The following is a 209,756-nucleotide window of genomic DNA, read 5'->3' on the forward strand; positions in this document are numbered from 1 at the left end:
TACTTTTTACCAACTGAGCATTGTACCGTGGAGTGTATGACGCTGACCAATCAGTGACCAATCAGCGTCATACACTTCTCATTGTTCCAGCCCATAGTTACAGTGTGATTGTGCAGTGAAAGAAGCTGGGCTGGAACAATGAAGTGTATGACGCTGATTGGTCACTGATTGGTCAGTGTCATACACTCCTCTTTACAACGCCCAGTTGGTAAAAAGTAAAAACACGCCCAGTTGTCTATTAAAGGGAATGTGTTGCCAGAAAAACATGTTTGTTTTTTTTTAATTAAACATTTAGTGTGTAGGTGATTAAACATTGTTCAAATTTTTTTTATTTTTTTCACGAGTCAGGAAATATTATAAATTAGATTCTAATTTATAATATTTCCCATTGCTGGTCACTAGATGGAGCTATTCCCAAAATTGCAGCATTGCAAAATTGGGTAAAAAGCCCTCGCTCTAGTGAGCTCTCAGCATCCCCCCCTCCTTTATCCTGGCTAGTGCCGGGATAAATGAGGGGTTTGAACGGTCTATCCTCCTACACTGTGTGTCGCCATTTTTTGCGCTAACACACAGTGTAGTAGGTTTACATACAGTAGTAAACGTACACAAACACGAACATACATTGAAATCTCTTACCTGCTCATGCCGCCGCGGCTCCCTCCGGCCCGTCCGCTCCGTCTGCTGCCGCTGGTCCAAGTGCACAAGTCCGGAAGCCGCGACCGGAAGTAGTAATCTTACTGTCCGGCCGCGACTTCCGGTCCACAGGAAAATGGCGCCGGACGGCGCCAATTTCAAATTGGACTGTGTGGGAGCGGCGAATGCGCAGTTCCCACACAGACGGCGTACACAGAAGTGGATGGGACGGGAGCCGTTCGCAGTCCCTATGGGACTGTGGCTGCCGTATTCCATGTCTGTATGTGTCGTTAATCGACACATACAGAAATGGAACAAAAAATGGCAGCCCCCATAGGGAAGAAAAAGTGTAAAAATAAGAAAAAGTAAAACACAAACACACAAATAAATATAAACGTTTTTAATAAAGCACTAACACCTTTAACATATGAAAAAAAAAATTGTGATGACACTGTTCCTTTAAGAAAGTCATAACCTTTTAATAAAGGTTTGCTCTGATTGATAGTATAGGCCATCAGTGTTTTAGTCCTAGAAAATCTCTTAAATCATTGTATAAGGAAAAACTTTTCATTATAAAATGATTAACATGTATTAACATAAAATTTGCAGCACGTGTGCAGAAGTAGATAAAGGACTATCCGGGCAGTGGCATCTCTAGAAAGTCCCTATCATACCCTCATCCTAAGTGAACAATCAGAGATTAGGCAGCTTCTTCTTCATCACAGATTCTTGTTGAGGGTCACATTCCAACTCTGGTTGTCCTCTTCAGGGCGGTTCTCCGATTGCTCACTTAGGTTAAGAGAATGATAGGTCTCCCTTAGAAAAGCAAAAGCCTCCTTGCAACATTTTCAATTAATTGACACATGGCGCTTGCTCCATCCCTTCGACCGCGATTACTCCCATTTTTCTCACATACATGACTCCTACTCACGCATTCATTACTTGTTCCTATCTCATACTCACCTTTCCTTGCTGCAGTCGGCGCATATTGATTCGATCTCTTTTTCGGATCACGCTCTCATATCCATGTCTCTTTCCCTCCCGTCCTCTCAACCACGTACTTGGAGATGGCGTCTGAATAACAGCCTTCTACAAGATCAAACCGTGGTCGAAGGTATTCGTACAGATCTTCAGGAGTTCTTCACTAATAACGCAACGGGAGTGGTATCGTCTCCTGTGCTATGGGAAACTCATAAATGCTTTATCCGAGGCACTTTGATTAAACATGGTGCCCGGCTCAAGCGCTCGAGGAATGCTCATTTCACAGACCTTCTATCCAAGATCGGCGCTCTAGAGAAAGCTCATAAACTATCCCTTGCGCTTCAAACTAAAGTTGAACTTTGCACACTACGGGAACAACTTTAAAGCTTATCTCTTTCTCAAGTGAAGGCTTCCCTGGCCAGATGTTGCCGCCATTTCTTCGAGTTTGGAAATAAACCAGGGAAGACTTTGGCGTGGGCTCTGCGCGAACAGAGAGCTTGCTTGTTTATTCCTCTCATCTCGGATAAACGGGGTCACAAACATGCCCTTTCCTCATGTATTGCAGAAACATTCCAGGCTTATTATACTAAGCTTTATAAGATTACTCAGCCCCTTCAATCACAGGCTCTTGAAGAGCGCAAACTCTCCATAGATAATTATCTGCAACGGGCCGGCCTTCCCACCCTTCCCCAGGACGCTGTTTCAATTTTGGAAGAACCTATCACACTTCCCGTACTCGAACTCGCCGTTAAAGATTCTCGAACGGGTAGAGCCCCAGGCCCAGACGGACTCACATTAGCCTACTACAAAACATTTATGCCAGACCTTCAGACTCACTTTCTCTCTGCTTATAATTTGCTTGCCGCACATGGCCCACTTTTCGGTTATCCCAAAAGAGGGTAAGGATCTCTCCCAATGTTCGAATTATAGACCCATTTCTCTGTTGAACGTCGACCTTAAATTGTTTGCAAAAATCCTGTCAACCCGTCTTACTCCCCTATTGCACCATATCATCCATCGTGACCAGGTTGGATTCATGCCCACCAGAGAAGCTAGAGATAACACCACCAGGACTATTAGTATCCGACATTATCTCTCCTCCTCCTCTATCCCAGCTGTTCTTCTCTCCACTGATGCCGAGAAGGCCTTCGACCGAGTGGATTGGGGGTTCCTTACCCAGACCTTAAAACATATAGGACTTAGATCCAACATGCTCCGATGGATTGGTAGTTTGTACTCAAGGCCCTCTGCGGCTGTCAATATTAACGGAGTCCTCTCGGACTATTTCCCTATTCTGAATGGTACCCGTCAGGGCTGCCCCCTCTCCCTTCTTATTTTCATTCTCACACTGGAACCTCTCCTTCGATGCATTCGTCAGAATGTGGATATTACAGGAGTTCAGGTCGGGGACAATACCCATAAAATTGCCGCCTATGCCGATGACCTCTTATTTTTTCTTTCACAACCGTTAATCTCACTTCCCAATCTTCTCGCTGAACTCTCCCGATACGTGACCCTATCAAATTACAAGATCAATTTGCAGAAATCGGATGCCCTCAATATTTCTTTGCCACAGACAGCTCTTGCTTCAATAGCAGCTTCCTTCCCGTTCAAGTGGTCCACGTCTACCTTACAATATCTGGGAGTTCACCTCACCCCGCGTAGGTCGGGACTCTACCAGGCCAACTTCCCTCGCCTACTGTCCTCTGTTAAAAAAAAGGCCTGGATAGATAGTCTATGGGTACCTTTACGTGGTTTGGTCACTGCTCAATACTAAAGATTAAACAAGAGTCTCACAGGACAAGTGCATATAGAGGTGGGAAAACACTCAACCACCCATATGAAAAATTAGAGATAAGGACTCTAACAATATATGATAAACCGGAGAGACAGAGTCCATATATATCAATGTATGAAACAACTAAATATCTTTATTAAGAAACAAGAATAAAATACATAAAATAACATAGACAGAGAATCCAAAAATAGTCCTTAAATGGATCACAAAAATGTACATTGAGTCACTGTATATATTAGAAAACACAGATAGCTACGGGCGAAACGCGCGTCGGGGCGCTATCCTATACCGCTGGGTCACACTCCACCTCCCATACATGGGTAAGTGCACACTCTAGATTTACTTACCTTTTTTGTCATTTTTTAGGCAATAAGTACCTACTTTTTCAGTCACTATAGACCATTTCAGAGTTAGGCACTTTGCCTGTTTTTCATATAAATCATACTATGTCAATGCACCCCATGTTGGAGTTACATTGAGTCATAGTAACTATGCATACTATCTGTGTTTTCTAATATATACAGTGACTCAATGTACATTTTTGTGATCCATTTAAGGACTATTTTTGGATTCTCTGTCTATGTTATTTTATGTATTTTATTCTTGTTTCTTAATAAAGATATTTAGTTGTTTCATACATTGATATATATGGACTCTGTCTCTCCGGTTTATCAATACTAAAGATGAACGTTCTCCCTAGGATTCTTTACCTACTACAAGCCCTGCCCTGCCCATTTATATCCCTCGGTCCTTCTTCAGGGCTTTGCCTCCCTCTTCTCCAAATTTGTGTGGAATAATAAAACAGCCAGAATCTTAAAGTCATTGCTCTATAGACCCAAACGACAGGGGGAATTGGATTACCTGATATCTATGCATACTATAGGGCTACCCACCTCACTAGGCTAGTGGATTGGCATCGTAATGCTGATACCAAACTTTGGATTATATTGGAATCACACTTCTGCTCCTCGCCTCTCCACATATTTCCCTGGTTTCCCAATTCCTCTTTGCCCTCTCCATCTCACCCTACCGTTTCCACTACCTTGACAATAATCAGAAACTCTACTGGGTCCCAACTTCTACCCAGTCCTTCCCCGTTACTCCCGATATTGGGCCATCCTTCCTTCACACCGAGCCTGTCGGACCCTGTTTTTCAGAGATGGGCGACTTTTGGACGATATCGGGCCATCCATTTTTTGACAGGGGAATCTTGGCCGACCTTGGAAGCTCTCGCTTCCACTCTGGACCCTTGTCCTTTGGGATTTTGGAAGGCAAACCAACTCCATCATTTCCTTGTCTCCCTTCCACCCCCCACCACCCTGTCCCGTTCCGTCACCCCATTGGAAACCCTTTGCTCGGGAACGGGCCCGGTGCGACATGCCCTTTCCGCTATCTATGCCATGTTGGGCTCCTCTTCGACGCAGCCGCCGCCTCCTTTTGTGGACAAGTGGGAGCGGGATTTGAATTTATCTCTTTCTGACTCCCAATTGACCAGGATTTATGATTTAACTCATGGATCGTCAATTTCTAGCTGTATCCAAGAGGCAGGATATAAACTTTTATCTCTATGGTACTATCTTCCGTCTAGACTCCATGTTATGTTCCCCAATGTCTCTTCTCTTTGCTGGCGCTGCGGGTCTTCTGAAAGGACCCTTCTCCATACCTTCTGGGATTGTTCAGTGTTGTCTCATTTCTGGCAGGAAGTCTGGAGAACAACCTCCTCTTTCTCTGACCACACCATACCCTTTACTCCGGCCTTTTTTCTGCTTCATCTCAGCGACATTCCTTTTCCAATATACAAAAAGTCTATTCTTCGCTCTTAGCTAAAGAGGCTCTGTCACCACATTAAAAGTGCCTTATCTCCTACATAAGGAGATGGGCGCTATAATGTAGGTGACAGCAGTGCTTTTTATTTAGAAAAACTATCTATTTTTACCACTTTATGAGCGATTTTTAGCTTTATGCTAATGAGTTTCTTAATGCCCAAGTGGGCGTGTTTTTACTTTAGACCAAGTGGGCGTTGTACAGAGGAGTGTATGACACTGACCAATCAGCGTCATGCACTTCTCTCCATTCATTTACACTGCACTAGCGATTTACTTATATCGCTATGTGCAGCCACATACACAAACACTAACATTACTGCAGTGTCCTGATAATGAATACACATTACCTCCAGCCAGGACGTCATGTATATTCAGAATCCTGACACTTCTGAATCTTTTCTGTGAGATTACAGCAAGGCAAACGTAATCTCGTTTGAAATTACAGGTTACATCGTAATCTCGCGAGATTACGCTTGTCTTGCTGTAAATCACAGAGACACTACAGACGGGTCAGGATTCTGAATACACATCCCGTCCTGTATTCATTATCAGGACACTGCAGTAATGTTAGTGTTTGTGTATGTGGCTGCACATAGCGATATAACTATATCGCTAGTGCAGTGTAAATGAATGGAGAGAAGTGTATGACGCTGATTGGTCAGCGTCATACACTCCTCTGTACAACGCCCACTTGGTCTAAAGTAAAAACAAGCCCACTTGGGCATTAAGAAACTCATTAGCATAAAGCTAAAAATCGCTCCTAACGTGGTAAAAATAGATCATTTTTCTAAATAAAAAGCACTGCTGTCATCTACATTATAGCGCCGATCTCCTTATGTAGGAGATAGGGCACTTATAATGTGGTGACAGAGCCTCTTTAACAGTGCTCGAGCTTGTATACCTGATCTGTGGAAAAGTACGGAACCTCCCTCTCTCAGACTCTGGTTTCATAAAATAGAGGAAATTAAGCGCATGGAAGACCTTACATATCAGTTGACTGACAGACCTGGCAGCTTCTCCAAGACTTGGTCCCATTGGATTGTCTATCAGGACTCTCCAGAATATCGGACCATCATGGCCAGCTGACATTTCAGACGTTTTTTAATTGTATTCTGGATCATGTACCTATGTGTTCCCCCCTCCTCCCTCCCCCCTTTTCTTTTATCTTTCTCTCCCCTGTCCTTACCCTCTGGTTTATGTGTGTTCTTCATCTTTCATTCTTTTTGGTTTGTGTGATTTTAACTATAAGGGTGCAGTAGCACAACCATTGCAGGGGTCAGAGGAGTCATTTTACCATAGACCTATCCCACTCAGTGTGGTCTTTAGTATGGATTGTCCTGATTTAAAGAGTAAGGCCCCATGCACACGACCGTATTTTTCATCCGCAATTACAGACCCATTAATTTCTACGGGCTACAGACACCTTTCTGTATTTTTACGGATGGGTGTCTGTGCCATAGAAATGATAGAACATATCCTTTTTTTGTCCGTAATTACTGCACGGACCCCGCATAGAAGTCTAAGGTCGCTTCCGTAATTACAGACGGCTATGGATGTACATCTCTAGCTGTCCGTAATTACGGAAGCGTTGCTATGCGATGCCAGGAGATTAGCCAAGATTCCTCCCTGTTTTTTTGTGACATGTCAGAAGTTTTCATCGGTGGGTATTCGGGTGCCTAGACCCGCACCAATCGATGAAACGATTGGGCAGAAGCGCTCACCCGAGCGCTTCGCCTCTTTAAGTGCGATAGGCAATGCTAGTATGCCTTAAGATAGGCTCACATAGAAAGTCTATGAGCGCGTCATTAGGCTGAAGATGCGCTCATAGTCTTTCTATGTGAGCCCGTCATCAGGCATACTAGCATTGCCGATTGCAGAGCAAGAGGCAATAAGCTTTGGTGAGCAATTCCACCTGTTTATTTCAGCGATAGATGGGGGTCTCCGCACCCGGACTTCCATCAATCAAAACTTCTGACATGTCAGTATCCCCAGAAGTGGATGCAGTTTTCAGGGGTTCCCAAATGATAATAAGGTGGGGTATCACTGCCTTAGATATAAGGCATGTCACTGGTATACATGTTTGAGATAAATACACTATTTATTGTTAACATTGTGCCATTCCCTTGTATATATTACTATATAAAGATCAAAATGAATGATGATTAAATGTATTATCTATACACTATAAGATATTGAGTGTTAACAGCCGATCGGCAACTAGTGCCATTTGATGCACAAGGTGAGAGAGACTGCAACTTTGCCATTATTTGGGCTAAACAACTTTCTTCTTCAGCGCCATTCCAATAGAATTTACATAGAATTTGAGTATTAAGTAATCTTTATTTTATATAGAACCAACATATTCTGCAGCACTTTACAATTGGTAAAGTAACACACAAGTAAAATGACAAGCGATCAAAACAAACAATGAGATAAAAGGAGAGAGATCCCTGAGAGCTTACAATCTAAATGTACAACTCTGTTCAACAGTATCGTGCTGCACAAAAGTTGGGTTCCAAATTTTGCAACTAAGAGCCTGTTCACATCACCGTTCTCTTTCCGTTCCGGGGTTCCGTCTGAGGTTTCCATCGGGTGAACCCCGCAACGGAAAGTGAAACCACATCCTCCGTTTCAGTCACCATTGATCTCAATGGTGACGGAAACATCGTTAATGGTTTCAATTCGTCACCATTCCGGCAGGTTTCCGGTTTTCCGACGGAATCAATAGCGTAGTCGACTCCGCTATTGATTCATTGGTCACTTTCACTTTCCGTTGCGGGGTTCACCCGATGGAAACTTCCAACGGAACCCCGGAACGGAAAGCGAACGGTGATGTGAACAGGCCCTAAGGCTATAATCACATCTGCGTTGGAGGCTTCATGCAGTGCTATTTTGCCTGTCAAAACGACGGACACCATGATGGAACCTGACAGACCCTATTAGAGGTCAATGGTTTTGTCGGGCGCTGTTGGTATCCGTCGTACGACGAATCTGGTACTGCTTTCTCGTTTCCTTTATACAAAGAAACCACAAAGCAGATGTGAACCTATGCAGTACAATGTCACTCAAGTTAAGCTGCCAAGAAGAATTGCATGGCTGTATGTCCTGTGTGCCGGACTAACATTTTTGTTTGTGCTGTGTTCTTTTCGTCTCTTTGAAATAAAGTTGATTCAAAAAGGGCTATAAAAAAAGCATTGAAGGCCTGGGACTGTTCCCTCCCCTCCCTCCCTTGCTCCTTCCTCCACCCTTTCCCTCAGTCTGGGCGGTGTGAGAGGCCTCTTTGTGTCTGGCTGTGACACAGGAGCAGCAGCAGGAGGAGGAGGTCTGTGTATGTGTGAGAGAGAAAGAGAGGGGAGGCCAGTCGGTGCCTTCCTCATCAACACTTCAGTCTCCAGCCACCCCTCCTCCTCCCACTTCTCCTCCCCAAGCCTCTCACATTAGCAGAACACCCCTTTAGGTGGCTTCCCCAAGGGAAGAGTGGGGAGCTGCGGCCACCTTGTCTGAGGGTCCTGAGATGTCTTATCCCTTGTAGGATCCTGCTATGTGACACTCACGTACAGCTGGAAAACTGCACTACACATCATTCTGCAACCTGAGCAGGGCCTCATCTTGGGAGGATAACTCCAAGCAAGCTGGGAATATCTTGGATTTGGGACACGCAGCTGCCTACTCCGATGATCTCTATTTTTATGCTGGACAATGAAATTTGGCATCTGATTGCTACGACACCCTCACGGAAGAAGATCTGCGTATCACACAAATGGAATTTATGGGTAATGAAGACAATCTTTTTACAGGCAGAAAGAAAAACAATTGAGTAACGTGGAAAAGAGGAAAGATCTTATATAAAAGGGCTGACATTTTTTGGGGAAGGAATATTATAAAAACCAAAAAAATCCATAAAAGAAATGACCTGCTTGAGGATTCCGAAATATTGAAAGAAGAATATATATATATATTTCCAGATCATAGGTGCGTTCAGATTTTATCCAAGAGAGGACAGATCATATAAAGTATCACGATTACGGTAGAATGGTATTTATTTTGACCCCTACAATGGGGGAGACTTGGATGTAGACCCCCAGTCATTCTTTTTTTTTTCTCCAGGATGTCATTTTTAGGACCTTGCTTTAAGTCCGTAAGGATGTTGTAAAAGAGTGGGAATATTATTGGCTTTCTCAGGGATATCAGCCTCCACTAGGTAGAACATCTTCCCAGGAATGAGCATTCTCCAGTGGGAGAAGGAGAACTAGTCTACTGAGGATCCTGCATTTCCAGGCCCTCCGCTCCTCATGGATTAGCACTTAACAATCACGTTTATTGTAAAATCGGATTACACCCAGAAGACTCGGATACCCTCTTATTTTTTCCTGTATCTACATACAATCTCCCAAATCTGTGGGATCACCCAGGTTATGGCTCCACATCAGGGTTTGGTCCTTCTCCTCCTTGGCTTACACTCAACTCTACTACTGGCCACAGCTGCCGGTAAGTGTACATCTGATATATTCCTCGGCACAGATGTAGAACTCCATGTTCATATTCAGTGGTGGATATATTGACCTGAAGACCAACCAAAAAATAGAGCGTGTCTGGGTATTGCTCATGTCTGGCTTGAGTCATACCGGAACATTTATTACATTGTCAAATGAATGTACGAATGATACATCATCATAATGGAAAACAAAATATTTTATATTAACTGGGATACTTCTAAAATTAGGATGATGATTCAGAAAGGGACTGGAGAGCTTGTTGTAGGATGTGTCAGACCATGGTATGGTATATACGGTTGGTCGCATGCTGCAAGAGGTTGGGTGGGAGTGGCAGGCAGTGGGCACCTCCATCGCCGCACAGTGTAGCAGTCAATGCAGTAATGTCAGATTAAAAAAAACAGTCTGTGTGTCATGATTGCTGCAATCTGGGTTTTGGATCATTCTTTTTTTTTTCTTGTGGGAAATATTCCTTAACACCTCTATTATGAGGCTGCTGTCTACAGTACGGCCTTCTTTGCAGCATGAGGTGAAGCTGTGTGCTGCTCTGCAGTTCTAGGCCCCTCACATGTTTTATTGTGTTTGGTCATCTTTAACCAATTGAGTAACTATGGACAGAGCTAAGCTTAGGATGAATTGTGTCGATTTGGTGAAACCTTCCATATTGCATATACTATCTTATATACTGTTTTGTTTTTTTTAAATTGATTTTGTTATTTACTTATTTTATTTTTTAGACTTTTATATATACTATTTTTGTTTTATTTCCGATTTTTTGTTTTGTTTTACTCCCCTCCTGTCATGTCATAATGTATCAGAGATGTACAATTTATTGCTGCATCCTGTAGTAAAGCACATTATATGATCTGAGACAAGAAGGGTTGAAAAAAAAGGACAACTGCTGTTGAGTGTATTTCTAGAATAGTAATTTCTAAAGCTTGGGCAACTTGTCTTTTGTTATTTTCACTAGTACCCCAGCATTAATTATAATAACCCGATAGAGAAGATTGTGGCCCTGAACTGAATGTGCACAAAATAGCTCAAATGTGAATCTTTACTTTTTATGAATATATTATGGGATTGCATACATTGTTATTGGAAGTACTCACTTTAGGCCTTATTCACACAAATGTTTTTCTCGTCAGTGTGCTGTTCATTTTAACAATAGACAGCACACTGACATGCAATTCAATGGGGCTATTCACTCGTCCATTTTTATCACAGAGCGTGTGTCCGTTGCGATAAAACTCACATGTCCTATTCTGGTCTGTTTTTGCGGACCAGACTCGCCCATTAAAGTCTATGGGTGCGTGAACAAAACGGACATCACACAGACGACATCCGTCTGCTATCCATTTTTCCCGAATCAGTTGCTAAAGAAATGCAGAAAATAAAAATAAAAGTAAACCCAGGAAAGCAGAGGAGAAAAACAGAGGAGAAAAATGGATGACACACGGAAACCACACTGATGCAACACGGACAGTCAACAGGCATGAAAAACGGTGCTCATTCCCAATCATTGCCATGTGTAAACTGGGCAACGATCAGCTGATGAACGAGCAAACACTTAATTCATCGGCTGATCTGCTTGTTTATGCAGCCAATAAAATGGTCGCTAGTCGACAGCACATATCCCTGTGTAAACAGGGAGATATTCTGCCGACATGATGGAAATGTATTGGCACAAACAATCGTAGTACAATTGCTCGTCCCCATACATGACCAATCATCGGGCCGTGTACAAGGACCTTTAGTCTATGGAGCATTCTGTTAAAGAGGCTCTGTCACCACAATATAAGTGCCCTATCTCCTACATAACGAGATGGGCGCTATAATGTAGGTGACAGCAGTACTTTTTATTTAAAAAAACAATCTATTTTCACCATGTTATTAGCGATTTTAGCTTTATGCTAATTAGTTTCATGGACAACTGGGCGTGTTTTACTATTGACCAAGTGGGCTTTGTACAGAGGAGTGTATGACAGTGACCAATCAGCGTCATACACTTCTCTCCATTCATTTAGTCAGCGCATAGGGATCCTGCTAGATCAGTATGTACTGTCTTATACTGACACATTAACGTTACTGTAGTGTTTAGACAGTGAATAGACATTCCTTCCAGCCAGGACGGGATGTCTATTCACAATACCGACACTTTGTTAACGTTTCTGTGGTACTTACAGCAGAGCAAGCGTAATCTCGCGAGATTACGCTTGCTCTGCTGTAAGTACCACAGAAACGTTCCCATAGTGTTGGGATTGTGAATAGACATCCCGTCCTGGCTGGAAGGAATGTCTATTCACTGTCTAAACACTACAGTAACGTTAATGTGTCAGTATAAGACAGCACATACTGATCTAGCAGGATCCCTATGCGCTGACTAAATGAATGGAGAGAAGTGTATGACGCTGATTGGTCAGCGTCATACACTCCTCTGTACAACGCCCACTTGGTCAATAGTAAAACACGCCCAGTTGTCCATTAAGAAACTAATTAGCATAAAGCTAAAATCGCTAATAACATGGTGAAAATAGATCGTTTTTTAAATAAAAAGCACTGCTGTTGTAATGACAGGGATAGGGAAACAGACAAGTGAGCCCTAATCTACCCGCCACTCAGTCCCTGCCTACTTGCAACGACCCGCCCTAGGCGACGGGGTACAACTGGGCGACGGTCCCTACACTCAATAAGTGCACAACAGACAACAGACAAGGAAACACAGAACAAAGGGAAACGGGGCAGTTGCCCACGGCAACACCGTGAGCAACAAGAGTGGTAAACGAGCCGAGTCAAACCAGGAGAGTACGAGGTGCCAAACGTAGAGCAGGAGAGTAGTGAACAAGCCGAGTCAAACCAGGAGTGTACGAGGTACCAAACGCAGAGCAGAAGAGTAGTCAGTAAGCCAGGGTCAATACGAAGCAGGGACAAGTAGTTCAAGAAGCTGCAGCAGGGCCAGGAAACCAACAGAGAAGAATCACAAGCAAGGAGGAACAGGAAAGGCAGGTATAAATAGACAGAGGGCGGGAGCTAGCTCCGTCTGGCCAGGCTGTGATAGGCTCTCCCACTCCTAAGCCTGCCATCCTGAGTGGTGGAAGATGGAGTCAGTCTCACAGACATAGAAGCAGGTGCAGACTGATTACCTATGGGCGTGGATACAGAAGCTGTGCCTGGCAGATCCTTAACAGCTGTCACCTACATTATAGCGCCCATCTCCTTATGTAGGAGATAGGGCACTTATATTGTGGTGACAGAGCCTCTTTAATAACATGCAGAACGATCTGTTCAAAATGATCTGTTATTACCCAAATGACCCTTCAGCAGATATAGCTGTTTTACACAGCCTGTAGTATGGAGCCCACTGTATACAGAAGCCTGCAGTCTGCACACAGGTCTGCTCCATTACCTGCTTGATATTATTATTGAAAATACTTCCATAAGTAAAGAGAGTGTTTCTTATAATAACATTATATTAAGGAATCACTACGTATTCAGTTCCCTAATTCTTTAAAGTAGCTCTGGGACATTGTATAACGTCCCATGACTGTTTATGAAACTTTTGCTTATTTTGTTTTTGCGTTTTTGTTGGGCATTTTGCTTGTTAGAAGAACACTATCGTCTGTCTATCTATCTATCTATCTATCTATCTATCTATCTATCTATCTATCTATCTATCTATCTATCTATCTATCTATCTATCTATCTATCTATCTATCTATCATTACAATAAGCTTTCACACATATTGCTTACAGTTGATAGGGCCCAAGTAGAATTTGCATGGATCAATCTTGAAATGGGTTAATTATAACATCTCCGCCGCAAGATCGCAACTAGGAAAAAAAATAAAAATCGTATAATTACCCAGATCTCCCTGTTCCTGTGTGCAGCCCAGCTTCCAGGGAAAACATTTTATCCCATGTGACTGCTGCAGCCAATCAACTGCCATTCACTACTATGGGAGTTACGGAAACCGTGTAGCTCAGTTATGCTGTTTCCGTAACTTCCGACCATGTCCCGACCATGTGATCCGGAAGTGGCCGGGGGTCAGCGTAAGCACAAAAAGTTAGAACGTGGTTTAGGGGGCCCTGTTCTGGAGATAGGTGCAGGTCCCAGAGGTGGGACCCGCATCTATCTGACATTTATGACCTATAATGTGGATAGGTCATAAATGTCTTTCATGGGAAAACCCCTTTAAAATAGGGCTATAGAAAACACAAAAAGTTTAAAAAAAATAGGAACCAGGAGTCTAGATAGATCAAAAACACAAGAAGCGTAGATTAAAGCAGAATTCCTCTATAAACAATCTTCTTACAAATTACGAAAGACATTTCTGAAGATGATAACGTTGGGTGCTGTGAAAACATTCCAAGTGAAATCTCTGAAGTCGAATATGTCATTGAGACATTGAATCATTGTTTAAAGTGGAAAACCAATTTAAGGGCTGAATTTCTTCAACCAATTCAAGTCTTGCTCCTCGTACCTCATGTGGTATCTATCTTAGTGTCTACTGTTGTTGCTGGAACTTGTAGATTGCTAGTGCCGGCTTGTTTTTGAGTAATAGGACTGTTGACATCTATCGAGGATTTACATTATGTTCTTTCTGCAACAGTAAAAATTGTTCCGTGCCCTGAACATTTACATTCCCACACTGTAAATCATGGATTGGGTTTGGATATGTGGAGAAAACATCTCAAATATATATATGTATTTACCTTGTTTGTGTTAGCAGCATTAGGCGGCAAACCGGAAATAAAACACAGATCACTCTGGCGACGTTGATTGATTTTGCGTTTGACATTGGAACTCCCAGTCTTGCACATCAAAGGGATGTCTTTTACCACCTCTAATAACTGCATGGTCCTAATCTGTTAGGGCAAGCTCTGACTTTTAAAAATGAGGGCAGGGATGTCTTCCTGTTTGATAACATGCTAGTAATACTACTGCTGGTGTGCTAGTAAACGTTCTCACCCGGCTACAAACCATGGCTTGGCTTATGAGCATGACAGACCATATCTAGTGTGGTCCTTGTAAAAATTCAATCAAAATATCCCAAAGAGCATCGTGATAACGATTGTTTTAATAGTTGATTATTTGTAAAAAGAAGCAGAAAGGATGGTGGATTAGTATCTTGTACGAGCGCTGCTTTTCCTTCATTCCTATCACTGCTCGTACTGTGACACACTTGTAGCGGCGGTACACAGGATTACAGCCTCCTCCCATTGAAGTGAATGGGAGTAGGCTGTAATCCTGTGAATAGCCGCTACAAGTGTGTGTCGCAGTACGAGCAGATAAGGAATGAAAGGGAAGCAGCGCTAGTACGAGTGATGCGGCCCCTTCAAAACAGCTGATCGGCAATGGTGACGGTAGTTGGACCCCCACTTATCAGGTATTGATGGCCTAACCTAAGGATAGGCCATCAATTTTTTAGGACTGGAAAACCCCTATAAATTATTTAAAAATAAGCCCTCACACGGCTAAATCGAGAGAAAAATAAAAACGTTATGGCTCTCAGAATGTGGCCACAAAACTCAAATTTTATTTTTAACAATCAGTTTTTTCCTTGTAAAAGTAGTAAAACATAAAGAAAACGATATAAATTTAGTAACACTGTAATCGTATTGACCCGCAGAATAATGTTAACATGTCGTTTTTACCGTACGGTAAACGCCGTAAAAACAAAACCACCCAAAAGTTTGAGGAATCGCTGTTTTTTTCCTATTCCGCCCCACATATATATTTTTTCTCGTTTCCCACTGTATTATATGGTATAAAAAATGGTGCTGTGAAAATCTACAACTCGTCCCGCAAAAAAACAAAGCCCTCATACGGCAATATTGATGAAAAAATAAAAGAGTTATGGCTTTTGGAAGGTGGGGAGGAAAAAACAAAAGTGAAAATCCGAAAAATGGCTGCGGCGGGAAAGGGTTAAAACTGACTACAGCTGTAAAGACTTCAGACACAATAAATACGCTACATTCCTATTTTTATTATTTTTATGGGGGGAAAAAACCAGCAATGCCTGTTTGCCAGTGAAAGATATTTACCAGGGAATGTCTATACTAAAAGAAGCCGAAAAAGTCCCTTTATTATGGACAGGACTGCATTAGCTCTGCCACCTGCAATGTTTCTGGGTGATTTCTGTATTCTGGATTGTGTAATTGCTTCCTAAGCCTATCATGTACCTTGCCTTGATAAGTAGAGCTGTAAATCTCCATGAGAACAAACTGTGTTGTATTGAAGGACATTCACCTTCAGCGAGCGCATTTCAAATGTAGATGTTTTTACAAGTGTGAAACACAAAACCATGCTGAATGGTGGACTCCTTACATCTGGATTAAGAATTTTTCATATCAAGAGCGCTCGTAGCGCTTCAGGATTTTAGTATTAACACCCACTTGTAAACTACTGGTGGAATTAAAGTGAATCCTTTATGGGCTTGTCCACACGTAACGGAATTGCGGACGGAAAATACGCAGAATACCGTAGCAGCAAAGTGGGTGAGACCTAACAAATCTCATCTACACGCTGCGGAAAATTTCCGACCAGAAATTCACCTGCAGTGCGTATTTTTCGTACTGCAGCATGTCAATGTGGAAACTGAATTGGACCGAAAAACGCTGCAAAATCCGCACCATTTTCTGCAATAAAAAACAATTTTTTCATATTTCCCTCTCTGCATCCCGGCGCTCATAACTTTTTTATTTTTTGTTTGACGTAGCTGTATGAGACTTTGTTTTTTGCGGGATCAGTTATAGTTTATGTAGGTGCCATTTTTTGATACATTTACATTATCGTTTAATTTATATACATTTTTATTTTCGCTGCAGTTTTCATTTTTTTATATTACACCATACACCGATCATAAATAATGTTATACATTTGTTGTAAATTTTTTTTTTTTTTTAAACTTTTTTTATTAAATTTTCCATATTTTAACATACATATATAATGTCACAACAGAATAAAAGAAAAAAGAAAAACAATTAACAGTAGACAATGCATTGCAATGTTAATACCCTGAAACTAGTATATCTATGATACATATTCTTTCTTTCATTGATAAGTCCAAACTTTTTTTAGATTGTAGATCTATTGCAACTTTGATGACAGGTTATACTGGAAAACCTAGCAACATTTAACACAGTAACTATGGTAGCCTACTTAATATTTTCTTAATTGTCTCCTCCCCTGTTTCCCTTGATGTCTTGTGTTCAATGTGTTCTTCATTGATCGTTTGATTTTGTAGTTTTTAATTTCCCTAATGTCCCTTTGATATCCTCGATGAGATACCATTTAGTTTGCCTGAAGCCCTCCATCGTTTTTGCTATATCCGAGTCTTGCATTTGTACTAAGAATGGCTTCCATTTTTTGAAAAATTTCTCCGTCCCCCGTTCCTTGTGCCTCAATGCCTCAATTCTATCTGAATGTAGATACTTATGTAGTTGCTGGACTAAATGTTCCAAATTCGGGGTGTTAGTTTCCAGCCAATTTTTCAGAATGCACCTGTTGTACATTTTAAAGAGCATTTTCTCCTTTAAAAAAAAAAAAAATCCTGAAAATCAACATTTTTTCATTTCTTTTAGATTTTTTCCAGCCATTTATCTATTTTTCTACACCAAGAACCGTTGCTGGGTGACAAACACTTATCGTTTCCAATATAGTCCCAATAGGGGTTGTCACCAAGCTTTTTGTAGATAAATCTACATTATTATGCTGCGTTTCACCCTCCATACCGCCCCTGCCTGTGTATCAGTCTAAATAACAGTGACATTCTATTCTAATATTTCATTGTGTTTTGTATTAACGCGTCTGTACATTTCACGTTTTTTCCTGAATATAGCTGCTTTAAAACAAGAACTCAAGCGTTCATAAAGTTTGTTTTTATATTTTGCTCTACCTGAACTAGTTCTTACATAGTTTGTACGGTTGAAAAAAGACACATGTCCATCAAGTTCAACCTTGTAGATGTTCTGCAAGCACATTTCTAGTAAAATAATATTGTATTTATAGAACATTGTTCATTCTAATAATCATAATCCCATTTTAAGATAATTTTAAAGCATCTGACATAGTATCAGATTTGCAGATAGTGGCCATTTTATTTGAATTGATGGTGGAGGTTTTAAAAAGGCTCTGTCACCACATTATAAGTGCCCTATCTCCTACATTATTAGATGGGCGCTATAATGTAGGTGACAGCAGTGTTTTTTATTTAAAAAAAACGATCTATTTTCAGCACGTTATTAGCGATTTTAGCTTTACGCAAATTAGTTTCTTAATGGACAACTGGGCGTGTTTTACTATTGACCAAGTGGGCGTTGTACAGAGGAGTGTATGACAGTGACCAATCAGCGTCATACACTTCTCTCCATTCATTTAGTCAGCGCATAGGGATCCTGCTAGATCAGTATGTGCTGTCTTATACTGTCATTTACAGCAAGATCTCGCGAGATTACGCTTGCTCTGCTGTAAGTACCACAGAAACGTTAACGAAGTGTCGGTATTGTGAATAGACATCCCGTCCTGGCTGGAAGGAATGTCTATTCACTGTCTAAACACTTCAGTAACGTTAATGTGTCAGTATAAGACAGCACATAGTGATCTAGCAGGATCCCTATGCGCTGACTAAATGAATGGAGAGAAGTGTATGACGCTGATTGGTCTCCTTATGTAGGAGCTAGGGCACTTATAATGTGGAGACAGAGCCTCTTTAAAGTTAAACTCCAGTCCTCTAAAACAGAGTTCCATATCATGCTGCGTGTAGCATGTAGAACATAGTACTACATCCAAAAAAAAAGGCTACGCATACCTAGCAAAGTATCAGCGCTTCTCTTCTCCGTCGCTGTTCTGCTATGTGGGCCCCTGCAGCCCCTAATGAATGACATCACCAGCTTATGTTTGTCACTCCAGAGAGGAGACTGTGGTGATGTCTAATATTAAGCACAGACACAGTCTCTGGAGGCGGTTTCAAACTAGTGCTTCCCCCCATGTCCATTGAAAGGAAATAGTAGTCTGAAGTTATGGAGACATATAATTGGAATTTCACCAGTTTTGTCATTTATTTGCCTATTTTAATCTCCCATTATGCTGTTGGTTCGACATGTCTCATTTCATCTGGTGTTTATATCTTGAAACGCGTTATGAATTTGAAACCATGACATTTTTTTTTGCCCATGATACACAAGAGCTTTGTGCTTTTTCTCTATCATTTGGGTCTGCGCTAGTTCTTAATTTTCTGTAGAAACCATTATAGTTGGAATAGGGGCATTCTGTAGATGAGCAAGTAGAAGGGTACAGATGGAAGGAAGTGTGACTGCAAGATTAGACTACACAGGGTTTGTTTGTAGTCTGCAACTGTGGAAACACATAGGTCTGCACAGGAGCTGTAGAAACAAAATGGTTCACGTTGCTTCATTCATTATTTTGAATACATTGCTAGATATATACTTTAAAGGTTTTTTTTAGTCCCTAAAAATTGATGGATAGGCCTTCAATAGCTGATCGCTCGTGTCCGACTTCCATGACACACGCCGATCAGCTATTTTGAAGGGGCCACAGTGCTCGTACGAGTGCTGCTTCCCCTTAATTCCGGTCACTGCTCGTATTGTCAATCACCGACACAGCAGTAGCGGCGATTCACAGTATTACCTTTTCCCATTGAAGTGAATGCGAGAAGGCTGTAATACTGTGAACCTCCACTACTGCTGTGTCGGCGATTCACAGTACGAGCAGTGACCGGAATGAAGGGGAAGCAGCGCTCGTACAAAACGCCTATTCAAAACAGCTGATCGGTAGGGGTCGGACTCCGAGCGATCAACCTATTGATGGCCTATGCTGAGGATAGGCCACTAATTTTTAGGGACTGCAAAACCCTTTTAAGCTACTAGAAAATCCTACTACACGCATATTACTCTTTACAAGCTACCTTAATAATCATTATGTGCACATAAGAATACATGCATTTATGATTGCACATATCGCACTGGAGAAACAATGTAACAATACAACAGATGGCAATTCTCACAAGGCAATATTTAGAAGAAAAATATCTGCTTTCTCTGCAAGAATACAGAACACATTCTTCGGTATTGTTCACATTAGCATTAGTTGCTCATACTTGTGAATATTAATTCAAAATATTACTCAAAATTCAAACATTGATCCTTTATTATGCCATAAGTATCTGGCAGCAGCTTGTCCCCCTCTCCTCATTGAAATAAACAGGTAAGGGCCTCTTGGGATAGCTGTCAGCTGAACAAGTGTTCAGGCTCTGTTCACATCTGTGTCAGGGCTTTCTGTTGTGCTGCTCCGTCATAGGAGCAGAACAAGGAAAAACCTGAACTGCCGGATCCGTCACATGACAGAAGCCAACAGCGCCCGAAGGAACCCATTTACCGTAATGGGTTCCATTGGGTTTCTATCACAGTGTTTGTTGTTTTAAAGGAAACAATAGCACAGATGTGAACAGAGCCTTATGTGTAAGGCTAACTTAAAAACAGCAGTGATATACAGGCCTCTCCCCTTAAAGGGGTTATCCAGCCCCAGAAAATTGTATTTCAGTGCTATAAGTGCATAAAATAAGGACACCTACTAATATACATTTAGTTCCAATATTGTACCAATGCTCCGTTTGGGAATGCAGTCACGTGTCCGGAAGTCCTGTAGTTATTTCTGCTTTGATGACGCGCCAGCACATACCCACGTGACATATAACGGTATCCCTCTTCCATGGCGTTGGCGCGTCTTCAAAGCCTGTGACCGCTAGGTGGCTGGCACTGTGACGACGCAAAGGAAGTAATCCAGCCCCCTTCTTCCTCAGATTTATCTCCGCCTGGCATATCCAGCGCATGCGCACATCAGCTAGCGGGATGGGGATACAGGCGCAAAAGGAAGAGAAAGGCATGACGGGAACAGTAGTTTCAGAGAACGCTGAAACTGCTTTTCGCGCCAACCTGAAAGTTTTGTAAGCAGCTACATCAGCTACATGACGTATCCTAAGGATAGGTCATCAATATAAAAGTACCGGAAAAACCCTTTAATTTCCAATTAAGATTCAGAACATTCCAAACACTTTTGCTTACATTGAGCTGATTTATAAAAATATATAGCCTATACATTGGCCTACGTCTGCCCTACAGTGACGTAGTTATGGACGTTTCAGAGTTATCACCCATAACTGTCTCAGCGCTATGGCAGATCATAATTCACCCCGCGGAACGTAATGGTGTAATGACGTATAATGCACTATTATGTAATAACGCCAGGCAGAGTTATCTCAAAATACAAATGAATACATTTTACAATGTAGATAGATTCTATACAGCATGCAGTTAGTGGCAGTGGCAATTGAAGCAATTGCAAGTTAGGTGATGGGCCCAGGTAGGACTGATGGGAGTGTGTGAGAAATTTCTGCAAAAATATAAATCATTTTCATACTGCCAGATGGTGTCAAGTTCTTATGTTAGGCCCCATGCACACAAAACAAAAATCCACAGGTGAATTGAGGTCCCATTACTTTCTTTGGGCCCATGCACACAACTGTGGTTTCCACGGTCTGTGCATTGCCGCAGACCCTGGACCGCAAAAAGAACGGACATGTCTTATTACGGCCGTGTTTTGCGGTCCAGGCTCATAGAAAATAATGCATATGGCCATGTGCACGGCCCGTGATTTGTGGGAGGCTCGCGGGTGACACTCCGCTGCAGGCCAACCCGAAAATCATGGCCGTGCACATGGCCACGGTCGTATGCATGAGGCCTTAGACCTCTGATAAGCTATTTTAGTGCACTATAAAATCTCAGAGAAAAGTTGCAATGTAGTTTATAGCCTTTGATACCCTACCCAGACTGGTAAAAGTAGCTGTCACAGTAAGGGTATGTGCACACAACCTCTTTTCAGACGTAATAGAGGTGTTTTATGTTCGTAAAAGAGTACTTGCAAAAATGTCTGAAATTCAGGAGCTGTTTTCCCCTGAAAACAGCTCCGTAATTTCAGACGTATTTTGTGCTGTCGTGTGAACTACCCTAAAATGACAGAAACATGTTGGCAACTATGCTCGGTGTGTGTGTATAGCTGGCCATACGTGAAGGAATGGGATAGAGATGTAGTCTATGTTTGGGCAGGGTAGATGGATCTTTGACAGTAGAGGGTGTTCGAATACACAGCCAGGTGTGGCCAAATGCATCATTTAAACTAGGTTCAGGTTTTTTCATCCTGTTGAGAGATACTGTTTTTTTTCCACGATTAGAAAAAAAGGTTCCTTTAAAACAAGACGCAAATAAATTAGGATCTGTCAGGATCAGGACACAAGAAGCCTGCCTAATTTTTGTGTACTGTTGCATCCAGTTCTAAGATCAAGTTTGCTTTAAAAAAAAAAAAAAAAAAAGTACCATTTAACAGGATGCAAGAATGTGATGTGAACAGAGCCTTACTGAAGTTAACATTTATGACGTCACATCTTCATTTTTTGGTATTGCCCGCATTTATTTTCTTTTAGTGCTTATATGCTATGATTTTTACTGAACTTGACTATTTCAAATGAAAAAACTAATTTATTTTATAAAATATAATTGTTCTCCTATGCAATATTTTACATGAACTTATAATATTTTACACTGTATTAACACAAGCTACCTCCATTGCTCCAAAATGGCACCTAACTACACACAAAGTCTATCCAGTCAAGTATTTTTTTTTTAATTATTTGTTTTTGAGAGAATGTAACAACATGCCAAAAGAAGGAATATATAAACAATACAGTAACAATCTTCATAGCATACCGTATATAGTGAATATTGAATGGCTTTAGAAGAAGAGTCCCTTGGATCGTCCACGTCAGAAAATTAGAGAGAATTAGATGTAGTAGAATTTTGAAAAGGACACCTTGAGGCCCATTTACCCATTTTTAGGGCCAATGACCTGTTTGCGTCCTGGTGGGAACGGGTGTATACCTTCGACTCAGTCTGGCCTTTTCTGTGTTTTTCGAGGTTTACCTGTCCCTTTTTTCTGATAATGATCTGGCAAATGCTCGCCTGTAAAAACAGGGCAACGATTAGCCATGCATCGGCTGATTGGCTCATTTATACAAGCAATAAATGTTTGCTAGTAGGTAGCACATCTGTGTAAACAGGGAGAGGTGCTGCCGACATGATGGAAATGTATGGGGACGAACGATCGGAGATGTAGGAAACATTTCTAACTACTGCTATGTAAGGTTTTATGAATGGATAAGCAGTGGTAACCTGCCAAACTAAGAAAGTCGTAGATTGGTATACGTTTGGGCAAGGCAGCCCCATAGGTTTGTTTTGTTATTGCTTAGTTGTTGTTGTTGTTTTATTCTGGAATTGCCCTTTCAAGTTCAACAGACCAAATTAATATAGTGATCAATAGAACTGCAAGCAGAGAAAATGAATCAATCTGCTCTGAACTATGAGAGGCTGCAGCCACAGTGATTCATAGCGTCATGGTAAAAAATCTCATATCGGCATTTTACTTTCCAATGCATTACAATTCGTTTTGTCACTATCAATGCCATTCATGACAATCTCTCCAGCATGTTGCAAATGTATTTTTATCTCATTAATTGGGTTCAGTTCATGTTCACAAAAAAGAAAGAAAATATTGTTAATAACATGAAAATAATATAGAAAATGGAACTATAGGTCAGAAACTGCTTATAAAACACTGCCCTAATGTATGTATATCTTTTGCCAACTGCAGATTGTATAAAGTGATTTACAGCAGCCTGTAGTCATTTATTGTTGTTCTGACTGCAAGCTGCTGCAAAATCAGCTTTGTTTAAAGAGAATGTGTTATCAGAAAATGACATATTGTTTGAAGTTTTTATGTTAAAAATATTTTTTCATCATTTTTGTTGCTTTTTTAATTAGATTTTCTATGTCACTATTTATATAACAAAATTAATCCAACAATTTTGCAGTTTTCACTCTGACCACTGAGCCTCCCAATATGCTGACACATCCTGTTCTGTAGAGATCGCTTCTCAACAGTCATCTCATTATCATGACAGGCAGGAGTACAATGAAAGGTAACACCTATAGATAGATAGCACAGGATCCACCACTGCCAATAGATGATGGACGCAGCTCCCCTCCTATTACTTTCTGAGCATGCTTAGAAAACTCTCCCATATAATCCAATGGGTCCCCTCCCGTTCCAACAAGATTGAGGTCAGAGGATTCTTCTTCTGTTTTGTGGTGTGCCCCCCCTTTTCTTTCATTTGATAGAAACAGAATTGCAATGATGTGCCCAAATACTACCATCATGTAGTGCCCAAAGCAAATTTACATCCCTGAATCTGGAAGACCATTTTAAGGGAAGGTGATGTGCTAGAAGCCTCTACATTGTGTCATTCCCAGGGCAGGTATCCCATTTGCCCCTCCTTGGGACCTAGGAGTCATTATACTGACAAAATATTTGATGGATCATGAATAGAAACTAGTGAAAGGAACAGTTTAAATGACCAAAATGACAGCTCTTGTTTTAGAAAGATAAGTACAACATCTGATTGGTTGCCATTGACAGCAGTACTGTTGCCTACTCAGCATTGCTTTTCTATATGACCCTCTGTATGATGTTTTTCTCTTTCACTAAATCATGTTAGTTTCATTGCTGTGTACGGTATAATTATTCTCCGCCAGAGTACAATATGCGTGATCTGCTCTTGTACTTGGTGCAATTAAGCGAATTAAAACCCAGAAAAAATAAACCGTTTCCATCTGACTTTCCAGTTTTGCCTTTTTAATGAAGTGCACCATGTGTAGAATGACATGATAAAATGTCATCGGAGAGAAGAGCCGGTTACCATGACAACGCCAAACGCCTTTTCTGCAGATTCACAGGAGTCTTTGTGCAGTGAAGACTGCAATGCTGATCAGTCCTGTCATGCTGGAAAAGACGGGATAGTGATGGATGCTTTATATCTGGAGGGTTATATTTAGATGCACATATATAACATAAAGGAATCAATTTCAGATTTTGCTCTTTTTGTTAGCTGGCGCCATTTATAAACAATGTGCTAAGGATCATTTATAAAAATGTCTTCACTATAGTGCAAAGGAAGATTGGAAAAAATTGTCATGCTGGGTGACTATCATTAATGGCAGCCATTGCAGTGCTCAGCGTCACCCAGACTTCCGCACACCCTGACTGGCACACAGATCTGATCTATTAAGAAGAATTAAATTCTATTAGAATTGAGATTTTCATGGCATTAAAGGCCAGTGTAAAGCAGGATAAGGCTGGGTTCACACGTGGCGGAATTTCACTTAAATTCCGCTGCGGACACTCCGCAGCGTTAATCCGCAGCGGAGCCGTTTGTCCATTGACTTACACTTTAATTTAGCAGTGTTCGTTTAGACGAGGCGTAAAATTCCGCTGCGGAGCATAGGCTGCGGAGCGGAATTTGGTGTCCGCAGCATGCTCTGTCTGTTGCGGAGCAGTGGCAGACTCATGGCGGAATTTCTCCATTGACTTCAATGGAGATTCTAATTTCCGCAATGAAGTCCGCAGCTGTCATGCACATGTTATGTGTGCTGCGGATCCGTCTTGCTTTTTTAACTTGACATTTCTTCATTCTGGCTGGACCTATGTATTTCTAGGTCTACAGCCAGACTGAGGAAGTCAATGGGGCTCCCGTAATGACGGGAGCGTTGCTAGGAGACGTCAGTAAATAGTCACTGTCCAGGGTGCTGAAAGAGTTAAGCGATCGGCAGTAACTGTTTCTGCACCCGGGACAGTGACTACCGATCCCAATATACATGTATCTGTAAAAAAAAATGAAGTTCATACTTACCGAGAACTCCCTGCTTCTGTCTCCAGTCCGGCCTCCCAGGATGACGTTTCAGTCTAAGTGACGGCTGCAGCCAATCACAGGCTAATAACAGGCTGCAGCGGTCACATGGACTGCCGCGTCATCCAGGGAGATCGGGCTGGATGCCGAAGGAGGGACGCGTCACCAAGACAACGGGCGGTAAGTATGAATTTCTTTGACTTTCACAAGGGAAAGTGCTGTCCCTTCTCTCTATCCTGCACTGATAGGGAGAAGGGAAGTACTTTTACCGCAGTCCGCAGCAGCTAGTCCGCATCAATTTACTGCACATTTTGTGCAGATCCGCAGCAGAATCTGCAACGCAGATTCTGTGCGGCATTGATGCGGACAGTTGCGGAGGAAATCCACCATGTGTGGTCATGCCCTAACAAGGCCTATGGGCGCTGTAATTGCCACCCTAAATGGTTGGTTGTCTCGCCGCTTACACCACAATAATGCAGAAACGGCTGGATAAAAATGATGACATCACGATTTACTTTTTGAGGAGATAACATTTTTTTTAATGTGTATGTGATGTGACTCAAATATTTACAATACCTTGTAATCCGACATCCTATCAATAATTTGCATTCAGGATGGTGTATAGAAGGTCAGATGGAAGCCACAGTGCCACAATTAGAAATGATGACGCAATAGGTAATCAATACATTTGTTCCAGACTACAGGCAATCATATACGTCATTCCCGGGATTAACATTACAGCATTTTTTCAGCATCTGCGGTGTCGAACGCTTATAAATATCGAATATTGCTTCATAAGGGAGAGCTATTAATAAATATATATTTCTTCAATGACTTTTCATATTGCTGGCCAAGATAATAAATTGCTGATAATCCACAAATCACAGCTGTGTCTCCGTCACCAGTTTCCCCATTCTGGCAGTCAGGAGCAGTGTTGGCATGTTTACCAACCACCATCCCTGCTCTTCAATGTGAGTGATTGATGATCACAGCACCAACTACCCATCTGGGCACTGGTCAATGTGCCTTGTAATTTACTCGATCACTGTTTAAATTGTTGTTTGAATCTGTCCTTAAAAAAAAAAGGTTTATTTATACATGGGGCATTTTTTCTGCTTCCTTTTTAACTACAGCAGCCAGATGCCATTGTTCACACTAGCATAATGGCTTCTGTTTATAATGGATCCATACCAGCTATGCCGGATCCCATTGACTTATTATAGGGCATGTGGGGGTTCCGTCAAGTGGCAGTAATTTTGATGACAAGAATAGCACAGCCTACAGTACTATTCTCGCCATCAAAAATACTGGAAAGCTCAACTGGATCCCCGACAAACTCTCTTAGAGGCTCACCACTTTGGACGATCCCTTTTTATTAAAAGGGTCCCCTGGCGATTATCTGATCAACTGGTACCCCACTGCTGGTAGAACCTGGCAACAAGTGTTCAATTCCCCTGCAGCGCCACCACAGAGGAAATAAAGCAGTGCACAGCTACAATTGAAATGAATGGGCTGTTCATGTAATCTACGGATGTGTTGGGTCCTCCAGTGCGAGGGACGTTTTTTGCAGCGGCTTTTCAGTCTCACTGATATATGAGTGTCCTGAATAGAAAACCACCCACTATCAACTCAGAATCTACTAATGGGGTTTTAAACTAGACAACCTTTTCAACACAAATGTGAATACAGTGAGTGTGAATGTACATTTTTTTTTTCTTCAATTGATTTTTTAAGTCAGCAGGTAATTCTTCTCCAACAAAAAAAAACAATGTAAAGACCCCCATGTAAGACCATTTTAGTTGTTATACCACAGATACAGTTTTCTATAGGAACAATTCTAGGGACAGTCCTATCAGAACTGATATTTTAACATGTCTAAATAGGCTTTTAGACCAGGATCACACACAGTTTTGACGCCGTATTTGTGGCGGTTTTTAGCTCAGTATTTTTAACAAAAGCGAGAAGTGGATCCGAATGGAAGGAAGGGTTTAAGGAAAGTACCGATAAATCTCCTTTCTTTTGTATCCACTTCTGTGTTTGGCTCAAAAAACTGAGACAAAAACTGCATCAAAACTGTGTGTGTGATCTTGGCCTCACTGCAGTTTTTTGTTAGTGCAATAGTGTTACCCCAACAACTCTGTGTATGAGCCAGGCACCAGCAGCAATTGCCACTGCTATGATTGTGAGTAATACAGTAGGGGCACTTTTTCCTGGCCTGCGGGCATCGGTTGTTGTGGCACATAATGCTATGGACGGAGCCCGGAATCAGTTGGCTCCGTACATAGCATAGCGGCCGTGCTGCAGCTCGGCCGCTATTCCGTGGCCGGAGATAACTGCTTCCGGCTTGTACGTCCGTTCACGGAGGCACCGGACCAGCTGATCTGTGCGGGGTCCAGGTGTCGGACCCCCACAGATCATGTACTGATGACCTCTCCGGTGGAGAGGTCATCAGTTGTCAGAAGATGGAAAACCCCTTTAACATTCCACTGTAAACAGGGAATAGGACCCCCATTCCCCAGTACAATGCAATTTTATATATATATATATATATATGTGTGTGTGTATGTATATATATATATATATATATATATATATATATTGCTATTCATATATGCCACAGCAAATAAAAACTTAAAGGGGTTTTCCCATGAGGAACATTTATGACATATCCACAGGATATGTCATAAATGTCAGATGATGCGGCTCCCACCTCTGGGACCCGCAACTATCTCTAGAACGGGGCCCCCTAAACCCCATTCTACTTCTCTATGTTGTGGCTGAATCGTGGCATTTCTGACCATGAATTACGGAACCAGCCTATCTCGTAGCAGTTTTTCTCAATCCAGTTTGTAGCATAACAAGCTGAAATGTTGACTGTTTTTGTGAAAAATAAGTGTCCCTGCGTTGTGTTGATGATAGGCTGTACCAATAGAGATGTATAGAGTAGACAGCAACTGCGCTGGCTGGCAATTAGACTTACAAGAGAAATGGTGAGAAGCCTGGTGGGTGTAGAGGACTATTTGTTCTGTTTTTCAAGACAGCTGAATAATGCCAGGCTAAATGCCATTTGGTACACAGCAGCGAGCTTCAGGTGGACAGCTTGGCAGCTTGGGTTGCTTAGGCAACATTATAATGTGATCTAATCCCTTTACTTCGAGAGTGTTATAAAGCAGTGTGATGTAGTATTTTTACAGAAAAAAAAAATAGCAGGTTCATTAAAGAGGTTGTTCACATTGGACTACCCCACTTTAATTGCAGTCCCTCTCTTAGAAGCTGATTTTGGGGACTGAAAGCAAATAATTACTTTTTAAAGCATATCTCCATCTGTAAAATATACTTATTTATGCCGACATTCACAGTATGTCCAGGAGAGCAAAAATAAGGGGAGACCTCATGGACTCCCAGCAGAGAAGACAATTCTCCTGCATGGCTGGCAGTGTGACCAGTAAGTGTTCACACGGAGCAAAACGTCCCGAAAAACGGCTGAAAAATCGGAAGGAGAACGCCTCCAAACATCTGCAGATTGATTTCAATGGGAAAAACAGCGTTCTGTTCCGAAGGGGCATTTTTTACGTGGCCGTTTTGAAAAACGGCTGCGTAAAAAAAAAAAACAGCGAAAAAGAAGTGAATGTCACTTCTTCAGCCGTTTTTCATAGACTCTATAGAAAAACAGCTCCAAAAACGGCAGATAAAAACGCGGGGACCGCAAATCCCGGACCGAATACACTGCAGGGAGCCGGGCTCCTAGCATCATAGTTATGTACGATGCTAGGAGTCCCTGCCTCTCCGTGGAACTACTGTCCCGTACTGAAAACATGATTACAGTACGGGACAGTTGTCCGGCAGCGAGGCAGGGACTCCTAGCGTCGTACATAACTATGATGCTAGGAGCCCGACTCCCTGCAGTGTGTTCGGTCCGGGACTTGCGGCCGAAATACGTTCCGTCCTTTACGGACCGAACATGCTCGTATGAATCCAGCCTTAAAGAGGCTCTGTCACCAGATTAAAAATGCCCTATCTCCTACATCATTTTATCGGTGCTGGAATGTAGTTAACAGCAGTGTTTTTAATTTTGAGAAACGATCTTTTTTCAGCAAGTTAGGACCTTTATTACATTTATGCAAATTCGTTTCTTAATGCCCAAGTGGGCGTTTTTTAACTTTTAACCAAGTGGGCGTATTACAAAGAGGTGTATGACGCTGACCAATCAGCATCATACACTTCTCTCCATTACACCCAAGCTTGTTTCACTGAACAGCGTGATCTCGCGAGACCACACTGTGATGTCACTTCCGCCCACAGGTCCTTCATCCCTGCGTCTGAAGACTGAACATAGATCGTCTCCAGGCGTGTGAGAAGTTACAGTTGTTGTATCTGCAGCAGCAGCAGCGGAGGAGGCAGCATCACACAATGCAGGTAAGCATATAGAACTCCCTAGAGACGAAGGACCTGTGGGCGGAAGTGACGTCACACGAGATTTTTGCGATTCCGCCACATATCTCGCAACACGGGCTTTCTGTTGCGGATTTTGCATCCCCATTGAATTCAATGGGGAAAACCCACAACAGAAAAGCGCCGAAAACGCCAAATAAATTGACGTGCTGCAAATTTTAATTCCACACTGCAGGTCAATTAACGTTTACGCTGCAGGTTTTTTCCCGCAGCGTGGGCATGAGATTTTTAAAATCTCATTCACTTTCCATTGCAGAAATTCCTCAGTGTTTGCGCTACGTGGGAACCCAGCCTAACATCTGCTGTAAATTGTCATAAAATGTGCTGTGTAGCCTAGGACGTAATATAGACCGAATAAAACATACAGAAGGATCACAGACAGAGAGCAATCTGATTGTGCATGCAGTTAGGATATAGTCACACGTGGCAGATTTGTTACAGAAATTTTTGCGACTGACCCATTTTCCTTTAAAGGGGTTTTCCCATCTTGGACATTTGTGGCATATCCACAGGATATGCCATAAAAGTCCGATAGATGTGGGTGCCACCTTTGGGACCTGCACCTATCTCCCTAAACCCTGTTCTAGCTTACTCGGCTCCCGCTGCCTCCTGGCCACATCCTGGTTAGGTGGTCGGGAGTTGCGGAAGCAGCCAAGCTCCCTGAGCTAAGCTGTTTCCATAACTCCCATAGAAATTAATGGGAGTTACACGGCGAGCTACACTGTTTCCGTAGCTACCGAGTTCCTCGAATAAGCTAGAATAGGGTTTAGGGGCCCCGTTCTATAGGTGGTAGGTGCGGGTCCCAGAGATGGCACTCGCATCTATCTGACATTTATGACATATCCAATGGATATGCCATAAATGTCCAAAATGGGGAAAATCCCTTTAAGTCGCAAAGATTTCTGCCGCGTATGAATATACCCTTATCCACCAACCACACTATCATGCTGCCATAAGGCCTGCAGTGCAGTGGGTCCGAATCTTTCCCTATCTGTCATCAAAGTGTAGTGTTTCATCAGTCATTTGACCTTTGAGTTGACCTTCCCCTATTTGGCTTGATTGTAAAATGCTTCATGACTTGACCTTCACAATTGTTAATAAGTTTATTATTCCATACAGTCAGATTCCTGCAGGAGGGTTGCGGTTGCTGACTATTTGAGTATTTAATGTGCTCCTTGCTTTATGCGCACACATTCTGGCATAGTCGGAAAGTCTTAGGGCTTGTCCACAAAGAAAATTTCTGCTGCATTTCCCTTAAAACTAGTAGACATTCCACTGCAGAAAATGGTGCGGAATTGGCTGATTTTTTCTCAATGCCGGGAGATTGTGACATCTCCAATGAAAAACGCAGCAATTCAGTCCACTTTCCACAGCAGGAATTGCTTCGGTATGAAAAATACGCGCCGCAGGTGAATTTCTGCTCGGAAGTTTTACGCAGCGTGTGGATGAGATTTGTTAAATCTCACCCACTTTGCCGCTACTGTATTCAACTGCGTATTTTCCGTCCTCAATTCCGGACGGAAAATACGCAGCAATTCCGTTACGTGTGGACAAGCCCTTAGTTTTCAATAAGCCTTTTGGGGGTCCAATGTGGTACAGCTCCCCTTCTGTGCTCTGTGAAGAAGTTTGATACATAATTTAAAAGCAGAGCTAGTCTGGCAAGGGCTTCCCCTGTCATGTCAGCCTGAGGCTGGGGAACAATGGAAGGTGGTTTTGGAAGGTATTGTAAAGGAGAGAGATTGTTGGCTGATTTCCAGCAGACAGACTGGGCTCTGTCTACTCAACCTGAGGCAAATCCACTACAGCTCCTTAACCCTTTCAGAGGCACGGTTTTGTGCTTTGTTCTCTGCATATTACTGTATACATTGTTTTCTGATTGTGGTGATGGTCTGTAGAATTTTTGAGAAAACACAGCACGCCATGTGTTCACGTAAAGTTTCTCTTATGCCAGGATCATGCAGATAGGTGTATTGACTTCCTGTGAAACTGGACTTAAAAAAGTTCTTCCAGCTGTGATCCTATAGTAAAAGATCAGGTCTCCATGTGAAGCATCAAATATAGGTGTATATGTACCTGCATAGGAAATGAGGCTGCTTTTCCACATCACAGTTAGGGTATGTGCACACACACTAATTACGTCCGTAATTGACGGACGTATTTCGGCCGCAAGTCCCGGACCGAACACAGTGCAGGGAGCCGGGCTCCTAGCATCATACTTATGTACGATGCTAGGAGTCCCTGCCTCGCTGCAGGACAACTGTCCCGTACTGTAATCATGTTTTCAGTACGGGACAGTAGTTCCACGGAGAGGCAGGGACTCCTAGCGTCGTACATAAGTATGATGCTAGGAGCCCGGCTCCCTGCACTGTGTTCGGTCCGGGACTTGCGGCCGAAATACGTCCGTCAATTACGGACGTAATTAGTGTGTGTGCACATACCCTTAGGCTGGGTTCACACGACCTATTTTCAGGCGTAAACGAGGCGTATTATGCCTCGTTTTACGTCTGAAAATAGGGCTACAATACGTCAGCAAACATCTGCCCATTCATTTGAATGGGTTTGCCGACGTACTGTGCAGACGACCTGTAATTTACACGTCGTCGTTTGACAGCTGTCAAACGACGACGCGTAAATTGACTGCCTCGGCAAATAAGTGCAGGGCAACGTAATTTGAGCCATTCTTCATTGAAGTCAATGAAGAGCAGCTCAAAATTTACGAGCGTCAAAGACGCCTCGCATATTGCGAGGTGGAGCTTTTACGTCTGAAACGACGCAGCTGTTTTCTCCTGAAAACAGTCTGTCTTTTCAGACGTAAAAGACAGTTCACGTGTGCACATACCCTCAGGGTATGTTCACACGGCAGCGTCCGTAACGGCCGAAATTACGGGGCTGTTTCCAGGAGAAAACAGCCCCGTCATTTCAGCCGTAACGGCATGTGCAGGCGCTTGAACACCGCGTCCCTTACGGACGTAACTGGAGCTGGTTTTCCATGGAGTCCATGGAAAACGGCTCCATTTACGTCTGAAGAAATGACATGACACTTCTTTGGCGCGGGCGTCTATTTACGTGCCGTCTTTTGACAGCGACGCATAAATATACGCCTCGTGTGAACAGACATACGTCAGCCCATTGCTTTCAATGGGCAGATGTTTGCCAACGCTGTCGAGGCGCATTTTCGGACGTAATTCGAGGCGTAAAACGCCCGAATTACGTCCATAAATAGGCCGTGTGAGAATACCCTTAGGGTATGTTCACACGGCTTATTTACGGACGTAATTCGGGTGTTTTCCGCCTCGATTTACGTCCGAAAATGCGGCTCGATAGCGTCGGCAAACATTTGCCCATTAATTTTAATAGGTCTTACGATGTTCTGTTCCGACGGTCATTTTTTTACGCCCGCGTCAAAGAAGTGCCTGTCACTTCTTCAGACGATAAATGGAGCCGTTTTCCATTGACTCCATGGAAAAACAGCTCCATTTATGTCCGTAATTGACGCAGCGAAAAAGCACCTCAACATGCCATTACGCCTGAAATTACGAAGCTGTTTTCTCCTGAAAACAGCCCCGTAATTTCAGCCATAACGGACGCTGCCGTGTGAACATACCCTAAGGGTATGTTCACACGTTTTACGCCTCGAATTATGCCTGAAAAATCGCCCCTAATATGCCTACAAACATCTTCCCATTGCTTTCAATGGGAATTACGATATTCTGTTCCCACGAGCCTTTATTTTACGTGTCGCTGTCAAAATACGGCGCGTAAAATGACGGCTCGTCAAAAGAAGTGCAGGACACTTCTTGGGACGTTTTTGGAGGCGTTTTTCATTGACTCCTTTGAAAAACAGCTCCAAAAACGGCCGTAAAAAACGCAGCGAAAAACGCGAGTTGCTACAAAAACGTCTGAAAATCAGGAGCTGTTTTCGCCTGAAAACAGCTCCGTATTTTCAGACGTTTTTGGTTACTACGTGTGAACATACCCTTGGAGACGTGATTCTAAAGGACCCCACAAAAATCAGTGATCATCTGAAGGGTGGGGACACACACGGGTGTTCTGAGCGGATACGCTGCTGCATCAAGCTTCGTAGCATATCCGCCCTGAACACCGAAGGGAATGCCGTATGAAAAACCGCACCACATTTTGGTGCGCTTTCCCAGTGGAATTTTCGCTGCGTAAAGCAGCACTGGAAAATTTTTAAAAAACGTTCATACTTCGGGTATGTGCACACGATAACTGCAATTACGTCTGAAATTACGGAGCTGTTTTGAGCTCCTGAATTTCAGACGTAATTGCATGTACTCGCGTTTTGCGGGGCGTCTTTTACAGACGTAATTTGGAGCTGTTCTTCATTGGAGTCAATGAAAACTGGCTCCAATTACGTCCCAAGAAGTGTCCTGCACTTCTTCTGACGAGGCTGTTATTTTACGTGCCGTCTTTTGACAGCGACGCGTAAAATGACAGGTCGCCAGCACAGTACACCGTAAGACCCATTGAAAGTAATGGGCAGATGTTTGCCGACGTATTGGAGTCGTTTTTTCAGACGTAATTCGAGGCGTAAAACGCCTCCATTATGTCTAACAATAGGTCGTGTGAACCCAGCCTTACCCTCTCCCTCTTCTCTGTGTTAGCAGTCCGGCATCCTGGAATGACGTTGGAGGAAATGTGACCGCTGCAGCCTGTGATTGGCTGCAGCGGTCACATGTGATGAAACGTCATCCCATGAGGCCGGACTGGAGAAAAAGCAGGGAACTCTGGGTAAGTATAACTTTATTTATTTTTTCTTACTTGCGATTTTTGCGGCGGTTTTGCTATGATTCCGCTGCAAATGTTGCAACACACACCACTTTCTTGCGGGTTTAAGCACACCATTGAAGTCAATGGGGAAAACCTGCAACAGAAGAGCTGTGATTCTGCAGCATTTAAAGAGAACCTTCCGCCTGCCCATACATGTGCAGCTGACTGTACTTTGTAATAGGCAGGGTTGCACAAACCTTTGGGCACGTTAAACATTTTTCCTATCCTCCGTTATTTAGATATCGGTGCCGTTATATTTGTCTCCCGATATTTAAATAACCCCCTGAACTGTCAATGGGGCGTGTAATTGGTAAGGGTGTGTGTAACATTGCTGTGACACTGTCCAATCAGCTACGGACAGTGTCACAGCAAGAGCTATAGAGAGGAGAGCGTATGCGCACGCAGCTCAGAGCTGTGCGGGCATGTGTGCGCACGCTCTTACTCTTCAGCTCTCGGCAGACAAGGATGGTAAGACTGTGTGATCTCTCGCGAGAGATCACACAGTCTTGTATGCCGAGAGCTGAAGAGTGAGTGAGAGCGCGCACCCCCAACCACATGCATGCGCGCACCGCTCTGATGCCACTCCCGAAGATACCCCCACCACCATGGAACAGAAAAAGAAGAATTCACATTCTTCTTCTCCTCTTCTGTTCCGTAGTGGCGTCGGAGCACACGCTCTTGTTCTTCCCTCTCCAGCATTGTGAAAAATGCAGCAAAATACGCACCATTTTCTGCAGTCAAAACCACAGGAAATGGTGCGTTTTTGCCTCAGCGGAAAGTCTGCTACTTTCAACGGAATTGCTGCAGAAATTTTCTGCAGCAATTCCGTTACATGTGGACAAACCCTTAGGCACAATTCACACAAACGTTGGGTTGCAGTTCCGTGTGTCATAAGTGTGTCAAACGCCACCAAAAATAACAGAAAAATCGAATGTTACATTTTAATAAAGCCAGCATATTTAGGAGCATATTGTGATGCAGTTTACATTGTCAGAATAATTCTGGGTGTGAAGGAGACCTAAGGCCAGGATTTGATACAGTTTTAAGTGCGGTTTTTGGCTCAGATTGTTTTAGCCAAAGGAGTGGACACAGAAGAAAGGAGATGCACCAGTCTTTTCTTTATACATTTCCTGCCTTTTGAATCCACTCCTGGCTTTGGCTCAAAAAACACTGTCTTATTCACACAAACATATTTTACCTCCGTGATACGCCCGTGAACATCACGCGCGTCGCACGGACCTATGTAAGGCAATTGGGTCGTTCAGACTGTCCGTGATTTTCATGCAGCGTGTGTCCGCTGCGTAAAACTCACGACATGTCCTATACATGGCCGTTTTTCGCGCATCACACACCCATTGAAGTCAATGGGTGGGTGAAAATCGTGCACGGCACACGAAAGCACTTCCGTGTGTCGCGAATCATGAATGAAAACATAACAGCACCTCCTGCTTTTATATTTCTAAACATACAGAGTGTCATAATGATGCCATATGCGTGAAAATCACGCAGGCACGCACCAAATACTGATGACACACGGAACTGCTACACAAGCAAAACAGCGTTTTTTGCGTGCGCAAGATGCACACGCTCGTGTGAATAAGGCATGTGCGTTTTGCGCGTGCAAAAAAAGCTGAGTTTTTTTTGCGCGTTGCAGTTGCGCGGATCCTCAGTATGTGCTGCGTGGCTGCGTGATTTTCACGCCTATGCCATGCTTATGACACGCAGTTTTGAAGTTTATAAAAAGAAATTAAGGAAGTGGTATTATTTTTTCCTTCATTTCTTTATCTACTGTTGCGCGAATCACGCGCGTCATACGGAAGTGCTTCCGTGTGCCGTGCACAATCTTCACGCACCCATTGACTTCAATGGGTGCATGATGCCCGAAAAACGGCCAAGTATAGGAAATGTCGTGAGTTTTACGCAGTGGACGCACGCTGCGTGAAAATCACGTACTGTCTGAACGGCCCCATTCACTAACATAGGACGTAATACACGTTCGTGTGAATAAGGCCTAAGGCCTTAAAAACTGCACCAAAAATGGATGAAAGCTGCGTGTATGATCCTGGCCTTAAGCAGTGTTCACACAGTGCACTTTTTGCATACTTATTTTTTTTAAAACCAGAACTGCGATTGGGACTAGTATGATTATATTAATGACTTTGATCATTAGCAGGTCAAATACATTGCCCTTCAGCATTTATCTCTAATATAGCTTATTTTTTTTCTCACAGTATAGGAAAAATGCTGTGTGTAAATATGCCTTTATCTGGGATTTTCTGTGTTTTTTACATTAGGAGAATCCAGCTGTCTAAGGCTATGTTCACACGGAGTATTTTGGGGGAGGAATATCTGCCTCAAAATTCCGTTTGGAACTTTAAGGCAGATTTTCCTCTCCCTGCACGCCGATTTTCGCGCCGTTTTTCGCCCGCGGCCATTGAGCGCCGCGGACATAAAACAGCGCGAAATACGCTTTCTCTGCCTCCCATTGAAGTCAATGGGAGGTCAGAGGCGGAAGCGCCCGAAGATAGGGCATGTCGCTTCTTTTTCCCGCGAGGCAGTTTTACTGCTCGCGGGAAAAAGACGCCGACGCCTCCCATTGAAATCAATGGGAGACGTTCTCGGGCCGTTTTTGCCGAGTTTTGCGACGCGGTTTCCGCGTCAAAAAACTCAGCAAAATACTCCATGTGAACATAGCCTTACAGATATCCACTACTGTAACTCTATCATGAGAAAACATATATTATGTCACCGTCTGTGTGGCCATAAGGATAGTCACGTACTGTGCATGACGATCTATCTATCTATCTATCTATCTATCTATCTATCTATCTATCTATCTATCTATCTATCTATCTATCTATCTCTCTCTCACCTACTTGTCTACTTGCATAAGACAAGACTTGTCGGACACATTGCTTACGTCTATGGGTATGTTCAGACAGGGTGGATACGCTGCTTAAAATCACACAGCAACTTATTTTTAAAATCTCATGGATAATGGTCAATGATCACCTTTCTCATATATTGTCTGACACTTTAGATAAATTTGATCAAATCTGGAATTTGTGGAAGAACCGCACGCTTCTTTGAATGCATAGAGATGGAAACGACCGCATGCGGTTTTCAAACGCAACAAAGCCGCGTCAACGACGCACCGTGTGGCCTTACCTTTATTGTACCACTTTAGAGATTGTGAGGTCTCCAGAAGTTACTTATACATGATACTATTGAATGTTCTATATTTTGCATGATCTTTGACATCATAGATTCTCCTGATATGTTGTTTGGGTACAAGGCCACGTTGGCCTTCCTTACCTTGTATTGTTGTATTTATATATGTGCGACTTTACGAGTCTGTTTCTTGTTACATTTTAAAAAAAATTGTTCAATAAAAATCTATTGAAACATAAAATCACACAGCATATCCGCCCTGGTCGCCGCAGGGAATTCCGTCCGAAAAACTGCAACAAATTGTGGAGCAGTTTTTAAGCTGAAATCTCCGCTGCGGAAATCCTGCAATGAAAAAAAATGGATACACTTACCATGGCAATGCATCCCTCTGACGTCATGATGACCTGCAGCCCTAGGATGACGTTTCATCCCATGTGCGCTGCAGCCTGTGATTGGCTACAGCGGTCACATGGGATAAAACATCATCCCAGGAGGCCAGCCTGGATGAAGAAGCATAGAATTCTGGTTAAGTTGCAATTTTTTTTGCGGCAGAATCGCAGCTTTTCCGCCGCAAACCTCGCAACATCTACTATTTGTTGCAGGTTTTACTTCCCCATTGATACAAATGAGAAAAACCCGCAACAAAAAAAGCAGCGATCAGAGAAATAGAATTGACATGCTGCGGATTAAAAAAAACGCACCGCCGGTAAATGTTTGAGCGTTTTTTTCCGCTTATCATTTACACAGCGTTCGGATGAAATTTGTTCAAATCTCACCCACTCTGCTACTACTATATTATGCTGCAGATTTTCCGCAATAAAATGCTTTGCGGAAAATCTGCAGTATTTACGCTACATGTGAATTTACCCTGATAGTGCACAGGAACAGTTGGGCCCCCTCAGGCATTGGGGGTCTAGGATCGACTGCAACCTTTTCCCCCCTATAGCTAAACCACTGCTATAAACAATGTAATTAATGGAGCTGCATGAAAGCACAGCACTATCCCATCCCATCAATTGGATTATCGAGATGTGAGATTATGAAACGCTTAGCTGCTATAAAGTCTGATGACCTAATTATGTCTGAATCTTCGTTTGTGACAGTACCAACAGTGACATCGTTTTCATCTTTTACATTATTTCTAATAGGAGTCTTCGTAAGACTTGGTGCAGGGTACTTTTTACTATAGAAATACTTTACATCCACCATATTTATTCATTTATTTCAATAGCGCCGACATATTCTGTAAACAGATTGTTCCAAGAGATGCCCATTTAAATGTGTTAACAAATTTTCTATAGAAACATTTCCCTAGGATTGTAGTGTGGCATTCTGCCGCACAACTACATGTGAACGTTTTTTGAAAATATTTATTTAGGTGGAGAATCTCATCAGGTCAAATTGATCTACCCAAAATCTCAATTTCTGTTTTGATAATCCAATACAATTTTCGATGCAAATTTGAAGTAATTTTTAGTATTCAGAATATTGACATTTTAAAGCATCCAGTTTTGACAACATTTATCTATTTAATATTACAATGTGTTTTTCTCTCGGCCATCTCATGAATAATTTCCATGGCTCTCAGTGCAGATCTTTTAACAGAAGTATGATTAAATAATACATATGAAAAAGACAATGATTCTCTCTGCATTAAGACCACAGTTGAGCGTTGACCGACTCTTTTAAATATGCATTAGCTGAATGGGTAATAATAACCAGAGTGCAGGAAATAAATGCAAATGACAAATGTAAGGAATCCATTATCTTCAGAACATCTCTCAAAGCAGATTTTATAGCTTAAGACCAAAAAAGCCTTTTTAGACATAAGTACAATCATTCATCTGCTGACAATAACCTAGCAGTCATGGTAAAGCTAGGACTACATGGTAAAGCTAGGACTACATGGTAAAGCTAGAACTACATTGTAAAGCTAGAACTACATGGTAAAGCTAGGACTACATGGTAAAGCTAGGACTACATGGTAAAGCTAGGACTACATGGTAAAGCTAGAACTACATGGTAAAGCTAGGACTACATGGTAAAGCTAGGACTACATGGTAAAGCTAGAACTACATGGTAAAGCTAGGACTACATGGTAAAGCTAGGACTACATGGTAAAGCTAGAACTACATGGTAAAGCTAGGACTACATGGTAAAGCTAGGACTACATGGTAAAGCTAGAACTACATGGTAAAGCTAGGACTACATGGTAAAGCTAGGACTACATGGTAAAGCTAGAACTACATGGTAAAGCTAGGACTACATGGTAAAGCTAGGACTACATGGTAAAGCTAGGACTACATGGTAAAGCTAGAACTACATGGTAAAGCTAGGACTACATGGTAAAGCTAGGACTACATGGTAAAGCTAGGACTATATGGTAAACGTAGGACTACATGGTAAAGCTAGGACTACATGGTAAAGCTAGGACTACTTTAGCAACACTCGCAGTCCTTCGCAACCGGAACCCAAGGCTACATGGCAGGCTATGGCATGATACAAGCCCAGTTGTTGGAAAGATGCATCACACAGGATTTTCATTGGATAGTTGTATTCAGGGTAGTTCAAAACAATGGTAGGTTGTTTCAACTCTCTGGCTACATCTCAAGCCTTTCGATGGTGCTGGAGCTCAGCCTTAGCTAGAAGCATTTCTATTGCTGGCACACGCTTGATCCTGCAGTCATCTGCATCACCGATTGATTTCAGACAGAAGAGGTATGGGCTAAGTATTATCTAGAACATCTTGATTTAAAAAGAATCTACCTCTGATACAGATTTATTTAAAGGGATTGTACAAGCTTCAGCTTATAGCAAAGTAACGACAGGAACCTGTGGGACATAAACACATGGGATAGAAATTCTGATGTCTAATGGCAAATGTAACCAAAATTTGTATGTAAACAGTATTGTCACGGTGACATATCATCCATAATTAGAGGAACACCACCAGTGTAGAAAATTAACAAAACATCTTCTTTATTTTATTTCCTTAAAATAATAACGTTATCACTTTCAAACTAATCAGTACTTAAAGGGACACTCCGGCCAAAACTAAACGTTCCCATGTGCTCCATTATGGTATTCCATGTGTCAGTCTCCCACCTGTACTTTTTCTTGCTGCTTCTATCTCTATATATCAGACTGGGATGGTTGCTTAGCAGCAGTGTGAATCAGGCTCGGTGACACGCTTTCTCTACTTGAGTCTATGGGGATCTATGTGTCACCCACCCGAATCCACCATAAACATGCACGTTCCGCTCAGCTGAGCATGCATGTTTATTTCACTGAGGGGAATAGGAACTACCAGACCCTTCTAGCAACAGCTTATCTCCTGTGGGAACAAAGGAATGGGCATGTTGGCATCCAACAGGCTGATACTTCTCCCCCTCCCCATGCACATTAGACTCTCCTGCCAAGATTAGCAGATTCGGACAAGTTTTTGTCTAAGTTGTATAGGCACCTTTACTAATAACTTGCCATAAGTAGTCAAGTGTGACATAATATCCATTGGTCACTTGACATTGCATCAGGGCTACTGGACAGTGTGATCATGTGTCTATGACATGTGACCATTGAACATGGCAAAACTGGGGACAACATTTCTTTGTGGCCGGATAGTTGAGCACATATATTTTTATATATATATATATATATATATATATATATATATATATATATATATATATAACCATATATATTGTCTGTATATATGACCGCAAGTTACCAACAGCATGGAGCTTTTGTGGAGTTCTTTGGAGTCTTTTGTATTGATAAAGATCTCCTGCAGGTTCCCGTATTAAAAATGCACAAACAACAACGCCATGAAAACTGCTCATACAGGCAGTTGCAGTTTTTTTAGACTGAATTCACTCACAATGGCCTTAGGCCAGGATCACGCATACAGTTTGGGTGCAGTTTTTGCTACAGTTTTTTACTCACTTTTTTGATCCAAGGCCAGAAGTCGATCCAAAAGGAAGGAAAGGTATTAAGAAAGGACTGATGCATCTCCTTTCTTGCGTGTCCACTTCCGTGTTTGGCTCAAAAACTGAGCCGAAAACTGCATCAAAATTGTGTGTCTGATCCTGGCTTTACAGATGAGGTCTACAGAAGTAAAGCACCTTGAGGGTAGGAAAACACACGGCGTATTCAGGGCGGATACACTGCATCAAGCTGCGCAGCGTATCCGCCTTGAACACTGCAGGGAATGCCGTCCGAAATCATGCACCACACCGTGGTGCGTTTTTTCAGGCATAAATTCCGCTGTGTAAATAATTGCACATACTTACCCCCTCCCTCCTCTGATGTCCGCTCCAGCCTCCCTGGATGATGTTGCAGGCCATGTGACCGGTGCGGCCTGTGATTGGCTGCATCGGTCACATGGCCTGCTACGTTACCCAGAGAGGCCGGACTGGAGAAGGAGCAGGGAACTATGGGTAAGTATAACTTATAACATATAACATTTAATTCAATGGGAAAACCCGCAACAGAAGAGCATTAATTGACATGCTGCGGTTGAAGAAACCGCACCGGAGGTCGATTTATGTGCGTTTTTTTCGGCTGCATTTTTCCGCAGCGTGGGGACGAGATTTGTTGAGATTTTCTGCAATTAATCTGTTGTGTAAAATCCGCAGTGTTTACGCCGTGTGTGTTCCTACCCTCAAAATGTCACACCTAGAGCAAGCTGCATTTTGGAAGAAATGGGACTTCACTATAAACGCCAGGAAAACCTGACCTAAAAGCTGTGTGTGAATGTGTGAATCCACCCTAAAAGGAAAGGCTATAGTTATTGAGTTGTATTATGTGCTAATATGTAATCAGTAAGTAAATAAGCAAATAAAACGCAGTTGCTATAAAGTATACATCAGTCAAAACCTTACACCCCCATGTCTGTTGAAAGCAGCCACTATGTAGGCATGTAATCATTTCATTCATCAGGCAAGTCTCTCACACTAAAATCTTTCTGGCTCCTTCCCACATGGTAAGATTAAGCTGAGCTGTGCTGGGGCACGTCCAGGAGAGTAGTCAACGCCACATAACCTCTATTTAGAGAACAGAGTCACAACAATAATTCTTCAGGATTCCTGAATCATTTACCCCTGTACGCTGAGCACAGAAGTTTTGCTTTATTTGGCCTGCCAAATACAGCTAGCCAAAAACTGGAGTTATCTAACAATGTTCATTTGTATTTTAATAAATACATTTATATAAAAAAAAAACACAAAAAGATATACAAGAATTAAACAAATCTCTAGTAAATGCAAGTCGTAAAATTCTATTTTGTCGTTTCTTAGTTACAACTATTTGTTCTCTAATTTTTTCCTAGACGGCAGAGCTGTGTGCATGTAGACTGTACGCTTTTGTTCTACGAAGCCAGAAGTGGATCCAAAAGGAAGGAAAGATATAAAGAAAAGACTTTCTTTTGTGTCCACTCCTGGGTTTGGCTCAAAAAACGGAGCCAGAAATTGCTCCAAAAACGGCATCAAAACTGTGTGTGTGATCCTGGCCTAAATCTCTTTGGTTATGCATTGATACTTTGGTTTCTCCTACATTGCTGCATGTGCCATTCAGGAGTCTAAAAAAAAGGAGCTGTAATGGTCGCCGTTTCCCGTTCTTACCGTTTGTTCCTGCAGTAGATAAGCCTCTGCCAGAGGTGTCTGACAGCGGCTTATTCCCCGCTCCCCATTGAATACACATGCACGCTCAGCCAGGCAAAGTGTGTATGCGGGAGTCGGGAGGAACGAGCGCTCGTCTGACAGCTATCTTAAATATATGGGCAGCTTCGGTAAATCACAGAATCACATACAGATATTGCTCAATAATAGTCTCTAGAGAGTTCTGTTCCGATAAATCCATTGAATTAGATTGATGCAGATGAAGATTTTCTTTCTGCTTTTAATGTCTGCAAGAGCAATAGAACAGCACTGGGAATTAGAGGTAGACCGTAAATACTCTGCCCCTCTTCTATAGCACGCCATGTACATCCAACCCCCTGCCAGTGGCTTCTATTTGACTGTTGAATACATCAAGTCGAATTTGTCATGGCACATTGCTTTGTCGTTGGCTAAACAAAGACTTGGTTTTGAAAAAACTAAAGCATGAGAGACATGGAACCTCAATATTTGTCATTTGCATTCAGCATGAAGACACATCCAACTCTTCGGGGCACTGAATTACCTTTTGCTGTTATGTACTTTTTCTTGAACATAGAAACTATACACTACTTGAAGCTACAAGGATGTGTGTACTAAATAAGAACCTCTTCTACTGCATAGAGAAATTGACTTTCTGACCATCCATTCCTGTATCGTGCAGAAGTAATATAAGATGAATGGGTATTTTGATAAAAGCAGTGTTTAGCATTCATATGTATCAGTTGGTAGTATGTTATGTGAGGATAAGGCACCATTTTTGGTGCGGCTTTTAAATAGCCTGTTAATGGCCACGTTATTTTTGGAAAAACGATCCTTTACCTGCAAAAACGTGCGGTCATAAAAGGTGTATTAATTAATGGCCACATGATTTTGCAATTTTACCCACAATAATGTGTGGCGATTAACAGGCTATTTGACAGCCACGCCGAACATGGTCCCGGTCGTTGGCTGTGCCGCAGCCGGGTCAGGCCGCTCCATGTGGCCTTACCCTAAGGCCTCGTTTACACGAGCGCGATATACATCCGTGCGACGCGCGTGCCTTTCACGCGTGTTGTACGGACCTATGTAAGTCTATGGGGCCGTGCAGACAGTCCGTGAGTTTTGCTCAGGGTGAGTCCGCTGAAAAAAACTCACGACATGTCCTATATTCGTGCGCTGTTCGCGCATCACGCACCCATTGAAGTCAATGGGTGCGTGAAAATCACGCAGGTCACACGGAAGCACTTCCGTGCGAACAGCGTGATTCGCGCAACAGTTGTCAAACTCTGAATGTAAACAGAAAAGCAGCACGTGCTTTTCTGTTAAGGCTGGGTTCACACGACCTATTTTCAGACGTAAACGAGGCGTATTATGCCTCGTTTTACGTCTGAAAATAGGGCTACAATACGTCGGCAAACATCTGCCCATTCATTTGAATGGGTTTGCCGACGTACTGTGCAGACGACCTGTAATTTACAGCTGTAATTTACAGCTGACAGCTGTCAAACGACGACGCGTAAAATGACTGCCTCGGCAAAGAAGTGCAGGACAATTCTTTGCAACGTAATTTGAGCCGTTCTTCATTGAACTCAATGAAGAGCAGCTCAAGATTTACGAGCGTCTCAGACGCCTCGCATAATGCGAGGAGGAGCTTTTACGGCTGAAACGAGGCAGCTGTTTTCTCCTGAAAACAGTCTGTTATTTCAGCCGTAAAAGCCAGCTACCGTGTGCACATACCCTTACAAACATCCAAACGGAGTGTCATAATGATGGCGGCTGCGCGAAAATCTCGCAGCCGCGCATCATACGCTGATGACACACGGAGCTGTTAAGTGCCTTTTGCGCACGCAAAACGCCGCGTTTTTTGCGTGCGCAAAACGCGCACTCTCGTGTAAACCAGGCCTAAGAGTAAGTGGAAAATGTGGGAAAAAAGAAAATATTTTTAGGGTATACACACACACACACACACACACACACACATTTAGTGTGCAATAAGGGTTGTCTCTACTTCCACAAAAAGGGACAAGCATTGGGCAATAAACTTCTGATACGGAGATAATTGACCTCTATAGGGAGCAGATAGCCTTAAGATGGACTCAGAACAACTATGAGCTGCCCCCAGGCCAGCGGGGCGCGACAATCATAGCCGAAGGTGAAGGTCGCTCATCTCAGCACGTCTGCCCCTTCGTTTCAGTGACGGTGAGGGTCTCAGCACCCGGACCCCAACCGATCAAAACTTCTGATATTTCTCTATGACATCTCAACAGTTTTCGGAAAGTACAGATACTCTTTAAAACCTTGTGCATCGTGTAGAGTAGAAGTATGTCATTAAGCATAACATTGGGCTTGGCAATAGGTTTGGTACACTTCTTTTTTCACAATTACATTTTCTAGGCTAGAGATGAGACATTTTTTGTCACTCAATTTAAGTTTTGGATTTGGAAAATAATCGTCAAATCGATTCTCGTAGTGTATCCTATAGATCAGAGCGAATAGCTGTTGTTCTTTGTACACACTGGTAGACTTCAAGGTTGTGTATAGGCAAACAGGTCTCTGAGGTGTATGTTAACATACAATACAACTGCTATAGTTTCCTAAAGAAAATCTAATCTACTAGTATGTTATAATATTCATTACATTTTGGAATCACGATGCTGTTATTTTATTCATTTGTACACAGTTGCGGACTCGGTGCCTATGTGACATGGAGGGTTTTAACATCAATTAACCCATGATAATTATATTGAACATTTCAATAAATAACATTTTCCTGTGTCTTTTCGCTGATTTTTATACTATAAGAAAAATCATTTTAATGTTAAGTGGATAGGTAATAGTTGATTTATATGGGAGAAAAACTCTATGTGCCACTGTATGAAATTTGAGGCGTACAGAGGTATATCATGTGCCTATAGATTTCTATGGCCGCTATATTACCGATCAGTACAATAAGGATCCATAATACGGCCTAATATGTGCATGAGGCCTAAGGGGGGATTCACACGAACGTGTATTGGGTCCGTGCGGGCCGCGTGGTTTTCACGCGCCACGCACAGACCAATACAAGTCTATGGGGCAGTACAAACAGTCCGTGCTTTTTGCGCAGCGTTTGTCCGCTGCGCAAAAAGCGCGACATGTTCAATATCTCCGCGTATTTCGCGCATCACGCACCCATTGAAGTCAATGGGTGCGTGAAAACCACGCAGGTCGCACGGAAGCACTTCCGTGCGAACTGCCTGTTTCGCACACCAGCTGTCAAAAGGATGAATGTAAACAGAAAAGCACCACGTGCTTTTGTTTTTACAAACATCCAAACGGAGTGTCTTTGAGATGAGCGAACCCGGACAACCGAACCGAACTTCACCGGGTTCGGCCGAACTCGTTTTGGCCGAACCCGGCAAAAAAAATTCCGGTACGCGACGTCCGGATATAGTCACTGTCCAGGGTGCAGAAAGAGTTAAACTGTTTCAGCACCCTGGACAGTGACTTCCGATCCCAATATACATGAACGTGTAAAAAAAAAAGAATTTCTGACTTACCGATAACTCCCGGCTTCTTCCTCCAGTCTGACCTCCCGGGATGACAATTCAGTCCAAGTGACAGCTCCAGCCAAGCACAGGCTGCAGCGGTCACATGGACTGCGGCGTCATCCAGGGAGGTGGGGCCCGATGTCAAGAGAGGCGCGTCACCAAGGACGCGTCACCAAGGCAACGGCCGGGAGGGAAGATCTCGGTAAGTACAGGTTTCTCGATATTGTGATCGGCATTCACTGTCGAGGGTGCTGAAAGAGTTAACTGCTGATCCGTTAACTCTTTCAGCACCCTGGACAGTGACTGACGTCGACTAGACTCATCTCTATGATGGCGGCTGCGCGAAAATCACGCAGCCGCGCATAATACACGGATGACACACGGAGCTGTCAAGTGGTTTTTGCGCGCGCAAAAACGCAACGTTCGTCTGAATCAGCCCTAATAGAAATGACAATTCAAGGGCCTATACCTACTGGTGATTATGTTTTTATTGTATACTGTCATTTGTTGTGATATAACGTAAGTATATAGTAATGAATCAGTGAAAAAGGAATATATATCGAAATGTGATTAGATGAAGATCATTGTAATTATATATCAGTGTCTTTTAATGTGCCATTAGACTAGAGTCACACATGCAGTTTATGGTGCAGTTTTTGATGCAGTTATTGATGCAGAATATAACGTTCTCTACACACAATGGGCCTCATTTATCAAAACTGTATAACAGAAAAACTGGCCTCGTTGCCTATAGCAATCAATTAGACACTTCTGATAAATAAGGCCCAATGCGGTTTTGTTTATGGCTTTGTTTGGTCCAGTGGGTATTTTTACCGAAAACCCAACATGCTCCAGGTGTGGCAGTTTATCTTGCGAATCTACAAAAAATGAAGGGTAGTACCGAGCCACACCGAAAAGTAAATGTGAAAAGTCTATAAAACATGACTAAAGGATAACGCTGTTTGCGCTAGTGTTAATGGCCAGTGATGTGGTTTTATTCGTAGCGTATGTTCAGAGAAAACAGCCTCTGTTTTTCAGCCGTTTTTGAAGCTGAAAAATATTTTTCGAGGCGTTTGCTCTAGAAGTTTTTGGAGCAACCTGATTTTCAGATGTTTTTGGAGCAACTCGCGTTTTTCACGGCGTATTTTACGGACGTTATTGGAGCTGTTTTTGGGTATGTTCACACACAGTGTTTTCAGACGTAATTCGGGCATTTTACGCCTCTAATTACGCCTGAAAAAACGGCTGCATTACGCCTACAAACATCTGCCCATTGCTTTCAATGGGTTTTACGGTGTTCTGTTCCCACGAGGCTTAATTTTACGCGTCGCTGTCAAAATACGGCGCGTAAAAGGACGCCCACAAAATAGAAGTGCATGTCACTTCTTGGGACGTTTTTGGAGCCGTTTTTCATTGATTCCATTGAAAAACAGCTCCAATAATGTCCGTAAAATACGCCGCGAAAAACAGAAGTTGCTACAAAAACGTCTGAAAATCAGGAGCTGTTTTCACCTGAAAACTGCTCCATATTTTCAGATATATTTTGCTAAGCCGTGTGAACATACCCTTTCAATGGAGTCAATGAAAAACGGCTCCAAAAAGTCCCAAGAAGTGACATGCACTTCTTTTTCGCGGGCGTATTTTTACACGCTGTATTTTGACAGCGACGCGTAAAATAACACCTCGTGGGAACAGAACATTGTAAAACCCATTGAAAGCAATGGGCAGATGTTTGTAGGCGTAATGGAGCCGTTTTTCAGGCGTAATTCGAGGCGTAAAACGCCCGAATTACGTCTGAAAACAGTGCGTGTGAACATACCCTTACAAGTATATAATATATTACAGAGTTTGAGAATATCCTGTGCTTATTTAACTAGTCTTGAGGACGCCTTTAAAGCCATTCGATTATGCCAAGATAAAGATATTGTCGTCTGGGCCGTATATAGAGTGCTCATAGTATATTTCCATGGCTATGTTTGTGAAGTTCATTTCATGCTTCACTTTTTTTGCATATTGTTTTTCAAGCTAAAAGTGCAGAACACAATGTAATGGATTTATTTATTTTTTTAATCTTTTATTCACATCAATTTATACTGTAGCTGCATATTGTAACTAGCTGGCAACACAATAGTTAAAAATGAAGCTTTGCATCTGGGGAACAAGGGAACAGACTGGATGAGGGTAACGTGACTATATTTTGGCTCCAACCCCCATTAGGAATTCCGTCATAGTCAAAACACTGGCCTTAGACAGAAGTCTACTCTCTGCAGAGACGTTGTAGCCGGCAGATAGTGCTCTCCTTGTTGAAATACCAGTGGTCCAAGGGCCGGGCAGAATTACAACCACATCTGGGAATGATTATGTCATGTGTTCAGTGAAAGAGACCGAAGCAGATTTGACTTCTTTCTGTATGTGCCCAGGATGAAGCAAATAACGGGACATATGCATCAAGCTGTGTATGACAGAAAAATGACGCTACGATATAGCATGCACATATATTTGTAACCATACCTAACTCCCAAATATTGACATCTCTGACTGGTTTCAATATATCAAATATTGTAAATATGTATCTTCTTGTTCCGCAAACCTATCAGAGGGAAAAAATATTGTGTACATGTAAGGCCTCATTCACAACATGTTTTTGACATTTAAAGTATACGACAGGAAATACTCCTGATGTGTATGTTAAACGTAGGCTCTGTCAGATACCCAACAGTGGCATCCGTCACCTACAGACTATTATGGGATACGTTAAACGTATAAGTTATGAACTCTCATGACCATTTCATAACATATACGTTAAAGAGAGACCATAATAGTCTATGGGTGATGGATGACACTGTTAGGTATCTATCATAGGCATCTACCACCCATAGGCTATTATGGCATCCGTTTTACATATACGTCATGAAAAGCTATTGAAAAGCTCAAGTCGTAGACATTTAACTGACATATTTCATTAATTCATTAAAAGAAATGTCTACCCCGCGGTATATACGTTTTTTCTTCAGGATCCCAATGTATAGAATAGCATAGTCTACTACGCTATTCCATACCTTAAAAAAAAAAGTATACAAGCTGAACATAGGCCAAAAGAACACACTTTTGGTCCCCATCAGGGCCTAATGAAGTCCTTGGGACACGTTTAGCGTGTACACCAGGATCTCCCCGGACGTAAATTCTAAACATATCTGTAAAGGGCCTGAGACAGTTTAGACTAGTCATAAAGGCTTTCCTGTAAGTACAAGATTAAACAAATTTAAAGTGGTTGTCCGGTTTCAACAAATTAAACGTATATTTTGTATAATTAACAGTTATACAATTCTCCAATATACTTTCTTTATTAATTCCTTACATTTTTCAAGATCTCTGCTTGTTGTTATCCAGTAGGAATATTCATTATGTACTTTCAGTGGATACATTTCTATCCATGGTCATGTGATGGACACACAGGTGCACGGCTCGTTAGAAGACACCGCTCTGATACACATACTGTAACGAGCCGTGCACCTGTGTGTCCATCACATGACCATGGATAGAAATGTATCCACTGAAAGTACATAATGAATATTCCTACTGGATAACAACAAGCAGAGATCTTGAAAACTATGAAGAATTAATACAGAATTCCTCAAGCTTTGAGGGTGATATTTATAAAAAAAAAATCCTAGTGCTTAGCAGCAACATATTATGCAACAATGTACAGAGATTTGTCGCTATTCGCAATATGGCTAACAAGCTCATTTCCCTGTCTCTGTAACACACAGCAGGGAGGAAACCCACGCAAACACGGAGAAAACATACAAACTCCATGCAAGCGATGCCCTTGGTCAAAATTTAACCCGATGGATCGGACCCCAGTGGACAGGACTGCGTTTGTCACCGTTGTTCAAGTGTTCTGACGGAATGAATAGCTCAGTCGACTACGGTATTGATTCTGTCAAAACGACGAAACGCTTGAACAATGGTGACAAACGGAAACCATTTGCACCGGATCCATCACCATTGAAATCAATGGTGATGTAAACGGAAACCTACGGTTTCCGGTTCTTTCAGTCAGGGCTCCGTTCATGGGTTCCCCTGACGGAAAACTCAGACGGAGCCCATGAACGGAGCCCTGATCGCGGATGTGAACGGAGCCTAAGAGAGCTAACCAGCACAAAACGGCCCTCACGCATTCAAGAATTTTTATTATATCCTATGGTGGAATGGTGATGTGAAAATTTTGGACAGGGCAGAGCCCTTCCTGTGATAATTTACGGGTCTGCACAATTATAGAATTTAATTAAGGTCCAAAAAATGTGGTTGATCACCAGCGATTTTGGTGGCATAATTGATGTTACTAACTTAGATCTTGCATACGGTATATCTACCTTGATGAGCAATATATTCCTTGGACTTATATGTCTTATCCTGGCCACGGTTGAGTTAATTCTTCCGCCATTGCGCCTGCTCTATAGAATGAGGCAGGTTTTACCTCCTGGCTGGAATGTCTGTGTTTTGTCTAATAGTAGTGAGAAATATGCAGCCTTTCCTCCAGCCCTGCGGCCTGTCACTTGATCCCAGTCTCATAGCTTCATTTAGTACCTGGCAAGTCACAGATCTTTTTCCTCAGGCATTTTTCAGTGATGTCATGATAATAGAAAGCAGTTCATGTTTTTAACAACGTGCAGCATAATAAAGAACACGTAATATGAATGGCGGCCAAAAATAACAATTTGTGGTCTTTTTAAAGGCTGCACTCGTAAGGGGCCACAAGGATGTGGCAGGATCACTCCCTGGATCATCAGCTTTGTGATACACACATGAAAGGGGGGATTTATATGAAGAATGTTGGTGGGGGGGGGGGGGGGACGGGACAGAAAATGACGCAGTTATAAGTGTTGTGCATAGAAACTGAAATAGCGACATATTCTAAAGAGGTGTCAAATATTTATTGCCATAAATTTTCTGCAGGAAGATAAGCATAGTTCCTTTCCTCACTACTTCGCGAGATTGCGATGTAAACTGTCATTTAAAACGAGATTACGTTCTGGCTGGAGGTGATGTATATTCATTGTCAGGACATTGCAGTAACGTTAGTCTTTGTGTATGTAGCTGCACATAACGATATAACTATATCACTGTGTGTAGAGTAAATGAATGGAGAGGAGTGCATGATGCTGATTGGTCAGCGTCATACACTCCCCTGTACAACGCCCACTTGGTCTAAAGTAAAAACACGCCCACTTGGGCATTAAGAAACTAATTAGCATAAAGCTAAAAATCACTCATAAAGTGGTAAAAATAGATCGTTTTTCTAAATAAAAAGCATTACTGTCACCTACATTATAGCGCCCATCTCCTTATGTAGGAGATAGGGCACTTATAATGTGGTGACATGTTATTTCATGTGCAGGTTTTGCTTAACTTTTTTTATGCCCTTTTTGAAGCCAAAACCAGGTGTGGATCAGGGAGAGAAAGTATTAAGTACAGATACTACTTCTCCTCCTATTTGAATCCACTCCTGGTTTTGTCTTCAAAAACTAATAAAAACCTGCACGTGTAAATACAACCTAAGGTCAGGATCACACACAGTTTTGATGCAGTTTTTGTGTCAGGTTTTTTTAGCCAAACACAGGAGTGGGCACAAAGGAAAGGAGATGTATCAGTCTTTTCTTTATACCTTTTACTTCTTCTGGATCCACTTCTGGATTTAAAATAAATAAATAAAAAACTGAGACAAAAACAGCATCAAACTGTGTGAGTTCTTGGCCTAAATGCCACATATTAAGCTAACAGATTGAATTGAATCATTATACTTTAGATTTTTCTCAGTGAGTTAAATTGATCAGGTTGGATCTGACAGGTTGGTTCCTATTTGTATTCTATTTTAAAGAACCCGAAACCTATTAAAGTCAGTGGGTTCTGTCAGGGACGTTAGTGTTAGTGATGCAATAGCTCCGGCACTTCCGTTTTTTCGTTCTTCTGCTCCTGTGACGAAAGAAGAGAACAGATAAACTTAGCAAAGATGTGAACGAAGCCTCAACTGCATCTTCAAAGGCTACTAGAAACGCGTTATTAAAATGTAACATGCCTTTTTTAAGGTGTTTTTAGCTGCGTTTCTGGTGGCATGATTCATCTGGTGTCATTTTGTACACGCCATACCCAGAGCAGGCTACGTTTAGAAAAATACGCCGCTGACCATAAAATTGCCTCCAAAACGCCACAACCAAATGCAGTTATATGTAGTGCATTTTATGAAAAAAAAAAAAATAGGGCGTTTCAACGGGATGCAAAACCGTGGTGTGAACCTAGCCTAAGGCCCCATGCATACGTCTGGTGCCGTTGATTGGGTCGCAAACTACAAATCCTTGTGTCCGTGTTTGGCTCCGTATTGCCTCTGAGTTGCTTCCGCAATCGTTTCGTATGTCCGTATATTACGACTGTGTTGTTTCCTTTGGGACATTCGCAGTCTGCATCAATGGGAAAGTCATGTGATTGGATTTCCCAGGCATTTCCTAGCAACGTATACACAAAATGGGGGCAGCACATGGATGTCTTCCGCGTGCAGTCCGTTATTTTTGCGGCCCCATAGACTTGAATGGCGGCATGAGCATGTTCTATAATTTGGGAAATGCAACAACGTATCCATAAAAACTACTGATGTGTTCATAGAAATGAATGGGTCAGTGTACTGTCCACAAAAATTGCAGATAGCACACTGAGGAAAAACACGGTCTGCACAAGGACGTTCATGCGGGAGTTGGGGCGGATTGCTGTCACCTGCACTAAACCGCTATTCCCTGTCTACTGGCAGCGTGCTGTACTGCTTGCATGAAACACTGTGCAGCTTGGCTGCTCTGGATAGCAGACAAACCTCTCACCCTGTCCTCATATAGTTGTACAACGCTGGAGTTATTTCATGTTGTTGCCCTATTTCCAGACCAGTGGTTAAAGCCAAGTCTGTGTCCTCACGCTTTCTGAGAAATGAACATGCTTCTGACTCACAAACATTTATAGAAATCCAGCACATCTGAGAAAACAATGAAATATTTAACAAGGCACTGATACAAATTTACAAAAGGTCCTGTGTTTGGAGCAAACAGCCTTAGAAACAGCTGCTCGATGTAGCTCTTGCATTAGGCTCTGTTCACATCTGTGTTGGGGTCCCGTTCTGACATTCCGTCGGAGCTTTCCGTCAGAACGGGACCCTGAACAGACACAAACTGACAAGAATGGAAACCAGAGGTTTCCGTTTCCATCGCCATTGATTTCAATGGGCACCGGATCCGTCACCATTGAAATCAATGGTGATGGAAACGGAAACCTCTGGTTTCCGTTCGTGTCAGTTTGTGTCTGTTCAGGGTCCCGTTCTGACGGAAATCTCAGACGGAACATCAGAACGGGACCCCAACGCAGATGTGAACAGAGCCTTACTCATTCTGTATGTGAGAAGATTCAGGATCAGAGAAAACCATCTCTGTGTCTGTGAGATTAGAAACTGGGTTGTCGCTGCCTGATGGACTTGAAAGAAAGTCTTATTAACGTCTGCATCACTAAACATGCCAACACATGGCTTTCATTAACTGTAAAGGCAAATGCAAACTTTTATCTACGCAACTCACCTGGGATCTCTAGTTTAAGTCTCATTTCATTTTAACGGCATTTTATGGCTTTTCCATATCTCCCCATGTAAATAGAGCGTGGAACACCCAGCCGGAATTTTCTATATAATACAATAGTACACTGGTCCTTTGACACAATTTGGAAACATACTGTAGCTCTGGGTAAACAGCCTGGTAAACTCTCTCATATTGACTGCAAGTGGTGGCATGTTCAGTGCCATGCCAGGTGTTTGTCCATTCTGTGGAGAGAATAAAATGGAGTAAAGGGATTTAGTAGGGAATTATGGTAAGTTTACAACTCTTTACGGACTCTAGTCCGGTGTATGGACTATAGAGGTAGCCTCTATACAGAGGGATACAGCACAGGTTGGCTTATCCCATCTTCATTGGCTCCCCCTTTTCCACCAATGCTACAACATTCGTAAGAAATTTTCCAGTACAGTTTTATAATATCTCATTACCCCATATTTTATACTATAGTATTGTATAATAATGGTTTACATCCAGAGGTGGGCCTCCTGAGCTTTACCTGGGCACCACTTTTAATGTCATGTGCCATCATTAGCAGCCTTAGCTATTATGTTTCCATATTGAGCACTTATGCTGGCACTGTTGTCTTATATAGCAGGAGAAATTAAGAGTCCCCAAAGATAAGGATTACTGCCACATTACTACCTTCCTTTCTCGCATCCTGGCATCGCTAAGAAAAAAAAATGTCCAGAAATTTTTATAAACCCAGTATTCAGTATAAGCAGTTTCCTCATGTGGAAAAGGGAGTTGTGTATTCGGTTACTTTGGACTTTGCCCATATGATTGCACAGCAGGGATCTGATCCAGCATCTGGTGTATAGAACACTTATAATGGCAATATATTCATTTTCAGCAGCTCTTTATTACAAGTGATCTGTTACTGTAGAGAAGTTGGGGAAAAAGAATCTTCCTTTTGATCTGATTTGGTTAAAAAAAATGGCAGCTATCCTGCTCAATACTGTTAAACTTTTTGGTCCAATACATTATTTGTACATACAGGGCCACATTTGTTAGTCAGGAGAAGAACATTGCCACTGGCAACAATGGAGTAGATTTATCATGACAGGTTGTATTGTCAACATGGCAGTAAATAAGTTTCAACTGGAAGACCACCCACTTTGATACACAATTATTGTTCGTATTTATAAAATTTGCCATAATTTCTTTGGTAAGAAAACTGTGCACTACTAAATCTTTACTAATATTCTTCCACATCACAGGCAGACACAAGTATAGCTAGAGCATTCTGAGGACGCCACCAAATAACTCCCCATATCTCAGTTTCCAGGACCCATCAAAAGGTGACATGAGGGAACGGACATAAAGAGAATGTATCTTTAGAAAATAAGCATTTTTGGTGGCGATTAATATATTAACTTTTTTCGACTATCCACATAAAAAAAATTCTTTCAATATTGTAGATTTCACACTGAATACTAGAGCAGTCTGGAATTTCATACGTTCTGCAGCTCACTTTAGCTTTGATGTGCAGACTGGGATACAATGAGCAGAGTCATCTCATTATCATTAAAGGGCAGAGAACTTTATGACTGCTCTATTGTACTAGCGGATGCCTAGATAAGCCAGGGTAGTACACACTATACACACACATAAGGCTCTACCTGCCACTCCCTAGTCTTGGGGGCTGTACACTGTCACTTCCTCGGGACTGAACTATGTCTAATGTGACACCTAATTTTATTTTCTAATGATTTTGATTTTATATCCAATCTTTTTTTTCTAAATAAAGAGTTTTCAAAAATATTGTAAGCTTTTTTTTCTGAATCCTTTTACTTCCTCACTTTACTTATTATGAACTCCACTTTTACAGACACATATTTAGAAACATAATCTTTGTGAGTTCTCCACCTACAAGTGTTAACATGCCTGCTGTCGGTTGATGCAATTAAATCATTGAAACGTACCTTTTTGTTTTAATAGCAATGCTAGGGAGTGTCTTTTGTTGAGATGGCATCCACATTACGTAGCTTTTCATAACACTGAAGGGGAGATTTACTTAGACTGGCGTTTCATATGTCAGTCTAAAAGCAAAATAAGTTGGAGTAAGATGCAACAAATATATTTAGAGTCACGTGCCTCTTAAAAAATGTGGCGCATCTTTGTCTGTCTGTGCGCCAGAATGTGAAACCTACGCCAGCTGCGAGCTGGCGTAGATTTGTGCTTTAATTTGTTGCCACAATTTTTTTGGCCAGAATACTGGCGTAAAGGCTTCAATAAATTCCCCTCAGGACTTTTGCAGGTTTATTTTAACGGTGCTACAAAATTCCATCAGTTTCATATTCTGAATGTCAACACGTGAATTCATTTAATCAGATTTTGCTTAGCACAGGAAAATAATCTACTCATTGCTATATATATATATATAAATATATATATATATATACATACTGTACTCATAATACTTTCAAATATGACAGGTGGTATTGACCCGCACTGAGTATTAATAGGGAAAAAGTCTATTAGAGATATGACTGTGTTAGGCTTCGTTCACATCTGCGTTGGGGTCCCGTTCTGACGTTCCGTTGGAGGTTACCGTCAGAACGGGACCCTGAGCAGACACAAACTGACACTATTGGAAACCAGAGGTTTCAGTTTCCATCACCATTGATTTCAATGGGGACGGAGCTGGTGCTCATGGTTCCCGTTTGTGTCTGTTGTGCACCGGACCAGTCGTTTTGCCGGAAGCAATAGCGTCGTTGATTACGCTATTGCTTCTCTATTGCTTCCGGCAAAACGACAGGTCCGGTGCACAACAGACACAAACGGGAACCATGGGCACCGGATCCGTCACCATTGAAATCAATGATGATGGAAACGGAAACCTGGTTTCCGTCGGTGTCAGTTTGTGACTGCTCAGGGTCTCGTTCTGACGGAAACCTCCGACGGAACGTCAGAACAGGAACCCAAAGCAGATGTGAACAAAGCCTTACATGGCTCTTATCCTAATGTTAACTGCCAGTGATCCTCGTAATAGTTTCAGTAATATTGTAACATATGTGGTGCCATTAGGGCATAATAGTATGTAGGGCTGCCACCAGTTGGAGTCACATACAGGGAGTCCAAGACCCACATGTGGCTTTCGAGCAACTTGTTGGAGTACACTTGTATAGGGCAATGTAATACTGTATGTCGTGTAAATGTTTTCACTGTTGAGATCCTGGTGACCCATTCATTTGTATGGTGCCGACAATGCAATAATTATATATCATGATCATGTTTAAAGAAGCACTCCAGTGAATAATTTTCTCTGCCCCCCCCCCCCCTCATTTTAACATGTGGTGAAATGTTGTGTATTGGCTTACCTGGTTTACTATTTTACCTGTAGCCACTCCGTTCTGGGCTGCTTGGGGGTCATGTGATCTTAATTCTTAATTCCTGAATCCTACAGTGTCTGCTAGAGAAACCGGAAATCAGTGTCTCATTGCAAGTCTATGACAGCTTCGATGTGAGTCTCATAGACTTGCATTGAGAATATGACTTCCAAATTCGACAGCTAATGCTGTAGGAGTCAGAATGTAGATCACGTGGTCCCCAGAATGGATCGGCTATGATTAAAATATAGAACCAGGTAAGCCAATACACATTACACTACATTTCGCCACATGTTAAAATGTGTGTGTATGGGGGGATAATTCCCTCTGGAATGCTTCTATAATCCTTGGGGGTCTGATTCCCGCCCCCCCCCCCAAACCAATCAGCTGTTTTGCAGGGGCTGCGGCACTCATCCGAGCACTGCTTCTCCTTCATCGCTCACATTGCTCAATACTGACAAATGCGACAGACCTTTAGAGGCAGTTCTCAGTATTACATCCTTCTCCCATTCAAATGAGTGGGAGAAGTATAATACTGTGAACCGACGCTACAAGTGTGTTGGCGTTTGACAGTATTGAGCAGTATAGGGAATGAAGTGGGAGCAGCACTCGCATGAGCACCGGAGCCCCTTCAAATCAACAGATCGGCAGGGGTGCCAAGAGTCGGACCCCCACTGATCAGATATTGATGGCTTATACTGAGGATAGTCTATAAATTTTCTCTCTCCAGAAAACTCCTTTAAACTATGGTCCCTGGCGGATAGATAGATAGATAGATAGATAGATAGATAGATAGATAGATAGATAGATAGATAGATAGATAGATAGATAGATAGATAGATCTTGTGTATTCTGTATAATTAATCTTTATTCTAGGACTTTATTATGGCCGTTTACTTGCACTTGGGATAGAATTATTGAAATGCACTGATGTGGGCGGTATGAAGAAAAAGTCCCAGAGAAGGGGAAAATATGGCTCATGTCACTTCCTCACCATTAACCATCTAGAAGACATAAATGTGTTATCTCGCTTTGTCCTAATGATCATTATTCTCCAGGATACAGACTTCCTGTGTTTTACAGCAGACATGTTAATTCCACCATTAAGATATGGGAATGCCCTGGAGACGGTCAGTGTAGCAAAGTCCATGGACTCTGTCATCCTCATAAGATAAGGCTGGTCCTCCTCCACCCGCTGCTAATGAACCTAATTTGCTACTGGAAAAACAGACTGTAGCCTCAGGGATAAGAGATTACTGTTGTTACATTGTGCCTGCACACTGGCGGCTGTCACACTAATGGCAGAGTTATTTCGTCTGCCTGCCCGCCCGCCCGCCCCTAAACTATTTCTAAATTGCTGTTTATGAAGTTCTAGAATATATTGTTTCAATTGACTAACGAAGAAGTGTACTTTAAACCTATACAACCATGTAGTTCCATTCCAAAATTTTTTTTTCCAGCTAATAGAAAAGACTGCAACAAAGATAATCGATCACCCAGCAGTTACAGAAGTTGGAGCGAGTGCAAGTAGATCATATTCTTTTGCCTCCCTCCCTGTTCTGTTGTTTGCATACTTTGTCTTCAATGCACAACATCAGTGTGGAGAATATATATATATATATATATATATATATATATATATATATATACAGTGAAGGAAATAAGTATTTGATCCCTTGCTGATTTTGTAAGTTTGCCCACTGTCAAAGACATGAACAGTCTAGAATTTTTAGGCTAGGTTAATTTTACCAGTGAGAGATAGATTATATAAAAAAAAAAAGAAAATCACATTGTCAAAATTATATATATTTATTTGCATTGTGCACAGAGAAATAAGTATTTGATCCCCTACCAACCATTAAGAGTTCAGCCTCCTCCAGACCAGTTACACGCTCCAAATCAACTTGGTGCCTGCATTAAAGACAGCTGTCTTACATGGTCACCAGTATAAAAGACTCCTGTCCACAGACTCAATTAATCAGTCTGACTCTAACCTCTACAACATGGGCAAGACCAAAGAGCTTTCTAAGGATGTCAGGGACAAGATCATAGACCTGCACAAGGCTGGAATGGGCTACAAAACCATAAGTAAGACGCTGGGTGAGAAGAAGACAACTGTTGGTGCAATAGTAAGAAAATGGAAGACATACAAAATGACTGTCAATCGACATCGATCTGGGGCTCCATGCAAAATCTCACCTCGTGGGGTATCCTTGATCCTGAGGAAGAAAACTACACGGGGGGAACTTGTTAATGATCTCAAGGCAGCTGGGACCACACTCACCAAGAAAACCATTGGTAACACATTACGCCGTAATGGATTAAAATCCTCCAGTGCCCGCAAGGTCCCCCTGCTCAAGAAGGCACATGTACAGGCCCATCTGAAGTTTGCAAATGAACATCTGGATGATTCTGAGAGTGATTGGGAGAAGGTGCTGTGGTCAGATGAGACTAAAATTGAGCTCTTTGGCATTAACTCAACTCGCCGTTTTTGGAGGAAGAGAAATTACCCAAAGAACACTGTCCCCACTGTCAAGCATGGAGGTGGAAACATTATGTTTTGGGGGTGTTTCTCTGCTAAGGGCACAGGACTACTTCACTGCATCAATGGGAGAATGGATGGAGCCATGTACTGTCAAATCCTGAGTGACAACCTCCTTCCCTCCACCAGGACATTAAAAATGGCTCGTGGCTGGATCTTCCAGCACGTCAATGACCCGAAACATACAGCCAAGGCAACAAAGGAGTGGCTCAAAAAGAAGCAAATTAAGGTCATGGAGTGGCGTAGCCAGTCTCCAGACCTTAATCCCATCGAAAACTTATGGAGGGAGCTGAAGATCCGAGTTGCCAAGCGACAGCCTCGAAATCTTAATGATTTACAGATGATCTGCAAAGAGGAGTGGGCCAAAATTCCATCTAACATGTGTGCAAACCTCATCATCAACTACAAAAAACGTCTGACTGCTGTGCTTGCCAACAAAGGTTTTGCCACCAAGTATTAAGTCTTGTTTACCAAAGGGATCAAATACTTATTTCTCTGTGCACAATGCTAATAAATATATATAATTTTTTTTTTTATATAATCTATTTCTCACTGGTAAAATTAACCTAGCCTAAAAATTCTAGATTGTTCATGTCTTTGACAGTGGGCAAACTTACAAAATCAGCAAGGGATCAAATACTTATTTCCTTCACTGTATATATATATATATATATATATATATATATATATATATATATATGTGTGTATATACATACACAAGACACATGTACAATATCCATACCACATTACCAGACTGGGATTATATAAAGGCCTATTTACACGGGCCAATGATCGTTCGTACAAACACTTATTCCTGATCATTGCCCTGTGTAGCGATCCGCCGAAGAATGAGCAAACATCAGCAACACATCTCTCTGTGCTGATATTATGTATACTGGTAGGGGTACAGAACGATCCTATTAACAATAGCTCGGTCCCATACAGTTCACATCGGCCCGTGTAAAAGGTCTTCATAGGAGCGCCGATCGACCTGTAATTATCGGTGATTGGCGCTCTGTATGAGCATATGTCTGCTCATGTATACCCAACTTAAAGGGGTTATCCCATCTGAGACATTTATGGCATAACCACAGGATATGTCATAAATATCAGATAGGTGCGGGTCTCACCTCTGGGACATGCACCGATCTCTAGAACGGGGGCCCCTTAAACTAAGTTCTACCTCTATGTGTTGTGGCTGAAGCATGTTATTCCAGACCATGATTTACGGAAACAGCATAGCTCGCTGAGCTACGCTGTTTCCGTAACTCCCGTAGTAGTGAATGGCAGTTACGGAAGTAGCATAGCATGCGAGCTACGCTATTTCCGTAATTCACAGTCGGAAATCACACGCTTCAGCCACAACACAGAGCAGTAGAACGAGGTTTAGGGGGCCACGTTCTAGAGATAGGTGCGGGTTCCAGAGGTGGGACCCGCATCTATCTGACATTAATTACATATCCTGTGGATATGTCATAAATGTCTCAGATGGGAACACCCCTTTAAGTTTATTCACCCAGCAAACCTTTCTGGTATGGAAAAGCTTGCACAGAATAGACAGTATCTTGTCGCTACACAGGTGATTTCCGATATCCAGCATGTACACGCCAAGGTGAACAGGCAGCAGGTTCATTAAGATATTGTCATGTTCCAATATATTCTAGTTGTCGTTCTGATGTTTGCTTGGAGCAAGCTGAGAAGCTGGGCAAAGCAATGCATTTTTTATGAGCATTTCGTGGTCTACTGATTTAACTATTTCATGACCTAAAAGTATTCGACAATATTTCAAAACAAATATATACTCAATAAAGAAGGGGACAAGTGTGTGTCAAGAAATCAAGCTGCTAGGTCATTTCTTAAAACTGGTTTTATAGGAACTGAAATTATGTTTTGCTGGGATCGGTGGATGTGTAATTTTTTTTATTTTACTCAATGTTTTTGGTTTTTTTTAAAAAAAAAAGCCGTTCTGGAAAATTTCTGACCAATTTCCCACCCTTGACACCTGTTACCGGTAAGGCTGGGTTCACACACACTATTTATGGACGTAATTCGGGCGTATTTTCCCCGAATTACGTCCGAAATAGCGGCTCCAAAGCGTCCGCAAACATCTGCCCATTCATTAGAATGGGTCTTACGATGTTCTGTGCAGACGGTCATTTTTTTTACGCCCCGTTGTCAAAAGGCGGGTCGTAAAAAAAGACGCCCGCGTCAAAGAAGTGCCTGTCACTTCTTCAGACGTAAATGGAGCCGTTTTCCATTGACTCCGTAGAAAAACAGCTCCAATTATGTCCGTAATGGACGCAGCGAAATAGCGCCTCAACATGCTATTAAGGCTGAAATTACGGTGCTGTTTTCTCCTGAAAACAGCCCCGTAATTTCAGCCGTTACGGACGCTGCCGTGTGAACATACCCTAAGAGCCAAGTCGTCTGTGTGTCTATACAGATTATGCCTTGGGAAGATTGCTTGAATCGGTTCCAGCTTACTGCCCCTTTAAGGACCATAATAGGCAGTTTCCTAACTAAAGTGTGGGCCACCTCTGGAGGTAGATGACTATTCAGTGCTTACATAATAATTGTTCCTTTGGAGATTTAGATCATAACATCTCATGGGACCACATCCATGTATTTATTTCATAGTTCTGCTTTATATTGGATTCAAACCTAATAAAGTCACCATGCATGTGTAAGGCCTCATGCACACGACCGTATTTTTTCCCACCCGTAAATACTGGCGTAAATACGGGTCCGGTGTCACACGTATTCGACCCGTTTTGCACCAGTATTTACGGACCCGTGCCCGTAAATATGGGTCCGGTGTCACCCGTATTCCACCCGTATTTACGGGCACGTTTTTGGCGGCAAAATAGCACTGCACTAATCGGCAGCCCCTTCTCTCTATCAGTGCAGGATAGAGCGAAGGGACAGCCCTTTCTGTAATAAAAGTTAAAGAAATTCATACTTACCCGGCCGTTGTCTTGGTGACGCGTCCCTCTCTTCACATCCAGCCCGACATCCCTGGATGACGCGGCAGTCCATGTGAGCGCTGCAGCCTGTGATTGACCTGTGATTGGCGGCAGCGGTCACATGGGCTGAAACGTCATCCAGGGACGGCCAGGACGTCGGGCCGGATGTCGAGAGGGACGCGTCACCAAGGCAACGGCCGGGAGACCGTACTGGAGGAAGCAGGAAGTTCTCGGTAAGTATGAACGTCTTTTGTTTTTATTTCTTACAGGTTGCTCTTTATTCTGATCGGTAGTCACTGTCCAGGGTGCTGAAAGAGTTACTGCCGATCAGTTAACTCTTTCAGCTCCCTGGACAGTGACTATTTACTGACGTCGCTTAGCAACGCTGCCGTAATGACGGGTGCACACATGTAGCCACCCGTCATTACGGGAGCTCCATAGACTTCTATGGACTGTCCATGCCGTTATTACGGCCTGAAATAGGACATGTTCTATCTTCTTTAACGGCACGGGCACCTTCCCGTAAGAAAACGGGAAGGTACCCATGGCCAATAGAAGTCTATGAGCCCGTTATTACGGGTCGTAATTACGACCCGTAATAACGGGAGTTTTTACGGTCGTGTGCATGAGGCCTAACCGTTCAGGAACAGGCACCGTTTAGCCATTTTTAGCCCCCATTAGTTAAACGGCTATAACATTTTTATTTGTTAGGCTAGCAATGTAATTTTTGCAATGTTTTTTTTTTTTTTTATCAGTGCAGATTTATCTTATCATTTTTTACACATAATTTTTGCATTTTTAGGTTTATAGTTTGAAAAAAATAGTAAAGAAATACGCTTTTTTACTTTTTAGCTATTTTTTGGGGGGTAATATAGTTTTACCCTAAAATAGGATTTTTATTTGTGATTGTCATTTTCTTCCATATATTTTGATATATTACATGTCTATTTTAGGGTCATTGGGTCTGGGCTAGCGTTACTACAATCCTGGAGGAACGTTTATTTGTGGGAGGGGTATTTTATGTTTAATTTTAATTTAAATACATGTTTTTATTTTATTTTTTTACTTTTATTTCTTTATTATTATGACCTGTCCCTCGAAGGTCAGAAACGACCTTTTGGGGACTTTTCATTAGATTTTTTTTTTTACACTATACTATTCCATTTTAACTGGGGCTGCGCAGCGCTGTAAGCGCTGTAAGGCCTTATTCAGACGAACGGGAAATACGTCCGTGCAACGCGCGTGATTTTCACGCGCGTCGCACGGACCTTTATTAGTCTATGGGGCCGTGCAGACATGTGCGTGATTTTTACTCAGCGTGAGTCCGCTGGAAAAAAGTCACGACATGTCCGTTCTTTGGGCGTTTTTCGCGCATCACGCACCCATTGAAGTCAATGGGTGTGTGAAAACCACGCATGTCACACGGAAGCACTTCCGTGCGAACAGCGTGATTCGCACAACAGCTGTCAAAAGGATGAATGAAAACAGAAAAGCACCGCGTGCTGTTCTGTTTACAAACATCCAAACGGAGTGTCATAATGATGGCGGCTGCGCGAAAAGCACGCTGAGGCCCATATGCTGAGGCCACACGGAGCTGTTAAGTGCCTTTTGCGCAGGCAAAACGCCACGTTTTTGCGTGCGCAAAAACGCCACGCTCGTGTGAATCCAGCCTAAGGCTGGGTTCACACGACCTATTTTCAGACGTAATGGAGGCGTTTTACGCCTCGAATTACGTCTGAAAAAACGGCTCCAATACGTCGGCAAACATCTGCCCATTACTTTCAATGGGCTTTACGATATACTGTGCCGACGACCTATCATTTTACACGTCGCTGTCAAAAGACGGCTCGTAAAATTACAGCCTCGTCAAAAGAAGTGCAGGACACTTCTTGGGATGTTTTTGGAGCCGTTTTCTCATAGACTCCAATGAAAACAGCTCCAAAAATGGCCGTAAAAAACGCAGTGAAAACGCAGCGAAAAACGTGAGTTGCTTAAAAAACGTCTGAAAATCAGGGGTTGCTTTCCCTTGAAAACAGCTCTGTATTTTGAGAAGTTTTTGACTCTTTGGGGCTGTTAGGACTGTGCTGGGTCTAGTTAGATTCAACAGCCTTCTACAACTGGCATCCTGGCAACTGCCTCTATTCTATACCCAGCGCTCATTGAGCTGTGTTCGATAGTACAGAGAAGACAAAAGCAATGAAAACCGCTTCTGCATTCTCTCCAGGGTCCCTGGCAATGTTCCCAAATGCCGGGCAGCAAGTTTAAAGAGGCTCTGTCACCACATTATAAGTGCCCTATCTCCTACATAAGGAGATGGGCGCTATAATGTAGGTGACAGCAGTGCTTTTTATTTTAAAAAACGATCTATTTTCACCACTTTATTAGCGATTTTAGATTTATGCTAATGAGTGTCTTAATGCCCAAGTGGGCGTGTTTTTACTTTAGACCAAGTGGGCGTTGTACAGAGGAGTGTATGATGCTGACCAATCAGCGTCATGCACTCCTCTCCATTCATTTAGGCAGCGCATAGGGATCCTTTTGGATCGCTATGTGCTGTCTTATACTAACTCGCGAGATTATGCTGAGCTCTGCTGTAACTACCACAGACACATTAACGAAGTGCAGGGATTGTGAATAGACATCCCGTGGAATGTCTATTCACTGTCTAAACACTTCAGTTTCGTTAATGTGTTAGTATAAGACAGCACATAGCGATCTAAAAGGATCCCTATGCGCTGCCTAAATGAATAGAGAGGAGTGCATGACGCTGATTCGTCACTGATTGGTCAGTGTCTTACACTCCTCTGTACAACGCCCACTTGGTCTAAAGTAAAACACGCCCACTTGGGCATTAAGACACTCATTAGCATAAATATAAATTCGCTAATAAAGTGGTGAAAATAGATTGTTTTTTAAAATAAAAAGCATTACTGTCACCTACATTATAGCGCCGATCTCCTTATGTAGGAGATAAGGCACTTATAATGTGGTGACAGAGCCTCTTTAAAGGTTGTGTACGCCTTTGAAATCGTTGTTTTTTTTTCTTTTTGAATAAAAATGTCTATCAGTGTGTTTAGTGCAACTTTCTAAATACATGTTAATAAAAAATATTTTTACTTTTTGGGATACAACTAATATGTATCCTGTATACAGAGCAGCTGTATCTAGCGCTGAAACCTGTATCCGTCAGGTCAGCAGTACTGATGGGTTCAGTGTCAGCAGGTCCTGTGTGTCTCTGAAATGCAGGATCGAGCTGTTACTGATCACATCTAAGTTCATAACTTAGATGTGATTGATAAAAGGTAACACACAGGACCCGTCAGTGCCGCTGAGCTGACAGATACAGGTTTCAGCACTAGATACAGGATACAAAGCAGCTGTATCTCAAAAAGTAGAAATATTTTTTAGTAATAAAAGTTATTTAGAAAGTTGCACTACTAATAGACATTTTATTAAGGGCATGACCACACATGGCGGAATTCCTCCGCAACTGTCCGCATCGATGCCGCACAGAATCTGCGTTGCAGATTCTGCAGCGGATCTGCACAAAATGTGCAGTACATTGATGCGGACTAGCTGCTGCAGACTGCGGGAAAAGTGCTTCTCTTCTCCCTATCAGTGCAGGATAGAGAGAAGGGACAGCACTTTCCCTAGTGAAAGGAAACGATTTTCATACTTACCGGCCGTTGTCTTGGTGACGCGTCCCTCTTTCGGCATCCAGCCCGACCTCCCTGGATGACGCGCCAGTCCATGTGACCGCTGCAGCCTGTGCTTTGCCTGTGATTGGCTGCAGCCGTCACTTACACTGAAACGTCATCCTGGGAGGCCGGACTGGAGACAGACGCAGGGAGTTCTCGGTAAGTATGAACTTATATGTTTTTTTACAGATACATGTATATTGAGATCGGTAGTCACTGTCCCGGGTGCAGAAACAGTTACTGCCGATCGCGTAACTCTTTCAGCACCCTGGACAGTGACTATTTACAGACGTCTCCTAGCAACGCTCCCGTCATTACGGGAGCCCCATTGACTTCCTCAGTCTGGCTGTAGACCTAGAAATACATAGGTCCAGCCAGAATGAAGAAATGTCAAGTTAAAAAAGCAAGACGTATCCGCAGCACACATGACATGTGCATGACAGCTGCGGACTTCATTGCGGAACTTTGAATCTCCATTGAAGTCAATGGAGAAATTCCGCCATGAGTCCGCCACTGCTCCGCAACAGACAGAGCATGCTGCGGACACCAAATTCCGCTCCGCAGCCTATGCTCCGCAGCGGAATTGTACGCATCGTGTAAACGAACACTGCTAATTTAAAGTGAAAGTCAATGGAGAAACGGCTCCGCTGCGGATTAACGCTGCGGAGTGTCCGCAGCGGAATTTAAGTGGAATTCCGCCATGTGTGAACCCGCCCTCAAAAAGAAAGGTGTACATAGCCTTTAAAGAGGCTCTGTCACCAGATTTTGCAACCCCTATCTGCTATTACAGCAGATAGGCGCTGCAATGTAGATTACAGTAACGTTTTTATTTTAAAAAAACGAGCATTTTTGGCCAAGTTATGACCATTTTTGTAGTTATGCAAATGAGGCTTGCAAAAGTCCAAGTGGGTGTGTTTAAAAGTAAAAGTCCAAGTGGGCGTGTATTATGTGCGTACATCGGGGCGTTTTTAATACTTTCACTAGCTGGGCGCTCTGATGAGAAGTAACATCCTCTTCTCTTCAGAACGCCCAGCTTGTGACAGTGCAGATCTGTGACGTCACTCACAGGTCCTGCATCGTGACGGCCACATCGGCACCAGAGGCTACAGTTGATTCTGCAGCAGCATCAGCGTTTGCAGGTAAGATCGACTTACCTGCAAACGCTGATGCTGCTGCAGAATCAACTGTAGCCTCTGCTGCCGATGTGGCCGTCACGATGCAGGACCTGTGAGTGACGTCACAGATCTGCACTGTCACAAGCTGGGCGTTCTGAAGAGAAGAGGATGTTACTTCTCTTCACAGCGCCCAGCTAGTAAAAGTATTAAAAACGCCCCGATGTACGCACCTAATACACGCCCACTTGGACTTTTACTTTTAAACACACCCACTTGGACTTTTGCAAGCCTCATTTGCATAATTACAAAAATGGTCATAACTTGGCCAAAAATGCTCGTTTTTTAAAAATAAAAACGTTACTGTAATCTACATTGCAGCGCCTATCTGCTGCAATAGCAGATAGGGGTTGCAAAATCTGGTGACAGAGCCTCTTTAAATCCGCGCTGTATATATACAGTGGGTCGTCCTCAGCCAGATAAACACGGGCAGGTACTGATTTTATTTCTTGTTATGGGATACATTTGTTTTCAATGATAAGAAAGTTATATCCTCATGTGATAACATAGAGCAACTCGCAGGTCACAAATTTATAGACAGCCTGACTACTACAAGCTGAATGTCTAGTGACACGTGTGGAGCAAACACTGCACTATCTCTCCAGGAATAGTTAGTACTCTATATCTAGGTCACAGGTAACATGAAGGTCAAAGGTTTACAGGTCACTACACCGTAGTTTAGAGTGTAAACATTAGTGAAACCTGCGGCAGCCTGTCAATACATGGGAACCTCAATAAATTGTGGCACTTGGTGAAAGCCATAGTGAATCTATATATTAATGCTATAGTGTAATGCTCTCTGACATATGGCTCACTCGTCACATTGTGTGTGAAATTAGAAATTTGGTGCCTTCTAGTCTCTTCAGGGCTCGGGTTCCACACCTAGAAATTTTCTCAGAATCCTGAAATCTATTGAAATTCGTTTGGCTCATCAATTCCTATAGTCAGATTTTATTTCTTCCACTTGGGACTGTATTGTTAGGGTATGTGCACACACACTAATTACGTCCGTAATTGAAGGACGTATTTCGGCCGCAAGTACCGGACCGAACACACTGCAGGGAGCCGGGCTCCTAGCATCATACTTATGTACGATGCTAGGAGTCCCTGCCTCACTGCAGGACAACTGTCCCGTACTGAAAACATGATTACAGTACGGGACAGTTGTCCTGCAGCGAGGCAGGGACTCCTAGCATCGTACATAAGTATGATGCCAGGAGCCCGGCTCCCTGCACTGTGTTCGGTCCGGGACTTGCGACCGAAATACGTCCGTCAAATACGGCCGTAATTAGTGTGTGTGCACATACCCTAATTCCTGCAGGATCTATCCCTTACCATGTTGACATACCCCATGCATTATTTTTTGGGAGTTTTGTTTACTTGTATCAGCAGTTGAGGGTAATATTACATTATTATACATATATTGATAAAGTGCAGGACTTAGTACACTGGTTTATCTTAACATTATTAAAATGTCTGTGTCTGCATATCAGCAGATAGGAGCGAGATACCGCCAGGGTCTCTTGGGGAATCTAGCAGCTACTTTTGTTTTATTCCTGTAAAAGCCAAGGTAGGAAGATATTTTTAATGGTATTGAATATTCCGTGAAATGTCTATTGATAAAAGCCAATATTTCTCAATGACATCTGTGTTCATCTTTCCAAATAAAACTAATGGGATGAAGCTTTCACTTAAACATTTCACATTTAAAGAGTCTCTGTCACCAGATTTTGCAACCCCTATCTGCTATTGCAGCAGATCGGCGCTGCAATGTAGATTACAGTAACGTTTTTATTTTTAAAAAACAAGCATTTTTGGCCAAGTTATGACCATTTTTGTATTTATGCAAATGAGGCTTGCAAAAGTCCAACTGGGCGTGTTTACAGTAAAAGTACAACTGGGCGTGTATTATGTGCGTACATCGGGGCGTGTTTACTTCTTTTACTAGCTGGGCGTTAGGAATGGGAGTGTATGATGCTGACGAATCAGCATCATCCACTTCTGTTCGTTAACACCCAGCTTCTGGCAGTGCAGACACACAGCGTGTTCTCGAGAGATCACGCTGTGACGTCACTCACTTCCTGCCCCAGGTCCTGCATCGTGTCGGCCACATCGGCACCAGAGGCAGAAGTAAAAACGCCCAGATGTAACACACATAATACACGCCCAGTTGGACTTTTACTTTAAACACGCCCAGTTGGACTTTAGCAAGCCTCATTTGCATAAATACAAAAATGGTCATAACTTGGCCAAAAATGCTCGTTTTTTAAAAATAAAAACGTTACTCTTATCTACATTGCAGCGCCGATCTGCTGCAATAGCAGATAGGGGTTGCAAAATCTGGTGACAGAGCCTCTTTAACCTATTCGAAAGTGAAAGCCTATCTCAGTTTCCTAAAAATTGTTTCCCAAAGCGCCCCTTTCCATGCAGATAAAACAATGTTCACATCACGTTTTTGGCATACGTTTAGCATACGTATACGCCGGGAAACGCTCCCAAGGTATATTCTAAAAGTAGGGTGTGACGGATGCCTAACAGTGGCATCTGTCACCCATAGACTATTATGGGATAGGTCATAAACTTTCATGACCTTTACATCAAATAGATGGCCATAATAGTCTATGTTTGATGGATGCCACTGTTAGGCATTCATTGCAGGCATCTGTCACCAATAGGTTATTATGCCATCCGTTTAACATATACGTCATGAGAAGCTATTGAAACTCTCATGATGTATACGTTTAATGGATGCCTGTGACGGATGCCACACAGCGACATACTTCACCCATGGTCTCCCATGTTAAAAAACCGTAGTCTATTACTTTATTCTACACCTCAAAAGAGAAAAGTAGATCGATGTATGCAAGCCCGGCAGATTACAAAAGGACACTCTTTTGGCCTCTGTACTGAGCCGTATTGATACATTTAGCATGTGTCTCTCAGGAGCTTTCCTGGCGTACACGCTAAATGTATCGCAAAGACGTCATGTGAACAGGGCCTAACACACAACTTTTTTTTTTGTCCCTCTTGTCTTGGTTGTTTTTCACTCTGAGGCAGCATGATTTATTTTCATGCATTCTTCTTTCTAGTGAGGGAACTGAAACAACCTGTGTAGCATAGAGATGAAGTCTCTTGTGTATTAGGTGATGTTTTCCATGCATTTATCTACATGTATTCATGTGGTGGTCATACAGAAAGGAAGTCAACAAGTTGCTAGGAAATCTGAATTAACACAGTCAAAAGTCATTAAGGAGAGGATATACATGAAGAGCAATAAACGTCAGTTGTGTAAAGATATTGTAAAGGGTTTGCCAGACACAGGTTCTGTGTCGACGCCCGGGGTTAATCAGCCTTCATCAGCTCCAAGGTCTGCTAGAGTGACGCGATCTGTTACCACTCAGGCTGGTAGGCTGAGGAGAGGGAGAACCTATCACAGCCTGGCCTGACGTTTCTAGCTCCCGCCCTTGGTCTATTTATACCCTCACTTGCAGCATGTTCCTTGCCTGTGATTGTCTGGTTTCCTGGCTCTGCGATTCCTGCTATTTACCTGAATGACCGCTGTTACTTATTGACCCTGGCTTGCCTGACTATTCTCCTGCTCTGATTTGCTACTACGCACTCTCCTGGTTGGATTCGGCTCGTTCACCACTGCCTGTTGCTCACGGTGTTTCCGTGGGAAACTTCCCCCTTTGCTTCTGTGTGCCCTTGTCTTGTGTTTTGCACTTACTGAGCGTAGCGACCGTCGCCCAGTTGTACACCGTCACTTAGGACGGGCCGTGCAAGTAGGCAGGGACTGAGTTGCGGGTACATTAGGGCTCACCTGTCCGTCTCCCCACCCCGATTCATAACATATATATAATACTAATTATGAAGATTTATTTATTGCATTGAAGGGGTTGTATGAAGCTATACAGAAGTTTTAAAGTTTCTATAGCATTCATTTAAAGAGATAACTTACGGCCCTTTTACACTGGCCAATTATCGGGCAACTGAGCGTCCACCGAACGCTCATTCACGATAATTGTCCTGTGTAAACAGGGCAACAATCAGCCAATGAACGAGCAAACGCATATTCATCAGCTGATTGTATCGTTTTAAATACTGAAAATATTATCGTTGTTGGCAGCACATCTCCCTATGTAAACATGATAATAATGTGTGGGGACGAGTGATCGGAGTAACGAGCGCTTGTCCCCATACTAGTTCTTTGTGACAGGAGCAATCGAGCGCCAATCAACGAGCTGTCTCGTTGATCAGCACTCGTTTATGCGGCCCAGGTCGAGCCGTGTAATAGGGCCTTTAGACATATGTAATACTAACCAAAATTCAGAGGTGAACAATCTCTGTTTCACTAGTACGTATTGGTATTTCAAGACACTGTATCTCCAAATATCACTACATAGGGTAATGCCTTTTGTTGACTTGACCTTGTGCCTGACTTTGTTTGTTCTGTACAGTACATCTTGTCCGTTTATCCACTACAGAAATATAACTACTGTTTGAGCTTGTTGGGAAAATTTTCTACAGTTGGTATTTTCAGCTATTATGATCTAGAAAGTAGGGGTCAATTGCTGAAAGAGGTGCTCTAGTAATGGTCTTATCCATAAGGACACCATTAGTATAGTTCATTGTACAAAAAAAAATGAATATCCTGTTAATAAACTAAACGGTTGCTATGCAATGTATAACCCATGTCAGGTTAAAATATGATTAAAGATTTTTGTAGGCTTCAGCTCTCAGTTCTTCCTTGCCCCAGTAGTGACCTGTCATGGTAGTAAGAACAGCTGAGTATTCCAGCTTAGACATGTGTCGTTGAGAGTGAAAATGTCATCATGGGACTTAATGCGCAGGACACAGTGCCTGACTATCACTTAGCCCTTATTCATAAAACTGCCGTCATCCGGCTGCTGTAGGAACAATAGACCCCTAATGGGGCTATTCACACGACCGATTTTTTGACGGCCCGGGAAACCTGGCCATCAAAAAATGTGACATGTCCTATTTTCGGCCATTTACCCGGCCGCCCGGCTCCCATAGACGTCTATGGGGCCGGGTAATACACGGCCATCACCGGAATGTGTTCCGAGTGATGGCCATGTATTCCGTCGCTCGCTCCCTCCTCACAGCGCAGAGCGCATGTGAGGAGGAGGAGTTGATGCCATTCGGATGAATGGCTACGCTGGAGATACACTGTGTGGCAGGGCCGGGGTGTACAGCAGGTTGAAGGGAGTACTGCGCTGGCTCCCTTCCCCTGCTTATTTTAAAAGCGCCCTGGCACGGCGACACCTTCGATGTCGCCTCCAGCAGCTGCTGCTGCTGCGGCTGCTACTACTGTAGCGACGCCACTATAGCAGAGCAGGGAGGTATCTCCCTGCTCTGCTATGTGCTCGCCCCACTTTAGCTCCCTGAAGGAGCGGAATCCCCGTGTGTTCGGGGATTCCGTTCCTGGACAGAGCGCTTGATGTCTCTGTCCATATCTGGGTAGTGACATCAGGGGAAACTCCTGAAGCGGAATCCCCGAACACATGGGGATTCCCCTTCAGGAATTGCCCCTGATGTCACTATCCAGATATGCCCGGCTCGGAACGGATGCAAAACTATGCAAACCGGCCGGGAAAAACGGACGATTTTATCGGCCGACACTCGGGCTCGGGCTGGAACCTGTCGTGTGAATAAGGCATTAGGCCTTATTTACACGACAGGGTCCGAGTGTCGGCCGTTTTTCCCGGCCGGTTTGCATCCGTTTTGTATCCGTTCCAATTCCGTTCCGGGCCGGGCATATCTGGACAGTGACATCAGGGGTAACTCCTGAAGTAGAATCCCCATGTAACCAGTGATTCCACTTCAGGAAAAGCCCCTGTCGTCTGTGTCCATTTATGGACACTGAACGTTACTGGCTTCTCCTGGTGTGGAATCCCCAGTCACAGAGTATTCGGGATTCCGCTTCAGGAGTTGCCCCTGATGTCACTGTCCATATATGGACAGACACATCAAGCGCTCCGTCCAGGAGCGGAATCCCCGAACACACGGGGATTCCGCTCCTTCAGGGAGCTAAAGTGGGGCTAGCACATAGCAGAGCAGGGAGATACCTCCCTGCTCTGCTATAGTGGCGTTGCTATAGCAGTAGCAGCCTCAGCAGCTGCTAGCGGCGCTATCGGCCATGGGAGGTGTCGCCGGGCCAGGGCGCTTTTAAAACAAGCAGGGGAAGGGAGCTAGCGCAGCACCCCCTTCCACCTGCTGTACACCCCGGCCCTGCCACACAGTACCCCTGTATAAGGGCACCCCCACATTGTAGAAACTTACCTGCAGCATACAGCGCTTCGTCCGAATGGCATAAACTCCTCCCCCTTACATGCACTCTGCGCTGTGAGGAGAGAGTGAGCGACAGAAGACATGGCCGTCACTCAGGACACATTCCGGTGATGGCCGTGTATTACCCGGCCCCATAGACTTCTATGGGAGCCGGGCAGCCGGGTGAACGGCCGAAAATAGGGCATGTCCCATTTTTTGACGGCCGGGTTTCCCGGCCCGTCAAAAAAATGGTTGTTTGAATAGCCCCATTAGGGGTATATTGTTCCTACTGTGGCCGGGTTACAGCTGTTTTATGAACGGTTGCCACCCGGCCGGGAAACACTGTCGTGTGAATAGGGCTTTTTATTTCTCGGGTCAAGAATAAATGATGTTTGTTTTTTCATAATAATGTGTATATTGGAGCTGAATGTGATGTACATATGATAGTTAAGTTTACATTGGTAGTTCTGTCTTTATTTTCATTTTGCCTTGCTGAGACATCTCTGTCCTCCTCTAGTTCATAGGAACACCTGGAACAACTCTTCTTCTTATATGTATTGATTTTCTACTTGTGATGCAAAGGAGATATGTTTTGATAATTCTGGTGGCCTAAGGGGATTGATGCAGACACCGTAGAGCTAAGATAAAAGTCATCTGAACCTGTAGATTTTAGTAGGATTGGTCACCTATCTTATGTGTATGGGGTCCTCCTGAATCCCCCTGAGGGCAAATGTGAAATAACTGTTGGTCGAATGAGTATTCAGCTGGCAGCTATCTCATGTGTATGGCCAGCTTATACAAGAACATGACTGCACAGCTATATGAAAGTATTAGTTCTCCAGTGAATGAAATTAAAGGGCTTTTCCAGTCCATAAAAATTGATAGCCTATCCTCAGGATAGGCCATCAATAGCTGATGGGTCAGGGTCCGACATCCGAGACCCCCGCCGATCAGCTGTTTTGAAGGGGGTGCAGCGCTCGTACGAGTTCTACTTCCCCTTCATTTCTACTTGCTCACTGTGAAACGTCGACACACTTGTAGCGCCGATTCACAGCATTGCAGCTTCCTCCCATTGAAGTGAATAGGAGAAGAAGGCTGCAATACTGTGAATCGGCGCTACATCTGTGTCGATGAATCATACGAGCGCTTTACCCCCTTCAAAACAGATGATCGGCGGGGGTCCTGGAAGTCAGACCCTAACGCATCAGCTATTGATGGCCTATCTTAAACATAGGCCATCAATTTTTAAGGACTGGAAAGCCCCTTTAATTCAGACTCCTTACTAATTTATATATATAATATTGTCCCTTTTATATTTTATTAAAATTAATGCTGGATTAATCTCTCCTCTGGCTTTTCTCTTCCAGCTGCTCAAAATGAAGAGCGTTTGTGTGCCTACAAAGATCCCAACCACATGGACCATGGGGTCAGTGAAAGCCAGATATCCCCAGAAAATGGCACAGTGGAATGTTCCAAGGGCAATACCTGCTTTGGATTATGGGAAAAAACAAGAGACGGCGAAATCAATCTGGTCAAACAAGGCAAGTAAAATGGAACTTATTCATTTACAATTAAATACATACAGTATAAACACCATTCAGATCTGCATTTACATCCGGACATTATATTTTATTATTTATTACCATTAGTATTATTATTATTATTATTATTATAATTGGCATTCTGTATATAAAGTATGTGATTTATAAAAAAAAAAAAAAAAGTGAGATACAAAGAGGATGCGAAAACAACCTACCTCACCAAAAATGGCATTGCAAAATCTTAGTTTCTAAATTCGCAATCTCAATTCCTTCATATATCAAAATTAGATCTATATGTCCGGTTAGCAGTTTTCCTTCTACATTTTGATGAAATTAACAAGATTTGGTTAATTGTTGGATGCAAATATTATGCAAAACATCAAATAAATAACTAATACTATGCTAAGTAAAAAAGTGTTCCTAGAATTGGCTCATATGACATGTCATAAGAGTCTATTTAGTAGGACTCTCAGATTTGTTTCGGAAGCAAAACACCTTCATTATTGAGATCAGGGGGAATTTCAGATGGTGAATACCACCACTTTGTCTAATCGACATCCCATTAAACCTAAATTTAAAAAATGTAGTTAAACAAGCCATATTGTAATGCATTTTCTAAAAAAAATTCAAAGAGACCTGTTTATGACAAACATCTTACTTTACTGCTAATACATTTCAGGTTGTTGGTCATACATAGGTGACCCACATGATTGTCACCATGAAGAATGTATGGTCACTACCAACCCTCCACTCATCCAAAATGGGACTTATCGCTTCTGTTGCTGTAGTGCAGATATGTGCAATGTTAACTTTACAGAGAATTTCACACCGCCAGATCCTCCAGATACAACACCCATCAGTAAGTAAAAGTATTTTTTTCCAGGAACAAAAATAACTGCATGACAAAATGATCCAGTGCATGTATAAAGCTTTATTTTAATATTTGTTGACTTCAAAAGACTCAGATAATTTATTCACATGGTTGTTTTATCAAGATTGGCATTTGTGTTATTAAAGAGGCTCTGTCACCAGATTATAAGTGCTCTATCTCCTACATAATGTGATCGGCGCTGTAATGTAGATAACAGTGTTTTTTATTTTGAAAAACGATCAATTTTGAGCAAGTTATGCACAATTTTAGATTTATACTAATTACTTTCTTAATAGACAACTGGGCGTGTTTTTACTTTGTTACCAACTGGGCGTTGTAAAGAGAAGTGTATGACACTGACCAATCAGTGACAAATCAGCGTCATACACTTCTCTCCATTCATTTTTCGCAGTACTTGCAACACAGTGTGATCTCGCGAGTCACATACTCCCACATTAACTTTACCAAAGTGTTTTGAGAGTGAATATGAATAGACATCACCTCCAGCCGGGACGCGATGTCTATTCACACTCCCGACACTTCGGTAAAGTTACTGTGAATGACAGCACAGCCTAATCTCGCGAGATCACGCCGTGCTGTGTGAGTAAGTCCCCAAGAAACTTTACCAAAATGTCGGGAGTGTGAATAGACATCGCGTCCTGGCTGGGGGCAATGTCTATTCACTCTCTAGACACTTCGGTAAAGTTAATGTGGGAGTATGTGACAATACAGCGTGATCTCGCGAGATCACGCTGTGTTGCGAGTACTGCCAAAAATGAATGGAGAGAAGTGTATGACGCTGAATAGTTACTGATTGGTCAGCGTCATACACTTCTCTTTCTAACGCCCAGTTGGTAAAAAAAAGTAAAAACACGCCCAGTTGTCTATTAAGAAAGTAATTAGCATAAATCTAAAATAGTGCATAACTTGCTCAAAATAGATCGTTTTTTAAAATAAAAAACACTGTTGTTATCTACATTACAGCGCCGATCACATTATGTAGGAGATAGGGCACTTATAATCTGGTAACATTCACTTCAAGCCACTACAAGTGTGTCGGCAAATCAAAGTGAGCTGTAAAGGAAATTAAGCTTGAAAACAGCTGATTGGCGGGGGTTCCAGGATTAGGACCTCGGCCGATCAGATATTGATGGTATATCCTGAGGATGGGTTATCAATTTTTTGGGACTGAACAACCCCTTCAAGGAAACCACGAGTGAGAGCACTTCTAGGTTTCCATAACTTCAACTGTCTAGTTCTTGAATTAAAACCAATCAACTTTTGGTTTACTGAATTACATGTTAGAAAAGTATACCATCTTAATCCCCTTTCCTGGGAAACCTGAAAGTGATGTAACAGTATCCATACCTGTGAACTCAAGAGTTTGCCCACACTGTGGTTTTTGGATGGATGGACTGGAATTTGTATAATTCAGTAGAACTGTGCAGTCGTACACTGTATGGCCAAAAGTATGTGGACAACCTCCTGAATTATTGAGTTTAAATGTATCAGCCACAGCCATTAAAAAACCTGTGCACAAAATCAAGCACACAAGCATGCAATCTCCATAGACATACATTGCTAGTAGTATAAGTCAAACTGAAGCTGGGTGACTTTAAATGTGGCACTGTCATAGGATGCCATTTTTGCCACAAGTCAGATTGTGAAATTTCTGATAAGTTGGATCTGCCCTGGTCAATTGCATGTAGTATTATTATGAAGTGGACGCATCTAGGAGTAACAGCAGCTCAGTCATGAAGCAGCAGACCATGTATACCCACAGAGCAGGATCGTTGAGTGCTGAAGTGCTTGGCACATAGAAATCGTCTATCCTCTGTTGCATCACTCACTACAGAGTCCTAAACTGCCTCTGAAAGTAATACTGAATCCAGTGGTCAGAATGCTATGTGCTGATGGGCAGGTGGTGAGAAATAGAGCACTTATTTATCTAGGTCATTTGTGTTGTCAAGTAAAGCCTTCAAAAGGTATTATTAAGGATATATCTTGTAGTCGGTGAATTTACCTCCAGTGCCATAACGAAAACAGAGCTAGTTAAAAATAGATAACATGTCACCTACAACATCGGATGCCAGGAGCACACTACCTACTGCAATGCATAATGCCTAATGTAAAATTTGGTGGAGAAGGGATAATGTCTTGGACTGTGTTTTAGGGTTTGGCCCTTTTTTTCCAGTCAAGGGTATTATAAATACAATAACATAGGCAGACGTTTTGGACAATAGTATGCTTTCAACTTTGTGGCAACAGTTTAGGGAATGCCCTTTCCTGTTCCATCATAACTATGCCCCTGTGCAGAAAGCAAGGTCCATAGAGGCATAGTTTAACAGATTTGGTTGGGATAAACTCAAATGGCCTGCACAGAGCCCTGACCTCAATCCCACTTAACACCTTTGGGTTCAATTGGAAATCGTCCAACATCAGCTCCTGACCGCAGAAATGCTGTTTCGATTGAACGGGCACAAATTCCCACAGATACATTATGAAATCGTGTGGAAAGCCTTTTCAGAAGATTGGAAGCTATTATAGCTGGAATAGGGGACCCAACTCCCATATGACTGCACATTTAGAATGGAATATCCAACAAGTTATAATAAGTGTGAGGGTATGGTGTCCACATACTTTTGGCCAGATAGTGCCTGCCACAAATATGCCTTCATTCAAACTTTCCAAATTGAAAGGCTACAAAAAATGTTACTTTATTTTATACTCTGCTTGTACTATGCTTGTTCTTCGCTAATAAGTTTAATATTATCACATTGGGTTAAAAAAAAGAGCCATTAAATATTAGTTTAAAATTTGGGACATTGTAACTTATTTTGCTACTCTGACAGTTCCTATTAGGGATTCCAGTTCTGAAATAATTGAAATCAACTATGATTTATGACTTGGTCCAGTCTACATTTTGAACTCATGACCTTTAGGCTCTCCAAAAGCATTTTTGTACATTTCACCACTCTTGACAAACATTTCAGACTCTATAGCATAAAGAAATAGTTTTTTTCTGTAATTATCCCACCAGCTCACAGATATAAAATAAAGGCAGCTCGTAATTATAAGTCCTTAACGACCGCCCATCGTCTTTTGACAGCAGGCGGTGCAGGTGCTTCGTCTACAGCGACATCTTTTGGCGTCGCTGTAGAAGAGGCTGATGAGCGCTCCTGTGAGCTCATCCTCTATGCAGGAGCTGTAACTTACAGCTCCTGATCTTAGAGCAGACATGGGCAAACTACGGCCCGCGGGCCACATACGGCCCGTTAGGCTTTTTAATCCGGCCCGCCGAACTTGTCCAAATAATAGTAAAAACCTCCTTTTTTTTCCCCTTTCCCTGCAATGCCCACGTTTTCCCAATAGATGGCGCACTCAAAACACATTGACCGTTGTTAACCCCTTAACGCCGAAGGACGGATATATCCGTCCTCAGCAGCTGCTAGTTCGCGCAGGAGGACGGATATATCCGTCCTGTGATGGCGCGGGTACTGACAGTTTACCCACGCGATCAGCGGCAGGAGCACGGCTGTTATACACAGCCTGGCTCCTGCTGCAACTGCCGGAATCGAAGCACGCGCCGATTCCGGCAGTTTAACCCATTAAATGCCGCTGTCAACAGTGACAGCGGCATTTAATGTGTTTGACAGAGGGGGGAACTCCCTCTGTCTCCCGATCGGCGCCCCCGCAAACAAATCGCGGGTCGCCGTCGGGTTTCCATGACAGCCGGGGGTCTAACAAAGACCCCCAGGTCTGTCTTCAGCATCTGCCTGTTAGGCGATGCCAGAGGCATGACCTAACAGGTTGCCTGTCAGTTTTACACTGACAGGCAATAATGCTTTGGTATACGAAGTATACCAAAGCATTATATATGCGATCGGCATATCGCATAGTGAAGTCCCCTGGTGGGACTAAAAAAAAAAAAGTAAAACCGTTAAATAAAGTTTGTGAAAAAAAAAATAAAAAAAATTACAGTCAAAGTCAAATAAAACTACTTTTTTGCCCCAAAAAGTGGTTTTATTTAATAAAACGGTCAAAACAAATCACACATACACATATATGGTATCCCCGCGATCGTAACAACTTGACCAATAAAATGAACACATTAATTAAACCGCCGGATGAACGGCGTCCAAAGAAAACGCAAAAAACAACGGCAAAATTCTCTCTTTTCTCCCATTCCCCCAATAAAAAATAAAATAAAAGTTCATCTATAAGTCCTATGTACCCCAAAATAGTACTAATGAAAACTACACATTGTCCCGCAAAAATCAATCCCACGTACGGCCACATCGACGGAAAAATAAAAAAATTACGCCTCTTGGAACGCGGCGATGCAAAAACAAGTAATTTTTTTCTAAAAGGGTTTTTATTGTGCAAACGTAGAAAAAACATATAAAACCTTTACACATTTGGTATCCCTGTAATCGTGCCGACCCATAGAATAAAGTTAACATGTTATTTACGCTGCATAGTAAACGGCGTAAATTTATAACGTGAAAATTAATGCTGGAATAGCTGCTTATTTTCAATTCTCTCCTAAAATAAAGTTAATAAAAGTTAATCAATATGTTATAAGCATCTAAAAATGGTACAATTACAAAATACAACTCGTCCCGGAAAAAACAAGCCCTTATACGGCTATGTCGACGGAATAAAAAAAGAGTTACGACTCTTGGAATGCGACCGTGGAAAAACAAAAAATAATCCTTGGTCATTAAAGGGATCCTGTCATCAACATCTTACCTGTTAAACTCGCCTGACCCCTCAATGGCCGCAGCTGTCCAGAGTTCATTCCTGTTTTCTTCTTTCCTGAAGTCCTTCTCTGTCTGTAAATATAGTCGTTTAAACTTTTCCCGCCTTTTATGGTAATTATTTTTCCCTCTGGGATGCAGCTTCTTAACCACGCCCACTGCCACCACCTGTCCGGCCCTGACTGGCTAAGGAGCTGTCAATCAAAAAGAAGGAGGTGGAGTCCACTCTGAGATGCTGGAGGAATGAAAACCTGACTCTCTTCAGATGAAGATTTGACTCTTTTCTGCTCATTTGCATACGGTGTGGGACCGCTGAAAAACGGAATACTAAAGTTACAGAGCTTACTTAGAACATATTTATAGCTTAGATGACAATGATTTTTCACCCACTTTCACCAGGTATTGCTGGCTTTATAGCTAAAATGCTGGTGACAGGTTCCCTTTAACGTGCAAAATGGCCCGGTCATTAAGGGGTTAATGTGGCGCGTATTTCTCTTTATTTCACTTTAATTTTCACTTCGTTTCACGTCACCATTAAGCCCTTCGGTTTTCAAAGAGTACAATATCAGCCGTCACTTTGCCACGAAGCATGCAAACTATGCTAGCAAGCAGTCAACACAAGAACGGGCGGCTACTGCTCAGAGGTTGGCAGCTAATTTACAGAGTCAACAGAACTTTTTTCTTGATAAATCACAGTGCGTATGTTATTTTAATCTATTTACATTTCCTCCTCCCAGTATCTGCGAAATAGTATGTAAATGCCATATCTTGCATATTCCTTGAGACAAATTTATTAACTGATAAGGGCTATTTTTCACATTTGAAAGACAGTTAATAAATTGGGTTGTAGTGTTCTTACTGTGCTATGAGGTTTGCACACACTACATTTAATGCTTTAGTATATCCGGCCCAAACACTCCCTCCAAATGCTCCTGGCCCGGCCCCTCTGTCAAATTTTAGAACCCATTGTGGCCCGCGAGTCAAAAAGTTTGCCCACCCCTGTCTTAGAGCAGCCTGCTAAATGCAGCTGGGGTCGGAAAACATTCCAACTGTTTAACCCTTGAATCGCCACGGTCCGTGACCGCGGCATGATCAAAGGGAACTCCCCTCATTGATCTCGTCATCGGAAACCCGGCGACGTGATCAAAGACCGGGGAATCCCTCTACAGTCAGCCCTGGGGACCTAGAAAGGACCCCAGGGCTGTCTGTTCAGTTTGCCTGCTGTTCGGGCACACTATGTGCTGCCTTAACAGCAGCCTGTGTCAAAGTGACACAGTATAATGTATTAGCATACAAGAGTATGCTAATACATAAGTAAAAAATAAAGTTGTAAGTAAAGTTATCCCTTAATGGGATTAAAAATAAAAGTAACAAAAACAAAAAGGTCATTAAAGCCTTTTCAGGCCCGGTCATTAAGGGGTTAATACATGTACAGAGCTGCTGTAGCCCAAGACATCAGTTTAGCGCAGCCTGATTAATAGAAACATTAATGTTGACGTTACACATTTTTGTGGTTTGCATTATTGAAGCTTTAAGGAAACAGGAGTGAAAAGAGAAGCTGCTCTGTCTTATTATATTTCAGTTTCCCTTCCTGATATTTAAAGAGGCTCTGTCCCCAGCTTATAAGTGTCCTATCTCCTACATAATCTGATCGGCGCTGTAATGTAGAGAACAGCAGTGGTTTTTATTTTGAAAAACGATAATTTTTGAGCAAGTTAGGAGCTAGTTTAGATTTATGCTAATGACTCTCAATGGACAACTGGGCGTGTTTTTACTTTTTACCAACTGGGTGTTGTACAGAGGAGTGTATGAGGCTGACCAATCAATGACCAATCAGCGTCATACACTGCTCATTGTTCCAGCCCATCATGATCCATAGCACAGTGTGATTTGTGCAGTGAAAGAAGTAAACACGACCAGTTGCTTAACCCCTTCCCGACATTTGACGTACATGTACGTCATGGAAAGCATTGACTTCCCGCAAAATGCCGTACATGTACGTCAAATGTTTGGCACCGGCTCAGAAACTGAGTCGGTGCCATCATCACCGGATCTCAGCTGTATCTTACAGCTGACATCCGACTGTAACGGCGGGGACCGAAATTAGCTTCGATCCCCGCCATTAACCCCTTAAGTGCAGCACTCAAACGCGATCGCTGCACTTAAGGTGTTTGCAGCTCATCGGAGCCCCAGCAATAAAATTGCCGGGGTTCCGGTGGCTGCAATGGCAACCGGAGGCCTAATACTGGCCTCCCGGTCTGCCTAGCACCGAAGCCGGTCAAGATCCGCCCGGCGGCGGAGCCTGATCGGCTTCCGTAGCTGCCGGCAAGATGGCGCCGGGTCAGGAGCTGATCCGGCGTCATCAGCGGTGGATGTCAGCTGTACTGTACAGCTGACATCTACCTGTAACGGCAGGAACCGGAGCTAGCTCCGATCCCTGCCATTAACCCCTTCGATGCAGCAATCGAAAGCGATTGCTGCATCGTAGCGGTTACTAGCAGATCGCCAGCCCTGACAGGCAATCGGGACTGGCGACTGCTGTTATGGCAACAGGAGACACAATGGTCTCCTGCTCTGCCATTACGGAAGCCTATTAGGCCCCGCCGGGAGGCGAAGCCTAATTGGCTTGCTGTCAGTGAATGACTGACAGATCTAATACATTGCACTACATAGGTAGTGCAATGTATTAGAAAAAAATAAATCTGACCGTTGGACCTTCAAGTCCCCTAGTGGGACTTGAAGAAAAGTGTAAAAAAAGTATAAAAAAGTGTAAAAAAGTGTAAAAAAAAGTGCAAAAAATAAAAGTTTGAAAACAAAAGTTTCAAGTAATCAAATAAAACACAATCCCCCTTTTACTCTTATCAAGTCCTTTATTATTGAAAAATAATAATAAACCATATGTATTTGGTATCGCCACGACCGTAACGACCTGAGGTATCAAAATATTGTATTATTTATTGCACGCAGTGAACAGCGTAAAAAAAAACGTAAAAAACGTTACCAGAGTTTCTGTTTTTTAGTCACTTTGCCCTACAAATATTAGAATAAAAAGTGATCAAAAAGTCGCACGTATCCAAAAATGGTACCTATAAAAACTATAGCTCGTCCCGCAAAAAACAAGCCCTCATACACCTCCGTCGACAAAAAAATTAAAACGTTATGGTTCTCACAACTTTGCGACAGAAAAAAAATACATTCTTTTTACAAAAGTAATTTTATTGTGAAAAAAGTTGTAAAACATAAAAAAATGCTATAAATTAGGTATCGCCAGAATCGTACTGACCCGCAGAATAAAGTTAACATGTAGTTTATAACGCATGGTGAACGCTGTATAAAAAACGAAAAAAGCTGTGCCAGAATTGCATTTTTTTGTTTACCTGGCATCCCAAAAAATAGGATAAAAGGTGATCAAAAAGTCACATGTACCCCAAAATGGTACCAATAATAACTACAGCTCATCCCGCAACAAACCAGCCCTCATACCGCTACGTCTATGAAAAATAAAATTAGTTATGGCTCAAATAAGTCGGGAAATAAAAATATATGCAGTTGTGCCCGAGGGGAACATTTCTTCTGTTTGAAGAGGCGATTTATCAAGGACCTAAAATTAGGGAACCAGGAAAGGGAGGGCCCAAACATATCCGCTGGAAGCGACGGTGCCCGTATTATACCAGGACAACACTTCCCAGCAAAATTCCTCAAACTACAAAGGTGCAGAGTGTGGACCAAAAGGGGGATAAGAAATTACACCATTTATCAGTGCGACACTGGCCTGTGCGGAAAGGATTGCTTCACAGCGTAACACACATCTATGGATTATTAATTTTTTTTCATACCACCTGACTATGCCCCTTATATACTCCGCCCCGCTTACATGTACCCCCACATTATAAAACACCAGCAATACTCAAACAAATTTAGTACCAAGCAAAATCCGCTCTCCAAAAGCCAAATGGTGCTCCCTCGGCTCTGAACCCTACAGCGTGCCCAAACAGCAGTTTCCTTCAACATATATGGCATCGTCATACCCGGGAGAACCCTTTTAACAATTTTTGGGGTGTGTGTCTCCAGTGTCATAAGCTTGGCATGACATATTTGCCACTGAATGGCATATCTAGGGAAAAATATAAATTTTTAATTTGCACCATCCGCAGTGCATTCATTTATGGAAAAGACCTGTTGGGTGAAAATCCTCACTACACCTCTTAATAAATGCCTTGAGGGGTGCAGTTTCCATAATGGGGTCACTTCTCAGGGGTTTCTTTTTATTATTTCACATCTGAGCCTCTGCAGTTGTGAACCAATACTTTGTAAATCGCCAAATTAGGCCTCCACTCCGCATGGTACTCTTCACTCCTGAGCCCTGTTATATGTCCAGGCAAAAGATTAGGGCCACATGTAGGGTGTTTCTAAAACCGGGAAACACCGCATAATAATTAGAGGGCTGTCTTGTTATGGTGGCACAAGCCGGGCACCACATATTGGCATATCTATGGAAGAAAATCCCATTTTTACTCTGCAACATCGAGTGAACACTAATTTCTACAAAACACCTGCAGGGTTAAAATGCTTACTACACCCCTTGGTAAATGCATTGAGGGGTGTCGTTTCCAAAATGGGGTCACTTCTGGGGGGTTTCCACTGTTTTGGGCCCACAGGCGCCCAGAAACCAATCCAGCAACATCTGCACTCCAAATGGCGGTCCTTTCCTTCTGAGCCCTGCCGTTTGCCCAAACAGCAGTTTATGACCACATATGGGGTATTGCCGTACTCGGGAGAAATTGCTTTACAAATTTTGGGTTCTTTTTTTCCTTTATTTGTTGAGAAAATGAAAAAATTTGCGCTAAAGCTACGTCTTATTGAAGAAAAAGGACTGTTTTTATTTTCACTGCCTAATTCTAATAAATTCTATGAAACGTCTGTGGGGTCAAAATGCTTACTACACCCCTAGATGAATTCCTCAAGAGGTGTAGTTTCCTAAATGGAGTCCCTTTTTGGGCGTTTTCATTGTTTTGTCCCCTCAGGGGCTTTGCAAATGTGACATGGCCTCCGCAAACCATTCCTGCTAAATGTGATCTCAAAAAGCCAAATAGTGCTGTTTCCCTTCTAAGCCCTGCCGTGTGTCCAAACAGCCGTTTATTACCACATGTGGGGTATTGTTTTACTCGGGAGAAATTGCTTTACAAATTTTGTGGTGCTTTTTCTCCTTCAGTCCTTCTGGAAATGAGAAAAAATTAGCTAAACCTAGATTTTTTTTGAAAAAATGTAGATTATTATTTTCAGGGCCTACTTCCAATATTTTCTGCAAAAAAACTGTGGGGTCAAATCGCTCACTATACCCCTAGATAATTTCCTCAATGGGTGTAGTCTCCAAAATGGGGTCACTTGTGGGGTTTTCCACTGTTTTGTCCCCTCAGGGGCTTCGTAAATGTGACATGGCCTCCGCAAACCATTCCTGCTAAATGTGGACTCCAAAAGCCAAATGGCGCTCTTTCCCTTCTAAGCCCTGCCGTGTGTCCAAACAACCGTTTATTACCACATGTGGGGTATTGTTTTACTCGGGAGAAATTGCTTTACAAATTTTACGGTGCTTTTTCTCCTTCAGTCCTTGTGGAAATGAGAATAAATTAGCTAAACCTACATTTTCTTTGAAAAAATTTAGATTATCATTTTCACAGCCTACTTCCAATAATTTATGCAAAAAACCTGTGGGGTCAAAACGCTCACTATACCCCTAGATAATTTCCTCAATGGGTGTAGTTTCCCAAATGGGGTCACATGTGGGGGGTTTCCACTGTTTTGTCCCCTCAGGGGCTTTGTAAATGTGACATCGCCTCTCAAACCATTCCTGCTAAATTTGAGCTCCAAAAGCCAAACGGCGCTCTTTCCCTTCTAAGCCCTGCCGTGTGTCCAAATATCCATTTATTACCACATGTGGGGTAGTGTTTTACTCGGGAGAAATTGCTTTACAAATTTTGCGATGCTTTTTCTCCTTTAGTCCTTGTGGAAATGAGAAAAAAAATCGCTAAACCTACATTTTCTTTGAAGAAATGTTGATTTTAATTTTCACGGCCTACTTCCAATAATTTCTGTAAAAAACCTGTGCGGTCAAAATGCTCACTACACCCCTAGATAATTTCCTTGAGGTGTCTAGTTTCCCAGATGGGGTCACTTTTGGGGGATTTTCACTGTTTTGGCACCGCAAGAGCCCTTCAAACCTGACATGGTGCCTAAAATATATTCTAACAAAAATAAGGCCCCAAAATCCACTAGGTGCTCCTTTGCTTCTGAGGCCGGTGCTTCAGTCCAGTAGCACGCTACGGCCACATGTGGGATATTTCCTAAAACTGCAGAAACTGGGCAACAATATTGAGTTGCATTTCTCTGGTAAAACCTTCTGTGTTATAAAAAAAATTGTATTAAAAATTTATTTCTGCAAAAAAATATGAAATTTGTAAATTTCACCTGTACTTTGCTTTAATTCCTGTGAAATGTGTAAAGGGTTAAGACATTTTCTAAATGCTGTTTTGAATACTTTGAGGGGTGAAGTTTTTAAAATGGGGTGACTTTTTGGGGGTTTCTAATATATAAGGCCCTCAAAACCACTTCACAACTGAACTGGCCCCTGTAAAAATAGCCTTTTGAAATTTTCTTGAAAATGTGAGAAATTGCTGCTAAAGTTCTAAGCCTTGTGAGGTCATAGAAAAATAAAAGGATGTTCAAAAAACGATGCCAATCTAAAGTAGACATATGGGGGATGTTAATTAGCAACAATTTTGTGTGGTATTACTGCCTGTCTTACAAGCAGATACATTTAAATTGAGAAAAATGCTAATTTTTGCAATTTTTCACTATATTTTCGTGTTTTTCACAATTAAATACTGAATGTATCGACCAAATTTTACCACTATCTTAAAGTCCAATGTGTCACGAGAAAACAATCTCAGAATCGCCCGGATAGGTGAAAGCATTTCAACGTTATTACCACATAAAGTGACACATGTCAGATTTGAAAAATGAGGCTCTGTCAGGAAGGTCAAAAGTGGCTAAAGAGGGAAGGGGTTAAAACACAAGACACGCCCAGTTGGAAATAAGAGAAAACACGCCCAGTTGTCCATTCGAAAGGCTCATTTGCATAAATATAAAATTGCTCATAACTTAGCCAAAAATGATCGTTTTAAAAAAAAACAAAAACAAAAAACGTTACTTTTATCTACATTGCAGCGCCAATCACATGCAATAGGAGATAGGGATTTGAGAATCTGGTGACAGAGCCTCTTTATGAGACATTAACAACATAGTGTCCTTTAAATCTCTCACACAGAGTCTGTGCAGGATGATTGTAGCATCATTGCAACATTCCTTTATAACCAGAATTCTTGTCTTATAAATATTGACGAAGACCTAACGTCATCTCTGAAGACCTGACAAACATTGCTGGTTTATTGGTACTATCAAGATAAATATTTTCAAGATATATTGCTGTAGCCATGAGATACAATCATGAAATCCATAATACACAAAATTGGGCTGTACCAACTTGTACAAAAGCCCCTAATGTACTCCAAAGGAGCTAATCTCATGTAACAGAGATGTATTTATAAGCATGAGGGAGGAATAGAACAGCAGCCTGAGGCACTTATGAGGAGTGTTTCAGACTACCTCAGACTTCCTTTGTAGCTTAGACTACCAAACAGCTAGGACGGTTGAGCCTTCTTTCTGAGATGTACATAGGGAGTAATACCCAACATATACCTTCAATAGAAGGCTCCGACATACATGCTGTATTCACTATTCCATAGAGTAAAAAAAGGTATGTCGATCCATACTGCCGGAGGCCACTCTTTTACCATATGTTGGGTGAATGGGGCCCTATGAGAGCTTTCTTGGTGCGTACACTGAAAATAAAATGTGAACTTAGCCTAAGCTGTATCTGATCACTGATCACAGCTCTGCCTTAATGAGCTTCAAAGCAGCCAATGCTAAATAAAATAAATAGCAGCTAAGCATCATCTATGGTGTAGTAAGCTTAAAGGGGTTTTCCAGTCCTAAGAAATTGATGGCCTATCCACAGGAGCGCGGTTTCCCTTTCAATCTGCTCGTACAGTAAATCGTATGTTCAAGTGAATGGGAGAAGGCTGTAATGATGTGAACCACTGATACAAGTGTGTCGTCGTTTCACAGTACGAGTAGTAAGGAAAGAAGGGGAAGCAGCGCTCGTACGAGGGCCGCAGCCCCTTCAAAACAGCTATTTAGGAGTCGGACCCCCACCAATCAGATATTGATGGCCTATTCTGAGGATAGGCCCTCAATTCCTTGGGACTGGAAAACTCTTTTAAATATATGTTTTTAGACCTCAACTTGATTTCTTCTAGGATTTTTTTTAGATGGCTACATTTATACACTTTATCAAACGTATTTTTATTTTCTTGGTATTGGCCAGAAGCAAATCTCATAGTTTAACATTCCATTAGGGAAGGTGTAACCTGCATATGTTCATCTTCCTGCGCATAAGGATTATTGTGTTTTTCACTAGGAGCAAAACAGATGTCAAGTCAAGCAATTCACTTATACAGCAAGTAAACGACTATTTCACCTAAAGATATTTCATTTTATGTGTGTTAAGGTGGTATTCGGGGTTAAATAAAATGCTTTTATCTATGTATACAGAGGGTCCATAGAGGCTGTGCTGCCCATAGACATGTGTTTGTGTAAAGTTATACAGCAATCTTCTGCAATGGTTGTCCCCAAGATCTCGGCTCAGGCAACGCATTTTCACAGTACAAATGTTGTTACACTATTAGTGCTCAATTCAAATAAAGTTTTGTCAGTTTATAACATTTTGTACCTTGATAAACTCACCCCCGGCTGACTTTTTTCTATGTTAGACTGATGTAGAAAAAGAGATGTTTTTGCCTTTTTTATGTTTATTTCGTTTTTACTCCGGTACCACTGATTGTCTTTTTATGAACCCTCCCTATGGAGAGCTAATTTGTGCCGTCTCTAGACTGTCTGTGTAAATCACTCCCTCATGTTCCCATTTGGACCCATGCCTAGATAATTAAAAACACATGCTTTATAATGCGTCTCGATCCACCATAAATATGGTTACATTCCCATCATGCTGTACTGTTCTCGATGTGGAAAATAGCAGACAGATAAATATCCGATATACTTATGGCTTTTGTGATATACTTATTGAGATTTTGGGGAGAAAATTTTCTAGATTTTCCTGTAAACATTCATAAAACTTGCCATTGTGTTTGAAGGCTTTAGGATTTTATAGCGGTGGATAGCATGATGGAGGAATTTCCAAAGAAAAGATGGTGTCCACATGCTAACCCCTTACCCTTAACAATAAAAACTACAATGCACTATTATTGGAATCATTTTGTCCTGATCCTTTGATGTATGCTCTACACGTTATTGCTCCATGTTGGGGTCTTTGCATTATCTCTTTATGTTGTTTCGAAACAAAAATAAAAACTTTATTGAAAAAAAACAAACAAACTCGAACAATAAATTTTTGGGCAAAAAAACATTGTGGCAGGTGCCACCCCTGTATTTAAAATGGACATAATGCAGGAGGAGCCTGACCTCCATCGCGACACAGCCCTTCCTGAGCTGGGGCCCATCTGCCCCTAACTCACCACCTGTTACCAGGACAGCCAACAGCTGTCCCCCTAATGCAGCTGCCACACCATCATCCGGCCTTTGTGACTGCCCAGGACAAAAACACCCTGGGGACCTGCCGTGTAGCTGGTGTCCCCCCACGTGCGAGTTCACCCTGCCATGTAAATAGTGGTAAACACGCCGTGGTCCATCACCAAAATGATTTTAGCAGATGTGCAGTGTGCCGCGATCCGGCCTTACATAAACACAATATTATCATAGACAAGAGAGGGTTGGGTGGGTTTTTGCTTCTCCTCAGGTAGGAAATGCCCTATTCTTACTTGCCCTTAAAGACTTTAAACCCCTCCATCTATTGTTTCCTAACACCTCCCCTCTTTCTTTCCACTGTTACTCGCACTCCTAACACCTGTCCCAGATGAACAAGGGCTCACCTTTCTCCCCTCCAGACTCACTAGCACTGCTGACCCTGTGGTCAGCGCCATTTTCTAACCTTAGACATTAGCCTATGCTAAGGATGCCCTAGTCCCCCTCATGCTTCCTCGGGCCTAGTCACCCCTCGTCCCTAAAAGTGTGAGGAGATTTGATTACAGTGATAGGAGAACACCATGAACATGCACCAAGCATTTAGGGTGGTATATGGAGATGTAGGAGGATTCAAGTTGGACAAATGTGTGGAGGTAGGACACTGTGTGACAATAACTCGTGATCCCAGGCAGTGAATGGGCAGTAATGGCACTGCCTATAATGTTTTATGATAAAATTATTACTATTAGGCCCTGTTCACACAGTTTTTTGGCGCGGATTTCGATGCGGAAACCGTGTCGGAATCAGCGCCAAAAAACGTCCAAAAGTGCCTCCCTTTGATTTCAACATGCTCTTTTTCCATGGTTCCGTCTCTGACTCCCCATTGAAATCAATGGGAGGCAGAGAAAGAGTTTCTCGTGGCTTTTTTTGCCTGTGGTGCTCAATGGCCGCGGCCGAAATACGCAGAGAAAACCGCGCCAAGAAAGTGCAGGCAGGTCAAAAGCTGCCTCAAAATTCCTGAGGGAATTTTGAGGCACATTTTTTCTGCCTGCAAAAATAGTCAGTGTGAACAGGTACTTGTGACAAAGGCTATGTACAACTTTGAAATCGTTTTTGTTTTTTTGTTTTTTTAAATAATCAGTGTGATTGGTGCAACTTTAAAACTACATTTTATTAAAAATTATTTAAACTTTTTAAGATACGGCTGCTTTGTAAGCTGTATTGTGCGCTAAGACCTGAATACGTCAGGTCCGTGGGACTGACGGGTTCAGTGAGAATCCAACTGTTATTGATCACATCTAAGTTATGAACTTAGATGTGATCGATAACCCGCTGACACTGAACCTGTCAGTCCTGCGGACCTGACAGAGCCAGGTTTCAGAGCGTGATACAGCTGCTCTTTATACAGAATACAAGGCAGCTGTATCTCAAAAAGTAAAAATTATTTTTAATAAAAAGTATTTTGAAAGTTGCACTAGTGTATATATATATATGTGATTTTAAAGATTTACATTGCCAGATAATTAGTCCATTTAAAAGGGCCAAAAAGGCTATCGAACGCTCGTATGAACACTCGTTCCCGATCAGTGCCCTCTGTAAACAGTGCAGCAATCAGCCGATGTCAATGAGGGTTTGCGCCCCAAAAAAGGTTGTTTGTTGGCAGCATATCTCCCAGTGTTAACCGGGAATGTGCTGCCGACAAAATGCAAAATGTATGAGGACGAACATTTGTAATAATGATCATTCATCCCCATACTTGTGATCAATTGCTTCATGTAAATAGAGCGCTGATACCGGCCAGGAAATCTGGCCATTTAAAGGACCCTTAGGATTACAATGCCGCCTAGTCTGACCTTAAGGCCTTATTCACACGAACGTGTTTATCGTCCGAGATACGTGTGTGAAAATCACGCGCGTCACACGGACCTATGTTAGTGAATGGGACCGTTAGTGAATGGGACCGTTCAGACATTCTGTGATTTTCACGCAGCGTATGTCCGCTGCGTATAACTCACGACATGTCCTATACTTGGCGGTTTTTCGCGCACGGCACACGGAAGCACTTCGCGCAACAGTAGATAAAGAAATGAAGGAAAAAATAAAAGCACTTCCTTCATTTCTTTTTCTAAATAGCAAAACCGCGTGTCATAAGCATGGCATATGTGTGAAAATCATGCAGCCACGCACCATTCACTGATGACACGCAACTGCAATGCGCGCAAAACGCACACGTTCATGTGAATAAGGCCTTATAGTAAGCTTTTTTGCATTCTTCAACTCCCGCATTTGTCTCCTTGTATCTACAGTCATGACTGTTGCATGTTGGAGTTGACACTGACACCAACAACACAACAACATTGATATGGAGTATGGCTTTTACACACAGAGAAAAAGAAAGGTGCAGATTGGATTATAGACTGGGTATTAAAGATAGTGATCCATGTATATGTAATAAAATTATGCCAAGTTGAAGTTCTGATTATCCAAAAAGCAACCTAGGCATATGCCCACGGGCACTGCTGCTTGCAATGCTGGAATAATGTGGGCACCTTCTGTTATATAATTATATTTGCACAGCTGGGATAAGTTCAGCACATCTTTGAATAGAATGATGTTGGTAAAACTTTATATGTATTTTGTGATCTTTTTAGGAGCACAGTGAGATTTTCAAGGGCAATGTTTTTGTTATGGGATTTTAATGAATATTTAAAGTGATATGGTTAATTTTGTAAAGCCTTGTCATTTACAATGCTTTGCCATGTGTCTGCGTAGACACAGTGTGCCCTGTCTTGGGCTGATTAACATTCTTTTAAGTAACACTGCAGTGAATGGGGCACATATTCATGGCTGTGTGCATTCGCCCTGCCTTTAGAAGTGTGGTTGACTATGCCGTTTTAATGCTCGATGAACCAGTAAGGTCAAGTTCTTGAGCACACAATGAAATGCAAAATGCAGTCATTAAATGCATTCATAAACAGGGCATTCAATATATATGTTAAATGTTCCTTGACTAGAGGAATATTATGGGGTTCAGCACAAAGATCACATTAATATGAACCCCATGCTAATGTTCCTTGTCATTTTTTGAATGGATGAGCAAAATTTCTAAGCAACAAGTAAAAGCTTCAGAGTGCATTAAGAATTCACTTTCAGGGATGGCCTTTTTGCTCCTCTTCTTTTCCAAAATAGCCTTTTATATAGCAAATTCAATGGCTTCTTCTACACAAGACCACTTATACCGCCTGCAAAGTAAATGACTAGAAACATTATTATACCCGCTAAATTGACCAAAATAACATTCCGTAGTGTGAAAGTACTAAACAGGATAATGTAACATAATTTTCCTAATAGTATCCACAGATTCTCGAGTCACAAGAAGTCTGTAAATACTTAAAAAATTATACTATTTCCTTCTTTAGGCTGGGTTCACACGACCATGTTACGTCCGTAATGTACGGAACGTATTTCGGCCGGAAGACCCGGACCGAACACACTGCAGGGGTGTGTTCGGTCCGGGTCTTCCGGCCGAAATACGTTCCGTACATTACGGACGTAACATGGTCGTGTGAACCCAGCCTTTTAGAAGTATTTATGAATGCATCATTGTGCTTGAGAAAGCTATAAAGCTAATTTTGGAATATATTTCTATAATAATATTTATTTTCTAGAAACCGATTAGGATATACACCTCATCAATAGTTATTTCTTAAGTCAAGGGTCCCAACTTGTACTCTATGTAAACCTTTGAAGGCAATTTTTTTTTAAATAAATGAATGTTTTATTTTCAACAACTTTTGAATTAGGTTTTATTTAAAAAAATGTACTTTTTGAGATATAATTTCTATTTATCCTTGAAGTCAAGGACCAGCGCTCACTGAAGCTGTCAGTCCTACTGACATGACAGATTCGGCTTTGATCGCAAGATACAGCTTCAATGTTTCAAGAATACTGAAACTGTATCTCAAAAAGTAAACTTTTTTTTAAAATAAAATCCAATTAAAAAGTTGTCCAAAATAAAATAAAATATTGATTAATTTGAACAAAATTGCCTTCAAAGGTGTACATAGCCTTTAAGATCCATTTTTATTTTTCCTTCACCCCTTGGCGTTTTTTTCCTTGCCACATTTTTTTCTCGTTGACATAGCCATAAGAGGGCTTGTTTTTTTTGCGGGTCGAGCTATGGTTTTAAATGCCACTATTTACTGTACCATATAACGTAGTGCGAAACTGAAAAAAAAATCTCCGTAGAGTAGAATTGGATTGTTCCATTGTTTTTTGGGTTTCAGTTTTACGGCATTCACCGTGTGGTAAAAACAACATGTTAACTTCATTCTGTGGGTCAATACGATTATGGTGATACCAAATGTACTCATCATATTCTGAGATATCTTTTCTATATTCCAGTTTATTGAGCGGTGTGAGGGCTTACATGTTGTTGGACAAGCTGTAGTTTTATTGGAACTATTTTGGGGTACACGCGACATTTTGATTAAAAAAAACAGCAATTCTGAACTTTTACAAACGCGGTGATACTGATTATGCAACAAATTTTCATGTACATTTTTTGCATTACTTTAGAGGAAAAAAGAGGGTGTTTTAAACTTTTAATTTTATTTTGTATATTAAAAAAAACTTTACTTGACTATTTTTTTTAGTTCCCCTATGGGACTTGAACAAGCGATCGTAAGGGAATTCATTAGGCCTCCAGGCTGCCTTGATAACCATAGAAACCCTGCAATCGTGCCACGGGAGGGCTGATGGGTTGACAGAGGAGGCCGCCCCTTGCTTCTAACAGCTTAGATGCTGTGGTCACTAAAGACTGCTGTATCTAGTTAAACGGGCGGTATTAGAGTTATCGAGGATCCCGGCCGTTGCACTGAGGTGTCGGCTGTTACAAACAGTGGACGCTCCCTGAGAATGAAACGGGCTCGGCCTGTGAACCGGCTTCATACATCCCTTTGGTGGCTACGATGTACATTTACGTTACATGTCGCCAAGGGGTTAAACAGAAATAAAAGTGTAAACTGAAATGCAGCCATGGTGTCAACTCCGACATTTACACGAGCCAATGATCGGGCGAACCTGATCATTACCCTGTATAGGCAGGGCATTGATCAGCGGATGAACGAGCAAATGCTCATTTATCAGCTGATGGCATCTTTTATGCAGCCAAAAAAATAGATGTTAGATGCGAATGTAAGGGAACAAATGATCACATTAACGATCGTTCGTCCCCATTGTAATGACGGGGGTGGGGAGACAGACAAGTGAGCCCTAATCTACCCACCACTCAGTCCCTGCCTACTTGCAACGACCCGCCCTAGGCGACGGGGTACAACTGGGCGACGGTTCCTACGCTCAATAAGTGCACGACAGACAAACAGACAAGGGTACACAGAGCTAGGGGGAGAAAGGGGCAGTTGCCCACTGCAACACCGTGAGCAACAAGAGAAATGAACAAGCCGAGTCAAACCAGGAGAGTACGAGGTGCCAAACGCAGAGCAGAAGAGTAGTAAACAAGCCGAGTCAAACCAGGAGTGTATGAGGTACCAAACGCAGAGCAGGAGAGTAGTCAGCAAGCCGGGGTCAATATGAAGCAAGGACAATGGTACAAGAAGCTGCAGCAGGGCCAGGAAACCAAACGAGAAGAATCACAAGCAAAGGAGGAACAGGAAAGGCAGGTATAAATAGACAGAGGGCGGGAGCTAGCTCCGTCTGGCCAGGCTGTGATAGGTTCTCCCACTCCTAAGCCTGCCACCCTGAGTGGTGGAAGATGGAGTCAGTCTCACAGACATAGAAGCAGGTGCAGACTGATTATCTATGGGCGTTAACCCCGAAGCTGTGCCTGGCAGATCCTTTACACCCATACTTGCAATCCCTGCTCTGTATAAATGGATCTAACGACGTGCTGTATCGTCTATCGGCGCTTATTTACCGACCAAGAAGTCTGACCGTGTAAAAGCATCTTTAGAGAAGCCCACTAGAAAAACAGTTGTATATTATACGTCCATTCCTTGTATTGTCCCCAGTACTAGCAGTACATTGCACAGATATCAGATACAGCTCCAGTGCCACATAATCATGATTATACCACTCCACAGAAAGTGCCACATTTCCTGCTCGGTATTGTACAAAGATTCTCTTACTGAGTGTTATGAGGAAGAATATTACTTGCCAGAGAAGCAGTAGGATGTTTTGCTTGAGACATGTCTGAGAAAATGAATTGCAAATGTTCATTTTTGTGGTAAAATCTCCTTACAAAGCTGGCAGAAAAGCTCAATAGCCACCATGCACAGTGCGATGGTCTGTGAGTACTAAAAGAGTCACCCCAGTCAAAAACGAAAAATTCAGCTTTTAGTCATGGAGCTCTACAAGCCCTTGAAGTTCAATTTAACTGAATGGTGCCTTTATAGATCCCCTGGTGTCTCCTACTAGGCCGGAGCTGAAGCCTGCGCTGCCATAACAATAGAGCCGCGCTGTCCTGAGCCACTTCAGAGTCAGTATAGGAAAAATACCCAAACAGAATCACATCATTTTACAATAATGACTACTCCCCTACAGGATACTAATTTAACACCAGTGATGATGGGGCATGGCCATTGTTAACATGTATAAATCTCTCATGTTTTCTGCCAGTCGGACTCCATGATGCATTATTTCTAATTGCGAGTTTTATTTTCCCAGCTAGGGAGGGAGGGGCTTAGTTGTTTGCACCCGCCCACTGATATCTATATAAGGAGAGGTAATTAACATGCGGCTGACTCAATGTCATGAAGATAGCAGTCACTTGATGCTGCAATGTAGAAGATCTGTAGTAACCGCAAATAACAGGAAACACAGAGACTTTATCATGTAAAAGTAAGGAACACATAAAAACACCATGTGCTGGATGATTTGTCATTTTTGACCGGAGTGTTCCTTTAAATTTGGTCCCGTTCTTTCTAACTGGAGACAGCAGAAGTAAACTATGTATTGGCATTAATACCCAATGATCCAAATGTGCAGGGAGTCTGACTTCAAGCCTGAATTGAATTGACAGTGGTTATCTATAGGAGTTGCAGCTCTTAGAGCTACAACGGGGCTCAGTTAGACAATCTAAGGCTGGATTCACACGAGCACATTGCGTCCGTAATGGACGGAACGTATTTCGGCCGCAAGACCCGGACTGAACACACTGCAGGGAGCCGGGCTCCTAGCATCATAGTTATGTACGACGCTAGGAGTCCCTGCCTCTCCGTGGAACTACTGTCCCGTACTGAAAACATGATTACAGTACGGGACAGTTGTCCGGCTGTGAGACAGGGACTCCTAGCATCGTACATAACTATGATGCTAGGAGCCCGGCTCCCTGCACTGTGTTCGGTCCGGGACTTGCGGCCAAAATACTTTCCGTCCATTACGGACGTAATGTGCTCGTGTGAATCCAGCCTTACAAGAACTTATAGATCTACGTAGTTTCTTTTTGTGCTCTGGAATATCAACTTATTAGAGGTTTGGTGTAAAGCTGTTTCCTGAATGCAGTAGAGGGAGGGGTGGCGAGGATGGCAGTGGGGGAAATAGTAGTGTGTGGGACTGTATCCCTCCTTAGCTTATTGGAGCCTGGGATGTTTATGAATGCTGGAGCCTGGATATGGCCCAGCCTGGAGGCAGGCTGTCTGCTTCCTCAGTGGCTCTATCTGTTACACGTCAGAGAAGAGAAATGAGTTTAATTAACCCTTGTGTTAAGTAGCTTCGTAATTCTGGGATCTGTGGGAGGAAAGGCGATTAATGATTGTTAGAGAAATAATTAAACCAAGAGTGATTACTGAGACTTTTTTTTATTATAATAATGCACAACTGATGACGATCTCTGAATTTTAAACAAGTTATATCCCTGTTTTAAAGGGGTTCACATTAACAGTTATCACCTTTCCACAGGTTAGTTGATAAATGTGAGATCACTGGGGAGCCTACCGCTGAGACTCCCACGCTTACCAGAAGACATTGCAAGTTTTATGAAGTGACAAAGTCGAACATGTTAACTGCTGCTCTATACAGCTCTTTGGGACATATGGAAATAGCCGAATGCGCTCAGTCAGCATGCTTCACCACTTGCCATATTATGTTGGTATTCTTCCCCCGAATCATTGCCATGCGCCACTCTCTCTCCACTAGTCCCCGCCTGGATTCTGCGGACAGCAGCCGCTGCACCAGGTGAAACGGGGGTCGGGAGACCCGTGTTCTTGATATAGGTGCAGGTCCCAGAGCTGGGACCCACATCTATCAAACATTTATGCCATAAATGTCTAATGTGGGAAAAATCCTTTAAGTAAATATATAATCAAAAATATACGGTAAATGTGGATTTACTCCTAGTGTAGGTCCAGCATGCCTTGCCCCTTGCATATCTTATGCACATTTGCCAAAGCCAAACTCTCAGCCAGCAATTATTTCATGTCTTCTTTAATGTTGAAATTTTACTGTAAAGGATCTGCCAGGCACAGCTTCTGTGTCAACGCCCATAGGTAATCAGTCTGCACCTGCTTCTATGTCTGTGAGACTGACTCCATCTTCCACCACTCAGGATGGCAGGCTTAGGAGTGGGAGAGCCTATCACAGCCTGGCCAGACGGAGCTAGCTCCCGCCCTCTGTCTATTTATACCTGCCTTTCCTTTTCCTCCTTGCTTGTGATTCTTCTCGTTTGGTTTCCTGGCCCTGCTGCAGCTTCTTGAACTATTTGTCCCTGCTTCATACTGACCCTGGCTTACTGACTACTCTCCTGCTCTGCGTTTGGTACCTCGTACACTCCTGGTTTGACTCGGCTCGTTCACCACTCTTGTTGCTCACGGTGTTGCCGTGGGCAACTGCCCCATTTCCCTTTCCTTCTGTGTACCCTTGTCTGTTTGTCCGTCGTGCACTTATTGAGCGTAGGGACTGTCGCCCAGTTGTACCCCGTCGCCTAGGGCGGGTCGTTGCAAGTAGGCAGGGACTGAGTGGCGGGTAGATTAGGGCTCACTTGTCTGTTTCCCTACCCCCATCATAACATTTACCTTTTACTTATTTTTTATTCAAACTAATAATCATGCTTTTTATGTATAATATTATATTTTGTAAAAATGCCCCATATCTATAAAATCGATCAATTGCACTAAAAAATATCCTCTTCTGTGCTCTATGCGGAGCGGCTGCACTATGTGTAATGTTATTTTTAACTGTTCTTTTTAACCAACTCTGCAATCAGCGGGCAGGACAGAAAACCACTGAAAGGATTTACAGATCTAGAAATAGTACGGACTTGTTATTTTTGTCTTATGATGAATGTAGTCTGCATAGCTGCATCAAAAACGGTTTTCCTTAACATTTTCACTATCGGATGAGACTGTTCTAAATATGTCATTATACATGTGCAGTAATGCTAACTGCTGACTCTTCTGAGTACTAAAGTTATTAGCATTTCTATGTATTTGTACAAAATCTATTGATGGGATGTGACTAAGGCCTTATTTACACGAGCGTATTTCACGTCTGTGATACGCGCATGAAAATCACGCGCGTCGCACGGACCTATGCAAGTCAATGAGGCCATTCAGACAATCAGTGTTGTCCGCTGCGTGAAAATTACTGCATGTCCTATACTTGTGCATTTTTCGCGCATCACACACCTATTGAAGTCAATGGGTGCGTGAAAATCATGGACGGCACACGGACGCACATCCGTATGCTGTGCGTGATTCACGCATCAGATGCTAAAGAAATTATGAAAAATAGAAAAACACCTCCTTCAGTTTATTTTTCTGACGTCAGACATACTGATGACATACGCGAGTAAAAAACGCAGACACGCACCATACACTTATGTCACACGGAACTGCAACGCAGGAAAAACGCTAAATTTTTTACGCGTGCAAAACGGACACGTTCGTGTGAATTAGGCCTAAGTGTACACCATATTTATTCAGTTAAGAACTACATGTTTTACAAAGTGACAGCGCAAAACCCAAAGAGGAGTATGCAAGTGGGCTGTCATGTGGATAATCTATAACTAATATACACAAGCTGGAAACACAAAGAGGTGGGAGGGGGGTTGGCGTAAAGCAGTCTGTATATATTTGTGTGCAGGTAGGTGACTGACACACTCAAAAGTGCCTGCAAAGGTCTTGGTTGCCACTTACTGGGCCCAATTCAATTTAGAATACCAGCTCTGAAGCACAGACTGCAGCTCTAACATGTAAAATACTGCGTACCCTAAGGGAATTGGAACATTCATGCACACATGTAAAGCCTTATTATTTAGGTAGAGATGTGGCATAGCGGTAGCAGTGTTAGTAATTGCACAAGAATTATGAGGCATTGCAGATCTGTAGGATCAGGGAATCTAGGGAATCAGGGAATCTATCTCACATGAAGATATGCTTCCACAAATACATGAGATTTTCTACATAAGGAGGGATTTATAGTGACCTCATACAGCAACACTTGCTAGAATCTAAAAGTATCCAGACCCCATTAGTCAATATGCGTAGCTCTTGTTATTCTTTACGTCTGGGAGGCCCTGATTCAGACTTTGCACTTGGCACAGAGCCCTGCACCTTTATCAATCAACATGTTCCCTTTCTACCTTGTTTCTAGAATAAAGACGCATGAGGTGGAGGCATTCAAAATGGACATACATAGAGAACTAGACTACATTCTAATATAATGGATTTGTTGCTAATTTTTATGCGGATTTTGCTCCAGAATCTGCAACAAATTACAGTACAGTACAGTACATGTGTATGGGATTTTTAGGTTCAAAATTCTGTGTTGATTGATTTCCTCATATATTTTTTAAAGGCGTATTACCAGGTTGCACAATTATCACCTATCCACAGGATAGGTGATGTGTCTGATTACTGGAACCTCACCGCTCTGGGCCACACCCGATCACTAGAACGGCGGTCCCGATCCCACTTTTCCTCCTCAACGCCCCCTCCCCGCAGTAAGAAGGAGTTTGAATGGAGTGGAGAACTAGCATGTGCCCTGCCGCTCAATTCAATGTCTCTGACACTGATGGGAACAGCTGAGCGCTTTCTCCATCAGTCCCACAGAATTTGAATGAAGTAGCACCGCGCATGCTCGTCTGCCACTCCAATAAAAGTTCTTAACATGTGGTTTCCGGACCTCTGTTCTAATGATAAGCGGGAGTCCCAGCGGTGGGGCCCCCAATAATCAGACACATCACATATCCTGTGGAGCCACCAACTGTGAATTTGTTTTGGAAGACTGATACCAGTTGTTTTCCTTAAAGGGGTTGTCCAGGCATGGACATCTGATGACCTACCCACAGGATAGGTCATCAGAATATGATCGGTGGGGTCCGACACCCGGATCCCGCATCGCTCAACTGCTTCGGCTACCTCCGGGCATCGTATGTCCATCCGGTCACAGAATAGTGTCTGAGCTGCAGTACTGCAGCTCTGCCCCTATTGAAGTGAATAGGAGCACAATTGCTGTTCTGCAGCACGGCTGCTATGCTATGTACGGAGCCATCTGCTTCCGGCTCTGAATACTGCATAACCTGCATGACAACTGGTGCCTGGAGAGAGCCGTAGCAGCTGATCGGTGTGGGGTCTGGATGTCGGACCCTACCGATCATATACTGATGACCTATCCTGTGGATAGGTCATCAGTTGTCTATGCCTGGACAACCCCTTTAAACGTTAATCTTTACACCTTAAGGGTATGTTCACACGACAACGCAAAATACGTCTGAAATTACGGAGCTGTTTTCAGTTGAAAACAGCTCCTGAATTTCAGACGTTTTTACAAGTGCACGTGTTTTTCGCGGCGTTAATTACGGACGTCCATGAAAAACTGCTCCAATTACGTCCCAAGAAGTGTCCTGCACTTTTTTGACGCGGGCGTAATTTTACGCGCCGTCTTTTGACTGTGACGCGTAAAATTACAGCAAGCAATGGACAGATGTTTGCCGACGTATTGGAGCCATCTTTTCAGGCGTAATTCGAGGCGTAAAACGCCTCCATTACGTCTCAAAATAGGTCGTGTGCACATACCCTAACATTTATTAAGGCAGTAACTTGATCAGGGTTTTGTAGGCCAATAAAAAACATGCACCATTAAGGCCTTATTTACACTAACGGGTTTCACGTCCGTGATAAGCGCGTGAAAATCACACGCTTCGCACGGACATATGTAAGTCAATGGGGCCGTTCAGACAGTCCGTGATTTTCACGCAGAGTGTGTCCGCAGCGTAAAACTCACGACATGTCCTATACTTGGGCGTGTTTTGCGCATCACGCACCCATTGAAGTCAATAGGTGCGTGAAAATCACGCGCAGCACACGGACGCACTTCCGTGTGCTGCGAGTGATTCGCGCAACAGTAGATCAAGAAATGAAGGGAAAAATAAAACCACGTCTGTAATGATGGGGGTGGCGAGACAGACAAGTGAGCCCTAATCTACCCGCCACTCAGTCCCTGCCTACTTGCAACGACCCGCCCTAGGCAACGGGGTACAACTGGGCGACGGTCCCTACGCTCAATAAGTGCACGACAGACAAACAGACAAGGGTACACAGAGCTAGGGGGAGAAAGTGGCAGTTTCCCACGGCAACACCGTGAGCAACAAGAGAAGTGAACAAGCCGAGTCAAACCAGGAGAGTACGAGGTGCCAAACGCAGAGCAGAAGAGTAGTAAACAAGCCGAGTCAAACTAGGAGTGTATGAGGTACCAAACGCAGAGCAGGAGAGTAGTCAGCAAGCCGGGGTCAATATGAAGCAAGGACAATGGTACAAGAAGCTGCAGCAGGGCCAGGAAACCAAACGAGAAGAATCACAAGCAAAGGAGGAACAGGAAAGGCAGGTATAAATAGACAGAGGGCGGGAGCTAGCTCCGTCTGGCCAGGCTGTGATAGGTTCTCCCACTCCTAAGCCTGCCACCCTGAGTGGTGGAAGATGGAGTCAGTCTCACAGACATAGAAGCAGGTGCAGACTGATTATCTATGGGCGTTAACCCCGAAGCTGTGCCTGGCAGATCCTTTACAACGTCCTTAATTTCTTTTTCTAAACCTCAAAACCGCGTGTCATAAGGATGGCATATGCGTGAAAATCACGCATCCACGCACCAAACACTTAAGACACACGGAACTGCAACGCGCAAAAAACGCAGCGTTTTTTGCACGCGCAAAACGCACGCGTTCGTGTGAATTTGGCCTAATACAGCGAACGTCAGATGTAGTGCGCATTAATGAAGGAAAAGAAGCCATCAAGTAACATCACCAACGTCCCATTGCAACAGAACAGCCTGTGCCATTCTAATAACACCAGCTCCCTGTATTAGTTCTCTCCTGCCCATGATAAATTAACTGCATCCATACTGATATTCCACTTGTATCTTCTAATGAGTGTCCCCTCGGGCTACATATTACACAGCTACTATAGATCCTCCTAATGAGAATTATGTAAAAATCAATCCTAAAACCAATTATATACAACAGCAATACCTGAAGCTGCACATATACTGTTTATCTCATATAATTTACATTGTGAATATAGGAAACTGGTATAAAACGCATCCTCATCCAATAATACTTACATGAGCTCATGAATACTCCTATTGTCTGCACAATTTCTCTGAATTAAGCAGCAGTTTGTGCTCCTGAGCAGCTTTTCATATCAGAAATCACATGTTCACCTTTGAATATAATTTTATGCTTAAAGAGGCTCTGTCACCAGATTTTGCAGCCCCTATCTGCTATTGCAGCAGATAGGCGCTGCAATGTAGATTACAGTAACGTTTTTATTTTTAAAAAACGAGCATTTTTGGCCAAGTTATGACCATTTTCGTATTTATGCAAATGAGGCTTGCAAAAGTACAACTGGGCGTGTTGAAAAGTAAAAGTACAACTGGGCGTGTATTATGTGCGTACATCGGGGCGTGTTTACTACTATTACTAGCTGGGCGTTGTGTATAGAAGTATCATCCACTTCTCTTCAGAACGCCCAGCTTCTGGCAGTGCAGATCTGTGACGTCACTCACAGGTCCTGCATCGTGTCGGCACCAGAGGCTACACTTGATTCTGCAGCAGCATCAGCATTTGCAGGTAAGTAGCTACATCGACTTACCTGCAAACGCCGATGCTGCTGCAGAATCATCTGTAGCCTCTGGTGCCGACACGATGCAGGACCTGTGAGTGACGTCAGAGATCTGCACTGCCAGAAGCTGGGCGTTGTGAAGAGAAGTGGATGACACTTCTATACACAACGCCCAGCTAGTAAAAGTAGTAAACACGCCCCGATGTACGCACATAATACACGCCCAGTTGTACTTTTACTTTTCAACACGCCCAGTTGTACTTTTGCAAGCCTCATTTGCATAAATACGAAAATGGTCATAACTTGGCCAAAAATGCTCGTTTTTTAAAAATAAAAACGTTACTGTAATCTACATTGCAGCGCCGATCTGCTGCAATAGCAGATAGGGGTTGCAAAATCTGGTGACAGAGCCTCTTTAAGATCTAGATAGAACGTACTTAAAGAGAACCTTTCACCTGCCCATACATGTGCAGCTGAGTGCAGCATGTAATGGGCAGGGCTGCACAAACTCTGGGGCACTTTAATTTTTTTTCCTACCCTCCTCTGTTATTTAGATATCGGTGCCGTTATATTTGGCACCCGATATTTAAATAACCCCCTGAACTGTCAATGTGGCGTGTAATTGTCAAGGGGGCGTGTAACATCGCTGTGACACTGTCCAATCAGCTACGGACAGTGCCACAGCAAGAGCTGGAGAGAGGAGAGCGCAGCGCTCTCACTCACTCCTCAGCTCTCGGCAGACAAGAACAACAAGACTGTGTGATCTCTATCGACACAGTCTTGTCCTTGTCTGCCGAGAGCTGAAGAGTGAGTGAGAGCGCTGCGCTCTCCTCTCTCCAGCTCTTGCTGTGGCACTGTCCGTAGCTGTTTGGACAGTGCCATAGCGATGTTACACGCCCCCTTGCCAATTAAACGCCCCATTGACAGTTCGGGGGGTTATTTAAATATCGGGCGCCAAATATAAAGGCACCAATATCTAAATAACGGAGAAGGGTAGGAAGAAAATGTAAAGTACCCCAGGGTTTGTGTAGCCCTGCCTATTACATGCTGCACTCAGCTGCAGATGTATGGGGAGGCGAAAGGTTCTCTTTAAAAGTTGAGTGTCATTGCAAATACTATACGGTATATAAAGATAGGAAATTCCAAAACAGGTTTCCTACCCATCTGGAAATGGCATGGTTGTGCCTCGCCAACCGTGTCGCAGCAGATAGTTCATCCTCTATTTCTTTGAAGAATACCTCTAGTGAAGGGAATTTTAACAAAATACCCCAAAAGTCATAAATGCTTTATATTATGAGCAAAATATCATAGTTCAATGGGGCAGATTTATTATTGTCTTTGCTTCTCGGTTCTGGTGTTTCATGCACCTATTTACTTGGCACATATACTGTTGGTCAAATTTATTATTGCGTACGCCAGGAAGAACCTTGATCTGTGACATGCTCAAAGGTCACATATTTAGGATATAGTCCTTCCTTGGTCTCCCAGTAATCTACATTTATTTTCCCATTCTTGCCTTCCATCATCCACAGTTATCACTTACTGCGCCTTATCTCTGAGTGAGATGGACCCCCTTAGTTGCTGCTATGACTACTAGCGTGGTAGTAACGTCCATGCAACCAACAATACTCTATTAATACCCCCAATACAGTACTAAATACACCTGCAGTACTCTACCCATAAATACATCCATACATTGCTCAATTAATATTGCTTAAAGCGTACCCAACTTTTCAGAATAAGCTGTCATATGTGTGTACATGAGTAATAACACTATTTCTGGCCATTATATAACATGTTTGTGTACGTGGCATTATTTAGCAGTTTTCCCCTCTGCAGGCTCTATCTCTAATTCTCAGTTGTATCAAAGCTAGTGGGGGAGCCTAACTGCTATCATATCTTCTATACACAGCACATAGAAGAGGAGAATCCTACTCTCCTATCTCTATCTATCACATATATAAAGGCTGCAGAAGAACGGAGGAGATTATACAGCAGTACAGACCAGTGTAGCTGAGAATCCAGCACTGGTGTGACATAGACATCTTACCATCACGTCTGTTTGTTTCTCTCTGCTCCTACTTCCTCCCCCTACTCACTCCTCCCCCCACCATAAACTTACATGCAGCGAGTTGCTTAAATCACACTCTCTCTGCTCCCTCCTCCTGCTCCCCCTCCCCTCTCCATAGACTTGTATATCCAGGCAGTGAGGTGACATACCCCCACCTTCTGTAACCTGTCTGTTACCCGGGTGGACTTTTCTTGATAACAGGGAGTGAACAACAGATTACAGGAAGGGAGACACCTAGTGGCAGTAACTTCAAACAGAATTTGCATGGATAAAACAACTAAATTTTAACAGTAAGTAAATGACAAAGTTGTTTTATATCAGGTATACTATTAAGGCCCCATTCACACGAGCGTGAATCACGTCCATGTGCTCTGCGTTGAAACAACGCACAGCATACGGACCCATTGATTTTAATGGGGCCATTCACACATGCGTGATTTTTCACTCAGATATTAGATACAAGTTTCACTCAGTATTAGTATTTTGATGTTAAATTTAGAGCACTATTATTAGGGCATATGAATGTCATTGAGAGGGTTCCCTGCTCAGGACACCCTTCTGTTGGCCATAGTAGAGAGTTGCTATAAAGAGCAGCTGTAGCTCTCGGGGACTCTAGCAGTCATGTATTACGTAGGTAGCTAATAATTTGAATAGACACCGGGAATAACATTTCTGAGTCCTGCAAAAAAAATTTGGATGTTTGATTCAAATGAAAAATATCCACCGGCATGCCTTCTATGTTTACCAGCAGAAAACAAGTTTATTTCTGAGAACGGAAGGAATCCTTTATTTTCAGAAAAGTATTTGCCTTTTAAAAATCCGGTTTCTGCGCGTTGCAACAAACAAAATCTATTTTTCCCTCTCCACGGTCTGCAGCAACACATTTATATTTCTCATCTGCATGAAGTCTCTCCTCTAATATGAACGATGACAGATGAAAGAGGTTTTTCTTTTAAACACAAAGATCAGGAATTTATTTGAAATCCCACAGTCTATGGAAACAGACAGACTAGATTGGAAATCATCCAGAACAAGGAGAACATTGTTTTATTTTTCCTTTGCTGCTTTTATTTTAACCCATAAGATTCCAATTTTATTCTTTGTAATACAGATGTAGCAGAGATTAGCTGAGTTACTAGACTTTTCCTCTGTGCACCGTGACAACTTAATGGGGGGAATTTACCAACGGATATACGCTGGTAAAAAGTCGCAGATTATGGTGCAAGCCATATTTGCTCAATTATTAGCAACTTTTTGCCGTTCTGCACTGCCTCCGACACTTTTTTAAAAAGTGGGTGGGGCTTAGCATAAGGAAGCAGGGCTACCAGCGGCCCGACAAATTTGCTGTATTTTACGTCAGAAACTGTGGGAAAATATAGCGGAAATCTACACAGCTAGTATGTGTCATAGATTTTTCCTTTTTGGGGCACAGATAGCCAGAGATGTCCCTAATTTATTAAAAAGCGTGTGCCTTTTTGTACGCCAGTCTTAATCTAAAGCACTCTGGAGTAAGATGCGCCTCATATATTAAATCAAACCTACGCCAGCTATAAGCTAGCGTTGTCTTGCGTTATACTTTATGCCAGTTTCTGACGTAAATTAAAGTAAATCTGTCTGGCAAGATAGGCTACGCCAATTTTGCGAAGCCACAACCCCTTTTCAAAAAAGTTGCGAAGGCGGCTTAAAATGTAAAACGAACATATTTTTTGCACAAAAACTTTACGCAAACTGCAACTTTTCTACGCCACAAATCTGGCGTAGAGTGCTTAATAACTTCCCTTCAACAAGATTTACCTGCAGTCCCAAGGGAAAAAACACCTATAACTTATTGTGATATCATGATGACTTGTGCCAAATGACCAGTTCAGCTCTGCTACCTCTGTCTACAGATAACAGTGTGAATGTTGCTTTACTATGAATCAGCTTGTGTGTGTAAAACGATATTTAACGTCACTGCAGAAATCGGACACCGCTATTCATTTCAAAGTCAATGTGCTGAGCCCTGAGGAATAATCCGGTTTGCTGTGTTCACAGACTTGTCAAGCCACAAGGTCAGAAAACCACAAATATGAGACACGTCAGGAAAGGGCGTCTCTTATAATGTCTGGGGAGAAAAGATCAGCCAAAGATATTTTTACAGGACTATCTAAGAAGGTTCTGGGTAAATAGTCATCATCATTTTTCTGGTAGAGAACGGCCAGAGCGGAGCCCCGGGCTTAGAGGGCCACATGACCGGGGAAACGGGAAGGGGACGGCGCTCTGGGTTGAGCGCCAGTCTGTCCGGAAACACAGTGAGGAGCAGTTGTCCCACCCACCCTCCCCCTTTTTGTTTTGTTGGTTATGTTGTTAGGTGTTCATGTTGTATGTCCAGTCGTCATGGCAGCGTATGGCGGGTTTTGGGGGGTCCTTGGAGTTGGTTAAAATTGGTGGGGGAGGGATTATTACTGGTGATGGTCCCTCCCAGATTATACATGGTGGGGGATCTGGCTTATATGGGCTCCTGCTGGGTGGGGTCCCCGGGGAGCAAAACTGAAATGCTTCAGCCATCTGCAGTTTGCACGATGTCACTGAGCCTGTAGTAGGACGGCTGGGGGTAAAATACAGATATGGGCAGAATGGCGCCAGATCCTTCTTATTAGCTCCAAGGACCTTCACAATTTTCCGTATGGGGTGTATGGTTTTTCACGTGAATCATGTTTGTATGGGGGGTTTGTGTGAAAAGGTTATTAAGTTATGGTTATTTATTTGGTATTTTTTACTGGTATTTATTATTGTGTTGTTTTTCTGTTTTTGTTAATAAAATGGCTGCTGTGGCCAATTCATTCCAGCTCTAAGGCTGGATTCATACGAGCGTGGCGTTTTGCCTGCGCAAAAGCCACTTAACAGCTCAGTGTGGCAGCTGCATATGATGCGCGGCTGCGTGCTTTTCCCGCAGCCGCCATCATAATGACACTCCATTTGGATGTTTGTAAACAGAAAAGCACGTGGTGCTTTTCTGTTTTCATTCATCCTTTTGACAGCTGTTGCGCGAATCACGCAGTTCGCACGGAAGTGTTTCCGTGCGGCATGCGTGGTTTTCACGCACCCATTGACTTCAATGGGTGTGTGATTTGCGCAAAACGGCCAAAGAACGGACATGTCGTGACTTTTTTTCAGCGGACTCACGCTGAGTAAAAATCACGCACATGTCTGCACGGCCCCATAGTCTAATATGGGTCCGTGCGAAGCGCGTGAAAATCACGCACGTTGCACGGACGTAATTCCCATTCGTCTGAATAAAGCCTAAGTCTCAGCATCATATTTGGTGGGGAAGGTAAGGGGTAGCTTAAGGGAATTGGGATTGTCACACGCAGTTAATGGTTAAGGGTCAGGCTGGGTTCACACGACCTATTTTCAGACGTAAACGAGGCGTATTATGCCTCGTTTTACGCCTGAAAATAGGGCTACAATACGTCAGCAAACATCTGCCCATTCATTTGAATGAGTTTGCCGACGTATTGTGCAGACGACCTGTAATTTACGCGTCGTCGTTTGACAGCTGTCAAACGACGACGCGTAAAATGACTGCCTCGGCAAAGAAGTGCAGGACACTTCTTTGCAACTTAATTTGAGCCGTTCTTCATTGAAGTCAATGAAGAGCAGCTCAAGATTACAGGCGTCAAAGACGCCTCGCATAATACGAGGAGCCGCATTTACGTCTGAAACGACGCAGCTGTTTTCTCCTGAAAACAGTCTGTCTTTTCAGACGTAAGGCTGGGTTCACACGACCTATTTTCAGACGTAAACGAGGCGTATTATGCCTCGTTTTACGTCTGAAAATAGGGCTACAATACGTCGGCAAACATCTGCCCATTAATTTGAATGGGTTTGCCGACGTACTGTGCAGACAACCTGTCATTTACGCCTCGTCGTTTGACAGCAGTCAAACGACGACGCGTAAAAATACAGCATCGTCAAAAGAAGTGCAGGACACTTCTTTCAGACGTAATTTGAGCCGTTCTTCATTGAACTCAATGAAGAGCAGCTCAAAATTTACGGCTGTCAGAGAAGCCTCGCAAAATGCGAGGAGCAGCAATTACGGCTGAAACGAGGCAGCTGTTTTCTCCTGAAAACAGTCTGTCATTTCAGACGTAAAAGCAAGCTAGCGTGTGCACATACCCTAAAAGCCTCTCATCGTGTGCACATACCCTAAAAGCCTCTCATCGTGTGCACATACCCTAAAAGCCTCTCATCGTGTGCACATACCCTTACAGAACCGCACTCTGTTTATCCCACGGTCATGTCCAGGAAACAAAATGACCAGAACAGTAAAAGTCAAGATCGGATGAGTAATGTATTTAGAAACGTTTGTGCTGCCACTCCTCGAATCGGAGGAATAATGGAGATAGACTAAATAATTTTAACCCCGCTGAAAACTGAATTGTGCAATCTCACGGCCTTGTTCACACAGTGCAGATTTTACATCTATTATTTAAGCCAAAACCAGGAACGGAACCTAAACATAAGAAATATTTAAAGAAAGGCCTTAAAGTGTCTCCCCTTTTGGATCCAATTCTGGTTTTGGCTTAAAAAATGCAAGCAAAATCTGCAACCAATCTGCACCGTGTGAACCAGGCCATACCTTGAATAGGGGAAGGGAAGCAGAACGTGTTCATCTTTGTAACAGTGAATCATTTGCATTTTAATAATAGTCAGACTGTAATATCTGCAGGAAATTTACTGTCCAGAAAACCAGATTCATACTGAAGTGACGCAAACCATGCAAAGCATCTTATACTTCTAGTAAGAAAACGATATTAGGCTGGGTTCACACGTGGCGGAATTTCACTTAAATTCCGCTGCGGACACTCCGCAGCGTTAATCCGCAGCGGAGCCGTTTGTCCATTGACTTACACTTTAATTTAGCAGTGTTCGTTTAGACGAGGCGTAAAATTCCGCTGCGGAGCATAGGCTGCGGAGCGGAATTTGGTGTCCGCAGCATGCTCTGTCTGTTGCGGAGCAGTGGCGGACTCATGGCGGAATTTCTCCATTGACTTCAATGGAGATTCTAATTTCCGCAATGAAGTCCGCAGCTGTCATGCACATGTTATGTGTGCTGCGGATCCGTCTTGCTTTTTTAACTTCACATTTCTTCATTCTGGCTGGACCTATGTATTTCTAGGTCTACAGCCAGACTGAGGAAGTCAATGGGGCTCCCGTAATGACGGGAGCGTTGCTAGGAGACGTCAGTAAATAGTCACTGTCCAGGGTGCTGAAAGAGTTAAGCGATCGGCAGTAACTGTTTCTGCACCCGGGACAGTGACTACCGATCCCAATATACATGTATCTGTAAAAAAAAATGAAGTTCATACTTACCGAGAACTCCCTGCTTCTGTCTCCAGTCCGGCCTCCCAGGATGACGTTTCAGTCTAAGTGACGGCTGCAGCCAATCACAGGCTAATAACAGGCTGCAGCGGTCACATGGACTGCCGCGTCATCCAGGGAGGTCGGGCTGGATGCCGAAGGAGGGACGCGTCACCAAGACAACGGGCGGTAAGTATGAATTTCTTTGACTTTCACAAGGGAAAGTGCTGTCCCTTCTCTCTATCCTGCACTGATAGGGAGAAGGGAAGTACTTTTACCGCAGTCCGCAGCAGCTAGTCCGCATCAATTTTCTGCACATTTTGAGCAGATCCGCAGCAGAATCTGCAATGCAGATTCTGTGCGGCATTGATGCGGACAGTTGCGGAGGAAATCCGCCACGTGTGGTCATGCCCTAAGTCGTCATATTGCAGTTTGTACTGTTTCAAATTATGTGATGTATCGAATTACCCCCCAGAAGCACTGAAAAACAGAACACTGTCCATGATACGACATTTGATAAATCATGATGTGCTTTTTTTTTTAATGACTCCTTATCAAAAACCCTGCGTATACTGCACTATGAGAATGTCCCCATTTAAATGCATGCCAGCTCTATACAAAGAATACAGACTTCCATAAACAGCAGCCAGCATTCTGCTGAGCTGAACCTTTATATTTTCATTTTTCTTTTTCAGCTGATTTAAAAATGGCATGTCTTACCACATTATTGCTGTTTTCTGTCAGGCTGTGCCCACCATTTCGATAAATGGAAGAATAGAGGTGTAGAGTCAGGCTGGGTTCACACGACCTATTTTCAGGCGTAAACGAGGCGTATTATGCCTCGATTTACGCCTGAAAATAGGGCTACAATACGTCGGCAAACATCTGCCCATTCATTTGAATGGGTTTGCCGACGTACTGTGCAGACGACCTGTAATTTACGCGTCGTCGTTTGACAGCTGTCAAACGACGACGCGTAAATTGACTGCCTCGGCAAAAAAGTGCAGGGCACTTCTTTGCAACGTAATTTGAGCCGTTCTTCATTGAACTCAATGAAGAGCAGCTCAAGATTACAGGCGTCAAATTCGCCTCGCATAATACGAGGAGGAGCTTTTACGGCTGAAACGAGGCAGCTGTTTTCTCCTGAAAACAGTCTGTCATTTCAGACGTAAAAGCCACTCATCGTGTGCACATACCCTTAGGGTCAGTTCACACGTTGCGTAAATACTGCAGATTTTCCGCAACAGAAGTTGTTCAGTAGCATCAAAGTGGATGAGATAGAACAAATCTCATCCACACGCTGCGTGAATACAGAGCAGAAAAACCGCTCAGAAATTGACATGTGGTGCAGAATTTTAATCCGCAGAATGTCAATTGTATTTGCGTAAACGCTGCTTATTTGTTGCAGGTTTTCCCCATTGAATTCAATGGGGAGGTAAAACTCGCAAGAAATAGCAGTTGTTGCATTTCTTTGCGGCGGATTCGCAGCAATTCCGCCACAAAAAAACGTAACTTAAAAAATAAAAAAATCTCATACTTACCCAGAAGTCTGTGTTTCTTCCTCCAGGCCGGCCTTCTTCCGATGACGTTTCATCCATGTGACCGCTGCAGCCAATCACAGGCTGTAGCGGTCACATGAGATTAAATATAATCCCGGGAGGCCGGCCTGCAGGACGACCGAGGGACGTGTTGCCATGGCTACGTAAGTATGAAGCTTTTTTTTTTTCAATGTGCAGTCTTCCGCAGCAGATATTCCGGACGAAAAACGTCACCACAATTTGTTGCGTTTTTTTGGCTGGAATTTCCTGCGCCGCCCAGGGCGGATATTCTGTGTGCTTTTACGCAGCGTATCTGCCCTGTGTGAACATAGCCATATATACTGTACAGATTCATACATATGGGCATATTTGGTATCCGTATCACACAAAACCCAATGCCAGCTGCCATTTATGGAGGCCTGCGTTTTTTATGAAACAGCCAGTGTCTTCTGATGTGATCACAGGTAAATCATAGGAATTTGAATCAGGATTCTCTGGTTTGTAAAGAAATTGGATATACTTGTCCTTCTCAATGAATTGGAATATCATCAAAAAGTTAATTTATTTCAGTAATTCAATTCAAAAAGTGAAACTCATATATTCTATAGATTCATTATACACAGAGTGATCTATTTCCAGCATTTTTTTCTTTTAATGTTGATGATTATGGTAACTGTAAGGGTATGTTCACACGGCAGCGTCCGTAACGGCTGAAATTACGGGGATGTTTTCAGGAGGAAACATCCCCGTAATTTCAGCCGTAACGGCATGTGCAGGCGCTTGAACGCCGCGTCCATTACGGACGTAATTGGCGCTGCTTTTCATTGGAGTCAATGAATAAAGGCTCAAATTACGCCCCAAGAAGTGACAGGTCACTTATTTGACGCGGGCGTCCATTTACGCGCCGTCATTTGACAGCGGCGCGTAAATATACGCCTCGTGTGAACAGACAAACGTCAGCCCATTGCTTTCAATGGGCAGATGTTTGTCAACGATATTGAGGCGCATTTTTCGGACGTAATTCGGGGCAAAAACGCCCGAATTACGTCCGTAATTAGTGTGTGTGAACATACCCTCAATGAAAACCCAAAATTTGGTGTCTCAGAAAATTAAAATATTAAATATTCCCAACTTCAAAAATGATTTTTAATGCTTTTTAATACTGAAATGTAGGCCTACTGAAAAGTATGTACAGAATATGCCCTCAATAGTTGGTCGGGGCTCCTTTTGCATGAATTACTGCATCAATGCGGCGTGGCATGGAGGTGATCAGCTTGTGGCACTGCTGAGGTGTTATCAATGCGGCGTGGCATGGAGGCGATCAGCCTGTGGCACTGCTGTGGTGTTATGGAGGCCCAGGTTGCTTTGATAGCGGCCTTCAGCTCGTCTGCATTGTTGGATCTGGTGTCTCATCTTCCCTATTGGGATTCTCTATGGGGCTTAGGTCAGGCGAATTTGCTGGCCAATCAAGCACAGTGATACTGTGGTTATTAAACCAGGTATTGGTACTTTTGGCAGTGTGGGCAGGTGCCAAGTCCTGCTGGAAAATGAAATCAGCATCTCCATAAAGCTTGTCAGCAGAGGGAAGCATGAAGTGCTCGAAAATTTCCTGGTAGACGCTGCGTTGACTCTGGACTTGATATAACACAGTGGACCAACACCAGCAGATCACATGGCTCCCCAAACCATCACTGACTGTGGAGACTTCACACTGGACCGCAAGCAACTTGGATTGATGCCTCTCCACTCTTCCTCCAGACTCTGCAACCTTGATTTTCCAAAGAAATATAACATTTATTTTCATCTGAAAACAGGACTTTGGACCACTGAGCACAGACCAGTCCGTTTGAAGGCAAGGCTAAGGCCTCATGCACACGACCGTAGCCATGTGCACGGCCGTGATTTTCGGGTTGGCCGGCCGCGGATTGTCACCCGCAAATTGCGGGCCGTGCACATGGCGGCGTCCATTATTTTCTATGAGCCTGGACCGCAGAACACAGCCGTAATAAGACATGTCCGTTCTTTCTGCGGACTCCTGGGCCATGCACGGTCGTGTGCATGGGCCCATAGAAATGAATGGGGCCGCAATTCTCCCGTAGATTTTCAGGGGAATTGCGGCCCTAAAAGCACGTTCGTGTGCATGGGGCCTTAGGAAACCTTCGCAGGTGTTTTGTGTTAATTAGCGGATTAGAGTGTGACACCATAAATCTATAATCTTCAACTTTTACCCAATATTACAATTTTCTGAGACTAAATTTGGGGTTTTCATTAACTGTTCGCCATTATCACCAACATTAAAAGAAAAAAATGCTGGAAATAGATCCCTCTGTGTGTAATGAATCTATATAATATACGAGTTTCACCTTTTTGAATTGAATTACTGAAATAAATTAACTTTTTGATGATATTCTAATTCATTGAGAAGGACAAGTAAGTGGATATAGGAGATTGCTGATTACAAAATTCTATTAAATAGAAACTGTAAATGAACACTTTAAAGGGGTCGGACCACCATGGCTTTTTTTTTTTTTTTTTTTTTTTTTAAAGTCCAGTTTTATTTAAAGAGGAAATGTCACTAGAGCATTTAAGTTGAATTGGTTTACTGACCTGAATAGGGCTATCCCCCTGATTCCATCACCGGTTTTTTTTCCTGGAAAGCCCCCGTTCTAGAGATATGGCCCATTGTTGTGTTGGCTCCCTATATGCTAATTTGCTGTAGTTAGCCGACAGGGCGTGAACTACCCTTAAGATGCCTCGCGCTGATTGGTCATTATCAGAGGCAGGGAAGCTAGCTCCACCCCCTTGGCTAACTACAGCAAATTAGCATACAGGGAGCCAACACAACAGTGGGCCATATCTCTTGAACGAAGGGTCCAAGAAAAAAGAAACCGCGCTGGAATCAGGGAGGCAGCGCTTTTCCGGTCAGTTAACCAGTTCAACTTATATGATCTAGTGACAGGTCCTCTTTAACCCGTTCGTGACCGCCAATACACCTTTTGACTGCGGCCACTAACGGGCTTTATTCTGATGCATACGCATTTTCACGGCGTTGCATCAGAATAAATCTGCGGCGCCAGGAGCAGTTAAAACTCCCTGTTCGCAGCTACCTCCGGTAGCTGAGAACTTGGCGCATCGGTGCTCGAGTGGGCAGATCGAAATCCGCCCGTTTAACCACTTAGATGCGGCGCTCAATAGCGAGTTCGGCATCTAAGTGGTTTTGGAGAGAGGGAGGGAGCTCACCCCACTGGCACATGTGACCAAAGCTTACGTGCATCTGCCTATAGTTCCCATGATCCTTTGCACATATCGGCTAGCATATCAACATAGTTGTGTGCTTCCACCTTATACCACTTGCACACAACTGAGTGCTACATGGGCCGTTTTTCACCGCATCCGGGTATCACCCGATAGTTTTCACGAATCCATTCACTTCAGTGGATCTGTGGAAAGATAGAACATGTTGGATCTTTCCACGGATCACAATGGGACTCGGGTGGCACACACGGTCGTGTGCAAGGGCCCTTGAAGTATTATCCCTCTAGGCCGTTCTCAGCACCTACTTAGTAAATAAAAATACACAAATACTTATCACTGCCTATAAGAACTATACTATAAGATGGTATGCATTGTTTTTTACTCTATACCCAGCAAATAAATTAGATTAAATTTCAACATTTATTTGCATATTTTAATCCTACACTATATATTTTCAGGATGAACGAGCAAATATTCATAATCCTCAAAATAAAACTATTCGTATACTGGTATATCAGCGAACTCTAACCTAGTAATATCACCATATACTATGTACAACATTTTTTTATTGATGTATATTGTATATTGATGTACACATTTTATCCCACAGCATCTTCTTGACTAGTGGCTATACTGCCGGTAACATGATACCGACAGCAGGAGAAGAAATGCGTACATGGTACAAGTATTCACTTCTGCTGTCAATGGCAGAGCGTGCTAGTGCGCATGGGCATGGTTAAGGATTAGAGAGAAAGCCCTGTCACTGTGGGAGGGATCAATGTGTGGTATTTATTGATTTGAGGATTTGGCTCCAAAGCTGCGATGAACGGAGCATTTTTGACTAACTCGATAGGCATCACTTGGGAGGACATGCAGCGTGAAATCATCAGTGGACACCAGGTGGCGCAGTCACAGGACCGTAAGCCTAATGGCTCAAGAAGAAAAAATTCTGCTGAAATATTTTTTTTTTTACAAACGTCATTTTATAGCATTACTGAGCATCTTACAGCCATTTATGATGAAGGGATAAACTCTTTGATCCCTCTTTGATAACCTCTTTGATCCCTTAATGACCACCCAAATTTTTCACGCTGGTCATTAAGGGTACTTCTGCCATAGCACCACCTTCTTATGGCATGTTGTCATATGCCCAGCTCGGGTGTCACGTGTCGGCTAAAGTGGGTGCCAGGATATCTAAAGAAAGCTGGACTCCAACTCCAATGGCCAGGATCGACATTACCTCCGGGAACCCGGCTGTCTAACCCCTTAGATACCGTGGTCAATAGTGACTGTGGCATCTAAGCAATTTTAGAGGGAGAGGGCAATTGCGGAGTGCCGATGGTTTCCATGGTAGCCGGGGGCCTATCAAAGGCCCCCAGGTCTGCCATCAGTGTATGCCTATGGCAGGGCATTATAGAATGTATACCAGTTTTAACCTGACAGGCATAATACACTGCAATACAGAAGTATTGCAGTGTATTATAAAAGCGATCAAATAATCGCATAGTGAAGTCACTAGTGAAGTCCATCTTCTATCGCGAGATCACGCTGTGCAGGGAAGGGGAGAAGCTGTATGAGGCTGATAGGACAACGTCATACAGCCAACACAGACACTGTCCCCAGTGAAACCTCTGCATTACCGCCCCTTTGGCTAGTATAGCCTAATTAGCATAATAAGACGGCTCACAACTCGGAAAGTGAAAAACGGGTTGGGATACAAGTTACACTGACATCATTAGTGTGACATCGCCTATGACATGAGGTAGGAAATTGGGCTTTACGGAACTGGTGACAGGTCCTGTTTAAGATCCAAAATAGACTGGTCACTAAAGGGTTAATATTGACTAATAAGGTTTATCAGTGAAGAGGAAATAATTATCCCTTATATAACGTACATCTTTGAATTCTTGTCATTTGCATTCAGCTTAAAAGAAAGTGCTCCATGCCAACCTTGCATAGAAGTCCATCCTGTGTTGGCTGTAGGGGAATCAGACAATTGCAGCCCTCCCTTCATTCCAAAGAAGGGCTGTGGTGTTGGGACTCGTCCAGACAATGTGGACTCCATGTCTGCATCCGGAATAGAATATGCTCTCAGTTCTATTTAAAGGGCAGTCCCACGTACCATGCCAAAAATAAATTAAAGGGCCATTGACATGTTTTTTTTATGCATGTAGAAGATCCCAGCAATCTTATCTTGGTTGGATAAATTCCAGCTTAGCACTATTCTAGATCAGTATATATTTAGATATATACCATACCATAACTGGGGTAAAAATAAAAGAGGACATAACATTTTTGACCCTATCCCGGTTTGAAATGGCGTGCACCTTTGAAAGTGGGGATGAAGAAATGAAAAGAAAAAAAGGAAAACTATTAATTGCCCTATTGGCCCTCTCCTTTTTCTTTCAATGTCTACTGCCTATTCCTTGCACATAACATGTCAGCTAAGAATTTAATGACTTAGGACAGGACCACACACAGAGTTTTGATGCAGTTTTTGGCTCCGTTTTTTGAGCCAAACACAGGATTGGACACCAAAGAATGAAGTCTTTTCTATACACCTTTTCTTACCTTTAGATCCACTTCTGGCTTTGGTTAAAAAAAACTGCACCAAAAAACTGCATCATAACTCTGTGTGCGATTTTACCCTTAGGCTGGGTTCACACGAGCATGTTACGTCCTTAATGGACGGAACGTATTTCGGCCGCAAGTCCCGGACCGAACACACTGCAGGGAGCCGGGCTCCTAGCATCATAGTTATGTATGATGCTAGGAGTCCCTGCCTCGCTGCAGGACAACTGTCCCATACTGTAATCATGTTTTCAGTACGGGACAGTAGTTCCACGGAGCGGCAGGGACTCCTAGCGTCGTACATAACTATGATGCTAGGAGCCCGGCTCCCTGCACTGTGTTCGGTCCGGGACTTGCGGCCGAAATACGTTCCGTCCATTACGGACCGAACATGCTCGTGTGAATCCAGCCTTAGGGGGGATTCACACAAACGTGATTTGCGTCCGTGCAGCCCGCGTGGTTTTCACGTGGGTCGCACGGACCTATGCAAGTCTATGGGGCAGTGCAGACTGTCCGTGATTTTTGCGCTGCGTAAAACTCACGACAGGTTCTATATTTCAGCGTTTTTCGCGCATCACGCATCCGTTGAAGTCAATGGGTGCGTGAAAATCACGCGCACCACTCGGAAGCACTTCTGTGGGACGCGCATGATTCGCGCAACAGCTGTCAAACTTTGAATGTCAACAGAAAAGCACCACGTGTTTACAAACATCCAAACGGAGTGTCATACTGATGGCGGCTGCGCGAAAATCACGCAGCCGCGCATCATACGGGGCTGACACACGGAGCTGTTAAGTACCTTTTGTGCGCGCAAAACACTGCGTTTTTTGCTCGCGCAAAACGCACACGCTCGTGTACATCCGCCCTTACTGACATTGTACTTGGACTATTTGACCACACCTATGCAAATTTGTTGTAATTGTTATTTTGTTTTTGTTATATTGAAAACCATTAATAAATATTACAATTAAAAGAAAAATACAAATACAGTTTTTGCCTGGTCTATTCGGACCCAAAATATACACATCAATATAACTAGTTTTCATTTATTTCAGTTCCATTTTTTTAAGTAATGAAAGTCAGAATAGTTGGAAGGAAAAGACTCCTCAATCAGATCTTTTATCGAATCCAAATGTATCACATAACTTGCTCTTGTAGATATCTGTGCTGTCATATGTTTGAAAGGAAGAAAAAACTTAAAACCTTTGCCATCAGTTAATGACAAATACAGGAAGAGTTTGGGTATGTTCACACTGAGGTTTTTTGGCTCTGTTTTTGACGCGGAAGCTGCGCCAAAAAATGTCCGAAAATGCCTCCCATTGATTTCAATGAGAGAGGGTAAAAAGAAGTGTCATGTCTTTTCTTCAGACGTTTCCGTCTCTGACCTCCCATTGACATATATGAAAGGCAGAGAAAGCGGTTTACGCAACGTTTTACCCGCGGAGCTCAATGGCCGCGGCCAAAAAACGACACACAAAACGTAGCAAAGAGAGTGCAGGTAGGTCAAAATCTGCCTGAAAATTCTTTCAGCAAAAAAACTCTGTGTGAACAGGGCCTTATGCAGAAGGTAGAAAATAGATGATTCATTTGTAAAGGTATACCCGCAGCAGATCTGATTTCATATTTTGAATGGCTGCATTAGCTTATACAAGAGAAAGGAGTGAGTCACAATATAAAATACATTATTGCGCCAATTTCATGGAAAACATTTCTGCCTGTACTGTATGTTCTCAGCAGCTCAAGGACAATATATTTTCTGAAGCATTCTCCAGTTGTAATGATTCAAGGCTAGATTTTGTATTGTGGGAAATCTCAAGGCAATTCTATTACAAGTTCACGGATCTGTGCTTTGGCTGCAAATTTTTGGCGTGGATCCGTGAAACCCGATGACACGCGAATGCACGACAAAATTTTTTGTGGACAAATGGATCTGTGATTTTGCGGCCCACAAAACCACTGTGGTCGTGTGCATTAGCCTAAGGCCTTATTCACACGGACGTGCCCGTTTTGCGCGCGCAAAAAACGCTGCGTTTTGCGCACGCAAAAGGTCCGTGTGGCATCAGCATATGTGATCTTCGCGCAGCCGGCATCATTATGACACTCTGGTTTTATGTTGACAAACAGAAAAGCATGTGGTGCTTTTCTGTTTTCATTCATTTATTTCACTACTGTAGTGCGCATCACGCGCGGCACCCGGAAGTGCTTCCGTGTGCCGTGCACGATTTGCACACACCCATTGACTTCAATGGGTGCGTGCTGCGCGAAACACGGACAAATATAGGACATGTCGTGAGTTTTACGCAGCGCACATACGATGCGTGAAATTCACTAACAGTCTGAAAGACCCCATTCACTAACATAGGTCCGTGCGACACGCGTGAAAATCACGTGTGTAGCACGGACGTATAACACGTTCGTGTGAATAAGCCCTAAAGGAGAGGCTGCAAACTATTATAAAGAGTGTAGAGGCTTATCCTGAAGTTCCTGTGCTCTGAAGCAAAAACTGTTGACTTATGGCATCAAATATATGGTATACATCACATTGTATAGGATCTGTTTACACTAGAAAATCAATAGTGATTTATGTAGCGTGATTATATTATTGTGCAATGAGAAGTCATCACATCTCTGTCCCCCTGACCTATGGCACCATGATAGCATGACCTATAGGCCTCCTATATATTGGGACCTGGTTGCATCTGCTACCTCCACAGCCCCCTTAGCTTAATCTCTGATACTGTGCTTTTATTTGCACAATAGACTGTATGCAGGGCTATAAACGATAGGCTTTGGTAGATCAACAGTGGCAGTCAGTGGCATACCAACCATACGGACAGATCACGTGAGTTCTATAGGTGTAGGGCACTGAACAGCTTGCCGTGACTAAAACAGACTGGCGGACATTTGAGTTCTAAATGGGTATTAGGCCATTTCTGAATTTTGTTATGGGGCCCTATGATTTCTGTGTACGCCCCTAATGTTCACATACATGGGTGCAATAAATGTATTTGATTATGCTTGATGAACAGATACAAGTAATAGTCTCTAGCGTTTGCAACGTAAATATATTTGATTGGTTTATGTAATTGTAACGGGGACAATATGCAACAAGCGGCCTGCAGAGAGCAGCACAGAGCAGTGCTAGTGGACAGGTGAGTAACAGGAGCCAATCTATTACCATAATATGCTGTCCGATTTAAGAATAGCATATGATAGGTATAGATCCGCTCAGCTATTAAAAAGAACCTTTCACATGCCCATATGTGTGCAACTGAGTGCAGCATGTAATGGGGAGGGCTGCACAAACGCTGGGGCATTTTAATTTTTTTCCCTATCTTCCTCTGTTATTTAAATATCGGTGCCATTATATTTGGCGCCTGATATTTAAATAACCCCCTGAACTGTCAATGGGGCGTGTAATTAGCAAGGGGCTATGGACTGTGTCACAGCAAGAGATGGAGAGAGGAGCTCCGCCGCCACCACGGAACAGAAGAGGAGAACAGAATTCACTTTCTTCTTCTTCTGTTCCATGGCAGCGGGAGTAACTTTGGCAGCAGCATCGGAGCTGTGCGGGCGGGCGCGCTCGCATGCTCTTACTCACTCTTAAGCTCTCGGCAGACAAGGATAAGACTGTGTGATCTCTCGCGAGGAATCACACAGTTTTGTTCAGCTTGTCAGCCGAGAGCTAAAGAGTGAGAGCGTTCACGCGCATGCTCGCACGCCTCCGAGCTGCACGTGTGCGCGCGCACGCACATTCTGTCCTCTCTCCAGCTCTTGCTGTGACGCTGTCCATAGCTGATTGGACAGTGTCACAGCGATGTTACACGCCCCTTGCCAATTACATGCCCCATTGATAGTTCAGGGGTTATTTAAATATCGGGCGCCAAATATAACGGGACCGATATCTAAATAACGGAGAAAGATAGGAAAAAATGTAAAGTGCCCCAGGGATGTACAGCCCAGCCCATTACATGCTGCACATGTTTAGGCAGGTGAAAGGTTCTCTTTAAACAGCAGAAATAATATTATTCCATTTGGTTAATAAAGTGTACAGAATACGGAAAGTATGAGCACGTACATTGTGTGGTTTATTAAACTTCATACAATCGTGAGAAGCTGCTTGGATAAGATACAGTGAAGGAAATAAGTATTTGATCCCTTTGGCAAACAAGACTTAATACTTGGTGGCAAAACCCTTGTTGGCAAGCACAGCAGTCAGACATTTTTAGTAGTTGATGATGAGGTTTGCACACATGTTAGATGGAATTTTGGCCCACTCCTCTTTGCAGATCATCTGTAAATCATTAAGATTTCGAGGCTGTCGCTTGGCAACTCGGATCTTCAGCTCCCTCCATAAGTTTTCGATGTGATTAAGGTCTGGAGACTGGCTAGGCCACTCCATGACCTTAATGTGCTTCTTTTTGAGCCACTCCTTTGTTGCCTTGGCTGTATGTTTCGGGTCATTGTCGTGCTGGAAGACCCAGCCACGAGCCATTTTTAATGTCCTGGTGGAGGGAAGGAGGTTGTCACTCCGGATTTGACGGTACATGGCTCCATCCATTCTCCCATTGATGCGGTGAAGTAGTCCTGTGCCCTTAGCAGAGAAACACCCCCAAAACATAATGTTTCCACCTCCATGCTTGACAGTGGGGACGGTGTTCTTTGGGTCATAGGCAGAATTTCTCTTCCTCCAAAAACGGCGAGTTGAGTTAATGCCAAAGAGCTCAATTTTAGTCTCATCTGACCACAGCACCTTCTCCCAATCACTCTCAGAATCATCCAGATGTTCATTTGCAAACTTCAGACGGGCCTGTACATGTGCCTTCTTGAGCAGGGGGACCTTGCGGAGCTGCAGGATTTTAATCCATTACGGCGTAATGTGTTACCAATGGTTTTCTTGGTGACTGTGGTCCCAGCTGCCTTGAGATCATTAACAAGTTCCCCCCGTGTAGTTTTCGGCTGAGCTCTCACCTTCCTCAGGATCAAGGATACCCCACGAGGTGAGATTTTGCATGGAGCCCCAGATCGATGTCGATTGACAGTCATTTTGTATGTCTTCCATTTTCTTACTATTGCACCAACAGTTGTCTCCTTCTCACCCAGCGTCTTACTTATGGTTTTGTAGCCTATTCCAGCCTTGTGCAGGTCTATGATCTTGTCCCTGACATCCTTAGAAAGCTCTTTGGTCTTGCCCATGTTGTAGAGGTTAGAGTCAGACTGATTCATTGAGTCTGTGGACAGGAGTCTTTTATACAGGTGACCATGTAAGACAGCTGTCTTTAATGCAGGCACCAAGTTGATTTGGAGCATGTAACTGGTCTGGAGGAGGCTGAACTCTTAATGGTTGGTAGGGGATCAAATACTTATTTCTCTGTGCACAATGCAAATAAATATATATCATTTTGACAATGTGATTTTCATTTTTTTTTTATATATATAATCTATCTCTCACTGGTAAAATTAACCTTTCCTAAAAATTCTAGACTGTTCATGTCTTTGACAGTGGGCAAACTTACAAAATCAGCAAGGGATCAAATACTTATTTCCTCCACTGTACATGCATGGACTTCTCTGTCTGGACAAGCATCAGGCCGGATTCATACGAGCGTGTGCGTTTTGCGCACGCAAAAAACGTCGCGCTTTGCGTGCGCAAAAGGCACTTAACAGTTCCGGGTGTCAGCCCCGTATGATGCGCGGCTGCGTGATTTTCGCGCGGCCGCCATCATTATGACACTCCGTTTGGATGTTTGTAAACAGAAAAGCACGTGGTGCTTTTCTGTTTTCATTCATCCTTTTCACTGCTGTTGCGCGAATCAAGTGCCTCCGTGTGGTGCGTCTGATTTTCACGCACCCATTGACTTCAATGGGTGCGTGATGCGCGAAATACGCACAAAGAACGGACATGTCGTGAGTTTTACGCAGCGGACTCACGCTGCGTAAAAATCACGGACTGTCTGCACGGCCCCATAGACCAATATAGGTCCGTGCGAGACGCGTGAAAATCACGCGCGTTGCACGGACGTATATCACGTTCGTCTGAATAAGCCCTCACTGTGCAAACAGCAGTCCTCAAGATGTCCAGGGAGCAGTCCTCAAAATATCCCAGGGATCACCTTTTAACACATAGTAAAATGTAAAATTTGAGCACTTGTAAGAGCTCTCTCAATTATGTATAAGGGTATGTTCACACGGCAAACGAAAAACGGCTGTAAAATACAGAGCTGTTTTCAAGGGAAAATAGCCTCTGATTTTCAGCTGTTTTTAAAGCATCAAGCGTTTTTTTGCAGCCGTTTCTCGAGCTGTTTTTCTATTGAGACAATGAAAAATGGCTCCAAAAACAGCTCAAGAAGTGACAAGCAGTTCTTTTTCACGGGTCGTTTTTTTACGCGCCATTTTTAGAAACGGCACGTAAAAAGAACGCCCCATGGGAACGAAATGCAGTTTTTCCCATTAAAATGATGTTTGGAGGCGTTCAGCCCCGTATTTTCAGCAATTTTTCAGGGTGTTTACGGCCCGAAAAATGGCTGAAAATAAGCAATGTGAACATACCCTTAAAGGTTTTTTACCAAGATTCCCACCACCAGGGGGCAGTTCTGTTATTGAAAGATCCAATTCATACTGCATTATAAAGTAATCCCAATATAAGTAGACTTATCAGATAAAATATGGTCAAAGGCTCATTTACATGAGCGTTCTTACTTTTCTCTGTTCAAGAAATATGTGGATAGAACACATACAGGAATATGGGCGTGTTGATCTGCTCTTACTGTACAGTGAATAAAATAGTTATTGGGGAAAAAATAAGACTTTGAAGAAAATGTGCTTATTATTATGGCCATACAATTCACTTCATATTTGGGATTGTTTTTCTACAATTATTGTACATAGGCCGCAATTTTGAACTTTCCATTGTCTCCGCAATGTATTTTTTGTACGATTTAACAAAAATGATCACTATGATTTTTATGTATGAAAGACCAATTTTAAGCAACGATAAACGGTAATGTCAACGGACCTTTCAGTTAGGTCAAGAATTATTTGGACAGTGACACAAGTTTTGGCATTTTAGCTGTTTACCAAAACATATTGAATATACAGTTATTTAATCAATATGGGCTTAAACTGCAGACTCTCCGCTTTAATTTGGGGGTATTCACATCCTAATTTGAGGAAGGGTTTAGGAATTACAGTTCTTTAATATGTAGCTGCCTTTTTTTCAAGGGACCGAAAGTAATTGGACAATTATCTCAAAAGCTATTTAATGGGCTGCATGGGCTATTCCCTCGTTAATCCATCATCAATTAAGCAGGTAAAAGGTCTGGAGTTGATTCCATGTGTGGCATTTGCATTTGGAAGCTGTTGCTGTGAACCCACAACATGAGGTCAAAGGAGCTCTCAATGCAAGTGAAACAGACCATCGTTAGGCTGAAAAAAATGAAGAAATCCATCAGAGAGATAGCACAAATGTTAGGAGTGGCCAAATCAAGTGTGGTACATTCTTGAAAAAAAGCACTGGTGATCTCGTGAACTCCAAAAGTCCTGGACGTCCACGGAAGACAACAGTGGTGGATAATCACAGAATCCTTTCCATGGTGAAGATAAACCCCTTCACAACATCTACCCAAGTGAAGAACACTCCCCTGGAAGTAGGTGGATCAGTATCTAAGTCTACGATAAAGAGAAGACTTCATGACCGCAAATACAGAGGGTTCACCACAAGGTGCAAACCATTAATCAGTCTCAAAAATAGAAAGGCCAGATTAGAATTTGCCAAACAACATGTAAAGATGCCGCCCAGTTCTGGAACAGCATGAAACTAAGATCAACCTGTACCAGAATGATAGGAGGAAGAAAGTATGGAGAAGGCTTGTAATGGCTCATTATCCAAAGCACACCACATCCTCTGTAAAGCATAGTGGAGGCAGTGTGATGGCATGGTGGAGGCAGTGTGATGGCATGGGCATGCATGGCTGCCAAAGGCACTGGTTCACTAGTATTTATTGATGACATGACTGAAGACAGAAGCAGCCGGATGAATTCTGAAGTGTTAGTGATATACTTTCTGCTCAGATTCAACCAAATGCAGCAAGGTTGATTGGACGTCGCTTCACAGTACAGATGGACAATGACCCAAAACATACTGAGAAAGCAACCCAGGAGTTTTTTAAGGCATAGAAGTAGAATATTCTGCAATGGCCAAGTCAATCACCAGATGTCAACCCGATCGAGCTGCATTTTACTTGCTTAAGACAAAACTTAAAGGCAGAAAGACCCACAAACAAGCAACAACTGAAGACAGCGGCAGTAAAGGCCGAGCAAAGCATCACAAAGGAGGAAACCCAGCGTTTGGTGATGTCCATGGGTTCCAGACTTCAGGCAGTCATTGCCTGCAAAGGATTCTCTACAAAGTATTAAAAAACCCATTTTATTTCTGGTAATGTTAATTTGTCCAATTACTTTTGAGCCCCTGAAAAGAGGAGGCTGTGTAGAAAAATGGTTGCAATTCCTAAACGTTTCACAGGACATTTTTGTTCAACCCTTTGAATTAAACCTGAAAGTCTACACTTCAATTGCATCTCAGTGGTTTCATTTCAAATCCAATGTGGAGGCAGCAGAGCCCAAATCATGAAGATTGCGTCACTGTCCAAATAATTCTGGACCTAATTGTATTTGTTCCAGGATGAGCTGTCTGTCACTCAGTTTTCCCACCATTCCAAACTTCAGATTTGCCAAAGCTGCCAATTTTTAAGAAAAATGTTTCTGGAGAGAATCGATGGGCAAAATATTATTATACATTCGGGCTTAAAAGGGTTGCCCTAACGGGGCCATGTTACACATAATTATAAATAAAAGACAGTAGTCGACACAAATCTAACTTTAATTTTAGTTACTTTATGTAATTCAAAAAAATGTTTTACTGGAATTCTTTATGGATTTTTTTTACATTTTAGAACACATTAAGAGCGCAGTAATTAAAAAAAAACAAACAAACATGGACATGGCTTCAGGGTTGCACCAACTGTAACTCATTTATCAAAGATCTGGTTAGTAAGTTCTCAAATACATCCGGTTTTAAGGGGTTAAGTGCCCCATGAATAGTGTCGGCCACTATAACTCCAGTTGGGTGCCCCCATTAATAGTGTCAAAAAAGCCTCCGAAAACACACTCATAATAACCTCACTCCCATTTTTAAAGACTCAGAGACTCCAGGACTATCCAGAGAGAACAAGATTTGCTATTTTAGAGTCTTCTGAAATCAGAGGGGTAGCAGGGGATGAACAGATAAGTAGAGGATGCACAACGTTGGGTGACTACTCCTATGGAAACTTTAATGGTTGTCCCCAGGTTTACCCAGAAACAGACATAACTTAGAAGATGCACATAACTTGTCAGAAGGTGATGACTCAAGAACCTGTGTTTGCTGGTGATTTATTTTACTTTGGGGGCTAATTGCTCTTCATGAACATTCCACTGATATTGTACCAGTATATATATTCAGATGCCAATGTTATAGTGTTATTTTTCAATGCCAGATCATCAGATAATTTCTCATTAACAGATTTCCTTCCTGGCTCCTTCCTTTGTGTTATTATTTGGGATTCCAGGAATGGGGAAAAGCCGAACAGTCTGGAGCCGGCAAGAGTTTGGCTTTGAACATTTTGCTGTTGAAATGTGTACTTCTTATATCATAAATAGTAATTTCCTTAAAATATCACCCAAGCATAGGTTCTTTATTCTTAGACCTAACATGGCATTTCAAGGACTGTTTTTCTTTTTAGGAAATAATTGTGAAATTATGTTTATGTTCCCCCTGGTGCTGTTTACTAACCATGTTTCTTTCTGAAATAGTATATATACTACTCTTGAATCTCTATGTACATTGGAAGTGTGCAGGGTTGGACTAACTTTTTTTCCAAATTGTGCACCGCCCGAGGACCCAGAGTATTAGGGGTGTTCACAGCCAAACTGCTCCATATGTCTTTACACGGTTACATTTATATTAAAATCATTTCTAGCTGCCACTTAGGAGAGCTTACAGCATATAGGTTTATACAGCTACCATTGTGTTCATTGGGAGCTGCATAAATCCACATCTAAATGGTGCAGTTTCTGGGACCTAAATAAAAAAAAAATAACCTGCACAAATTTGCGTAGTTATGTCACATATTTCCCTGCCAGTCCTGCATGCTCTAGTGTGCCATAGTGGTTTGCATTCACCCGTGACTGGGCTACAATGATGTTTGTGAAAACAATAGTTCTAAAACAGACTCAAGGTCGCATCACAGGGTATTAATTGGTGATGTATTTAAGTGGTGGAGGGATATGCTCACCTGGGTCAGTTGTACTAAGAGCACAACATCCCTAGTTGGTGTATCATAGGTTAGAGCTGCTATCATGATACCGTGTACCAGAAGGGCCCATAGATATTAAAGGTAGAGAGGTAGAGCCGGCTATTGTTGGAGATTTCTGGTGCTGCTCGAATATGGAACTCCCCAAGGAAGGAAGCTGCCATGGATGTGGTTCAACAATTTTATTGTGTGCAAACGACACGTTTTAAAACCTGACTTTTTCCTTCTTTAGGTTTTACACAATGGGGGTAATTTATTAAGACTGCCGTTTCATACACCAGTCTTAATATGAAGAGTACTAGAGTAAAATTCACCTAATTTATTAAGAGGCGCATCTTCTTGAACATATTTAAAACCACATTATACTGTAACTAGGGATCGTGTAAACCTGAAGAAGTTACCAACCTGGTTCCGAAACTAGTCGTTTTCACAACAGTGTTGAGCTACTTCTGACATCTTGCTTACTTAGGGATCCGGTTTACATATTTGAGCAGCACCTGAAATCTCCTAAATTTTTTAGCTTTTTAACTTTCATAGCCACGGTGATGTGTGAAGCAGTGATATGTTATTGGACAAACTAAGGGGGAAAAAAAAGTATCAGTGCTTACAAAGCCCTTGACCCTTATTGCCTCGGAGCCCAGATGATTTTCAGTCTGGCCAAACGAATGCGTTAAAACAGTTTGAGAGAACAAGTAGACTTGTTGCCCTTAGTAAATGATCAAAATATATATATCTATGTATTTTATTATAAGTATGATGTAAAGGACAAGTATGCCTTTTTACATGGGCCAATTATCGGGCAAACGAGCGTTCACACAATAACACGGCATTGATCAGCCGATGACGAACAAATGCTCGTTCATCGGCTGATTGTATTGTTTATGTAATATTATCGTAGTGTAAACAGGGAGAAGTGCTGCCGACATGATAGAAATGTATGGCGACAAACGTTCGTAGTAAGGTTCGCTCGTCCCCATGCATTTCTCCTTGTGAAAGGAGAAACGAGCGCCGATCAGCGAGCTCTCTCGTTGATTAGCGCTCGTTTACACGACCCATGTCAGGACGTGTAAACGAGATGCTGCTGTCATTCATTCTGTCAGGTGCCCCCTTTCCATATATGTAAAATTACCACCACAGCCTCAGACAATGCACAGTGCTCCATTGGACCAGCACTGCTGTGTCCATCCTGTCTGTGTCTTCACCTACAGGTCCCATTGCAGTGGAAGAGCTGCATAACAAGAGACAGTTGCTTGTTCTTGATGTCCCGCTGCTGCAGAGTGGTCTTTTGATGCGTTCCTTTGTGCTGCCGTGTGGCCTCCTGTTATGCAGCTCTTCCACTGCAGCCAGAACCCCTGCAACGGGACCTGCACGGAAAGACACAGACAGGATCGATTCAACGCTGCTGATTCTTCCAAGGAAGGGGGGTTGCCTCAGACTACCAAAGCATACTATGCACAGAGTAATCTGGGACTGTGGCAGCCAATTTACTAACATGGAAAGGGGGCACCAGAACGGTTGAATTACAGGATCATCTTTGAAAAGGAGGACACTAGGTATGTGTACTATACCTTTGCCATGTATAGTAACATTTTACTTTTGGCTGGAGTGCAGTGCAGCACAGAGCTGGAGTTATGTGTGTTGACAAGCTGTCAACTGTTTCCAATAGCAACCAGCAGAATTGTGAATGCAGCTCTGGACTACAATACAGGCTGTAACACAGGATCAGTGCAAGAGAAGGAAGGTGTTTAGAAAGTCAATCAGCATTTAGGTAGAGTATATATATATATGTATATATACAGTGAAGGAAATAAGTATTTGATCCCTTGCTGATTTTGTAAGTTTGCCCACTGTCAAAGACATGAACAGTCTAGAATTTTTAGGCTAGGTTAATTTTACTAGTGAGAGATAGATTATATAAAAAAAAATAAAAAAAATCACATTGTCAAAATTATATATATTTATTTGCATTGTGCACAGAGAAATAAGTATTTGATCCCTTTGGCAAACAAGACTTAATACTTGTTGGCAAAACCCTTGTTGGCAAGCACAGCAGTCAGACATTTTTAGTAGTTGATGATGAGGTTTGCACACATGTTAGATGGAATTTTGGCCCACTCCTCTTTGCAGATAATCTGTAAATCATTAAGATTTCGAGGCTGTCGCTTGGCAACTCGGATCTTCAGCTCCCTCCATAAGTTTTCGATGGGATTAAGGTCTGGAGACTGGCTAGGCCACTCCATGACCTTAATGTGCTTCTTTTTGAGCCACTCCTTTGTTGCCTTGGCTGTATGTTTCGGGTAATTGTCGTGCTGGAAGACCCAGCCACGAGCCATTTTTAATGTCCTGGTGGAGGGAAGGAGGTTGTCACTCAGGATTTGACGGTACATGGCTCCATCCATTCTCCCATTGATGCGGTGAAGTAGTCCTGTGCCCTTAGCAGAGAAACACCCCCAAAACATAATGTTTCCACCTCCATGCTTGACAGTGGGGACGGTGTTCTTTGGGTCATAGGCATCATTTCCCTTCCTCCAAAAACGGCGAGTTGAGTTAATGCCAAAGAGCTCAATTTTAGTCTCATCTGATCACAGCACCTTCTCCCAATCACTCTCAGAATCATCCAGATGTTCATTTGCAAACTTCAGACGGGCCTGTACATGTGCCTTCTTGAGCAGGGGGACCTTGCGGGCACTGCAGGATTTTAATCCATTACGGTGTAATGTGTTACCAATGGTTTTCTTGGTGACTGTGGTCCCAGCTGCCTTAAGATCATTAACAAGTTCCCCCCGTGTAGTTTTCGGCTGAGCTCTCACCTTCCTCAGGATAAAGGATACCCCACAAGGTGAGATTTTGCATGGAGCCCCAGATCGATGTCGATTGACAGTCATTTTGTATGTCTTCCATTTTCTTACTATTGCACCAACAGTTGTCTCCTTCTCACCCAGCGTCTTACTTATGGTTTTGTAGCCCATTCCAGCCTTGTGCAGGTCTATGATCTTGTCCCTGACATCCTTAGAAAGCTCTTTGGTCTTGCCCATGTTGTAGAGGTTAGAGTCAGACTGATTCATTGAGTCTGTGGACAGGAGTCTTTTATACAGGTGACCATGTAAGAGCTGTCTATAATGCAGGCACCAAGTTGATTTGGAGCGTGTAACTGGTCTGGAGGAGGCTGAACTCTTAATGGTTGGCAGGGGATCAAATACTTATTTCACTGTGCACAATGCAAATAAATATATATCATTTTGACAATGTGATTTTCTTTTTTTTTGTTTATATAATCTATCTCTCACTGGTAAAATTAACCTAGCCTAAAAATTCTAGACTGTTCATGACTTTGACAGTGGGCAAACTTACAAAATCAGCAAGGGATCAAATACTTATTTCTTCCACTGTATATATATATATATATATATATATATATATATATATATATATATATATATATATATATATATATACATATATATATTTATACACATACACTATGTTGACAAAAGTATGGAGACACTGGTCTTAATCATTGAATCCAGGTGTTTCATTCAGTCCCATTGCCACAGGTGTATAAAATCATGCAATCTTCCTTGGACTCTGTAGCAGTGGAAACGTGTTCTGTTCAGTGAAGACTCACCCTTCTCTATCTGACAGTCTGATGGTTGAGCCTGGGTTTGGCGAATGCCAGGAGAAAAAGTTACCTGCCTGACTGCATTGTGCCAAGTGTAACGTTTGGTGGTGAAGAGATAATGCTATGGGGTTGTTTTTCAGGGGTTGGCCTAGGCTCCTTAATTTCAGTGAATAGAAATCTCAATGCTTCAGCATATCAAGACATTTTGGACAAAGGTATGTTCCAAACTTTGTGGGAACAGTTTGGGGTTCGTCACTTTTCTGTATCAGCATGACTTTGCCCCAGTGCACAAAGCGAGGTTCATAAAGGCATGGTGGGCAAGTTTAGTCTGGAAGAACTTGACTGGCCCGCATAGAGCCCTGACCTCAACCCCATCGAACATCTTTGGAATGAACTAGATTGGAGATTTTCGAGCCAGGCACTCTCATCCAACATCAGTGTCTGACCTCACAAATGCTCTTCTGGATGAATGGTCAACAATTCCCACATACACACTCCAAAATCTTGTAGAAAGCCTTCCCAGAAGAGTGGAAGCTGTTTTATCTGCAGAATGGGAGGTCCTAAAAGCTCCTGTAGGTGTAACAATACTTTTTACATTTCTATATAGTATATACACTGTACATTTGTGTTCAACTATCCAGAAGATAAAAAAAAAAAAATCGTTACCCAATCTTTTGTACTATTACTGTATGACATTCTGTGTCATTGTAAATATCCGGAAATCTTTATTTCTCAATGTATCTAATCTTTTGCTAAACCAAAAAAATACTAACTAAATCCACAATTAACTCATACATTTATTATATTTCAACACCATTCATACTTTAAGAGTTTTATTGAAGATAAAATGTTTCAGTTGCAGCGTTTACAGTGTAGAATTAACAGGTGTTTTTCTCTATTTTAAGCTCAAACAGGTTGGGATCATCGTGAGATGACAGTAATTATTGCTCTCACCTGTATATCAGTCCTGGCAGTACTGATTGCCGTCTTCTTCTTTATATACAGATTATTTGGAGGTATGTAACACTTACTATTAAAAATGTACATATATTTTGTTGTTCACTTTGCTTTTTCATGTTCCTCTATATTAGTAAACCTGTATTTCAGTATTACGGCCCCAAGATACTGACCGAGCATGGTTCAAGTGATCCGAACTCAGATTGCCATAGGGTTCTATGGTTATCTAAGTTCAGTTTACTTGACCTCTGGGGGGAATTAGAATCTTGTGGCTGCAATACAGGCGCTAAAATGCGACCGCATTATGGCCATCTGATTAAGGCCTTAATAACAATTGCATTAATTTTCCCAACTTTTCTAGGCTATTTCTACCTTCTTATATAATTTTTGGGATGATGTGTAGACTGATTGTGCAGCTCTATGTGTGTATATATATATATATATTACTATGGAATGGGACTGAGTTATGCTGTCCTTTTTACCTTTCTACATTTAAGGAAAGCATAAAATAAAATGTAAAATGTTATTTATATATTTGACCACACCACATTTGAGCACCTTTTCACTACTCCATCCTTAAAGGGAACCTGTCACCAGCATTTCACCTATTGAACTCACCTCTCGCTGGCCACTGCTGTCAAAAGTTCATTGCCATTATCCCCTCTCCTAAACTTGTCCTTTAACCGTAAATAAGGTCTGCAAACATTTCGCGCATTTTATGGTAATAATCCGTCAGTCTCATGTATGGTTCGAAACCCTTCCCTACTTCATCCAGGCCTCAAATATAGTTACTGCGCGTGTGCCGCTATGGTGTCCTGTTGTGCGCACGCATCAGAACAGGACATCGATGCGCAAGTGCAGGATTTTGTGTGAGCTGGGGGGAGGCGAGGAGCTGTCAATCAAGAGTAAGGAGGCGCGGTTAACTCGGAAAGGCTTGAGGAATGAAGATATGACTTTTCGAACAAAGACTCATTAGCATACGGCACGTGAAAACTAAAAAAAAACAGAATACTAAATGTGCAGAGCCTACTTAGTGGATAATTATACGTAGGTTACATAAAAATCATTTTTCACCCACTTCCACCACATACTGCTGGTTTAATAGGTGAAATGCTGGTGACAGGTTCTCTTTAATCTAAAATACCATATTCTGGATTGAAATTGAGTTTAGGTCCGATTTTCAAATTCATGTTCCCAATTACTACACAACAAATTAAAACTAAAATTAAATTTAGATCGGCTAAAAATAAAAAAAAAAGGTAATCCCAAAGACGAAATGATGAAAAGAGGAAAATTATATGACTTTGCTACAGCTACAGATTGTGGTGTTTACATCCCTTTTTTTCCCACAGAACGTTCCCTTCTTTTTTGAATCCTCAAGGCTACATGTTTAGCGCCTATCAAATATTGTATATTGTTATGTCTAAAACAGTGTTGTTTACTAATGGACTTGCAATGTACGTAACAAGTTTGTCCCCAAAACATTGTCTCCTGACAACACAAGCTGGTTCCTCTGCCAAAAACATTTAGCTGCCTATATATATATATACAGGCTGTTTTACAACACAAGGTAACTGAGCTTAAAGAGGCTCTGTTACCAGAATAAAAATGCTCTATCTCCTACATCAGTTTATCGGCGCTGGAATGTAGTTATTAGCAATGTGTTTTTATTTTAAAAACGATGTTTTTTAACAAAGTTATGGCGTTTAGAACATTTATGCAAATGAGGTCCTTAATGCCCAACTGGGCGTTTTTTAATTTTCAACCAAGTGGGCGTATGACAAAGAGGTGTATGACGCTGGCCAATCCGCATCATACACCTCTCTGTCTTACACCCAAGCTAGATTCACTGAGCAGCGTGATCTCGCGAGCCCGCCCTGTGACGTCATTTCCGCCCACAGGTCCTTCATCCCTGCGTCTGAAGACAACATCTTTCGTCTCCCTCCAGGCTGCTGCTGCTGCTGCTACTATTACCGATCCGACGACTGGGACTTCTCATCGGCCTGGAGGGAGACGAAAGATATTGTCTTCAGACGCAGGGATGAAGGACCTGTGGGCGGAAGTGACGTCACAGCGTGGTCTCGCGAGATCACGCTGCTCAGTGAATCTAGCTTGGGTGTAAGACAGAGAGGTGTATGATGCGGATTGGCCAGCGTCATACACCTCTGTCATACGCCCACTTGGTTGAAAATTAAAAAACGCCCAGTTGGGCATTAAGGACCTCATTTGCATAAATGTTCTAAACGCCATAACTTTGTTAAACATCGTTTTTAAAATAAAAACACATTGCTAGTAACTACATTCCAGCGCCGATAAACTGATGTAGGAGATAGAGCATTTTTATTCTGGTGACAGAGCCTCTTTAAATAGGTAGAAAACCCATTTCTATATTTCCTAATAGGGCAAGATAAGCTGATTCAAGAGAATACCCCACGTGGGACCCCTTCTTTTAACCATAGCCGAAGGGTACAACATACATACCTCTCAGCTCTGGAGGACCTCAGGCGTCCATTTAAAACAATAGGCGCCTGCAATACTTTGTTTTTACCTGTAGTGGCACTGCAGGGAAAACAAGCACAAAGTTGTTTCCCCCTCACTTTACAGTTTAGTGTGGTGGATCTCATGCGATCAGCTTGTCATGGGGAAATACAATATGAAAAGGGCTAGTGCAAAGCAGAAAACCCTCTAAAGAAGACAACTCACATTACTGTAAATTCATTTACAGTAATATAACCATAACCAATAATCACTGTATGTCCTCAGTGTACATTTACATTTCATTCCCAGATATTTCCTAGTCCCAGAAATGAAGCTGGGAACTTTGATTACTCTCTGAGCATCCTTTGCGGATGTAAATGAGACGGCTTGTAGCTGAGAATCATCATGCATTCTGATTCTGGACTTACTAGATTGTATTGAAAGGTTTTATTACTTTATGCTTTTAAACATTGTTCATTATAACAAGTAAGCACAAATGGAAAATTGAGCGGTTTCCAATAGCAAACAAACTGTTAGCCGCTTTTGTTTTCCACCCTTCTCTAGCTCAGTCCATACATGCTATTACTTTTTGGCATGTTACATACTGTACTTCATCCTCTGAATAGAACAGTCAGTACTATTTAGTTGGCATATTAATACAAGCACTTGGTCTAGCGTTCATTCACATATATCGGAGGACATATCCAATCTCTCCACCGTACAAAGCCCTCCGGGTGGCCCATATTACCACATATTGGCATATGTATGGAAAAATCCAATTTTCACTCTGCAACATCGAGTGCACACTAATTTCTTCAAAACACCTGCAGGGTTAACATGCTCACTACACCCCTAGGTGGATACCTTGAGGGGTGTAGTTTCCAAAATGGGGTCACTTCTAGGGGGTTTCCACTGTTTTGGTCCCACAGGGCTTTGAAAATGCGACATAGCGACCAAAAACCAATCCAGCAAAATCTGCACTGCAAAAGCCAAATGGCGCTCCTTCCCTTCTGAGCCCTACTGTGTGCCCAAACAGCAGTTTATGACCACAAATGAGATATTGCCGTACTCTGGAGAAATTGCTTTACAAATGTTGGGGTTCTTTCTTTCCTTTATTTGTAGAGAAAATGAAAAATTTAGAGCTAAAGCTACGTCTTATTGAAGAAAAAGGATTGTTTTTATTTTCACTGCCCAATTTTAATACAATCTATAAAAAACCTGTTGGATCAAAATGCTCACTACACCCCCAAGGGGTGTAGTTTCCTAAATGAAGTAACTTTTTTGGCTTTTTTCTCTGTTTTGGTCCTTCAGGGGCATTACAAATGTGACATGGCCTCTTCAAACAATTCCTGCTAAATTTGAGCTCCAAAATCCAAATGGCGCTCTTTCCCTTCTAAGCCCTGCCACATGTCCATACAGCCGTTTATGACCACATGTGGGGTATTGTTTTACTCGGGAGAAATTGCTTTACAAATGTTGCAGTTCTTTTTCTCCTTTAGTCCTTGTGGAAGTGAGAAAAATTAGCTAAACCTACATTTTCTTTGAAAGAATGTAGATTTTCATTTTCACGGCCTACTTCCAATAATTTCTGCAAAAAAAACTGTGGGGTCAAAATGCTTGCTATACCCCTAGATAATTTCCTTGAGGTGTGTAGTTTCCCAAATGGGATCACTTTTGTGGGATTTCCACTGTTTTGGCACTGCAAGAGCCCTTCAAACCTGACATGGTGACTAACATATATTCTAATAGAAAGGAGGCCCCAAAATCCACTAGGACCTCATGTGGGATATTTCTAAAAACTTCAGAATCTGGGAAATAAATATTGAGTTGCATTTCTCTGCTAACATTTTCTGTGTTACAAAAAAATTGGATTAAATATGAATTTCTGCAAAAAAAATGAAATTTGTAAATTTCACCTCTACTTTGCTTTGATTCCTGTGAAACTTCTAAAGGGTTAAGAAACTTTCTAAATGCTGTTTTGAATACTTTGAGGGGTGAAGTTTTTAAAATGGGGTGACTTATTGGGGTTTCTAATATGTAAGGCCCTAAAAACCACACAACTGAACTGGTCCCTGAAAAAATAACCCTTTGATTTTTTCTTGAAAATGTGAGAAATTGCTGCTAAAGTTTTAAGCCTTGTAACATCCTAGAAAAATAAAAGGATGTTCAAAAAACAATGGCAATCTAAAGTAGATGTATGGGGGATGTTAATTAGCAACAATTTTGTGTGGTATAACTGCTTGTCTTACAAGCAGATACATTTAAATTTAGAAAAATGATAAATTTTTGCAATTTTTCTCTAAATTTTGGTGTTTTTCACAATTAATTGCTGAATATATAGAGAACATTTTGGCAGTAACATAAAGTCCATTGTGTCACGAGAAAAGAATCTCAGAATCGCTTGGATAGGTAAAAGCATTCCGAAGTTATTACCACATAAAAAGAAACATGTCAGATTTGAAAAATGAGGCTCTGTCAGGAAGGTCAAAAGTGGCCAAAGCGGGGAGATGGCTGATGGTGGTGTTCTGTTGTTGATCATGGTTAGACAATGAAGATCGTTGCTCATCACCATAAGTTAAAATGACAAATCGCTGAGTGATCTCTTCCTTGATCTGTAACCTGGGTGTCTATTGGTGACTGCACCCAACAACAACAGAATAAATGCGAAATGTGAGATTACATTTTTCACAGATATTTGTATTTGTCATGAAAAAAGGCTTACTGACATAAGTGGTGTTGTATGCCACATGCTAAACACAAAACCGCAAGCAGTTTAACTGTGAATTGCTGTGGTTTTGTAATGAGGTTATTGGTTGTGCGGTTTTTACAGGTAAAACCGTTAAAACATGTATTTTACCTGTAAAAACTGTGCTGCCAACAAGTTCATTGCAAAATGTAGTTGTTTTTTTTTGCTGCGCAGCACACAACTGTAATGTGTGAACACAGCCTCAGCGTGACTAAGATAGATAAGGGGATCAGTCCACTGCAATCCATTACAATTAGTTGGCATAGGAGAGATACATGTCTAACGACACTAATTTAATTTATTTCATTTATTTAGAAGACCGTAAACAAGGTCTTCACGGTATAAATATGATGGAGGCTGCAACCTCAGAACCATCTCTGGACTTAGACAACCTAAAGCTATTGGAGGTAAGAAATCTTTCTACTTTTATTGGTTCAGTAAATTCGTGGTCATAGTATAAATGACAACAGCTTCATAGTCCGCATAGCCCGTAGCCATTGGTTCAAGGAAGACTAACTATATTCTTACTGGGAAACCCTTCCTGGCTCTTCTATTAAATACTCTAGATATCTTAGTTTTCATTTTAGTAGTAAAGGTCAGTCACGACACTTTAATGAATGGGTCAATATTATAAACATATATTATTTTCAAGCCAATTTTCAACATTCCATTAGCAATCTATTTGATTAGGATGTTGAATGAAATGTTAGGGACTACAGTGAAATTGTCCCAGAGTCTAAAGGCCCTTTTACACGAGCCAATGATCGGGCAAACTAGCGTTCATATGATTTCTCGTTCCCGATCATTGCCCGGTGTAAACAGGGCAACAATCAACCGATGAACGGGTAAACGCTCGTTCATTGGCTGATCGCATCTTTTATGCAGGCAAAAAAAATTTGTGCAAGTCGGCAGCACTTCTCCCTGTGTTAATTAGAGAGATGTGCTGCCTACATGATGCAAATGCATGGGGACTAACTATCGTAAGTCCACATACTAAACGATCATCGCTCCATTTAAAGGGAGCAAATGGGTGATGATCGACAAGCTGTATTGTCAATCGGCACTCGTTTTAAAAGTGGTTAACAAGAGCGGGATCTGCTTGTGTAAAACCACCTTAAAGCAATCAGTTTTATGCGTACAACAAAAGATATCAATGCTTACCACACTGATTAGACATAAATGTGTACACTTAGAGCTTTGGAATATATACACCGTTCAGCCATAGTATTGAAACTACTGATAGGTGAAGTGAATAACATTAATTATCTCTTTACAATGGCACCTGTCAAAGGGTAGGGTATATATTAGGCAGCAAGAGATCAGTCAGTTCTTGTAACAGTAGTTGGTACCTATCAAAAGTGGTCAAGGAAAGCAAAACCAGTGAAAGACGACAGGGTTATTGACTCCCAAGGCTCACAGATAGCGAAGTCTAGTCCATCTGGTCCGATCTCACAGAAGAGCTACTGTAGCACAAGTTAATGCTGGCTATGATAGAAAGGTGACAGAGTACACAGAGCATCACAGTTCGATGTGTTTGCGGTTGACCAGTCAGTGTCCATGCTGACCCCTGTTCACTGCCGAAAGTGCCTACAAATGACCACATAAGAATCAGACCTTGGACATGGAGTAATGGATTAATCACGTTTTCTTTTACATTGTGGATGCTCAGGTGCATTTTCGTTGCTAACCTGGGAAAGAGATGGCACCAGGATGCATTATGGGAAGAAAGCAACCCGGCGAAGGCAGCGTGATACTCTGGACAATATTATACCGGGAAACTTTGGGCCCTGGCATTCATGTGGATGTTACTTTGACACTAAACACCTACCTTAATATTGTTGCTGACCAAGGACACCCCTTTTATGACAACGGTATTCCCTAATAGTAGTGTTAATAATATGCCCTGCCAAAATTGTTCAGGATTGGTTTGAGGAACATGACAAGAGTGTTGATTTGGCCTCCAAATTTCCCATATTTCAATCCGATTTTGCGTCTCTGGAATGTGTTGGAAAATCAATTGCGATCCATGGAGGCCCAGCCTCGCAACTCACTGCAGTTAAAGAATCTGCTGCGAGCGTTTTGTGTCAAATACCACAGGAAACCTTCAGAGGTCTTGTGGAGTTCATACCTCGATGGGGACCTACACTATATTAGCCAGGTGGTTTTAATATAATGGCTGAACGGTGTATACATTTGTATTATAATTTTCTAAGTTGTAAGAAAGTGTGATTCCAAAAACAAGTATTAAATGATACGTATACCGAATTTATATTTGAGGCTAGGGGTACAAAGCAACATTTAGTCCTTGATCGCAAGTTGTCAAACTTTGTTGCACAACCCTTTTTAACTCAAAGTGAGAACAAGTTTCTTTTCAGGAAGTGGAAAAACTCAAACGTTGGTTCCATCATTTTTTGCAGTTGCATTCCATCTCATGAATTTGGTGACTTACAAGGGTTAGCCCACTTAGGACATTTTCCACCTATCCACATGATGGGTAATAAATTACCCCACTAATTACTAGGAGGTCCGGAGTCTGTTTCTCCTCACCGTACAACTGTGGTTCTAGTGATTCGTGGGAGACCCAGCGATCATACATTTATCAGGTTCTCAACTTTTTTCTTAAGTACTCTCCTCAACATTGAAGTTGCAACACCAGGAAGGGCAAGCCATAAAATTATGTAAATCGAGGAAGTAGCAAGTGTCGCTAAGATCTGCAAATGTTCAAGCACCTAATTCCAATCTGTGGCATGTGAGAGGCGCAAAAAAACCAGATTGAAAGCAACGTTTTTTAGCCACATGAAACCTCAAAAATCTAAGCAAGTGGTGTGGGGTGATTGTGCAGTGGAGGCTGGAATGGGGGTCTATCCTCTTCAGCGATGAGTCCCGCTTTTGTCTCGGATGCAATGATAGCCGGAGATTGGTTCGAAGATCATGTGGGTAACGCCATGAAAAAGGGAACGTCACACCGGTCCTACTCCCGGGATTATGGTGTGGGGTGGCAGAATATACAGTAGCCTGACCCCTCTAGTCTTCATTTCAGGTACACTAAGAGCTCGGTGTTATATTGATTTGGTCGTGGAACCAGTGGTACAGCCATTTCTCCAAAGTGTCCCAGAAGCAGTTTTTTTAACAGGACAACGCCAGGCTGCATGTTGTTCGTGCTACTGTGAGCAGCCTGCGTGGTGTAAACGTGCTACCATGGCCTGTAGTGTTTCCGGACTTGTCTCCCATCGAGCACATCTGGGATGTCATTGGTCGGCAAATGCAAAGCGAGCTGCCAGCAGCCAATCTTGATGATTTGCATGCCCAAGTGCATTCAGCTTGGCATAACATTACTTAGACAGCCATTAATAATCTCATTGATCGCATGCCAAGGCGTGTAAATGCGTGGATTTCTGCGCATAATGCTCATACTCGATACTGAATAAATCAAGGTGTTTGGAATATTTTGTTTCCATTTTTTTATCATTTGCCTATGCCCATGTGTATTGATCCTGTGATTTCCACAATTCCAAAACGTTTCCTTTTTGGTGTTGCAATTTCAATGTTGAGGAGTGTATATAGCGACAAATTTAGGTAAAGCTTTACCTTGGAACAAATTTTGGTAAAGCTTTACCTTGGAACAATTTTTTCTAAAATATATTTCTGGAATCGCTCTTAATTTTATTAATAGAGTGGGACATTGATGGGGAAATAAAAGTCCTCACTATTGTCTTGTAGAAATCATCCGTAAATCATGGGCAACATTTACAGCAATCCAATAATGACAATCGTATGAGCATTAGCTAAATAAGTCCCTGTGAACCTCTTTTTGTTCATTGTAGAGATAATAATGATAGTTATAGATGAATATTGAGGCAGGCTAAATAACTCATACCCGATGTAGAGAGGTTATCAGTACTACTAACTCATTTTAAGCCAAAATGTAAGAAGAATCATGTCTAATGAGATAAAAAAACGTATTTATTGAAAAGGGTTGCCATATGCTTCTCCTCTTGTAAAGGGACAGTGACCACTCATCAGTCACTGTTCACCAGGAAAGAATTTAGTATCACCAGGTATAATCTGCGGTGATATGACAGTGCTAGACATTTTTGAGTCAATATCAAATCACTTTACTATTAGTCAGTCGCACTGGAATCATTGGTGAGAGTGGAAATTACCCGACATTTACCTCTAAAAGTCATAACAATTTATTTCTCTTTACTATCCTTCTAGCTCATTGGCCGTGGCCGATATGGCTCAGTGTATAAAGGATCATTAGACGAGCGTCCCGTGGCAGTGAAAGTCTTTTCTTTCAACAATCGTCAAAATTTCATCAATGAAAGGAGTATATACCGCACTCCTTTGCTGGAACATGATAACATAGCCCATTTTATTGTGGCTGATGAGAGAGTGACTTCAGATGGGCGCCTGGAATACCTTCTAGTAATGGAGTACTATGCAAATGTAAGTCTTCTTGTGTTTTCATCATTTGCGCTACAGCAATTGTGTTATATGCGCAGTGCCCTGGAATTTAAAATGACCAGTACTATATACAGAAAATTTGTGCTGACAATGGTAAAAACATACATATTATATAGCATGAATGATGATTGCATCGATGTGCAAATAGTTAAAGGACATTTAGATAAGCCCCCCTTCCATTCATCACACCAGCCGAAACATGGAGAAAATAAGGACGTGAAAGACTCCCGCTTCTCGGTTAGATTTTTTTTAAACTGTTCTTTTCAGGAGCTTGCAAAAGCCATTGCAGACTGACAAATGGGCATACGTGTGGGGCATATTTTTATTGGAAATATTTGGCACAGTCTCGCTGAATACGGCGTGCGCCTATCCTAACTCAGTTACATATCTTACTAAAGGCCCTTTTAGACTGGCCAATTATCGGGCAAACGAGCGTTCAAATAACTCTCGTTCGCGATAATTCCCTGGGTAAACAGGGCAGCGATCAGCAGATGAACGAGCAATCTGCTGATCGTATCGTTTTAAATGTGAAATATATTATTGTTGTCAGCAGCACATCTCCCTGTGTAAACCGTGAGATGCGCTGCCAACATGATAGAAATGTATGGGGACCAGCGATCGGAGTAACGAGCGCTCGTCCCATACTAGATCCTTGTGAAAGGAGCGCTGATCGAGCTGTCTCGTTGATCGGCGCTTGTTGAACCGGACAAAGTGGGCCGGTGTAAAAGTACCTTTAGTTTAACACTCCTCCATATTTTGAGTTTTATCACCATAGTAAGTCATAACAATATCTACTCCATACAATCAAAAAACAGATTACATAAAAACATAAGTGAATGTTTATTCCTTATTCATCCTTCTCCCCAATTGCCACATGTGACCACTGACGTAAGGAAAACTAAGGTTAGGGCACATAACCTCCAGGGTTCCCAATGGCTGTAAGTTTCTGAACAGTTCGTAAAAATTGGGGACTTTTAACCCCTGCCTGACCAGCCCTGTGTCCAGCATTCTACCGAGCTCTATTCTCATGGGACGTGCTTACACTTCTTGTTCCTGCGGCACGAATCTACAATAGCAAAAGTGTTATCTGCAATGTATCCACTGACATAAGTGGCGGCTCACTGGTTAGTACTGCTGCCTTGCGGCACTGGGATCTGGTCTTTGGATCTGACCAGGGAAACCTATAATTAGGAAGTGACCCTCTCTGCCAAGACCAGGGATATAGCTCTCCTATTCTTGATATCGCTGGGGGTCAGTGGCCAAGTCTACTTAGACCGCACCACACATACTATTCTTACACATTGTCAGTAAGGAAGCTGGTCCATTTTTCATATGTTGCCAATTTATTGGTGGCCAGCTGAAAGTAGTGCCTGCATTTTACTACAGGTTTGTGACAGCCCAAAAAAAATCTATCTAACGTCCTGTTTACTCAATTATAGCACTCGGTGCATAGACTTTTGAAAGGCATTGAACAGATAAGGAGGAAAACACTGAGAATGAGTACATTTGGCTTGCGTTCTGTTTATATACTGGTGCCAGTCGGCTGCTGAGTTTAGCTCATTTCACAAGAACTTGCACAAAATGGCTCCTCCGTTTTGTTTGGGAACATTTTTAGAAAGATAAGATGTTTTTTCACTTTTGGTTAATTCCATCGTAACCTTTAGCGTTGAGCTACAGAAGGCATTTCAGAAATCTATGGTTGAATAGAAATAGGTGAGTCAGAAAGGGATATAGCCTTATGCTTGATACATGTATGGACAAACATATGCAACTGTATGCCTATATAACTGCAGACGTCTACCATTAACGGTCATAACAAAAAAAGAAACGTATATCACATGGTATAAAGATTCTTTCCTGTACTGTCGACTGTGCTTTTCAGTACAGTTGGGGCTGCAAGATCCAACATATCGCAGGTAAACGTAAAGGACATCCTTTTTTATATGTCAATACGTTATGCCTGTACATAATTTACACAGGCAATTGTAAGGGCACTCCTAAAGTGTGCCCTAACAGACATTGTTAGGCTCCAGGCTATCACTATGGATATATGATTGCACTATCAGGGTTTTCCTGCGGAATGGGTTAAACAGCCAAATGTGGCGGTCAATCACCACTGTCCTCTGGGTGATCTTGTGGGCACATCGGATCACCAGAATGTATATATGTGTCAAATTGTGGGTTTAAATATACATTTTCTATCAGGAAAGTACTTATACATGTGATATGCTACTGTTATTTGTGTGACATTATGGAGGCTGTAAAGTGAAGCATTGTTTTTGTGGACCATCTACAAAGGTTATACAACCATTAGGTCCCATGCACACGACCGTAGTTTTACATCTGCCATTACAGATCCGTAAATACTGACACGTGTCTGGGTGTGTGCCCGGGCCGTAGAAATGAGCCGCAAAAAAAGGGACATGTCTTGTTTTTCGGATTTTCGGACTGTGCTCCTATGTGAGCACGGTCCGCAAATCCGGATGACACTCCGCGGCCCGTCCAGGAAGAATTTACTGACCGTAAATTTTGCACGATCGTGTGCATCGGGCCTTATACATTTTTCTGATGATATCCATTTACATGCCCTCACTTTTCTGCTGTCAGTACTCTGGTCCACCAGTGATAAAAGAGGCCGACAGAGATAAATGAAGGCATTTTTTAAACCGATATATATTGAAAAATTCCAAATTTAGAGCAAAGGTAAGTTTCGATAAATATTGTATGCTTAGCTATCCCGCCGTATCCTTAGACAACTAACAAGTGTGCCAATCACAATTACACTGGTGCCAAAAAAACAGATTTAGCGTTTGAGCTTTTTGCATTTTTTTTTTACACTCTCGCATGCATTTCCACAAACAACCAGAATAAAATTGGACACAATCACACAATACCGCTACTTTTAGGATATTAATACATTAAAGAATTTAGCATGTACTATAATTATTAGAGGAAACGGGACATCAAATGCTACCTCTCTAGAAAGCTACTGCCAGCTATTTTTTGTTCAGTTAGACTATGCCCTTTAACGCTAGAGAGTGCCATAACTGATGCCCTTTGTTATGCCATTGTTTCTTCATACAAGATTATGGCTAAAATTCTGGAAGGACTATGTGACACAAGCTTCTGGGATTTTAACAAACTTAGCTGTACTTCTCTGTTAAAATCCTGGAAGCCTGAGAGAGCAAGTGGTTTTTGCATTTTAGCCACTGCCCTCTATAGGGGATAGGAAGCATAGCAGCTCCATATCCGTTACATAGAAGTAGTGCAACAGGATCATCCGTAGGAATGCAGGAGTCGCGCAATTCATGCAACTTAATGTGACAGTAAAGACCCCATTTGGAGCCCCACATACTGTATACAAGAGGCCTAACAGAAACATATATATATATTTTTTTTTATAATACTACAGCATTACAGTATAATACTTCAGTCACGTTGCGGCCGGGTCAATGCCGCTCCATGGGGACTTAACCTTAAGCAGATTCATTGATAGTTTCTGAGAAGTATATTAATTATCACAATTTGAGTGCAGTCACACGTGGCGTATGTGTCTTGTATTTACGCAGTGTACAACGTTACAATTTAATCCTATAAGAATAATATACCGCAGCACAGGTTTCTTCATTTTTACACAGGATTACATTGTAACGCATTCCACAGCATATTTTTAAGCTGTGAAAATACTTGGCAAATATGCTACGTGTCACTGCAACCTTAAGATAAGGACCCACGGGCGGCATTGACGTGGCTGCACGCTGTTTAGCGCGGTTGTGAAATTGCTTGTTAATAACCATGTATTTTCTGGGTAAAACTGCTGTTTCCCTGCAAAATGGTGCGGGCACAAAGGCTCTATTCATTAATTGCTGCACGATTTTGCAGGGAACCAGCAGTTTTACTCGCAACAATTGAGGCCATTAACGCGCCGGATCGGTTTTCGACCTCAACACGGATGCGTCAAAGCCACCTCGTTGGGCCTTACCCTTACATTTTACACCCCCATCAGTTTTTTTCTTTTTACATTTGTTAATATTTCTTTATTTTTTTGTAGTATAGAAAGGTTTATTCCTTCTCTATGAATAACATTGCTAATGTTTTACTGTGTTCTTCTAATCTACAAATACAATAGATTTTTTTCTTTTGTCCACAGGGATCTCTGTGCAAGTATTTAAGCGTTCACACTAATGATTGGCTCAGCTCTTGTCGCCTGGCACACACGGTAACCAGGGGACTGGCATATATGCACACAGAGTTATTACGAGGAGGTAATTGCTGATTTTTGCTTACAATAGAGAAACAGGAGAATAAGTTACATTATGATTAGGAACAAAATTGATAAACGCAAAATATATTGGTAAAATGTGTAGACGATCATTCAATAGAAACCTGTCCTAATGGTATTGATCACACTTTTTTCTTTGCTACCGGTTTAAACCTAAGTAGTTTTGCATGAACGGCTTGAATAGACATTGAATAAACGTTGGATTGCTCATCTGATCAGGGGGAATCTTTGCTTTAGCACATAGAGAAAATCATCCCAGTCATGAAATGTCTCTTTCCAAACAGATCACTACAAACCTGCTATTTCTCACCGTGACCTCAACAGTCGTAATGTTCTGGTGAAAAGCGATGGGTCTTGTGTGATCAGTGACTTTGGCTTGTCCATGCGCCTTACAGGAAACAGGCTGGTGAGGCCAGGAGATGAGGATAACGCGGCCATCAGCGAGGTACGACTTGTTCATGAAGAAATACAGACTGGTTTTATCACACTTTTCTGTAGTAAAAAAATGGTTTACACTGGGCAATTATTGATACGATTCGCTTCCAAATGCTAATAACAATAATTTCCCCGAAGAAATGTAGGGGGAAAAAAAATCAATAATAAACGTTAAAACTATGGTTGATCATTGATCAAAATTGATCTATCTAACATTAAAAAAAAAAATGTAATCTGAGGCAATATCTGTAAAAGATTTTATAGTAAATATGACGCTATGATTGAACTTGCATTTGAAAATGGTGTGATATATACAATGATTTTACTGATGGAAATGTCCACCAGACATTTGTAAGGATTTGTCAATCATTCATTGGTGACTTTTAGGGTGTATTCACACGGTGCGGTTTTACTGCGTTTTTGTCGCATGGCCGGAAACTGCACCAAAAAAACACATGCGGTTTTAGCCGAACGGCCAAAAAAACGCATGAAAACCGCATTGCGTGAATACACCCTAAAAGTTGTTCTATGTAAATGCAGATTAGAAGAATACATACTCCAATCGGCCATTATATTAAAACCACTGACAGGTGAAGTGAATAACATTGATTATCTCATTACAATGGCGTCCGTCGAGGGTCGGGATATATTAAGCAAAAAGTAAACAGTCAGTTCTTCAAGTTAATGTGTTGGAAGCAGGAAAAATGGGCAAGTGTAAGGATCTGAGCAACAGGGTCATGGGTGCCCAAAGTTCATTGATGCGCGTAGGGAGCAAAAGCTAGCCCATGTGGTCCGATCCCACAGAAGAGCTTCTGTAGCAGAAATAGCTAAAAAGTTCATGTTGGCTGTGATAGAAAGATGTCAATATACACAGAGTGTCGCAGCTTGCTGCGTTTGGGGCTGCATAGCCGCAGACCAGTCAGAGTGCCTATGCATGCTCTTGTTCACCGCCGAAGAGCATTTACAATGGCTATGTGAGCATCAGAACTGGACCATGGAACAATGAAAGAAGATGGCCTGGTCTGATGAATCACATTTTCTTTTACATCATGTGGACGGCCGCGTGAATGTGCGTTGCTTACCTGGGGAACAGATGGCACCAGGATTCCAGAGATTATCTGGGCAATGTTCTGCTGGGAAACTTTGTGTCTTGGCATTCATGTGGATGTTACTCTGACATGTACCACCTACCTAAACATTGTTGCAGGCCAAGTACATCCCTTCGTGGCAACAGTGGCCTCTTCCAGCAGGATAATGTGCCGTTACACTGCAGAAATTGTTCAGGAATGGTTTGAGGAACAAAAAAGATCAAGGTGTTGACATGGCCTCCAAATTCCCCAGATCTCAATTCAATCGACCATCTGTGGAATGTGCTGGAAAAACAATTTCGGTCAATGAAGACCTCAACTCGCAACTTAAAGGATCTGCTGCCAGATACCACAGGACACCTTCAGAGGTCTTGTGGAGTCCATGCCTCGACTGGTCAGACCTGTTTTGGCAGCACGAGGGAAACCATATACAATATTAGGCAGGTGGTAATTTTATGGCTGATTTGTGTATAATGCAATAGACTATAGGTAAAAAAGCAGTCTCTGAGAGCTGATCTTGCGGACCTCTACTTGCAGAGAGTGCTTAACCTAGCTGTTTATTAGGGATTTCAGATGGCCATTTTCTGAATGACCTGTCGTTCATGGTTGGTCTGTGAAGGATGTTACTTTGGATGACAATGCCAAGCTAAAATGACGATTCGCCAATCGATCTCTCCCTTGAACGGTGGCCTTGGCTGCTATGGATGGGATGTAAATCTGCCATTTGACATGAACAACTTTCCAAGGACTGCTCCAGACAACGACCAAAACAATTCAACACGGCAGATCAACTTTGGTATCTGTTTTTGGTAAGTGTCTCTCATGGTTGTTCATGTTATGAAATGGTGCTGATGGTGAGCAGAAAAATCTCTAGTGTATGGCCGCCAGCTTTCCATACACGTGCTGGAGCTTCTTCAGGAAGCTTCTCTGCATGGATCGGGTACATTGAAGTCTACGCTTGAGTCCCACCAGGCTGTATCGACAGGCACCCCTGCAGGATGTGGTAAATAAATGCTCTCTCCAAGTAGATGTGCTTCCAGGAATTACTTTGTAACACAAAGTAATTCTAATATATTTGTTCTATAATTATTATTATTATACCTGTACTCCCTTCTAGAAGTGAGGAGTCTTCCTGCCTCTTCCTTGCAAGCCCAGCTCTTTCACTAAATGGGTTCTATTAATTTATACTGAAGTAGCCTTTTAGCTCAACTGGATCATGGAATGTGTCCACTTGTAGTGGAAAAACAAGCATATTTCTGTCCTGGTCAATGCTCGTGTTTGACAGTCAGCAGTTCCAGCAGGTTAGGAGAGGACCATAGCGATTCTACAACAAATCCGTGATGGATAGGGCATGCTCCTGTTTTCTCCCATTGTCATCAATAGGGATTACAAAAACTTGGGTACAAAACTGTGTTTGGGGTGTTCACTTGCGGTACCTTATGTCACGGCTATGGGATATGTGGACCCACTAGGCCGTAGCGGAGTAGCAGCTGGACAAACAACAGTCAATGAAAGTCTTTTGGACAAAAGTACCTGGTAGAAGATAGGCAGACACTTGGCGTGATGACACTTGGCACAGATCACATGTGGTACAGATGACAAACTCGACTCCGAAACTATACTTCGCACTGGAACAAACACAATTACTGGATATGGGAACACAGGATACAACTAAGGGCCCATTTGCAATAACGAACATGGGTGGACACAACAACGCTCAGGCAAGGATGGAAGGGTGCAGAGTCCTTTTTATAGTTCCTGGTATGCTGGGATAGGATGGGGGAGATTTTCCTGGTGCGTGCGCTGGCCCTTTAAGGCCAGGAGCGAGCGCACGCACCCTTTTCACAGCAGCAGCCAAGGGCAGTATTGTGTGTTGGCGTCTCAGAGGAGGGAGACGCCGGCAAGAGCTCATAGGTCTGAGGTCGCAGCCGTTAGTGGGTAAGTAATGCCGGTCCGCAAACTCGACCATAACACCTTAAAGAGGTTTTCCATAAAAGCTCTTCTAAAAACATTTCCTGTAACTGCTTTTTTAGGAAAGAAATACAGCAAAACACAGTTTCACTGGAGCCCATTTGACTTTTTATGTGATCGTTGGATTTTTATTTTCATATTAGCTCGGATAAGCTAGCACTAGGAATTTTTTCATAAATAATAACAGTTATATCAAGGTTTTGTGGGTTAAAGTGGTATAGATAAAAGTAACACAAAGTATTCAGCTTGAACATTGCTGGTCAAATACTGAGATTAGGATATTATCTCAAGAACATGTTGTCCTTGGAGAAGTTGTTCTGCCTCATCTTTACATTTGTTTGAAAAGTCGCCTGGTCACATTTCTATTGTCGCAGGGACAAGTTTTATTCTTTGCAATTTAACTGGTGTTTGTGACATATTATTTATTATATCTCACAATACATGATGATAAATGCCACTGACCAAATCAACACAGTGCAGTTTGGTGCACTTTTTTTTTTAGCCAAAGAAGTGGATCCTGAGGAGAGAAACCTAGTTTAAAAAATAAAAGCAAATTATTTTTTCTAAGGACTGTCATAAAACAGGAATCACATAAACATTGTCATGCCTGTGGGGTATGAGGACCCACTAGGCTGCTCCGCCATAGCAGCTGGCCAAACAACAGTCAGTAACAGTCTCTGCGGTAAGAGTACCTGGGAAGATGATCTGGCAGATACACAGAAAACCAGGCACGTGGTGTAGCAGACACTTGGCACAGATGATGCTTGGCGTGGCAGATGACACTGGACGTGGCAGATGACACTGGACGTGGCAGATTGAACAACACAACTCCAACACTAGATACAGCTCAGAAACAAACTCAGTTACGGGATACAGGAAGCAGGACATGGGAATACTGGGAGCAGGATACAACTAAGGAACCATTTGCTTAGACTAACATGGAAATACAACAACGCTCAGGCAAGGAGTGGAAGGGCAGAGCTCTTTACATAGTCCAGGATGTAAGAGAATAGGTTAGGGAACACTTTGTTGGCACGCACCCTGGCCCTTTAAGGCCGGGGACGAGCGCGCATGCGCACCATAGAGGCAGGAGAGTGTGGCAGCGAGTGTTGGCGTGTCCTGAGAGGGAGACGCCGACAAGCCTTCAGTGTCCCGCGGCTGCCGGTGAGTACAGCAAGCTGGTGGTCAGCGACCGCAGACACAGCAAACATGTTCTATAGATTTGACCAAAGATGAGCAAATTTCTTCACCCAATTTAGGATTCAGTGATTTGGGAGTCAATTTGCATGCTGGCCACTTTATTACGGCAGTATTTTTGTTGGTATTTTGTTTCAGTATTTGTAAGTTGAAACCAAGAGTGGGTCCAAAACATGGTAGAGATGCAAATATTTCCATTCTAATTCTTCTCTGTGTAGGTTCCACTCAAGTCTTTGGCTTACAAATACTGATGCAAAATACTGAACGAAATTCTGCCGTGTGAAAGTGACCTAACACTGGAATTACAAATTAAAATCGGCAAATCAAACAGAATTATCAACAAATTGATTTAACCCTTGTAGTACTAGATGGATTCACTTATCTCCAGTAGCGACTAAGAACACACACACTTTCATACCTCTGCAATGGCCTGTTTAAAAATCAAAATTCAAATATGTCTTAGGCTGGGTTCACACAGAGTTTTTTGCAGGAGGAAAATCTGCCTCAAAATTCCGTTTGGAATTTTGAGGCAGATTTTCCTCTGCCAGCACACCGCGAAAACGCGCCAAAAATCGGAAAACGTGCCAAAAAAATGGCCGAAAATGCCTCCCATTGATTTCGATGGGAGGCGGACACGTTTTTTTTACCGCGAGCGGTAAAAACCGTGTTGCTGGAGAAAGAAGGGACATGCCCTATCTTCAGGCGTTTACGCCTCTGACCTCCCATTGACATCAATGGGAGGCAGAGAAATCTTATTTCGCTGCGTTTTTGCCCGTGGCACTCAATCGGCGCGAGCGAAAAATGCCACGAAAAACGCGGCAAACGGCGTGCAGGTAGATGAAAATCTGCCTCAAAATTCCAAACGGAATTTTGAGGCAGAATTTTCTGCCTGCAAAAAACTCTGTGTGAACTCAGTCTTATATTTCTTGCCAAAAACAGCAGCAGGTCCCATCAGAGAAAAGCACAAAAAATTGTAAAAATATTTTCCTGCCTTTTTGGCCAGAAAACTATGGATCCTAAGCTCAACATACACATTACATAAGTGTCAGTAGATCCCGCCAATTTGCAGAATCCAACAATATTCTACGTATTCCCACAATAGCAGACATTGGGGAAAATGTGGATGGGGCACATTGAATTTCAATGTGCCAATTCTTGGTTCTGCAGGGCGATAAGCTATTGTGAGAGCGCACAGCAGCTCGTCTCCATCTTGCCTATTGAATAGGCTCAACTAAGCCCTGGGAAGGCCGGGGGAACGGTCTTATGCGTATGCTTAACCAAACCTGCATCCGATTTTAAACAGAAGTATTTCTACTTCTCTAGGATCGGATTTCAGTTTTAAAAAAAAAAAAAAAGACAACAAACTATATTGCCCCAACCACATTGTATGAAACTGGTCTCAGAGTCAAGACTGGAGCTGGGCAATACCTGCAAAAAAAAAAAAGTGTCACTAGCATAATGTGACTTTGAGGGTATGTTCATACAGAGTGTTTTTCGACGTTTCTCGGGCCGTAAATGCAAGAAAAAAGACTGAAAAATCGGAAGCAGAACGCTTCCAAACATCTGCCCATTGAAATCAATGGGAAAAACGGCATTCTGTTCCGATGGGCCGTTTTTTTACGCGGCAATTTTGAAAAACGGCCGCGTAAAAGAAAACGGCCGTGAAAAAGAAGTGCAGGACTCTTGGGACGTTTTTGGAGCTGTTTTTCGTAGACTCTATTGAAAAAAGCTCCAAAAGCGGCCGTAAAAAATGCCACGAACATCGCGAGGGGCTTCAAAAACGTCTGAAAATCAGGAGCTGTTTTTCCTTGAAAACAGCTCCGTATTTTCAGACGTTTTTAGTCTAGTGTGTGAACATACCCTTATAGTGGACAATGGGAATGTCCCATATAGGATGACACAAAAGATGTGAACAAGTCATCATCTACTTCTGGCCTTACTCTAGACATTGAGTGACACCGCAGCTGGCAAGTTCCACACTTTAGATAGATTACGAGAATGTATTTATTGTTTATCTGCAGGTTGGCACTATCCGTTACATGGCACCCGAGGTCTTAGAAGGGGCAGTGAACCTGAGAGACTGTGAGTCTGCATTGAAACAAGTGGACATGTATTCTCTGGGTTTGATCTATTGGGAGATCTTCATGAGATGCACTGACCTCTTCCCAGGTGAGATATTCATGAAATCAATACCTGTTTTATATATCTCTTGGCTGGTGTTATTTCTAGTATCAATTACTGCAATGCTGTGATGATAGGAAAGGTGTAAATGTGATGACACAGTGGTGAGGGATGTTTATAGGCAACCAATGTAACAGCGTGGTAAGAGAGATAGATAGATAGATTAGATAGATAGATAGATAGATAGATAGATAGATAGATAGATAGATAGATAGATAGATAGATAGATAGATAGATAGATAGATAGATAGATAGATAGATAGATAGATAGATAGACAGACAGACAGACATATAGACAGACAGATAGATAGACAGATAGATAGATAGATAGATAGATAGATAGATAGATAGATAGATAGATAGATAGATAGATAGATAGATAGATAGATAGATAGATAGATATCAACTAAATCAATGGCATGGCAGATTATAAAGCTAAAATTGTACAATTGCAGGATACTGTATGTCATATAAATGCAGCAGTCTTTTTCTGATTTTTTGGACTAAATGTCTACTGTACTTTGTAACTTGCAGTCACAGTGTTAGTTCATATTTGGTGATCCGGCACTTATATATTAGGGAACCTCAATTCTTTCATATATACATATAATTTATAGGTTCCCTTGATAAGAATGAGTGGATCACTAATAGAGGGAGGAATCTGCTAGAACTTAAAATTGCTTGTTAGTTTCCTGTGGCCATAAATTATTTTATGACGCCTGTGTTTGCTGCACCATAATCATCCAGACACAAAGGTGCATAATCCCTCTGCGCTAAGATTTATGCAAACATTGAATATTTGAATAATTTTAAATTGCATTACAGCTATAATTAAAATACTTTAAAGCGTAGCTAAATGTTTGACAAACTTCTGACATGTCATAGTGACATGTCAGAAGTTTGGATTGGTGGGGTCCGAGCACGGAGACCCCCACCAATCGCTAGAACGAAGCATTCGTGTGAGCGATCAGCCGCTTCGTGTCTGTTCGGCTGTTTCCGGAAATAAATGTATCGTGTACGAACTCAACAGAAAGTCTATGAGCCCGTACTCCGATACATCGGCTTTCCGGAAAAAGCCTAACAGACACGAAGCGGCTGAGCGCTCACACGAGCACCTCATCTGCTTCGTTCTAAGGGCATGACCACACATGGCGGAATTCCTCCGCAACTGTCCGCATCAATGCCGCACCTAATCCGGGTTGCGGATTACGGCTGCGGATCTGCACAAAATGTGCAGAAAATTGATGCGGACTGGCCGCTGCGGACTGCAGGAAAAGTGCTTCCCTTCTCCCTATTCAGTGCAGGATAGAGAGAAGGGACAGCACTTTCCCTAGTGAAAGTAAACGATTTTCATACTTACCGGCCGTTGTCTTGGTGACGCGTCCCTCTTTCGGCATCCAGCCCGACCTCCCTGGATGACGCGCCAGTCCATGTGACCGCTGCAGCCTGTGCTTGGCCTGTGATTGGCTGCAGCCGTCACTTACACTGAAACGTCATCCTGGGAGGCCGGACTGGAGACAGACGCAGGGAGTTCTCGGTAAGTATGAACTTATATTTTTTTTAACAGATACATGTATATTGAGATCGGTAGTCACTGTCCCGGGTGCAGAAACAGTTACTGCCGATCGCTTAACTCTTTCAGCACCCTGGACAGTGACTATTTACAGACGTCTCCTAGCAACGCTCCCGTCATTACGGGAGCCCCATTGACTTCCTCAGTCTGGCTGTAGACCTAGAAATACATAGGTCCAGCCAGAATGAAGAAATGTCATGGTAGTAAAACCAATACGCTCCGCAGCACACATAATATCTGCGGACTTCATTGCGGAATTTTGACTCTCCATTGAAGTCAATGGAGAAATTCCGCCATGAGTCCGCCACTGCTCCGCAACAGACAGAGCATGCTGCGGACACCAAATTCCGCTCCGCAGCCTATGCTCCGCAGCGGAATTGTACGCATCGTGTAAACGAACACTGCTAAATTAAAGTGAAAGTCAATGGAGAAACGGCTCCGCTGCGGATTAACGCTGCGGAGTGTCCGCAGCGGAATTTAAGTGAAATTCCGCCATGTGTGAACCCGCCCTAATGATTGGTGGGGGTCTCAGTGCTCGGACCCCCACCAGTCTAAACTTCTGACATGTCACTATGACATGTCAGAAGTTTGTCAAACGTTTAGCTGCACTTTAAGTTTTAACAAATTGTGTGGTTCCACCTGTCATGACGAAGCGACCCCATTCAGATAGGTCCTTACACAAACATTGTACTTCTACAACAGAATACTTACCACTCTCTTGGGCCGAGAGCCACAAAATGTATTTAGGATAGATAGGAACCAGCTTTAGACAGCTCGGAGGAGTGCACAACCAAGATGGTTGCAGTCACCAACCCTCCCAAACTACAATACAGAATACAAAGTCCATCAGCACCTCCTAACAAAGTGAAATAAATGGACAGATGCAAATCTGCTGTGACTGCAATGCATAAGCCAACAAACACTTTGTTAGGCTGCATTCACACAATGCGGTCATATCACATTTTCAGCCGCAAAATCGAGACCAAACTCTGTGATATGACGGCTCATCGTGAATAACCCCTTAGGAGCTGCTGACTAACCACAGGCAGAATATGGGCTATCATTAAGGCTGGATTCACACGAGCATGTTCGGTCCGTAAAGGACGGAACGTATTTCGGCCGCAAGTCCCGGACCGAACACACTGCAGGGAGCTGGGCTCCTAGCATCAGAGTTATGTACGACGCTAGAAGTCCCTGCCTCTCCGTGGAACTACTGTCCCGTACTGAAAACAGGATTACAGTACGGGACCGTTGTCCCGCAACGAGGCAGGGACTCCTAGCATCGTACATAACTATGATGCTAGGAGCCCGGCTCCCTGCAGTGTGTTCGGTCCGGGACTTGCGGCCGAAATACGTTCTGTCCTTTGCGGACCGAACATGCTCGTGTGAATCCAGCGTATAGTTTTTAAACAATGGTGGGCCGGCAATTATCTTATGTGTATGGGCAACGTAAAGGACATCAACAGCCCATGACTAGAAAATCTGCACTGCAATTCTATGCCCGAGACAGTATACACTTTAACGGGTACCCCCTATATAAGCGAACCTTTCCAAGTAGGCAAATCTGTGAGCCTGCCATGTAGTTGCTGCATGCATGATGTGTACATGTTCTTAGCGCATACTCTATGCCGGTCACTGTATTCGTGAAGAGGTGCTGAACGTGCTTTACAGCAGGAAGGGTGCAAATTAAATACAGAGACTAATGAGGCAAAGAGATTTGTACAGCATGCGAATAATCTTTTTATTGAGACTGGCGTAGTCTTAATACATCTCCCCGATAGTGCTGCAGTCATTTGTATTAATATATTACATTCTTGAAAGCAGGAATTTTGATTCAGGTTTTTGCAACAGATTACTATCCGCTAACACTTGTCAAGAGCTAGTGTTATACTGCCATCTTGTGTTAAAAATTAGTATTACAGCTGTGTTGCATTGTAATATAGCATGTGGTGCGAGGACACAGCGAGTCAGATTTACTAATGCATTCACACTAGAACACGCCATAAGTATTAAGTCCCACCGCTTAGAGCTTTAGGGGACCGAAAAGCCCCTCAGCCGCATAAGGAGACACCAGTATTATAAATGATATATGGAAGGTGGGGGCCCTGTTATAGATTGGCGACCAGGAGGGAGCTGCAAGTTATGCCTCTGAGTCCCGCCACCTATGCTCCCAGTACAAAAGTCAGTTCTCATGTCTGTCGGTAAAATCCTGTGACCACCCCACACAGAAGCAGCTGAATTTTGACGTTTTCCTGGCATTGTTCAGTATTGTGTGTTGTCTGCTACAATTGTTATTCGACTTGCTGACAGATATGGGCTCATGCTACACCGGAAAAGCTGCACCCAAGAGCGGGTATGTCAGTATTAGTAAATATCCACATTACGTAATAAAGAATATAGATTCTATTAAAGACAGGACCACAAATCAAGTAAATGTTACATGTATTATCTATTTATAAGCAATTATGTATATAAAAAACAACCAAACATAACATTTCAGCATGTCCTGCTGCAAAGTCCAGTTGTAATGCCAAGATCCTGTTGTATGATCTCGACCCAGGAGCCAAGTGACAGTGATATGGTTTGTAGCTTTGTTGTCAGCTGCCAGTCACATGGTTCTGATGCTGGTGCCAAGTTTCAGTAATGCTATGATATCTCAAGCTGCCAATAGCTAGGAGACCACATGCGGCTTACCAGTCACTTCCAAGCCGCTGTTGGGAAAAACAGTAAACTGAAAAAAAGGTCACATTTCTTTTCTTTATACATCTGTGTCTACTAGATCTTCAAGGCCTCGTCCCCTTAGCCATTAATAAAGCTTGCCCTAATTATTACAGTCAGGTATTAGTGCAGTGTTTGTCTGGTGCTGTAGATATTTGTGATTCCGAGAGGAATAATACCTTCCTGCTCATGCTGTATAAAAATGACAGTGGCAGGGTAGGTGACAGATACCGTACATCATTCCTGAATTCAGTCAGTTAATAATGTTGGACCAGCTCTTTCATTCTGCAGAAAACGTTGCTTGGCTTTGCTCATAATCAAGGAGACATCTGGATGTTCTTTAGCAAATCTTCAGTTTTGTATCTTTATTTTTATTGATTCTATAATCAGGTATACCAGCGCTATCCCAAAATATAAGGTATACCAGCGCTATCCCAAAATATCATGTATACCGGCGCTATCCCAAAATATAAGGTATACCAGCGCTATCCCAAAATATAAGGTATACCAGCGCTATCCCAAAATATAAGGTATACCAGCGCTATCCCAAAATATCATGTATACCAGCGCTATCCCAAAATATCATGTATACCAGCGCTATCCCAAAATATCATGTATACCGGCGCTATCCCAAAATATCATGTATACCAGCTCTATCCCAAAATATCATGTATACCAGCTCTATCCCAAAATATCATGTATACCAGCTCTATCCCAAAATGTCATGTATACCAGCGCTATCTGAAAATATCAAATATAACAGCGCTATCCCATAATGTCAAATATACCAGCGCTATCTGAAAATATCAAATATACCAGCGCTATCCCATAATGTCATGTATACCAGCGCTATCCCATAATGTCAAATATACCAGCGCTATCTGAAAATATCAAATATACCAGCGCTATCCCATAATATCATGTATACCAGCGCTATCCCAAAATATCAAATATACCAGCGCTATCCCATAATGTCATGTATACCAGCGCTATCCCATAATGTCATGTATACCAGCGCTATCCCAAAATGTCATGTATACCGGCGCTATCCCAAAATGTCATGTATACCGGCGCTATCCCAAAATATCAAATATACCAGCGCTATCCCAAAATGTCAAGTATACCGGTGCTATCCCAAAATATTATGTATATTGGCGCTATCCCAAAATATCAAGTATACCGGCGCTATCCCAAAATATCAAGTATACCGGTGCTATCCCAAAATATCAAGTATACCGGCGCTATCCCAAAATATCAAGTATACCGGTGCTATCCCAAAATATTATGTATATTGGCGCTATCCCAAAATATCAAGTATACCGGCGCTATCCCAAAATATCAAGTATACCGGCGCTATCCCAAAATATCAAGTATACCGGCACTATCCCAAAATATAATGTATACCGGCGCTATCCCAAAATATCATGTATACCGGCGCTATCCCAAAATATCAAGTATACCGGCGCTATCCCAAAATATCAAGTATACCGGCGCTATCCCAAAATGTCATGTATACTGGCGCTATCCCAAAATATCAAATATACCAGCGCTATCCCAAAATATCAAGTATACCGGCGCTATCCCAAAATGTCATGTATACCAGCGCTATCCCATGTCATGTATACCAGCGCTATCCCATAATGTCATGTATACCAGCGCTATCCCATAATGTCATGTATACCAGCGCTATCCCAAAATATCAAATATACCAGCGCTATCCCAAAATGTCATGTATACCAGCGCTATCCCAAAATATCAAGTATACCAGCGCTATCCCAAAATATCAAATATACCAGCGCTATCCCAAAATATCAAATATACCAGCGCTATCCCAAAATGTCATGTATACCGGCGCTATCCCAAAATATCAAATATACCAGCGCTATCCCAAAATGTCATGTATACCAGCGCTATCCCAAAATATCAAGTATACCAGCGCTATCCCAAAATATCAAATATACCAGCGCTATCCCAAAATGTCATGTATACCAGCGCTATCCCAAAATATCAAATATACCAGCGCTATCCCAAAATATCAAGTATACCAGCGCTATCCCAAAATATCAAATATACCAGCGCTATCCCAAAATATCAAATATACCAGCGCTATCCCAAAATGTCATGTATACCAGCGCTATCCCAAAATGTCATATATACCAGCGCTATCCCATAATGTCATATATACCGGCGCTATCCCAAAATGTCAAGTATACCAGCGCTATCCCAAAATATCAAATATACCGGCGCTATCCCAAAATATCAAATATACCAGCGCTATCCCAAAATGTCATGTATACCAGCGCTATCCCAAAATATCAAATATACCGGCGCTATCCCAAAATGTCATGTATACCAGCGCTATCCCAAAATATCAAATATACCAGCGCTATCCCAAAATGTCATGTATACCAGCGCTATCCCAAAATATCAAATATACCAGCGCTATCCCAAAATATCAAATATACCGGCGCTATCCCAAAATGTCATGTATACCGGCGCTATCCCATAATGTCATGTATACCAGCGCTATCCCAAAATATCATGTATACCGGCGCTATCCCATAATGTCATGTATACCGGCGCTATCCCATAATGTCATGTATACCGGCGCTATCCCATAATGTCATGTATACCAGCGCTATCCCAAAATATCATGTATACCGGCGCTATCCCATAATGTCATGTATACCGGCGCTATCCCAAAATGTCATGTATACCAGCGCTATCCCAAAATATCAAGTATACCAGCGCTATCCCAAAATATCAAATATACCAGCGCAATCCCAAAATATCAAATATACCAGCGCAATCCCAAAATATCAAATATACCAGCGCTATCCCAAAATATCAAATATACCAGCGCTATCCCAAAATATCATGTATACCAGCGCTATCCCAAAATGTCAAATATACCAGCGCTATCCCAAAATATCAAATATACCGGCGCTATCCCAAAATGTCATGTATACCAGCGCTATCCCATAATGTCACGTATACCGGCGCTATCCCAAAATGTCATGTATACCAGCACTATCCCAAAATATCAAGTATACCAGCGCTATCCCAAAATGTCATGTATACTGGCGCTATCCCAAAATATCAAATATACCAGCGCTATCCCAAAATATCAAGTATACCAGCGCTATCCCAAAATATCAAATATACCGGCGCTATCCCAAAATGTCATGTATACCGGCGCTATCCCATAATGTCACGTATACCGGCGCTATCCCAAAATATCATGTATACCAGCGCTATCCCAAAATATCAAATATACCAGCGCTATCCCAAAATATAAGGTATACCAGCGCTATCCCAAAATATCAAATATACCAGCGCTATCCCAAAATGTCATGTATACCAGCGCTATCCCAAAATATCAAATATACCAGCGCTATCCCAAAATGTCATGTATACCGGCGCTATCCCATAATGTCACGTATACCGGCGCTATCCCAAAATATCAAATATACCAGCGCTATCCCAAAATGTCAAATATACCAGCGCTATCCCATAATATCAAATATACCGGCGCTATCCCAAAATGTCATGTATACCGGCGCTATCCCAAAATATCAAATATACCAGCGCAATCCCAAAATATCAAATATACCAGCGCTATCCCAAAATATCAAATATACCAGCGCTATCCCATAATATCAAATATACCGGCGCTATCCCAAAATGTCATGTATACCAGCGCTATCCCAAAATATCAAATATACCAGCGCAATCCCAAAATATCAAATATACCAGCGCTATCCCAAAATATCAAATATACCAGCGCTATCCCAAAATGTCATGTATACCAGCGCTATCCCAAAATATCAAGTATACCAGCGCTATCCCAAAATATCAAATATACCAGCGCTATCCCAAAATATCAAGTATACCAGCGCTATCCCAAAATATCAAGTATACCAGCGCTATCCCAAAATATCAAGTATACCAGCGCTATCCCAAAATGTCATGTATACCAGCGCTATCCCAAAATATCAAATATACCAGCGCTATCCCAAAATGTCATGTATACCGGCGCTATCCCATAATGTCATGTATACCAGCGCTATCCCAAAATATCAAGTATACCAGCGCTATCCCAAAATATCAAGTATACCAGCGCTATCCCAAAATATCAAGTATACCAGCGCTATCCCAAAATGTCATGTATACCGGTGCTATCCCATAATGTCATGTATACCGGCGCTATCCCATAATGTCATGTATACCGGCGCTATCCCATAATGTCATGTAAACCAGCGCTATCCCATAATGTCATGTAAACCAGCGCTATCCCAAAATACACAATTAAACTGCAGCTCGAGTGATCGCCACTCAGGTTTTAATCTTACAAGGTCAGAAGATATAAAATAATGTTACTGTTGGGTTTTGTTCTCTAATACATTGTATGTCATGGTCTCTACGGCACTATATATATATATATGATTAATACAATGATCTGTGTGCAGGAGAATCTGTGCCCGAATATCAGATGGCGTTTCAGGCAGAAGCCGGTAACCACCCTACATTTGAAGACATGCAAGTATTGGTGTCCAGAGAAAAGCAAAGGCCAAAGTTTCCAGAGGCCTGGAAGGAGAACAGCCTGGTAAGCCGAAATCTGAGGACACGTTGTTCTTTTATCAATGTATTTAGAATTGCTCAGAGTTTGGTTTTTTCGGGACAAATTATTAAATTTACGGACAAATTGGAAACGCAAAATAAATGATAACGTTTTTCACGTCCGAGTTTCACCCGTGCAGGTTCCGTTTTCACACATCCCTTGTGTCTCAAGTCTATGGGGATCTGTGAAAACGGGACCTGCACGGGTGAAACTCGGACGTGAAAAACGTTATCATTTATTAAAACGGAAGATAATAGGACATGTTCTATTTTTCAACGGACCCTTCACACAATCCGTTGAAACAACGGCCGTGTGAACGGCCCCATTGAAATACATGCGTCCGTACAACGGATGTTATTTTAACGGCCGTCACACGGATATATACTACGGTCGTCTGAATTCAGCCTTAGGCCTCATGCACACGACCGTAGCCATGTGCACGGCCGTGACTTTCGGGTCAGCCGGCAGCGGACTGTCAGCCGCAAGCCGCCCGCAAATCGCGGGCAATGAACATGGCCGCGGCCATTATTTTCAATGAGCCCGGACCGCAGAAGACGGCCGTAATAAGACATGTCCGTTCATTCTGCGGTCCGGGCTCCCGGGCCATGTACAGACCTTAAAAACTACGGCCGTGTGCATGGCCCCATAGAAATGAATGGGGCCGCAATTCTCCCGTGGATTTTTGGTGGAATTGCGCCCGCAAAAGCACGTTTGTGTGCATGAGGCCTTACTGTGAACTGTAAAATGATAACAATCACAATAACCTGAACAATCTTCCAAGACAATCATGTAAAAGGTCTACTATTTTTACGGAGTGTTTAGAAATGTACGTAGAGTTGGCCATCCTGATAGTTGATCCTATAGTTTAAACCAGCGGTTTCAGAAAATGATGTGAACCCAGCCTTACATAGGACTAATACGATTGATCATTACCTATATTGCAAGTTTGTAGGGACTGATTATGTCGTGCTGAGCTGATGCACCAGATTCCCACCTCAGTTATTACCTAGGAGCAGTGTCCAGCTCTCGGGAACCACAGACATCCATTGATTTCAATCGGTGCTTTGTTGTCCTTGCAGCACAGGATCGTGTATCAGCTTATCTTCAGATACATGCCATGACTTCAACACATCTCAAAGGTGTCAGGCTTCCGCAAAAATTGTAGCAAGCCCTGAAAATACAACATGTAAAATACCACAGTAAATACTGTAAGGCCATATAATTGTTCTTGAAAGAAGGCGGCATACTTACACTCCTCCAATATTAATCCTTCTATTCAGGTGGGAATCCGCCTCACCCAGCACTCACTGATTGACATCTTTTCTCTAGTGCAGCATGTTAGAGGAGAGCAGGGGTGAACTATTTTTATATACTGCGTGTGCAAATGTCAGAAGTGCGTTTTTAGGGTAGGAACACACGCAGCGTAAACACTGCGGATTCTCTGCAACGGATTAATTGCGGAAAATCCGCAGCATTTTACAGTAGCAGCAGTGTGGGTGAGATTTCAACAAATCTCGTCCCCACACTGCGGAAAAATGCAGCCGAAAAAAACCACATAAATTGGCCTGCGGTGCGGTTTCTTCAACTGCAGCATGTCAAGGAATGATGCGGAATTGCAGCTCTTCTGTTGCAGATTTTCCTATTGAATTCAATGGTGTGCTTAAACCCGCAACAAAGTGGTGTGCGTTGCGACAATTGTGGTCGGAATCACAGCAATTCCGCCGCAAAAATCGCTAGTCAGAAAAAAGAAAATAAAGTTATACTTACCCAGAGTTCCCTGCTTCTTCTCCAGTCCCGCCTCCTGGGATGACGTTTCATCCCATGTGACCGCTGCAGCCAATCACATGCTGCAGCAGTGACATGACCTGCCACGTCATCCCAGGAGGCCAGACTGCGCGCAGAGAAAAGGGAGGGGTAAGTATAAATGTTTTTTGTTTTTTTTTCCGGCGCTGCTTTACGCAGCGGAAATTCCGCCGGAGAAATTCACCACAATGTGGTGCGATTTTTCGGTCAGCATTCCTTGCGGTGTTCAGGGCGGGTACGCTGTGCAGCTTGACGCAGCTTATCCGCCCTGAACACCCTAAAGGTACAGAAATAATTTTTGTTGATTTTCCTGCTGCAAATCCGCAGCATAATACAGTACTACCAAGGTCAATTCTATTTCAAGTGATCTCATCTACACATTGCAGAATTTTTCCGCATGTCAATCGACCTGCAGTGCATATTTTAAAATCTTTGGAGAGAGGGGCTCAGTGCTGCTTGGGTCCACCAACCTTGCTACTGGGTGGCCATATCCTGTATAGTACTCCCCCTAGAGGAAGTGCACTGTAAGTAAAGCTACATTCACATGAGCATGACAGATTTACGCACGTAAAAAACACGCGTAAATCTGTCTGTGTGCTTTGCGTGTGTCATGTCTTTTTCACGCACTTGCAAGCACATTTTTTATATATATATACATATATAAATATATATATATATATATATATGTAACTGAGGACTGAAATACGGACAGCACATGGATGTTGTCCATGTGCTGTCCGTGGTTTTCACACACTCTTTGACTTCAATGGGTGACTAGGTGCGTGAAAACGCACCAATGTAGGACATGTAGTGAGTTACACACAATCGACACTCACTGTGTGAAAAACAACGCATCTGTGGACAGCCCCATTGAAATCAATGGGGCCATATGCTGTGCATTGTTTCAGCACACGGACGAGTCACGCTCCTCTGAATGAGCCCTAAGCCTCTGTTGTTGACATTACATTACGGTGCTGATGATATGTTGTTTTCCTTCTGCTTGTTGCACTAAGAAGCTTAAACATGAGATTACAGCTCAGCCTCCAAGATCATGTTTTATTCCAATCATCCACTTTGTCCCCCTTTAGATATTCTACTCGACATAATAATAATAATTGCTGTGTATAAAGTTGTGAATTAACCCCTTAGTGTCTAAGCCTGTTTTGGCCTTCAGGACCAGCCCCATTTTTGCAAATCTGACATGTGTCACTTTATGTGGTAATAACTCCAGAATGCTTTTACCTATCCAAGCGATTCTGGGATTGTTTTCTCGTGACATGTTGTACTTTATGATACTGAAAAAAATTTGTCATTAAATTCAATATTTATTTGTAAGAAACGCCAAAATTTAGAGAAAATTAGCAAAAATTAGCATTTTTCTAAATTTTAATGTATTTACTTGTAAAACAGATAGTAATACCACACAAAATACATACTAGTTTATATTTCCCATATGTCTACTTTATGTTTGCGTCGTTTTTTGAACATTCTTTTATTTTTCTAGGACGTTACAAGGCTTAGAACTTTAGCAGCAATTTCTCATATTTTCAAGAAAATTTCAAAAGGCTATTTTTTCAGGGACCAGTTCAGTTCTGAAATGGCTTTGAGGGCCTTATATATTAGAAAGTCCCCATAAATCACCCCATTTTGAAAACTGCACCCATCAAAGTATTCAAAACAGCATTCACAAAGTATTTTAGCCCTTTAGGCGTTTCACAGGAATTAAAGCAAAGTAGAGGTGAAATTTACAAATTTCATTTTTTTTCTTCAAAAATTCATTTGTAATAAATTTTTTCTGTACCACAGAAGGTTTTACCCAAGAAATGCAACTCAATATTTATTGCCCAGATTCTGCAGTTTTTAGAAATACCCCACATGTGGCCCTAGCGCGGTCATGGACTGAAACACAGGCCTCAGAAGCAAAGGAGCACCTAGTGGATTTTGGGCCTCTATTTTATTAGAATATATTTTAGGTACCATGTCAGGTGTGAGGAGGCCTTGTGCTGCCAAAACAGTGGAAACACCCCAAAAGTGACCCCATTTTGGAAACTATACCCCTCAAGGAATTTATCTATGGGTATAGTTAGCATTTTGAACCCACAGTTTTTTTGCTAAATTTATTTGAATTAGTATGTGAAGGTGAAAATCTACTTTTTTTGTGAAAAAATTAGGAAATGTTAAATTTTTACAAGGAATAAAGTAGAAAAAACACCCCAACATATGTAAAGCAATGTCTTCCGATTATAGCAATACCCCATATGTGGTAATAAATTGCTGTTTGGACCCACAGCAGGCCTCAGAAGAGAAGGAGCACCATTTGGATTTTGGATTTCTGATTTTGCTGGAATAGTTTTCAGTGCCGTGTCGCGTTTGCAATGCACTGGAGGGATGAAAACCGTGGAAACCCCGCAATAGTGACCCCATTTTGGAAACTATACCCCTCAAGGAATTTATCTATGGGTATAGTTAGCATTTTGAACCCACAGTTTTTTTTCTAAATTTGTTTGAATTAGTATGTGAAGATGAAAATCTACTTTTTTTCTGAAAAAAGGTAGCCATTTTTAATTTTTACAAGGAATAAAGGAGAAAAAGCGCCCCAACATTTGTAAAACAATTTCTCCTGATTACGTAAATACCCCATATGTGGTAATAAACTACTGTTTGGACCCACACCGGGGCTTAGAAGGGAAGGAGCGCTATTTGGCTTTTGGAGCTCAAATTTAGCTGGAATGTTTTTGGGTGTCATGTCGAATTTGCAAAGCCCCTGAGAGACAGAAACAGTGGAAGCCCCCCAAAAGTAACCCCATTTGGGAAACTACACCACTTAAGGAATCTATCTAGGGGTATAGTGAGCATTTAGGCCCCACACGTCTTTTGCAGAATTTATTAGAATTAGGCCGTGAAAATTAATATCAACATTATTTCCACTAAAATGTTGAATTTTTTCAATTTCACAATTTCTCCCGAGTACGGCAATACCCCACATGTGGTCATAAATGTTTTTTCATTAGAAAGTAATTAACCCTTTACGAACTGATTCATGTTTTGCTTTTTCATTTTTCCTCCCCGCTTTCCAAGAGCCACTACTTTTTTATTTTTCTGTCAATAGAGCGGTGTGGGGGCTTATTTTTTGCGGGACGAGCTGTCGTTTTTATTGGTACCATTTTTTGGTACGATGCCATATCGGTGGACATAAACGGCTGTTTGGGCACGCTGTAGGGCTCAGAAGGGAGGGACGCCATTTGGCTTTTGGAGCGCATATTTTGCTTGGTAGTAGCTCTGGCGTTTTGCTGGTATTTCAGTTTATAATGTTGGGGCACATGTAGGCTGGGCAGAGTACATCAGGGGCATAATAAGAGGGTATAATAATGGGGTAAATAAATAATAATCCACAGATATGTGGCCGGTATCGCACTGATAAATGGTGCCCGATCTTATCCACTTTTGGAACACTCTGCACATTTTGCATCGCCATAATCTGGGAGCCGGAACTTTTTTTTATTTTTTTACCACCGGAGCCGTGTGAGGGCTTATTTGTTGCAGGACAATCTGTAATTTTCATTGGTACCATTTTGGGGTACATGCGATTTTGTTGATCACTTTTTATTCAATTTTTTGGCAAGCCAGGTGACCAAAAACCATCAATTCTGACAATGATTTTTATTTATTTTTGACGGCGTTTACCCTGGGCTATAAATGACCATTATACTTTATTCTGCGGGTCGGTACGATTACGGCGATACCATATGTATATACGTTTTTTTATGTTTTGCAGCGTTTGAGCAATAAAATAACTTATTTAGAAAATAATGTATTTTCTGTGTCACCATATTCTGAGAGCCATAACTTTTTTATTTTTCAGTCAAAAAAGCTGTGTAAGGGCTTGTTTTTTGCGGGACGGGTTGTAGTTTGTATCGGTACTATTTTGGCGTACATGCGACTTTTTGATCACTTTTTATTACATATTGTGTGAGGGGTGGTGACCAAAAAATAGTGATTCTGGCATTGTTTTTCGTTTATTTTTTTTGCGGCGTTCACTGTGCGGGAAAAATAATATTATAGTTTTATAGTTGGGGTCGTTACGAACGCGGTGATACCAAATATGTGTACTTTTTTTTTACGTGTTCATTTTTTTTCCTATAATGAAAGACTTATTATAGGAAAAAAAGCAGTTCTTGTTTATGTCACTTATAACTTTTCTTTTTACACTTTTTTTAAAACATTTTTATTCTTTTTTTTACTTTTTTCACTTGTCCCACTAGGGGACACTTAGACTTGCAGCTCTGATCGCTGCTGGAATACATTACACTACACACGTAGTGTAATGCATTTCAACTGTCATTGTGACGAGACAGTCACACTGACAGGAAGCCTACGACGACCACCCTCGGGGTGGTCCTCATAGGCTTCTGTACATGGCAACCCGGAAGCCATTGTCTGGCGTCCGGTTGCCATGGGTACCATCGCCAGCCCCCGTGATTTCACATGGGGGCTGCCGATCGGCGCTAAAGACCTTAATTGTGGCGTTCAAAATCGAGCGCCGCAATTAAGGGGTTAACTGCCGATATCAGCGGCGACAGGCCGCTGATCGGCAACGGGGAGAGCAGGGCTGACACCCTGCACAGTTAACCGCCGCTGCGGTGTAGCGCCGCGCGGCGGTTAACTGTCAAAGCACTGCCGTAACTGTACGTCAAGGTGCGCGAACTTACTGCTCACCATGACGTACAGTTACGTCATGGTGCGTTAAGGGGTTAAACACAGTCCTAACAATAACATTAGGAATGTAGTAATGAAATAAAAACCTTCAAAATAATTGCAGAAATATCACCAATAGTGACAGAATTATAGTTTCAATACATTTCCTAAGTTTAGGCTTTGTTCACATCTACGTTGGGCATTTCCTTTCTTCTGCTCTGTCATAGGAACAGAAATAAAAATTTCTGTCATACTACCCGTTGATTTTAATGGGTTTTATTTTAGCATCAGTACTGCTCAGCTATGCTCCGTTCGGTCAGGTTTCCATTTCTTTGACGGTAGCAATAGCATAGTCTATTGCGCTATTTTTTCTGTCTAAAATTAAAGAAACTTGACGGAAACGAGCTTGTCTTTATTTTTATTTTTTTACCATTCTTTATTTTTGGGTATTTTTCCATACATAGAAATCATAGTACACAGTAATGTAGAAACACACGTACATATACATCCATCTTACATAATGCAAATATACATAGTAGGTATGAAACAATAAACAAGCCGTAATATGGTTATATTACCCTTGACATTGAAGATTCATCCAGGACAGCGGGAACCACGGCAGGCGGGAAGATACTTTAGCATGTGACGAAGCATCATCAAACTCTACATCGGATAGAGGAGAAAGAAAGCATACAAAACCAGAGGACCCAACCTCCCACTATCAACCCCCAGGCAGATCAGGTCAACACTCCCTTCTGCAATGTCCTATATGGCCTATGCGTAAAGAAGATAATCATTTGACTCACAAGACTCCTGCCACTCCAGCCAGACCAATCGTCCCGCTCTCGGCGCTTCTCGTTGGGCCTGTGTTGCCTCCTCCATTCTCTGGAGCAATAAAATCTCCTGAAACCACTCCGTGATCGTTGGTGCACTACTAGTTTTCCATAACCGTGGGATCACTGTGCGGGCTGCGATCACCAGGAAACTAATCAGAGTTTTTGAATATTTTTTAATCGCTACAGGGAACATGGAAAGAAGCAACACCTCCGGGGTGTTAGGAATTAGTTGACTTGGGATTTTTTGTATAAGGTCCACCACCGTTGCCCAGAATGGCTGAATCACCGGGCACTCCCACCAAATGTGCAGCATCGTTCCCCCTACTCTGCCACACCGCCAACATTCATCCGGTACCGCCGGATAGAAGGAATGAAGCACTGCTGGGACCCTATACCAGCGCGACAAAATCTTATAGTTAGTTTCTTGGGCCTTGCAGGAGATGGAGAAACTATGACACAACTTAAAGGCTGTGGCCCAGTCCGCCGGCGAAGGGGACGACTTAAGCTCTCTCTCCCACCCTTTCACATAGGAAGGCGGAACCTCATTATGTAGCTCCTGAAAACATTTATATAGAAGGGAAATAGCCCGTGGCGGAGGGGAATCAGCAACACATAGCTGTTCTATCTCTGTTAGATCTCTGTGCAAACAGAGCCTCTCCCTGTTAGTGTTGTAAAAGTGCTGGAGCCGCAGAAAGTCGCAGCGCCCAACCGATGATCTCTCTGGCTCCGGAACAAGCGCCTCAAAGGACTTCAACCCCTGGTCCGCCAGAACATGACGAAACGTCAGTGGTGAAGGCCTGGACGAAAAGGACAGAAAGGTAGGCAGCCTACTCGGCGGGAAGTCCACATTATGGGATATCGCCACTAATGGGCCATCAGGAGGAATCCCTATGGCCAGATTACGATAGCGTTTATACGCGAGTACTACTTGTCCTGCCACCAGAGGGAGCCCAGCAATCTCCCTCCCCTTAAAGTACCAACCCTGGAGCCATGGCAGGAAAGTGAGAGGAATCGGCGCCAGAAGATTCTCCAACCCCACCCACAATTTGGTGGAACCAATCCAGGATCCTAGCACTTACCGCCGCAAAGTAGTAGGCCAAACAGTCAGGTAATCCCAACCCCCCTTTCTGCTTGCTCTTGAACAGAGTAATTCTCGCTATTCGCGGTGGTCTGCCCCGCCAAACAAACCTGGCCAGTGCTTTGTTTAACTGCAGAAAGAAACCGCTGGGCAAGACACACGGGACCGTCTGGAAAATATACATTAAGCGTGGCAAAATGTTAATCTTTATCACGCTTATCCTGCCTAACCACGAAAACTCCTTGGGCTCCCATTTGTCTAAATTGGCTCTGAGTGTTTGGAGGATAGGCAGAAAATTAAGAGAGTAGGAGTCCGCATGAACCACAGGTATCCTTACCCCTAGATATTTCAACGAACCCGTCTGCCATGAAAAGGGATAATTGCTACGCACCTGCTGGGCGACCTCCCCTGGCAAAGATATATTCATAACCTCGCTCTTAGACATATTCATCTTATAGTTACTATAATAGCTATACATTTGAATTTCATCAGGGACGGCAATGTGATGTGCGGGCTTGTAATATAAAACAATAAATCGTCAGCAAACGCTGACACCTTAAAGTGCATCTCCCCAACTTGCACCCCCCGAATGTCAGCGTTACGTCGAACTGCTACCAAAAGATGTTCCATCACCACTGCAAACAGTAGGGGCGACAGTGGGCAACCCTGTCTAGTTGCATTACCTATCCTAAATTGCGCAGACAGAGAACCATTAACTCGAACCCGCGCCTGGGGATGATTATAAAGGGCCATAATACGTGTTAACATTAGGCGACCTACTCCCATCTGACTCAGAGCCGCCTCCAGAAACCCCCAATCCACCTGGTCAAAGGCCTTCTCTGCGTCCAGTGACAGAAGCATGCAGGGAACTCTATTCTTCGTCACATGATGAAGCAAAGAGAAGGTCTTTAGCGTATTATCTCTGGCTTCGCGTTGTGGGATAAAACCCACCTGATCCGGGTGAATCAGGGATCCCAGGAATCCAGCTAGTCTATTCGCTATCAACTTAGCGTACATCTTAGCATCCGTGTTAATGAGAAAGATTGGTCTATAGTTCGCACACTGTTGCGTATCCCTACCCCCCTTCGGTATGACAGCTTGTCTTTATTTTAACATTAAAGTCAATGGATGACAAATACAAACGGACATGCCTTACACGTGACGGATCAGGTGTTTTTTAATGCACATGCGCAGAATGAAAATTATTTTACAGATCCTGCAAACGGAACAGTCAAAAAAAGAAAGGTTTTACCTTCCATTGTTTTTAGTCCGGCATCTGTTATTGTGTATGTTTTCAATCTGGATGGATCGACTAAAACGGAAGGCGCAACACAGATGTGAACGAAGCCTTAAAGGCTATGTACACGCAAAATCCAGCGAATAATGATCACTTAGATGTGATCGTTATTACGTGGATACTGTGTGTCAGAGACACGCAGGACCAGCTTTCAGCTGAGCCGTCAGTCCAGCTGACCGTACTGAATCGGCTTAGCGGTACAGCTTCTATGTATACACAACTCTGAAAAAGTAGTTTTTTTTAGAAAAATCTATTTTAAAAGCTCTTAAAAATCCAAAAAAACATTGATTCATTTTTTTATTTTTATTTTTTTTACATAGCCTTTAAGTATGAAAACAAAGCGTAGGATCTGCCTGTCAGCTATATTGTAATCCATGTTGTCTTTCTGGTTCTTGCTACACCTCGCATATGTCAGTACTGGAGTTCTGTAGCTTGGGTGACACCACCTTATAATACACGGGGGGAGGCGCACGCTAGGCTATGTGGCAGTATAAGTGCTCCCGGAGGCAAAACAAAGGCGTGTGATTCCACTCTTTTAAAAGCAAATAAGAACTTGTCTGCACTTAACGTTTTCTTGCTTTATGAAGCTTGATGTTGCAGTCTCTGGAATTATTAATAGTTATACATTTTGAATTGATTGATTGGCCTGTTGGGTATGAGATACTTTGGCAGGGATCACTGTGGCGCGGCGTAACTTGTACTGCATAATGCATAGATCGGAGAACACACCTTTACCATTCTTGATAAAATGATTCTATGAGAAAATGATATTTCCTTGTGCCAGTGCTGACCGCTATTTGCATCGATTTATGGAGCTGGATCATTTAAGATCAGGTCTTAAACAGAACATCTAGGGATGTTGGTTTATTTGGATTCTATCTTATTTGAAATTGTTTTCCACAGGCGGTGAGGTCCCTAAAGGAAACGATTGATGATTGCTGGGATCAGGACGCAGAGGCCCGTCTGACAGCACAATGTGCAGAAGAGAGAATGGCTGAACTTATGATGATCTGGGAGAGGAACAAGTCAGTGAGTCCAACCATCAACCCAACATCTACAGCAGTGCAGAATGAACGGTACGTGCACGGTCACTAAACTGGAGCAAAGGAAACAGCTATGCCACTTGTCTTGAATGGGAATTCCCACATTGATATGGTTTCTTGGCAGTAAACTATTAAACACATTGTAGATCGTATGAGAATACGGCAATACGAACGATGAGACATATGTTTCAAATGGCAATAACTCCGTTCTCTTGTATATGTAGAATGATACAAAACTGTAAACTATAAATAAGCAACATTATCTAATTACAGAATATTATAGCTAAGTCATACATAAGAGTTAGAGCTAAGGCTTCGTTCACATCTGCGTTGGGGCTCCTTTCATGGGTTCCATCTGCGCTTTCCGTCAGGGGAACCCATGAACGGAATCCAAACTGAAACCATAGGTTTCCGTTTGCATCACCATTAATTTCAATGGTGACGGATCTGGTGCAAATAATTTCCGTTTGTCACCGTTGTGTAAGGGTTCAGTCGTTTTGAGGGAATGAATAGCGCAGTCGACTACGGTAACCCTTGCACAACGGTGACAAACGGAAACCATTTGCACCGGATCCGTCGCCATTGAAATCAATGGTGATGCAAATGGAAACCTATGGTTTCCATTCATGGGTTCCCCTGACGGAAAACTCAGACGACGGAACCCATGAAGGGAGTCCCGACATAGATGTGAACGAAGCCTAAGGAGTACAAAATAGAATTCTATCGCTCTATCTCGTGTATATCCATCTTTCTCATGTCTCATCAATTGTAATGATCTATTGATGCTGATAGATGTATTTATTTGGTATTTGTTTTGGTTTGTTTTAGACTAACAGTTTTCTTTATCATTTTTTTTTTTTTTTTTTTTTATCCCAGCAATCTTTCTCAAAACCGGCGAATCCCAAAGATTGGACCATACCCTGATTATTCGTCATCTTCTTTCATTGAAGACTCTGTGCACAACTCTGACAGTATATTAAAGAACATCTCATCTGAGACCTCAATGTCCAGCACTCCTCTTGCATCTGGTGAAAAGAACCGGAACTCCATTAATTATGAACGTCAGCAGGCTCAGGCTCGCCTGCCCAGCCCAGAGACGAGTGTTACCAGCTTGTCAACCAACACTACCACTACCAACACTACTGGACTCACACCAAGTACTGGTATGACCACAATTTCTGAGGTTCAGCACTCAGATGAAGCCATGCATGGCATGCTGCCCACTGGGCCTACGCCTGTGTGTCTGCAGTTGACAGAGGAAGATTTAGAGACCAACAAGCTTGATCCAAAAGAGGTAGATAAGAATCTGAAGGAAAGTTCAGATGAGAATCTTATGGAACATTCCCTCAAACAGTTCAGTGGATCTGATCCTTTGTGTAGCACAAGCTCCAACTTGTTTTACCCATTGATAAAGCTGGCAGTGGAGTCCACAGGGCAACAGGACTTTACGCAAGCAGGGAATGGCCAAGCTTGCTTAGTTCAGGATGTTCACCCTTCACAGCTCTATCCTCTTCCTAAGCAGCAAAATCTTCCCAAGAGACCTACCACCCTCCCACTTAACACTAAATCCTCTGGTAAAGAGTCCAGGCTCAAATTTGGCAGCAAACACAAGTCTAACTTGAAGCATGTTGAGACAGGAGTAGCCAAGATGAACACAGTGAGTGCTGCAGAACCTCATGTGGTGACAGTTACCACATCAACAACCGGGAGCAGGACAAGCTATGTGAACTCTCAGGCTCCCTTAGCCCAAAATTCTAATACAGCCTTAGTCCCCAGTACAAACTCAATGGCCCAAAGGGCCCAGGAGATGCTACAAGGCCAGTTTAGAGGTGAGGACAGCCGCTTGAATATTAACTCCAGCCCTGATGAGAATGAGCCACTATTGAGACGAGAACAGCAGGCTGGACAGGACGAATCTGTGCTGGACCGACTAGTGGAAAGAAGGGATCGCCCTTCAGAGAGCAGGGTGAACTCAAATAACAATAATAACAGCAGCCAGTGTATGCTACAAGACCCAGGGACACAGGTTGCCGCAGTAGAAACCAGACCGCATCACACAAGAAGAGCACAGAGACCAAACTCTCTAGACTTGTCCACCTCCAGTATTATGGATAACTGCATCACACAGAGTAAGTGTCATGTATTGTCATATGAGTACAGAGCTCAATACACTAGTATAATAATCAACAAATGTAAATATATTTCTTTGATAACCTCAGATGTGATATTTTTATTATGCTTCATTTGTCTTGTCTTGTAAATGAAGAATCACAGCAATGCACACATTAAACAACTATCATGTTATATAATAATGTTAAACTATAGTTATCTATCTTCTGGGCATCTTATTATATTTTGTGGTCAATGTATCTGTAGCCCTAGTACTCCATGTTTTCTCAACATCTCGACGCAACGATCCATGTGATCTCTCCAACCACAGAGTAAAGGCTGTATGTAGCGCATGGCCCCTGGACACGGTTAGGCCCCGTAAAGTAAATTATTCTATCCACCATCAATGTGCACGTCAATTTTTAATTGCATCGTAACATTTGTTTCTAGTATTGCATATGTAGGACATATCATCAATAAGGTCTAATAGGTTATTTGTGAATCAAACCATAAGAAATAGGCCCTAGTGGCAAGTTAGTCAGCTCCAAATGTGGTTGACTTCTGCTAGACCTTTGGGGCCCATTATCATGTTCATATTTGGCGGATCTGCTACATTGCAGGTTTGTGAAATCTGCAGCGGTGCCAACAGCAAGAGTAATCAAGTAACAATCCAGGTTCGGTTCAGCAATAGGTACTTACGTGAGTCAGAGATGTTGTTCGATACACAGATAAATGGCAAAAAGTAGTTACATGAAGCAGAGATGTGGTCAGGAATCTGTCCAAGTTTGGTACACAGATAAACAGCAATAGGTAGTTAGGTAAGACAGAGACGTGGTCAAGAAACAATCCAAGTTCAGTACACAGATAAATGGCAATTGGTAACGTGAGGCAGAGATGAAACTATACTAAAAGCAGGAAGCTCAATAGTCTGACAATCAACGGCCAGACTACTAAAGTAAGCTAAAAGGGTAAGACCAATTTAGCAATCAAGACAAAAATCAAGAAAAGCTGGACACTAAATCCAGCACTGGAGGTGTCAAAACAGCACCAGTGGCTCAATGAGAAGAGCTAGTTTCCGGGTTCAAATTCTGACAACTAGGCATTGATTGAAGCAATGGATGTGTGAAAAATAAGCTTGTATAGACAATAACTGTGACCAGGTGGCAATATCACTGAATCAGTAACATGGCGGACAATGATACAGCTTCCTGTCAGTGAGCTTGATGAGTGATGAAGGGAAGGCTTGTACATAAGGATTTTAGAGCACTGTAAGGTTTTTTTTTTTCCATTTGTACTGGTGGTACACTTTAATAGGAGGCAAAGCTGCCATCCATCTAAATTTCTATGTGTGTATAACACTGATTATTTTTACTTAGAGAGAAATGCGCATTTAATCTAAGGCCTTATTAAGACGAACGCTGCGCATCTCGGCCGTGAAAAACTGCAGTTTTTCACGTCCAAGGTGCATCCGTGCTCAGCGCTGCGGGACGCGATATCACGCATCCCCCATAGTTGAGAGTCTATGGAGATATGCGTGATGCGTGAAAAGATAGGACATGTCCTATTTTCCCATTGACCCTTCACACGGTCCGTTGAAACAACGGCTGTGTGAACGGCCACATTGAGTAACATAGGTCCATGGGATGGCCGCTGTTTCAACGGCCGTCCCACGGACATTTAACACGTTTGTGTAAATAAGCCCTAATACTGTTGTTAACATTTATTTTTTTTACAAAATACATATGAGATTACCAGATTGATTAATTACGCCTGGAAATACTTCACATATATTTGTGGGAGACATTTGGTCTCAGCTGCAATGTTTATAATTCAGCTTCAGAAAACTGCAGTGAGTATCTTTTTACACAAACCATGATCATGTATCCTGATGAAAATATATTGTAGGTTACAATTAGAAAGCTGCTTAACGTATTTTCCCACAAATACTGGTTTCCCTCAGTTGTTATACGGATCCATTAATATTTAGAGAACTGTCCCTTTAATCGCTGTTATTATTTGGATTCCATTTGTTTGTGTAAATTTGTCGAGAACTTTCCTACAGGTTATATGAAAGACCTTTAAAGGGGTTTTACAGGACTGATTTTGATGACCTATCCTTAGAATAGGTCATCAATATCAGATTGGTTGAGCTCTGACTACCAGCACCCCGACGATCAGCTGATTGTAGGGGCTGTGGTGCTCTGTTCAGCGCTGCAGTCTCCTCATTGCTTACCAGGCACAACTACGTACATTTGGTGGTGGCCGTGCCTGGTACTGCATCTCACTCCCATTCACTTGAATGGGACAAAGCTGCAAAGAGCTGCAGTACCAAGCTCAGCCACTACTGAATCAAAGTCCTGGAAAACCCCTTTAAGAACACATAAAAAATGTGGGAAGACATTTTGCGTTCTGTACCTCAGCTCTGTGTAATAACCACCAGAAACGGCAGATCTTCTCTATGTCAGCAGCCCATTTCTTATTCGTTTTCAAACACAATGGGGCAGAGTTACTACGGTGTCTGGGTCAAAAGTGTCAAAAATGTTTGTCAACTTTTTCAAGTTTACGCTGTCTAACGTTTAGACAGCATTAGTAAATGTGGGTCAATGAGTCTTTCCTGGAATTCCCTACAATTCTAAACCATCAACAGTACAATCTGTTATCTGTATATGTGAGAAGATCACATTGATTTCAGACCACCACAGGGCTCCATAGAGAGCTGAACCCTTTTGTGCACGGCTCACAGACTTGTTAGGGGTAATCTGACAAATTATAAACACACTGCCATTGACTTGAATGGAAATTGGATGCATAGAAAGTTTTGTCGTTTAGGTTTAGGCTGGGTTCACACGAGCACATTAACGTCCGTAATGGACGGACGTATTTCGGCCGGAAGTCCCGGACCGAACTCAGTGCAGGGAGCCGGGCTCCTAGCATCATAGTTATGTACGATGCTAGGAGTCCCTGCCTCTCCGTGGAACTACTGTCCCGTACTGAAAACATGATTACAGTACGGGACAGTTGTCCTGCAGAGAGGCAGGGACTCCTAGCATCGTACATAACTATGATGCTAGGAGCCCGGCTCCCTGCACTGAGTTCGGTCCGGGACTTCCGGCCGAAATACGTCCGTCCATTACGGACGTTAATGTGCTCGTGTGAACCCAGCCTTAGAGTAACAAAAATCTATGAGCTTTGCCAAAGGGGTTTGACCTCTCTATAGAGTTCCTTCATACTTGATACCAGTGGTGTTTCGAGATAACAGACGTCGATGTGATCAGATCACATGTATATTTGACATATCATAAGATCATTCTTGACTGGATTTCCCCTTGGAAGGTCTTTATTTACTAATAATGTGGGGGTTTCCCTTAAGCTTACCCTTATGGACACAGATATATTAGTGTTTAAGTCTCACTGCTCTCTCAAGTTCTTTGTTAATGGAAAGCCAACCCAAAAGGGCTACTTCTCTTTGTATTAGACAAGTACAGTCCAAATTACCTTATTTGCTTAGATCTCTACTAGACTGAATTTCTTTTTTCTATTTAGGTGAGACATTATCTGACAGCCGGGTTGGCTCAGGGGAGAAGATTAAGAAGAGGGTGAAGACGCCTTACTCGCTTAAAAGGTGGCGCCCTTCTACATGGGTTATCCCCACAGAACGCCCGGACTCTGAGGTCAACAACAATGGTGGCAGTGAATCTTTCAGCCACTCAAAATCAAGCACAGCTGTTTACCTTATAGATGGTGGCACCTCCACCGCTGCCCTTTCTAAGGATGCCAGGATGAGCTGCTTGTAAATAATGCAATCATCTCTTTTTCCTTGTTCTTTTTTAAGTTTAATTTTTGAATGCCTCCAAATCTTTTCTTTTTGTATTATCCAATGAGAAGACCTATTTCTACCATCAAATCTATAAAGAACTTGATATTACACTCATGGATATGGAGGAAACTGCATGCAGTTGCAGGTTCAAGTCCCTCCAAAGTCACAAGGGTCAGCTATGCAGATTAAACACACAGAGAAACATTTTATGCTTCCATGATTTTATTTTGACCATTTTCAATCTTTTACTTTCGGGACACTTCTGCACGTATGGTTTTGAAGTCGGCCCAGAACATTATGTTATATGTCTGAAAATGAATTGAAAAAAGCGAGAGAGAAGATAAAAAACAAAACAGCACCTGATATCTCTTCTGTTAAAATGACAAAGAAGATGTTACCGATGACCATTGCGGTCTCTAAAATGAAAGCTGTAAGACAGGATAAACTGCAGCAGTCTTGTGCACGCAATTTTAATTTCTAAGCTGTGTCTAGTCTGTATGTCGATGTGTTGAGGGTGCATTTGTTCAAGGAGAAATATACAAAGAAATGCTTATTTTCTGCCTTTTCTTTTAGTAGCAGACTGCACTTTTAGGTAAAAGCACTGCAAGTCATAAATATAATGGCTGCCTGCCCCAAATTTTCCAGTTTCAAATTCCCTATATTCTAGTTCTACCTACCTAGGACAGATTTTAGCCATTCATTATACAGAGCTGAAATCTCCACAGGCATCGGAGAAACCGAGACGCAACGTAATACAACTTAGTTTGAGAACTTTGGGCTTTTAAGTAAAGCGTTTCCATTCACCGAGCTTTTTTTGCGTATCGGACAACCATTCTTAGAAAATGACACATAAAGCGAGAGGGAGGATGCGTCTATTAAGGCTTTAAGGCGTATGTTTAAAAATAAGAAATAGTTTAAAAGATTATATAAATATATATATAAGTGATTATAACAAGACAAGAGCTTATAAAAGTGATATTTTAGCCTATCTGTGCAAGAGTGAAAACACTAGTTTAACTGAGTGGATTACTTGGCTCCGGCTTTCGATGTACTTGGTTGAAATGTGCAATGGTTTATATATTTTTTGCCACGCTTTACTGGAAAATACACTTCACTAACACTAAATCACTTTCTGTCATGTTTGTGATTTTTCTTTTTGTGGATATTTTTATTTCTTTAATCATTTCCCACAAGCTGCTCTTTGTATCTGGAAGCCACCCGTTGCTGGTTTTGTCCTGTGAATATGCTTTACTTTGTACTTTTAATATATACAGAATAAATGTATGCAAAAATCCAAAAATCAGTTATATACCTTAAAGAAGCAGTAACACCAACTATAGCTCTCCTTGCTTGCTTTTCGAAAACAAATATTAACAATGTTCTATGTGAGCTTTGCTGCTGCATAGATTGATTTGTGCTTCTTCCATTGACACAATGATAAAGTATCATCCAAATGGTCAACATTTGCATGGGACAATCCATATGTTCACAAAAAGTCATACGGTCTTTGTAGGGCATAGCCCAGTTGTGGCCAAATAGTAAATAGCTAACTACCAGTACACATTTGAGAAGAGACCCAAAGATCTTAGCATCACGGGAAACAGACTGTTCTCTTACTGGCTTTAAGAAGTTGGAAAACGGTCTCCTCCTTGTTTCAATGTACCTGTCAGCACCCACTTGTGAGTCTTGACCAGTGCCTTTAGCTGGTGTGGGTCTCACATACTCCCTGACGGATGATATACACTCTAGAACAGAGCTAAGGGGAGGACCAGCATGGTAATGTATGAAGAAGGCAATCCTGAGGATGAAGTCTACTAAGTATCTAACTGTAGCTGCTATTACTAGAATGGGGGCACTGGGGCACCTGAAAAACAGGCATGCCAAAAATTTGCAGGAGCATCTTTTTTGTGCCACGTGTGCCTGTCCCTGGTACCGAGCTCCAAAAAGTATATCCTATACAAAATAATTTGCCATCTTCTGGCGTAGCCTGTCAGAATGTGATGTGGTTTTAGCCAAGTGTCCTTTTACAAGGCCCGACATGGGCAGTGAAAACGAGCATCGATGAATGAGACAGTTGCTGATCGGCGTTCATTTGCTCCTTTCACAAGAAACAATGATCGGTTACATATGGGGACGAGCGATCGTTACTATGATTTTTCGTCTCCATACATTTACATCATGTCCTTAGCGCATATACCCCTTTACACAGGAAGATGCGCTGCCTACTAGCGACTGTTTTATTGGCCGCATTAACGAGCTGATCAGCCGAAGAATGAGCGTTTGCACGTTCATCGGCACGTTCATCGGCTGATCGTTGCCCTGTCTACACAGGGCAATGATTGTGAATGAGCATTCGATGACTGCTAATTTGTTCGTATGACTGCTAATTTGCTAATTTGTCATTGGCCCTTGTAAAAGGACCTCAAATTATTACTAATTCTGTGTCTTGTTGGACAAATTGTTAATAAGATTTAGTTTTGTTAAAAGCCAGCAAAGACCAACGTCTCTAAATATCTTAGGGCCTGTTCACATCAGCGTCACCCTTCCGTTCATGGGTTCCCATAGACCTTTCCGTCGGAGAAACCCATAAACGGAAAGACAAACGAAAACCATAGCTTTCCCTTTGCATTACAATTGATTGCCCCAGCCAATCAGAATTAACCTTTAATTATTCCAGTGCAGTTTAGAAAATGAAAGCTCTATTCTGATTGGTCGTTATAATCAACATGGCCATGTTTTCTCTGAGATGGTATAGAAGTGTAACTCCAGTTTTTGGAAACTTCTGACATGTCAAAGACGCACGTCAGAAGTATACATCAGTGGGTGTTCATGAGAGGGCACCCCCATGATCTATAGCATGAACCCCAGCTTTTAAGCTCATAGATCTACATTTCCAAATATCTCCAAGCTAATGTTGGCTTATATTCATACTTGCTATTAATGGTGCAACTCATGGTGGAGTTTGCATGTTCTCCCCGTGTTTACATGGGTTTCCTCCCACACTCCAAAAACATACAGGTATAGAATATAGATTGTAAGCACCACTGGGAACTGTGCATGTTGGGAAAGATCCCGACTTAATGTGTCCATAAGGCTCCATTGTCAGACGGAGGCCAAAAGAGTGTCCTATTGGCCTCTGGCTGGTATATGTTAGTAAAAAAAAGGTATGGAATAGTGTAGCAGACTACACTATTCTATTCCGCAGATTCCAGTAAAAAAACATATGTTAAACTTTTACATTTTTTGAACATGGTAGCCTATAGGAGACGGATGGCACGTATCCGAGGCATCTGTTGATGGATATGTCAAGAGATTTACAATAGCTTTCCATGACATATCCGTTAAATGGATATCATCAAAGTAAAGCCAATTGGTGACGGATGTCTAACAGTGCCATCCATCAGCCATAGGCTATAATGGGATCCGTTTAATGGATACGTCATGAAAAGGATCACGAGAGTTCATTATGTATCCATTAAACTAGTACCATTATAACATATGGGTAACGGATGCCACTGTTAGGGATTCATCACAGCCTATGTTTAACGTATAATTCGGGAGCTTTTCCCAGCTAATAGGTTAAATGTAAGTCAAAAAACGTGATGTGAATATCCCCTTACATCTATCCACCGAAGTAAATCCCAGCAACACTACCATGTGCAATTTAAGCCACTAATATGGACTGTGATGCGCAGGCGTACACGGTATTATACAGGGTTCACTATGTTGTAGTATAGTACACAAGTCTTCTGTCTATTCACACATAATTTACTTTATTCACATAACAGTGTTCCCAGGGGCGTAACTAAGAAACACTGGGCCCCATAGCAAATTTTTAAGTGGGCCGCCCTCCCCTGGGTGCCACACACAGCCTGCCCTTGGAGATAGTGCCCCCCTGTAGATAGTGCCATACAGCCCCCCTGTAGACAGTGCTATACAGCCCCCCTGTAGACAGTACTATACAGCACCCCCCGTAGACAGGGCTATACAGTCTTCCCATACAGCGCTATACAGCCCCACTGTAGACAGTGCTATACAGCCCCCCCTTTAGACAGTGCTATAAGCCCCCCTGTAGACAGTGCTATACAGCCCCTCCCTGTAGACAGTGCTATACTTTCATGTATCACAAAGAGGGTCAACCAGTGCGGCGCAGTAATTTTTTTTCTTTTAAGCCATGCCTCTAATCCCACCCAATCCCCGCCCATACACCCCCGATTCAGCCCACACAGTATCATGCTCCTATAGTGCCTCCCACACAGTATAATAACAAATAGCTGCCCAGGGCCGGTTTTAGACAAAGTGTGGCCCCGGGCAAGGTTAAAAGTGGGGTCCCAAATGCTGAATTAGGGCCTGTTCACATCTGCGTCGAGGTTGCATTGATGGCTTCCATCTGACCTTTCCGTCAGGGGAACCCATGAACGCAAACCAAACGGAAACCATAGCTTCCGTTTGCATTACCATTCATTTCAATGGTAATGTTTCCATTGCAAATGGATTCCGTTTGTCTCCGTTCCTTAAGGTTTCTGTTTTTTTTTGGAGGAAATAGCGGTCGTCTGCGCTAATAATTCTGTCCAGAAAACGGAAACCTTACGGAACGGAGACAAACAGAAAGCATTTGCAAAGGAATGGTAATGCAAATTAGCTATGGTTTCCGTTCATGGGTTCCTCTGACGGAAAGGTCTGACGGAACCCATCAACGGAAGCCAAAAACTGATGTGAACACACCCTTAGGCCGGGTTCACACGAGCATGTTACGTCCGTAATGGACGGAACGTATTTCGGCCGTAAGTCCCGGACCGAACACACTGCGGGGAGCCGGGGCTCCTAGCATCATAGTTATGTACGACGCTAGGAGTCCCTGCCTCTCCGTGGAACTACTGTCCCTTACTGAAAACATGATTACAGAGTATAACGTATCTATGATGGATTCTGGCAACCCAAATTATTTGAGGGGAAAGTTAATATATTAGAATGATAACGGGTGATACGTGAATAACTAAATAATAAATTAAATAAATAGGACGGTCCAGGAAACTATATAAATATGAAATAAGGGACCGATGATCCATAATGGATTCTAACAACACGGATTGTATGGGGAAAAAATTGATATATTTAAAATAACAACAAATAATACGTGAATGACTGAATAATAAATTTATTAAATAAATAAGACGGTCCAAGGAAAATATATAAATGTAAATAAGAATAAGGGACCGATAATTACATGACAAATGTGAAAAAAAAACGACAAAAGTGAGCATATAAGTGAAAAAGAAGAAAAAAGAAGAAGGGAAAATAATGAAAGTTTTAATTAAATACCAATGACAATAAAAGTAATAAACATGCTAGTATTGTGAGATGGATGTTATTAACCCCTTCCCGACATTTGCCGTACATGTACGTCATGGAAAGCATTGACTTCCCGCAAAATGCCGTACATGTACGTCAAATGTTTGGCACCGGCTCAGAAACTGAGTCGGTGCCATCATCACCGGATCTCAGCTGGATCTTACAGCTGACATCCGACTGTAACGGCGGGGACCGAAATTAGCTTCGATCCCCGCCATTAACCCCTTAAGTGCAGCGCTCAAACGCGATCGCTGCACTTAAGGTGTTTGCAGCTCATCGGAGCCCCAGCAATGAAATTGCCGGGGTTCCGGTGGCTGCAATGGCAACCGGAGGCCTAATACTGGCCTCCCGGTCTGCCTAGCACCGAAGCCGGTCAAGATCCGCCCGGCGGCGGAGCCTGATCGGCTTCCGTAGCTGCCGGCAAGATGGCGCCGGGTCAGGAGCTGATCCGGCGTCATCAGCGGTGGATGTCAGCTGTACTGTACAGCTGACATCCACCTGTAACGGCAGGAACCGGAGCTAGCTCCGATCCCTGCCATTAACCCCTTTGATGCAGCAATCGAAAGCGATTGCTGCATCGTAGCGGTTACTAGCAGATTGCCAGCCCTGACAGGCAATCGGGACTGGCGACTGCTGTTATGGCAACAGGAGACACAATGGTCTCCTGCTCTGCCATTACGGAAGCCGATTTAGGCCCCGCCGGGAGGTGAAGCCTAATCGGCTTGCTGTCAGTGAATGACTGACAGATCTAATACATTGCACTACATAGGTAGTGCAATGTATTAGAAAAAAAAAAATCTGACCGTTGGACCTTCAAGTCCCCTAGTGGGACTTGAAGAAAAGTGTAAAAAAAGTATAAAAAAGTGTAAAAAAAAGTGCAAAAAATAAAAGTTTGAAAACAATAAAAGTTTCAAGTAATGAAATAAAACACAATCCCCCTTTTACTCTTATCAAGTCCTTTATTATTGAAAAATAATAATAAACCTTATGTATTTGGTATCGCCACGACCGTAACGACCTAAGGTATCAAAATATTGTATTATTTATTGCACGCGGTGAACAGCGTAAAAAAAACGTAAATAACGTTACCAGAGTTTCTGTTTTTTAGTCACTTTGCCCTACAAATATTAGAATAAAAAGTGATCAAAAAGTCGCCCGTATCCAAAAATGGTACCTATAAAAACTATAGCTCATCCCGCAAAAAAGAAGCCCTCATACACCTCCGTCGACAAAAAAATTAAAACGTTATGGTTCTCACAACTTGGCGACAGAAAAAAAATACATTCTTTTTACAAAAGTAATTTTATTGTGAAAAAAGTTGTAAAACATAAAAAAATGCTATAAATTAGGTATCGCCAGAATCGTACTGACCAGCAGAATAAAGTTAACATGTAATTTATAACGCATGGTGAACGCTGTATAAAAAAAACGAAAAAAGCTGTGCCAGAATTGCGTTTTTTTTGTTTACCTGGCATCCCAAAAAATAGGATAAAAGGTGATCAAAAAGTCACATGTACCCCAAAATGGTACCAATAATAACTACAGCTCATCCCGCAACAAACCAGCCCTCATACCGCTACGTCTATGAAAAATAAAATTAGTTATGGCTCCAATAAGTCAGGAAATAAAAAAATATGCAGTTGTGCCCGAGGGGAACATTTCTTCAGTTTGAAGAGGCGATTTATCAAGGCCCTAAAATTAGGGAACCAGGAAAGGGAGGGCCCAAACATATCCGCTGGAAGCGACGGTGCCCGTATTATACCAGGACAACACTTCCCAGCAAAATTCCTCAAACTACAAAGGTGCGGAGTGTGGATCAAAAGGGGGATAAGAAATTACACCATTTATCAGTGCGACACTGGCCTGTGCGGAAAGGATTGCTTCACAGCATAACACACATCTATGGATTATTTTTTTTTTTTTCATACCACCTGACTATGCCCCTTATATACTCCGCCCCGCTTACATGTACCCCCACATTATAAAACACCAGCAATACTCAAACAAATTTAGTACCAAGCAAAATCCGCTCTCCAAAAGCCAAATGGTGCTCCCTCGGCTCTGAACCCTACAGCGTGCCCAAACAGCAGTTTCCTTCAACATGTATGGCATCGTCATACCCGGGAGAACCCTTTTAACAATTTTTGGGGTGTGTGTCTCCAGTGTCATAAGCTTGGCATTACATATTTGCCACTGAATGGCATATCTAGGGAAAAATATAAATTTTTAATTTGCACCATCCACAGTGCATTCATTTATGGAAAAGACCTGTGGGGTGAAAATCCTCACTACACCTCTTAATAAATGCCTTGAGGGGTGCAGTTTCCATAATGGGGTCACTTCTCAGGGGTTTATTTTTATTATTTCACATCTGAGCGTCTGCAGTTGTGAACCAATACTTTGTAAATCGCCAAATTAGGCCTCCACTCCGCATGGTACTCTTCACTCCTGAGCCCTGTCATATGTCCAGGCAAAAGATTAGGGCCACATGTAGGGTGTTTCTAAAACCGGGAAACACCGCATAATAATTAGAGGGCTGTCTTGTTATGGTGGCACAAGCCGGGCACCGCATATTGGCATATCTATGGAAGAAAATCCCATTTTCACTCTGCAACATCGAGTGAACACTAATTTCTACAAAACACCTGCAGGGTTAAAATGCTTACTACACCCCTTGGTAAATGCATTGAGGGGTGTCGTTTCCAAAATGGGGTCACTTCTGGGGGGTTTCCACTGTTTTGGGTCCACAGGCGCCCAGAAACCAATCCAGCAACATCTGCACTCCAAATGGCGGTCCTTTCCTTCTGAGCCCTGCCGTTTGCCCAAACAGCAGTTTATGACCACATATGGGGTATTGCCGTTCTCGGGAGAAATTGCTTTACAAATTTTGGTTTCTTTTTTTCCTTTATTTGTTGAGAAAATGAAAAAATTTGCTCTAAATCTACGTCTTATTGAAGAAAAAGGACTGTTTTTATTTTCACTGCCTAATTCTAATAAATTCTATGAAACGTCTGTGGGGTCAAAATGCTTACTACACCCCTAGATGAATTCCTCAAGAGGTGTAGTTTCCTAAATGGAGTCCCTTTTTGGGCGTTTTCATTGTTTTGTCCCCTCAGGGGCTTTGCAAATGTGACCTGGCCTCCGCAAACCATTCCTGCTAAATGTGATCTCAAAAAGCCAAATAGTGCTCTTTCCCTTCTAAGCCCTGCCGTGTGTCCAAACAGCCGTTTATTACCACATGTGGGGTATTGTTTTACTTGGGAGAAATTGCTTTACAAATTTTGTGGTGCTTTTTCTCCTTCAGTCCTTCTGGAAATGAGAAAAAATTAGCTAAACCTAGATTTTTTTTGAAAAAATGTAGATTATTATTTTCAGGGCCTACTTCCAATAATTTCTGCAAAAAAACTGTGGGGTCAAATCGCTCACTATACCCCTAGATAATTTCCTCAATGGGTGTAGTCTCCAAAATGGGGTTACTTGTGGGGGGTTTCCACTGTTTTGTCCCCTCAGGGGCTTCGTAAATGTGACATGGCCTCCGCAAACCATTCCTGCTAAATGTGGACTCCAAAAGCCAAATGGCGCTCTTTCCCTTCTAAGCCCTGCCGTGTGTCCAAATATCCATTTATTACCACATGTGGGGTAGTGTTTTACTCGGGAGAAATTGCTTTACAAATTTTACGGTGCTTTTTCTCCTTCAGTCCTTGTGGAAATGAGAATAAATTAGCTAAACCTACATTTTCTTTGAAAAAATTTAGATTATCATTTTCACAGCCTACTTCCAATAATTTATGCAAAAAACCTGTGGGGTCAAAACGCTCACTATACCCCTAGATAATTTCCTCAATGGGTGTAGTTTCCGAAATGGGGTCACTTGTGGGGGGTTTCCACTGTTTTGTCCCCTCAGGGGCTTTGTAAATGTGACAATGCCTCTCAAACCATTCCTGCTAAATTTGAGCTCCAAAAGCCAAACGGCGCTCTTTCCATTCTAAGCCCTGCCGTGTGTCCAAATATCCATTTATTACCACATGTGGGGTAGTGTTTTACTCGGGAGAAATTGCTTTACAAATTTTGCGATGCTTTTTCTCCTTTAGTCCTTGTGGAAATGAGAAAAAAAATCGCTAAACCTATATTTTCTTTGAAGAAATGTTGATTTTAATTTTCACGGCCTACTTCCAATAATTTCTGTAAAAAACCTGTGCGGTCAAAATGCTCACTACACCCCTAGATAATTACCTTGAGGTGTCTAGTTTCCCAGATGGGGTCACTTTTGGGGGATTTTCACTGTTTTGGCACCGCAAGAGCCCTTCAAACCTGACATGGTGCCTAAAATATATTCTAACAAAAATAAGGCCCCAAAATCCACTAGGTGCTCCTTTGCTTCTGAGGCCGGTGCTTCATTCCAGTAGCACGCTACGGCCACATGTGGGATATTTCCTAAAACTGCAGAAACTGGGCAACAAATATTGAGTTGCATTTCTCTGGTAAAACCTTCTGTGTTATAAAAAAAATTGTATTAAAAATGTATTTCTGCAAAAAAATATGAAATTTGTAAATTTCACCTCTACTTTGCTTTAATTCCTGTGAAATGTGTAAAGGGTTAAGACATTTTCTAAATGCTGTTTTGAATACTTTGAGGGGTGAAGTTTTTAAAATGGGGTGACTTTTTGGGGGTTTCTAATATATAAGGCCCTCAAAACCACTTCACAACTGAACTGGCCCCTGTAAAAATAGCCTTTTGAAATTTTCTTGAAAATGTGAGAAATTGCTGCTAAAGTTCTAAGCCTTGTGAGGTCATAGAAAAATAAAAGGATGTTCAAAAAACGATGCCAATCTAAAGTAGACATATGGGGGATGTTAATTAGCAACAATTTTGTGTAGTATAACTGCCTGTCTTACAAGCAGATACATTTAAATTGAGAAAAATGCAAATTTGTGCAATTTTTCACTATATTTTCGTGTTTTTCACAATTAAATACTGAATGTATCGACCAAATTTTACCACTATCTTAAAGTGACAATGTTGTATAGAGAAAAATACAAACTTTATTCACAAAAATTGTAACAATATAGATTAAAAGATGAGTCATGCAGAGCATAGACAAGGCGTCGCTCCTTGCAGGGATAGTATATTCACAAACTATGTAATACATGGGCATGAATGAATGAATGGATAAAGTGAATGGTGCAAACTGTTCTATGTCGGCAGTTAATCCCAGATTGAGGCGGTTGCTAATGACACATAAAGAAAAGTAGCTGTGCCTGAAAACATTGTGCCTGGGAACATGAAAAACTGCTGTTACATACCCATGTGGTGAAGCCTGCTGGAGAGAGACGCTGGGGGGAGTGGCTGGATTGTGTTGCGGTCCGGGCGTCTGTATCTCGGTGGGCGTGTGTTGACGATGTCAGACGTCGTTGGCCCCCGCCCTCCTCGATGACGCTCGGCCGGAGACACGCCTCCGGCCATATCCACACCTGTCGTGTGACGCTTCTATCAGTACACACATGACCATGGATGGTAACGCCCTCTCAATGTCCGATTGGCTGCTTGTCTCTTTTAATGCTGATTCCCATTGGAGAGACGCCACCCCCGGACGAAGGCATTTCCGCCGAAACGCGCGTCGGGTCTGGCGTCTCTCTCCAGCAGGCTTCACCACATGGGTATGTAACAGCAGTTTTTCATGTTCCCAGGCACAATGTTTTCAGGCACAGCTACTTTTCTTTATGTGTCATTAGCAACCGCCTCAATCTGGGATTAACTGCCGACATAGAACAGTTTGCACCATTCACTTTATCCATTCATTCATTCATGCCCATGTATTACATAGTTTGTGAATATACTATCCCTGCAAGGAGCGACGCCTTGTCTATGCTCTGCATGACTCATCTTTTAATCTATATTGTTACAATTTTTGTGAATAAAGTTTGTATTTTTCTCTATACAACATTGTCATGTGTTAATTGAACCCTCAACCCTATAGGTTTTTGTGCTAATTTGTAGGGTCAATGCACCAAGGTTACTTGGCGTACATATTGTTCCTGTCTATACATGATCTATACATTTGATCTTACATGTATTTTGACAGGATTCTCCTGAATGTACCAATAGGTTTGTATCACTATCTTAAAGTCCAATGTGTCACGAGAAAACAATCTCAGAATCGCCTGGATAGGTGAAAGCATTTCAACGTTATTACCACATAAAGTGAAACATGTCAGATTTGAAAAATGAGGCTCTGTCAGGAAGGTCAAAAGTGGCTAAAGAGGGAAGGGGTTAATAAAGGTTACATAGTATCGAAGAACTAAATACACCATACACAACAAAGAACAGCCATATAGAACAATCTACCAGAAAGTAAAAAATTCATGTATATATACATATATTGCAAGTTTGCTGTATCTGTGAAAACGTGCACTCGTGTGTCACGTGCACGCGATCACAGAAACATATGTGCCACAACCAAAGACTATACTCCTGTAAATCCGCATTAGACTATCAGCAAAAAACGCCAACAGCAGAATCAGTAAACACATAAACAAATTCACATTGTGATAGAAAAAATATGTTAATCTTGATCTGGTCTTTTCCCGTGTCCACAACTTCCCATAACAGCCATGTAACATTCCGATGATAACTGCTTATCTAGGAGCCCTGTAAATAAAGTTCAAAAACAAGGGAGGGTAGTTACCAATATATAACAAATATATATAAAAGATTAAAAACATGGACCCGCTAGGAGTCAGTGGTTAGAGAAACGGAGCGAAATTCAGAGATTCATTCAGACCCAATGGATGAATTGTCCCAAGGGTCCAAATCTAACGGGCTTCACATTGCGCTAATTTTTGTTTAATGTTACCCCCTCTCATATTTGTAACGATATGATCAATGCCTCTCACCTTCAGTTTGGTTGGATCGCAGAAGTGATGTGTCTTAAAGCGTCGTGGTATCGGTTTAAGGATTTCCATAACTTCCTCATTGGCTGCTCGTCTAATATCAGACATATGCTCTCTTACCCGTACCTTTAGTTCCCTGCCACATTGGAGAATTGCCCCCTGTAGATAGTGCCACTTACAATGCCCTCTCTAGATAATGCCCCCTATAAAAAGTGAAAGTTACTATGCCCTCTGTAGATAACGCCCCTTGTAGATGGCGCCAGTCAACATGCCCCCTGTAGATAGTGCCAATTACAATGCCCTCTGTATATAATGTCCCCTGTAGATAGCGCCAGATACAATGCCTAAGTAGATATTGCCCCCTGTAGATATTGTCCCCAACGCTGCCCAGAAAAAAAAACCATTCTCACCTGTCCCCGTTCCTGCGCCATCCTCCAGCGATGCAGGACTGGTCAAAGACCAGACGGCATCATCCAGCGTAATGGCGCAGTCGACGTGATGACGTCATCGCACCGACTGTGTCACTAGTAAAGCGCCGAATAGGAGGAAGGGAACAGATAGTTCCCTGTTTCCCCATCGCTAAAGTAAGCAATTGTATCCGCATCCTAAGGACGCAGATACAATTAGGTAAGAGGTCCCGCTTCACCCCGGTTCTCTGAACCGGCTGTAATTTTAGGGCCTCGGGCCCCGGGCACTTGCTCAGATTGCCCTCATTGTAATCCGCCCCTGGGTTCAACTGTACCTGCGTCCTGAGAATGCAGACACAGTTCACAGCGGGACATACCCCCGGAATCCGGGACTGTCCCGCTGAATCCGGGATGGTTGGGAGGTATGCTTGCCTATGGCAGAGCAGGGTGAAATGCCGGCGGGTGGCGTGGGCCCCGTAGCAGACACTACAGCTGCTACAGCGGTAGTTAATCTACTATATAAAATTGTTATATAGTACTTCTCCATATACAAGAGAAATTGCTCACTAGATCATGAATATTGAATAAATAAAGCGGTGGCAGTGAACCATATACATATACACCCAGGGAATCATTTGTGGATAGATGGGACTATACGTTGATATTTTAATTATTTTTATTGATAATTTATTTTCATCTACTGCTTACGGCAGCAATAAAATATTTGCTATGTCTAAGGCTTCATGCACTTGCGGATAGTATAAAACACATGCTAACCTAGGGGCTAATGCACACGACCATGGTTTCCACGGTCCGTGCATTGCCCGGAGCCCGGACCGCAGAAAAATAGGACATATCATTATACGGTCCGCAACTACAGTAGAGGCTCATTGAAATAAATGCACGTCTTGCGTGTGCACGGTCCGTGATTGCGGATAGCCCGTGGATGACACAGCTGCCCGTCGGTGCTGTAATCCTGGACTGTGCAGACAGCTACAGCCCTGTGCAGAAGGCCTAACAAGTTTTTATATTTTTAAAAAGGAAAGGTAAGTTGAATAAATTCTGTGGCTTTCCATCTGACGTTGACTTCTCTCACTGTGTAGCAAGTAACAGGGCCTTAACAACTGTTGAAATTGTATACGACAAACTAAACACTAACAAAACCTTAGAAATGTTTACATTTTGTTTTTCAAATAGTGCATGACAGGGATGTGGCTGTGTGACTTCTATCTGAAAGAAGTCTATGGGAAAGTTTATAGACAATCTCTTATAGGGCACATCTTCACCAGGTCTCGCCAGGCACAGAGCTGGTGCCTATAGATTTATGGCTCTGTAAAAGTTCAGAGTTGTATGGAACCATAATACAGCACTTTTAGTAGTTTATGGGCACTATTGTACTTCCATACAGTATATCTCTAATTTCAAATGGAGGATTTTTTTAATCAGATTTATACGGAATACGGCATAAAAAAAAACTGTGCCATATTCCATCAAATGGAGTATTATAGAGGTATTCTCCCCATTAGCTGCCGGAATATGGTGCCATATGGAGGCACCATGTGGCAGGACATGAGTCTCAGGGACAAAATTAAAGGGATTTTCTGCTTTCATCAACGCGTTGACGCTCGCGGGAAGGGCTGCTGCTGGGAGCCCACTATGATCAATTATTAGATCAGGGGGACCACAATGAAAATCCAATTTATCAAAATATTGCAGAGCACCCAATAAAACCATTGTTTAGGGCCCATGCACACGACCGTAAAAACTCCCGTAATTACGGGCCCATAGACTTCTATTGGCCACGGGTACCTCCCCGTATGCTTACGGGAAGATGCCCGTGCCGTTGAAAAAGATAGAACATGTCTTATTTCAGGCCGTAATTACGGCACGGGAAGCCCATAGAAGTCTATGGGGATCCCATAATTACGGGTGACTACGTGTGTGCACCCGTAATTACGGGAGCGTTGCTAGGCGACGTCAGTAAATAGTCACTGTCCAGGGTGCTGAAAGAGTTAAACGATCGGCAGTAACTGTTTCAGCACCCTGGACAGTGACTGCCGATCACAATATAGATAAAGCTGTAAAAAAAAAAAGACGTTCATACTTACCGAGAACTCCCTGCTTCTTCCTCCAGTCTGGCCTCCTGGGATGACGTTACAGCCCATGTGACCGCTGCAGCCAGTCACAGGCCAATCACTGGCTGCAGCGGTCACATGGACTGCCGCGTCATCCAGGGAGATCGGACTGGATGTCAAGAGAGGGACGCGTCACCAAGACAACGGCCGGGTAAGTATGAATTTCTTTTACTTTTATTACGGAAAGGGCTGTCCCTTCTCTCTATCTTGCACTGATAGAGAGAAGGGCTGCCGAATAGTGCAGTGCAATTTTGCAGTTAAAAACGTGCCCGTAAATACGGGTGGAATACGGGTGACACCGGACCCGTGTTTACGCCAGTATTTACGGCTGGACAAAAATACGGTCGTGTGCATGGGGCCTTACAGAGCTAAAGCGAATAAAATCTGGGCAGGATCCTTGATTTGAACTAACATAAGTAATGTATTTTTCATACAATTTTTAGCTCATTGGATATGGTACCAGAATTGAATATAAAATTAAACTAAATGATGTTTTTTTTTTTTTTTTAAATTTAGCAAATTACTACAGTATGGGAAGTTTATATGTACTATTACATGCAAGGGCACTGGATCCAACTTTTAACAGTTTTCTGTAAATATATACAACGAAAACCTGCAACACTCCAAAGTAAATATGAACTGTTAATAAAGGGGACTTTGGCAAAGACCCCTTGGAGTTGAAACTTTGCAGACATGCTGTGGGGTGAATACTCACAATTCGTCTTTACTTTCGAGGGCTGTGGCTTTTTCTTTGTGTATATCTATGGAAGTCCATGGGCATGGCCCAGTTCTACCTCTTGGAAAATGATTTTGGATGTGCTGCTGTTCCTGTCAATAGACATTTATATGTGCTTGTGTTGCAATCTATTTTTCATTATAATATGACCAGAGGCAGACACAGATTGCATAGGGCCCCTGTGGAAAGAATGTGCCTGGGCCCCCCCATAACCTAACCACACCCTGGTGCATATAAAACTATACAAATCTATATTGCACATTTTATTAGTAGTTTAAAACCCAAGTAACAAACATAAATAATGCAAATAATGTTACTAAATAATACCGCCACACCATAAGCCCAAAGTGACTGAATAATACCCCCATACTGTTACTGAATAATACCTCTACACCATGACCACATAGTGACTGAATAATTTGCATGTACTTTTACTGAATAATACCTCCACACCATAACCACATAGTGACTAATACCCCCATACTGTTACTGAATAATACCGCCACACCATAACCACACAGTGACTGTATAATACCCCCATACCTTTACTGAATAATACCTCCACACCATAACCACATAGTAACTGAATAATACCCCCATACTGTTACTGAATAGGGGATATAAGTGATTACAGCACATTTATATCTAGTGACTCACAGGTAATGTTTCCTCTGATCAGAGTCGTTCATTTTCCATTTTCTTCTCCATCCGGTCCAAAGCACTGTGACGACTTATTCCAGCCACGACTAGTCTCTGCAAAATTTGACACACAGACATGTTGGTTTCTAGCTTTTCCATCATCCTCCCCACCAATACCCCAGTCTCTAAACAAACTCGTAAACCACGGTGCCCCAGATAGTAATAATGATCCCTCAGTGCTCGACACAATAAAAGTACCCCAACAGTAACCGTGTCCTTTGTGCTCCTTGTATACAGCGCCACAGCATCCCGTTGATAGTGCCACACAGGCCTCCCCCTTTGTAGTTAGTGCCACGCAACCCCCTTGTATATAGTGCCTCCCATCCCCCCTTGTATATAGTGTCACACAGCTCTCTCCCTCCTGTATATTGTCACAGCTCCCCCTACCCTTGTATAGTGTCACACAGCTTCCTCCCCTTGTATATAGTGTCACACAGCTCCCTCCTCCCCGTGTATATAGTGCCCCACAGCTCCCCCTTCCCCTTGTATATAGTGCCACACAGTGCTCCCCCTTGTATATAGTGCCATTCAGCCCCCGCCCCACTTGTATATAGTGTCACACAGCTCCCCCTCCCCTTGTATATAGTATTACACAGCCCCCCTCCCTTTGTATATAGTGGCACACAGCTCCCAATCCCCTTGTATAAAGTGGCACACAGCTCCCCTTTCCTTGTATATAGTGACACACAGCTCCCTCCCGATCTGTATATAGTGACACGCAGCCCCCCTCCCCTTGTATATAGTATCACACAGCTCCCCGCTCCCCTTGTATATGTCACACAGCTCCCCCCTCCCCCTCTGTATATAGTGACACAAAGCCCCCCTCCTCTTGTATATAGTCACACCGCTCCCCCCTCCCCTTGTATATGTCACACAGCTCCCCCCTCCCCTTGTATATAGTGGCACACAGCCCCCCTCCCCTTGTATATAGTGTCACACAGCTCCCCCCCTGTTTATTGCCACATAGACCCCCCACAAAAAAAAAGTTCTACTTACCTTGCCCTGTTCTCGTGACGGACGGGGGTTATAAGGCCATTTCCAAACAATTCAAAGTCCATCATACTACAGTGAGAAAGATTATTCACAAGTGGAAAACACTCAAGACAGTTTAAAATCTTCACAGGAGTGGACGACCAAGCAAATACACCCCAAGGTCAGACGGTGCAATGCTCAGAGGAATGGCAAAAAACCAAAGTGCTACATCTCGGACTCTACACCGTGTTCTAAATTATTATGCACATTGGATTTAAGTGTCATAAACATTTAATTATTAGTTTTTCAATTAAACTCATGGATGGTATTGTGTCTTAGGGCTCTTTGGATCATTGTAATCAATCTCAGACACCTGTGATAATTAGTTTGCCAGGTGTGCCCAATCAAAGGAAAACTACTTAAGAAGGACGTTCCACATTATTAAGCAGGCCACAGGTTTCAAGCAATATGGGAAAGAAAAAGGATCTCTCTGCTGCCGAAAAGCGTTAAATAGTGCAAAACCTTGGACAAGGTATGAAAACATTGGATATTTCAAGAAAACTTAAGCGTGATCATCGTACTGTGAAAAGATTTGTGGCTGATTCAGAGCACAGACGGGTTCGTTCAGATAAAGGCATAATGAGGAAGGTTTCTGCCAGACAAATTAATAGGATTAGGAGAGCAGCTGCTAAAATGCCATTGCAAAGCAGCAAACAGGTATTTGAAGCAACTGGTGCCTCTGGAGTCCCGCGAACCTCAAGGTGTAGGATCCTCCAGAGGTTTGCAAGTGTGCATAAAGCTATTATTCGGCCACCCCTAAACAATGCTCACAAGCAGAAATGGTTGCAGTGGGCTCAGAAATACATGAAGACTAATTTTCAAACTGTGTTGTTTACTGATGAGTGCCGTGCAACCCTGGATGGTCCAGATGGATGGAGTAGTGGATGGTTGGTGAATGGCCACCATTTCCCAACAAGGCTGCGACGTCAGCAAGGAGGTGGTGGAGTCATGTTTTGGGCTGGAATCATGGGGAGAGAGCTGGTAGGCCCCTTTAGGGTCCCCGATGGTGTGAAAATGACCTCTGCAAAGTATGTAGAGTTTATGACTGACCACTTTCTTCCGTGGTACAAAAAGAAGAACCGTGCCTTCCGTAGCAAACTTATCTTCATGCATGACAATGCACCATCTCATGCTGCAAAGAATACCTCTGTGTCATTGGCTGATATGGGCATAAAAGGAGAGAAACTCATGGTGTGGCCCCCATGTTCCCCTGACCTCAACCCTATTGAGAACCTTTGGAGCATTCTCAAGCAAAATATCTGGGAGGCTATTTTGACATCCTGCAAAGATATTCAAGCAGAAACTGTCCAAATACTCACAAATTCACTGGATGCAAGAATTGTGAAGGTGATATCAAAGAAGGGGTCCTATGTTAACATGTAACTTGGCCTGCTAAGTTTTTTTTTATTGAAAGAGCTTTTGATTTCTGTAAATATGACCTCCTGATGCTGCAAATTCAACAAATTACCATTTTAGTTCTCTTTACAACCTTTAAAATGTTTTGATCTCTGTTGTGCATAATAATTCGAAACAGTGCATTTTGAGTTTTTTTACTTCTAAAAAAAAAATCTGTTATCATTAGGAGATTTGTTCAATAAAATTTGCATTATACTCCAACGGTTGATGGCTTGAAGATTATACTGACTGTCATTTGCATCGACTATTTAGGAAAATCAGCGAAAAATAACATTTACATAATAATTTGGAACGCGGTGTACAGGCCTCAGTTAGCATGTCAAATGTTCAAGTTCATGACAGTACAATTAGAAAAAGACTGAACAAGCATGGCTTTGTGGAAGAGTTTCCAGGAGAAAGCCTCTGCTTTCTTTTTTTTTTCAATTCTTTTATTTTCATTTTATGATTTTGGTTTCAACTGTGTTTTTATTGAAAATTTTTCAACAATATACATATAACTTAGAGCAGCATGAAGGGCCATGCAATTCACATAGTAAGACAGTAACTTTCAATAGACAGACAAAACATCTGGGAAAAAACACAGGGGTTTAAGGGGGTGAGGAGGGGGGGGATAGTCGGAGCTCCACCTACCACCTAATCTTGAGTTCCCTGTATCCAATACTTGTCCCACGGGTCCCACACCACTTTGAACCTGTCCAGTTCATTGTCAATAGAGGCCGTCATATGCTCCATTGTACGTATTTCCCTAATTCTAGTTACTAAGTCGATGTGGGAGGGAGGGGTTGTCTGTCTCCATTTCCATGCTATCAACGTCTTAGCGGCTGTAAGAAAGTGTCGAAAGAGTCGAGCTGGTGATTTCCCCAAAGACCTAGGGGGAACATTTAGGAGGTAATGAAGAGGGTCTAAGGGAATATCCTGCTGCAACACCGCCAATGCCAAGTTCTTAACTTCCAACCAATACTGTTGTACCAGTGAACAGCTCCAGAAAATATGGAACAGATCACCTCTCTGACCTCTACATCGCCAGCAATCCGACGGAATACCCGGATTGAAGCTATGCAGAAAGGCAGGGGTATGGTACCAAAACATAAGGATTTTATATTGGTTTTCCTTATATGCAGTGCAGATGGAGGTTTTAGCTGCTTGCGACCAAATAATCTGCCACAATGAGAGCGGGATGGATTTATTCAGTAAGGCCTCCCACTTCAACATGTATCTATGCCCAGGCGGAGGGGAACCCTCCGGGGATAGCAATAATGCATAAATGGCTGAGATAAGCCCCCTAGTGGTGGTAGCATACCGACATAACCTTTCGAAGCTTGTAGGTGCAGTAACCCGCGTGGATCTAAAAGTTTGCTGCATGTAATGTCTAACCTGAAGATAGTGAAAGAACGCAGCGGAGGGAATATTATGATGTTTTTGAAAGTATGAAAACGGGTGAAGCTCTTGCGTGTGGGGATCAACCATATCAGCCAGGTGAAATACCTCAATTCCCGTCCACAATCGGACTATTCGGGAGGTAGTGCCCCCCGGGATAGTGGGAGTGTAGAGTACCGAAGTCAAGGGCGGGCAACCCGATGCCAAATGGAAGCGGTTTTTACAGGTTTCCCACACCTCCCTTTGAAATCTCATGGGACCCAATAAAGATGCAGTCGGCATTACTAGTGGGTCACCCCATAACAGGGAGTTTGGGTGGACCGGGGCCATCCATAGCTTCTCTATTTCGGTCCATTTATTGTACGCCCTTAAAGACACCCAGCTGGGTATGCGACGGAGGTGTGCCGCCCAGTAGTACTTCACCACATCAGGGACCGATAGCCCACCCGCAGATCGACCCGATAATAAAACTGATTTCGGAATTCGATGTCTGCCGGAGTGCCATATGAACCTGAGGATAGAAGACTGCATAGCCCGCAATTCCTTCATAGGTACTGCTACCGGCAAAGTCTCAAAGTAGTACAGTAATTTAGGGAGCAAGGTCATTTTGACCGCTGCTATGCGCCCAAAAAATGACATGGGAAGAGGATCCCACCTGGCCATTAGCTGACGTAGCTCTACAAACAGAGAGGGGAAATTAGCCTTGTAAACCGACGTATAGGAGGGAGTGAGTTGAACTCCTAAATAAGTCAGGGAGGTTTCCTTCCAGTTGTAGGTGTAGTTGTGTTTGAGTAGCTGGAGCTCCTGGTGTGGAACATTAAGAGGGAGCGCTTCCGTTTTAGATGTATTAGTTTTATATCCTGACAGCCTCCCATACCTACGGAGAACTGTAGTAAGGTTAGGGAGGGAGGTATGAGGTTTAGTGATAGTCAAGAGGACGTCATCTGCAAACAGGGAAACCTTAAACTCTTTATCTTGTATCTGGACCCCCGCTATATCCCTGGATTTCCGTATTTGAGCTGCTAAAGGTTCTATGCATAGCACAAATAAAAGTGGGGATAGGGGACACCCCTGACGTGTACCATTCCAGATTTGAAACGGAGGGGAGGTGGAGTGTGGGAGTTTAATTGCCGCTGTTGGTTTGGAGTAGAGACCACGCAGTGCTGTCAAATAAGGGCCCGAAATCCCAAATGAATTTAGAGTTTCGAACATAAATGGCCATCCCAAGCGGTCAAACGCCTTCTCTGCATCTAGACTAAGAAGGATCGCCGATTCCTTTTGCTTTTGGAGGGCATCAATGAGGTCAAGGGCCCTTCGTGTGTTGTCTCCTCCTTGCCTAAGAGGCACAAAGCCCACTTGGTCTTTGTGAATCAAAGAAGGGAGCCAAACATTGAGTCTATTAGCTAGAAGACGGGTGAAAATTTTTAGATCCGAATTCAGAAGGGCTATGGGTCTGTAATTGGAGCACTCTGCGTGGTCTCTACCCGGTTTAGGGATCAGCGTGATATGAGAATGCAGGAATGTTTGAGGGATGGGAGAACCCTGTAGGAATTCATTAAATAACGAAGCCATCCGTGGAACCAAGATCTCTGCAAAGGTCTTATAATACCCATATGTAAAGCCATCTGGTCCAGGGGCCTTACCACTAGGGAGGTCCTTCAATATATCAAACAATTCCTCCGCAGAGATCGGGGCATTCAGGGATGAAAGCTCCTCATCTTTCAGTTTAGGGAGAGCACAGGAAGAGAGATATGCTTGCAGCGTTTCCCTCCGACGAGCCGGATCAGGTGGTAAGGTATTTGGCAGGTGGTATAAGGATTTATAATAGTCATGAAAAAGTGTGGCTATCGTGTCTGGGTGATGCTGGAGTATGCCCGCCTTATCCCGAACCGCCTGTGGAGTACGAACAGTCGCCTGATCCCGCAATAGTCTGGCCAGAAGCGAGTGCGCCTTATTACCTTTGTCGTAATATTTCCTTTTTGTGTATAGTAATGACTTTTCTACCCCCTTCATAGCTAAGTCCTTGAGTTGTGCTCTAGCCTCTATCAATTTCCGTAGTGTCGGGACCGCCGGTTTAATCCCCATTTCTCTCTCCAACTTAGTAATTGTCCGATGGAGAGCCACCCGCTTGGCCCGAGAGTCTCTTTTCAATCTAGATCCCATTACTATGCATTGCCCTCTCATCACCGCCTTATGCGCCTCCCAAAGAGTGGATACTGAAGGAACCGATCCCTCATTAAGTGCATAAAATTCCCGCATATGCCCGGCCAGGCTGTCCCTAAGAGAAGGGGACTTAATCAAAGTTTCGTTTAAGCGCCAATGACATACTCTCGTATTTGGTTTCCCTATCTGTAGGGACACAGAAACTGGTGCGTAATCTGACCAAGAGATGGGGTCTATATTCGCCCCCTGGAGCGCACGGAGGGCAGGGACATTACCAAAAAAGTAATCTAAGCGTGTATGAGTGCTGTGCGTATGGGAGAAGAAGGTATAGGACCTATCACCTGGGTGATCCACTCGCCACAAATCATAGAGCTGGTGCTCTCTAATTAGTTGCCTAAAACGTGTAGAAAGTCCTGTAAGGGTGGGCGTCGGAGTAGCGTGTGTAAGAGAGACCCTATCCATGGACGTGGAGAACGGGACATTAAAATCTCCTCCCACCAGCCATGCCCCCCTAGGAAGCTTCTGGAGTTTAGAAAGGAGTCTACGTAGGAATGGAATCTGTGCGGTATTAGGAGAGTAAACGTTACATAAAACGATGGGCTGTCCAAGCAAAGTCCCCTCTATTATAACATATCTGCCTTTCGGATCTAGATGTGAGGTGTGAACCTGTATGGGGCAGGAAGCTGCTATCAAAATGGCCACCCCCTCCCTTTTGCGACCTGACGAGGCAGAGTACACAGCAGGATACGCCCCTCGGGCAAATTGGAAAGTTCCGGATGAATCTAAGTGTGTTTCCTGCAGAAAAGCAACTTCCGCTCCAAGCGATTTCAACTCCCTGAGAAGCAAGCGTCTCTTCACATTGGAGTTGAGACCCTTGACATTAAGTGTGACAAATTTAACCATGGTCAAAGATGTATGAAAGAGCAAAGAATGATGTGGAAAGTGCGGATGTATACAGCTCACAGTTATGTCGGGGCCAGTCCCATGTCGGTTTCAAAGCAAGCAGTGTTCTACGGCGTCCTTCTACCTTGGAGGTTCTTGGAGGATTCACTGTCGTCTCAAGTGTTATTTCGGATGAAAGTAGGAGGGGAGGGAAAGACACTGGGGTAAAGACGTACCAGGGAGACAATACACATATCTGCAGTGAGAACAAAGAGAAATGCATGAGATCAATGAATTTCAAACACACTCAGAAAATACTACCAGGGAGAATACTATACCCTGGGGCGGGTGATATTAAAGCAAAAGAAAACTGGTAATACAATATTACCCTTTGCAACTCTCTCTAAAAACAGAGGGAGAACTGCAAAACAAATTACCCCTATCAAAAAAGGAGGTCGGGTCTCAACAGTCGAGGAACCTAGTACAAAAGTACGTATAAATACGTACAGGCCGAGAAAAAACAAAAAGGGGGTGAAAGAGCCAAGTGTATCCCGGGCAATCGCGCCCTGCCACAATTTACGTTAACGAATTAAAGCGAAACAACATAAAATCAGAAATATAATCCTAAATGCATTTTTAGCCTAGGATAGTGCAACTGGCGAAGGGAGCAGCTGGTATGGGTGACCAGGCTCCTTCACATATATTACGGAGGTGCCGTGTATCTGCGCAGCGTCAATCAATTCAAATCAGGTCTTGGTGAACTTCGGGTAGACTGTCGTCTTGGAGAGGTCCTCCGCTTATTTCGGACCGACTGCCAGACTGGAGGTGGAGACGAAGGCGGCAAAGGAGTCTCCCAATTCTGCATCTTGGGCGTTGGTATACCAAGGGAGTCACAGAAATGAGGCAAATCCCCTGGGTACCTCAGGGTTGCAGAAACACCATCTCTTCGGGCTGTAAGGGAGAACGGAAACCCCCATCGATAAATAATATTGTGGTCCCGTAGGGCTGCGAGAAGTGGACGAAGCAGACGTCTTTTCTGTAACGTAATCCAGGAGAGATCCGGGAATAACTGAATCGGCACACCGGCATACTCCAGGTCTTTACGCTGACGGGCTTTAAGCATAATGTCCTCCTTAGTGCGGAAATCCTGGACACAGCAGATGATATCTCTGGGCTGAGATGTAATGGATTTTGGTTTCAGTGCTCTATGCGCTCTGTCAAGCGGTATCCGATTAGACGGGGGTGCACCCAAAAGGTCGTTAAAGATAGTCTCTAACACGATGGGAAGATCTTCAGACCCCGAGGGCTCCGGTATGCCCCTTATCCTTATATTATGACGGCGACCTCTGTTATCCAAATCCTCTAGATGCAGTTGCATATCTCTAATGGACGCCAGCTGGGAGGACACTGAAGACTGTATCACAGAAACATGGCGCCTAGTGGCATCGTGGTCATCTTCTAAAGCCTCCACCCTCGTAGCAATCTGCTGTATATGCTGCGACACCCCCGCCAATTCTGAACGAAAAGCTGCCTTCACTTCTTGTATCATACTCTTAAAGTCCTCTTTAGTGGGCAACTGTGAGAAACATTCCCTCCACATAGGGGGCACATCTGAAGGAAGTGAGGCTGAATCCTCCAGGTCAGAATCTGAGGCATATGCAGGGGCCTGGGCATAGGGGGTCAAAGATGGTGTATCCCCCAGATCGTCTCTCCTCCCCGGCTGCTGGATCGTGGGCCGTTGGGGTTTAGGTGCAGGCCAAATCTGTAGGGCCATTTGTGCTGAGGGCTGTGACATTGGTGGTTCAAGCAGGTGTACTGGGGCCTCTGACTGAGCTGATGCTCCTCGTGGCCTGGCCTCCATTGCTCCTGGGATAGGGGACCCCCTTCCCTGCTGTTCACAGGACGAGGTGGAGGACAGCTTAGGGGAGCTGGGAGGGTGAACTTTAGCCATCCGGCTATTCAGCTTACCCTGTACGTGGGGCACTGTCTCCTCTCCCTGCTCGGACATCTCCCCTTCCTTCTGACACGAGGCTGTCCAAGATGGCTGCGGCTGAGGGAGCGGCGTGGCTTGCCGCCGAAGAAAGTAGCCGTCGATCGTTGGTGGAGCGGCGGCGACCTGGTGCTGTGCTGCAGGGGTGAGTCTAGACCCTTGGGGTCTTTTTTTCCCCATATGAGGCACCTTTCCCCGCTGTAGGCTGCTGGATCTGCGTGGCAGGGCGCGGAGCTCTCAGTTTATGCGACCGGCGCCATCGACTGCTGGCCACGCCCCCCTCCATTTTATGATTTTGTAACACAAAGCATACAACATACACACAACACAATTGGAAAATGCCAGTGCAAAACAGTCAATAGGCCACAGGTCGGCTATCAGCATTACATAAGTGCGTGGGGGTCACATGACATTAATACATCGCTCAAATCAAGTATGTAAGAATCTCCGATATGCACCCTGAACCCGCAGCCGTGCATGATACTCCAGAAGCGAACCAGAGATCAGTAGGAGAAAGAAAGAAAAGCAGGGACAGTAGGAAGGAGAGGAAAGGGGGCGAGCTGACCTGACACACTGGATCTAGGTGTGAAGGCAAGAGGCCATGATGGTCTTATATTCCTCAGTTGATTGGAATCGGATCCATTCACGCCACGTTCTGAGGAAGGAGGCATGGGACCCTTTCATTGATGCCGTGAGGTCCTCCATTCTCATGATCTCTTGAATCTTGCCGAACCACATGCCCACTGACGGGGGACAGGATTGTCTCCACAGTGCAGGAACACACGCCCTAACCGCGTTCACCATATGGCGAACTACCGAGCGTCTATACGTAGACAGAGGGACCTCACACAGATGGAGCAGGAAAAGGCCTGGGGATCGCGGGAGGGGGAAATCTGTAAATTTCGAGGAAATGCCAAACCTCGGACCAGAAATCAGTCAGAAGTGGGCAGTCCCAAAAAATATGCATGATTGTACCCACATGGTCACCACATCTTCAGCATAATGGCGAGGCCGCCGGGATCATTGCATGCAATCTGGAAGGCACCCTATACCAACGAGACAGAATCTTGAACCCTGCCTCCTGGAATCTACTGACCATAGAAGACTTATGCGTCATGGTGAACAGGCGTTCCTTTTGTTCAGGGGTAAATGTCACGCCCAAATCCCTCTCCCAGCTAAGCAGGTAAGGGGGTGGAGGCAGATTGGAGGGTGAGATCAAGAGAGTATAAAGTCTGGACAACAAGTGTCGAATCGTGCCCGTGCCTGTACATAGGAGTTCAAACGGGGAGCAATCTCGCGGTTGTGCCGCAGGATGTTCTAATGACGCCAGGAAATGTCGCAACTGGGTAACCTGCCACGCCGAGAAAGGGACTGGGTCGGACAAAGACTGTAGTTGAGTGCTTGACATCCACCTCCCATCCTGCAAAAAGTGTATGGCCCGTCCCTTACCTGCCCTCAACCATAGCTGAAATGGGCCACTGTCCAGTCCCGGTGGGAAAGCAGGATTGCACAAAATCGGAAACATCGGGGAGGGGGACGGCGAGAACTCCGCCCGGGGAAATACTTGTGCCGCAACTGCAAGGGTGGGATCGATTGTCGGGTGTATCCGTGCTACCAGGGGGACATGTCTACCCAACCAGGGTAGTGTCTGTAAAGGGACTGTCATAAAAGCCTGTTCCATAGATACCCATTCTTTAATCTCGCCATGTCGGAACCAGTCTAAAATTTGTGTCAAGTGGGAGGCGTGATGGTAGGAGACAAAGTCCGGTAGACCAATGCCCCCCTCCCCATTTACACGAAAAAGCATGGATCGGGCTATACACGCCGGTTTCCCCGCCCAGATGAATTTGTGCACAAGGGACAGCAGGGATTGAAAGAACGGCGTGGGATATGTATCGGCAAGGCCTGTAAAAGATACAGAATAGCCTCTGCTTTCTAAATAGAACATGGTAGCACAGCTTAAAGGGTAACTAAACGTGCAACAAACTTCTGACGTGTCATAGTGTCAGAAGTTTTGATTGGTGGGGGTCCGAGTATTGAGACCACCACCAATCGCTAAAACAAAGCGGCAGGAGCGCTCGTGAGCGCTCAGCCGCTTAATTTCTGTTCGGCTTTTTCCGGAAAGCCGATGTAGCGGAGTACGGGCTCATAGACTTTCTATTGAGCCCGTACATTGATTTACAGAAAAAGTCAAACAGAAACGAAGCGGCTGAGCGCCCACACGAGCGCTTCTGCCGCTTTGTTTTAGCGATTGGTGGGGTCTCAGTGCTCGAGACCCCACCAATCAAAACTTCTGACACGTCACAATGACATGTCAGAAGTTTGTTGAATGTTTTGTTACCCTTTAAAGGGGTTGTCTAGGCTGGGGGCTGTGTTTTATACTGATGACCTATCAATAGGATAGGCCATCAGTATATAACAGACACGCCTATTTTAGTGGTCTGTCCTTTAGGCCAAATTCAAACAAACTTGATTAACGTGTGCTGGCCGTTTAAATGACCAATGCAATTCAATGGGGCTATTCACACATAAGTGTTTTTTCACTGAGCGCGTGTCTGTTGTGTGAAACTCACCGAATGCCCTATTTTAGTTCGTTTTTGTTGATCAGACTCAGGCCCCATGCACACGACCGTGCCCGCAATCACGGCCCGCGATTGCAGGCACTGCCGGCCGCCGACTGACAGCCGCATTTTCGGGCCGTGCTCCCATACAAAGTATGGGAGCACGGCCCGCAATATGCAAAAGAACGGACATGTTCCATAATTCCCGGAACATTTCCACGGCACGGACACCCTTCCTTAGTGCTACGGAAAGATGTCCTCGTTTTTAAGGTCGTGTGCATGGGGCATCACATATTGAAGTCTATGGGCGCATGACTATGG

General features: G+C 42.7%; 1 protein-coding gene and 1 long non-coding RNA gene across 2 annotated transcripts; one reads left to right on the plus strand and one right to left on the minus strand.

The window, feature by feature from the left end:
• The first annotated feature begins 8,499 nt into the window (after positions 1–8,499).
• BMPR2 (bone morphogenetic protein receptor type 2) lies at positions 8,500–182,919 on the plus strand. The gene is made up of 13 exons (XM_075829747.1): positions 8,500–9,726; positions 76,123–76,296; positions 76,976–77,155; positions 135,308–135,418; positions 140,899–140,990; positions 144,802–145,032; positions 149,201–149,315; positions 149,617–149,777; positions 156,045–156,192; positions 164,965–165,101; positions 175,729–175,901; positions 176,745–177,997; positions 181,521–182,919. The coding sequence occupies exons 1-13, from the start codon at positions 9,654–9,656 to the stop codon at positions 181,769–181,771; spliced, it is 3,099 nt and encodes a 1,032-aa protein (XP_075685862.1). The 5' UTR covers positions 8,500–9,653; the 3' UTR covers positions 181,772–182,919.
• A 10,384-nt stretch (positions 182,920–193,303) lies between these two features.
• Positions 193,304–199,317, minus strand: LOC142656312 (uncharacterized). Its single transcript, XR_012849649.1, has 4 exons — positions 199,011–199,317; positions 197,973–198,068; positions 197,295–197,407; positions 193,304–193,795 (listed from the first exon to the last, which is right to left on the minus strand). It is a non-coding gene; the product is annotated as an uncharacterized LOC142656312 (long non-coding RNA).
• Between the last annotated feature and the right edge of the window lie 10,439 nt (positions 199,318–209,756).

Source organism: Rhinoderma darwinii, chromosome 6, assembly GCF_050947455.1.
Source record: "Rhinoderma darwinii isolate aRhiDar2 chromosome 6, aRhiDar2.hap1, whole genome shotgun sequence".
NCBI lineage: Eukaryota > Metazoa > Chordata > Amphibia > Anura > Rhinodermatidae > Rhinoderma > Rhinoderma darwinii.

What these genes read in the sequence shown, in the direction of transcription:
- BMPR2 (XM_075829747.1), top strand. Translation starts at nt 9,654, where the DNA reads ATGGCTCCACATCAGGGTTTGGTCCTTCTCCTCCTTGGCTTACACTCA. An exon ending in TATATACAGATTATTTGGAG is followed by an intron (nt 135,419 to 140,898) that starts GTATGTAACACT and finishes TCATTTATTTAG; the next exon opens with AAGACCGTAAACAAGGTCTT. An exon ending in CCTGGAAGGAGAACAGCCTG is followed by an intron (nt 165,102 to 175,728) that starts GTAAGCCGAAAT and finishes TGTTTTCCACAG; the next exon opens with GCGGTGAGGTCCCTAAAGGA.